The sequence below is a fragment of the Equus przewalskii genome, chromosome 7 (assembly GCF_037783145.1).
Source record: "Equus przewalskii isolate Varuska chromosome 7, EquPr2, whole genome shotgun sequence".
In the NCBI taxonomy this organism is placed as follows: Eukaryota; Metazoa; Chordata; class Mammalia; order Perissodactyla; family Equidae; genus Equus; species Equus przewalskii.
Genome location: NC_091837.1, coordinates 87,150,540 through 87,370,576, shown reverse-complemented (window position 1 = coordinate 87,370,576; position 220,037 = coordinate 87,150,540). Strand labels below are relative to the sequence as shown.

The 220,037-nt window shown below is 37.8% G+C and overlaps 1 protein-coding gene across 10 annotated transcripts; it reads left to right on the top strand.

Moving 5' to 3' along the window:
- Positions 1-50,904: 50,904 nt before the first annotated feature.
- Positions 50,905-202,459, top strand: RTTN (rotatin). Of its 10 annotated transcripts, none has more exons than XM_070627848.1 (49): positions 50,905-51,392; positions 51,718-51,905; positions 52,802-52,979; positions 54,628-54,714; positions 56,808-56,898; positions 58,286-58,400; positions 59,354-59,504; positions 63,751-63,916; positions 65,840-66,012; positions 68,377-68,492; positions 75,787-75,957; positions 80,946-81,158; positions 82,667-82,779; positions 84,553-84,679; positions 91,858-91,983; positions 92,510-92,626; positions 93,632-93,771; positions 96,622-96,793; positions 98,414-98,513; positions 100,976-101,064; positions 101,449-101,566; positions 105,925-106,021; positions 106,648-106,716; positions 110,758-110,946; positions 111,587-111,826; positions 113,033-113,177; positions 120,890-121,044; positions 122,099-122,318; positions 127,771-127,899; positions 128,353-128,463; positions 130,507-130,665; positions 132,142-132,213; positions 142,516-142,705; positions 144,170-144,261; positions 160,521-160,614; positions 164,414-164,606; positions 166,456-166,546; positions 170,050-170,203; positions 172,993-173,130; positions 175,666-175,883; positions 184,302-184,407; positions 185,165-185,262; positions 186,478-186,555; positions 190,025-190,151; positions 192,313-192,515; positions 195,191-195,458; positions 200,331-200,434; positions 201,522-201,591; positions 202,036-202,459. In XM_070627848.1, exons 1-49 carry the CDS (start codon positions 51,347-51,349, stop codon positions 202,119-202,121), a joined length of 6,693 nt encoding a protein of 2,230 aa, XP_070483949.1. In that variant the 5' UTR covers positions 50,905-51,346; the 3' UTR covers positions 202,122-202,459. The 10 variants fall into 10 exon arrangements, 8 of the variants coding, with proteins under 8 accessions (XP_070483949.1, XP_070483950.1, XP_070483951.1 ...); XR_011542099.1 differs by having other exon boundaries at positions 51,055-51,392; positions 200,331-200,861; XM_070627853.1 differs by having other exon boundaries at positions 51,125-51,392; positions 54,628-54,749.
- Positions 202,460-220,037: the final 17,578 nt, after the last annotated feature.

The window sequence follows — 220,037 nt, the reverse complement described above, 5'->3', positions numbered from 1 at the left end:
AAAAATAAAAAAAAGAAAGCTGTTTGATTGTGAATTTCTATCTCAATAAAGCTGTTAAAAAATAATTGATTTTAATTCGTATAAAAGTCTGATGTACAATACTCAGCTAAGAAAAAAGCTCATCTAAAGAAAAAATGTAGATTAATAATTTAAAAATTGGATTCCGGTGATTCCATAGGTTTTTATGCCTGAGTATAGTTTATGTAAGGTTGATGTCATTTCTTGTGTGTGATTCTCCAGACCACGGCTGTCTTAAGTTCCTATTCGAATTTATCAGTACACCCCTATCATTATTGTTAACCTGATTTAAATGCAACCCGGTTCTCAAATATCTAATCGTAGTGAATGTAGAGTGAGAGAGAATGGTCAGAGAGGTTAGTAGTAACAACAAGGAGTAATCAGAAAAGAAGCAAACTTTTCAACCCCTCCCCCCTTGTGTTGACCCCCCTCAGAGGAGAATTCAAGGGATAGGTTGGCGCGTCAGGGCCAGGTGTCTCCTCACCTGACCTCAAGCAGAGCGGGAGCTGGAGGCTGTGCAGTGGGGCTGCTGAGCTCTAAGCAGCACTGGGCTGAGCTGACTCCTCCAGGAGACACCACCAAGCCCCTGGGCTTCTGAGTCTGGCAGAGCTGGTCTGGCATCTCAGCTTTGACAATTCATATTATTGTGTGACCTTAAGGAAGTTTCTCTGTTGTAACATCAGTTTCTACTTTTGTGAAAGGGAGACGGGTGGGAGAGTGGGTTTTGATCCTAACTATATCAAATAGTTGTGAATATTACATGAAATAATACAAGAAAACCACTTCACTTGGTGCCTGGTCCATAATGATTATTACTAGGTAATGTATATTTTATGGGCCAGACACTGCATTAAGCCCTTTTGTATATATTATCTCTTTTAGTTTTAGCAATAATCTATCTATAAGGTCAGTATTATCATCATCCCCATATTACAGACGAGGAATAAGTAGGAAATAACTTTCCCAAAGTCACACAGCTACTATGAGGCTGAGCTGCAATTCAGACGTAAGTCTCTCTGACTCCAGAATATGAGCTCTGAACCACTAAATTAAAATAATAGTGATAACAATATTAATAATCCAGCAGCAACTTTAGTGCAGAGATACTAGTGGCTAAATATACTATTAAAATCTCCATTCTTGGCTGAATTCCAAACACTTCTTGGCTGTAGGCAGGTGTTGTCTTCGTGGCTGTCCGTCATCCAACCCTTCCCTCTATCAGCAATTCAGTCTCCCTTTGGGGGAAATCTTATCTTTGCTCTGCCTATACCCAGCCAACCTGAGAGGTGTGCCCAGGACTGACTGCTAATTAGCCTCTTGCCCAGGACTCTGACCCTTGAGCTAGAGATACAAACAAAGAGGGTGCATGGCAGAGGAAGGGGATCGGATCCACCCTAGTGGGGTACCTGGAGCAGATGGTTCCTGGTGCCAGCCCCTGATAGCCTTCTAATAAATGCCTGTTTTGCTCAAGATAACCAATTTCTGTTGTTTGCAACCACAAACACTGTCTGATAGATACACTTGCTAAAAGATGGTGATGGCAAAGAGTCCCGCTGAAAGTCTAGCCTCTTAACAGGGGCGGGGAGCCTAGTTCACCTCATCCTCCTAAAGTCACAGCTTACAGAAACAGAGGGACCTTTATTGATCATCCTCAACATCCTCATTTTACAGAGGACGAGACAGACTCTGAAAGATCATATGACCTGCCCGAGGTGACAGAGTGAAAAAGAGCTGAGTCATGACTTGAACTGCTGTCTCTCAATTCCAAGACTGGTTTGATATCTAGTATTAAACGTGGTCCCTTCTTCCAGAAGGGGAAAATAGAGGAGCCCAGACTTGAGAAAATTGGGAGGAAGCAGGATGGGATACAGTAGGGAGCTTTCCAACCTCATCCTGACATTTCAGTTACATCCTCAGTGTGAAAAGCACCCTCTGGGCCCCTGGGGGAAAGCTGCCCAGTTGAGGAAAATTCCACACTCTCCACTTCCTATGGCCTTTCTGCTGCCTCCTGCCTTTCTGTCTTTGAGGATCACGAGCTATCCTCCACTCCTGCAAAGAGCCCTGTTTGGTACTTGTACAGGGTTCAAGAGTGTTCCCCCAGAGACTCATGTCCTTCCCGGAACCGCAGAATGTGACCGTGTTTGGAAGTGGGGTCTTTGCAGATGTAGTTAAGTTGGTATGAGGGCATCCTGGAATATGTTTGGACCTTAAGCCAATATGATTGGTGTCTTTATAAGAGGAGAAGAGACACAGAGATGGACAAGCAGAGGGAAGGCCATGTAGAGACATACAGGGAGAACGCCAGGAAGGCAGAGATGGCTGTGATGTGTCCACAGGGCAAGGAATGCCAACGACTGCCGCCAACATCTGAAGCCAGAAAGAGGCGAGGAAGGGCCCTCCCCTAGAGGCTTCAGTGAGAGCGTGGCCCTGCCGACACCTTGATTTTGTACTTCTAGCCTCCAGAACCATGACAGAATACATTTCTATTGTGTGAAGCACTCAGTTTGTGATGCTTTGTTGTGGCAGCCCTAGGGAACTACACAGTTACTCCTAGGCCTGCCCGCCCCTCCACTCCCACCTCGTGGGCCTATTCTCTGTAGTGAAGTCACTCCAGTCTCCTCCCAATCAAAGATTCTCTGTGCAGAGTTTTCCAATTACTAGTGTGACCACTGGCCCCAGTTTGCTCAGGACAGTACCAGGTTATAACTGTTCTTCTGGCACAAATGTTAACAGTGCCTCCTTTTATTTCAAAATTGTGCCAATTCAGATAATAAATTCTGTGTTCTCCCTGCCTTCCACCTAGAGTGTAAAATAGTGACTCAGTTACCTGGCATTCCAAGCTCTCTGAGAGTGGGACCCAACCTACTTCTCCAGCCTCACATCCACTGTTTCCTTATATCATGCTTTGCTGGGCCAAGCTGGGTGTCTCCATCTCCAGACAGTCCCAGCCCTGTGCCTTAACTCATGCTTTTCTCTCTCACTGGAGCATTCTTCCGTCTCACCTCCCACCTTTGAGTACTTCTATATATTGAAAATCTTACCCAGTGCCGGTCAAGGTTCAGATCCACCCTGTCAGAAATGATGTCATCCTATTTAGGAACCCCACGTTGGGTTCAACCTCTTTTAGAGCGCAGTTCACACTCTACCCTGAACGGTAACAATTCTCACTCTCCTCCGAACGCAGATGCTTTGTCTTATTCATCTTAATATTGAGTGTACTAGTGCCTTGAATGAAGGTTTTTTCACACTATAGGGACTCAAAAAATGTTTGATGAATAAATACAAATATTCCATTCCTCTCTCCATCTATTTAGAATAGCCTGGTGGTGATAAATGGGCTTTCAAAAGCCTTTTATAGATCCACTTCAAGATATCGGGGTGGCTGCTTTGTCCTTTGGGAAGTGACAAATACCTGCTTTCCAGAGCATAATTATTAAGGGAAAATGTGCTATTTCCATCAGCAGCTAAATTCTGCAAGCTGGGAGCATACTTAAGTCAAAGGAATGAGGCCTGCCTCCCAGAACAGTGGGTCTGGAGGGGCTTTAAAGGCTGGAAGAAAGTTTGTAGGTATCTGATTGTTTAGTCAGAAAGTAGCACTTCAGCAAAATATTGCTCCTACATGATAAGAGTCCCTGGTACTTCAGGCTCAGCTTAACATTATCCTCTGTTTCAGATCAAAGACTCCTATTTGTAGACAATTAAAAGAAAAACCTCACTTTTGCCTGCCTTCTCCACTTCCAGGATCCAGGGCCCCAATGACTGCTTAGGAGTCTTTCACTATGCAAGGTAACCCTATTGATTTAGTGCAAAAAAATCTAGCAAATACCCATTATTGCGAGGTATCAATGGCATTTATTTGCCTCTTGTGGAAACTTAGAAGGTATGTCCTATAGTAGAGAATAACTCCGTATACAATCCCCTCACAACACCCTTAACCCAACAATGGAAGAATGTATCGGAATTTTTCCCCACAAAAGGCAGAGCCAGAAACCCTATGGCCAGCGCAGGGCTGCAGGGTCATCTTGAACTGCCATCATGACTTCCCCTCCGAGTGACACGGCTAGCTGAGTAGAATCCAGTTTCTTAAAGAATCCCTTCTCTATAACCAAATGGACTAAGTTGTTAGCTCACTGAATTCAAAAGCTGGAAGTCCATAGTAGGGTCAGCATTTCCAGAAAGGTGAGCTTCCACTCATGTTTGTGATTCTAAAGCACTAGGAAGCCCTGACAATCCATACAAAAAGAAAAAATACTGCACCTCCTATGACACTAACTAAAATTCTATACTACAGCTTTGTTCCTTTAGATTTGGAGTTATTAAAGTATGAATACCTCCCTAGAAGCAATGGCACTCTTAGATGTCCTCAGTGTTTATTACCCTGTGATCTATATATTACTGTCATGTTGTTATTTGATTCTTGCATCATTTTTAACTCTTCATATCTAAGTGTTCCCCAATTTACCTATGCAATTCCATTCTAAGAGTTTATTTGTAATTTAGATTATAAATTCAATGTTTCTAAAGAAAAAGGCAAACGTTATAAATGGCCCTCAGATTCTCAGATTAGCTCCTGTACCCAACAAAAAAGCTTATTATTACAATTAAATAATAGAACTAGAAGGAATATTAAAACTTTCTAGTGATCTAGTATGATATACGTCACATGAAAGCTGTTCTGGAGGTAGGCTCTTGAGGCAGGAGTAGCAGCTGGGAATCAGAGGGTTCAGTCAGACTATCAACATATCAGGCCTCAGCCCCCAGGAGGAAGGACTTGGGAGAACTTAGGGTGGATCAGAGCCTCAGATATGTGAAATGCCCAGACTCAGGGCTGGCTTCCAGTCTAAGCAGGGAAACTAAAGGAGGGGTCACAGAAAAGTCAAAGTCGAAAGGAAATTTTCCCTTTGGGGCCCCTAGTACAAGTGTTATGTTAGGCACTGCTGTAGGTTGAAGTGTATCCCCTAAAACATACGTTGGAGTCCTAACCTCCATACCTGTGAACGTGACCTTATTTGGAAATAGAGTCTTTGCAGATGTAAACAACTTAAAATGAGGTCATACTGCATTAGGGTGGACACTAATCCACTCACTGATCCTTACAAGAGGAAAATTTGGCAAAGACACACAGGGAGAAGGCCATGTGAAGATGGAGGGCAGAGATTGGAGTGCTGCAGCTGCAAACGAAGGAATGCCAAGAATTGCTGACAACCACCAGAAGCTGGAAGAGGCAAGGAAGGATTCTCCCCAAGAGTCTTCAGAGGGAGCGTGGCCCAGCCAGCACCTGGATGTCAGACTTGTAGCCTCCAGAACTGTGAGACAGTAAATGTCTGTTGTTTGAAGCCACCAGTTGGTGGTACTTTGTCACAGCAGCTCTAGGAAATGAATACAGGTAACTTACAACGCTATCTCGTTCAAGCAGGCAGAAATCCGATCAGGTAGACTGCTGAGATGTGTGGAGCAAGGCTGCAGCTTCCATTCATTCAATATCCAAGGAGTATTTATGGAGAATCTATGTTCCATGACGTATGCTATGTTCCAGGCATAGTTCTAGGTGCGGGGGATATTTCAACAATTATTTATCGAGTATCCACTGTATTCCAGGAATAGTTCTTGCTGCAGTGGATGAAGGAATGAACAGGGTACATAAGGTGCCTGCCCTTCAAGGGATTAATTTAATGAGAATGGGGGCAGAGGGGGAGGGAAGAGTCAATATCAAATAACTAAGCAAATGAACAAAAAAGTCTAGATTATAAATGTGCTACAAAGGAAATAAATAGGGTAATGGAGTAGATACCAACTGGGGAAGGGGTTGGTGGCACTTATGTGAGTTAATCCAGGAAGTGATCTTTGCTCTGAAACTTGCAAGATGAGGATGAGACAACAATGCAAAGATCTAGGCAGGGAAGAATTCTAGGAAAATCTCTGAGGTGTAACAGAATTTGGCGCATTTGAGGAAGAAAGAAAGACTGGTATGGCTGGAACATGGTGAAAATAATGGGCGGATAGGAGATGAAGTCGAAGTGGGAGCAGGGACCAAATCATTTCAAGCCTTATAGGTAAGGAGTTTCAGTTTTCTCCTAAGAGTAATGAGAAATAACATATATTTTAATCAGGAGATGATGCAAACTAATTTACGTTTTTAAAAGATCTCTCTCATTGCTGAATGGAGAATGGATTTTAGCAGGACAAGGTTGGAACTAGGGAAAAAAAAGAGTTAGGAGCCAGGTGAGGGGCCATGGCAATTTGGACTAGAGTCAAGGTGAATGGATTTGTTTGGGGTTAAGAGTTTAACAGGTGAGTACAACTAATTGAAGAGCAAGTTAAAGCAGTTTTGTTGATTGTAAAACACATCCAGGGGCCGGCCCCATGGCCAAGTGGTTGAGTTTGGGTGTTCTGCTTCAGTGGCCCAGGGTTTCGCCAGTTCGGCCGCTGGGCGCAGACACAGCACCACTCATCAGGCCATGCTGAGGTGGCATCCTACATAGCACAACCAGAGGCACTCACAACTAGAATCTACAACTATGTACTGGGGGGGGTGCTTTAGGGAGGAGAAGGAGAAGAAAAAAGATTAGCAACAGATGTTAGCTCAGGTGCCAATCTCAAAAGAATTAAAAAATAAAACATATCCAGAAGTTCTTTGACACTTCTTCTGTGTGTCCTCCCCCCGTGAATCTGGGCTGACTATTGTGACTCACTTTAAACCAAAAAAAGGCATGCAAATATATTTAATGTAAGTTTTATGTGACACAGGAAGAACCTTCATAAGGGAATGAAGACCTGAAGAAATGGTTAAACTTGAGTGTTTTCATGCTAGATATGATAAATAGTGGAAAGTCATGGAAATATATGATAGGACAAAGTGTTCAAGTTAAATGTAGTAAACGGGGGGAACGTTACCAGAGTTTTTGCTTGTCCCCTTGTCTTTGGAGATAGGGACATTCCTTTCTCTGCATTTAGGAAGGGCACCTCTGACCCACTTCAGATGTAGGTCAGAAAGTCTTTCCTAGGTTTTATGATCTGCTTCAGGGGAAACTTGGAGATTCCTTCCTTGCAAGAGCTGTTTCTCAAATTCCTTCAACTTGAAATATCACTATGTCAAGGTGCCACATTGTGGGGTAGCATGTCCTGAACTCCATCAATAAAAACCTAATTCTTTACCAAATCTTTTATTTTTCCAGTTATTTTTAAGAGGATATTAACCCAAAGTGTAACAAAGAAAAAGCTTCTCTTCCAAACTTTTAAATTCTTTTACTGGAGCATGCAAATTAAACTGACAAAAGACTAATTAACAGGAGAAAAGGTATACTTTTTTTTATTGATGTTAATATTTTTATGTTCACAAGGGCTTTACAGAAAAGAAGTGAAAACCCAAAGAAGCAGTTAGACTTGGAGGCTTATATATAATTTTAAGAAAGGGCAATAAATTGTAGAGAAGTGAGTAAACAAGGAAAGGGGGTTTGGGCTCTAGGGGCAATAAATTGTGACTAAGAAATGTATGGTAATTAAGGGTTGTTTAGCAAGGTTTGTTATGCAGACTCATCTCAGTTTTCCTGGAGAGGGGAACACCTTTACAAATAGAAAGTTATGTCACCCTTACAGAGGGAAATGGATGCCCTGCTCTGAGGCAGAAAGGAGGAGGGCAGAGAGCTCTTCCGGGGTCTGCTATTTCTCAATTGCCTTCAGCTCGAAATAATCAATATGCCAAAGTGGTATATTTTGAGGTGGCATATACTGATCCCCTTCAAAAGTTAAAAACTGCTGGATTGACAACAATTATTTCAGGGTCGTTGTCTTAGAATTTACTGTTCAGATACATTCTTGAGAATGAAACCAGTCACAAATTACAAAATATCTTAAATTGCAGAAAGTGAGATTTATCTCATCAGAGAAAGACTGCTGTAAGGGGCAGACACGGGAACTGTAGGAATGTGGTGTTACATCATTGAGCAAGCAACCCAAGACAAATATAGAGAATGTAAGTCATGACACACAAGGCCACCATCACTGATTATGAAAGCATTTAGATTGAGTATAATTTATATAGATCCCATTTTACTCTTTTCAATTAACAGCAGACATATTTGAAAAGTGCGAGATTTGTGCAAAGGCAAGGAAAAATACTGGTCATTCAAATGTCTTGTTGCATCACAATAACAAACACCTTTGGAATTGGTATGTATAAATTTCCTATCCAGAGTCACATCTTGGCAGTGGCCCAGCAAGGGACTTGAGATCAAAAGGCACTCCCTTTGAAAGGAGTACCTTAGAAGTGTTTTCAGTCACTGGCTTTCCCCTCATGATCCATTTTAATGTCCCTTGGCTCAGAGTTTGGGTGGAGGTTGGGCACAATAGGTGCTAGGTACCCTTATGCTAAGTGCTAATCTATGCCAGACTTGCAAAAGGAGTGGCTCCCAAACCTGTTCTGCCTGAATTAGCCAACCTACCTAGCTTCAGGGTACAAAGAGAAAAGCCTATATGTCCCATCCTCCACCAACGGGGAGAAGGAGTTGTTTCTTCCTCATTTTAAGCCAAGTGAAAGGAAGCTTCAAGAAAACCAGAGAGCTTGACCTGTGCCCTTGGTATTTGAGCTGTGGAGGGTGATGTCAGACTCCCTGAGCAGAAAATACTGGAGAATCTACATGTCCTGACTCAGCAGCAGAACCAAGAGATGGGCCTGCACCCCCAGAGTGTGTCAGGCCAAGGATGCAGGAGACACCTCTGGGCTTTGTGGACCAGTAGACATGAGCTGGAACTAGGTAACTTACAAAGGACTCTGCCCTGGAGTGTGTTAAAGAAAAAATTATTCTAATACTTGCTAGAATGGCAAGAGAGACTTTATTGTGATCCGTGTCAAGACTATCGCAATAGGGACGAGGGATTGAGCTTAACTCTGAATGCAGTAAAGACAGCTGGGGTTTTATAGCCAACAAGCAGAGTGAAGGGAGCTCAGTGGATGGAAAATTCCTAAGAGACATGAAGGGTAGGGGGATTCTTGCTAAAGCATCACCATCTTGTGAGGAGACTCAAGCAGCCCGAAGAAGCCCAAGTGGGCAGCAACTGAGGCCTCCAGCCAACAACCAGCACCACATGAGTGAGCCATCTCCGAAGCCTCAGCCCCAGACAAGTCTTTAATGACCGCAACCCAGCTCACATCTTGACAGCAACTTTGCAAGAGACCCCAAACCAGAACCACCCAATGAAGCTGTTTCAGAATTTTTGGCCCAAAGAAATTGTGAGATAATATGTTTATTGTTTTCAACCACTAAGTTTTGGGGTGATGTGTTATGCAATAGTAGATACTGGTACACTCCACTTTACAAATGAGAAAACTAAGTCGCAGAGAGGTTAAATAACTTGCCCAGTGTCACACAGCTAAAAGTGGTGAAGCCAGGGTTTGAACTCACATCGTCCAGTTTAGCACCCCTCCTTAACCATTGCACACTGTGCCTCTACCTCATAAAGAAAGGGAGGCATGACTTCAGCATGGGGATGAATAGGATTTCTAAGTGGCCAATGGTACATGAACATGCCCAAGTTCAGTATTTTATTTTATTTTTTCAGAATTTATTTTTAGAGCAGTTTTAGATTCACAGCAAAATTGAGCAGAAAGTACTGATTATTACTTTTTGACCATAAGCCTTTCCATGTATTTGCACTTATTTAGAAGCTAATAATAACTGAATATTTTATAATAAAGATTCTTGTGTCCTCTTTTCATTAAAATTCTTTTTTTTGTGGAGGGAACATTTTCTTTTGCCCTGACTTACCTCTCTTTTTATTAATATTAGCCTGAATTATTAACATTTAATTTGTAATAGACTGGAAGTTTAATTTAAATAATCTAATGAAGTTTATAACATTTTAGGAAAATAACATTCAACATCCACTTGTGAGAGGGGTTCGAAATATATGTTACTTAATTTCTTAACCCCGTGTCCTCATAAAAGGAAACTGCACCCTCTGACCATGTTCTTGTGCTAATCTATCTCTCCCATTTTCTCTTTACTGTTGACCTCAGAATGATCACCTTACCATGTCCATGGTAACCATATTTTGTAGGGAAGAAATGATGCAACAATTACATGAAAAAGGCGGGGAGCAAGCCAGTTTTCACTATTATCTCATTCCTAAACTTTTGATTAAGAGGAGTTGGGAATAACCGGAAGGTAGAGTTAACTTTTATATTAATAAAATGACATTATTTATATGTTAATAATTATCACATATATCAAAAAACACCATATATCAATAATTATCAAAACAAGATAAATGCTAAGTTAAATAATTATCAAAACAAGATAAATACCTATGCTCCTCTTTCCACTCTTTTTATTACCCCTAGATTGTCATCATGAAAAAGTGTTACTTCACATGAGACCCAGAAATAGAAGAGACTGTGTATCAGCTGAGGAAAAGCACTTGGCTAAAGACGGTTCTTCACTACTTAAGGAAATGAATGCCTATCAATAAATACCGAATTGAATGGTGAGAGATGACGTGAGTGGAGCCATATTGAAATAAAGTTGGAGCAGTCATTTCAGAGGAAGCAACTCGCACACCTTGTTTTCTTTATCTTCCAAACTGGACCAAACTGCCAACCTTCCAAGAAGTCTGTAAGGACAAGAATATTCTGCTTGTAAGGACTGATGAAATTGGACTTTGCTGATGACCAAATTGCTAGCCAGTCAATGAAGTATAAGTCTAGCTTTTTGCCTGATGACCGAATCTCAAGCCAATCTATGAAATACAAAGCTTGCATTACCTCATCTAGCACCAATAAACTCTTCCTTAATACAACTCACGCTTCTTCCCTTTCCCATAAAAACCCTGAGCCCCTCTCCTGTAATCGGGACACTATTTGGATTTCGACCTGAATCTCTGCTCCCCGAATTGCAGTTCTTTGATCCCAAATAAACACTTTGCCTCTTAAACTGATTTCTGTTTTTGCAAGTTGACAGAATATTACGTTCTCATTGGCATCTAGTGTATACTTCATTGTAATAGCAAACCAATATCTATTAAAAAAGTTAACGAGTAATTTTGACTGAGATCTGGAATAGTTTTCTAACAGAGTCTCCCTTTTAAATATTGCTGAGTATGCATAAATGCAGGAAAAATCTGGCAACTCCAGGGTTTAACTTAAAAAGAGAAAGCAACAAAAGACCTAGGGAGCTATTAAGGAAACATCAGTGTGATTCAGATTTCCTTCTGTCATTGAGTATTTTCAGGTTCAGTTTTGTTTGAAAACAATTCCACGGGGATGGTGGAGCAAACAATAGCAGTCCAAGGACTTAGCTTTTCTTTCCAGAGGACTCGGATCCCTGACAGCTTACTGACTATATGTAATATCTCTCAACTGAGTCGCTGCTAAGTACTGAGTGGCAGTAGGATAAACATTTTATTCCTGAGAAACGTTTGAGTGTATTTAAGTCTTTATTGCCAGTTGGTGTAGACAAATAGGCTTAACTTTTAGACAGGTTGAGAGTAGGCCAGCCACACACACACACACACACACACACATGTGAAAGTTGAAGAACTAGACAAGATCTAAATAGAAGATTCTTCCAACCTTGGCCCAAAGTTGTCCCAGGGCCTTCCTGAGGGAAGGGCCAAAATACCCCTGAACAGTTTTACTTCTGCTTTGTCATATCAACAAGTAACAGAAGTCTCAAATTTTAAATCCATGCTTTAACATGGCAAAAACTTTTACCCTTAAACATTTGTAAAGCAACACAAAACCCAGACATTTTCTGTGAGATAAAATAAATTCTCTTTATATTTTCTAGAGCTTAATTACTGCTTCTTATTTATTATACACTTTGGTGTACCTTCTTATTTTGAAAGAGGAGGTGAGGATACATATAGCAAAAATTAAGAAACACAAATGCAGGTTTAGATAACAGCTAGTTTCCAGAAATACTATGATGAAATATTTTAACATTAACATTGCCCATTTAGAATGACCCATTGTCTCAAAATATTTTGGTTGAATTTTTATTTTATTTTATTTTAAATCAGGGGATAGAAGAATCTGAAAGTCATTTTGCTCCCTACTCTTATTTATACCTTTTAGTCTCTTACATCAAAGGCTTTTAAATCAATCACCTGGTATACTTTTTAAAAAATTCCATCTTGTAATTCAAGACTGTTACAAGAATGAAGTATTTCCGCAGTAATTACTCCAAGAGAGGAAAGAAAAATTTCAAATTATTTTACACTAATTCATACTTTATAAGGCAAAATCAGAGCTTTCCCGTTAATTTTTTTAACTAAAAATGAAAGAATGGTAGGCAAAACTTTGACAATTCCTTTTAGTTTATCAGATCAGTGGAAATACACACGTTGAAATTGACATTCATGTCTAACTAAATTAATTAATACCAATACCTCAGCTATGAGAAACTCAGGTAGGTTGTAGAAACGCTTACATGGGATCTTCTATTTTTAGGCTTTCTTTAAAAAAGAGCCAAATACTTGTCCAAGAGTAGTAATTCACTTTATCAGTGTCAGAATAACAGTTGAAAATCTTAACATCTTTGGAAAGAAGTGAAATAGTGTTTTTTGTTTGTTTTAGAGTGGGAATTAAAACTGTAGCTCCGTAAAATAGCTTCCAACTGGCTATCAAAGCCGCCCTGGGTTTACAAGAATCCCGAGGGTCTTTCAAGATACAATCTGTCTCATCCTATGTCAGAAACATCGCCAGATTATAAGGAAACATCACTTAATGTCTCATTGATAAATAGAAAACTCCATCATCAAATTAGAAAAAAATAAAAACAAAAAAATCTTTATCTCAAGGTCCAAGACACCCAACAATTCAACAATTATGTCTCATTTCATGAATATTTGCAAGATGTTCCAGACACAAGGGATCTCTTCAGGAAATTGGCTTCATTTCAACCCTGATAGAATTTCTAGAAAAAAAATTAGTGTAAAGCCCTACCGAGGGCTGGCTTCACCGGTTTGTGCCCAGCGCGGTTGCCCAGGGTCCCACAGTTAGAAGGGTCCCACGACTGTGGGTTAATGCTCCGTCATGGAGTTCTGAATCGCTTTCTCTTTGAATTTGAGTTTTGTAAGTGAAGCCCCATGGGACAAAGGAGCATGCTCTAGGGGGCTTGGAGCCTCAACTCACAGGTAGTCCATCTCCCACCGACTCCTCCGGTCAGGTTCTAAGTCACCTGCTCTACTCGCCCTGGCCATGGGGCCCACCAGTTCGCCCCTGCCTGATACCAACCTAGAGTCCACCCTGGCGCCTACGTCGGCTGGGTCTGGGCCAGAAGCACATGCGCACAGCATCTTGGTGTGGGGCGTGGCGGAAGCCGTCCCAGCTTGGGCTGGCAGCGCTGTGGCTCAAACTGGTTGAGTCGTGGGGTGAGGCTCTTGCCCTCTCTCGTTTCTGGTACCTGAGCAGACGTTGCAATACCCTTGGGTAGGGTAGCAGACCCTTGGGCAGGAGAGATGCTGCCTCGACTTCCCTGAAATGCAGGTAAGGTAAGGCACATTGGTTTGATGCTGGAGGATGGAGAGACTTGGGGTGGACCCAACAGTTGGTGAGCTGCACACGCAGCAAGTGGGGGGGGGGGGGCACCTGTGAGGGTCTGCACTTGCTTTGCAAGTGTCCTGGTGCCCGAAGGAGTATGACATTAAATAGCAAATAAAAACACCGTGATGGGTAGAGAGACAGACCCTTAGGAACAATTACCTTTTGAATAATTTAGTATTTCCCAGAAATTTGTTACCCTTAGTAATCTTTACACAATTCTATTATTGACTGGCAACTTCTTCACTAGGATCAGCAAATGTCATTTAAAAAAAGGGGTCCCGCCAGTGGTACTGCGGTTAAGTTCACGCATTCCACTTCTCGGAGGCCGGGGGCTTGCCGGTTTGGATCCCGGGCGCGGACATGGCACCGCTTGTCAAAAGCCATACTGTGTGTGGTAGGCGTCCCACGTATAAAGTAGAGGAAGATGGGCATGAATGTTAGCTCAGGGCCACTCTTCCTCAGCAAAAAGAAGAGGATTGGTAGTAGTTAGCTTGGGGCTAATCTTCCTCAAAAAAATAAATAAATAAATAAATAAACAAAAAAGGAAAAACGTGTACTTATGAAAGAGCCAATTTGGTTTAGATTGATCATGTGTGCTGCTGCTTCTCTGTTTTCCAATCAGTTCCGTTCTCCACCCTTCTCTGGCCTGTGCTTGTCCTAGGAGATTGCCCTCTATGGCAGCATCGCTTGGGCTTCCTTGCCCACTGGTGTCCATTTGGGTCCAGCAAAGTTAGGAAATGGTATGTGAGCGGAGATCTGGAACAGAGAGAATTCAGAGTGCTTGTGCCCCTTGCTCCCTCCTTGCGGGGCTGCAGTTTGGACACAGGCTGCCTGCCTTGGCTCTGGGTCTCATTGAGAGGCCTCTCCACTGCCACTCCCTCTCCCACTGGTGCTGTTCCCTCCTCTTGCCACTTCCGGCCACTTTGGGTTGCTGGTTCTGGGGTGTCATTATCCCTTGTTAGTTTCCTTAATTCTGCCCACTGCTCTGTTCTGTCCTTTTCTTAAGCCTTCTTTGGTTAAACGTTTTGGGTCTGCCTTCTGTTTCTGCCAGCACTCTGATTGATATGGCACCTCTTCTTTACACAGCTTGCAAATGGATGCAATTCAGGTTTGTAGCTTGGAGGAGTTTTGCTGGAGCATACATTTTAGAACCATGCTGTCATTTGATTTTCTGGATAATCCCTAAGCATACTCTGGTGGCCTGGCAATATGCTAACTTGGCTAGGCTGGGCAACATTTCCTGGAATTCTTGTCCCTGTATATTTCTAGTTATGGCAGGCCACAAAGACATTTGAAAAGGGGAAGTGAAGTAGCAGTTGTGTTACTCTGATGCTGGGAAGATCAGTGGAGAAGCACAGGTATTGTGGGCAACTCACCCATCTTGTCACTTTCCTGCTGACTCACCTCATTGGTGTGGGCAGTACCTGGCTTGCAGCTGCTCTGTCACCCCCATGTCCTTCCTTCGCTTCTCTGATGCCTGGGCCAGGTGTGAGTTTAGCTCTAAGATGAAAAGTGCCAGCTTTCCCTGCAGGACACCGCATCACTAGCATTGGCAGTGATGAGAGACTCACCAGGTTCCAGTCTGTCCTTGTGGGCTCCAGCTCAGGCTTATGGGTTCCAGTTTCTCTTACTCTCCTCCACTTTCACTGCCTTCCAGACCTGCCCGTGGCCTGCAGACTGAAGGTCAAACACGAGACAGAAAGACCACAGCCTTACAGAGCCTGCCTAACCAGTTCCCATGATTGTGTAAGGTCAATCTTTGTATCAATATTTGTAAAATAATACATATAGTGGTTCTGCGTCTCTGGTAAAACCCTCACATATTTATAGCACCGTTCTTTTAGCTTCCTATATGTACATTAGATGATAAAATACTTTCTGTTATTTATCTTTCTTCTTTATTAATGCCATTACAACTATGATTCCAGAGCCTCATTACCTTGTAAAATATCTTAGAAATACCACTGAAATCCTATTCTTTTTGAGAACATAATTAACTAATTAATGTCAATCTGGATGCCTGCTTTGAGGTCATTAGCATCCTCACAGAGGCTAAAATTTGGAAATTAAACTAAAATTCAAACTAGCTATTTTGTTCTCTCAAACTATTGTCTGATAGTTATTGGTTTTGTGAAAATGTTTTAAAAATCATTAACTTATAAATTTTAAATGACCTGTGCATCTCATTTATCTGTATTAATCCCATTCTTTTTCTCTCTCCTTTTTCCTCTTTAGTTTATGGATGTCTAAACTAGTCAGAAAATGGGGGTTATCTATTCTTTTATGAAACTACTCACGTAAGCACCCTCCTTTCATTCCAGTGTTGTATCAGTGGAAGGTAAAGACCTTCTTTCAGTAGGCCAATAAAAATCCCTCCACGTGAGCTCATTTCTGATAGTGACAGCCGTTGCCATCTCAGAAAAATTTTCCATATTCTCCTTATAGACTTTTTTTTCACATATCTGAAATTCATTATTATGTCAACCATGTCCTTTGTGTGTGAGAAACAAAGGGTCCTAGTTAGTCTTTTCTTTTTTGATATTCTAGAAGTGGCTACGTTCCTATTTTCTTTCTTGTTATGGAATTTATTCTTCAAAGTTAAGACCCTAATGCATAGAGTATATTCACAGTCTGATACCCATATCTGATAGAAAATGTGACACGTTAGAAAATAACGTTCGGAACAAATTATGTCAGGACTTTCCTTTCTGTGAATGTCTTTGCTTTTGTGAATCATGTAATGTTGTGGATTGGACCTAAATATTTTTATATTAGAAAAGGAAAAAAGTTTATTTTTGTATAGATAAATATAATAAACATGACCAACATTTCTAACAATCATAAGAACTTTGTTTATTTCATAAAGAAATGGAAAGGAGCAAAGGTAGAATCTTAATTTGTCAACTTGTGTAATTAACTGAGTATAGCACAATAATTATTTGGAAAACAATTATACTTCAAAAGCCTTTTATATTCACCAGCCTGAAAAATATTATTTAATGTAACCATCAAAATGTGACTTTCTTTACTATGTGAACTCCCTCTTAAGAGATAAATAAGAACATTCATATTAATAAGAACATGCATTATCTTATTTAATTAAATGCCATCCACAATGGAACTCATCAATCTGAAGAGGATAATGGACTTGGGTCATATTAGACCATTATAGAAACTGAGCCAAGACTTTCTTCTAATTTTAAAAATCATTTTCTAAATCAAATACATATATTGGCCCAGTGTTCATTTTAGTTAAAAGATGTTTATTTTAAAAGTAATTGGCACAGAACCTGGACAATGTTCTGTTCCACTAATTTTATAGTCCTGGGGAGCTCGCTCCAAATAGATGAAAAGCATGGTCAGTCATTTCCTGAGCCAGAGCCTAGTTTGTAATTAACATAGAGTTTGTTTAGATGGGGTGAGGGAAAAGGAGAGAAATAAATAAATTCATAGGAAGGTCATCTGGAGTTAACGTTAAACTTTCCATAGTAAAATACATTTTGTATAATTTACTCCTAACAAATCGATTTCATTTGTATGATATATATTCCATAATTCCCTAAAATATAGGCTAGCATGATAAATAATAATACCCAAACTGTAGTAATTACCAAGATTTTTTAAAAAATCACTGAAAAAGAGGCAATTTCCATTCTGTTTTCAATGTGGAGGGAAAGGAAGGAATCATTTGCCTTATGAATTGTATTCTTTGCTTAATGCAACAATTATTGGACATTTTGGGGGAAAAAGATTGCTATTTCAACAGAAGCTGAAAATTACAAGTAACATTTAGATTCCTGGTGGAATTGCAATAAATAAATGAAAGGTAAAGTGCTAATATCCTTTTCAGGAAAACAAAATAATTAAATTAGCCTCTTTTAAATAGGATTGATTTTTTATTCCTTTCGAACTGATAGAAGTTGATTTCAATATATTCTGGTCTGTAACATTGAAATCTTTTCACATATTGTGATAATATCAAGCATATTAATTTTCTTGGGTTAAATTCCTAGCATTCCAGTCCATATTAGAGTTATTTATATATTTGCTTTTAATTCCTGATACCCTAAGCATGGATGTTAGGTCTTTAACTGTCTGAATATCTTCAAATAAACAGAACAAACATTTAAGTGCATCACTGTGAGTATATTATATGTCTCTAACATTTTGACCACGTGCCTCACTCTGTTGGTTGTCAACAGCACTAACTTACAAGAGACATTTTAGCTGATTTTCCTACATGAATTCAAAGACAAAGATGGCGTTGTTTTAGGTCGAGGAAAATTTATTGCCAGAAGCATGTCTTTAGTATTCTAAGTCTATACATAAATAGTCATTGGCCTTTTCCTCACTAATATTTTAATTTTATGAAGTAGTATTACGTTGACTCTACTACATGAATTTTCACTCAAGAATGTAACTTGCAGTGCTAAAATTTTCACACAGACCAATCTGTTTTCCAGATTGTCTGCCATGAAACCACTGATGAGCCCTTTAGTTGGACCCTGTTGACTGATTCATCCTCTCTCTGTTTAGATAGATTTATAGGCCTGTCAAACATCACATAAAGCTAGTAATGTAGAAATGTTATTTAACCAGGCTGCACAGCCAGTGTTACAAACTAATAATGTTAAAATTTTAAAAGCAGGTTTGGAGAATATGACTGACTTCAACATCTTTTTCCTTTAAATTGCAAATCCTTGAAAATAATAACTTCTTAAAAATGTATAACAATTAAACTAATTACAGTACATCAAAAACATAACAAGAGGATTTCTTTTAAAATTAACAACACGTATTGCCGTTTATTATATTTTTATGCTTATACAAAATTCATCCATGGTCAGAGCACAGTGAAAATTAAGAAAATTTTAAATAAGCAAGCATTACAACTTAATATTTTATCTGAACTTCAAGATCATTCTCCCTAAACTTATTTCATGTTTACTTTTTTAAAACATCTTTTGTTCCGTTGATGAATGAGTTGCTTGATATTCAGCAGTTTGTGAACTCCTTGGAAAGAAAGCCAGGATCATAAGGCTATGGTGTGGTTTCGCTGAAAACAAGTGATGTCACACTAACCTTATTTCTTTTTTAGACAGTGTGACTAAAGGGGTAATTAAGGGGCATGCTGTGGATGGGTATTTGGGCCTCAGCAAGGCATTTCACAAGGTCTCTCATATGATATTTTTGAGGATTAGACAGAGAAATGTTAGCTAGAGGCAAGGACAGTTTGATAGATTGAGCTCTGGATGGATGATCATAATCAAGAAATGTCAAATGGTCATAATCAAGGGCAAGCTTTGTCCTTGGCCCTTTGCTGATCAAATTTGTGAATGACATGGATGAAAATGTAGAGCCCCTTAGATTTATAGCTAGTATAAGAAACTGTGTAGAAAGATCTGGAGAATTGGGTTGAATTTGCTAAGATGGAATTTAACCTAATATGTTCTTGATACTTGGTCTTAAAAAAAAAAAAAGAACAAGTGAGGTTGAAGGAAATTTAGCTCAACAATTTTAGTGAAAATATGAATCAACAATAAGATGTGACCTTAGCAAAACCATGCTGACCTTGGTCTGCATTACCAGAACTATAATGTCCAGAGTGAAAATTGTCTCAATCCACTCAATCAGATTCCACTTGGAAATTATATTTTCTGTATGCAAATTGGAGCTTATTCAAAAGAAAGTGACCAGAATGGCAAAGGAATTCCAAAGCATGTGATATGAGAAACAACTAAAGCTTGGGAGACAAGAAGACTGAGGAAATCTAAAATCATGACTTTAAAACATTTGAAGGATAGCCAGAAAAGAAGAATTAAACTTGTGCATAGTCCACAGGGGTAGCACAGATCGTCCTCTGTATAGAAGAGGAAAAGTTCTTTGTGCAGATCAATGTTAGTTTACAAACGTACAAGGATTGATGCAATCAGAAAGTCACCACTTTGCAACTGCCATTGAAATCTTTGACTCAGGCAGAGATAATCAATGGATGCTGAAACCAGGAAGAGCGAGGTTGGTGAGAAAAAGGATATGTGTATGGTGTCAAAACATCAACCCACAGATTACATTCTGCTTAGCACTTGTTTTGAAACCACGGTTTAGTTCCAATGTGATTAATATATTATGGAACAATTTGAGCATGGCACAAAATTCACACTTGCTTATTATGTGTGATTTCATCTACAAGAGTCATCCTCCTGACACCCACGTGCAAACTTCAGGTCGTTTCAGGAGAAAGTGCGATGTTTATATAGTGTTTATGTATTTCTTCACCATTTAACATGTGTAAAACTGTGCTACCATTTTTATTGGGTTTCTCTTTTTTTTTTAGTGTGTCGCTGATGAAGTTTTTGTGGTTCATGCCTCTAAACCAGTTTTCCCCATAAACCCTGTGGTTTATATTTCGTAATTTTGCTTAGCCGATGATTTTTAGGAGCACGTTTACTGAGTTACAAATGACTCACTCTACTTCTTAATCACCAAGTTTGGAAGTACCCCCATAGAGAGATCTGACTCTGCCTGTCTGAAGTGCCTTCTAGTGACCTGGCATTTTGTACTTCTTGATGGGATGCAACACAGATTACACACATCACCTGTAAAATGGCTGCAAATATGCATATGGAATCTAATCAAACCTTTATACCGAAACAAAACAGAACATATATTTATATATTTACATACAAAATTGGCACAGAACTTTCAATTAGCACAAATATTACATTCATTTGAAAACAAAAGCTAGAATAAAAGCGGCTGTAAAAAGTTTTTGCGGGAAATTTGAAAATAGACTGGGTATTAGGGAAGTATTGTTAACTTTCCCATGTGTGATAATACCGTGATTATGCAGGAGAATACCCTTTTTTAGGAGCTACATGTTGAAATTGAGGTAAAATGTCATAATATTTGCAGTGTGGTGGTTTATCATACTATTATTTCAAATTTGTGTTTTAAAATTTAACAATAAATGGTTGAAAAAATTAATAAGATAACGTGAAAAGTGAGTGAGAGGGTTGTAAAGGGATTATTATTGATAGTGGCATTTCAGGCTAGATATAATTTTTGTGATCTGCTCTTATTTGAAATTTCCATGTAAATCTTTTGTGTTACATATGTCCGATTTTGTTTACTGAGAAATCTAGACTAATTATTGTCAAGTCAATATTAAAGCGCCGGTATTAAAAAATATAGACCCCTTCATTCAATAATGGGCTTCAGGAAATTGCATTGGAAGCCAATGAAGGAAAGGAATGATTTATTCATGTGCAACCTACAATGATAGAACAACTTGTGCAGGTGAAAAGGGTGTTCTGAGGAACTGTAGCGTCGGTGTGACAAAAGGAGCAAATATTTTTAGAAACAATGTGTTAAAGTAAAACAAACACAAAATCTATGAATATGTTTGTACAAAATATTAGTTCTAAGAGAGGCACAGAGATGTCTTTGTGCTTGCTGGTCTCTTAGGCAATAATGTGTGAATCATGCCTGAGTGCTCTGCTCCTTAGGCACCTCCCTTGCAAATGAGATTACGTCAGAGAAACTACTGTCATAAGTTTATCTTAAGTAAAAACAATTCCAAGTTTTTAATAAAATGGATTCTTTCTGAACGAGCAAAAAACCCAGTCTCATTAGGGAAAAATATCAGTTATGTGGTATATATTATATAAATCTGATTTGATACTCACTTTAGCTTTAGGATCAAGTGTGATCAACTGTGTTCACACTAGTCACCTGTGACTTCATTACAGCTCCTAACCTGCTTGTAGGCTCTGCTTTTTCTGTGCTTTGACTTCTCTTCAAATCATTAATCTTTTACTTTTGCTCTATCAACGGAAAGAAAGTAGATTTTACTTACATAAATTTAACACCATTTAAGTATAAGATTATCTCTCAAACTTGAAAATTGATAACCAATATATCAAAAATACAAGACAAGTTGTTACATTCTGATATTTACTCAGAACAAAACTTTCATATAATCCATTGACCTCTGTGTCATAGAGCCACAGGCCAGAGCAAAATTAATTCTTATGGAGAAGAATAGTGAAAAATGGGAAGGAAGGCCAGCTCTCAGTTCTCAATGCTGTGGGCGGTGAATTAGAAGGAAGGTGTGGGAAGTGTGACTGGCTTCAAAAGGTTGGACGCCAGATAAGGGCTGCGGGTGCTCTCTGTGTCTGAAGCCAGGTGTAGAGTGAAGGGGGAGATGGTTAGGAGACAACATCAACAAGCCATGAGAACAAGTGCATTTCAGGAATTGATGGATGGCATATCTTGGGGATGATTCTTTTGCGCACTGTTGACAGTCAAGATATGTCTATTATTTTTAAGTACCAAATGGCTTGCCTCTTGCTCCCTAAAATCTGTAACTCCTGGAACTTCTGACATCTCAGTTATACATGATAGCTGGCCATATTTTACAGTTTCTTGATTTCATGTTTGAAGCCATCCCTAGGCCATGGATAGCATCAGTCCTTTGTCTTAGAGGGGCCCATTGTTGGAGAAGTAAAGGAGAAAATAGAGGTTTGTTCAATTTTTTTTTGCCTCCTCTCCCCAGTGGTTACTGCTAAATTGATCAGCACATACACTCACTCTATCCTTTCTCCCCAAATTTCTAAAGCAAAAGAGGAAACTATTCTCCCTCTGCCTTTTTTGTGGCTTTTCTTTTTCCTCTAGGGAGGCTTTGAAATTTATTTAACTAGATTTCAGCTGGACAAAATTGATGGTTAGGAAGAGAAGGAAACACTTAATATGATTATCTGTGCCCCAATACTTCCTAGAAATAGTCCTGTGTGTACCAAATTCCCCTAAGGAGATGGCTTACTGTTGTATAATCCACAGAGCATCCTATAATTATACAACCATTTATTCCTTTTCCTGCTTCCAATTTCACTGATTAACTTATCTAACAGGGCCATTAAACCCACATATCATTTTTCACCATTAATCAGTTATTCATGAGTTTTATCCATCTCTGGAGTATATTCATCATGACAAATGGCCTCCATTTGCATTTTAATTGGCCAATGTACAGTGGTATCTGATAATACAAATGGTGATTTCCAGCTAAGTAGAAACTTACATTTAGTAAGATTAAAATGATCTTTATTTTACAGTTTTCTGATGTGATTTTCATAAATGTACTAAAGTAAAAAGTAGGGATTGCTTGTATGGTAACCAGTTTTACTAATAGCCATACCACCAGGGTTGCCAGATGAAATATAGGAGGCCCCATTAAATTTCAATTTCAGGAAAACAACAAATAATTTTGCATGTAGGTATTCATACAATATTTGGGACATAGTTATACTAAAAGCATTCATTGTTTATCTGAAATTCAAATTTAACTGTGTGCTCTGTATTTTTGTTTGCTAAAACTGGCAACCCTGAATACATACATATATGCAACTACATACAAAGTCAAAACAACTCCATAACTGTCTACTATCAACAAAGCTTTCCTTTATTCCATGAACACCTTTTAAAATATGTATTTGGAGCTTCTGGGTTGGTGAACACATGGAGATTTGGGGCGAGTGGTACTCAGAAAGGGCATACCTTACCCTATGCATCTCTTCCATCAGGCTGCTCTTGAGTTATATCTTTCTATAATAAACTGGTAATCTAGTAATTAAAATAGATACATACATACATACAATATATAATTTATAATTTTGAAAGTAATTGTTTTCTTTGAATTAGTTGAGTCTTACTAAATTTCTTTATCTATAAAATATAAATAGCCTTATCTATATACAATTTTGAATAACTATATTGGTAGTACCAAGAAACAGTATCGATTTTCACTTTTGATCTTACTGTTAAGATAATTAGCTTATATCTTTCTAACTTTTAATTGTGTAAAACTGTGTAATATTTGCTATCTAATTTCATTTCTGTCAGGTAAACACATACACAAAATTTTGCATAGACTGTCTTCAAGAAACATTTGTTTACTTGATTTTGCAACTTCCTTCTTGTTTAGGAGAATGAAAAACTAATTATCATTTTAAGCAATACATGTCCCTACTTCAGAAGAAAAATAAAATGCCAGTAAATAAGGGTCTTGAACATACTATGTCTAAACAATCATTAGGGCCAGCTATCTGGGCATCCCTTAGCCCTGTCAGGTTGACACATAAAATTAACCATCATTCTTTCGTTTTTAGTTGAGTTTTGGGTAGGTTTATAATTCCAGGTTGGAATTTTTCCTCAAAAGTGTGAGGGTATGGCCTCACAGTCTTCAAGCTATTTGAATTCCGCCTCCTTTACATGTGACCAGTTTTTTTCCTTCTAGGAGCATTTAGGGTTTTCTTTTTATCCCTGTAGTTTGAAATTTCACAAAGATATTCTTTGATGTTGGTCTATTCCCATTCATTGCAGTATGCCCTTAGTAGGGCCCATAATTCTAAACATTCTTACCCTTTGGTTTGGGGGGATGTTCTCATATCTGTGATATTTCTCTCTCTTTTCTGTTTCCTGTTTCTGGAGCTCCTACCAGTTGAATGTTGATCTCTGTTTTGACCTTACTTTTTCATAGTTTTTCTCTATTTTTTTTTTTTTTTTTGAGGAAGGTTAGCCCGAGCTAACTACTGCCAATCCTCCTCTTTTTGCTGAGGAAGACAGGCCCTGAGCTAACATCGATGCCCATCTTCCTCTACTTTATACGTGGGATGCTTACCACAGCATGGCTTTTGCCAAGCGGTGCCATGTCCACACCGTGGATTCAAGCCGGGGAACTCCGGGCCACCGAGAAGCAGAACGTGAGAACTTAACCCCTGTGCCACCGGGCCAGCCCCTCTCCTATTTTTTATCTCTTGCCTTTTAATTTTCTGAGAGAGATTCTCAACTTTATCTTCCTATCCTTCTACTGTGTGTTTTCTGCTATCATAATATTAATTTCCCAGAGCTGTTTTGTTTTGTGAATCTGTTCTTGTTTCATAGATCAGTTCTTCATAAAATTAATTTTACAGGATCAGTTCTTGTTTCACAGAAGAAATATATTCTCATGTAACTTTGAGACTCTCTAATTTCTCCTCTGCTTCCTGAGCTTTCTCTGTTCCCTGCAAGTTTCTTTGTTCTTTGTTTCTTTGTTCTTTGTTTTGTTCTTGATCTTTCAGGTCTGGGTTTCTTTAAACGTTTAGTGATCCCTCATGGTCTGTTCCTATTTTAAAATGAGGCTCTTTCAGTCTTGTTTGGAGGCTCTGTGTGTTTGGGCAGTGCGTTTAGTCTTGTGAGTATCATGTAGGGATATTGAGGCACGGTCTACCTTGAAGGTTTGGTTTTTGTTTTTTTGTTTGTGTTTTCTGTTTTGGCTGGTCAGTTTCCTCACAAGGGAAGACATGGCTGCCTGTGTTCTGGGGAAAGAAACTGGGGACACACTTTTCATAATGAAGACTTTTACTTCTCCTCCTCCTTCCAGTACAGGGGAGAGGGTGCCATCTGCTTCTTGCCAAGACCCGGCCTGATATGCTCTTGGCTGTGCCAGAAATCTGTAGTCCAGAAGCCCTCTGCTTCAGTGCATTCAATGAATAAACCTGTAGTCTTTGCCGTAGATGAAGTGAGGAAACAAATGTTTAAAAAGAAAGTTGCAGAATGGAGATATGTATAATATAAGTCAAGTTATCTAAAAATTAGTTTGCATGCATTCTACCTGCATATACCTCCTGTGTGTTTATATAGGCGTATACCATATTTGGAAAGATAAACATTGGCCTGTTGACAGCAGTTATCTCTAGGAAATGGTCTGTGGGGAGAAGGAAAGAAATAGAGACTTCGAATTTTTAATTCTTACAGCTCTATACTTTTCACGGCTTTGTAAACATTTTCAAAAACAGTTTCCAATGTAGTTCTGATGTCCAGCTAGACTTGAAACCACTGACCACTCTCTAATTTCTGCGTTCCCTTCTCATCGGAATATTGGAATACTGGCTATAATAAGAATTACAGCAAATGCTTCGTGGCCAAATGAAAGGAATTCTGCAGAAGTCTTCCTGTATGACATTATAGGAAGGTGGGTGTTACACAAAGGAAATGGTAAGCTTGGACTACATGGGTTTTTTTTCATTTAATGCATTTTTGGCATAAAAATGTCTGAGTACTTGTTTTGTAGAGTACTGTGGCCATCTAGTAGATATTGATAATTATATCAACAACCTACCTCTGATCCTAAGCAAGTAGACTATGCATGATGCAACACAGCTTTCAGTTGAATCAGTGATTCTGTTTTAAATGCACTGCCATACTTAAAATATACATATGGAAAACCATTTCTATAAATTGGTTCTCTTGCATATGTATCCATCTATCAAAATATTTGTAAAAAACAAAAAAAAAAGCACTAATTACCCAACCACCTTAACACAATGATTATTTAAAGAATACTTCTTTGCATTAGAATGTTTAATACTTACATTGTCCATGTAAAGTTTCTTATGTTTTTGATTTTTATGATTCTGAAAACTAGCAATACATTTCACTTTTCTGTACATTGATTTTTCTATAGATAAACTGCAATATGTTTGAAAAGCATTGTCCATTAAATAAAAAAAATAAAGTATTATGTTTCTGAGTATCTATTGTTACTGTTTCCACCCACTAAAAAAACATTCCACTGCTACTCAAAAAATGTCGCATTTTTTTCCTCCAAAACGTTGTCAGAAATTCCTGTGATAGTCTTTTTTAAAAAAGTTCTCTGCTAGGGTGAAAGGGAGTGACTCTTATGCTGCAGACCTCGTCTTGTGCACCACTGTAATTAAATTTTGAGGAAAATAATTTGAGTAAACCGTGAAATAAAGCACCAACTACTTTATTTGTGAGCAGAGTTAAATCATGTGTGGATCTTTTGTTTCTGGATGTGGGAAAGGTAAATAGGGCATTTCTTCTGACAATTATGAGCCAGATTCCATTACGTTTTGCTGTGTGCCCAAGTTAGGGAACAATATCATTTGTTTGATATTAACTGTTAATTATCGGTCTTCACACAAATCCAGGCAATTGTATTATTTGGAATTCCTTCAAGCTTGGCCGATGTTTTGCCTTGCATTGTAATGCCCTACAAATTTGTGTAAAGAAACATATCATTGTTAAACAGAAAAAAAACCTTTTTAAAAAGAATGACTTCAAAACTTTCAATAAGACTATTTTTTGTTTGTTTGTTTCTGGCTCCCATCCGAACGTCAGAGTAAGCAGTGCACTGTTTTGTGAGTTTTCCCTTGTCTGTGAGTGAGCTGTCCTCTAATGCTTTTATTTTTATAAGCCTTTAACTTCATGTGGACTGTGGACTCCACCACACCCTAGCCAGTTTTTACTAACAGAGGCACACCTTTGAAAAGTATGCAGGATGTACTGTCACTTTTTCCTTGTTATAAAATCTAACCATTGAGTAATGACGCTCTTGTTGTATAAGCAATAAAATAAAGCTTTAATGAATAGAGAATAATTTCTTGTTTATTCTAATGAAAGAGCAGTTGTTGAAATGGCTATAAATGTTCAGATAGGAATAGTCCCTTGCCAAATACCTTCATTCATTTATTGAACATGCCCTTCAAAGAGATTTTTATCTCAGATTCAATTTTGTTTTCCAACCAGTCAGTCATTTAAGATGGCCAATGGAATGCTTTACAAATTGAATTTACAGAGTTTGACTCTCTCTGTTCAGATTTTGTTAAATGTCCTACCCAATTGTTCCTTTAACCCAGGGAGAGCAAGCAGGATGTACTCTGTGCCCATGGGGAGATTTGCCCAGCATTCAGATAGTTCCTCCAATCCAGCACAACACTCTTCACCCTCTGCTTCAGGCTGAGCAGCCCCCTCCCCCTCCTCCACCATTTTATGAATTCCTCCCAACAGTCACTCATGTACATATACACACAGCAGAAGAAAGATAAAGATATCCCCAGAATATATTTCTTGTAATGGAGATCTATTCATGATACTTCTACTGACTCTTGATGACTGGTGGAAATTTCTCTAGGATTTGCTTATTAACTGAACTGCGACCTTTTGTCTTGAAATTGTGCTCTTTTTGATCACTGCTGGTGTGTTTTGCCTTTTCTTTTAACTAGTTCTCCCACTCACTTTTTATTAGGAATGGGAGTGGAAGATGCTGTGCTTTGGTTTCCTTCCTCTGCCTCTACTTCCTTTCCGTCCCCACCTGACTTAAATGGGACTGTGGCTGAAAGACAGTAAGTCATGTTGCCCAGGTTACTTCCCATCAGTGAGCTTCAGAGCTAGCATTTCACTGAGGGTTGACTTCCCAGCCCGGCTTCTTCCTACACCAGGAGTCACAAATCCCAAGGCCCAGAGAGACTTGTTAGGCAAGTGATTGGAACCAGCTGGATGGGGAGAGAGGCACGCTGGGAATCAGCTGCTCCTCTGTGCCAGGTTTTCTGTTTAAAACCAGCCAATGGCTTTTCATCCCATTTAGATTAAATTCAAATTCCTTTAGCTACCCTGGTCAATTGGTTTTCAGGGTCTGAGCAGAAATCAAATCCAGATAAAGGAGGCAAAGTTGCAGTTTCATGCACACGGAGTGAAAGTGATAAGAGTGTCAGCCAGATGCCAGATCCACTCAGGATTTCCACCTGAAACAAGGCAAAGATGAATAGTGTCAAATGAAAAAACTAAAGCAATTTAGTAACAAGTTTGATGTCCTTTATTCAAGGGAACACAGTCCATGGATGGGGCAGTACAGTGTGTCACAAGCAGCGGAGCACTGTTCCTGAAGAGCGGGTTCTATAGAGCGTTGGAAGAGGCGTGTGGAAACAGGGTGTGATGGGCGAGGAGGTCCTGTTTTATACAGTGCGGTAAGCTACCTAAAGCTGAATTGGAGGATTGGGTTTGGTGTATGTTAGGTTTCCTCGACATTTGTTTCTTGACTTGGGTTTAGATTTGTCATGTGGACCGGGCCTCTGGGGCGGCCTCCATTCTCTGGGTCCTGATATACAAATTAACTTTATCAATATGAGCAGGGCTGTGGCTGGCATGGGAAATGAGAGTTGGCACAGAGAAGGAGGAGGCCTCCCCTCAGGGCACTGAGATATGCAGCACCTCATTTCCCTCTTCAGGAAGGAGTAGGGTAGTCAGCAGCACTTCAGTACCCAAGTTGCCTGTAAAGGACTGAAGAGTTTAGAGGAGGCAGGGAATACTTGGCAGACTGGAGAAGAGAAAAGCTTCTTATTACTTCTACTTATCTGAATGGTGAAGGTTCTAGGTGTATGTCTGTCTAGACTGAACTGAGGGAAAACCCCCCACCATCCTTAATGTTAATTTGATGTTCTGTTAGAGGTAGGACCAGAAGAGGGTAACGATTTATCATTAAATTAGACTCTGAGCATTCTGGTACTCAACTCCAAAAATCAATCAATTGGCTAATTGGTTGTTGGCCGTATCAAGTATCAGCTGTGAAGGTGTTGCCTGAAAGGAACAGAACACCCAGCTCAAAAGGCAAGGGGAAACTCTTCCGTAAGCAGCAGGCTGGAGGGAGGCTCAAGACATTGTGGAGGGAAAAGATTTTATCTTCCTGCTCTGCCTTCCTCACAGCACTGAGCCACCTCCTGCCACTCCCCATGGTCACAAGTTGGGTGCAGCAGCTTCAAACATCATGTGCTCATGCGAAAGTCTCCTGAGGCTGATGGACAGTGAAGAGCATATTCTTTCTCATGTCCTATTTTAGAATGAGGCCTCTATAGATCCCCTCTCCTGGCCAGCCTTGGCCAGCAGAATGACCAATGGACGTCCAGCCTCCACCCCCACCCAGGACTGAGGGGTCTCATCTCCCTGATACAACCCAAGGAAGGGTAGGAGGGACACGGAGCAGGGAGGGTGGCTCCCAACAGCATTTGCCACAATGATTTATGCGATTCTTCCATTTGGTAAAAAGAAAGTATCTTTTTTTTAACAGACTCATCAGCATTGATATTCATGAAAATATATATGGCATACTTATTAGCTAGGCATTTGGGCACTTAGGTCCTAGAATAGAGAAAATAAGGACAGGCTATTAAAATATACAGTGATTAAGTCTTATTCTTCATAAAGTTATTTTTGTAAGATCTTTGAGAAGTTCAGAAACATTTAAGGAGGTTACTACTATTTGCCTGTATTTGACCAAAGGAGAGTGAATTGAGCTAAAGTTGATCTTCAATTCAGGTGGGTATATCATATTTTGCTTATCTTCTCTGTGATGATCAATTCTCAACACTGGAAATTAGTATACTTCACAGGCAGGTTATCAATGAAGCTGTTTTGACTTATTCTCTAAAGGAAGGCCTGTTTTAAACACATTACTTTTCTTCTCTGGAAGGTATAATGGTAAACACTAAAGCAGTGTATTTACCACATCTTTCTCATGCATCACCACTTTTGATTTCCATAAAACTGAAAAATAAGGAGTGTTCGTATCATTTCCACAATCCAGATGGAAATGGAGGTCCAGAGATGTTGACTTCCCCAGCTCAGAGATGGCAGAGCTAGATCTTGAATTCAGATTTTTTAACTTCAATTATCTGTTCTTTTTGAATGAGTCGATGAGCTTCTGACCAGAAAGAATGTTGACATAAATAGCAAGAGTAAATACCTGCCTTTCTCTCCTGAATCTGTAACTGATTGCCAGGGAAGGTAATGAGAGAATTTGGGGGACTCTCATACCTACTTCTGATAGGTAGAGTCTGATTCTTACTTTCTCTGGTTTCCAGGTAAAAACTGCCTTAGAGTCTTGAAAAATACCATGGGTGGGCTTATGCTCAGATTACTTAAAGTCAAGGAAAGATATTATTACCAGACACTGACATATTTTTATTCCTTTTCCATCTTGGCAATTGATTTCCACCTCAGACCTAGTATTGACTTTAATTAAAAGACTAATGGCGGGCCAGCCCCATTGTGTAGTGGTTAAGTTTGGCACGCTCCCATTTGGCAGCCCAGGTTCGTGGGTGCAGATCTCTGGCGTGGACCTACACCACTTGTCAGCCATGTTGTGGTGGCGACCCACATACTAAATAGAGGAAGATCAACTTGGATATTAGCTCAGGGTGAGTCTTCCTCAAGCAAAAAAAGAAGAAGATTGGCAACAGATGTTAGCTCAGGGCTAATCTTCCTCACCAAAAGAAAAAAAAAGACTAATGATAGGCATGCTACACAGTGGTGTGGAATTAGAATATTTTCAGATGTGAAGAGAATGGGTCACCTGAATTTTATGTTATTCATGAGGGATAGAATTGCTAAAATAAGTGAAAATTAGTGAACACACTTATCGTTTTTGATATGCTGTGGAAAGAGGACTCCAGTGAGTAATATCTGTGGACCAACTTTTGGGAACCACGCATAAGGATGAGGAATTGGGGACCTGGTTTTCAGTCTTAGCTCTGCCACTAACTCTGCCACTTTGAGGAGTTACTTTTGCGGATCTCAGGTTTTTCTTGTAAAACAAAGACAGCATGGATTCGGTAACTTCCAAAGCTCTTTCAGTTCTAAAATTTTACGCTCTTCAGTTCTCTCAGGAGTCTGCAGCAGTCTGCACTGACCCTCACTGTGCCTTTTGCTACCCCCAGCCGGTTGTTCAGCACTTGCCAGCCCACCACTGATTAGAAGTGATGTGCCGATTTTTGTACTAACTCCCTAATTAGTAGGAAGGTGTGTCTGTTGGAATGGGCAAAAGAGAGAGAGTCGGGAGTGGGTCTCTGTCTTAGAGCTCTAGCAGAAAAAAATGAACAAATGACCAAAAGAGATGAGTAGTAGCAGATGGTATTTCTCTTTAATCTTGGTTGTCAAGCGAAACTTAGAGTAAATTCCAAATAATAACTTTTCCTTTGTCTTTGTGACATACTTGCATTCATTCACTTACTCGTTTATTTATTCATCCTTTCAACACATTCTACTGTGAGTTAAGTACACTGGTTGAAGCTGGAGATACATCAAAAGCTTACCTAGCTTCTGGACCTTCTAGACCTTGGAGGAGCTCCTTTCGTGAGCTAATAATAACCACACCTAACAATATCAGTTGAAACCTTAGCAGAGATTAGCTTGACTGCTGAAGAGGGAATTGGGCATAGGAGAGTGACCTTCAGAACTTGAGAGTATTGAGGGAATATCTGTGGAAAGACTGGTGTGAGTCTGGATTGCACACCGTCATGATGGTTACCAGTACAGATGAATGGTTCCTGCCTCTGGTGATGCCAGGTATGAAGCCATGAGTTCTTTTGGGCACACAGGATCTCAACATGTGGCTCAACATCAGGCTTTGAACCAAGAGATTCTCTTGCTCCTGGCAGGTTCCAGATTTTTACATAGTTTTAACTTTGTACAGTGTCCCCTTGAAACTGTGGGAAAATAAAACTGTTCTAAGGAAAACCAGCTCTCAGATGCTGCTATAGGAAGAAGGAAACTGTGTCACTTATTAGCTGTGTGATCCTAGACAAATGTCTTAGCTTTTTAACTCATCGTCTTCGTGTATAAACAACTTCCTATAGGATTAAATGAGGGATTGAGGCATGGACCTCACACATATATTCACTTTAAGTCATAGTTATTGTTAAAAACAAGTGTTTTCAAAATGGAGAGCCTTTCTGTGAATTTAATAATCGTTCCGTAATCTTCTCGAAATCCTAATACCCCACTATTGGGTATGCAATTACGGCTGGGCAGCCTGCACATCAATCTGTCATCTACAAATGCGAGAAATTTATGATTGCAAAAGAAGTACAATCTTTAAAGTATCCAAAATAAATCTTTCTCACCTGTTGGCACGATTATTGTGTATGTTTATGTAAAACTTAGTTAGATTCAATTACTGCTACTAGCAATGACAAGTTCCTAAAAGTTCCTACTGCAACCACAATAATCACAAACTAATTAAAATGAATAGATACAAATGGAAGAGAAGACTCTTCCTTCTCTCTGTGGCTCAGTTACCTCATCGGGTAGATCATCTGATAAATTTGATCAGTGATGCAATGTGACCAAGAAATTCTTATTTGGCTTTACTGATCTGGAAAAGTGCTTTAACTCTTTCTATAACCCTGTGTATACTCTGTAAACAGTGGTTGAACATGTTATTTAACTAGATAACATATCACAGGGCTTGTTCATTAAGGCAGGATGCGGAGACTAAACCAGATGAGTACCATCGTGACAAAATTTGCGAATATTACATCTCAATCTGAAATCAGGTGCTTTCTCAGGCAAATAATTATATTCAAAGATTGCATAAAAAAGATAAACACATATGAGGGATAGAGGTACAATCTTAGATTTTACTGAAGTCTGAGTTCCATTGGGGCAGAGGCAGTAACTTGACTTTGTATCTCTTCAAAAACATAATTTAAATGAATGAATTGATAAATACATAATGACTGTTATTTCAAATATATAAGATAGTTAAAATCTGGACATGTATCTTTCAAAAAATATTCTCACAAATGAAAATAGTTTTTCATAGTTTAACATAAATAAAATTAAAGGATATCACTATTGATATTAATAATATTACTTTGAAGACACTTTATAATAATTTGAGTATGTACTTAATAGCTCTCTGTGGCTAATCCTACCTTTGACTTTACTCTGCTTTCAATAATATGATGCAAACCTGCTTGAAATTAAGAGAGAAGCTGTCGCCTTAGCAAGTAGTGGGTTTTTCCCCAACTCTGTGGTCTCATTTAAATAGTGTGATGCATGCTTTTCTATGCCCATGCTGTGTTATAACAAGTCATACAGAGTATACTGGGCTTCATTAACATTGCATATTTCTGATTAATTATTAAAACTTCAATATAGTCTTGAAATTCTACTGATGTTCAAAAACAATTCAAGCTGTATATCTGTGATTAATGATACTGGTATAATTCCCTTGACAATGAAACTGAGCTTTGCTCTTCAGAAATAACTAAACATAACAAGTACAATAATATACCCTGAATGGAGCTCATTTTGAATCATAGTTTAAGTATTTCAGTAGGAGGAAAGGGATTAAGGAAAGAATTCACAGCCAAATTTATACTTCATGGGATAGAGATAATTCACATGGCAATTGAGAGTGACCCTTTATAGATTTGTAGATAATGGAGGCAGGTCCTAGAGGCTTAATGTTTAGAAATATCTTCATTATATGCTAGCAGGAGCGACCAAATAAACCTTTCTGAAAGCCTGAAAGAAATATGTATGTATAAATTAAAACTTCAGGAGGCTAAAGTATTGACCATTAGCTGCTAATTCATGATAGTTCCCCCATTCAAGAGAGGAAAGAAATGTTACTCATTTTGGAATCTACTCTTAGGCTTCACCTAGAAGAGAATACGAGTTTATCACACATAGACGTAAAAATTGGCCCTCGTGGCTTCAATCCATATGTAGCTCTGATATCAGTGATGAATTGTTGCCTGTTTTCAATAATAATGACATACAACAAATTATCTAACTACATTGGACAGTGTTCTTGTGCCAGTTACCATGTCATCGGCTGTTGACTCCAAACCACTCTCTCTACTAGGCTTTGTAACATGGGGGCTGGCTCTCTGCAAACCACATTTCTGCTCTGCCAGCTGGTTCTCTGTGTGTCCTGCCCAGAGGGACGACCCTGGGGAGGCTGCCAGGCTGGGCGGGAGAGCATCTCCTTCCTGGGGGCTTCCTGTCGGCTCCTGTGGCTGTGAGCATCACCCCAGCAATAGTTCTTCACTCCAGCAACAGTGACTGATGACGGGGGCAGAAGGCAAATCGAGTTTGCAGTTTTTCTAATCCTTGACGAACTAGATTCAATATACCTCCTCCAGCGACACCAGCATCAGCTGGCTCATAGAAGCCCAGGTTCCAGTGCCACGGGGCCCCCCCGTCTCAGAGGTCTAGGATTCAACTCCGTGGGACGACTCCTCCAAGCTTCTCTTTGGTCTCCCCAAAGAGGAGGACCGTCTGCTTCCTGCAGTTGCTGCCTCCTTTTGAGTAGTTCAAAACATAGTGAAGAACTCTGTCTACCTTGTTATAGATCTTTTATATTAAGTGTCTACGTTAAAAAAACTCATGTCATTTCTGTCTTGACTGATACAGTTGTGTTAGGAGGAAAGGGGTGAAAACAACTCAACTATTAAAATCAGTCAACTAATAGGGCTAGTGCTTAACAAAGGTTCAAATTTACTTGGACGGTCAAATGGCTAAAGTTTATAATATTTTAAGAAGAAGGAGTAATGTGAAAGTACTCTAAATATACATATATTTATATATCTCCTATATATACAAATAAAAATCTATGTATAAATATATATAGTACAAATATATATTTATATGTATATGTATAAATACACAAATTTATGTATCTCCTACATATATAAAATTGACACATTTGTATGCATATATATAGGTACACACACATATATATATATGACAGGTGTGTGTGTATATGTATATATACCCATTCCCATGCAGTTATGGAGGCCAGGAAACCCCACAAACTGCCATCTGCAAGCTGGAGACCCAGGAAAGCCAGTGATACAATTTGGTCTCAGTCGAAAGGCCTGAGAATTGGGGGTGTAAGTCCCAATCTGAGTCTGAAAGCCTGAAAACCAGGAACACCGATATCGATGTCCAAGGGCAGGAGAAGATGGATGTCCTAGCTCAAGCACAGAGCAAATTCACTCTTCCTCCAACTTTTTGTTCTATTTTGGCCCTCAGTGGATTGGATGATGCCCACACTGCTGGTGAGAGTGGATCCTTTTTACTCAGTCTACTGATTCAGATGCTAATCTTTTCCAGAGACACCCTTGCAGACACTTCCAGAAATAATGTTTTATCAGCTCTCTGGGCATCATTTAGTCCAGTCAAGTTTACACATAAAATTAACCATCACAAATGGGATGGATAAAACTCATAGGTGTTAAACCATAGCCAATAAATAAGCTAGTAGCTTATGAGTTATAGGTAAAACTCATAGCATGTGTTAAAGATAGAAAATGAGTAAAGAAGTAGCTTGAAAAACAAGCATAGTTCATGAGATATGTTAAATATAGGTAGTATGTTAGTATCATTCAAGACATATTATATGATAAATAGGATGAAATTAGCAAAAGTGTTTATTTATAGAAAGAAAAATATGAGACGACCAAGACGTAAGGTACAGATCATGTCACTTCTAGACTGACAGCTAATCATTCTTAAGTTGGCTACACATTGGGATCCATCCTGGCCCCTTTGTGCTCTGGTTAAGAAATGCAGACAAAACCCTGGTTGTTCCACAGGCCAGTGGGCAAGGTACAGCTGAGGCCAGGAGTACTTGCTGCTGTGTCCTAATGGAGGAAACATACATTATTGATCCCAAGTGCCTCCTGCTCAACTTCAACTCTGGTACTTGTGACTGTGCATGAGAGAGACAGTGGGGGGGGGGGGGAGGGGGGGAGGGGGAGAGAGAGAGAACTCAAGACTCAAGGAAGGTGGTTCTTTCACTCTGCTTGTGTTAAACTATTCCATCCCCATCCCTGTGTCTCACTGTGTGTTCTGAATTGATTAATAAACCATGATGTGAGCATTTCAGTTGTATCTGTGAGCCTCTCTGTTTAGTGACATTTAGGATCAACCTTGTCTATTTCTGTAGAAAGGGCAGTTGGAATTTTGTTAGGGATTGCATTGCATCTATAGATCAATTTGGGAGTATTGCCATCTTATCAATATTGAGTCTTCCAATTCATGACACAGAATGTCTTTTGTTTATTTAGGTCTTTAAAAAAATTTTTAATGGCATTTTGTAATTTTCAGTGTACAAGTCTTACATTTATTTTTGTTACATTTATTCCTAAGTATATTTTATGATGCTATAAATAATAACTAATGCAATATTTTGCAACTATTAAAATGCAATTTAGAAAGCAAGGTATAATAACAGAAGTTATCGTTGGAAGTAGTGTATAATAAAATGGGAAGATGATTTTTATTTAATGTAAAAAAATGAGTACCAAATCATATGCATTGTAAAACTGTGACTTTGTACCCAAAATAAGCAAAGAAACCTGTATATAGGAGTCCTAAAGTAAAAGTAAAATGTAATTTTTCTCTTTTTCCACCTTTTTGTGATTTCAAACGTTTTTAATGACAATGATTACTTTTATAGTGAAAAATCCAAATATATAATTTTTAAGAATTCAATGATCTTCAATCATTTGGGTGGTCAAAATAACCAGACTGGACTATTTATGATCCATTCCTTTTGAGAGCTTTTTGCATGTTTATTCTTAAGAGACTAAAAAGAAAATTGCTGTATTTGATGTCAAATTGACACCAGTTAATCACGGAAGATTTTTTGCAATTTCTAGTGCTAAGCACCTCGTGTAACATTCATATATGTAATGTTTAGATGCAAATTGTATCTATATTCTACTTCTTCAATTTTTTTGCCGTATAGACTTTTAGTTTCTTTTTTATTCCCCATTCAAATTTATTCATGCTATACATTACTATAGATAATCCTTAGATAGCTCAATAGTCAGTATATGACTGAAAAAATTGTATCAGGAGAAAACTGTACATTTGACATCATAGGAAAACCATTTTTATTTTTCACGAAGGAAATAATTCCGATTCCGACTGCAGCATACAAGTCATTGTCAAGACAGTCTAACTGCTATGCCTCAGACGCCCTGACTGATCATTTCATGGATACAAGAAAAAACAAACCAGCATCTCTTATATTTGCTGTCTACATCAGCTGAAACAGGAAGATTTATAGTCACGTATAGGAAAGTGATTTATTGCTGGAATCTTCCACATCTGTAGAACTTGTGTATCACCATCGCCAAGTGCATCCTCTGAGCTGACCCTGGACAGCCTGATGCTGGAGTGTGTGTGAGTGAGCCCTGTAGGAGCTGTTCCCCTCCTCATCCTGTGAATGCCATTGCTCCCTGGCTAATTGGAATAGACTCTTAGCTGCTGACTATGCTTCATGCTGGAAAGACTATGCTCCACAATTTAATTAGTTGATAATTCTAATCTTCTAATTTAACTAACACTTCTTTTGAGCATTGTGTCACTTGGCACAACATTTTTGAGACTTAATGGAAAAGTGCAGCCTTTCTGGGCAGTGTGCCTTCATTTACTGAACCACTGTGGCACCTTCTGTGCTGTTCTTTGGTATTTATTGTGAGGTTTTCAGCCAAACCTATTGATGTGTACTCATTAAGACCAGTTGTCTACAAAGCACCTGCTTTCCTGAGAAAGGATCTTATTACTAAAACATAGCTAGTTCTTGCCAAGAAGAGGGCTTAAATTTCTTTGGTTGACTTGATGCTTTATCACACTGCCTGTTTGGTCTTTGTAGTCATTGTGCTAAGCCCAAATTTCTTCCTTCTTCTTTTGTTCTGGGAAAGCCCTGCTATGAATTGCTTTCCATCCTCCCTGTTGGAAGCTGGATCATGCTGTGCCCAGCCCTGCATCTAGATTGTGCTGCGATATAAGTACAATGGTTCTAGTTCCTGCCACCATCTCAAGGGAATGGTTTAGACCCAAGGACATGCAAAGAGTTACAGTCTGCACCCCTCCCTCCCCTGTCGCTGTCAGCAAATACTGTACCCTTCTCTGCTTCTATTCTGGTTGCCCTCCTCCCTCCCTCCCTCATTAAAGGACTCCCAATGGTATCAGTACAGGCAGGACCAGCAAAATCCGGGGTGTTGCCACAATCCATTCCTTTGTTCAAGGACAGCTAGTTCCAGCAGCACTCTCTTAAAAAAGGAAATACCCTCATGGGGGAAGTCACCTGAAACTCACAATACCTCAGTGAAAAGGAGAAGCAGAATCTGCTGTTGCTAACTCTGTGACCTTGGGCTTGAAGATGAGTTTCTTCAAATCTGTTTCCACATCTGCAGAAGGTGAGAGCAGACCAGACTAGATCCGTTTCTTTATCTTCTGCAGGTTAATAGAATGCTTTGGGAATCTGATGAAAGCCATGGACTTTCTCCTGTGAATAGTGCACATGTGAAAATAAGAAAAATTATAAACAAGGTAGGATTGACTGACACTCTGGAGGTCCATGGCCACTGGGTTAAAATAAAAAATAAACAAGCAGAACCATGAACACAGTCTCTAAATTCATTGTGAAGGCCTACATTCTTCGATTCCAACCTCCCCATCCAGCTTCCTGGCCTGACTTGAACGTCCTCAGAACTGACATGTCTCTCCTGCCTCATTTCTGTGTGATTTTGTTTTCTCATTGGTTAAGTGTGAAGGGTCACCTTTGGGCAAAACCATGAAACTGTGACAAGACACTACAGGACCCCATCATTGGCCATTTCTTTTCATTTTTGAAATTTCTATCTCTCCTTTTTTAAAATTAATTTTAAAATTGTGGTAAAATGTACATTATATATGGTTTACCATCTTAACCGTTTTTAAGTGCACAGCTCAGTGGCGTGAGTACATTCACGTTGTTGTCCAGCCATTGTCATCATCCATCTCCATAACTTTTCATCTTCCCCATGTGAAGCTCTGCACCCATTAAACAATAAGTCCCCATTCCTCCAGCTCCTGGTAACCACTATTCTACTTTCTGTCTCTGTAAATTTGAGGACTCTAAGTATCTCATATAAGTGGAATCAGGTGTTATTTGTCCTTCTGTGTCCGGCTTATCTTATTTATCATAATGACCTCAAAGTTTATCCATGTTGTAGCGTGTATCAGAATTTTATTCCATTTTAGGTCTAAATAATATTTCATTGTATATAAGAGCTGCATTTTGTTTATCTATTCAATCGTGGATGGACCCTTGGGTTGCTTCTGCATGTTGGCTACTGTGAATAATGCTGCCATGAACAGGTGTATGAAAATATCTGTTTGAGCCCCTGCTTTCAATTATTTTGGTTATATACCCAGAAGTAGAATTGCTGGATCATATGGTAATACAATGTTTAATTTTTTGAGAACTGCAATACTATTTTTCATAGCAGCTGCACCATTTTACATTCCCACCAACAGTGCACAAACATTCCAGTTTCTCCTCATCTTCGCCAATACTTGTTATTCTCTCTTCTCTCTCTCTATTTTTTTTTTTTTTACGAGGAAGACTGGCCCTGAGCTAACATCTGTGCCCCAATCTTCCTCTATTTTGTTTGTGGGTTGCTGCCACAGCATGGCTTGACAAGTGGTATGTAGGTCTGTGCCCAGGATCTGAACCTGTGAACCCTGGGCCGCCAAAGCAGAGTGGGTGAACTTAACCACTACACCACCAGGCTGGCCCTGTTCTTGTTTTATATAGTAGCCATCATCCTAATGAGTGTGAGGTGATAGCTCATTACGGTTCCCATTTGAATTTCCCTAACGATTAATTGAGGATCTTTTCAAGGGCTTATTTGCCGTTTACATTTCTTCTTTGGAGAAATGTCTATTCAAGTTCTTTCTCTCTTTTTAACTCATACACATACATTTTCTTCTGTGCTTTTCCCCCATTATCCTTCTCTGTTTTATGTTTTTGCTTAGTCAGTAGTGCTAAAGTGTGTAATTTAATTTTGTGGTAGATTTTAGTGTAAAAAATGGAACAATTGCTTAGTTTTCTCTTATTTATTGCTATTACTATTATTGCATTTATGTTCCTGAAGTTGAAATGAGTGGTTAAAAATAAGCATGAAAAGAAACTTGCCTATTGTCAATCGTGAAAAATTCTCATCACCTACACCTGCTAATGTAGCCACACTTCAGAGAGTCTATGCATCTGACTATCAGGTTAGCTTAATTATTTCCATTGGTACCATTTCACAGGGTTACATTTTAGTTAATATTTGTATCACTAATTATTAAGTAAATTTCTTCAAAAAAATTACACCATGATGAAACATTCAAACAAAAGACAAAAATTTCACAGAAGATTGTTACATGCCAGGCAATGTACTGAAAAACAGGATAAACTGCTAATCTGCTAAGTGTTAACAGAAATCCCCTGGAAAATTACAAAACACTCAGAAATAAATGACACTTACAGCATGACAATGCCAAAACTTTTGGGACAAATCTAAAGCAGAACATAATGTAAGTTTATGTATTTGGATATAGTTATCAGAAAGCAGGTGAGAATGAAAACATCCCCTGTCCTTTGGGATAAAATATGTCCTGGCACAGCTGCTTGGACTCTGAAATGAAAGGAACACCTTGAAGCCCTACACGTCCATATTTCCTGCTGAGAGCTGGACCTTTAGTGAGAAAGAAAGAAATTTCTGTTTTTCTTAAGCCGCGGATAGTTTGGTCTCTGTTAAAGTTTCTGAGCCAGTAGCGTAACAAACAGAGAACTGTTTTACACCATATAAAGGAGAAACTCCATCCCCATGAATTGGAAGCCTAAATGGAAAAGGTTAAGCCCTAACACTAACAAAAGAAGGTAAGGAAAATGTCTTTGAAACTTGGGGTGGAGATGTTTTAAATAAGATCCCAGAAAGTACAATCCGTCAGGAGAAAAAGTGAGAGAGATTTGACTACTTGAAAATTAAGTAAGGATTTTTTTTTGAACAAAGGACACCATGGAAAAAGGTAAATGAGTGACAGATTAGAAGATAAGAAGATATTTTCGATATGCAGAACTGGAACGTGGGTCAATATCTAGAATACACAGGGAACTCTAGTCAGTCAACACAAAGAGATAGGGAACTGTATTCATTTTCTGTTTGCTTCTGTAACAAATGACCGTAAACTTAGTGGCCTCAAACAACACAAATTTATTATTTTAAACTTTTGTAGGTCAGAAGTCTGACACAGGTCTCACTGGGCTAAAATGCAGAGTTGTGTTCCCTCTGTACATTACACTTTAGAAGAAAATCTGTTTCTTTGTCTTTTCCAGCTTCTGGAGCTGCCAGCATTCCTCTGCTCATGGCCCCTTCCTCTATCTTCCAAGCCAGCAACAGCAGGTGCATCTTTCTCACACTGCCTCACACTGTCCTCCTTTTCTGACTCCCTTTTCCACTTTTAAATCCACTTGTGATTACACTGAGCCCACTCAGATAATCTAGGATAGCCCCCCTGTTTTAGAGTCAGCTGATAGCAATCTTAATTCCTTCTGCAACCTTAATTCTCATTTGCTATGGAAAGCAACGTATTCTCAGGTGCCAGGGATTAGCATGTAGACATCTTTCAGGGAGCCATTATTCTGCCTACCAGGTACACACCAGAACAAAAGACAAAGGATATAGATTCCCAGAAGAGGGAACACTAATGATTGATAAATTATGGTCAGAAACTAGCAGCACAATGATCTTAAGTGTCATCTGGAACTTCATTCATTTATTCAATCAGAATATTTAGTAAGCAGATAACACAGGCTGGATTCTGATGGAAAAGCAAAGACAGAGAGCTCTTCAGGTGGCCAGCCATAGGCCCCTTTGAGACCCAGCCTGTCCAGGGCCATATGAGCTGTCCTAAAATACTGTAAATAAAAAGTGTGTTGATTGGAGAGACCCGACCTGTAAGAAGAGGACCTTTAGAATTCCAAGACTTTTGTCTTCATTTGGGAGTAAACATGACACAGTGTTTAATCTATCTGATTGCCGTAAAAGGTTACCTCCACAAATTAAGAGAGGACTCAAAACATTTTTCTAAAAACTTACCAGTGTTAGCTCTGGACTGCCTTCTTGCCTTAACTGATATCCCACTTTTGCTCAGAGATACCTGACTTTAAATCGGGCCAGCACTGAAAAGATATCCACACTATCACAATGCGTTCTGTAGAAGTGACTGGAATCAGTACTTTATTTACAGATCCAAGACACATTCAGCACAGTTACAACTCGAGACTGAGCCCCAAGTGGTATTGCCACCAAGGCAGGGCTGCAAGTCAGGGTCATTTTCTGAACTTCAATTAATGGATTACATTCAACTGGAGCACAAATGGAGGGATTACGAAAGTTGGCTTGAGAAAGGTTGCTCACATGAAGATCACCTGAAGATCACAGGAAACTGTATCTTTGTGCTAGATCTCTCGAGAGCTGGCTTCTGTTTCTTTTTCCTGGAAGTAACACTTGCCTGGGATCATATATCTGACTGTAATAATGAGGTTATGTGAATTTACATATTGGAAAAATATCTAAACATGATAACAGTATTATATTGAACTTCCCCTGCACTCTTCATCCCAGGAGTTTTCCCATCATTAGCTAATTAAATTTCATAGTTTGGAAATGAAAGTATACACTTACCTCATTTTACCAAAGGAAATGTTTTTGAGAGGTTAAATGACAGTGTAGACAGTTACCCCAACCAGGAGGAAGAAGGGAAATGGAGCAGAAGCATCTTGCATTTACTGAATAATGTAGGTATCTGGGAACGAAGCTCAAAGCTTCACCTGTGGGCCATCCATCTAGTCACTTTAGAAGGACTGTATCTAAGTATCACCAGATATATGGAAAATAACACTCACAAATCCTCAGGAAAAGATACTGTGATTTTCCTTAGCAAACTATTTTGGTGTCTTTACAAACTAAGTTCTTGTTTTCTACTTAATATCTTCTTATTGTTTTTCTTTTGTGACACTTTATTGAGATAGCTCATGTGCCATATAGTTCACCAATTTAAAGTGTATATTTCAGTGGTTTTTAATATATTCATAGATAAGTGCAACCATCACCACAGACAATTTTAGAACATTTTCATCATCTCAAGAGTAAACTCCTCACATCTTAGTTATTACTGCTTTGTGCCCCCAATGACCCCCAAATCTAAGTAACCACTACATCACTTTCTGTCTCTATGGATTTGCCTATTCTGGACTTCTCATATAAATGAGATCATATAACACATGGTCTTTTGTGTCTGGCTTCTTTCATTTGGCGTAATGTTTTCAAGGTTCTTCATACATGTTATAGCATGTATCAGCATTGCATTCCTATTTTTAGCTCTATAATATTTCATTGTATAGATATGATTTATCCATCCCATACACCCATTGTTTATCCATTCATGAGCTGAAGGACATTTGAGTCGTTTCTACCTTTTGGCTCTTATGGATAATGTTGCTATGAACATTCGTGTACAAATTTTTGTGAGTACAGATGTTTTTATTTTAGGGGGTGTATACCTAGAGGTAGAATAACTGGGTCATATAGTAACTATATGTTTAACTTTTTGAAGAACTGTTGACTGTTTTCCAAAGTTGCTGAAATATTTTACATTTTGTCAGTAGTATATAAAAGTTCTGATTGCCAGCCGGCCCCGTGGCTGAGTGGTTAAGTTCGTGCTCTCCGCTTCAGTGGCCTGGGGTTTTGCCGGTTCGGATCCTGGACGTGGACATGGTATCACTCATCAAGCCATGCTGAGGTGGCCTCGAACATGCCACAACTAGAAGGACCCATAACTAAAAATATACAACTGTGTACCGGTGGCGCTTTGGGGAGAAAAAGAAAAAATAAAATCGTGAAACAAACAAAAAAGTTCTGATTTCTCCACATCCTTGCCCAAATTTGTTATTCTGACTTTTTTTGTTTCAATTAATTTTTTTTAATTGAGGGGAAATTCGCATAACACAGAATTAACATCTTAAAGTGTTCAGTGGCATTTAGTACACTCACAATGTTGTGCAATCATCACCTTTATCTAGGTCCAAAACATTTTCATCATTCCCCAAAGATGTACCCATTTATCCGTCACTTCCCATTCCCCACTCCCCCCAGGCCCTAACAACCAACAGTCTGCTTTCTGGCTCTGTGAATTTGCCTACTTTGTTGTAATATAATGTTTTGAAAGTTAATCCATGTTGTAGCATGGATCACTACTTCATTCCTTCTTGCGGCTGAATACCATTCAGTTGTTTGTATGTACTACATTTTGTTTATCCATTCCTCCGTTGATGGACATTTGAGATTTTTCCATCATTGGCTCTTGTAAATAATGGTGCTCTGAACACTTCTGTGCAAGCATTTGCTTGAATACCTGTTTTCAGTTCTTTTGGTGATATATCTGGGGGTAGAATTGCTGGGTCATTTGATAATTTTATGTTTGACATTTTGAGGAACTGTTAGACTGTTTCCCACAGTGGCTGCACCATTTTATACTCCCACCAGCAATGTATGAGGTTTCCAATTTCTCCACATCCTTGCCAACAATGCTACTTCTCCTGTTTTTGATTATAGCCTTCCTAGAGAGTGTGAAGTGGTATCCTATTCTGGTTTTTGAATTTTCATTTCCTTGATGACTTATGATGTTTAGGATTTTTTTTCCATGTGCTTATTGGCTATTTATATATCTTCTCTGAAGAACTGCCTATTCAGCTCCTTTGCTCATTTTTAAATTGAGTTATTTGTCCTTTTATTGTTGAGTTGTAAAGGTTTTTTACATATTTTGGATAATAGATCCTTATTAGATCCATGATTTGAAAATATTTTCTCCCACTCTCAGTTTGTCTTTTCACTTTCTTGATAGTGTCCTTAGAAGCACAAAAGTTTTGTTTTGATGATGTCCAATTTTTCTATTTTTTTCTTGTTTTTGCTGTCATGTTTAAGAAACCATTGCCTGATTCACACTTATGAAGATTTGTGCCTATGTTTTCTTCTGACAGTTTTATAGTTTCAGCTCTTGCATTTAGGACCTTGATCATTTAGAATTAATTTTGTAGAAGGTGTGAGGTATGGATCCAAATTCATTCTTCTGCGTGTGCATATCCAGTTGTCTCATTTGTTGTAAATCTATTCTTTGCCCGTTGAAGTGTCTTGGCACACTGGGTGATAGTCAATTGACCATAAATGTGAGTGATTATTTCTGGGCTTTCAATTCTATTTCATTAGTCTATACCTTGTTTCTTATGCCGGTACCACACACTCTTGAATACTGTAGCTTTGTAGTAAGTTTTGAAATTGGGAAGTATTTTTGAGATTGTTTTGGTCAGTGTGATTCCCTTGATTTCCACAGGAAAATAAGCTAATAATATCCATATTATTCCCATATGGATAAGCTTTTCAATTTCTACTAGAAAGGCAGCTGGGTATTTGATAGGGATTGCTTTGAATCTGTAGTTCAATTTGGGGAGTATGGCCATCTTAACAATACTAAATTTTCCAAGCCAGGACACAGGATATCTTTCTATTTATTTAGGTCTTCTCTAATTTCTTTTCATAGTATTTTGTAGTTTTCAGTGTAGACATCTTGCATTTATTTATTCCTAAGTATTTTATTCTTTTTGATGTTATTATAAATGGAATTATTTTTTAATTTAATTTTTGGGTTGTTTATTGCTAGCATATAGAAATAGAATTGATTTTGTATATTGATTTTTATTCACTACGTTACTAAAGTCTTTCCTTTGTTCTAACAGTTTCTTTGTGGATTCCTTAGGATTTTTTATACATACAAGATCATGTCAACTACAAATAGAAATATTTGCTTTTTTTTCTAATCTGGATGCCATTTCTTTTTCTTGCCTAATTACCCTGAATAAAACTTCGAGTAGAATGTGAACATAAATGCTGGTAGCAGACATCCTTGTCTGCTTCTCCAGATCTGTAATTAAGACCCCTATTTATTAAATTGTGCAAAGAAAGCAGAGTTCAAACCCATGTTGCTCTGCTGTTTGGAATGGAACATGAATAAACCTTGTTTCACTCCTTTCACTTTAAAATGGCATAAAGTATTTATTAACCTTCTATCTTGGTATCGGGAGGATAAATCAGAATTTGACAATCCCCTTAAAAATTAAATATTATATAAATTAATAGGACAAAGTTATGGGGCATGATTAGGAAAATTCATAAGTGGGGGATGAAACCTCTAGTCACAATCAATTTTCCTTCTTAGAGATCAGAATTATTAATAAATCATGGTCTTTATTCTTAAATAAGCCTGGCTGGGATCCAGGTGACCTTCTCGGGAGACACACAGAATGTCTGCCTGCCCTGAGGAACCATGAACAACTTCTCTGCATCTATTGGGTTTCAGCCTCTTTTGTTTAGGAACCCTGCTGACTTGCTCTTTTTATACGTTGTCTTCATAAATAAATTAGTATTCCAATTAATGTAAAAGTAGCCTGTAAAAGAATTTCTCACTCAGGCTAATAATTTCTTCCTTCTGAAAAATGAGAAAAAAGGAGTCAGAGCATCCTTTTTTTTTTTGCTGGAAATTTTGCCTGGATATGGTTGCACAAATGGCTGTAAGGCTGTGAGCACCTCTGCACTGAAGCCTCCTTTGCTGAGTAGCAAGACCATTTCTGAGGCCCAGGATGCTCCCGATGAAGGGAGCCTCTATCTTGTGGTTATACTTGCAGGCAGGATTGGGATATGACTTGACACTGTATTTGATTCCTAGGAAGAGGATTATTTTAGTCCATTTGGTATACTATAACAAAATACCATAGATTCAGTGGCTTATAAACAACAGAAATTTATTTCTCACAATTCTGGAGGCTGGCAATCCACGATCAAGGTGCCAGCAGATTCAGTGTCTGGTGAGGACCCACCTCCTGGTTCATAGATGGCTGTCTTTTTTCTGTGACCTCATGCAGGGGGAGGGGGACGGAGCTCTCTGGAGTCTCTTTTATCAGGGCACTAATCCCATTCATGAGGGCTCCATTTTCATGACCTAACCACCTCCCAGAAGCCCCAACTCCTATACTTTCACAATGGGGATTAGATTTTAATATACAAATTTTGAGGGGAACACAAACGTTCAGGCCATGGCAAAGCGGCATCCTCAAGTTTGACAGCTGCTAAGACAGCTATTATTTGTAGTAACTACCTGTTATGGAGGTCATGGGTTAAGTGCCTTCTCTAAGGTTTTTGGTCCTCAAACGGTCCTATCGATAGGTACTATTATTAATTCCAATTTCTACTTGTAGAAGCTGAGACTTAGAGGTTATAGAGGCATCAGTTTTTGCCCCCTACCCAAGATTCTTTCCCCTCATTTTCTGTTAATACCACCCCTTTCCTTAGTGGAAGTCTTCTGCCCAACTCCCTGTAAATCTAGTGTGGTTATAGTATCCTGCCCTGCTGTTCAGAGGTGTGAACAAGTATCCTAGAATCAGGTAATCTCATAGTGATGATCCCGATGAGGTTCTTATCATGGATTTTATATCCAGATGTTCAGAGAGAAGTTTCCTTTTTCTTCTAGCGTCAGTACATGGAAAGATGGAAATCTAGACCACAATCCTCTCTTCCCCTATGTTTTGGAGAAATCCTGCCTGTAATACAAGAGAATGAGATAAACACACTGAAAGAAGCAAACCCAAGAGGTTGAGAAAAAGAATATTGATATTTTTTGAATCTCTAAGGTAGATCCCTTTCTAGAGGGAGATAATAATTAACTCATTTTTGTTTAACCAAGAAAGTTAATTAGCTTACCCACAATTATGCAATTAAGCAGGTTGCAAAGCTTGTTTTAAATCTATGCCTGTCTGGCTACAAAGTTTGTGCTTGATGCAATACTCTATTTAGCTTATATGGCTATTAGCCAGATGTTTCAAGTTAGTTAAGCAACAGAAATAAAGGGTATGAAGTGCATATGATCATAACTGACAGACCTACTGTACATATCCCCAAGTATTAAAATTCATGCCTAAATTGTGAGGAAGAGCAAATTGCACATCTTTTCCAAGAAAAAAATAGTTTCTGTTCCTCCTAGAATAAATCATCACAGACAGTAATATGAGTTCTTAGGAGAATAACTGAACATTTCCTGTGACTTTGGGTATAAATATCTCCATCCTACATGAACAATCTGATAGAGCAGACTGAGGCAATGACTGCCAGGGATTTATGGGTATGACCAGGAGCTTGAAGAATGACTGAGACTTAGGGGAAGCTCAATAATTAGTAGAATATGACTGCTCTTCTGGGGCCCCTTGTTCTCCATCACGTTGCATGGCCTGCGTACCTCAACCAGACCTCAACATATAAGATCTCTACCTTTTCCTACTTTCCTGATCCATTTGTGTCTTGCCACTTGAATGACTATTATTTACCATCATGTAAAATTCAACATGTTTTTATTATAAGTTAGCATTTAAATAAATATAACAAAAATTACTATAAATACAAGTAGAAGATTGCAAAGATGTACACCCACACAGTTCTCCATACGTCCACACAGATATCTCTTGCTCGTTTTTTCAAGTACTCAGGCATCACTGAAATGTTTGACCTTGAAGTTCAAACTTAACAAAAGCCCCAGTTGCTGATTGTGATATAATAAAAGTAGGAATTAATTACTAAAGTATATGCAGGAAAGGCTTGGCAATTAAAAACCTCCTTCCTAAACAGATCTTGGGTGAAATAGGATATATCGAAATAGCAGTTTCAGAAAGGTTGAGAATAAAAATAGTTAGAACACTATAAGTCTAAATTCATGATATATGATTAAAGCTTTTCTTAGATGCAGATTCATGGACTTAAAATTCTCTATAACTGAGAAAGAATGAAAATAAAGCAACAAAACCTTTAGGTCAAGAAGTTAGAAAAGAAACAGCAAAACCAATCTAAGGAAAGAACAAGAAAGTTACTGAAAATAAATAAAAGTCCAGTTAATACATGAGAATATGTGAGGGTTTGTTTTTTTTTTTTTTTTTTTTGAGGAAGATTAGCCCTGAGCTAACATCTGCTGCCAATCCTCCTCTTTTTGCTGAGGAAGCCTGGCCCTGAGCTAACATCCATGTCCACCTTCCTCTACTTTATACGTGGGATGCCTACCACAGCATGGCTTTTGCCAAGCGGTGCCATGTCCGCACCCAGGATCCGAACCAGCGACCACCAGGCCGCCTAAACGGAACATGCGCACTTAACCTCTGCACCACCTGGCCGGCCCCTGTGTGAGGGTTTTTTAACAGTAGAATTAATAAGTTGAAGATTGATTCTTTGAGGGAAAATTGGCAAGTTAATACTTAGTCTAATAGGAAAACATTTTTTTTTTGCTTTTGAATGTCATAAGCAGGACTTAATGATTTTTATCTAATTATAAAAGCAATATATGCTCAACAATAACAATAAAAACTAGAAAATAAAATCAACATAAATGAGACAATTTCATGGTTTGGCCCCCCATTTTACTGACAAAATGCTTGTTTTAAATTAATTTATGTTTCTCCCACAGTGTCATCACCCCCTACCTGCTGACATCCCCAGTTTCTTATCACCTAAGACTTTTCATCTTAGAAATATCATTGAAAAGTTATCTCTGTTATTCCTCTATACTGTCATGTGTCTTTTGACCTTGACACTTCAAATCCATAATGAGAACCTTCATGCCTGGATAACGACACAGAAACCTAGCTGGTGTAACTGCCTCCACAGTTTCTACCTTTTGGTCCATTTGGCACACTATCCATCAGGAGCTGTCACCCTAGGGTTCAGGAATGCAGCCACTGTGACAGTCCTGGCCAGGCAGCCCTAGGTATGGGCCAGTGGAGTCTTGATTAAATATCCACACCTCTTTGTCGTCCCACTCTCCAACCTCCTGCTGCTGTCTCCCATTGGCTACAGCGCATGGAGGCCAGAGGGCCAGGGAGTCTGGATGGTGGAGTCTTTTCATCTGTGCAGATTAGTTACTAAAAAGACTGGCAGGGCTGGGAGGAGCAACTAGCGGGCCAAACGGAGACCAACCTGCACACTGTCAACCCCTTCCCCCTCTGCCTCTTCCTTCCATAGGTAATTTGGCGACATGGAATTTCTTACTTTCCCTGACTGACAGACTCACTCTGTCTCTGGTAGGAATTCCCTTACCCCATTTCCTTGCCTGGCCTACTTATCCTTCAAGATCCAACTCAAATGTCACTACTCTCTCTTTCACCTACACACATACAGAAGTAGCAAGGTTCTAAGAATGTTACAAAGAAAATTAAGGTCCGGTCTTCAATCCACCACTTACTAGGTGATGTGACCTTGGGTGAGGTACTTGTCTGGTTTTAACCTCCCTTTTTGTTTTTTCAAAATAGGAATGGGAATACTTGTCTTGACAGCTCTTTCCCAGGGAAATCGGAAAGATCAGTGAGATAAAATGCTTTCTAAAGTGCAAATCATTTTGCAAATGTAATTTTGGTGGCGTCGTTACCATTGCTTAGAAATTTTTCCTATTTGTTCGGATGGATCACAGTGCAAGATGCAAAAATCAACTTTGGTGCCTTAAAATACTAATTCGTTCCCCCCTCCCCCCTTTTTTCCTCTTTCTACATTCTCCCTTTTTCTCTTCTGCTCATTTTCCTTTTTTCCGGCGTCTCTTTCCTTTTGTGGTTTGCTTGTTTATATTGAATTTAGGTATCCGGGGACGCTGTTTGACTTTGCAGATACACTTCACAGTTAAAGAGGGTAAGTCACTCAGTAAAGGGGGTGGGGGAATTCTAACAAAACAAAAAAACAAAACAAAACTCTGCATTCTAAATTGTAAAGTTCTGAGAGCTGATAATTCACACTGGCAGAGTCATAAACGGATCTGTTGCAGAGCGAGGACGCAGGGCTGGGTTGCGCTGCAGTCCCGGCCTCTGCAGCCCGCGCCAGAGCCCGCGCTGGGGCACCGGAACCCCAGGCAGGCGGGCGCAGCAGCGGGTCCGGAATTCCGGGAGGCGAACACGAATGGACCAAGACTACAACTCCCGACATGCATGGCGACCAAACCAGGTTCTACCCTACTTGTCTCCTCATTCTTTCCGGTTCTTACGACAGAGACTTCTGTCTAGGAGCTGCGTGGTAGTATTTATAGGGAGACTGTAAGCTTCTCTGGCGGTGCGGCGCCCGAGAACAGCTCACGGAATGCTTCTCACTCGTCGGGTGGTTCACTCCCGCGTTGCAGAACCCGCCGTCCGACGGGCCGGGTTTCCAGGGGGACATTAATTGTGGCCGGACGCTGTGGCGCGGCGGTTTAATTCTCCGACGGCGGCTGATGGTGCGGGACGAGATGGTCCTGACGGGGCTCATCAGGAAACTCGGTAACAGTCTGCGATGCCCTCGCCCCAGCCCTTCTTTGTCGTGGCCACCTGCTCGAAAGGCCGTGTCCCGTGTCCGAGGCCGGGCCCCGCGGCGGCGGCTCCGTCTCGTGTCCTGGCCTCCCTGGGCGGCCCCCTGGGACCCTGTGGGACGCTGTCAGCTCGGCAGTTCGCGTGCCCAGCGCCCGAGCGGCCGGCAGGTGCAGACACCTGGGTTCCCTCTCTCCTTCCTCCCCGCGCCGGGCCCCCCAGGAATGACCAAGTTTCAGGGTCGATCTGGGGGCGCCTCCTGGGAGTAGGGCAGCAGCGTGCTGTGCTTCGTTGACAGGTCATCAGCTGGCCGAGATCCGGGAGCGCGCTCTCCGGAGCATCCTCTGCAAGGTTGAGCACAACTTAATCTGCTGTGCTGATCTCGTTCAGGAGAGGCTGCTTTTCCTGCATTTGCTGGAATGGTTCAATTTCCCGTCCGTCCCAATGAAAGCGGAGGTTCTGAGCCTGTTGAATAGATTGGTTAAGGTAGGATCATTTTGAAATAAAATGATCAGAGGAGTGAGTGTTTCTTAGTCATTTAATTGTATCGTTGGTTGAAAGTTAAATAATTAAAACAATTTTTTTAAAAACAATCGAAGAGTTTGAATTTTAATTTATCTGGGTATGTAGTGCTCATCTTCCTTTTCTCTTATTCGTAATGCTGAATCTCACGTTGTCTCTTCTGTGCTCTGAAGTAACCCAGAGCTGCTGAGTTCTGGTATGTTCTGATTTTTGGAATCATCTTAGAGGTTAATATGTTTTATTCTGTATTTCCTTGTGTTCTGCTATTTACATGTTAAAAGTTAGTTGTGTCTGTAGGAAAGAGAATACATTTAAAGATAATGTTACAGACCATGTTTAGTAAATAGCACAAGAATGTTAAATTGCTGTTCCCATATTTGATTTTCAGATTTGTGTTCCTCTGCCTTTCTCGAGAGTAGTTAGTTGTTATGGTGAAATGTCAGTGTGCTGGTGTCACCTTTCAAAACTGTAAATCACTCTGCACTCGTGGGGGGTTCTCATTACTTTGGCATCCTTTGACTGGTTGGAGGTTGGAGGTAGGAGAGGAGAGGGTGAGTGTCAGTGGGAAGCAGTAATCCATTTAGTAAATAAAGGTAGGATTGATAGGGTGCATTGCCAGTGATCATTGTCTGGACTTGTCTCTCCTAAGCGTTATCAAATATTTTATGTATGTCACTATAAATGTACGTCCTATTCTTGGAAGTTCTTTACTTTGGGGTATATCAATGCAAGATTTATTTTTTTTAAAAAAGGAACATCTAGTATACCAAAAATAATTTCATGTTTTGACTGTGGTAAAATAATGTCTAGAGATTTTGATATTTATTATTATTCTTAAGACTCTTCTCTTCTTATTTCAGTATCCCCCAGCGGTCCAGCATTTGGTTGATCTCGGTGCAGTCGAATTTTTATCTAAACTTCGTTCTAATGTGGAGCCAAATCTACAGGCTGAAATCGATGGCATTTTAGATGGACTTTTTATTCTTCCTTCGGAAGTTCCTGCGCTATATTCTGAATCTTACCAAACCAATCAAACTGGTAACTCTTTGGAATCAATCTGAAGCATTCTGTTAAAATATACATATTGGTTCTAGCGGTTAATTCTAAGGAAGGTGACCTTAAATTAAAAAAAAAAAAAGACTCCTTCCCACCCCCCCCAACTTATTTTTCTTGCTAACTTATCCGAGCGATCTTTTTTCCCCTCTTCTACTGTTATTTAGAGGAGGATACATTAGTATTTATTTCTAATTTTGTATGGGGCCTAAAAGATGCCATTGATTTTCTTTTTGTGAGACTAGTGTGACAGATTATTTCTTTAACAATAACAACAAATTTTCATTGAGCACTCGTTATTGTGTGCCAGACGTCATTCTAAATGTGTCAAACTTGGATTTTTTGACTGTGTTCTTTGTACAGGAGTATGGTGATACCTGCCCTAGCTCATGATTTTGTTGTGGGGGCCAATCAAAATGAGCTACACGTGGTATACTGCTTAAAATCAGAGCCAAAGAGACAGGGACTTAAGTCCCAGTGCTGCCACTAGTTGTGTGACCTTGCTAAGTAAGGTTCTTCACTCCTCCAGACCTTAGTTTTCTCATGGCAAAAGTGGGACAAGAAGAAAGAACATCTGGTAGAATTGTTGTGAGGATTAAATGAGACAATGCCTGTCAAGTGCTCCACGTAGGGCCCAGCATATATTAAGCATAGAATTGTTGGCTGCTACTGTTGTGTTCTTGTTCTTATTTAATGCCCGGTATAGTGCCTAGCAAACGGAAGGCATTTAAATTGATTCAAAGAAAAAAAAAAAGTGCTGATGAAATTTATGTGATTGAGTAGTAAAGGTGGAAAAAGCATGTTTTTGCTTGCTTAATCTGTTAGACCATATTTTTCTCTTCACCAACGCTGCGCTGCTCCTGCTATGACTCTGGTATGCTTTTAATAAGAACAATAGCAGCTGCCATTGATTGAGTTCTTGTGTGACTGTGATTTTTAATAATGTATTTTACAATTTCTGTCTAAGCCATAACAAATCAAGTAGAATCTTAAATCGTGAATTTTCAATCTAGTTCCTGGCAGGTGAGATTAGAGGTATAGTCTAGGGCTAATTTTCAGTTATCTGTATTAATGTTAGGAACTACTAGCATGAAAAATTCAAAGAGAAAATTACAGAATTTAGTTGTAGCCTTTTCCTCCTTCTCATTGCATCTGAACTGCTGAATTCATAATAAGATGTGATGTGGAATCGTCACAGGTGTTGAAAGATAGCACTCCAGTCCTTTGTTTGTGAGTTTTTTTTTAAAGATATTAATGAAAATTGATGTGATCAGACACTATACAATTAGAGTCAGAGAGGGGAGATGGACTAAGCAGCAGAGATGAACAATCCTTGAATAGATACTTTGTAACAGATTCTTTATGTACATTGTGGATGTTTTCATTCTAAAAAGTAATTGTATTTATTAACAGTAAAAGAGAGAGGGGATAAACCCCATCAATTGGAAATTGGTTCAGTATTCACATTCTTGTCCTCTTTAGAAAGACAGACTTCAGAGAAAAAAAAACTAGGTTATTTTTCTAGTTTTTAAAATGATTCAAAAACTTGAGAAAACATTAATATTTGATGAGTGAGTTTCACATTTAGCTAATAAAAATCAATGATGAAGTGATACTTATATTTTCTTTTCAGAATTGCCACAACCTGAAATCTTAACAGGGTATTTTCCTCAAGACAAAAGTAATTTCCAGCAGACAGAAGTGCCTCCACGGCCGATGGGTGTGTATGTGTAGGGAAGTAAATCTGCTGATCTGGTAAATAGGAAATTAATGTACTTTTCCTCATTGTTGTGAAGACACACTGTCAAACTTGAATGTTTCAGCATTGAACTGAATGTTTCAGTTGCCTCAAATTAGTCTCGGGTGTAGAGTCTAAATGGTGACACTTGATGTTCTGACTGCGTCCGAGCAGCTCTGTAAGTGGGTGGTAATGGTGCACTGGTACCTCGTGCTTATTGAACACGAAGTCTTTGTCAGGGGACGGTGCCCTGTGCTGTGCGTGTGTCAGCTCCCTGAGTGGTACTGTCCATCTAGTTATTTAAGCCGAAGACTCAGAATCATCTTCGTTTCTTCATTTATCTTTATTCCAACATCCAGCTGATTGAAGAGTTCTGATTTAGAGCCTCTCCCTGGAATCTCATCCAGGTCCTTTTGTGTCTGGTGTGTCTGGTCTCTGCTGCTCACAGGCCACCTCCTCAAAGAGACCTTCCTGAGGGCTCTAGCCGGTGGTCACTTTCTATCTGTGTTTAGTTTTCTTCCTAACACATATCGTGATCTGAAATTATGTATTTATTTACTTCTTGTTTGTCTCCCTCATTCTTAGTTTAATGATAGCTGCATACCGGGCTTTATCCCCAGTGTGTGAAACAATGCCAAAAATGTGTTAGGCACTATATACGTTCTTTGAATGAGTGAATCAATCCTCGTGGAGCCCATGAGATTGAGTTTATTAGTGTCCCCATTTTACTGATGAGGACACTGAGGCTTAGAAAGGACAAAAGCTTTGTCCTAGGTGATGCAGTTAGGGAGTGGATAGGTAAGCATGTACTTCATATTTTTCTTGCCTGCGTAGTTGAGATGAAAAAGTTGTGTGCCAGGATACATCTGCTGATGTCGGGTATTCAGATTAACTGAATTTGGAAGTCCTCTGTTATTAAAAAACTTTCATAGAAACTCTCAGGTTGAATAACAGCCTGAAAAGAAAAAACAGAAAACGTGCTCATGTGTTAAAATGCTTCACCTTTCTGGAAAAGATTTGTTAGGCTTGTAAGGAGCTTTGGTTTTGAGGCAAGATGGTAGTTCTTTGTGTTTGTGGCTGAGAGGCTTAACTGAGTGACAGTGAGAGACATCAGAAGGAGGTGAGTGTCTACAGGGCTGGTAACAATGGGTCTTTGAGTGAAGCTGTTGAAAACCTTAAGGACGATTGAGATGGTTACGCATTTCCTGTGAGTTGCAGTTTGTGAATTGATGGTGTGGCTTATTTTGGACACATCTTTACGTACGCAGTGTAAGCCTGTCCTTCCCTCCACCTACCTCTTGCTTTTGCCTTAAAAAGTAAACCCTGCTTTTATGTTAGCACTTGAAAAAAGCAACTGTGATGTGTTTGGCAATTTAATATTACCGTTATCTGAATTTAACGATTCCATGCTCTTTCAAAGCATTTGGCAGAAAGACTATTTGCCATTTGGAAGGGCTTATGTAGATACTGTTTCTCAGTCTTGTCACCTTAACTTATGCAATATGAGATCTGTTAAAAAATAATTTGAACAGGGGTAGTTTAAAACTGTGTTAGTTTCTTGGATTTCTTTTAATCTCCTTTGAACTCTGATATTTGATCTTCAACCTTATGGTCTTCAAGTTATCTTCAAAGAGGTTTAAACATCTAATACCATATAGGATATTTGAACATGACTAATTAAATGTAATAGATGATTATGTTTATATCATTTTTAATTTCTCCAATTAAAGATGTTCTCCAAATGCCAGTTCCTTTTATGTCAGATTTAAACTCTGTGTTCTGATCAACCACAGGGTAAAATAGGAAATTTAGTTGAAACTCTAAATGTCATTCAATATTGGTGTGTGTTTAATGCTCTTCTAATAATAATAATATACTTGTTCTGTTTAAATTATGAAAAGAGAGCTCTCTTATTTATCCTGTGAGGGAACAAAATTGTAGCTGACCTTGCTTGGTATAATGTAAGATGGAACTTTACTTGGAGCCTTGTTTTAAAAGGGAAGCTTTACTCTTAACTTTGTGAATCTGTCAACATTGACTTCTTGATGCCTGAAGTTTTGCTTTTCCGTTAACAGTAAATCAGACTGTCAAGTGCTTGAAGTTTTCTGCGTTTCCTTGGCTGCCGTTGACCACCACAGACCGACATGTCCTCTCCTCTAATGAAAGGTACAGTGCCTGAGGTATTTCTGGTATTTTGGTTCATTTATAGCCATCAAATCTGACAGTTATTACTATACATTTTCACCAGGAAAAAAGATACTAAGTGGCTGTGAAGGTAGTAATGGGAATATATGAAGGATTTTCAGTATTTTAAAAAGCAAGCCAGACAATTCCTGTTTGCCTTTAATCAGGCTGCACATCAAGTTTCTTTTTTCCATTTGGAATCTTGTGTACTTCTTTGTGATATTAGTCATCTCTTATTGACCAGATTCTCTGATTGGCCATTGCTTATGCCCTTGGTTAATAAAAATGGAAAAATCAAACATAAATGCAGTCTTTTTTAGTAGACGATGTATTTCGAAACATGGATTCCATGTTTTCTTCTCTGTCAGGAGAAGGTTGGGGACCACTGATCTAATCTAATCTTATGTAATGGATGTTAATTGGTTATTCCTCCCAAAAGTAGACAGCTGATATATAGAAGTTTGGAGAGTGTTTTAATGTCTAGTTTCACTTTTTGCTGAAACTTTAATTTCAATGAATGCCACAACAACGAGTTGTTAGTCTTATTTTGGTAAGAATGTGAAAAATAAAGACCAACTTGCTAGAGTTAGGGCCAGATACAGGTGGATGGTGTTGAAGGACTTTTGGTGATGGCACTTCTAAGGCATCAGTAAATTCTCTTGGAGTAAGGTATTGAGGGGGTGGAGTGCACATGACAAAGGGCAGGGGCTTGTTTTGATATGTCAGTTCTGAGTCAGTCCCTAAAGAAGAGCTAACAGCGTCTAGTGCATGCGTGTGAATGGCGAATGGTGGACTGGAGCTGGGCTGAGAGAGAGGGTGTGGTTTCTTGGGTTGGGGTGAACAAGTGCTACATCCCTAGGAGAGCAGATATTGTCTGAAAAGTTGAGGGGTATCCTCTGTCTAGTTTAAGAGGGGAGTCCCAGCTTGAATCACCTAGAGCAGAGACGAGCAGTAAGGAATCTGATTCCTAGAATTTAACTCTATACTTACTATTATTTTTTTGTCTTATTTCCTAATTCATTTAGCAGATTTCACCGAATTCTGTGCCCTTTGACCTCATTGATCTCATTTTGTAGCATTGTGATAATCTCTGGGCTTATAGTAGTGGATACCCTGTAGTCCCTGCTCTTGAGGGTCTAGTGGGGGATATAAGGTCAACACACAATTACATAGCACAAAATAGAGGCATATGGAAGAAGCATCTACCCCAGAGTTGTTTATTGATTGGGGAAAAAATCTAGGAAGGCTTCCCAGGGGAAGTGATGTCTTAGTTGAGGTCCAAAGGATTGTGATAGAGTCATTATGCCCCGAGGTTACTCAGAATCTGGTACAGGTAAACTCATTTTAAAAATAATACTATATTTTGTAGTTCTTTAAGAAGTAGTAACCACACTTTAATCTGGAACACCTGTGAACTATTGAAGGACGTTATCATGCAAGATTTTCCTGCTGAGATTTTCCTTCAAAGGCCAAAAATTGTTCAGGTGCGTATCCTGTGTAATTGTTTTCGATTTTGAAATAGACAACTTTTTGCAATGAAACAAATTTTGCAAAGTAGGAGTCCTTGGAAAGGAAATTTGCACTACTGTATTCAAAAAATGAAATATTTGGTTATTTAAATCACTTATCTTTTAACTTATCTGGATGGGAATTAGTCTCATTCGATGCATGCTGTCCATTGTGACCACCTTGAATTTACTGTTTATGGGTCATCCAAAGGAGAAATAGACTTTGAAAATGGAGTTTGGGCAGCAGGAACCCTTCTTAACAGTAAGAATAGCATCACTTTCTGAGTATCCAGTCTGTGTAAGGCACAGTGCTAGATGCTGTGGAAATATGGTCGTAATGAGCAAATCGGATGGATTCTTTGCTATCTAGTCTGTTGCTTATTTAGTAGAGAGATTGGGATCCAGCGTTGGGATTCTGGCATGTCCAGAGCATCTCACAGTGCCTCAGCACCCTCAGTCCACAACCTCGCTCTGCAATTAGAGGGCTGAAGTGCATGCCAGTGAATGGAAGCTATTAATACGTACTGCTGCACCTGTCAAATGATAGCAGAGGAAAAGCTGTTGATTACCAGCACGTGGCAATGTGATTTAGCTGTTTGAGATGAAAAGGCTTGCTGTAATTTTTTAAAAGTACTGTGTAACTTAATGTTCTGAATGGGGAATAATTCCTGTGTTCTCTCAGAATGGGTGCTCAGCTACCAGATTTTAGATATGAGAAACACAGGCTATTAAAATTTTATCATCTTATTTTGACTCATCTTCTTGCATTATGCTGTCATTTTTGTGCATTTCTCTTTCTCCTGTCTTATAAACATTTGGCAGCTTCATTTATTCCCTTTGTTGTTCATTTAACCCTCCTGAAGCTCCACATCCTTCTTTGAGGTCGAGCACTTAGTTCCTGTGATCGTTTTCATTGCTCTTTATTTCAGAGTCTCTTATCTCTGCTGAAACTGGCCTTTGGGGGAGATGGAAAACATCGCCTGGCACTGCAGTCAGTGTCCTGCTTGCAGCAGCTGTGCACGTATTTAAGAAACAGACTGAACTTTCACCGGGATCCAGGTTTTTTCTCTAGTAAACAAGGTATTTATATTTATTTGTTCACTAGTCACTAGCAGTATTTGCAGATTCTTCTGAGAACTCCCCATTATACTCGCTGCTGGGGCCTTACTGTGTATACATTTCAGAACATCAACCCCCTACTCCTAAACGTAATCAAATTGTCATCTTTGAAAACAAACTGTGTGATTGACAGAACCACTCATGATCCCACTCTCTTTTTTTATTTTTGATAAGAGACCTTTGCAGGTGTTTTTTTTCTTTCTCCCATACGTAAAGAGTGTTTTTGGCAGTTAGGGACTAGGATTCTGAGTCCCGCTATTCATGTGGGACTTTGGGTATTTTCACACGTTACGTGTTGTGTTAATAAATTGTTTGGTTTGAAAAATACCAATTTTTATTTTATGAAGACTATTTTTATTTGACTTGTGATGTAGTCATAGTATTATATGATAGTGTCAAACTTTTCAGGGAAAAAGCACCATCTAATGGCCAAATAGAGTACGAGGCTGGCCTTGTCAAAACAGTATTTACAACTTAAGATTTCTGTGTGCTTTTACAGTATGCATTGAATATTATAGTGATTTGTCATTATGCTTTACAGTTAATCCCTGTTTTGTTGAGAGTTTCACTGATCCTGTGCTCCTTGAATATTTTTGCCCTACGTTAGCTTTATTATAGATCTCACAGGGTCTGGGGTTTCCTCCTTAACTTTCTTGAGATACAGCATTCTGCAGTTGGCTGATAAGAGAGCTTTTGGGTGCCCCATATTTCATCAGAAAAAAAAATTATAATGATGATAAAATTGCTTGGTATTTCTGAAGATTTATTCATGTAGTAAATAAATATTTATTTATCGTCTACTATATGCCAACCAATATTCTAGTCTCTGGGGGTATAACACTGAACAAAACGGGTAAAGTCTCAGCCTTTATGAGGTTAGATTTTGGAATATTGGAGACAGGTAATAAACAAGTTCACTTCAGATCAGAAGTGCTCGAAGGGAACAAGGAGGGTGGTGTGACAGAAGGTGATGGAGGGAGCGCAGCTTACTTAGGTAGGATGGTCAGGGAGAGCCTCTCAGAGGAGGCGACCTGGAGGGCGAGAAGGGGCGTCTGCTTGAAGAGCTGCAGGGCGGGTGTTCCAGGAAGGTCAGAGCCTCAGCAGCGAGGGTGACGTGCCTGAGGAACGGAAACCAGGCCCGTGGGTGGAGTGTGGTGACCCGGTGCTGGGCTGGGGAGGGCAGAGAGACAGCGAGGGGAGACCAGAGAGGCAGCGGGGGCCAGAGCGTGTGGGTGGAGTGTGGTGACCCGGTGCTGGGCTGGGGAGGGCAGAGAGGCAGCGAGGGGAGACCAGAGAGGCAGCGGGGGCCAGAGCGTGTGGGTGGAGTGTGGTGACCCGGTGCTGGGCTGGGGAGGGCAGAGAGGCAGCGAGGGGAGACCAGAGAGGCAGCGGGGGCCAGAGCGTGTGGGTGGAGTGTGGTGACCCGGTGCTGGGCTGGGGAGGGCAGAGAGGCAGCGAGGGGAGACCAGAGAGGCAGCGGGGGCCAGAGCGTGTGGGTGGAGTGCGGTGACCCGGTGCTGGGCTGGGGAGGGCAGAGAGGCAGCGAGGGGAGACCAGAGAGGCAGCGGGGGCCAGAGCGTGTGGGTGGAGTGCGGTGACCCGGTGCTGGGCTGGGGAGGGCAGAGAGGCAGCGAGGGGAGACCAGAGAGGCAGCGGGGGCCAGAGCGTGTGGGTGGAGTGCGGTGACCCGGTGCTGGGCTGGGGAGGGCAGAGAGGCAGCGAGGGGAGACCGAGAGGCAGCGGGGGCCAGAGCGTGTGGGTGGAGTGCGGTGACCCGGTGCTGGGCTGGGGAGGGCAGAGAGGCAGCGAGGGGAGACCGAGAGGCAGCGGGGGCCAGAGCGTGTGGGGACTTGTTGACCTTGGTAAGGATTTTATATTTTCGTTGAAGTGCAGTGAGAAGCTCTTGAAGAGGTTTTTTTTTTTCCCCTCTGCAAATTCCTTTATTTTACCTAATTCTTTAAAAATTATGGTAAAATATATGTAACATAAAATGTGCCCTTACAACCATTCTTAAAGGTGCAGTTTGGTGGCATTAATTACAGTCACACTGTTGTGCAACCAACACCTGACCTGTTCTCAAACCTTTTTCATCACCCTGGAAAGAAGCTCTGGAACCACTGAGCCGGACTCCCCATTTGCCCTTCCTCCTGCAGCCCCTGGGTGCCTCTAATCTACTTTCTGCCTCTAAATTTGTCTATTCTAGCTACCTCATACAAGTGGAATCATACAATATTTGTCCTTTTATGTCTGGCTTGTTTCACTTAACAAAATGTTTTCCATTTGTATAGCATATGTCAGAACTTCGTGCCTTTTTTATGACTGGATGATATTCCATGGTATGGCTATACCACACTGTTTATTTATCTGCCGATGGACATGTGGATTGTTCCCATATTTTGGCTATTGTGAGTAATGCTTCAGTGAGCATTGGCATATCTGTTTGAGCACCTCTTTTCAATTCTGTTGGGTGTATACCTGAGAGTAGAATTGCTGGATCCTGTGTTAATTCTATGTTTAGCTTTTTGAGAAACCATCAAACTGTTTTCCGTAGTGGCTGCACCATTTTGCATTCTCTCCAGTGATGTATAAGCCTTCGCATTTCTCCACATCCTTGCCAGCACTTGTTATTTTCTATTTTTTAAAAAATCTTTGTCATCCTAGTAGGTGTGGAGTGGTATCTCGTTGTGGGTCTTTTTTTCTTTTGCTGAGGAAGATACACCCTGAACTAACATCTGTTGCTAGTCTTCCTCTTTTTTTGCTTGATGAAAATTAGCCCTGAGCTAACATCTGTGCCAGTCCTCTTCCACTTTATATGTGGGTCATTGCCACAGCATGGCTGTCAATTGGTGTAGGTCTGCGACTGGAATCCAAACCCACAAACCCAGGCCACTGAAGCAGAAGGCATTGAATGTAACCACCTCACCACAGGCCAGCCCATCATTGTTTTTTTTTTTCCCCTAAAGTTTGGCAACTGAGCTACCATCTGTTGCCAATTTTCTGTATTCTTTTTTTAATTTTTTCTTCTTCTTGTCCCCAACACCACACCACTACATAGTCATATAGTCTAGTTGGGGGTCCTTCTAGGTCCACTATGTGGGTTGCTGTGTCAGCATGGCTTGATGAGTGGTGCCATATCTGCACTGAGGATCCGAACCAGTGAAATCCTGGGCTGCTGGAGCAGAGCATGCAAACTTAACGACTGGGCCATGGAGCTGGCCCCTGACCCCTCGTGTTTTGATTTGCATTTCCCTAAAGACTACTGTCTAATGACTAGTAATTCCCTGGTGAAATTTCATGTACTTATTGGTCATTTGTATATCTTCTATGGAAAAATGTCTTTTGAAGTTCTTTGCCCATTTTTAAATTTTTTTTTTTTAGCTGAGGAAGATTCGCCCTGTGCTGACATCTGTTGCCAGTCTTCCTCTATTTTGTATGTGAGCCACCACCACAGCATGGCTACTGATAGACAAATATGTAGGACTGTGCCTAGGAACTGAACCTGGGCTGCCAAAGTGGAGTGCGCTGAACTTAACCACTAGGCCACTGGGGCTGGCCCAAGTTGTTTGTTTTTTAATTGTTGAATTTTAGGAGTTCTTTGTTTATCCTGGATATTAAATCCTTATCAGATATATGATTTGCAAATATTTTCTCCTATTCTGTAGGTGTCATCTTGATAATCTTTGATGCACAGACGTTTTTAATTTTGAAGTTCAGTTTATCTATGTTTTCTTTGGTTGTGCTTTTGGTGTCATATCTAAGAATCCATTTCTAAATCCAAGGTCATGAAGATTTACCGCTATATTATCTGCTAAAGAGACTTATGGTTTTTGCTCTTACATTTAGATTTTTAATCCATTTTGAGTTAATTTTTGCAAATGGTTTGAGGTAGGGTTTCTTGGATAGTTTTAAGCAAGGGAGTGCACAGTCTGGTATCCCGCTTTGGCAGTCTTTAATGTTGTAAATGAACACTGTTGTAAGTGTATGTTGGCTAGAAAGTTCCATATAACCAGGTCAGTTAGATATAAACCTAAATGTGCTAAGTGAATACTTGCCGAAAAGGTTGACCTTTAGTTTTATTTTTACTCCTATAGTAGCATTTCTACTATCTGAATTTTGTTAGTGTTTATTTGGAAGAATGACGCATAAATACTACATAATCAGCAATCTGTCTGTACTATGGGATAATTTTCTTTTTTTTTTCCCCCAGATACAATTTCCCAGAATTCTTCTTTGTCTTATTGTCATGATGTAAGAGTTACTCATCATTCCCAGAATCCTTCTCCAGGAAGCAGCAGCCCCCGGCCTTCTGTGGTTGGGCGCACAGGCCAGCGACCCAGAGGAGACGGCCAGGATTGGGATGCACTGTCTTCCAGGTGACTGTAGACAAGCCAGGTTAATGTGTGTGTCTCAGTTTCAGAGGGCAATCATCATTTTCCTCTGACTTCTCTTTCGAAACATTACCACACGTGTTGACCTTCTGTTAAATGAGTGGTTTTCGTACTTTTTTAGACCATGACCCACAGTAGGAAATAAGTCCTACGTTGTAGTTCGGTGTTCAGTACACAGACCTAAACTGCATGTGTGTGCATGTGTGCCTGTGTGTCCACTAAAACAAAGTGTTCACAAAATAGTACTCAGATTCCATGTGCTACACAGTGAACTATATTTTCTGTTTCTATTGCACTGAAAGAAGAGTGATAATTCTCACTCACTAAATTTTTTTTGCCAGCCACAAATGGAATGTGATCTAGTTTAAAAGCATAGGTTTAAATGATAGATACATTTGATAATATTTAAAACCCGTTTTTGTAAGTCTAAGCATGATTTAAATACATCAGTGTTTTAAAAGGAATAATTGGAGAATCTGTAAAACAGACTCCTTCAGGGTGCATGGTTTATGGACTCCTACTTGTTTGTGTAAACACAGACTTTTATTGTGAACTTTCTTAAAGGGATTGGCATGGTGTTTGTATTTTACCTCATCCTTAGGCTACAAGCATCTAAAAACGTATTAGCCTCTTGTTTAGTGTCATTCTGATAAATGCTCAGTAAGGCCAGCCCTTGTCTGCTGGCTAATTATTGTCTCATGGCGCTGCTGCTGCTACCAGCTAGGGCTGCCTGTACTGGCTGTGGGCTTGGTGTTAGGCCAAGTGCCGTACGCGCTTGGTCTCCTTTAGTTGTCCTCCTAACAGTCCTTTAATAGGATTGGTGTTGTCATTGCTATCATCATTTTACAGAAAACCCTGAGGTTCCGAGAGGCTGGAGCCTAACCCCAGTTTATAGAGTTGGTCCAGAGCAGGGCGGGGTTGGACAGTATGATGTGAGAGCCTGTGCTCCTAGTCCTTGCCTGGTAGCTGGTGGGGAGCAGGCCTGGTTTTTCTCTTTACTCTTAGAAAGCCTTTGTCCCTCCTTCACTAAGCTATATCCATAGGGTGTGCTCTGTGCTTGTGAATTTTCACTCCTGAGTGAGCATCTTCCTCATGGGGCCTTTCAGAGTTGGAGAGAAGTACAGCTGATTTCCATATTTTGGGATACTTTGTGTGGTGAAATTGAAGAAATGACAAAACATCTATTAAATTTTGGGTGTTGTACATGTTTCAATAGCGTTAGTGTGTCTCTGTGATTCAGCTTCAATTGTGGACAATACCAACAGTCAAAATTTTGAGATTCTTTGTAAATGTGAGTTTCAAGCCTTTCTCTAGCACTGTTACCCCACCACTTTACATCCAAGGTAAGAATGTTTTTATGGAGGAAGTCAAGAAAGATGAGATGTTCCATTTTTTGGTGTATTCAATATCACTCTGTGATGTTGAATGTGCTAATTAAAGTAATCCATTTCTCATGTTTTTCTGGCATTCTTCGGTTGCTAACATTGGCTTACTCAGAACATTTGGTGAAAATCACAGAAAACTCAGGAAACTATGTGAATTATTTAGTTTTGCCTTTATAAGTTGATTACCGAACAACTTTGCTATGAATCTGGTTACTTTCCTTTAGAAATGAATGGTTTCAGTGCTAATGTTGATTGCTACTATAGGAATGTTGACAGATTTCAAGAACATCAGTTTGAAAAGCAAAATATAAATGCATTTTTGGTTTCATTTACAGTTTTGAGCCGTCTATGGAATTTAATCTCATAAATTGGTCAAGGTTTCTACAAACCTGACCAGAACTGTTGCATGAAGCAGTATAGTTGTGTCCAGTGTGAGGTTTCTAGTTTGCAAGGCAGCAGATGTGCAGTCAATCTCTTGTGAGCTGTTTCCATATTCAATAGTTGCCACTTGTTTGTTTTGCAGTGGGAGCAGCGGTCGTGCTCCTGTGAACTCCGTCCCCTCGCCTTTGGAGATGGCGCACATAGGTCTGTCGGAGCTGGAGACCGAGGACGCGCTGGAGGTGCAGTTCCAGCAGCTCAGTCTTGCCCAGTTCTGTGTCTCCGTCCTGGAATCAGCGGTTCCTCTCCTAAGAACGGGTTAGTTGTTTCTGAAATCCTAGTTCTTTTTATATAATTGTGTTTGTTTTGTCGGTTTTCTAGGACTCTTATTTTTCTTGTTTTCACCTTCTGTCTACATTTGGACCTTTAGAATCAGTACTTACTTATCTTTTGGGATACAAATTGCTAAGAACTTAATAAGGTCTTTATTATCTCTTAATTAAACATGGATGCCACGGAGCACTGCAGACAGCGCATCCCCTTTCGTTTATGGCTTCTTATTGCACAGGCTTGCACTTCTCAAATGCTGTTTTAAACGTAAGCACTGGAAAACCTGTGCAGCTGGAGTAAGTTAGAGAAGGTGGAGCAGCATGATAGACGATAAAAAGATGTTTGGCCTTTGCTCTTTAGAAACTTTCTGAGTTGCTCTCAGTTTCATTCTCCCACTCAGTTCTTACTTAAGCTATGACACATGTTAAAGACAAAAACAAACCCCAAACTAGATTCTTACCTTTGCAGGAGTTTCTTTTTCCTAAAAACAAAAAAACCCAAAAAACAACTCAAACATTCTTGAGTTACATTTTCTCTCAAGTGTGCTGGGTAAATTTGCAAAGATATACTGAAATATGCAGTGGAATGTAGTTGTGATTTCAGCAGAGTGATAAGAACTGTGGCAATATGGCTGATGCCCAACAGTCTAGTCGTCAAACCACCGTCACTGTGTATTGAGTTCTGCTGTGCTTGGCTGTCCGACTTGGTTTTGTGTGCATGATTTCATGCGCTCCTCACACCAACCCATCTTGTCCTTCCGTCAGTGGTTGTTACTGCTTGTATCTCCGTTTTACAAATGAGGAAACAGAGTTAGAGTGGTTTAGAAACTTATCCAAAGTCAAACAGCTAAGAACAGAGACCTGAAGCAAGGTTCTTCTGAAGCTAAGGTCCATGCTCTGAAGTACTTAGCATACTGCAGTGTAAAGAAAGATCTGGAGAGAACAATGATTTTTATTCTCTAAATCTACACATCTTTAGTAGTTGATAAACTTGTTAAGATATAAATACAGGCTAAATGAGTTTTACCTTTTTTTGGTTTATATTGGCTGAATAAAAAATATATCCCATGCTAATGATTCTTTAAGTCCTGTGGCTATTTTTTGCCTGTTTGGAGGTGATGAGGAGGAAAGCAGAAGGTAGGTATATATTTGGGAAGCATTACAAATTTTTTTATTCAAAAAAAAAGTTTTTTTTATCCTGAGGAAATCTGTATGTCCTAACTTCTTGTTGACTGAATAAGTCTGCTTCTAGGCCTTTGGGGTACATATTAATTCACGTACTAATAATGTGAAACGAAGGAAGATCTGACCTTTGGCATCGTAAAGTATTTATGCTTGTCTCAGCATGGTATACTGAGAGGAACAGTTTTAGATTTAATGATTTTGCATTTAACCTTTTCTTAATTTGCTGTAAAAAGTCAGATTGATCATTATAAAGCTGTATCTTGGTACATAAAATTTTCTAAATGTTCTGTTGCCCTTTTGTGGTATATTATTGCATAATTTGTAATTGTTCAATATCATAAGAGATTTCTAACAGAACTTACTGCTGCTGTTCTAATGAAAGAATTAATCTAGACACTTAGGATCTGGTAGTTTGTTTTACTTTTATTCATTAGAAACTTACCTTTGGTATATGAGACAGGAGAGTCTTGACTGGATGTTAACCTCACTTAGAACTGTGAGTAGCGGAATTCCTTTGTGATTCTCTCTCTGTGGAGGAAGAAGATTGCTCTGCTGGGTGTGACTCTGACAGCACGGTTTCTTTAGAATATTTTTTAGATTTAAGATGAGTGTAGGCTTGAGGACCTATTTCGGATGGAAGTCCTCAAAGTTTCTTTAGCAAATGGCAGCACGAACATTTATTCCTTTAGTTATTCCAGTGCAAGCATAGTTTCCCAGGCAGTTCCTGTGTGGGAAAATACTGATTTATGATGAGGCTGAAAGCCTTCTAGTACTAAATGGGAAATTATGAGAATGCATTTTCTAACCCTCTCTGGTGCTGTGTCACCTCTTATGTATAACATGGACAGTCTTTGAATTTGAAAATTATTTTGATCTAGTGCACAGTGCTTAAGTCAGATTTTTCTATTCTCTTCTTGAGTGTCTTTCCCGCTTATGAACATGTTTCATTTGTTGTAAGTAGTATTATGATCTGAGCAGAAGTCTTCAGTGGTGGCTGTGGATTGTGACTTCCCTGTTCATCCCTTCCAACAGTTTTAAAAACTTCAAAAAAATGAAAAGAGAAACTAGGGATTTGGGGGCAGACTAACTGTAGGATTGAGTAGTATTGTATTCAGCCATTTATTTGAAAGTGAACTTTTTTCCTTCTCTCTCCTGTTTGTATTCCTAGGAAGTAGACAGATGGTAATAAGAGTTCTGGAATTGCTTGCAGAGGATATGATACTCGTTGGTGAAGCAATTTCCGCAGATATCTGGGATGACAACAGCCTTTTTGCTATAGACATGGTGAGAATCAATGTTTTCCTTGGGATATGGGTAATATATTAGTATTTTACTTTATTTTGGTCCTTTTAAGCTGGCTTCATTGTCTCATTAGTCTTTGGAAGTTTTCTTTCTTGTAGCTGTAGTATGTCCCAGGTTTATTTTGTGCATAGTATGAAACAGGCCATTTCTCAGTCACTTGAAAGAATTCTTGTCTCTTACCATTTCACTATATAGATAGATTTGTTTCAATTTGTTTTCACTTTTGGGAATTGCTTTCTCTTCATGAAAATGTAACTCAGAGATGTCTCCCTGCTATCCTGTTCTCTGGTTTATTTTTACCATTTTTATTTTAGTTTTGGCATAGGAAAGCAAATAAGTATGTAGATTCTTATTCCCCCTCCCACATCTTACAAAAAAGGTGGTATGTCATATACAGTTTTACACCTTGTTTTTACAACTTAAAAGTATATCCTGTATGTGTGAAATAATAGGTATGGAGCTTAGTCCATGTCCATACATGGAGATCTTCATTGTTCTTTTTTATAAGCTACAAGTGCTTCCTTGTGTGTTTATTCACCCAGTCTCCTGTTCATGGACAGAATAGCTAATATAAATTATGTGAAATGAGTAATGTGCATATGTCATTTCATACTTGTACAAGTGTGTCTCTAGGGTAGATTTCTTTAAGTGAGATTCCTGTCTCAAAAAGTAAATGTATTTTTAATTGTATATATTGTTGCATTCTCCTATATAGCTATACCATTTCATTCACTCACTAGCAATTTATTAAGATATGTTTTCTCTTATAGACTCAGCAGTAGGGTTTGTAGTCAAACCTCAGACTTTTGCCATTCTGATAAAGGAGATGTGGTCTGTTAGTGTAGTGTTAATTTGCACTTCTCTATGAGTAAAGTGGAATATCTTTTTGTAACTTTAAAGGATGTTTTCATTTCTTTTTCTGTAAACCATCCAGGCCTTTATCTATTTTTCTCTTGGGTTGTTGGTCTTTTGTTCTTTTTCTTGATTTCTGAGCACTCTTTAGATGTTAAGGACATTGGCCTTTTGAAACAAGTTGCAATTTTTTTCCCCCAGTTAGGTTTTCGTGACTCTCTTCATCATGCTTTTTGCCATGCAGAAGCTTTTATTCATTTTTTTATTTTTGTGTAGCTGGATTTATCAGTTTCTTTTTTAAAAATTGGTTCTGAGTTTTGAATCACAGTCAGAAAGATTCTTTCCACACCTTGGGAAAAATTTACTGTCTTTCCATTTCTTGAAGTCTACATTTTTGTCTTCCAGGAGTATTTTCCTCATATAGATTTTGTACATTTTTTGTTGTTTATTCATATAAATGTGTGTGAATATATATATGTGTGTGTTTAACAGCTTTATTGAAGTATAATTGACATAAAATAAGCTGTACATGTTTTTAGAAGTTTTTTGATAGATTTTAACATGAATACACTCATGATATAGATTAGTTTGCATTTTCTATAATTTTATGTGAATGAACTCATTGTTCTTATGCTATTTTGTCTCATTTCTTTCTTTCAGTGTTCTGTGTTATTTGTATTTCAGTAGGGCAGATAATTTTGGAAAATGTTGTGTTATATTTTCTTTTTTTTGGAATAAGTGTTTTGATAAGTAATAAACACATGTACAGGAACCTCAGGAATGTTAAATTACAGCATAATATTTAAGAGATCTGTGAACTACCAGGGTATGTATCCATGTAAACTAAAGCCATATGCATCCCTTTCTACATTTCAGTAATCATAAATCGTGTCATTTTTATATCTTTTATTTGAAATTATGTGATAAGCTTCCTTTCCTTGGAGAACTGGTGTTCTATGTTTTTTGTTTATGTCAATTGGCAACTTATGTCTTTTCTTTCTTTCTTTTTTTTCTTTTGCTTGGCTTGTCAGAGAAGTGGAAGTAAAATCAATTAGTTGTAAAAATATGTATTGACTCTCATAGTTAACATTTTTTTTCTCTTTATGTTATTTTGACCTTGGTCTGTCTGTGTTTTATTAAACTTTGTTATAGGCTGCCTGAAATCCTTGTGAATAGAGGTTAGAACAGAAAAAGTAAATAGAATACAGATGTTTATTTAATGCCAATGCCCATGTGTGAAAAACTCAGACTTTTTTAATAACACAAATCTCTTGAAAAGAGAAGCAAATATTTTATGATAGGTATAATATGTTGTTTCAAGTCCTTCAATTTCTTTATCTATAAAATAGGGATAATAGTTCTTAATCTTAGTTTTCTTTAGTCCTTAAGGTTATCACACTATTTTGTAGTACTTTTAGAAGATTTTCACATATTGAAGGTTTTCAACAGTGAGTTTTTCCTTAGAAGTGTGAAGAATGTTTTATCGGTTGCTTCTTAAATTAACTTAAATTTTCTTGGCCGGAACATTTATCTGTAAAAGTTTAGTCGTTCGCTTTTAACTTTTGGCTGCTGATCTTTTATGATTCAATGAATTATTTTTACTTTAAAGGTTAAATCTGTTGTCCAAGTGCCAAGTGGTATGTTAGAAATGTTGAATAAAACAGTACTGCTTGAAGAATCAAGCAAGTATTTGATTTACTTGTTTAAAAGAATAAATGTCTCCCAGGAAAAATCTCATTCCTTCGGCTATACATTCATAGAAGCAAACAATTAAGTAGAATTTCTTAATGTCCCTACTTTTGCCAAGTTTAAAAAGAAAGCTAGAAGGAGTATTTTTGTTGAGTCATTAAAGGAACAAAATAATAAATGTGTTGTTACCAATTCAAAAATTAAATACCTAAGGATGTGTAATCAAATCTCTAGATCTTTCCAAATTGTGCTGATAGGCGTCGCGTCTGGGACTAGCTAACTCGGTTTGTGTCAGCATGGTCAAAGGAATTTTCCCCCCTAAAATGGAATATTTTTATTTCACTTGAAGTAAATAAAAGAAAAACGTTTTCACTGAAATTATTATATTTTGTTAAAATAAAAAATGTATTGATAAGCACTTGTAAAACTTAGGTTGACCTAAAAATTATGTCATCCCTTTTTGGCTTCTCTGTGAAGTCAGGTCTCTTTTTTCCTAATTCACATGGTAAGTGAGTTCAAGGAGAAGGATCTTCCCCTCATGGCAGATAACCGCAGTGCTGGGGCTGTCTTCTGTTCGTTTTTTTGTGTTTCTTCTCTCTGTTGCTCCTGTCATGGCAATGTCGAGAGAAGCAGTCTTTTCTCCTTCTTTATGACTCCTTGCCTCTAAATTCTTGTCTTGGCTGCTGTGAGCTGGTAACTTAGATATCCAGCATGTTGGAAGATTGGAGTTCAAGTGGGGCTGCGAGGACTGTGAGGGTACCTAGGGAGATGAACTTTGTATCCAGCAAGGGCTCAATAAGGGTAATTGAACCAGATTGTGAATTTATAATTGGGTGAGTGGGATCTCTCAGTAGCATATGACTTCCCTTCTGTTGCCACCAGTCCAGAGACAGTTATTTTAGTTCACCAAACATTCTTTGATTACCTATTATATGCTAGGCACTGTGGTATGAGATGAATAAGTGGCAGTTTTTCACTCTTGTGGGTGATAGATGCTTTTATTGTGACACTGGTGAAACAGGGAAGCAGGAAGGAGGAGTAGTTAAAGATAGTTTAAATATAGCCCTTACTCTATGATAGAGTCTAATAAGCACTGTGTGTGTGTAAGGTCATTTAATCATCCCCACCTGAGAAGATAGATAACCCATTTTACAAATGAGGAAGTAGGGGCACAGTTTCTTTTCCTAGGTCACCTAAGATTCTATGTTTTTGACCATGTTTATTGCCAAGGGTGCCTTGAAAAAAGCCCAACCTGGGACCTCAGGGAGGGCTTTTTGTAAATCATGACTGAATCGAATCTTAAATTATGCTTGTGATTTGGCTAAGCAAACAAAGGTAGAGTTTTTTATCTGGCTGAGGGCAAGAGAATGACAAGAAGTGGAGTGCTGGGTGGTGGTGAACGGTAGGGCCGTGGGGGAACGCCAGCAAGTAGAGCCTGAAACGTGAGGTGGAAGTGGTGGGAGCGAGGCTGCGGGTTCCGCACGGCTCTGCTTGGAGCGGGCTCTCTGCTGCATGCAGCGGAGCGGTTTGGCGTCGTTCTGACTCGGGATGAGCCAGCTCTTCCCCAGAGAAGAGCCTGGGGAGAGCTGCACGTGGAACACTTGGCTGCCGTGGGCAAGGGGGTGAGGGTGTGGGACTGGAAGCATATGGGGGAGAGCTGTCCCAGTCGCTTGTGTCAGATGCTTTACAGACTCCACAACCCGTTTATCATGAGCAGACAGCGGAGAAATAGTTTGTACTATAAATTCTGTTTCGTTGGGAATATTTAGAATATTTTGCTAATCTGATATTTTAATTCTGTACCTTCTTTGTTAAAGCTATGAATATCCTCTGAAAACTAGCCCTTGTTCCCCGCATCAACTGCTTCACAGCCATTTAAACATTTTTAGCCCGATGAAGAAGTACTGTGTGAAAGAATTACCTGTCAATATAAGACTGTCATTCTGTTTCTAATTTTTTTTCTCTAGACCGTGTTATTAATATAACAGCTATTGAGTTTTTCTGTTTTAATTTTGTAAGCGTTGCCTTTGGTTTAAATTTTTATTAATTTTTAGTTTTATTTCCGTGGGATCTGAGAATATAGCCTTAAATATATATTGGAGTTTTCTTTGGTTAGGTAAATGGTTAGTTTTTGTCAGTATTCCATGGAAACTTGAGGAGTTGTATTCTTTGAAACGGTCAAAGTTTATATGTGTTTATTTTGTTAAGTTCAAAAAGACTGCGTTAACCCTGTAAATCCGTCTGCATTTCAGTAACAGGTTTTGCTTGATGTTGGATGTTATTCAGATCACGAAGACTCATTTCTATTGTCTGTACTCTGAATTATGCGTTTCATCAGTAGAAAATTACCCCCTTTATCCAATTTTTTTGCCCTGAATTCATTTATTCATAGATTTTTTATTCATATTTCACTACACATTTAATTTTTAACTTTTTATGCATAAAGATGTCTTTCTTATATGTGTAAATTACTAATTTTTTTTTTTACTTCAATGTGAAATCATATTTCACTCAGGGAAATTGAAACTTTGTAGTACAGATATGCTTGGTCTTCTCTCAAAAGTTCTTGCTATCTCTTTTATTTCCTTTTTTGTTTTTGCTATATAGATTGTTTCGTCTTCCTTTTCCTTGTGCAATGATTTGGAAAGTGTCATAGTTTTAATTTTATATGTGTTTATTTTAAAATTTAAATTTATCAAATGATCCATGTAAGTAACAAAACCCAATTTACTCCTGTATGTAACTTTTTTAATTGTAGTAAAGTATACATAAGCACTAACTCCCCATTCCCATTCTGCCCTAGCCCTTGGTTACGACTATTCTACTTCCCTTCTTTATGAGTTTGACTATTCTAGGTACCTCACGTAAGTGGAATCATGCAATATTTGTCTTTTTTGTTTCTAACTTATTTTACTTAGCATAGTGTTTTCAAGGCTCATCCATGTTGTAGCATGCATCAGAATTTCGTTCCTTTTTAAGGCTGAATAATATTTCATTGCATTTATATACCACCTACCACATTTTGTTTATCCATTCGTCTGTTGATAGACAAGTTTCCGTCTTTGGCTGTTGGGATAATCTGTGAACGCTGATGTGCGCATCTGTGTGTGAGTCTCTGCTTTCGATTCTTTTGGGTATATACCCAGAAGTGAAATTGTTGGATCGTGCGGTATTTCTACGTTTAATTTTTTGAGGAACTGCCGTACTGTTTCCACAGCGACTGCGCCATGTTACAGTCCCAGCAGCAGTGCACAGAGGTTCTGTTTTCTCCACAGCCTCACTAGTTATTTTCCATTATTTTTGATGATAGCCATCCTCATCGAGGTGAAGTGGTATCTCATTGTGGCTTTGATCCTTTACGTAATTTTTATAGGCTTGATACCTTTTAGTTTTGTTTCTGGTCTATTCATCCTTGAATAAAGTAACTTTTGACATACGTTCGATTTCTGTCCTTGGTGTACGGGTTGTTCCCCGTTTGTGTTTCCGTGTGTTTTCAGTGGGAAGGTGAGGGAGAGCCCAGTGCTGTCTTTGTTCTCCTGTCTCACCGATGCTGTTTCACCAGCTAGTTTACAGGCCCGTCAGCATATCTAGGATATATATTTTGGTCTATATGGTTATGATTTGCAAGTTAGTCTACTACATTTTAGCTTTCTCTTCGTATTTTATGTATGCCTTTCAATCTGAAAGATATAGCTTCTATTTAAGTAGTAAATCATTTGGAAATTTATGATGGCAGAACATTTCCCCTTGAAACAACCTTGTTACCTAAAGATGCAGTTTATACATTTTGATATTCAATTATTATTCTTTTTTTGCTGAGGAAGATTTGCCCTGAGTTAACATCTGTTGCCCATCTTCCTCTTCTTGTATGTGAGCTGCTGCCATAGTCTGGCCACTGACAGATGAGCAGTGTAGGTCCACGCCTGGGAACTGAACCTGGGCCACTGAAGTGGAGTGTGCAAACTTAACCACTAGGCCACTGGGTTGGGCCCATGATATTCAATTATTATTATTACTATTATTTTTTGGTGAGGAAGATTGGCCCTGAGCTAACATCCATTGCCAGTTGCTTGAGGAAGATAGTACCTGAGCTAACATCTGTGTCAATCTTTCTCTATTTTTGTGTTTGGGACACTATCACAGCATGGGTTAATGAGCGGTATGTAGGTCCGCACCTGGGATCTGAAGTCAAGAACCCCAGGCTGCTGATGCGGAGTGTGCAAATTTAACCACTAAGCCCCCAGGCCGGCCCCTCAATTAGTTTTTGACTTTCCCTGTTTCATTTCTTTAGTAACTTTGGGATCAGTTTGAGGGCAGGGATCATGTCTCTTGCATGAATGCATTGTTTTCCCATTATACTTGCTGCTGTGTTAAGCATACAGTAAGTCTGATAAATATTTGGTGAGAGATTTACATGCAAATGTTAAAAGTTGGAACAAGTAAGCACTGGAAACTAGAGGAATTTATGGTTCATTAAGCTTTTATATTTTGTTATTTTTGCTTATTAGTTAGAATTCATACTAAAAAATTATTTTTAAAATTTAGGTGTTATCATTGTTTTGTACTTTTTAAAGTTATCTTCGTAATATTGGTTGTTCTTATAGAGAGGAATAAATTTTTGTTTTGGTTTGTTTTAGTTATTTTATAATAATATTTTAAATTGTTCTCTATGAGATATGTATACTGGCCTCTAGAATTGGCTGTTTTCCTCTGTTTTGTGTTTAAATGTTTGCAGAAAGAGAAACTGCTCATGGTGTTGGGGTCCCTTGGAGACACCATGTGTTACCACAAAAGCAGCATCAGTTTGGAACAACCAGAGGTGGTGCTGGTGCACCACAGGATGGCGTTCGTCAGCATTGCACTGTTCGCAGTTCGACTGCTCCAGACGCTTCTCCCTGTTGAAAAGGTAAGGCAGGCAGTGTTGCTTACTGATAGTTTGCTGAATATTACCAGTAAGTGCTCTCCTGTCATTTCCTTCTGATCATTTCACAGTGACCAAAGATTATACTGGAAATGTAGATAGTGAGAAATGGCTAACAGTTTTGAACAATTTTGACAAATCATTTGATAAAAAAATGAGTTCTGTAAAGGATTTTTTTTTAACGTAACTTTTTGAAATTGTAGTGTAACATGTGTTTAGAAAAGTACACAGCTCAGTGCATTTTTACCAAGTGACTGTATCTGTGTCTAAAGCGTGGCGCCCCCAGAACATGGAGCATGCAGCATTTCAGAGGCCCCTCCTGTCTCTCACCTCTCCTTCCTCCCCCGAGCCTAGCGCCCTTCTGACTGCTGTCACTACAGACGAGTTTGTGTTTTTGAACATTATATAAATGGAGTTATAAAGTTTGTATTCATTTAGAATTTTCTTTTTTAGATTCATTACTATTGCTTGTAGCAGTTGTTTAATTTTTATTGCGAGATACTCTTCCATTATATGACTGTGTGTTAAAGGTGATTTTAATAGGCTTACATATTTCTTTTAAATTATCTTACTGACTCTATTTTTAAATGGAGGTTATATCTCTCAATTTGAAAGTTGGTGGTAAAAATCTCTCAAATGACTCATGTAAGTGTTTTGTAATGTACTTATTGGAGAAAGAAAGGTGTGGCACGCCTAGAGAAGGTACTGAAGAGACTGCTAAACTGAACCCCTCTCTCCTGTGCCGCTGGGGCTGTGTCGTAGCCGTTTGCCCCTTGGTTCCCCAGCAATCTGCAGATCACAGAGTCAAAGCTCCATTTTTCAATAACACTTACGTATGCAATATATTATCAGGCCTTCTGGGAAAACAAGGGTAAAACATTAAATTTTAAATATAGTATTTTGCCTTAGAGAAAATAACATCACTTCTATTAATTGTAATTTTTAACTTTTATTCATTAGTCATTATGTTTCTGAGGAAATTTTCTGTTTTGAAGAGTGGTAATTTTCCAAGGCATAAGCATTGTAAATGGAAGAATTCTAGTCATTTAAGACTGGAGTTGCATTTAAAATATGGGTGTCTCACTTTATATAATAATATTATATAACTGAAAAATTAGTAGTGCTACAATAACTTAAGTATTACGTACGATCAATCTATAGGTTGAAGTATGATGGAAAACTTATCAGTTGTATCATATAGTTTATTGCTTTTTTGATTATAGATTATTTTTTATCTGTGTGCTTATTTGGGCAGGAACCAATTAAAATAGAAATAGATTTATTTTATTTTGACTTACTTTAGTATTAGAATAATGTAGAGCCAATTCTCCATGGTTTTTTTTTGGAAAGTAGTTATTTTTTTGTTTATTTGCTTTTGTTCTTGAAGGCAAATCAGTATCTGTAATATTTGGTAGCTCTTTTAAATATATAATTTGGAACTTCATTAGACCAGTATAAGATTATTGAGGAGATTGTCATTTAGGTATTGGTTTATAGATGGTTGTTATCGCTTTGATTGATTAACTAAGAACTTTGAAATGGGATCTGAACAAAAATTCTCTTCCTTTGGTGTTAAATTCTCCTTCAGTTTATGTAAATACAAGCTTGTGCCACCCTCTTCCTGTTGCTAGCCCACCAAAAATTAAAGTGGAATTGGGAGCCTGAAACTTCCTACCTGGAAAGTGGGTTTTAAATATTTGAGTTGCCACTTACCAAGTATGAAATTTGGAAGTTGAAAAGTGATAATATGTATCTATGTAGAGATTTCCTGAATTTGAAAGTTTTGACAAAATGACTTTGAGGGCCTTTTTTGAAATTGATAATTGTTGATTTTAAATGATTTTTGGAGAATATCCATGTACAGGTTAAAATGATGCATTGGTAATCTCATGAAAAATGTTTTGGTTGGATAAATCAAATTGGTAAAACAAATGAAGGTAATTTTATTTGGGGAAACATCTGGGAAATGAGAGCCATAAGTACTGGCCCTGTGCGGGGAGCAGGATCCCAGAGCATCCTGGGAATTGCTGTGACCCTTTCTCAGCCTGCCAAGCAGACTGAGGGTAGGGAAGGATTATACCAGAAGACTTTGACTTTTTCAGTGAAGTATATGAAATCTAATAATTTGGTGAAGCTGATAGATTCAGAGCAGTGCTTCTCAAAGTGTAATGTGCAAACAGGTCACCTAGAGATCTTGTTACTCAGGTCTTGCGTATTCTGATCCATTAGTTCTGGGGTAGGGCCTGAGAGTCTGCATTTCTGGCAAGCTCTCAGATAATGCGGTGGCTGCTCTGCGTGGCAAGGTTTAGAGAAAACAGTATTATATCTCTTTCCCCCACAATATGCGTGAGACGATGTCGTTGACTCTTTTTTTATCTAATAGTGATAATGGACTTGCACTGAAATATCTTTACTTTTAGTCCCAAGTGACATGTGGTAATGCTTATATATGTTGGGCAGCTGCCTTGGGTCTGGGGTGTAAACTGATCGGTCCATTGGGCCATGCAAGGATTGGATTTATGACCTTAGCAGGGTGCTCTGAGTTGCCAAGATAACAGAGTTTCAGATATAGGTATGCAGAGTGAAAATGTCGAAATTCCTTAGTGATGGGGTGGAAGGAGGAAAGAAAGGAAATTAATATTTATTGAGTGTGATATGCCAGACACTCTGCTCAGTGCATGTTTAATTCTCGTATCGGCTACTCTTATTTTTCTGACTAGAGTCGGAGAAAGCTCTTTTAAACTAGAACACACTGCCTTTGGAGTTAGGTCCACAAGGATTTACTCTCTTAGCACAGTGCTCAACTCACTAAGTCTCCTCTGCTAATTCCTCTTTATCTTCCTAACCTCTTAAAAGGGTGGAACCCCAGGACTGACCATGGCCTCATGAAATATCATCCCATTTTGTGGTCTTTAAATGCCATCTAATTGCTGACAGCTCCTACATTTTTATTTCAAAACTATATGTGTCACCTGAATCCAAATTCGTATATATCCAGTATCCTTTTTGACATCTTCACTTGACAGTCCATGTTCCATATCTCCAACTTAGCATGTCCCAAACCTAATTCTTTACTTCCCCTCAGAAGCGTGTTCTTCCTATAGTCTTCTCTATCTCAGTAAATGGCACCTTCAATCTTCTAGCTGATAGCTGATAAAGCAAAAACCTTAGACTTATCCTTGGTTCCTGTCTTTCATACACACTCAGATCCAATCCCTGAGCAAAATCTGTCATTTCTCCCTTGGACATCTATCCAGAATCTGAAGACTTCTCACCATTTCCACTACTACTCCCTGAGTTCAAGCCACCAGCCTGTCTTACCTAGATTATTGCAGTGACCTCCTCACTTGTCTCTTAGGTTCCACCATTGCACAAGTCCTAAGATGACCTGAAGCCTTACCTGATCTGGCCATCACTGCCCCCTGACTCCATCCTTCAGTGCTGGCTCCACTGGGCTCCTTACTCCCAAATATACTGTATCTCTGAGCCTTTGTACCTGCTGTTCCCTCTTCTATGATTACTTTTCCCTTAGATATCCACATGGCTCCTGGTCTCTACGTAAATGTCACCTCATCAGAGAGGCCTTCCTCTGCCCACTCTCCCTGTCACTTCTCTATTCCTCTCCATCTTCGCCATCCCATTTTAAAAATTTTCTTAGCACTCCAGCCACACCTGACATCTTATGAAGTGCATTGGTTTACTCTCTGCCTTCTCTACTGGAATGTGTGCTTCAGGAGGGCAGAGGTTCTGTTTTACTTCCTGCTGTGTTCCCAGGATCTGAAATGGTGCCTGGCATACAGTAGGGGCCCAGTAAGTATGTATTTGCTGAGCAAGCGAACAATAGGTGATCAGGTAACTTAGTTTCTCTCTCTCTCTCTTTTTTCCCACTAGGAGAGTTCTTCACAGAATAATGAAATTTCTCTTGACTTTCTAATAGCTGCTGTCTTAATAATCTGGGTTTTTTCATGCTTAATAACCCTAAAATTTGATTCCTGTAGTTTCTGATACTGATCTGGCAACTTTATTTGATTTAAAAGTATTATTTAGCTGATTTAGCTCTTAATCTTAGACTTTCAGACAATTAATGATTATCCTTAAAAATATCCATGAAATAAATCATGACCAAACCTACTTTAATAAACACAGCATTTCAGCCATACCAGTGAGCTCTGTCAAATGATTTTCTCTGAATGTTGAAGTTTTAATCCTTTTCATTTTCTTAATTGATGCATAGAATTCTGTCATGAAGCTTGAATCATTAAAAAAGAGCTGAAACAGTTCTTTCAGTTTTAAATCAATTGATTTAAATTTATAAAAAGTATAGTATTTCCTTTGTGCCTGTTGATTTTATACTGATTAAGGGTCAGTTTTCTGTAAGTGTTCTAGAACTATTTTAAATATTATGTTGAATGTTCCCTTTCCCCTCTAAAACACAACAAATAAAAAATCATTCTGTTCAAATCAGTCTATAGCCATACTTGATTCAGTGTTGTTCAATTCAATGTGTAGTTGGTAAACCCTGGGTTGTGTGGTCAGCTATGGCAGGGAAGTGTTCCTGTCCTCAGGAGATTATTGCATTATTCTGGAGATTGTGTGCACATGCGTGGAATACTTAGAGAAAAAGACCTCATGCCTTGAGTTCCGTAGCAGAGGATAAACAAGGCACAGGGCCTAGGGGAGAGTAATTCTGGGTGTTGGTGTGGGGAACAAGGAAGTATCCTGTATCCCACACTTTGGGAAAGAGTTGGAATTTGTACTTGAGATATTCTGGGCAGAGAAAAATTGCATTGAACAAAGACATAGAGATAAATGAAATGTTGGGGAATAGAACTTTCTTTGGAAAAGCATAGACTTTGTGATAGAGAATTACTAAAAAAGAAAGTTAAACTACGTTAAGGCTATAGTGTACTATGTTTATCTAAAAAATGTTTTTTTAAAAAGAATTAAAATTTTTTTATTTTTAATTTATTAAGGCAAGCCACTTTTTACCGGAGCCTATGTCAGCAGCATTATTTCTAGTTTCTTTGGACATGCCTATTTCTTTGGAATATCCAAATATTCATGAAGCTGTTGTGGCCTATTTGGAACAGCTGAATTCTGAAAACTACAGTATTTATAAACGAACTGCAGAGGTTGTTTATTCAATTGAATGTACCTGTAACTTTCTGTCTGATGTTCGGAAGGAGGTAAAAATTTTTGTTAATATCTCTTCTAAATTCCTTTTATAAAATACTTAGAAAATTTACCCTGTGCTTTTCAAATTGATGGACATATAACAATTGAATTGTTAGAGGTGGAATAGATTATTATTGAGTGGGTCAGTTATCAGATTAAGGATATGATTTGTATAAAATTAAAATGAAGATTTTAGATTAATGAATGATGTATATTCATGAGACCAATGGTTTTTAGAAAAGCTGCGATTATTTTCAGTGTCTTCATATTTAGTAGTGAGTTCCTCTTTGAAATGGCGTACTGTGTGGGAACAGTGACAATTGATATAAACAGAATTATAAGGGCCATTTTAATGCTTACTTGTAGGCACCTTTTTCCTTTAATATTTTGAAGACGTATATTTACTCACACAAAGAGCCGGATTTTTTATTTTTATTTATTTATTTATTTTTTGATGAGGAAGATTGACCCTGAGCTAACATCTGTTGCCAGTCTTCCTCTTTTTTTTTTCTTTGCTTGAGGAAGATTGTCCCTGAGCTAGCGTCTGTGCCAGTCTTCCTCTACTTTGTATGTGGGACCCTGCCACAGCATGGCTTGTTGAGTGGTGTGTAGGTCTACACTCAGGATGTGAACCCTGGGGCTGCTGAAGCAGAGTGCATGAACTTAACCATTATGCCACCGGGTTGGCCCCCTGAGTTTTGACTAAATATAGTCATGAACTAGATTGTAAGGTAGTAGGATGACTTTAGGTACAATGTTATAGCAATAATTATGTATTGTTATTTATTCCTTTTAGAGATACTATTAGGATATTTTTAGTATGTTAGTGAAAGAGTTAATGAGTCTTAAAAGAGTGACTGCAATACTTTTTTACTGTCTAAGAATACCAAAATGAGTCCTGAAGATCTTGAAAAATTAGGGGCAAAATTCTTATTTCTTTTGGGCTCTACAGTGGAGTCTATCTGAACCTCATATTTCTAATTTTCCTTTATTTATCACTATTGTTTTTCTTTTTTTTTTTTTTGCCACTTCTTAATGCCACTGGTTTCTTGTTTCCTCTATGATAAAATTTTGAATTGTCTTTAAGTTCAATTATTTCTGTGGCATTCTGCATGGCCCATTAACCACATGTGTATTGATTGTCCTCTGTGTTCTTGGAACCATCAGGATGTTAGAAGGGGGAGGTGGATCATAAAATGTGTTCGCTCTGCCTTGAGTTATAGGTGGTGGGGAGATAGGGCTACCAACAAGTAGTCAAAGAGCCAGACCACTCGACTGCAGCTTTAAGCCTACTCAGAGGTGAATAATAGAGTCCTTGCGGGCTTTAGCTAGGGATTTTTCCCACGTTTTCCTCCTAGGCTGACGTTTTTAATTTGCTTGTTGAGAAAGTGGACTTAAGCAAATGTGAACAATCTCAGGGTCTCTGAATGATCTAATTTCTTGAAGCTGCTTAGTTAGCTGCTGAGAATTTTGTTGTATGTCAATGTGATATTTACTGTTCCATTTTGCTTTTTTTTAGGGAGAGAAGAATCTCTTAGAATTAGTGGAGCTGGCAGACCACGCCTTGCGTAGCTTTTCTTTTCATCAACATTTGCCCCTAATAAAGGAAATCATCTGCATTTGTTCAGAGATGTAATATTTTCTTTCTTAATGTGATTATATTGTTATCATAATATATTGTGTGTGTGTGTGTGTAAACTTAGGAGCAATGAAATAGGAACAGGTCTTAAATCTTGTTCCTCTTCTTATTTTTTTAGTTTAAATTGCTTTTATATGTGTTTGACCTTTAAACAGTATATGTATAGCTGCATTAGGACAGTTAACTGTTTTATTTATGAGTAAACTTTAAAAATGTCATGCCTATAATCAAAATGAATTATCCTTGGATTTTTATACATTTGTTTTGGTGTCCATCCAGACCAAGTATTCAAGCGTATTTATTTATTTATTTATCTTTAAAGTTTTAGTTAATAAATTGAGAGTTTTTTAAATGTAAGTTTCATTACTTCCTACCTTTTTCTTTTTTCTTTTTTTTTTGGAAGATTAGCCCTGAGTTAACATCTGCTGCCAATCCTCCTCTTTTTGCTGGGGAAGACTGGCCCTGAGCTAACTACTGTGTGCTTCTTCCTCTACTTTATATGTGGGACACTTACCATAGCATGGTGTGCCAAGTGGTGCTGTGTCCGCACCCAGGATCTGAACCCTTGAACCCTGGGCCGCTGAAGCAGAACATGTGAACATAACTGCTGTGCCACCGGGCTGGCCCCTGGGTTTTATTATTTATTTACTTATTTTTCACCACTTTTTTGTTGTGGTGAGAACACTTAAGATCTATTCTCTTAACAATTATCAAGTATACAATATAGTTTTATTAACTATAGTCACCAAGCTTAGATCGCCAGAATTTATTCATCCTCCATAACTGAAACTGTATTCTTTGACCAACACCACTGCATTTCCTCTATCCCCTAGCCCCTGGCAACCATCATTCTACACTCTACTTCTATGAGTTTGACTTTTTTAGATTCCACACATAAGTGAAATCATGCAGTATTTTTCTTTCTGTGTCTGGCTTATGCCACTTAGCATAATGTCCTCCAGCTTCATCTATGTTTTTACAAATGATAGCATTTCCTTCTTTTTTTAAGGCTGAATAATATTTCATTGTATATATACATCACATTTTCTTTATCCATTCATCCATCAGTGACACTTAGGTTGTTTCCATATGTTGGCTATTGTGAATAATGCTGGAATGAACATGGGAGTGCAGCTATCTCTTTGAGATGTCGATTTCATTTCCTTTGAATATATACCCAGAAGTGGAATTGCCAGATCATATGGTAATTCTATTTTTTTTATTATTTTTTTTCATGAGGAAGATTGGCCCTGAGCTAACATCTATTGCTAAGAATCTTCCCCCTCTTTTGCTTGAGGAAGATTGTTGCTGAGCTAACATCTGTGCCAATCTTCCTCTATTTTGTATGTGGTATGCTGCCACAACATGGCTTGATGAACATTGTGTAGGTCTGCACCTGGGATCTGAACCCTCGAACCCTGGGCTGCTGAAGCAGAATGTGCAAACTTAACCACTATGCCACCGGGCCAGTCCCCTATTTTTAATTTTTTGAGGAAATGCCATACCGTTTTCCATAGTGGCTGTACCAATTCACATGCCAAATATATGTTTTTAAAGACATTCTGGTTTTCTTTTTACTCTTTAAGAGAACCTGTTCTCTGCTTTGAAACAAATAAGTGCTTGGGTAATTACTAATATTGGGTTAGTTAAATAAGATCCTAGTTGGAGGAATTGGAGTGGGAAGAAACCCCTTCCATATGCTTTTCAATCTCTTGTTTAGTAACTTAGTTACCTTAGATGTCTTGGATGCTTTACCTTTTTGCCAGCTGGAAATCTGCACAGGCTAGTCCATTACTACAAGGAGAAAGTCAGAAGGTGTTTCTACGTATGTTGTCTCACCCATTGCTACAAGTGAAAGTTGGAACTTACCACTGCTGTCTGGAAATTATTAAGGTGGGTTTTTTGTTTTTTGATTTTTCAGGGAGAAGTAACAGTGGATTCTCTTATTATAACTCCAAAATTAAGTTACTTGACCTTTTGGGTGAGAGAGAAGAACTATTACCTAAAAATTGGTGGTAATTGTTAGTCAATTCTAAGAAATTTGTACTATTCAGTTCCCTTGACTTAGTAAGTCTTAGCAATTGAATTGCTTTATTAAGAATTACATTTATGTTCTGTTATTTAATGATGGAAAAATTGTAAAGAAAAGTTTACTTCTACCAGGTATTCAAAAGTGATTTCTATGCTCAGGAAAAGTTTTAGGTTATTGTGGCTTAAATTTTATAGTTTCAGGTCTATTTTCTTAGTAATATTTTTCTTTTGGAAAAAATATTTGTTTTCTTTGTTTTTAAATTATAAAATATTTCAGCATAGAATAGTACATAGAATATTAACTATTTTAATATTGAAAAGAACATTGTACATAGAACAGTGTTGAAAAATATATATGTTCCTATGTACTCTTGAAAATGTTCTCTTGTATTTAACACTTCTAAGTACTATCTAGATATAAGAAATATTTACATTTGCCTTTTTTACTTCTGATCCTTTTTTATCAGAAATAAAAATATTAGTTGTAACTAACGCTTTTTTCCTTTCTCTTCCTCTTTCCTTCTTCCACCAAGATAACCACTCTTATTTAGTTGGTGTTTATCCTTCCCAGCCATGTGTTTTATATTTTTACTATATATGCACATCTTTATAAATTGCATTTTTTATTGTTTTATCCATTTAAAAAAGTATATAATTTCATACTGTACATATATTTTTGCTGCCTATTTCTTTCATTTAAAGCAGGATTTGAGATCTACCTTGGTCATTCATCTTAACTATTCTTTAGTTTGAATATGCTTCCTTTTATTTATTGATAAATATTTAGGTTCAGTCTACTTTTCACTGAAATAAGATTTTCAGTATATTCAGTGACAGTCTGTAACTGATGGTTTGTGTGTTTGAAAAAGTCGTGATTTGACCTTGTGCTTGAATGACAGTTCAGCTGGGTGTAGAATTATAGGTGGACTGCTAGTTTTCCTTAGCACTTTACCAATGCTGTTCTATTCTTTTTAGTCTTCTATCTTGTTGACAAGTCTGCTATCAGTTAAATTATAATTTCTTCATTTTTCTTTTCCTCCAATAGCTGTTGAGATCTCTTCATTTCTCTGATGTTCTGCAGTTTCATTACAATATGGCTTTGTGTACATTTGTTTGTCTATCTTGTTTAGCACTCTTCAATCTGAAGATTCGTGTCTGCCTCAATTTCTGGATCATTCTCAGTTGTTATTTCTCTTATTCTTGCTATTTTCTCCAAGTGGCACTCCCATTAGATCTATGTTAGACCTTCTTATTTTACTCTTTATGTCTTTTAAGCCCTCTTTCGTATTTTCCATATCTTTGTTTTGATTGGATGGAATTCCTCAGCGCTGTCATTCAGGACAGTTATGCTTTCCTCACCTGTGTCTAATTTGCTTTTTAAAAAATCTGGCAAAATATACGTATCATTAAATTTGCCATTTTAACCATTTTTAACTGTTCAGTTCAGTGGCATTAAGTATGTTCACATTGTTGTGCGGCCTTCATTATCCACCTCCAGCACTTCTTCATCTTCCCAAATTGAATTCTGTACCCATTGAACAATAACTGTCTATTCCCTCTCCCTCCAGGTCCTGGCAATCACTATTCTACTTTCTATCTGAATTTGACTATTCTAGGTACCTCAAATAAGTGCAGTCGTATACTATTTGTCTTTTTGTGTCTGGTTTATTTCACTTAGCATTACATCTTCAGAGTTCATCCATGTTATAGCATATATCAGAATTGCATCCCTTTTTAAGGCTGAATAATATTCTATTGTGTGTCTATACCACATTTTGTTTATCCATTCATCTGTTGATGGACATGTGAGTTGTTTCCATCTTTTGTCTTTTGTGAACAATGCTTCTGTGAATGTGAGTATACAAATATCTGTTTGAGTTTCTGCTTTTTAATTCTTTTGAGTATATATTCAGGAAGTGGAGTTGCTGGATCATTTGGTAGCTCTATGTTTAATTTTTTGAGGAAGTGCCATACTGTTTTCCATAGTGGCTGCACCGTTTTACATTTATACCAGCAGTGCACAAGGGTTCCACTTTCTCTGCATGCTTGACAACAATCGTTATTTTCTGTTTTTTTGATAATAACCATCCTAGTCTCATCATGATTGCTTGTAATTTATTCATCAATTTTAAATTTCAATTATTCCATTTTTCATTTCTAGACTTTCTCTTTACTTCTTTTTTAACTCATATATTCTTTTTTTCAAAGTAGTCTTTCATTAATTTCTTCTTTTGCATCTTTGAAATTAAACACACTTATTTTATAATCTTATTTAGATTATTCTATTATATAGAATTCTCCCATTTGTTATGGTTATTGAATCTCCTCAGGTGTTGATTTCAGCAGGTGATGTGATTTTTGATTGTGAGGTCATCTTTGGCAGAATAGTATATTTTCATTGGAATAAGTTGAAATACTCATCAAATGAACCAATAGAGAGGGAAAGGAAGATAGAGGGTGGCAAGTGGCTATTTGAAAGAAGCTAGTGCCTTTGAAAGTTGAAGGTGGTGGGATCTAGAATATTGATGGCTAATTAGGCTTAGGTGTAGTAGGAAGTAGAAGGAACTTCCTTCTACTATTGACTTTGTGTTTCTTTGAGATTGAAAGTGAGTAAGTGGGATGTTCAGTGTGTTTGAAATGATTGACATGAGTAGATGTTTGATAAGCTCAAACAGTAGGATTTTTGAGCTGCATCGAGAACCAGTTGATTGTGTCCATAATCTTAATACTGAAACTCATCTCCTTTGTGTGATTATCTCTGACTAGCTGTTTGTGGTTTTGGGGAATATAAACATTTGGATACGTCAAGGGTTGGGGTTTTTCCTTGATGATGGGAAGGAGGCCTTTGTGCAAGTGAGCCGAGTAATTGAAGTGATAGACCGTAGAATCAAAGGAGTTAAAGGCTAGAGGGAAGGACGTGGAAGGAGTTGCTGACTGGAGGCCAAAGAAGTCGTATATTGGGAAGTAGTGTTGAGCAAGAAGGTTAGAAACCTGTTTATGTACGATTTTAGAGGTGAAATAAATGAAAACCAAGTTAAGTCTTCCTGAGACAGAGGGTAGTGAGTGTCATTGAGATGAGGAGGTCAAGAAACTGAGATTCCCTCATGTGAGATAGTTCCTACACTCAGAAATTCAGGATGGTGGAATTAGATTCAATGTTCAGATCCTTGAAGTAGATCTTAAATAATTCTTGGAAAATAGAAAATTCTACTGATAGGAAAAGATTTGGTGTAAATTGAGTTATCAGTGTGTGTGATCATTTTGTTACATGATGAATTTCACGTAGGAATTATCTGGGTGTTAATTTATTGGAGGAATGATAGAAAAAGGGAAATCAGAAATGCAGACATATATCTGTCAGTCTGGAACTCGTTATTTTAAAAAATGCACTGAATCCATTAGTGATTTTGAAATTCTAAATTGTAGCATAATTTTTATAACCAAGTAGTACCCATTTTGTTGGAATAATCTAAATTTAAGTTGAAGGGTGTTTGTATGCTCAATATTTAAATATCAAATTTAGCTTATCATATTAGTTGATAAAGAGAAAGGAAAAAATAAGAGAATATGAACATTCATTTAATGTCTTATTTTCTTCTCAGCTATTTGGGAATTTATATTAGTTGACACTATTCTGGCAAAATATGATTGTGATTTTTCTTTTCTCACAAAAGATACTCATTTGTGTAGTACAGGAAAGTGTTTTAAACTCAATACATATTTAGTTTCATGAAGTTATAATAATCTTTAAGTTAAAAGTTCCAGTTGACAAAATTTCTTGTAGCTAGCTCCTGGTATGGTAAGCATGTAGAATTTGGTTTTAGATATAAGAATTTGTATAGGCTTTTTACTTCTAATGGCTTTATTTCTCATATGATATTGTTGCAGTGTCTTTTGGAAAATCCCCAAGGCATTGCTGCATTCTCTACATGACCTAAATTTAGGAGTGTGCTACTGATGCATAGATTACTTTTTCTTAATAGACAACTCAGCTTTTTATTGTAAGACTTACTTTGAAGAAGGGATGAAAAAGAGGTAAAGTAGTTTTTATTTAGGGATTATTGGCAACCACTCCTGTGTTATTTACATATGACATTTATACGTTCATTCAACAATGTTTACTAGACACTCACGATAGACTGGGCTTCAGGGATATAGTGGTAAAAAATACAGAAAAGATACTTATGGTCATAGAGCTTACTTTATACATGGAAGAGAGAGATAACAAGTATATATAATAATAAGTATATAAATAAGTAAAAGGTATATATGTAATGTTGTAAAGAAAATAAAAGAGGGCTAAGGAATGGAGAGTGACTCTGGGATGTGAGCTCACATTTAGGTGGGCTGGGTAGGGAGGATGGGAGAGAGAGCTGCTAGGAGAGGAAACAGCGGGTGAAAAGTCCTTGAGGTAACAATACCCTTTGCATGTTTCTGGTCAACAGAAGGAAGGCCAGAGTGGTTGGAGCACAATGAAAGAATAGAAAAATGGTGCCAGACAAGGATGGAGAAGTAGGCAGGGGGCCAGTTAATGCCAATCATTAAAAAGCTTTGAATTTTATTCTAAGTACAGTGAGAAGCTATAAATGATTTTAAGCAGGAGGATGATTTGATCTGATTACCTTTCTAAAAAGATCACTCTTCCTATTGTGTGGGGAATAGATTGTCAGGAGTCAAGAGAGGAAGCAAGAAGACCAATTCCACTGTAATAGCCCTGTTGAGATGTGATAATATGGTGGAAATGGAGTGAAGGAACTGAATTTAGGATGTGTTATGGACGTAGAGCTGATTAGTGTGCTGATAATGGCAGTAAGAGATAGAGAGTGATCAAGGGTGAATTCTGGGGTTTGGGATTTAGTTGTTGGATTGATGGTGTTGTCCCAAGTATGGGGTTGTGGTTTGGACAGAATTATGTTTTAAGCCTGTTAAGTTTGAGTTGCCTTTTTACGTCTCAGTGGAGATGTTAAGTAGACAGTTGAATATAACAATGATAATGATAATAATAATGATGATGGTAATAATAGTGATAGCAACTAACATTTATGTACATCTATGTACCACGTACTTTTATAAGTGTATTATTTCATTTGATCCTCATAACAGCTCTATTAGGTAGGTTCTATCTTTTTTGCAAATATTTGTCCAAGGTCTAAGGTCATTCAACTAGAAATAGTAAAGCTGGGCTTTGAATCCAGGTAGTTTGACTCCAAAGCCATTATTCTTAAGCATTGCACCACACTACCACTGGAGTGTGGAGCCCCGACTAGATATAAAATTTTCAGTCATCAGCATAGAGACGGTATTTAAAGCCGTAAGGCTGAGTAGGCTCATTTAGTGAGAGAGTGGAGAAGAGAAGGCCATCTAGGGTCTGTCCAGGTAGAAGTTGAGCACAGAAGGAACCAGCAGTGGAGAGAAGTGTCTGAGGTGAGAGGGAAGTATGGTGTCCTGGGCAGAGTCAGATGAGAACAGAGCTGCACCCATTGGGTTTGGTGTCGCAGAGTTTGAGAGGAAGCTTCTGTGGGGTGATAGGAACCGATGTCCTGCTGTTGTGGCTGGAGGAGAGGCTGGGAAGTGGACACGTGGAGACTGAGGACAGAAACTCTGGAGGACTTGTGCTGGGAAGGAGAGTTGGAAAATGGGTTACTAGCAACAGGGGCACCTGAGAGTATGTCTAGTGGTGATTGGAGTAATGCTGTGAAGAACAAGGAATTAGAGCTGCTGAAGAAAAAGAAGACAGTTGCAGGAACTAAATCTTGATGGTAGGAGGAGATAGAATGTAGTGTAGCGGGGAGGGGTTGGTCTTTGATAGTATTCATGGCATGTTTTTCTGTTGTAAGAAGGTTGATATATTTAGTGATGGGAAAAGAAAGGTGTTTCATTAAGGATTAGGTATTGTTTCCATTTTATGGATGAACAAACTAAAGCTAAGAGAGTTTAAGTGTTTTAAGGAAGTGAGTAACAGAGCTTTTTTAAAACCATAGGCTGAAGCTTAAGCTCTTTCAAAAAGTTTGAGTATAGGTGCTGGCCCCGTGACCCAGTGGTTAAGTTCTCGCGCTCCGCTGCAGGCGGCCCACTGTTTCGTCGGTTCGAATCCTGGGCGCGGACATGGCACTGCTCATCAAACCACGCTGAGGCAGCGTCCCACATGCCACAACTAGAAGGACCCACAACGAAGAATATACAACTATGTACTGGGGGGCTTTGGGGAGAAAAAGGAAAAATAAAATCTTAAAAAAAAAAAGTTTGAGTATATAAGTTGTCTGTGGCATCAAGTTAAAATTTAAAAAGAAAAAAAAGGTAAATGTGTTTGTATATAAATGTGTGTGTATGTGTGTAACTTTGACCTCTGAATTGTTGGTAGTGGTTAGGAAGAAGTAATTTGCAGGGTGAAAAAAATTACATTTCTGTAAATCAGTATTGATTTTATTTTTACCTTTTATATTATATTTAAATCTTAGTAATATTTTAGGTAGCTTTTTTTCCCTCTCATCTCAAGCAGTCTCTAATAAAATTATTCTGTAGCTCAAACTGAGAAAAGAATTTGTGATAATTAGTCTAAGAGATGGTACAGTCGTTACTTGTGTTCAGGTGTGTAGGTGTAACGATGATAAAATCCTGCATATATGTTGTCCTTTCCTTCTCCTCGTAACTTTAAGTCTGTTTTCATTTGAAGTTTATTTTTCTTTCTCAAATCTCAGTAAGCAAAATGCAAACACCTTAGGATATGTTTATTAGGAAGTTTATTTCCTTTGTGTCTATCATTATGAACGACTTTAGGCTATTATGATTGTCTCAGCAGTTTGGTTATTTAATTTATCAAGACTCTGCTTGTTGGCAGAAAGTAACATAAAACATGTTTTATGCAGACTCAAAAACTGTTAGGCAAGAGAATCTTTTTTCATCCTCTTCCAGGTAGGTAAAAGAAAATTTTCAGTGAAGTGAAAACTACGATTAGATATGAATTATAAACAGAAGAAAGAGGAATCCTTTGGAAAAATCAGTGTCACTAACTTTTAAAAACTTTTTGTCTTCTTTTATAGGAATGTTTAGGTGTCCATAATGTCACTAAACCTGTGTCTTCACTTTGTAATGGAATTCATTTTCTACTTCACCCAAAAGTTCTCTATGAAATCTCTGCATTTGGCATGCAAGAGCCCAAAAATGAGGTATGGCATGTTAGAAGTAAGTGCAATTACTACTGTAATTCTTTAGATACTCATCTAAATCAAGTTAATATTCTAGGATAACCAGAAAGTATGATGAGAAACTGAAAAGAAACTTGTTTTTGGTGTATGGGTTCAGTTGAGGTGTTGTTTACTTAAAAAGAAATGTTAAATAAAATATGAGAATCAAAATACAGGATATACTTGTTCTCAAAGAATTCACATGAAACTGTTTACTTACGTTTTTCATCTAAGATTGGAGAACTCTACAGTAGTTATAGTAAGCAGGTTATTTCATTAATGGAAATTTTTATTCAATGGAAAAATATACCCTCAAGGTAAAAAAGAAGGAAATTATTAAGAGAGGAAGACTGGTTGAGAACAGAATGTAAGATGATGCTACGGAAATGTGAACATTTGAAGGAAGAGAAGTAATTCTTTTCCAGGTTTTATACGTGTTACAGGTGTGTAAGATGGCCTTGTTGGACCCCTCACTTGGTGGGATGATTTTATCTGTGTTGTTGTGCAGGTGAATGCTGCTGCCAAGGCCATTCTGGTTTATCTGCTGCAGGGACGACTGATGATGACAGCGCTGACCTGGAACAAGTTCATTGAGTCTCTCTGTCCTGTCATTCCAGTCCTACAGGTACCCTGTGCAGTTCCCCGTTACTGTACCATTTATCTTTGGTGAGAGTGATTGATTTAAATGCAGGCAAACAGCGGAACTGTCGTGTGAGAGAAATGAAGAGAAGTCGTGCAGGCACCGTGGATAGGTGAACAGGAAGTGGGTGGCTGTCTTGTTCCTGGCAGAAGGTTAAACCAGGAGAGCTAATCTGTCTGTGTACACTTTCTGTATCTGGGTGGGAGGCTAAGAGCTGAAGTGCAGGCATTTAGCATTGACTGTGAAAAACAGAACTCAACCTTATATGAAGGCTTGTAGGCAAAGCTAACAGTGCTTTTTAAGCAGACATTACATAACTAAACTTGCCTCATAAATTCTATCCATGTATACATGTGATTATAGTGATACTTTAGTTAACAAACTCTTGGAAAGAAAGCTGTTTTAGCGGTCCTTCTGGGCATTAAAGGAGTGAGGGATGTTCAGGTCCCTACCTCCCTTAGATGAGAAAGAGGAGATGGGAAACGTTCTCATGGGAACAGTCCTCGTAGGAGAGGGAGCCCAGGCCTCAGGCCTGGAAGCTCGCACAGTTCTGTTCCACACAGACGTGTCTGTAGCCCTCCGTCTTTGTTCTGTGGGGACAGGTCTGAAGATCTGGGAAGTGCCACTACTACAATCTTGGAAAACAGAAAAACTAGCAAGTGTCAAGAGGGTTGGCATATTTTCCTGAAGTTCTCCAGTATTATTTTAAGTACAATTTTTTAAAAATATTTTTTTTCTGCTTTTTCTCCCCAAATCCCCCTAGTACATAGTTGTATATTTTAGTTGTGGGCCCCTCTACTTGTGGCTTAAGTACAGTTTTATGTAGGCTGCCTACTTCATGTAAGTTATTTTGAAAAGCGACTATTCAACTGAACTGGAGGAAATTTATGAGTTGCTTGATAGGCCAATACCATTCTTATTTTCAAGTTAAAAAGTTAAGCAATATGTATAAAATCAAACAATAATTTCTCTTTCTGTGAAATCTGTTAGGGCTATGCTGATACAGAAGATGCTCTGGGTAACAGCATTCTTCTTCTAAGCCAAGCCGGTTCCGAGGCAGGTGAAGGGATTCTCCCCTGTACTGTCCGACTGAAGTCCGTGCTGCGACTCCTGCTAGTGAAAAAGCCATCGTAAGTACAGCAGAGTCTTTTGAATGTAGAAGATTAATGGGAACCTTCTAAGAATGTATAGTAATTATATCAATCTGAAACTGTATAGAACTGAAGAAGGTACAAGAAAGTGATTCTTCACTATTAGACGAGGAGAGGGAACTAATGTGTGAAACTAAACGGATACAAGGTGCCCTGGATGCTTTCCTGAGACCTTTCATCTCTTTTCCAGCCTGGTTGTCAGATGTCTGGCTTATGGTACTGCTGCACTCAGTGCTGTTCAGCAGTGCTCTGGGCAGGTTGGAGAGCCATGGAGATAAACAGATTGCAAACATTCTGGAGCATTCTCGATATCTTCTCTCTTTAGAAATTGTTAGCCTCCTTGAGTGATCCTTTTCTAAACATTTGTTACGAAAATTAAGATTTTCATGAAAGTGTAGTGGACCAGTTACCTCATATACCAGAGTATGCAGGTATTTAATCTTGTGTGGCTTGTCCTCTTATTTTGGAAACTGATGAAGAGCTCTTTCCTCCACCAGTGGTATAAGTATCATTTTAACTAAAAGAGAAGAAAGAGAAATACGTTGTCGTCCTTCCTTCTCTGTCAGTGCAACATGAATCTTTGTTGCTCTTTAGGTAACACTGGTTAGATTTTTCCTCGTTGAGAAGAGAAAGAAGGCTTAGGGTCAAGATGGATGAGCAGTTACGAAGAGGGAGAGTTGGTTGAAAAGGCTAGGAGGAACAAACAATGGATAATTTTGTTTTTCTCATATTTACATCAGGATAATACAGTGGCTTATTTATAAACAGATGATCAGACTGAAAAATAAGAAAGCAGGTGGAAATAAACTAAAACATTAAGAGAATGGAAGGAGGAAAACCAAAGAAGAGATTGTGAAAATATGTCTATAGAGTAGAGAGTAAAGTTATGAGTGAAGCGAAAACAGTGGGGCACATGGAGTTGGTGTTTGTGCTCCTCAGGGATTGGCTTCCACATGTGTTCCATGGACCCTGGGCAGCATCTTTATTAAAGTGCTAGGTGTAGTACTCTCTACCCCCAAATTTGGTGATTTAGTACAATAGAAGTTTATTTCCCCTTCACCTTTGGGGCCCCAAGGTCTCCAGGTAAACAAAGACACTCTTATCAGGCAGGACATTCCAACGGCTTGGAGATCCTCTCCCAGGAGCCGAGGGCAAGGCCAGACCTCTCTTTGGGTAAGGTAATTCTCTATTAAACAGAACTTAAAACAATTTGAATTACATATTTGTTTTCATTATTTGATTAATTCTACCCCATGCCACCAGACGATAAACTCCTTTAGGCAGGAACTCTGTCCATTGGCTAATCTTTATATCCTCGGAACTTCATAACGTACCTTGGACATAAATATGCTCAAAATGTATTTGTAGAAAGAAATAAGTGTAGAGGAATAACCGGATTCTTGTGCCCCACACTAAACCTAAAAAAACGCTAAACTTATATACCAGAGGAGGAGTTGCATAAATATATGTTTTACATATGCCACTCTAGCCTCTTTCTGGCGGTTGTGACTGTCCCTAAACTGACAACCCCAGATTGTAGTACAGATAGCACTGGCTGGGAATGAAAGGAACAAAGGAAAAGTATTACGAAGAGTCTAGTTGTTCTAAGCATTCGTGAGGTAACAGCAAATGAGAGAGGGAAAAAGTTTGCCTGACTTTTCATACCATCTTGGAGTAAATGTTAGTCCTACAAAGATGGTATGTATTAATAATATCACAGTAAATTCCTGCTTTCCGTTAGATTTGGCAAGCATTTATCGAGTGTCACCTGTGTGCATAGGAATGGTGGTCGACTGTGGGAACACAGCAGCACACAGCAGAGACAGGGCAGAATTGGGCATGCAATTGGGGAGAGAGACCTTGCCAATTATACTTTATTATTAGTTGTAATAAAGCGAGGTCACTGTTATGATAGGGGGACTTCAGAGTGACAGGACACAGCAGGGTGACCCAGCCTTGACTGTGGTAGGGAGGCCTCCCTGAGTATGCAGATTTTAATTGTTGTCTTAGAAGTAGTACTTAAAACCTGGAGCTTGGATTATTGCTTAAAATGTGCCCAATTTCCATGTAGTTCAAGAGCCTGTCACAGGAGTGATAGATAAATGGTTGTCTCGTTGTCTCCCGGCTCAGTGCTCTTCGTCCACTGGATGGATTTTCTGTTTTGCCATTTCATTGTCTAATGGAGTGTGTTATTTCATGTTTTCTTGAAATTTCCCACCTCCGCACTTAGCTGACCTTAATTCTAATCTGTTCCAGATAAAATAGAATTTGATGGGAATCAGAAGTGTTTACATTTTCATATTCGAGGAGAATCTCTTTGACCCCTAAGTGTAAGAAGATTTTCATATGTGTCGTGATATCACACTTTAGTTATTAGTGTGATTACTCTCCTGGAGGTTCACTCTAGTGTTTGGACTCTGTTCATAGGTCTGTGTTAATTTTTATGGTTGAGATAGATCACTAGACTTGGAGTCAGGAGTTACGGATTTAATTTGCAGATTAACTTATTAAAGTTGACTGTGATATGGACAGTGAAGTTCACACTGATACTGACTGTGAAGTTGATGGTTTCAGTGAGTCTCTCTCTTCACCTGTAATTATTGATTATTTTTTTTCTGATGTTTATTTATAAATATAAAATTGAAAGTGTAGTTATGGTTATACAATAAATATTTTAGTAGAAAAAGTAAAATGTCGTTATTAGTAATGTCAGTGTAAGCATGGCTCATTATTGTGTTGATGTATAATAATTTTTTTAACTATGGGCCTTTATAATTTATAGATATTTATATGTTACAAAATGTTGACTTAAATGCTTTGTTTCTTCAGGGTGCGTTCGCTAGCGTTAAAGCTTTTAGCATGTCATCTTACAAAGGAAGAAGGGGCTGACAGAAAGCGCCCTTCAATAGATGCCAGAGTTCTCTCCAGAGTTACTAACTTGTTTGTTGTGAAAAAACCTATTGAACTCAAACTGGATGACAGAAGAGAACTGATTATTAAGGTGACTATAACTTTCGAGTTTATTACTATGTGGTTACTTGATACATTTGTATGTCCCGTATCTTACGTTACATTCTTCGGTTTGTACTATGCACCAGAGAGAGAGAGAAGTGGTGCCTTCAAGTGTGGTTATTCAAGGCTAGTTTAAAATTGTGGTCTGGCTTTATCTGGCTTCTGGATGCATTTATTTATTGAACAGATATTTCTTGAGTGCCTGCTATATGCGAGGCATTATGTCCTTTTTATTTTAGTATATATCCTGGAATTGCAAATTAATTTGAATTGTATCTTAAATACAACATAAGGCTAATCTAGTGGAAAGAAATTCTGTGATGATTCTTAAAAACAGATATCATTGACATAAAAAGTATTGAGAATTCTTGGTCTTATGTTGGAAATTGCCTATAATAGCAAAAAATAGAAAGCTCCTATGACAAAAGTTTTCAGCCTCTTCATTACAAGAGGAAAAAAATATAGGAGGAAAAGGCAGTTTCTCTTCAATGTTACAGTGGTTCTGAGATTTCGTCTTCTGTAAGTCTTTGGCTCCTTACATACCTTCAGAGGTGTAGCATCCATTTCCTTGTCTTTATCCGGGACTGCACCCAAATCGTCCTGGACTGATGCAGGGTTAGATAAAGAAAGCCGTCTGTTATCCCCACTGGTTCACCCTTGTGTTGTATAGCTGCTCCTGTGACTTCAGGCGTGCAGTCTATCAGTTTTTATTTAAGTGTAGAGCAGCCCCTAAAGCCTGTGGTAGTACCGTAGAGGCACATGTAGTGCAATGGAATTTTTTAAATGGGAAGACGCATTCGGTGTTCTTCTAACCTAAGTGTTTGGGGCCATGTGACAGCCCTGGCAGGAGGATTGGCAAATGTTCTGCCAGCCACACACCAGGTCCCTTGGGGATTTCCTGAGTACTAAGCCAGTGGTAGTCACTTCTGTGCCCTGTGTGTGCTATGGAGGAGGGCAGGGAGTGGGAATTCTAGAACTGTCTTGTGTGAGTCCATGTTAGGTTAGCAGATAGCAGTGGGAGGGAGAAAGAAGAGTGTTGTCTCTGTTCTTTTCCTCTCCCCTTTTCCTGTTGTGTTTGCCACCTCAGGCTGTCCTGGCATGAAGTGAGAGTCAGGGACTGGTGTTGGGGGTGGCGTTGTTGGAGTGCTGGACAGCAAGTCCCAGAGAGCTGTCTGCTTTGTGGTCTCTGAGAGGGAGGAAGGGGAGAGGCCAAGGGAATTTGAGTTGGTGGCTTCTGGGAGCCACCGAGAAATCCTGAGTCACATGTCTGGGGTTAGCTCTTCTCAGGTGAGCCTGGGTCTACCTGCAGAGATGTTATGTGAGTTGGATGTTTTCTGTGAAATTCTTAAGGTGGCTAATGGGTTATGAATGACTTCCTAGCAAAAGTCTACATTGAGAAGAGAGGCTTATTTGACACGATGGCTCTTGTTTTAGATCTCTAAGTTCCTCGCTGACCTACTACATCATTGTTGCAAATTTACGTGTAAATATACCAGTTACTGAAGTAAGTTGAGTTTTTGAGCTTTTATTGTTATGGTATGCACTATAAACTTTTATTGGAGAATTGGAAGTAGATGAAAAAAATTTTTTTCTTTTTTTTGGTTTCCAGGTGGAGACTGTTGAAAAGGTATATGAAATCTTTATCTCAGATGATATTGATCTTGTTTTGAGAAAGTCGGCTGCAGAGCAGTTAGCTGTGATGATGCAAGGTAAAATCTTAGAGAAAATGATCACCGTACTGCTGACGGTGGAATTTTACATTGCCGTGTGTAGTCATGTCAGAGGTTGGCAAACTCTGGTTTGTGGGCTAGATCAGGCCTGTGGCCTGCTCTTTTACAGCCTTCGAGTTAAGAATGGTTTCTACTTTTTTTTTTTTTTTGCTGTGGTCACATTGGTTTATAACATTATGTAAATTTCAGTTATACATCATTATATATTTTGATTTCTGTGTAGATTACATCATGTTCACCACCCAAAGACTAATTACAATCCATCCCCACACGTATGTGCCTAATCACCCCTTTCGCCTTCCTTCCTTCCTGCTTTCCCTATGGTAACCACCACTCCAATCTCTGTTTCTCTGTGTTTGTTTGTTGTTGTTTTTATCTTCTATTTATGAGTGACATCATACAGTATTTGACTTTCTCCTTCTGACTTATTTCACTTAGCATAATACCCTCAAGGTCCATCCATGTTGTCACAATGGTTTTTACATTTTTAAAGAGTTGTTAAAAAAGAACCAAAACAAAGTATATTCGACAAAGACCATATGTGGCCAGCAAAGCATACCGTATTTATTATCTACTTCTTTACAGAAAAAGTTTGCTGACCCCTGGTCTAGATTATCATTATTTGGCCTATAGAATGTCATTTGATAAAATTATCTTTCTTCTGAAATAGTGATGTAATTCTAATGGTAAATTGCATGTTCCTTCCTCAGTTTACCTAGTACATGATGTTTTCAGTTTTTTCCATCTTGCTTAGAGAAATCAATCAAATAGTACTTTCTTGATAGATAAAAATAAAAAATAATGCACTTTATGTATTTTCTTTAAAGGTTTATTTTTAAAAATAACTAGTAAAATTTACTGTTAGCTTTGTTTGTAATGTTGTTATTCCATAGCCTTCCATTCTTTGGGCTAGTTTTAAATTTTGCCATGTATACGATGTGTGTAATTTGTCTTTAGTATTTGAGAGAAATAACTTTGCACTTACATGAAAATGTTTTTTCTAACTTGGAAGATGGTGCATGGTGAATATTCCTATTCTGATGTTAGTGGAAACTTAGATTAGAGGGTAATTTGAAAAAGCGTATTCAACATATTTGTGGTTTTAATAACAATAATACACGCTACAGAAAATAAGGCTCTGAAAATGTGGAGAACCTTGTCTAAAAAGATTAAAAAAAAACTTTTAGAGTATTTTTCCAGCATTGTTAACATTTCACAAATATAACTTATAATTTTGATATGCCCTATATTGGAGGGTAGTAGAAACTACCTTTTTTTTAAGTGAGGGCTAAAGGTAATGACAGTGATAGTGACTAATTCAATATTAATATGTATATTTGTGTTTTTTTTCTCAATGAGAATATAGGAGAACAAATTAGGAAAATTTGTCTGCAGGTTGTGAAATACTTGTAGCTAATCTATAAGCAACTAGAGTTTTTGGCTCTAGTAATATTTCTAGTATATATATATGTGTGTGTCTTAGTCTGTTTGGGCTGTTTTCATAGAATATCTTAGATTGGGTGGCTTATAAACAACAGAAATTTATTTCTCACAGTTCTGAAGGCTGAAATTCTAAGATGAAGGCACCCGCAGATTTGGTGTCTGGTGAGAGGGCCCCCTTCTTGGATCATAGATGGCCATCTTCTCTCTGTGTCCTCACATGGCAGAAAGAGGGCGAGGGGGTTCTGTGGGGTGGGGTCTCTTTTATGAGGGCACTGATCCCATTCGTGAGGGCTCCACCCTCATGACCTAATTACCTCCCAAAGGTCCCAGCTTCACATACCATCACCGTGGGGGTTGGGATTTCAACATATGAATTTTTGAGGGGCACAAGCATTCAGACCATAACAGTGTATAGACACACACACACACACACACACACACACACACACACACGTGTATATGCTTATTAAAAAAGAGTTCATATTCTTGAAAAATGTATAGAGTACTACAATCATTTTCCCTTTATGTTTGCTATTAACATCTTGAGATTAGATCTTTTATTAGTAGAAAAATGATCATGTTGCAGGCCATATTTACACATTAGCTTGTGGAGAATTCTAAATATCGAAGTGATGGATTTGGAAAAGAGAAGAGTTGTCAATGAAACAATATAAAGAAAATAATTTTCCATGTACAAGTGAAAGGATTCATTTGTATACTTAAAATTCTAGTACTTGTCAGAGTATGAACTAGTTCATTTAATTACTCTTTTTAAATAGTTTTTGTTTTTTACATTACAGAAGATGTGCTTATTACTTAAAAGTTTTGAAATTGTTCCAATGTGTATAAAGTAAAAATTTTGAAGTATCATCTTCTAATTTCCAACATCAGGTGTAACTATTTTTAACAGTTTGAAAGTTGTGTGGAGGTCTGTTCTGTATTTTTAAAACTACAGAAAATGTTCTTTAATGTTTAGTAACTTTTTTTTTGGTCTACAGATATTAAAATGCATGCTGTGGTGAAAAAGTTATGCTTAATTGACAAGATAATTGAGTATTTAAATGAGTGTGTGGGTCAGGATGGTGAGGTAAGACTAATGTGTATCTAGACATACTTTTACAGATTGGTGTTTCTATTAATTAGATCTCAAATTGAATTCAGCTGAATTTGGATAAGTACTTGACGTTTCCATCCTGAGTTAACACCCACTGCCTTGTTCATTTCTTTATTTCTAAAAGTGAGGTCTCTATAAAGGAAAACTTATCTTAAAATTTCTATAAGATGTGTAAGCAGAAGTACATACAAATCTTATTTTCAGTGGAAACTAATTCTTAATATTTATTTACGCTTTAGTCTCACACAATTTTGATGAAAAAGCATAAAACTTAGAATAAGACAATATTACAGTGTAGTTTATCTCACCTTAGAATTGATGAAAATAAAATAACTGTGTTTTCTCCCTCCTGGCCAGGTTGTGGAATGTTTAATACAGCCGAGCCTCACGCTCTTGAGGAAAGTTCTTTCTGCCGACCCGGTCATGCGTGTATCCCTCTCACAGCAGTCTTCTCTCCTGACCCTGTTATTCAGAGGTGAATAAAGTAAATTCTGCTAATAATGAGATCAATCTTAAGCTTTAAATATTTATTCTTTAACTGTAGGTAATATTAACTTTGCATTTTACTAACAGAATAACAAAGTTTTATTCGTGAGTATACCACTAAAAACACTCATCACAATGGAAAATGTTTAACACTTTGGTGGAAATTTCCAGTCCTGTGACTGAGTAGGCCTTAGAGCTTCAGCCTCTGATTGTTCTTTGCACCTTACTGGAGGTCTAGTTAGGTGCTCAGATAGTTAGCTGTTACCTGTAAAGACAGGAAGCTGCAGCTGTGGGCGTGGCCGCCTTCTTTCCAGTATCTGTTTGCTCATTCTTCTTAGACTTGTGCCTTTACGTCCCCAGCCTTTGGTGTGGTATCTGATTGTGTCATCAGACTAGTATTAGGAGTATAGATCAAGTCTTAGGAGTGGGAAGTAGACTATCCTGAATGACTCTAAGCATTCATTTATTACATTTATAAGGTGTGATTTTTTTAAACCATTTTAATCTGGTTGTAATTTAGTAATGTGGTTAGATGGAAAAATTCCATCTGATTTTATCTTCTTTGTTGATTATTCTCAATAGAGAGCTTGGTAAGCTTTTGTGGTATTTTATTTCCTAGAAGTTTAGGCCACTGCTTTTAAATATTCTACAGGAGACATCTTGATCAAATGTCGCAATATGCTTAAGCTTTTCAATTATCAGGCAGATAGGAGACAAATAATATTTATATTCAGAATATTATTAGAATATAGATTAGAATTTAGTCATTTTATCTTGTTTTCTTCTCTTCTAATGGCTTCTGCTTGCCAAGTGAATAGGACACAGTTTAAGATTCTAAACAGACTCAGTGTGTTCAGGCTCATAACATTTTGAACAGCGTGTAAAATTTTATGTTTTTATAGATTGATCTGGAAGAGTAGCAGTTATGGATCTCTAGTTTTCTTTAATCCTGCTAATAATTATCTTCCTGTTAACCTCATTCAGTAGAATTTAGTGCCTAGTTTACCTTTTATTTTATAATTTTGATTTAAATTATTCAAGGAGTCAACAAATTGTGAGTACCTACTGGATTCAGAGGCACTTTAAGGAAACATAATCTGTACCCTTTGGTATTTAATAATTTTTCTATCTCATTGATATTTGTGAAAGTTACTTCAGTGAGCCTGAAAATGAATTACAATATCTCTCACTGATGGATTTAGTTTTAGGACAAAACTAGTTTTTTAACCAGGCACTCAACCAGGAAAAGTCATTCCTCAGCAGACATTTGTTGAGGACGTACTATGTGCTAGGTACAGTGCTAGGACCTTGGAGTATATTGATGAACTTGGGAAATGACCCTCACAGAGCTTAGAATACAGTTGGAGATTTTGACAAGTAAATGCATAATATAGCATAATGATGCCTATAATAATGAAATTCTTGGTGCCAGAGGAGGTGCTCGTGAGCAGATTGATTGGTGGGAAAACATCAGAGAATGATTCCAGGGAATGTGGCATCTAAACTGGAATTTCAGAGGTGAATAGGAGTTCCAATAGAGAGGGTTGATTTCCAGGTAGATGGAGCCGTGGTTTTGTGTGTGAGGGAGAGAGTGGTGTGTTAGAGACGGCCATTGGTTAGGGATGGCTGGATTTGGAGCAGGCGGGGGGTCTGGGGTGAGGGAAAATGATGGGATGAGGCAGGAAGGGGAAGTTCATGCAGGGCCTGGTAAGTCATAGTAAACCATAGTGAGAAGCCAGTTAAGGTTGGTAAACAGAGGACTCTGTGTTTTAGGAAGATTATTCTGTCCACAGCATGGAGATTAGATTGAAGGGATACAATAATTAAATAATCTTTGAGACACGCTGCTTTGAGTTATAAACTTTATGTCATGACAGAATCCTACCCCGTATTTTAGGGTTAGAGATTAACTTAGAAATCATTTATTACACCATCTTATAGTGAGGAAATTCAGGTCTAGAGAGATTTAGCAACTTGGCCAGGTCATAACCAGATAATGGAGGAGGCAAGAGAAGAGCCCAAACTTCCTTACTTTTGTTGATGTTTTTGTTTTAAATAATTACAGAACTTATATATCCTTATAGTAAAAATTCAAACAATGTGAAACTGTACAAAGAAAAATTACAAAAGTCTTTTGAAGTTTTCTCTTCTTTCTCAATTTCCCCGAAGAGGAATTTGCTAGGTATTATCTGGCATGTATCATCTGGAACGATCTTTTCTATACACACTTACTGTATTTTTATGCTACATACTTCAGTGTTGTGTTCCTTCCTTTTTTTCCACTGAAAATATATCTTGAATATCTTTCTATGTTATTACATAGAAGTCTACCTTCTTAAAAACACGAAAGCAAAAAACTACTGCATAGTGTTTCAGAATTTCAGTTTGTCGTTTTAATACAAATGTTTGTCCCAGATTTTTAACTATGACAATAATCATGTTGTATGATCGTCTTGCGCACACACTATAATTGAAATTGCTGGGCCAAAGAGATTTTATAAGATATGGTTAGGGTCCCGTCCAAATCATTCCTACCAATGGTGTTTAAAATTGCATGTTTTCCTCACAACTTTGCTAACACTGAATCTGTCTTGTTTTTAAAATTTCTTTAATCTTATGAGTGAAAATAGTCTCATTTTTATTTTTTATTTCTTTAATTTTTAGTGCAGTTGATTATCTTTTCATGTATTATATATTCACATTTCTTATTCTGTGAATTGCCTATTTTTCTATTGTATTTAATTTCTGTCTTGTATTTAATAAGTGACTTGTGGAATTTCTTTGTATAGCAAAAATATAAACCTTATGCTTGATTTTACATTAAGGTTTTCTTCCAACCTTTCTGTCCTTTTTAATGTGTTCATTTTATAATATCTTTAACCTTAAATATTTTATGGAAATATATAAAGCCTTTCTGTCATAGCAACTGGGATTTTCATCCTGCTCTAAAAGGAGGACATCCCCCGATTCCGAATTCCAAATATGCTCCTGTGCTTTCTCCTGATGTGTTTGTAGTGTTGTTTGTAAAAATTTAGATCTTTAATCTATCTAGAATTAATTTTGGTTTATAACGTAAGATATAGATCTAAATCTATTTTTTTGCATATTGTAGGAAATAATTTCTTACGTATTCGGAAATATTATGGCTCATTCTGTCTTCACTGATGTGATATGTCTATCATAGGTTAAATTCTTCCATGTATCTCTGTTTCTTTATTCTTTAGTTCCTAACTATTTTTAATCATGCCATTTATATAATGATGTTTTCCTTTTCTTATAATTAGGAAAGATATCTTTCAAAACTAATTTCTTGTTGCTGCTTCCCTGGATTTACCGACTCTGTATTATGTTGTTATTCCTGCATGATTGGTACAAATATCATACCTGTTTGGGTAGAATTTCATAGGTTTCAAGCACTGAGAAATTGTAGCATTGGGAGCATGACAGAGGTGAAAACTGAGGTTCATTAATGTTAAGGGATTTGGCCAGGCCTCTAAGCTAAATGGTAGATGCTAGAGTTAGCATTGTGTCTATTAGTTCAGAGCACTTTCCTTTTCTATTATGTTGTTGTAATAACCAAGACACACAAACCCAAATACAACAGTAGCACAAACACAATGTTTTAAAATCAAATCCAAGTTCTGTGCTTGTATGTTTATAGGAAAGGGCAGAAATTGTGAAATAAAGAGATCTTTCAGTGGGCAAACGTTAGCTCAAGTTAAATGACTTGGCAAAACCTTCTTAGAAGCTGGATCAGTTTGCTTCTTTGATTAAGTAAAACTAGACAGTATCTAGCGATGGATCTGCAGATATTCCTGGACCAGCAGTGTCTATATCTCTGGGCTGTGTGTGCTTTACCCTAAACCTACCCAATTAGGAACTCTGTGTAGTAACAAGCCTTCCAGATGATTCATGCACACTTGAAAGTTTGAGAGCCATTTTGTTTGTTGGTTTGTTTGTTTGTTTGATTGGCACCGGAGCTAACATGTATTGCCAATCTTCTTTTTTTTCTTCTCCCCAAAGCCCCCTAGTACATGGTTGTGTATTCTAGTTGTGAGTGCCTCTGGTTGTGCTATGTGGGACCTGGCTTGACGAGCGGTGCCACGTCCATTCCCAGGATCTGAGCTGGCGAAACCCTGGGCTGCTGAAGTGGAGCATGTGAACCCGACCACTCGGCCACAGGGCCAGCCCCTGAGAGCCACTGTTTTAATGATGTCAATTTATCTGGGTTAATGTTGCATTTCTCTGAGAATGGCATCTCTTCTCTTTGAGTTATTTTAAATTTGAAGTTCATTTTTTATAGAGGTAAAAATATTTCATAAAGTTACGCTTCTTTTTATTTCTCAGTTTCCTTGATATTTCATGAAGATTGTACAGTAGTGACTGAAGTCGGAGCATTATTTTGTCTTCTATTATTTGATGAAGTATCAAGAATGGATATGTGGTGAGCTATAAGAATTTTAAAAGCTTTTTACTCTTAATTATTTATCTAAGGTTTCTGATGTGGCCTTACAGCAATGCCTGGAAATTCCTGACTTGGAAGCTTGTGCTTTCTGTGGAAGATACTGAGGATGATTTTAGATTTGAGTATGCAATATTGAAAAGGCTGTTGACTCAAAAAGTCACCCCAAACTTTTATTTTTGAACATTACTAAGTAGAAAATTTAAAAATTACTGAGTAATTTTTGGCTTTAATACATTTTTTAGTACACTCTCAATTTTCTGTTTTTTCTTTAATATTTTATTAAGAAAAAAACTCTTAGAAAGATGTTTAGGATGACAATACCTGATTAACACTCACTCTGAGCAGGATCAGTGGGAGGGGAACACAGAGCCACCTGCCAGTACAGGGCCTGCATTAATTACGTGGACTTCCTAAAGAAAAGCATAATTTACTCTTCATGAGCAAATCCGGGTAGTAGCAAACATGTTAAAACTGTGGAAAATGACAGCAGCAATGGCAACTCTTGATGTGGGTCTCAGTCAAGGAAGTGAAGCCAGTTGTATTTGTTAGACAAAACTGTGGTCTACTCAGTTGTTTCTTTCCTTTTGTTTTTCTCTCATGCATAGGTCTGTTAATGCCTCCAATAAACCTTCTTCACCATCAGTCTTCAGTTTGCCTGTTTCAGTTTTTAGAAGGTAAAGGATTTATTTTGTTGATTTTTTTGAAGGTAAAATATTGTTAAGGAAAGAGAAATCAAAATCTATAATTGGTCACAGTTTTCTCCTAGCGCTTGAGTCACATGACTTGCAGTGTTTTGAGGTCTCCTCCTCAGTGGTGCTTTGGAGAGTTCGGTAACTTGGTCTCCCCATCACCAAGTCTTTCGTCTGATACTGTTCAAGTCTACAACAAAGTTGAAGGAACTGTACAGTGAACACCTGCACACCTTTCAGCCTAGATTCAGCAATTGGTAATGCAGGAGTCTATCTGCTTTCTCTTTCTCTCTCTCTTTATTTATTTATTTATATTTATATGTAATTTTTCCCCTGACCCATTTGAAAATAAATTTCAGACATAATTTTGATTCCCTCCTAATTATTCCAGCATATACTTCCTAAATTAAGGACATTCTCCTACATAACCGTGCATGATCAGATATAAGAAAATTAAAAATAATTCTGTAACATGATTTGATTTCTTCAGTTATACCCAAAATATCTTTTGTGGATATTTTTCAAAATGCAGGATCCAGTCAAGGTCATGAATTGCATTTGTTTTTCATGTCTCTTTACATACATGAAGTATACAAATCATAGGAGTACGGTGAATGATTTTTTCCACATAACCACACCCATGTAACTAGCATGCAGATTATCATACAGAAAATTAGGCTGACCCTATGGCCGAATGGTTAAAGTTCTGCACACTCCACTTCAGTTACCCAGGTTTGGAGGTTCAGATCCTGGGTGCAGACCTATTCCACTAATGAGCCATGCTGTGGAGGCATCCCACGGACAAGATAGAGGAAGACTGGCATGGATGTTAGCTCAGGGTGAATCTTCTCCGCCCCCCCCCGAAAAAGAAAGATACGGAATATTACTACCATGCCAGAAACCCCTTTTATGCTTCCTCACTACCTTCTACCACCCCACAAAGGTAATTCTATTTTAATTTCTGTTACTATACATTATTTCTGCTGATTTTTGAACTTTATAGAGTGTTTTTTGTTGCCAGTCTTCTTTTTTTTTTCTTCATCTTCTTCTCCCTAAAGCCCCCAGTACCTGGTTGTATATTCTAGTTGTAGGTCCTTCTGATTGTGCTATGTGAGATGCTGCCTCACCATGGCTTCATGAACGGTGCCATGTCCATGCACAGGATCCAAACCAGTGAAACCCTGTGCCACTGAAGCAGAGCTCATGAACTTAACCACTCGGCCACAGGGCCAGCCTCAATAGAGTATATTCTTGTATGTGGCTTCTTTTGCTCAACTTGGAGATTCATCCATGTCATTGCATGAAGCAGTCGTTGGTTCACTTTCATTGCTGTGTACTATTCTGTGTAAGAATGTACAGCAGTGTATTTACCATGCCATCATTGATGGACACTTGGTTTGTTTCCTGTTTGAGGCTATTCTGAATAAATGACTGCTAAGAACATTCTTGAACACATATGGGTCAGAGGGTATTTATATGTTTAGCTTTGGTAGATGCTGCCACACAGTACTCCAGAGTGGTTGTCCTAGGTTACATTCCCAGCAGCACTGTAAGAGTACCAGCTGCTCCACACTCTCACCAGCCCTTGGTATTTGCATCACCCACTCTTTTCTTTCTTTTTTTTTTGTGCATAAGAATATTCATAACAGTTTTATTTATAGTGGCCAAAAACTAGAAACATCCCAAATGTCTAACAACAGGGAGAACTGGTACATGAACTATGCAATATTCATATAGTGAAACACTACACAACATTTAAAAACTAGTCTTCATACAGCAGCATGAATCTCATAGACATAATGTTGAGTGAAATGAGACAGAAAAGAGTATATATTATAGATTCCATTTATTTAAAGTTCATCAGCAGATGAAACTGATCTATGGTGAGAGAGTCAGAATGGTAGTTACCTCTTGGAGGAGAGCAAGGAGAGTAATTGAGAAGAAAAGGGAACAGAGAAACTTTCAAAGGGGATGGAAATGTTCTGTATTTTATTCTGGGTGGTGGTTACACAAATGAATACATATATAAAAATTTATCAGGCTGTTCACTTAAAATCTCTGTATTTTTAAGGTAAGTAAATTATATCTTAATAAAACTATGATTGAAAATAACATTTCATAGCTTGGTAGATATTATTACAAATAGTATAATCATTTTCACTGCTGTATAATATTCTATTGTTAGACTATATCACAATTTATTCATTCTACTGTCAAAGGGTATTTGGCTTCATTTGAGTTTTTGTTCCTCCATACACACCTATAAACATTATTGTGTGTTTTCTGTTATATGTGTGCGAGAGTTCCTCTTGGATCTATTCTTAGGAGTGAAATTCGTTGCTTGTAGATATCACTCTCTCTTCATGGTCTTTAGGTTTGGCTAGATAATAAAACTCACATGACTACAGTAGGCCATGCTTGGAATGAGGTTACTCATGTGGGTGCTGGAAGCTATCTTAGCTTAGGAGCCCCATGTCCTAGTAGAAAATACAGTCTCTCATAAGTGTGCCATAGACCTAGTGTCCAGGCCCCCTGAAGGCATGTCACTTAGAAGAGCCACAACACTTAGATTCTCAGAGCTGTAACTTCCCGTTATGCATTTACAGTTTATTCCCAAACCTCCCAGTCCAGATGCAGGGATCGTTTTCACCATAAGCAAAGCAGCTTAGTGAAATTGTTGACATTCTTTATCTATTTGGTTGTCCTGAGGAGAAGAGCCAGTGAGTCAGCTCAAGCTCACATTTGTCCATAGAGAAAGAAGAAAAGGTTTTCTTACTGCTTTACTCATAATAATGTTGTTATTTTAAAAACTGTTTCTCGTCTGGTGGATATGTAGTGGTTCCTCAAACTAGTTGTGATGTATTACCCTTTGCTTTTTATTTTCTTCCTTCCGTGTTCTTTTGGCTTAATTTGCAGTTTATTTGTTCATGTTCATGACACTGAAGAATTCACTGTTGATTGTTTGATAGCCTTACCTTACCTTTCATTTTGTGCAGGTCCTTTCAAGTAGGCTTCTGTGTCCTTTTGATGTGGCTCCAGGAGTCTTAGTACTTTCTTGACAAAAGCAGAGGTTCCATGTCCAAGGTTCACCTTTGATTTCCCTGTCTTGGACCTAGCATTAGCCATTTCTCTAAGGAGCCCTGGTTACTTTTGAGGAAAATTCCAATTTTTAAAAAGTATTATCTTTACTTAAATTATTCAGCCTGATTTGTGTATAGAACTCTATCTTGGCCTCTTTTATTGAGAGACGTGACATGAAAAAGCACACTAAAGTTCCCCTTAGAAATCTCACCCAATTCTACTGATCTAATATTAGTCACAAATACATGACTTAGGGGTATGGGATATGTTTTATTAGCAAAATTATTCTTTAACATTTGAACATGCGAGGCATGGTTGTCCTATTAAACACTGTTAAATTAGCTTCGGTTTAAGAGATACTGCAATTGAATCTGTTCGTAGATCTAAAAATATTTCTGGGCTCTCTTAGTGACACAGTGATTGAGTTTATTGATGATGCAACTGTATTCTCCAGTGAAAGTAGTAAGTTGTGATTCTGTCACTTAGTGACCCCTGTGAATATAGGCAATTCGTTTCGCCTCCTTAAGATTCATTTTGATCATCTGTGAAGTAAGTTATCATAGTGCCATGCCTTGTAACTGTGAGTGAGTGATAGGTAATATACAGTCTCTGGCATAAAGTGGGCATTCGAGTTTTAGTTGAACACATTTTGTGTGTGGTTCGTTGTAGAGACTTCATCTCTGTAAACAGCTCTAATACAGCATGGAGTGTGATAAGTCTGCAGGAAAGAGTTTAATAAAGTGTTTTTGGGAGTTTAGAGGATGACAAAAGAATAATTGGAATAATATATAAACCATGATAAATGTTTAAAATCGGGGCTATGAGAGAGATCTTTGTGCTATTGTGGAATGGGAGGCATAGAACTCTCTCTCGTTTGTGGCTCATTGTTTTCAGTGGTGTTTAAGAATTTAAAAATGTGTTATTATTTGTATACGTTTTCTTTAGGTATCATCTACCAGTGCATGTCCTTGGACACCATGCTGTGAGTCCTTACTCCATAGTGTTGCCGTTATCTGCTGACTGTTTGGCCTTGAAGCCCGTCTCAGATATGCTGCGGATAGCTTGGAACCTGTCCTGGTATCATGGGAGTGATAATCTGTTGAAGGAAATGAGTTCTGAAACTAAAATCCAAGAGTAAGCTGTTACATTTAGTTGAAAAGCATTCACATTTAACTGATTAGAATTAATTAGTTAGGTTTTATTTCTCCTTTCAGCTCAAGTAGCTTTTTCATTATCATCCGATTCTGCTTTTTCATTGAAAGTTATAATTTTTACTTTGTTTTAAAGATTGCATGTGTCTTTACTTTTTAAAAACTGTCACACCAGGAAATTTAAATTAAAAAGCATTGTGCTCTGTGCTTTTTGACAGATTATGTAAAGTTTGGTTAGTTAATAGATGTAAATCACTAGGACGAGTGCTCCAGATTGGAGTGAAGCTCAGTAAGTGTATGTGTGGATGTTGTTATCATTACTGATAATCAAGTGCATTATCACGACTTTTGAAAGTCTTACTATTTTAATCTGTCAGCACTTTCTTGTTTGAATGAAGATTACTTTATATTTCTGTAAGCAGGAAAATGTCAATATAAACACTGAAATGCTAGTGTAAAACCCTAATATTGACAGATATACTCCAGATTTTCTTTTGGCTGTGTCAACCTTTAATTAAAAGAAAACAAAGAGCAAATTTTAGGAGAGGGTTTGTGATAAGAACAAATGTGAGCTTTTATTTAAATAGCTTTATCTTGTTCTTCCATCTTCTCTTCTTGTTTAGATGTTTAGATACGTTACAGTTATCCTCTGAGGACACCCTTGCTCTGAAGATGACACACACAGCTAGTGGACTGAAGGACTGTCTCCATTCCATTGTTCAGGCTGCAGCCCACAGGGAAGTGAGGGCTGCTGTCACGAGGATGAGTTTTTATCTTCTGAATGACAGATTGTCTCTAAAGGGTGGCGCTGGCCCGTGTGGGGTCACCTTGAAGTCCTTGGCTTGGCACACAGCCCTGCACAGGTCGGTGTAAACTGAAGGCTTCCCGTGTCTGAGCCCTGGATTGGATTGTATTTGGGTTCATCTCCGCACCTTTGAAAATAAGAGCATGGATCTTATTGTTGCTATCATGAGAGAAATGTTTTTTTAGAAAGAAAAACTCCAGAATTTTTATCTGTAATGAATAACTAGTAACAGCAAAAGAGGAAAAATTTAACTTAATTATTGCATTTTAGACTTATTAATAAATATAATTTTTTTATATCTTACCGTAGAAAGTTTTGTTACCTCACAAAAGTAGATGATTAGGATAAGACTTGGGTGAGCAAACTGAACGTTTCTTCCCGTCCATGTTATGCATGAGCTGAGACCTCCGTGGACTGAGTAATAGGTTTGATGCACCTGCACTGGGCTGTTTTGTTTTGTTTTGCTTTTGTTTTGTTCTTAAGTGAATTATCTCATTTTCTTTTTCCTCTGGATTTCATGAAGTCGGTTGCCATGTGGATGTCCTTTAGTAGTTATTGGGAAGGCTCTAGCTTGTAATTTAACACTTTAAGTGGTAGCAGATGGCTATGTTTGAAACAAATAAGACCGGTAAGCAGCCGTTGCCAGCAGTTCTGTACTTCAGTCTTCATGGGACTTTAGTATAAAATGTATGACTATCTATTAAACAAAGTGTGCAATTTTTGAAACGTGAGGTTGAGTTTCCAAAATGAGAACTCCTTTGTTTAGTGTAGTTCTCACAGTTCAGGTTACTAATTCAGCTTTTCTGGTGGTGTGCTGGAGCCAGCCAGGACTGCCTTGTGAGAGAGCTGATGGGTAAATTTTCAGAATTTCTGTAAGTTAGTTGTTAAACACAGCCATTCTTAAAAATTAAATTACATAAAACTTACAATTAAATAAATTACATGAAAAATAAAGGTAATGATTATGCAAACTCGTCACTTCCTAATTATTTTACAGCATTTTACTGTTACCTGTGCGCTTTAGGTTATTGATACCTATTATGTCTTTTTGTGGAAATGCTATATATAAGGGTGTGCTGCTGGCATCTCTCCACAGCTGTGTGTTATGTTGGTGGCTTGCACTTGGCCATGGGGCAGATATTTACACCTCAGAAACTGGCAAACACAACAAATCAGCACCTCACTCTTCAGCTGGTTGTTAAATATTTATCAGCACACTGCTTTACAGAGCTAGAAGCCATGATTGTCGTCTTCTTTATTGTAGATTTTTACAAGTGCTTCCTGCATGCACTGAAGATGAGAAACTACTAATAGATATCATACATTTTTTAAATAAGTTATTGAAGGAACAGAGAAAAAATTCATCAGTAGAACTTCTAAACTGGCTTCTAGAATTACTTCTTAGACATGTAAGTGTTATTAAGGAATTTGGGTTTCACGTTTGATAAGTGATTTATTTGTAAAAATCATTAATACTATATTGTGGAAAAGTATAATTTTTGTATAACCTATGCTTAGTAAAGTAGTCTTCGTGTTTTAATAGATGGTTCATAGTAACATGGCCTTCTGATATGATTGTGACAATGCTTATTAAATTAAAGGTCTGCACTATGAATGGGACCTTCAGTCTTGGTGTTTGATTAAACCTGTTCTGTATGTGAGCTTTCTGCTGCAACTGTATTTTTTTTTTTCTTTGAGGAAGATTAGCCCTGAGCTAACTACTGCCAGTCTTCCTCTTTCTGCTGAGGAAGACTGGCCCTGAGCTAACATCCATGCCCATCTTCCTCTACTTTGTATGTGGGACGCCTACCATAGCATGGCGTGCCAAGCGGTGCCATGTCCGCGCCCAGGATCCAAACCGGCGAACCCCAGGCCACCGAGAAGCGGAATGTGTGAACTTAACCGCTGCACCACTGGGCCGGCCCCACAACTGTATTTTTAAGTGGAGATCTTGGGGTAGGGGGACTGCAAATAGGAATGTGGAGAGGCAGAGAGCAAAGGCAGGTGGAGGCAGTGAGGGGCATAGTGATGGTGAGGTTGGAGACAATGAGTCAGACGGTCCTCAGGCTTTACTGTAAGTTTACTGTAGTATTTACCCTTCCAGCCTCCACTCCTCTCAACTTTTTTAGCTGACTATGTTCTAAGAAACTTGCCGAGAACCCAAGAAGCTAGCTCGCTATCTATTGTTGGTCTATCTGTGTAGTTTTTTTGCAGATACTGTATGAATTTACTTAACCTAGTGAAGATAAACTTTTGCACAATCAGGAAAAAACACATAAAAATTAGAAAAGAGGGTGTAAACTGAAATAGAACATAGTAGACCTTATAAGAAAATATGTTCCGTTATATGTTAATACATTTGCAAAGCTTGTCTGAAAACAGGATTCTCTATAACAGTACAAAGTGCCAATATGGTGTAAGTTAGAAATTCTAATTGAGAGTACTTTTTACAGTTTTTATAGATTTAAAAAATCTATATATTATGTATATGAATGTTTGTGTGTGTATAAAGCTTGATTAGATGTTTATTATCTTCTGCCTTATTGTAGACTGGTGAAAATCGGGTCCGTTTCATTCACAGTTGCATCCCCAGCATCTACACTAGAGCCCTGCACCTAGTGAGCTCTCCACAAACATGTCGTAACTCAGTAGTAAACTTAGGCACTGAGGAAGTATGTTGCTAATTACAGGAAAATACATAACCTTAATTTTATAACTTGTTAAAATTTAGCAAGAATGGAAACTACGGACCACATTACACATTCCAGTATACTTATAGACTAAATTCCTAGAACCGTAATTGCCAAGTCAGTTACAAATTGCAAAGATAGCTGTGTGTGTGCATCTGTATTGAGATTTTTTGTTTTTGTTTTTTGTAAGTGATGATTCTTACTTTGAGTGAGATGCTCTTGTCATGTTTGGGTCCTTGTCTCCTTTTCTGGGACTTGTTTGATGCCCTTGCTAGTTGTGCGCCTCAGCTGGATTTTTAGATTCTCTTGGTCTTTTTTTTTTTTTTTCTGGTAACAGAGGAGCTTTTCGTAAATTAGGGAGATTAGCCCTTTACCTATGATGTGAGTTGCAAATGTTTTTTTCTTGTAATTTGCCTTCTGACCATGCTTATGGTATTTTGGACTTAGTTATCTTATTTTCCTGTCTTATCTACTCCTTTTATCTCCTAGCTTTTGTTAGTTATTTCTACATTTCATCTTTTATAATATTTAAATGGTGTCCCATGATTATAATTTCCACATTTAGTGATAGCCTTACAGGAGTGTGTGTGTGAAAAACCACCCCTCCCCTGGGTTATTGCAGGCCTTCCAGCTTCCACGCCTGCAGCTGTGGTTCTTAGACAGCTGCTACAGTGCTCTTAACCTTAAGTCACATCATGTCCGTCTTCTGCTCAAAACCCTCCGCCAGCTTCCTCTCTCATTCAGATTAAGCTCATAGCCTACAAGGCTCTGTTTGAACTTGATTCTGAATATCTTTCTGACCTCATCTCCTACCTCTGTAGTCCTCTTGTTCTGTTCCAGCCACATTGGCTGCTGGTTGTTTTTCAAACGTGGCACTTACAGCTAGTGAGTGCCTTTGCATTTTCTCTTCTCTCCGGCTGGAAAGCTCTTCCCCTAGATATCTGTATGACTGACTACCACACTTACTCAGAGCTCTTTTCAAATGTTTGTCAGAGGAGCCTTCTCTGACAGTCACGTCTAATATGGCATCCCTCCATGCCTGACTCTCTGCCTGCTTATCCTAGTTTATGTCTCTGCGTTGCTTATCACTTATCACTCCCACCTGTGGAATATCTTTGTTCGCTGTCTGTCCACCTCACCCCACTCTACCCCACTAGAATGTAGACTGCGTGAGGACGAGTTATTGTTTTATTCACTGCCATATTATTTTTAGGTAGTCATGGTTATAGATTTCTTTCCTTACAGGTTATAAATTATTTACCTTCTTGGAAAGATCTCTACTGAAAAGTTTTGAGTAAACACTTTCATGTCTTCTTTTATAACTTTTAAGGTTTTATCTTCATTTACTTCTTTGTTCATTTGGAACTTCTTTTGATGTAGATTATTTTTTTTGAATGGATAGCAGTTTTCCCTATCATGTATCTAACCCTGATTTGAATTGCCACCAGTTTTTAAAAATCATAAGCTGACCTGCTATATGTACATGACTCTTTGATTGAACTTGTAGTATGTTCCTTTGATATGCCTGTATTTTCTGAAGGACTACATTTTTTAAATATTTTAACAAATTTTTCCTTAATAAACTTTATTTTCTATATTTTTCTCTAGTCATTTTTACTTCTTTCAGATTAACTTTATTTTCATTTTTTGAAATTTTTTGACAGAACAGTTGTCCAGGGGAAAGACATTTGTGTCTGAGTTTTATTATCTTCTGTATGTATAGCAAGAAATACTTTAAACATAGTTAAAGACATGATAAATTGAGAAAAATATTTATAACACAAATGAGAGACAAAGACTAATTTCCTTATAGTACATTTTTTGGATCCTTTGTAAGAAGATTGAACTTCCAAAGTACATAGATTAATTGTTCAATAACGTTTGCCCTTCTGTTACTTTCTCAAAGATGATTTCAAAGTGCCATATTTACTTTGATTTTCTCTTATCTTTTAATTATTAAAAAATTAAAGAAGTGTTTGAAGACACTTATTTTCTGAACATTTTTAATAAAGCAAAACAGTAAAACCTAATGTCATTACAATTCGTCTTTTAGCTTTTAAGCATGCTTAAATATTTTAGAGATTGGATATTGAAATATTAAGAGAACCTCTATGAAGCTTTTCTTCTGAATAAATTTTTTGATAACTCAAATCGACTTTTGAGCTATAAATTTTTTATAACTTCATAATCTTTTTACTTATTTTTTAAAAAGAATAAGCTCTAGAACATCTCCTTCTTAGGTTAGAGTTCTTGTATTCTGGAGATTATGGTTGATTTGGGTTGTGAAAATTTTAGCAGTATGTTGGCTTTATTTGGTTTTAGAATCTTTTCTTGAAAATCTGTGCAATAATTGAATGTTTGTATGCAAGACTTTTTATATAGTATATAACAATACGAAAATCACTATGCATGTTAAAATGTATTTGTCTAAATTATGTAACTAACTATAGTTAAAATTTTACATTTACACGGTTGTCAATTTTGTAGTGTGTTATGAATGCTGATGTATATTGTATAACTTATTTATAGTTTTGAAAGTAAGATGAAATTTCTACAAGATTCTAGATGATTGTACTGTAATTTTAATGCACTTTTGGAAAAGGGTTTTTGGTATAATTAAATTTATTTGACTTGGTATGGTATCAAGGCTGTCTTTGGAAAACTTTTACTTTACCTCCTCATTTATTGTCATCACTAGTGTTATAAGTAATAATACTTTTAAGGGTGAGCAAAGTGGACTTAAGCATCCACCAACAGGAGGGCTTCCTCTCTAAACATCGTGCTGCAAGGATTAAATTATTAAGTATTATGAACTAATCAACGTTCAAAATAAAGGAAGCCTGAAAATAGAAAGTCAAGTGCCTTTTAAAGTTTATCATTAAAGTGGTTAAAATAAGTGAGAAATTATTTAAGAAGGTCAGTAAAATAACATTTCCGAAGGAATTGTTTTGAACGTATGCACGTAAAATGAAAAGATGTGTAAAAGCGATGGTGGCAGAAACTAACAAAATTAGGCAGATATGATACCCGCTTAGGCAGAAGAATGCTAATAGGAAATGTGAAGAAAATCAGCTAATTTACTGAGGGAAGATTTAGCAACTTTATCTTGTGGAAATTTGTGTTTTATCAAAACATTCATTATAACAAACATTTTAATTCAAACATTGAATACATTCATTATTACAAACATTTAAACTTGGACACTTTAGGGATTTATTATATCACTAATCTATATTTAATTTTAATGACATTTTGTTAATATCTAAAACAACCTAGATGTGCTGAGTTTGAGAACCTCTCTTTTCAGAATGAGTTTTTTGATGGAAGTTCATAAAAGTAGGGCCGTAATTTTTGGGGGGGAAGCTGTTTAGAACTGCGCAGCATATGTCTCTCTCTGTTGGCCGACTTTCACAGGCACGTGTGCACTCAGAGTTCATAGAGGGCATTGCACATCCTGCTGTTGTAGGCTGCTGATGGTTGGAAAATTGCATATGAGGAGTGGTAACTGTGTGCGTAAGGAAAATGAACCATCATTAGAAATTCTTGCCTTTTGGAGGTCAACGGTGACAAAATAATGGCCCCAGTAGTTGACTTAAAATTAAGATTGAATACTAATGTCTGAAAACAAAACCTTCAAGTATGCTTAAGCACTTGAGATCAATAGGCATCAGCAGAGACGTCTATTCTGTTCTCAGTTATACTTGAGGAATGATAATTCATCCCATATTTTAGAAGTGATGCTGCCAAGCTTCACTGAATCTTAATGTTAACGTGTAAATCCAAGATATGTTATAAAGGGAAAAAGTGTCAGCAATTTACAAGCAGAAGCAAGTTATTAATAGGATGAGACTCTTTGGAAGCATCTTAATGTTAGGTATATGCATAATGTATCAATACGTTCGTATATTAATTAGTAGCTTTTACTTAATATTTATCTGTATATCAGAATTAATAATTCCTGATAGTAAAATTATATTTTACCTAGATGAGGTTTGCATTAAAAACAGCTTGTTCATTTTGTCAGTATTTATCAGAGTTGGAGTAAGTGTGGGTGTAAGTCAGCCTGTGGTTATTTGGGGCTAAGAACACTATAGAATATGTGTTTATTTTTGTGGCTTTATTAAATGTGTGTCTTAATTGTTCATGTATGAAACATAGAAGTTGTAGTTATGTTTTATATAATTTTACTTGATCAAATGAGTCACTTCTTTTTCAAGATGAAAGGAAAAGCTGAAAAAAAATGCTGCTTTGGGGCTGGCCAGGTGGCGCAGCGGTTAAGTGTGCACATTCTGCTTTGGCGGCCCAGGGTTTACCAGTTTGGATCCCGGGTGCAGACATGGCAGCACTTGGCAAGCCATGCTGTGGTAGGCGTCCCACATATAAAGTAGAGGAAGATGGGCATGGATATTAGCTCAGGCTAGTCTTCCTCGGCAAAAAGAGGAGGATTGGTAGCAGATGTTAGCTCAGGGCTGATCTTCCTCAAAAAAAAAAAAAAAACCCTGCTTAGGTGTAAAACATAGTAAAGCAAATTAAAGGCAAAACATCTCCCCTACACTTTTCAAAAGCTCTTAATTATATTATTTATAATCATGTATACCTGATTGAAGTGTACTCCACATACTGCTTGGTATAAACAACTTGGAATTTTCTTCCCGTTTTTTCCATTTCTTTTCCCTAAGAAGAAAGCAGTTACTTTTGAATTGAGTTCTTTAGGTGAGGAATTTCATGACAACAGTAATTACATTTTGATTTTATCTCTTTTCGTATGTTGTGATATGCACTATTGATGTCACATAATGCTGGGGACGGAATGTTAACCAACTTTGAAGTAAGACGATTCTGAGGTTGAATCCTTGCTCTGCTCATTCGTATGACTTTGAACAAGTTTCTTAATTTTTTTTTATAAACTTCCATTTGCCCATCTGTAAAATAGGAAAATGCAAATCATCTAGTTTAATCAAAAAGTTAAATGAGATCTTGTTTTCTCTTATTTACTTATTTTTTTTTAAGATTTTATTTTTTTCCTTTTTCTCCCCAAATCCACCTGGTACATAGTTGTATATTCTTCGTTGTGGGTCCTTCTAGTTGTGGCATGTGGGACGCTGCCTCAATGTGGTTTGATGAGCAGTGCCATGTCCGCGCCCAGGATTCGAACCAACGAAACACTGGGCCGCCTGCAGCGGAGCGCGCGAACTTAACCACTCGGCCACGGGGCCAGCCCCTAGATCTTGTTTTCTTTCACTTTTTTTTTTTTTTTTTAAAAGATTTTATTTTTTCCTTTTTCTCCCCAAAGCCCCCTGGTACATAGTTGTGTATTCTTCGTTGTGGGTTCCTCTAGTTGTGGCATGTGGGACGCTGCCTCAGCGTGGTCTGACGAGCAGTGCCATGTCCGCGCCCAGGATTCGAACCGACGAAACACTGGGCCGCCTGCAGCGGAGCGCGCGAACTTAACCACTCGGCCACGGGGCCAGCCCCCTTCTTTCACTTTTTAACACAGTGCCTGTGATGTTATAGGTGATTAATAAATATAACATGTATCTTTAATGCTGCTGATTAATCTAACATTTCTACTCTTTCAATATTATTAGAGATAATCCTATTACATTTCTTTCGCTACCTTTTTTAAGTTGGAAAACAGGAAAAAATTTAAATAGTCCTAGTTTTATTTGTTTATCAGCCTGTCAAACTGGCAGAGATCACAAGTCATAATACTCAGCCTGGGCTTGGATGCTGTGGGCCTTCTCATCCCCTGCTTAGTCGTATGTATTGGTACACTGTTTGCACGGACAATTGGCAATATATATTGAAAGCATTAAAACTATTAGAATGTTTTGACTTATTGATTTCGTTGCTTAGAATCCATATGTGGGATCTAATCAGAGTCGAGCGCACTGCTGTAGCTCAGTGAAGTTAGAAATTGCTGATTGATTACCCAGCAGTTGATGTGGCAAATTCCTGTGGTTGAAAAACAATCAGATATTAAGATAGTGTTTTTGAGGAAATATTGATAATAACATTAAGTAAAAAGAATGATTACAGTAGAGGGTTTTTCCGCTTGATCTCAGTTTTGTTAAAAATATAGAATTATAATTCTGTTTATATTTATACTCATATACACAAAAAGAAGAGTATGTACCAGTATACTAATAGCGGCTGTCTCTGTGAGGTGTGATGATGAGTGGTTTTTGCTTTGCTCATTGTGCTTCTCTGTGTTTTGCAAAATAGATCTGCATTCCTTTTGTTTAGATAACATATGAGGTGCCTTTTGAGTTTAGAACATCTCTACTAATGCGGTAGAGACCCACACTGACTAGTTAGCTAATAGAACTCTCAGTTAATCCAGAACATGATTAGCAATGAAAACCTGTATGCAAAACAGCACATAGCTCAATTAGAGAGTAAATGTGTTTTTTACAAATTTCATTTTTTAGAGTCCAAACCCACTTTTAGACCTGCTGGTTCTGGCGGAGTCACAGGCACAAGAGGAAACAGATGACATCCGGACTGCTGTCAGACAAGAACTCCAGAAAGAACTGATTGCTCTTTACAATACCTTGCTGCTCAGTTTCATGGCAGTTACTGACAGGTACCATTTGTATCATTGAAGGTTTGGGGACATTTATATACAACCTAGTTTTCTTTTGATTTCTAAAGAGTTTTACTTTTCACTTGTTTCAAATTAAGAGGAGGAAAGACTTCAATAATAATCAGTTGAGTGGTCTTTTTGTTTTTGTTTCAATTCAATATTTCGTACAGCCTGATTGTAATTTCACACACACACATGCAGTATTTTTTTGTTCTCTAGGTTTTAGTTCTTGATCCTGTCTTAATTCTCTACGCTTCTACCTGAGTACTCATACCAAGTATGGCTATTTTTATATTGAGGATTTTCAAATATGTATCTGTAGTTTTACCTTTTTAAAAATTTAAAAAATTAGATAAAATTCTCTGTGTCCACCTGTAAGACTGTGATGGAATACGTAGCAATGTAGTGAGTAGTTGTCAGTTTTGGAGTCTAAAGATCTGTAAAACTGAAGAAATTTCAGATTTTGTTCTATGTTTTGTTATACAGTGCTGTTATTTCTTGCAGGAATTATATCTTTGGATCCATGCTTAGCTGCTTAATTTAAGGAATTTTGTTTTCTAATCGAAAATGTTCTCGATTGTCCTGTTTCTGACAGTTTTGTTTAAATTGTGTCAAACTCATTAAAACCTTTTTTTTCCCTTTTATTTTAGCTTCCTGGGGAAAAAAAATTCATCTTATCCAATTAAAAATTCAGTATTTTACTGATACTGAATGATTAAATGTATGGGTTTAATATATGCTAATTAAACTCATTGAAAGTATGTATTTAATTTTTCATTCCAACTTTAGTTTCATTATTGGGTGGCAATACCAATATCCATTTATGTATTTTTCAGTGTAATTGTTACTTGTAGTTTACATCGTAGATCCTAGATGGTATTTGATCTTTTCCTTGAAAAGGCTTATTTTGAGAGGGAATATTTTCTGCCTTTCCCCTAGTTCACACTTTTCTGATACAGTAAGTTGTTAATGACCCTCTATTACCAGTGAGAAAGCACATTAAACTCATCACATTTGTTCTCTGGTTGATTTTTTCCCTCCTTTACGTACACAGGAAATGCCTGGAACTTTTTTATGTTTTCCAAACGCAGCTGGCTCTGAAACTGCTCCAGTGTCTGAGAGTCACGGATGCGCCTCACTTCTATGGCCTGCCTTCGCTTGAGAGGACCTTACGAGGGATGGCTCACCTCACAGCGTTCCCAGGATGGAGCTCACATTCTCCTCTCACAAAGCCACTTGAAATTTGTGTGAAGTACTTGTCAGGTCTCCTTGAAGTAAGTAAAAATAACCAATGACTGTAATAACAATAGTAACAACCTCTTACCCCCCAAAAATAGCTATTGATCACTTACTGTGTGCTAGGCCTATGTTAAGTGCATATATATTACTATATTTAATGTTAATTATTATTCAGTATTTATATGATATCATAATGGTGAAATATTTTAATGATTTTTGCTAACAATATGTAAGATCACTTTTTTTTTAAGATTGACACTTGAGCTAACATCTGTTGCCAATCTTTTTTTTTTCCTTCTGCTCCCCCAAACACCCTAGTACATAGTTGTATATTCCAGTTGTAGGTCCTTCTCATTCTGTTCATCAAGCCACAGCGTGGCTTGATGAGTGGTGCTAGGTCTGTGCCCAGGATCTGAACCAGCAAAACCCTGGGCCCCTGAAGTGGAGCATATGAACTCAACCACCTGGCTACGGGGCCTGCCCCTGTTTAATGCTTTTATTTGTGAAATGCAGCACATATGCAGAAAATACACAAAATGTAAATGCGTAACTCAATCATCACATAGCGAGCACCCATGTAACCACCTCTAGTCTAAAAATAGAGCATAGCTGGCACACTGAAAGCATTGATCATACTCCCCCCCAATCTCTCTTCCTCTCCCAAAAGGCAGTTCTTATTTTGAGTTTTATGATAATCACTTCTTTGCATTTCTTGTTAGTTTTACCACTTAATTATGTGTCCGTAGATACAGTAATTCTTGATTTTTTTTGATTTTGTAAAGTGGCATCCTATGACTACTTTCTTTCATCATTCTGCTTATGAGAGTTATTCATTTTGCCACCTGTAGGTGGAGTTAGCTTAGTTTCATTTTTATATAGTATTCTCTTTGCTACAATGTTGAAGGACATTTGGTTTTTCTTTTTCTTCCAGGTTAGAGTGGTTTTGGATTCTTCCCCTATGAAATTCTTGTCTTTCAGTGAAAATGAATTTTTGAAATTTTATTTTCTAACATGTGTCTATGCAGATGTGCTCCATTTTATATAGTAACCATGTACCCAGCCAGTCTTGTTTTCAAACTGAAAGGAAAGGCCTTTCATTTTTCACCTTTCAATGTGCTGTTTGTGGTATTTTTTTTTAATTAATTAAATAAACATAAGATTAAGGAAGTTTTTTTCTAGTCCTACTTTCCTAAGGGTTTCTGTTAAAAATCATAAATGTGTATTGCTTCTCTGTATTTTTTAAGATATATGATTTTTCTCCTATATTCCACTAAGGTGATGAATTATATTGAGTGATTTTAAAATGTTAAAAAATCCTGCATTTCTGGAAGAATTTCAACTAGGTTGTGATGTATTATTCCTTTTTATATTAACAGATTTGTTTGTTAATGTTTTTAGGATTACTCTACCAATTTTCTTATGCAAAAAATGTTTTTAGAATTATCGGCATTTTTCTTCTTTCTCTTGTCAAGTTTTAATATCAAAATTAGTTCACCCTTATATGTATATAATTTTCTTTATATGACTTTTTCCTTCTTTGGAATAGTTGATTTAGATTGGTGTTATTTCTTTCTTGAATGTTTAGTAGAATTTGATGATGAAGCAATCCAGGCCTGGAATTTTCTTTTTGGGAAGATTGCAATTGAATTTTTTAAATCTAGAATTATTCAGATTTTCTATTTTTTGTGTCAGTCTTAGTAAGTTATGTTTTTCTAGAATTTTATCTAAATTTTTGAATTCATTGCTCTAAAATATTCATGAAATAATTTTTTTTTTCTGGTGAGGAAGATTGCCCCTGAGCTAACATCTGTGCCAATCTTCCTCTATTTCGTATGTAGGATGCTGCCACAGCATAGCTTGATGAGTGCTGTGTAGGTCCATGTCTGAGACCCAAACCTACAAACCCCGGGCCACCAAAGTCCAGTGCACGAACTTAACCAGTACACCATTGGGCTGGCCCCTCATTTTTTAAAATATCTGTCAGATCTGTAGTGAGGTCCCATTTCATACCAGATGTTAATTATTCCTTCTCTGTTGTTTTCTTGATTGGTCTTGCTAGCGGTTTGTGTGTTTTATGAGTCTTTTCAAAGAATGAACCTTTGGCTTTGTTGATCCCGTCTTTAATGTTTTTCCCCTATTTTATTTATTTATGCTTAATATTATTTCCTTCTCCTTTTGTTTTAATTTATGACTCTTTTTCTAATATTTTAAGGTAGAGTCTTTATTGATTTTTTTTTAGATTTCTCAAATAGACATTCTTAGCTCTAATTACCCTCTAAGCATGGCCTTCACTTTTTCCACACATTCTACTATGCTGCGTTTTCATCATCATTTAGTTCAATATATTGTCAGAATGATGTAATAACTATAACAACGATGTGGTTGTATGTGGTTCTGTAAGAGAACAGCTTCACCGGGGTGCTCTGGTGACCTTGTATGTGTGCACGTAGCCCGCAGAGGTAAGGCTTAACTGCTTCTCGTCTAAGTCTTGCAGAACTTCCTGTGATCCTTCTGGAACATGAGAACGTGTGAGGCTTGTGAGGAACTGTTTCAAGGCTGTTGCTCATTCGCTTCACTCTCTTAGGAAGTTTGTCACAACCTGTTTCTTATTGCCTCCCGGGTTCTGACGGCTGGGGCTTTCTCTGTCATTCCCCCTTGGTGTACAGCTACAAGCTGTAAATGGCTCAGTGTAGCATGGCGTGAATCCTCAGCAAGAGTGCCCTACCATCTGCACCTTTGTTCAAGTGTCACCCTGCGCAAGGGACACTGGGAGCTGGCACCTTTGGCAACTCTTGCTTTTGCTGTTTATGTAAGTAATTAACAGTCTGAATCTAAAAATGGCTCATTGTTTCCTTACTGTCCAAATCTGTCAGCATTGCTTGCCTTGCAGCAGTAATTGAAGGAGTTAAGTGTTATGTTGAGAAGCTATCAGGAGTCCTTTTGTTTTTCAAATTGTGTGAGAGGAGTGACTTCATATCACCCGTTTCAAACAGCGGCAACTAAAATGAGCTTTCAATGGTATTGGAGAACAAAAGGCCTTAGTTCTAAGTAAGAAGTTGAGGCAAAAAGGCAATAATGTCATTGTAAGTCTTCAGTTGTCTTTAAGGTAATAAAAATCACAATTTATTAGCTAAGGAATGGATAAAAAGTAAAATCCCTGTTTTACAATATTCCACAGTTATGGAAAACCTAATTAACACATTTTGATTTGATATAAACAGGGGAATACATTTCTGCTTCATAAAAGATCTTGGGAAAAAAATCTTTATGTCTTTACATTAAATGACTGGAAAATGATATGAAGAAATCTGTCACTTTTGTTAGAAATTGTAGCAGAGTCCCATTTAATCTTACTTGGGACCTTCTGCTTAACTAGCTAAACAGATTTCTTTATTTTACTACTGACTAAATTTATCTTTTACAGGATAAAGTAGAGCTTATATGAATGATGAACATCAAAGCAAAGTCATTGTTAGTCCAAATGATTTGCTTCATAGTTTCTTATTAAAGCTGATTCCTTTTCAGAAAGGAGCCATGTTTCTAATATCAGATATTTTGTTTCTTCTTAGTGAAATTTGAATGTGAGAATTTGCTTTCTGTGGTTGAGAAACGAGACTTTTAACAGGAGCATTACTCATTATGATAGGTGAATAAACTATGATAATTGTTAAGATCAGATATATGACGTATAATTCCAGGGATCTGACAAAAAGTTCAAGTTGAAAGGAGATAATTCCAAAGCTCTTGGTTTGTCGCTTATAAGCTCAAAATAAAACCATCACACAGATAGTAGAGATAGTTGTATCCAGTGATGATTATAGGAAGATAATAAGGGCTTAATCTTTCAGGTATCTTACTGCTAAGATATCCCTTAAGATTTTAAACTTTTAAGTATGAAAAATTTCAAACATACGCATGTAGAAGGAATAGTAGAGCAGAGCCCATGTATCAGTCACCTACAATTAGTACCCGCTGGCCAATATGGATTGCTTTTTCAGCTACAATATAAAGCTATTTGGTTTATGAAAATTCTAATTTAGGTCAAAGCCCCCAAATTACCTATGAATAAATTTCACTTGTCAAATACGCTGGGATTTATGATTTATGTTTTTTTTTAATCTGCTTTGCTGCATAAGCTGAAAAAAATCCAAATTAAGAAGTAGACTTTATTATAAGACAAAATGGCTTACATTAAAGCATTCTGTGATGAGTAAAAGCATTCAGAGTCCTGGGGTGGTTGAATTGAAATACTTTCTTTTGTATTGGTGAGATAACAAGTAGTTTTGATTGTTTTGACTCACAACAAATTTCTCCTTCATAAAATATTGGCACCTAAATATACTTAGCATTCTTTTTTTATTAAAATTTTGTGAATTATAAATGATCTTTTGTCTCTTTGAATATTTTTTTATTTAAGGGATGAAAGTTATAAAGTTCTTGTTATTCAATCAGTCAACAAATATTTATTAAACCCCTGCGTGATTTATATAGAAATGTTCCAAAAGAGTTTGCCACATATTTTAAAGGATTTTCTAAATCAGGTGGAAGGACTTTTCCTCAAACTACTGTTGTCTAACTCCCCATGTCCATTCTGATTCCGCTTCTGAGTTAGAGGTATAGCCCTTCAGATAAAAAGCATTTCTGTTGTTGTACTGATGGAAATGTGTCAGATCTCGGTTTTGTGGGAGAGAAAAGGGTGACAGCCAGTGATTTAAATAATAAACATATACTTACATATAGAATTGAAAGCTAAGATTGCTCAACAGTGGGAAAAATGTCCATTTACATTTAAACCATAATTTTAGAAAATCTAGACTAGCCCGGGTAGTCAATAGTAGTTTTATATAGCTAGCAATTTCTAAGTGTGCTTTTCAACACGATATTTGTAAACTCTTTTTTTTCTTTTGAAGGATACTATAACATTTGAAGGATGTTATGAGCATATTCGAAATCACAAAAATCTCCTAGAAGGATATTACACTTCCTTTGGACAAGTTCCAAAGGGAAAAAATTTTAAACTAAGAATATTTGTTTTAATTGTGGTAAAATGTATGTATTATAAAATTTATCATCTTAACCATTTTTATTTTATTTATTTTTATTTTTTATTTTTTTGAGGAAGATTAGCCCTGAGCTAACTACTGCCAATCCTCCTCTTTTCTTTGCTGAGGAAGACTGGCCCTGAGCTAATGTCCATGCCCATCTTCCTCTACTTTATATGTGGGACGCCTACCACAGCATGGTGTGCCAAGCGGTGCTATGTCCGCACCCAGGATCCGAACCGGTGAACCCTAGGCCACCAAGAAGCAAAACGTGCACACTTAACCGCTGCGCCACCGGGTCAGCCCCTTAACCATTTTTAAGTATATAACCTGAGAATATTATATATACCTTATGTGATTATGAGTCAGTTCAGATAAATTAGTAGAAAGTGATAAATATGCTCAGAGCAAAGCCACCATGAAATTGTTTACATTTCTTTTTCAGGTCATTACTTCTTTTTATGTGGAGCGGGGAGGAAATGCTATGTCCTTCATGGGAAAAGGTGTCACGAAGAGCACAGTTCTTTGCTTGCTTCACTTATCTCATGAGATGATGGCCCAGGCCCAGAGCTCGGTGAGGTCATTAAAAGCTGTCTGTCTCCTCAACAGTTGCCAGAAAAGGAATGTGCTGTGTCTAACACATTTCAAGCCTATAAATTTGCTATATGAAAATGTCTCTTTTGACTTTTCTTCTGGGAAACAAAAATGATTTTTGACTAAGATGTTTCTTAGAAGTTGTGTATTACACAAATCTGAATTTTATTTGAAACTTATTTTGATGGAAATCTGCATTGCAGACTACATTTTGTCTAAATAATGGGAAAAATAGCTGTTCTGAAGAAAAATTAATTTTAAGGAGAAGCTCAGATTTTTGTTTGCCTGTTTTGGCTAAATAATAAATTAAAACGAAGTCTTAAGTACATTTTTACTTTGTTTTGATTTTTTAAAATTCGGAGTTATTTAAAACTCTCTCTGTTTTATTCTTAGAAACTGACCTAATGTGTTTGTTTCCCTTTTTTCACTCTAGGAGTGGCTGTCACTCTGGTTCCTGCCTTTGGGCAGCCACAGTGAAGAACATGCTCCTACCCAGCAAGGATTGGCCTGGTTGATTCCGTTATGGGTTGATCGAGACCCAGAGGTCAGTGTGAAGGAAAATCAAGTCCATTATGTGTAGATTAAAAAACACATGAAGCAAAACGTATATGCATGCTCGTATTTTCCAAAATGAGGTCATTTTAGTCACTAGACCTCAAGTTTTATTTACCCCATCTTAGTCAGCTTGTGCTCCCATAACAAAATACCATAAACTGGGTGACTTGAACAAGCGGAATTTGTTTTCTCACAGTTCCGGAGGCTGGAGATAAGGTATCAGCATGGCTGGGTGCTGGTGAAAGCTCTCTGGCTTCCAGTCTGCCGCCTTCTGACTGTGTGCTCATGTGACTTTTCCGCTCTTCCTCTTCTCATAAGGCCACCACTCCCATGAAATTAGGACCCCGCCTATGACCTCATTCAACCTTAATTACCTCCTGAAAGCCCTATCTCAAAAACAGTCACATTGGGTTTGGGGCTTCCGTATAAAAATTTTAAGGGGACGGAGTTCTGTTCATAGCACCCCCTCTCAGCCAAACTCATAAGAGTACAGGTTAAAAGTAGAAGAAAAAAAAAAAAAAGGATTATAGAATCTATCACTTTTAGAAAGAACTCTGAAAAATTGTTGAAGAAGCCTAGCCATTTTCAAACAGTCTAGAAGGATAGCTGCTGAGTGACATTTGACTGTCATTTGATGGCATAGTACTATTACAGTGCAAAGTTTTATATTTTCTAGTTTTAGCCATTTGTCCACTAATTTTTAAAAAAAATCATTTTATTGAGGTATGATTGACATACAAAAAGCTATACATATTCGTGTGTACAACTTCATGAATTTGGAGATAAGTATACACCTGTGAAACCATCACCACAATCAATGCGATCAACATATAATTCACCTCCAAAAGTTTCCTCCTACCTTCTTTACTATTTAATTATTTATTCGTTTGATTGTCTATTTATTTTTGTGATTATAACACAACATAATAACTTTTTAGCAAATTTTTAAGTATATCATACCGTGCCTCCTGACTGTAAGCACTATCCACTAATTTCAAGCAAGAAATGATTACATCCTGTTATAATAAAACCTTGATTTGTAGAAATGTCATTTGATATGAGCTTAAAGGTTACATTCTTTAGACACATTGAACTTGGACTTGTTGCTTGACTGTGTTATGACTACATTATTTTTTGTTACCCTGTAGCTGTCAGTGAAACACTGTTTGGGAATCAGAATTCAGAGGGTCACCAAAATGCGTAGCTGGAGCAGCAGTGTTACTGTGGTACACGTGTTACATCACATCAATCTTATTTGAAACATTTTTCTTTTAAAATAATTTTGGGGAAAATACTAAATGCCTTATAAAAAGATAATCCAATTCCTTCTTTCTGAAAAGCAGTTTCAAAAAAGTTAAAACCATTTATTTGGGAGAAACACTAAAATATTAAGGAAGGTAAAACAAAATAATAGGCCCCTTCTTTAGAAATGAGGACTAAACAGGAATCATGTTCAAAGGAGATGCATAAGAGCCCTATGCTTTCCCTAGAACAGGCTTTTGAACTATAATTCTTATTCTTATTTATGCTTGGTTTTGACTTTTTGTGATATTTGCTTTTATTTAACTTTCATTTTCTATATTATGCTTTCTAGAATCATGGAATAGGATTTTTATTCATTTATAAACTTAAGGTCACTGTTTTCTTTTTTTTTTTTTTTTTTAAAGATTTTATTTTTTCCTTTTTCTCCCCAAAGCCCCCCGGTACATAGTTGTGTATTCTTCGTTGTGGGTTCTTCTAGTTGTGGCATGTGGGACGCTGCCTCAGCGTGGTCTGATGAGCAGTGCCATGTCCGCGCCCAGGATTCGAACTAACGAAACACTGGGCCGCCTGCAGCGGAGCGCGCGAACATAACCGCTCGGCCACGGGGCCAGCCCCATTAAGGTCACTGTTTTCTATAAGTGCGTTTTGTAATTTAGGATCATCAAGACAATGTCATAAAAGTATGATATTTTATATGCCAGAAAAATTAAGGATTCATGTTAGGAATTTGGATTCTTTGATTTGACGACTTTTCCTTTAATTTGAACAGGTGAGGTTCACTTCACTGGGATTAGGATCGGCACTGACCACCCTTGAAACTGGCTGTGTGGCCTTGGCCAGCAGTTGTCAGAACATTTCTGGTGGGCTCTGGGGAACTGTGGTGAACATTCTTCTGGACCAGTCGGAATGCAGTATGGTGCGCCGGGAGGTATGCCTGTCTGGTTACCACCTCCTCCCTTTCTTCCCCTTAGAAATCGGTTGTGATAGTCTCTGTAAACCATACCTCACTCCCTGTTCAACATGGTGACTGACCCAACCATGATCTCTTCTGCCTACGAAAAACTCCAATAAAACGGTAGTAGAGAACAAAAAAGATTAATTCACAGAAAAAATTGAAGTCCTTTATTCTATAAGATCAAAGTAATATTCGCTATATTTTAATATGAATGCTTCTATTTTATTACACATATAACCTCAGTTTTTATGAGTCTCTAATGTTCATAAAGCTTTATTTAAGATAAGAGGCTGTCAAAATACTCTTTGCCATTTATTGTACAACACAAGAGGAAAAGCAAACCCTATTTCAATTCTTTCTAAATAGTTGGTAGTTTTCTTTCATTGCTACTTTTTTTTTTTAAAGATTGGTCCTGTTGCCAATCTGTTTTTTTTTTTTCCCTTTTTCTCAGAGCCCCCCAGTACATAGTTGTATATTCTGGTTGTAGGTCCTTCTGGTTGTGCTGTGTGGGATGCCGCCTCAGCATGGCTTGATGAGCGCTGCTGGGTCTGCACCCAGGATCCGAACCAGCGAAACCCTGGGCCGCCACAGCAGAGTGCGTGAACTTAACCACTCGGCCAGGGGCTGACCCCTCATTGCTGCTTTTATCAAAGTGATGATTGATGCAAATATTTTTAAAAGTAAACAAATAGTGATTAGAAGCTTATAAAGAAAATAGCAGCTTCTGGGCCTACCACTAACCAGTTTCCAGTTCCAAAATTCAAAGGCCGTAGTTTTCTTGTTATTTGTTTTTTAACAGTAATGCTTAAACTTGTATCTTCCTCTTCATTTACCCACTTTAACGCTTATCTATTGACTTCCAGTTAAGATGGGTTGAAAATTTCACTCTCTTTGAATTCCTGCTGTTACCCCTCCCATTATGGCATAATCTTTCATTAAATAGATAATCAGTGTTTATGTTAGTATGATTCTTTAAATTGACCATCTTCAGGACCTAGCCAGTTAAGGTGGACATTTGTGGTTTGTATTTCTAGTTAGCAACTTTTTATTGAGAGTAACTTGTATGAGAGAAGGGAGGGGAGGTGGAAGAGGTATGTGTGTGTGAGAGAGAGAGAGAGAGATCAAGTGTGTGTGTTTAATCTATAAGGGGGTAATAGAAGCATGAAAGTATATTTCTTAAATACTACCAGAATAGTTTACATTTTACAGATCATTTCTTGAAAAAACAGAATTCTGAAGTAGGAAAAAATGTATGTGCTGATGAAATAATTTCATCCACTGTTAAGTCATCACCTAAGAAGATGTGCAGTTTGGCACTTCTTATAGTGACCTCTCAGCATGTGCAGTTTAGTGATACATTTTTTGTTATTAAATTACGATATATTGGTTATTTCAGAGATGACAACAAGATGGCAGTATTGACTTTTTTTTTTTTTTTTTACATTTCAGGCTGCATTTATTCTTCAGAATCTCCTTGTAATTCCAATGCCTTCAGTAATTATAAAGGATTATACTTGGCAGGTGGGTGACTTTAAATAATTATCAATCTACTAGATATAGGAGATTAATTGATTAGATAACGTTTCAGCATATGTTTATTTCATTAATGATGAAATTTTCTACAGGGCAGCAGGATCTCTTACAAGAGAATGTAGAAATTTTCCTTTGCTCGATCAGATTTATAGGTTCTTCTCCATAGTGTTAAAAATAATTTTAAACAGAAATAATAATAGCTAATGTAGTGATTACTATGTACTAGGCATTCTTCTAGGAACCTAACAAATATTAACTTGTGTAATTGTTTGAGTTGTGAGCCATTATTATCCTCGTTTTGTTTAATAGCGCTGAAGTTTAAATAGTTTGCCCTAAATCACACACCTTTGCTTTGAGTCCAGGCAGCCTTTCTCCTGCCGCTCACTGTGCTGCCTCTCTAATTTAATAATAATAAACAAATTTGTTTATAGTTAAATATGCGTTGATGTTAACATCTTTTTGCCTTTTCTGGGTTAGTACACAATTAGGGTCATAATTTATCTTTCTTTGGTTTCCACTGGATTAATTTTTTGTTTTCTGTTCTGAATGTCAAGTCAGTAAAAAGTTGACTAACTTTTTTCTAACTCTTTAGATGATTTGGAGGATACGAAAGTACTCCCACTGAGGAGATAAGCTTTGCTCTGTCTCTACCCTATTACCTAGCTGTACGCCCTCATCCTAGATGTGTGTATTTATCATACTGCTGCATCTCACTCCCCAGGATCCTAGACAAATCTAAAGTTTCTAAGTTTTCCTTAGAATAGATCCTTGGAGGAGTTACAGAATCGAGTTGAGCTGCAGTGAGGGCAGCTTTTCAGGAAGTCACCTGAAGCATGAATTTAGGTGGTTGTCAAGGCTCAGATCGAATTTAGCTCTTGGAAGGTTCACTCCTCCAAACTTGACAAACCCAGATTAACTCTGCCAATTACTGAAAATCTCAGGCCACTTTTCCACTGGTTCCTCCAGCTTGGTTAACATTGCCATCTGATAATGGTTGCTTATTCTTAGTCTGGGTTGTAATAAAACCATTGGAGACAAAACTGGAAGGCATACACAGGATTAGTATTTATATTAACAGTGTAGTAGTTTTGATACCTGTTATCCAATAACTAGGTTTTAAAACGTGTTGTTTTGGATTCAAATACAAAGCATCTCTACTCCTATTGTTAAACTAGTGACACTTGTATACTATAAGCTTGATGTACTGCCAATGAATTTTTAATTATTGAAATAAATATAATTTAAAGGCAAGAGTAATAAGATTTCTTGGTTCTATTAAAGCTCTTGGGACATTATATTTTGATATAAAACCATGAGTAGAAGTTCACATTTTTCTTTTACAGGTTAAATACAGTCATGTGCTGCATAACGATGTTTCAGTCAAGCACAGTCCACCTATACGATGGTGGTCCCATAAGATTAGAATTATATAGCCTAGGTGTGTAGTAGGCTGTACTGTCTACGTTTGTGTAAGTCTGCTCCATGGTGTGTACACAATGGTGGAATCGCCTAACTGCATTTCTCAGAATGTATCCCTGTCATTTAGCAACACGTGCCTGTAGTGGACAGTTCTTTTTTGTTGCTGGTGACATGCTTACTGCAGCTTGTCAGTTATGTTATTCTCCAGTTCTTCATTGCAGAATTAATTTTCTACTAAAATGTTGAAAATAGTGCTTTAAGCAAGCTTTTGGAGTCTTTTGCCTTGCCTTCATTGGTCAGAATCAAAAAAGTTTGAGAGCTACTCTAATCCCAAACAGTACTTGAGGATGAAACTATTGCTAGTCTTAAGCAAAATTAGAAAAATAGGGACAGTCTTGTGTGTTTTCAAGAAACCCAGATTTTCTGCCGCTCTTTTTGTTTTGGATCTATTTTTGGTTATTATTTTTCTTTTTGATTTAAATGTCCTCACTTAGCAGTATAAACAGTTGGTTGCCTAGTATTTGTCTCTCAATTTTAAAAAAGTTTAGTGGTACTTTACATCCCAAAGTGGGATGCTAAGAAGCGACAAGGATAATCTTAAAATATAGGTAATGGAGTTTCATAATCTCCAAGTAGTTGTGACCTTTGCCAGTTTATTATAGCTGGAAAGAAGGTCTTACATATCCAGTATTGCAAAATTAAAACTGTCTTTGGTAGAATGATGAATAACAATCTTGTTCAACAAAATGTTTCATTTGCTTATGTTGGTGCACATTTCAGTGTTTTGGAGGATATACCAGGAAGTAGCACCTATCTAGCAGCTTTGTGAGCATTTTATTTGGGTAAGGTAGATATTTGATTCACTCTGTTTTACAAAGAGGGTTGCTTTGACTGCTTTGCACTTTGTTTGGTGCCAGAAGCTAACCTGATGCCCTCTGTGCTCCTGTTTCACTGGGCATTCCGCAGTGTTCTCTTTATGATTACTGCCCCTCCCCGAAGTCTTCCCACACACACAGCGTAAGTTCCTGTTGTGTGCCGCTATCTGGCATTGTTGAACTTCTGAGTGGTAATAATTTGCATATATAAGTTATGAGTTATGTAACTGACTGAGTTTCCTTTTATTGTTGAGTGCTGGAAAGTTTAGAGCCCTCCTGCCATATATGGCTCTTCTCCTATACTATTCGTGTTTTAGCTTTATTCCTGGTTCCAGTGTTTTCATACCTTTGTTTTTCTTTCATCTCTGCTCTACTTTTTTTTTTTTAAAGATTTTATTTTTTCCTTTTTATCCCCAAAGCCCCCCGGTACATAGTTGTATATTCTTTGTTGTGGGTCCTTCTAGTTGTGGCTTGTGGGACGCTGCCTCCGCATGGTCTGATGAGCAGTGCCATGTCCGCGCCCAGGATTCGAACTAACGAAACACTGGGCCGCCTGCAGTGGAGCGCGCGAACTTAACCACTCGGCCACAGGGCCAGCCCCTATCTCTGCTATACTTTTACTATCATGTTATAATTTACCTTTCCTTGTAATAGGCCTTAAATCTTTTCTGGAACAAGCTGAGACATACATCATTTAAAACATTTTTTAAAAATTTTAAAATGTGTTTATTAAAAAGTACTAGCCTCTACAATCCATTTTAATCTTCCTCTTCTCTGAAACACACTAGCATTTAATGTCTATACCATTACATTGGTTCTTTTTCATATATCATCCTTACTGCCTTGTCTTATTTCTTACCATTTAACTTAATTAATCTTCCTAAGTAGAATATATGTTTTAGGACCATATTTTTAATATATTTTTTAAATATTTTTTCCAGTTCCCACCACAGAGAAGATAGTGCTCCATCCATCTTTGCTAATGCATAAAAATGTGCAAAGCAGTCCATTTATCCCATTAGTATTAATGATATTGCTAAGTAAATAAAGTTAAAAATCAGGTCTTAATTTTTTCTGCCTAATCCCCCATTTATTTTTCCTTGGATACAGAAACGTGTTGAAAGTGGGTGGTCACAGAGAATAGGAGCAGATAGATACCTGTCTCAGCACGGCTTCCCTTGGCGCACAGTGTCCCAAAGAGGGGCCTGAAGGCCCGGCTCCTGCTGTGGGAGAACCAGTGCTTAGCGCATCACCCCTGGGTGTGTCACAGCTCTTTTCTGTGTCGAACACTGTTTTTTAAGGGCAGCATTTATAAATATTGGTCTTTCCTTGTTCAAGGCTGCATCCCTCTTTCAGGGAGAGAAAACAGTGTCCAAGGGCCCCTAAACTGTGTCATGGCCCACCTGTCCAGTGTCCTGTAAGCTGGTTTCCCACAGTCTGGCTTGGATTTGGTACTCCTGAATGTGGAAGTTTCTGTTGCTGGGTTTAGATTGAGGATTTGTTACAAATCCATACCCCTGCAACTTTAACAATCAGAATAGAATTTTAGAGTTGATTATAACAAGAAATTATTGGTTGGATAGGGATTATCTATGTAGTTTGTTTCACTTCATTTCTGTAAGTGTTTGTTGAGTACCTAAATGTTGGGGATTCACAGGTGATAAGATTTAATGCTCTGGGGCGTAGAGCTTGTGGGGGAAGAAGACAAACACATACCCAGGGACCGGTGCTATAGTGTTTTATGTATGATGATTAGCTTATGTGTAATTTTTGTAATGTTAAAGTTGTTCTTTCCACTTGAAAATGATATCCACATTTAAATGTAAAGGTAATTTCACATGCTTAAATAATATAGTGAGTTGTCAGTTTGTGGTATAAATATACGTGTTCATGCTTTTGTTCCTTTCCATGTTTGTCATGGGACTTTGAATTGGCACATAATTTTATTTTTTTTAAAAAAGATTTTATTTTGAAGAAAAATCAGACTTATAGAAAAGTTGCAGTAACAGCACAACAATTTTTATATTCCCTTCACCCAGGTTACCCCAATGTTATAATTTTACCAAATTTGCTTTAGCTCTGTCTAGTATCTTTTTTCTGAACTATTTAAGATTTGCATACATAATGCTTCCTTTTCTCTAAACTCTTAAGTATGAATTTCCTAAAAACAAGGATATTCTCTTACATAATCATAATAATAATTATCAAAATTGAGAAATTATTCAAAATTTTCCAGTTGTTCCACTACTGTCCTTTATAGAAAAGAAAACAATCAGATCTAGGATCTGATTGAGGAATACATGTTATGTATAGTTTTCATGTATATTTAGTTTTGGTTTTTTTAATCTAAAATAGTTCCTAAATCTTTAAGACCTTAGCATTTTTGAGGAGTTCAGGCTGTTTAGTTTTTGTAGTGTTCTTTAATGAGGTTTGTCTGCTTCCTCATGATTAGATTGCGGTTATCCATTTTTGGCAGAAAAACTGTAGAAACGATGTGTTCTTCTTGGTGCATTGTGTCAAGAGACGTGATATCTCTTTGTCCTGTTACTGGTGATACTACTTTGCTCACTTGGTTAAAGTAGAGTCGGCCTCTTTTCTCCATAGAGAGTTACAGTTTTCCTTTTGCAGGGAGACACTTTGAGATTGTGTGAATATCTATTTCTCATCAACAGTCTTGCACTAGTTTTAACTTCCATTCATGATTTTTGTCTGAAGCACTTACTACAGAATGGTTGCCAAATGATGGTTTTCTAATTTCATCATTCCTTCTACATTTAATTACATTTTACTGTAAGGAAGAGCTTTTCTTTCTTCTCCATTTATTTATGTATTCACTTATTTATTTACACCAGTATGGCTCAAGGATTCTTAGTTTGTTTCATGGGTTATAATCTGTTTCTATCATTATTTATTTAGATGTTGAAATTGTTCCAAATTTGTCTAGGAGAAGCGCCTTCGTGAAGACTCTTAGGTCCTTTTAAGATATCTTCATCAATCTTTGATCACTTCCTTACTTTCTGGTATAGCAAGATATTCTAGACTTTCCAAGCCCCAGCCTAGAATCAGATAATTTACTCAAAAGAGCCCTGACTTCTTTTAAAGGAGGTGGAATTTAGAACTGAGATTTAGGTTCTAGATATGCTTGTTGTTCCTGGGGGTCCTTGCTCCCATGCACTCTTCGTGGACACGGCAAGTAACTGTCTGCATGTGCGTTTGTGCATGTATTTTAGATAGATAGTGGACTCATTTATAAGGTACAGTCTATATCATTTTCAAATTTGATGTGATAATTATCAATGCATATTTTTCATCTTTTAATGTGTTCATCATGACTCATGAGTATTCATTTCCCAAAACAATAAATACGTGGTATCAAGGAAGCAGTATCATTGTAACTATATTCATCATTTTGCATCTTTGAGAACAGTATTTTCAAATTAATTGGAGTGTTTTATGACATAATTAATTTGCTATTTTCTTGGCAAATTTATTTGTAATGGCACCTGGTGATTTGAAGAGTTTTCTTTCTTTGCATATTGTCCTTCTCAGCTCTCCCTGGCAATTTTTCAGATGATCTGGAAGCCCCAACACTCACCTGAGGGCAAGGCTGGTAAGAATATAGACATCTTGAGACAGAGCAATTAGACCATGCTGATTTTTCCTCTAGGCCAGAAGACAGCCCCATCAATTACTGATGGATCTGTGGAGCGGAGCCTAGTGTATGCATATTCATTGTTCTGGCCCTTGTACCATTAGTCATCTGTGGAAAGCCTAAGTCAGACCATCTTTTGTGCATATGCTGGCCTTGGCTTCCTGGCTGTGAGTAAAGCTTTGTTGATAATATGCCATTGCTACTAGGAAGCTTTGGCATTTGGAGAATGGGGATTAGGGCTTAAGGCTTATTAAAATAAATAAAAAATAAATAATGGTTATGTAATAAGTACATATTTCAGATATTTGATTTTCTTTGAGAAGTTAAAAATATTTTGAATGAATTGTTTGAATTTTAAAAGAAATTATTTTTTCCAAGTAGTAAATACATATGGTTAAAAAGCTAATAGAGCTTACAGTGAGATTCACTATGTCTTTCCATTCACAGAGACAGCTTTACTTCCTATTGATTTTAATTCTACAGGTGGTTACCTTTGTATCTCTCAATAGTATGTTTGCAATGATATGTTTGTTCCTTCACTGTGTCCGTATGTGGATTTAGTTCATTTGAACAGTCTCCTGCCAGTATAGTTCTATTACTAGTCTTCATTTCTCCACTGGTCACCCCTGCTGTTTCTGGTCTCATTACTTGTGGATCGTATGTCTTGGCCCCCCATTTAGAAGGAGAGTAGGATGTGGCTAAGATGGTCCTATCCTTTCATTGGTATCTTCTCCCCAACTTCTGCTGTTCTTTGCCAGTTTTATCTTTACTTTTCCTTTGTGAAAGTTGATTACATTCACTTTCTCTTCCACATCCTTGACTTATCTATAAGTTGATCCTAAAAATGGAAAACTGATAATTCACTACAGAGCCACTTATTGGACTGTGATTACACTTTCTTATCTCTGCTTCCAAGGCCATGACCTCTCTGGCACTCAGAGGGAAAATTTTCTGGTATTTATAATATGTGTGTATGTATATGTAGACATATGTGTGTATGCATGTGTGTGTATAATTTAGTAAATTGATTTGGGTGATTTTTTTTTTCCTTTGAATTTCTGTTTATTTTTTTCTTGCATTTTGAGTCCATATCATATCTCAAGAGTTTTTTTGAGCTCTTACTCATGCTTTCTTTTCAGTTAGAATTCTTTCCTACTAATCATCCTCAAAATAATTGTATTCCTACCTAATAACAAATGCATGAGTGATAAGCTTTATGAGTTCTTGCATATTTGAAAATGTATTTAAATTGCACTGGATCGATGGTTTGGATAATTACCAGATATTAGATTGAAATCATTGCTCATAAGAATTTTCTAACATCCTGTACTACTGCCTTCTAACATCCGTGCTATTGATGAGAAGTTGGATACCCACCTGATTCTGTTTATGGCTGACTTTTTCGTTTACCATCTTCTCTTTATCTTTAATGTTCTAGAATTTATGGTTATGGGTCTTTTTTCATTTCTCTTGCTTAACACTCATTAAGCTCCTTGACTTGAAGACGTAGGTGTTCCTTATCTTTTGGTTCTGACAAATTTTTTTGTATTATTTTAAAAATGACTTTCCTTTTTCTTTGTTCTATCTTTCCACAAATCATATAAGTTCCATATTAGGTAGACCTCTTCAATTGATTTTCTTTGTTTCCTTATCTTTTATATTTCTATCTCTTAGTCTTTCTTTTCTGAGATATTAATACTTTTGTTCATATCAGAATTAGTTTAACTTCTTCAATCTTGGTAGGCTGAATAATTTTCACTGGGCTTTATAGACAAAGAAAAAAAAAACAGGTTCTAAAACCTTATTAGGTAGATTGAATTTTACATTTGTGTCTCTTACTATGACTTCTTTTGTTATCTTTATTTTCTACATCTTTTTTTCTTTTTATATTAGAACTAGAGAGAAGAATGAATTTTTGAAATATATTGATTGACAGGTGAATGTGATTTTATTAATTACATTCTTCAACACTAATAATTATAGTTATTTATAGAATAACTAGTGCAGTTCTGCCTCATATTTACATGTATCATTTCTCACTTATTTTGAAAATATTTATAACTAATGAAAAGATAGATTTTAGAAGACAGTGGGTTTGTAACACTTTCTTTCTAGCAGATGGTATAGCCATCAGCCTCAGCTGACCTTTGCAGAATAAAGAATCGGCAGATTTAAGAGCTCTGGAAGAGCTTGTTTTCCAGGTTTACACAGTTTACATCCCCCCATCTTATTTTATTAAACCTTTGTGAATTTTGAACTGTGACTATACCTCATCCAGGAAGCAATTACATAGACCTGATTTTGTAAAAGTAAAATTTTTGAATAATTTCATATAATCTATGTAATAAAATATTTTAAAATTGTTTTGGGCATGATTATGAAATATATTTAGAAAAATAACATTTGTACTACTTTGTTTAATCATTTTATTTTATTGATTTATTGAGTTTTGTTAGGTAGGTGGGGTTAACTTAGTAGACTTAGCTGAGTTATTTCTAATTCTCACCTTGGTTGTTAATTTCTTCCCTGAATTATCATAGTGAGGAGTCTATGTTAAGTAACTACTGCAAATCTTTTGTGTGTTTGACATGCTGTACAGTTAAGAATGTTATAAGTTGCTTGAAAGGTAGACCATTTTGAAGGTGTGAATATTATTATTGGCTCTGCGGTTTTGGATGAATTACTTCATCCTAGATAATTAAACAAGGTAATGCATAAAAGGGCCACATTGCCTGAAACATATGCCACAGTTAATGAAAGGGAGCCACATGACCCTGTTCTCTTGTACTTCTTTCTGTTTCACCTCCTTCCTCTGGACCTCTGAATTTAAACTTACACAGTGACCGTCATGTTTATTAGTCATATATCTTATTAAATAGGTAAATTGCTCTATTTATGAAGAGTAAGCTCACAGTGTTGGGTAGGTTTGTTAGAACACAACAATGACAAATTCGTAACCATAGAAGGTATTTAATATTGAAGTAAGAGATTTAATTATAGTGATAATATCCTTAAAAAGAAATGTTAATGGAAATCTTATTAATGTAATTACACCTTTAACTTTTTTTTTATTGAGGTCATAATAGTTTACAACATTGTGAAATTTCAGTTGTACCTTATTATTTGTTTGTCACCATATAAGTGCTCCCCTTCACCCTTTGTGCCCACCCCCTATCCCCCGTCCCTCTGGTAACCACTGACCTCTTCTCTTTGTCCATGTGTTTGTTTATCTTCCACATATGAGTGAAATCATTTGCTGTTTGTCTTTTTCTGTCTGGCTTGTTTCGCTTAACATAATACTCTCAAGGTCCGTCCATGTTGTTGAGAATGGTTCGATTTTGTCTTTAATTACACCTTTAACTTTTGAATTACATTATCTTCTAGTAAGTTTTATCTGCTAGGAAGTTGTAGTGTCCATCTTTCCTTGCTGATGAGGAGGGGTGAGAAGAGGGACACATACCCAAGTCTCATAGGTAATGATAAGCTGTGAATAAGTTTTGACCACACTTTTCCTCTCGGCACTTAGATTGCTATTTTTTATCTTTTATCTTTCTCTTATGGTCTGTTTTAATAGTCTTAACTTTATTGATTATCATTTTCCAAAAAATAGAAATATTTATAAGCTAGTGGTGGGATTATTTGCAAACTTTAACCAATTCTGATTGCTCGATTTTTGCCATTGGATATTCCAGGAAAAGTAGTGAATGCCACTGTGAAAAATTATTTGAAGAAAAGTGCAAAGAGATTAAAATCGTGTAATGACAGATTCTTCTCAGCCTTCTCGTGGAAGTGTGTGTGTATTTGTGTGTGTGTGTGCGCATTTCCCTTGGCAGGGTTAATTCACTGAGAAGTGATGTAACAAACACATTTTACTATGGATATCGACGAGCCTTTTCATTTTATCTGGCATATTGATAGGTACAAAAAATAATTTAGAGCATAATTATTAGACCACATTATTTCAGATATTTTAATACTTATTTTATTGTTCTGTATAGGTTGAAAAATGCAGCTTTTATTGTGTTTGTGGCTCAGGTATATAATTATTTGGTTAAAGCTATACTATTCCACAGAAACATGTTAAACTAAATGGCCCCTCAAGGGATGGAATAGATCTGCCTTCTGCTCTCAGGATTTGTAGGCAGCAAAGACCTGGAGTACTCTGAAATAATGTGCGCTCAGTCAGGCTGCTGGAAGTGGAGAAGGACGGAGGCAGGTGAAAGGAGCATGGTAGCATCTGGGGCCCGTTTGATTCCTTGACGGGACTGTGTGGACTCAGTGGGTCTTTTTGAAGAAATTATGTGGTAAATCAGTCTCTCTTTTTCTCTTTCTCTTTTCCTACAGGGCCCCTGTGTCCACGATGAGGACTCTGGCCTATCACTCATGGGAAAGCCCGCCCTTCAGGCTCTTTTATATCACTGCCATTTTTATGAACATTTGACTCAAATGGTAAAACATTGTTACCTGGGGCGGTATACGTTTGATGTGAATTGTTCTGCTCTTGTTGGAACTTCAGAAGGCAGTGATTTAAATGGTAAGTATTATGTATTTATATTTTTACTTTTACAAAATGTAACTTTTAAAAAACTGTTAAAAACCTTATGTGTTTGTTACAAAATATTTGAAAAACAATGAAAATACAGAGGAAAAAATTCATCTCTAGTCCGACTTCCTGGAGATTACTTTTATGATATGGTGTATTGTCCTCCTGTCTTCTTTCTCGGTGTCGCTTTTGTTTGTTTTACATAATTGTGTTCATATTTTATGTACATTTTTCTGTTCCCTCCTCTCACTAAACATTACCTAAGCATTTTTCTATGTTATAAATTCTTCATGGAAACCATTTTTGAGATCTTATTAATGTTTTATAAGTTATTTCATGTCCTTCAGTAAAGTTTTATAATTTTTTTCTCTATTAATGTCTTCAACTTTTTGGAAGGTTCTTGCTAGGCAGTCAAAAATGAGACCTTCTCCTACTAAATTTTCTAATTTATTTTGCTAATGTATTGAAAAGCTATTTGTTCTTTTTTTGAAAAGCTATTCGTTTTTGATATGTTACACATTTATCAAAATATTGTGCTGTAGCCTTGTTATTTCTATTTATTTGTAGATTCTCTTAGATTTCCTAAGTACAAGATCTTAGCACATATAAATAGTAATATGTCTCATAATAATAAATAATGTAAGAATAAAAACAAATTGTATTTTTAAAGTAATTTTTTAAATAATTTTAAAAAATCTTGACATACCTTCACACTTACAGAAAAGGTGCAAAAATAGTACAAAGAATTCTCAAATGTTTACATTTTACTTTATTTGCCCCTACACTATGTGTATGTAAATGTATATGTGTCTATAAGTCAAATTTATTTATATGTGTGTATATGTGTATATATATGTTTTTCTGAGTCGTGTAAGAGTAAATTGCAGACATGAAGTTTCTTTGCCCCCAAATACTTAAGTGTGAATTTCTAATTCACTTTTCTGCTTACTTCTTGGAGGAATTAAGAGGAAAATGACATTTGGTGACATTTTTGAACATTCTATATAAATGTCCCTATTAGGAAATTGACTCATTTAATTGTTTAGATTTCTCTGGATTAGTCAAAGCATGGCCCTTAAACCAATAACATTAACATCTTCTGTGAGCTTGTTAAAAATACAAATTTACAGCTCCCACCTTGATTTGGGGAATGGAATTTCTGGGTATAGGACCCAGGAAACTGCTTTAACAAGCTGTTTATGATTCTTATGCACATTAAAGTTTGGGAGCTGGTGCTCCTGATAAATTGTGTTAGGTTAAGCTAAAACGCAATCAACTAGATTTTAGTTATTAGATTTTTTGTGAAACAGGTTTATATATAAATTAGTTAAGAATAATAAAAATTAGGCAAACCTCTTTCCTTAGTTCTTGATTGGTTTTATGTAATGTATTCTTTATTTTAATTGTTACAGTACCCAGGACACTATTTATGTTGACAGTTTCTTGTTGTCACAGGTTTAGATGAGTCATTCAAGTTTTGGAGGGGTCCATCTAGGATGTCCAACCAAGATCGAGATCCAAGTTCTCTCTCCACCTCGGAAACAATGGTACTTCCAAAGAATGCATAAATGTTTGCTTTTGAATCTGAAAAAAAGTTGAATTTACATAGTGGAGAAAAAGAATGTATACAAAGTATAAGATGATAATTATTGGCTGTGATTTATTTGAAGAGCTGTCTGGACAGAACTAGGGTCTGCCTTGCTCATATAGGTACACTGAATATCCTTTTAGATGAATTTTCAATCTATTTCATACCTTTTTTGATAGAACCAGAAATAGAAAAGTTTAAAAATGTTTATCAGTAGTCTGAAATACCTGAAATTTATGTCTGCCTATCTGCCTGCCTTTTTCTTTTCATTCGTAAGTTGCTTTGTTCTAAAATTTTGAGACACTAGTATTTCTAGATAATGACTATAACTAGGTTTCAGTTGTTTTACAAGCATACAAAATCATTTATTCTCAACTAGAAAACATTCCGTTAAAGTAAGAATTCTTGGAGCAATTACTGTGTTGTAGAACCTGTTAGGAAGGCAAAGGCTTGGCCCCCTTGCTTCCAGGAGCAAAAATAATGAGACTAATAATTATACAGGCATTAATAAGATTCACCTCCTCTGGTGTCTCAAGACACTGGTACTTTTTGCTGTAGTTTTAAGAGTCTTTTTTTTGCTGTTGAATTCAGAAGAGTTTGTGTTTAGTGCTAAATTGAACCTTTATTTGGAAAAGCAGAATAATTACCCCAGATCCACTAGATGTCATGCTTTCCTTTCCAAGGTAGAAATAGTATGTATCTTTCTCTCAAAAAGAGAAATAGTGATATGATTAAATACAAAAAGAAGTTGTATTAATTGGTTATTTAGTTCATAGAAGGAGAGCATTAATATGTGCTTAAAAGTAATTTTTCTTGGGTTACTCTGTTTCTTAAAAGGGCTAAAGACTAACCTTGAAATATTAATACATTTTTAGTTCTTTGCTTATTAGTAGATATTCAGTAAATAGTAATGGTCTAATAACTTTATCTTAGCTACTTTATAAATATCTAGTTGTGTTTATCCAAGAAGACTTAAGTGCCAAAAGCCAAAGCAGATCAAACTTTTGCGTTTCTCTGTTCTATAATGACATATAAATCTTACAGGTTAGGATACTAAATTTTCCAAGAAAAACTTTGGAAATACGTTACTTATTGTGATTTTTATTAAAATAGAAACACCTCTAGTAATGTGAAAGTCTTTAACTTGTTTGTGTTTGAATGTCACATAGTGTTTTAAAAATATATACCAATGAAATCTGTTTTTTCTTTTTTTAAGAATTCTTATATGTAGTCCTATGTAAGATGTTTTTTCACGTAGTTTCTCAAAAGGCTAGTATTATCTGTTGGAATTTTTACAGTTAACTCTTTTCTTCCTTTTTTTTGGATCCCAAACAAAAGAATTTTGGTGCCTTTTACTCACTGAATTGGTGACTTTTATTCACAAAAATAGTCTAATTGCCCCAATTCTACTGTCATGTTTTCCTTATCATGCCAGAGACACTGTTATCTTTGTCCCAATAGGAGAGAAGTCTGGAGAGTTTATTCATTATACCGATTTTACTTTAAACTCAAGCTGTCAACACCCGGACCAGCTAATGCTTTCTCACGTATAAGAAAATGTTGAAATTACAAATTGAGATGTCACCTTAGTGGATGTAAATCTTGCTAATAAGCTTATCTGGTTATTTATATTATTATTTTGTGTATCTCCCAGATAGGAGAAAAGATGCAATTTCTTTATTGGTGTGTTTGTTTTTACATTTTGTCTTTCTAAGGAAAGGGCTATCTTTTGATTTGGGTCATGTCATCCATTATGCTGTTGCTGGGTCAATATTTACTCTGTACTGTTAATGCCACATTAGGGACTTTAATGGTATTATCTAATGAACATTAGCTCTGTTGTTTGGCAAGCTTTGTAAGGATTGGGACTTGTGTGTTTTGTAAATACAGATAAGGAGTGTCATTGTCTCCTTAGGGACTTTGCCCTTGTGAATAAATGCCTTTTCAGAGATGGCTTTTCCTCCTGCCCCAGGGAAGGAGAAGTGTAGGGGGGATCAGGCATTAGTCCTTTCTCCTTCTAGAGTCATGTTTCTGCTTGTCAGAAATATTCAAGCTAGATAGGTATTTGTGCCTAGTAAATACCAGTGTGCAGCAACAACTTTATGACCAAATTTTGGTCTTTTCTGCCACTCTTGAGGAGAATTATGTCTATTTTTTCAATCTATTTTATCAGTTGTCAAAATAAAGGAAATGTGCTTCCTTTCCTTTTGAGCTTTTCTTTGTGATATATGTGATTCTTTAAAACTTTCTGGAGCACTAATTTAAAGAAAACTGATTTTACTCTGTTTGTTTAAACATTTAGAGAAATTTTACTCATGTGTCTCCATAGTCTTAAAAAAACTGAAAATCATTCTTACTATCGTTGTTTTACAAAGGAAGAGGTTAAGGCATGGAATGAATAAGCGTCTTGTTCAAGGTTCCAGCGCTGGTAACTGGTAGAGCGTTCAAATCCAGAAGTACGTTTGGCTCTAGGGCCCAAGTTGTTGGCCATCTGTTGTAGTCCTCACTACAAAGCCAGAAGTGATTGGTGCCACAATAGATGTTATAGTCAGGGTGTATAGAGGTTACACTAGAAGGAATGATGAAGTCGGAAGTGGTTTTATGTAAGAAGTACCCATTGATATGGGCTTTAAAGAATTAATCCCTTCTCTGTTAATTTGTATGCACACATTTGCAAGGAGCTGAGAAGATATTCAGATATGTTTTAGGATTTAGTACCCACTTACGAGCGTTGAAAGTCCAGTTGAGAACATAGACGTAATTAGAAAATAGCAGAATACCGAGTTGTAGTGTGCTGAAAGCACTAGATATTCAGAGAATGCATGGGGCTGTTTGGAGTGTGGGAGGAAGGCTGAAGTTTGGTCACCAGTGTAACCAGATAGGAGTCAGCCAAGAGAGCTGAGTCTGCTTTTGGATTTGAAGAGGTAAGATGTAATAGCTATAAAGATAGTTCAGCAGAGTAAAATGGCATGAAACGTTACAATTGACATTAGAGAAATATGTTTTGATATTTCTTTGTTGGCAGTTAAAAGGTATTTTAGAGAATGAAGAGTAGACCAAGAGCGGTTAAAGCATGGACAGGTCTCAGGGGCTTATTTAGAAGAAAAATAGTTCAGACCTGGGGATAGTAATGGGGCATTACATACCTCCAGTGTGGTGATCCCAGGAAAACCTGGGGAGTTGGCAGTGTGCATGATGGTGGGGGGGAGAGAGAGACAGTGATATACTTTGTTTAAATAAACTTTTACCTGTGGGTTACCTGGAATCTAAGAACCTGTATATTTTAGTTAGAAGGAAACTACAAGTGACATTCTGTTCCTAAGTATTGGAAACGTGGGCCTCTGGGCTATAGTACAACAAAAATGAATGCTTCTTTTTTTTGGTATAAAAATTTAATATTGATTCTATTAATAAAACTTAGACATTGATGGTTTGTAATACCTTGATATTAGTTTTTTTCTAATATAATTTCTCATACATGATGTTAGAGTGAATACAATGACAGGTAAAAATAGAATATTATTCTATTCTATGTGCATAATGTGTACTATTTTTTTTTTTTTTTTGAGAAAGGTTGGCTCTGAGTTAACATCTGCCGCCAATCCTCCCCTTTTTGCTGAGGAAGACTGGCCCTGAGCTAACATCTATGCCCATCTTCCTCTACTTTCTATATAGGATGCCTGCCACAGCATAGCTTGACAAGTGGTGTGTAGGTTCCCACCCGGGATCCAAATTGGAATGTGCGAACTTAACTGCTGTGCCATGGGGCCAGCACCCATAATGTGTACTATTTTTATAAGTAATTATTCTTTTAAATATTATTAGAGCAAATAATTTTTATTTTTTCTGTACTTTGTACTCACTTTGGTATGTTGGAAGTTTTCCGAAATAAGTCACTGTAGAGTTACAGCCATTGCTATCAAGTTCAAACATTTAAAGAAACTGGCAAAAACATTTTGAACTTGATTTCAGCAATTTTATGAAGTAGGTAACTATAACTTAAATAAGTTAAATAGGTTTGGGTCTTATATTTGTACTAAAACACATTTTCTTAATTTTGGTAAAAAGTTGATTATTTTATGTAATAAGTTTTGATGTGTGGAGAGCGCCAACTTCTTTGCCTTTAGGGCTCATGTGATGACACCCCTAGTTTACTCTGTGCCGCTACCCACGTTAAGTGCTAAAAATGGCTGAAGTTGTTAAATCCATACCATTTGAGCATTCTGCTCTTTTAAATGAAGAAACACTGACTTAGAGAATTTAAGTATTTGGCCTGAGGTCACAAAACTAATAGAGGATGGAAGAGAACAAGCTCTAGGAAACTTGTTCTCTTAAGTCGTACGCGGTACAACACAGGGGCCCCTGACTGTGTCCTGGTCTGTTACATCCCTGTGTGAGGAAGTGATCTTAATGTTAGACAGGGAGCAGTCTTACAGCATCTTCCGCTCATTCCTTCAGTGGTATTTTTCTGAGTCTTCTTTTTTTATGTTGCACACAATCCATTCGAATCATGAATATATATAGTTGAAATGATTTAAATTTCTTCTTATAATTTGGTTAGAATTTAATGATTACAAATTGTGAAGCATGACGAAGCTTTTTGGGTCTTGGCCATGTCGAGAAAGGTATCATTTATAAAAATGAACAGATGGAACCTAGAATCCCTTAGAAACTTTTTATACCTTATATTTTGCCATGTTTTAAAAATGTGAGTTGATTTGTACCCTTTTTCATACCACAAATCCTCATTTTCTTCCTGTGTTCTCTTAATTTTTTAAAAATCAAATAACCTTTTTTGATACCAAGACTGCTTTTGATGAAAGAGGATAGAAAGTACTATAAAATTGTTTTTTTTCATTGAGGTAGCATTAGTTTACAACACTATATGGATTTCAGGGGTACATCATTGTATCTCAACTTCTGTATACATTGCATCATGTTCACCACCAAAAGTCTAGTTTTCATCCATCACCGTACGACTGACCCCCTTTACCCCTTTCGACCTCCCCTTACTCTTTTCCCCTCTGGAAGCCACCATCTATTCTCTTTTTCTGTGTTTGTTGTTGTTGTTTATATTCCAAATGAGTAAAATCATATGCTATTTGTCTTTCTGTCTGACTTATTTCGCTTGGCATAACACGCTCAAGCTCTAGCCATGTTGTTGCAAATGGGAGGTTTCTTCTTTTTTCTTGATGACTGAGTAGTATTCCATTGTGTGTGTGTGTATCACGTTTTGTTTATTCATCCTTTTGTCAGTGGGTGCTTAGTTTGTTTCCAAGTCCTGGCTATTGTAAATAATGCTACAATGGACACAGGGGTGCATATATCTTTTCAAGTTAGTGTTTTCGTATTATTTGGATAAATACACAGCAGTGGAATAGCTAGATCACGTGGTAGTTCTAAGTCTTAATTTTTTGAGGAATCTCCATACTGTTTTCCATAGTGTTTGTACCAGTTTACATTCCCACCAGCAGTGCACAAGGGTTCCCATTTCTCCGCATCCTCTCCAACACTTATTATTTCTTTGAACAAGCCTCTCCTCCTTTCTCCCTCCCTTATCCCTCTGGCATACTTATAATCCTTATATTACTTTTCCTAATTAAGTCAGATATTTCTCAAAGAGTTTCATCATTGTTTTAAAATCTTAGTTCTCTCTTCCTCGACCTGAAGCATTTCTAGAGTTCTGTCTGTGAGGTCACTCATTCTCTACTCTGTAAGTCTACTCTATTTTTTATGCTTTTTACATTATTTTTTATCTCATTAATTGTCTTCTTCATATCCAGAATTTCTGTTTGGTTTCTTTTTGGAGCTTCAGTCTCTTTGGTGAAGTATTCCTTCTGTCCATTAATTTTATTCCTGAGCTCACTGAACTGCCTTTCTGAGTTTTGTAACGTGTTGAGTTTCTTTATGATAGCTATTTTGCATTCTGTCAGTTAGATTGTAGTCTTCTGTGACTTCAGGTTTGAATTCTGGAGAGTTGTCGTTTTCCTTCTGTTCTGAAGTGTTAATGTGGTACTTCATGGTGTTTAATGAATTGATCCTCTACCAATGCATCTGCGGCAGTAATCACCTTTTCCTGTTTGGGTACAGCTATGGTTACTTTGGTCCTGGTCACCTGGATCTTGTGTTCCTCCACTGGCTCTCTGTGGGCTTGGATGCTGCTGTCCCATGCGCCACCTGTGTGGCTGTTCTTGGGTTGTCTTGGGGTGCTGGTTGCACTGCTGGCAGGGGTGCTGGGTTCACAGGTATCACTGTCACTAGTGGTGGCCTGGGGACCCGGAGACTTGTATACAGCCCCTCTGCTACTGATAGAGCTGGTGTTAGGGTTGCCCCCACTGGGTGCTGGGTCACGAGTTCTGCTATGGTTCCTGTTGCTTCTGGTCACAGATTCCCCATGCCACCGTTTTGGGGCCCAGGGGCTGTTTTTTTCTGTTCCCGTGCTGTCTGATCATAATTATGCTAGTCAGCCACTCTGTGTTCATGTGGGCTGAGTTGCAGCCACTCAGTGAGGCACCTCTGTACAGGCTGGGCTGCCACACTCAGCAGGCAAGTCATACTTGTGTGGGTGGAGCTGCTGCCTGGCACTGTGCCTTCATGCAGGCTGCGCCGCTGCCACTCAGCAGGGAGTGTTCACACAGGCGGGACCACCACAGCCCTGGTACAAGGCTTGTTATTTCTTGTCTTTTTAATAATAGCCATTCTGATGGGCATGAGGTGATATCTCATTGTGGTTTTGATTTGCATTTCCCTAATAATTAATGATGTTGAACATCTTCTCATGTGCCTATTGGCCATCTCTCTGTATATTCTTTGGAAAAATATCTGTTCAGATCCTCTGTATATTTTTTAACTGGGTGGTTTGTGTTTTTGTTGTTGGGTTGTATGAGTTCTTTCTATATTTTGAATATTAACCCCTTTCATATGTACAATTTTCAAATATCTTTTCCCAATCAGTAGATTGTCTTTTCCTTTTGTCAATGGATTTCTTTGATGTACAGAAGCTTTTTAGTTTAATGTAGTCCCACTTGTTTATTTTTGTTTTGCTTCCCTTGTCTGAGGAGGCATATTCAAGAACATACTGCTAAGACTGATGTCAAAGGGAACACTACCTATGTTTTCTTCTAGGAGTTTTATGGTTTCAGATCTTCCATTCAAGTCATTAATCCCTTTTGAGTTATTTTTTGTGTATGGTATAAGATAGTGGTCTGGTTTCATTCTTTCACATGTGGTTGCCCAGTTTTCCCAGCACCATTTATTGAAGAGACTTTCCTTTCTCCATTGTACATTCTTGGCTCCTTTGTTGAAAATTAGCTGTCCATATAGGTATGGATTTATTTCTGGGCTCTACAGTCTGTTCCATTGATCTGTGTGTCTTTTTTTCTTCCAGGACCACATTATTTTAATTACTGTAGCTTTGTAGTATACTTTGAAATCAAGGAGTGTAATAATACCCCCAGTTTTGATCATTTTTCTCAGGATTGCTTTGTTATTCCATATAAATTTTAGGATTCTTTGTTCTATTTCTGTGAAAAATGTTGTTGGGATTTTGATAGGGATTGCATTGAATCTATAGATAGCTTTAGGTAATATGGACATTTTAACTATGTTATTTCTTCCAATCAATGAGCACAGAGTATCTTTCCATTTCTTTCTGTATTCTTCGATTTCTTGCAACAGTGTCTTATAGTTTTCAGTGCACAGCTCTTTCACCTCCTTGGTTAAATTTATTCCTAGGTATTATATTCTTTTTCTTGCCATTGTAAATGAGAGTGTTTTCTTGATTTCTCTTTCTTCTAGTTCATTTTGAGTGTATAGAAATGCAACTGATTTTTGTATGTTGATTTTGTACCCTGCAACTTTACTGTATTCATTTATTTCTTAGGTTTTTCGTGGATTCTTTAGGATTTTCTTTATATAAAATTATGTCATCTGCAATTAGTGACAATACTCTTCCTTTCCAATTTGTATACCTTTTATTTAGTTTTCTTGCCTAATTGCTCTGGCTAGGACTTTCCATACTATGTTGAATAAGAGTGGCGAGAGTGGGCATGCTTGTTCCTGTTCTTAGAGGGATAGCTTTCAGTCTTTCACTGTTGAGTATAATATTGACTGTGATTTTGTCATGTATGGCGTTTATTATCTTGAGGTCCTTTCCTTCTATACCCATTTTATTGAGAGTTTTTGTCATAAATGGATACTGGCTCTTGTCAAATAGTTTCTGTGCATTTATTGAGATAGTCATATGATTTTTATTATTCACATTGTTAATGTGGTGTATCATATTGATTGATTTGCAAATGTTGAACCATCCTTGCATCCCTGGAATAAATCCCACTTGATCATGGTGTATGATTGTTTCAATGTATTGTTGTATTTAATTTGCTGATATTTTGTTGAGGATTTTTGCCTCTATATTATCAGTAGTGTTGGCTTGTAATTTTCTTTTTTTGTGGTATCCTTCTCTGGTTTTGGTATCAGGGTCATGTTGGCCTCATAAAATGAGTTAGGAAGCATCTCCTCCTCTTCAATTTTTTGGAAGAGTTTGAGAAGGATAGGTATTAAGTCTTTTTGAATGTTTGGTAGAATTCACCAGAGAAACTGTCTGATTGTGAACTCTTGTTTTTTGGGAGGTTTTTGATTGCTATTTCAATCTCCTTATTAGTTATCAGTCCATTCAGATTCTCCATTCTTCTTGATTCAGTTTTGGAAGGTTGTATGATTCTAAGAATTTTATTCATTTCTTCTATGTTACCAGTTTGTTGGTGTATAGCTTTTCATAGTACTCTTGTAATCCTTTGTATTTTTGTGCTATTTGTTGTAATTTCTCCTCTTTGTTTTCTGTTTTTATTTGAACTTTCTCTCTTTTTTTCTTAGTGAGTGTAGCTAAACGTTTGTCAATTTTGTTTATCTTTTCAAAGAACCAGCTCTTAGTTTCATCGATCTTTTCTGTTGTCTTTTTAGTCTCTATTTTATTTCTGTTCTGATTTTTATCACTTCTTTTCTTCTACTGACTTTGGGCCTTATTTGTTGTTCTTTTTCTATTTCCTTTAGGTATAATGTTAGGTTTTTTTCTTTTGAGATTTTTCTTGTTGATAGTCTGTATTGCTATCAACTTCCCTCTTAGTACTGCTTTTACAGTATCCTGTAGGTTGTGATATGTCATGTTTTCATTTTCATTTGTCTTCAGGTATTTTTTGATTTCTCCTTTGATTTCTTCATTGATCCAGTGGTTGTTCAGTAGCATGTTGTTTAGTCTCCACATATTTGTGACTTTTCCAGCTTCTTTTTTGTACTTGATTTGTAGTTTTATACCATTGTGATCAGAAAAGACGCTTGATGATTTCAATCTTTTTAATCTTAAATATGTATTCTGTCCTTGAGACTATTTCATGTGCACTTGAGAAGAATGTGTATTCTGCTGCTTTTGGATGGAATGTTCTATATATATCTGTTAAGTCCATCTGGTCTAATGTTTCATTTAAGGCCAATGTTTCCTTGTTGGCTTTCTGTCTGTATGATCAATCCATTGATGTAAGTGGGGTGTTGAGGTCCCCGACTATTATTGTGTTGCTGTCAGTTTCGCCCTTTAGGTCTATTAATAATTGATTTAGATATTTAAGTGCTCCTATGTTAGGCACATATATTAATAAATGTTATGTTTTCTTGAATGGATTCTTCCCTTTATCGGTATATAATGTCCATTTTTGTCTCTTGTTATCTTTTCTGACTTGGAGACTACTTTGTCTGTTACAAGTATGACTACACCCATTTTCTTTTGGCTACCATTTGCTTGAAGTATCATCTTCCATCCTTTCACTTTGAGCTTATGTTTGTCTTTAGGGCTGAGATGGGTCTCTTGGAGGCAGCAGATTGTTGGGTCTTGTTTTTTAATCCATCCAGCCACTCTGTGTCTTTTGATTGGTGAGTTCAGTCCATTTACATTTAGGGTGATTATTGATATATGAGGACTTAATACTGCCATTTTATCTTTTGTTTTCTGGTTTCTCTATATTTCTGTTGCTTCTTTTTCATTGTGTTTCTGTCACCTATTTCATTTTGGTGGTTTTCTGTGACATTTTTCTTAGTTTCCCCTTCTTTAAGTTTCATTTCTCTGGTCTCAATTTTTGTTTTGTGGTTACCGTGAGGTTTGTATAAAAGGTCTCATAGATAAGATAATCCTTTCTCTGCTTTTACTATCTTATCTTCATTTGCCTGTACAAGTTCCATTCTTTTCCTCTCAGCCTTCTATGTTTTGTTGTCACATATTATCTCTTTTTATGTTGTAAGTTCATTACCAATTGAAGTGGTTATAGTTATTTTTAATGTTTCCTTTCCCTTTAAGCTTTATGTTATAATTAAGTGTTTACCAACCTGTTCTGATACAGAGTTGCAATTTTCTGGTTTTGTCATCTTGCTCAAAGTCTTGTTTACCTTTGCCTTTTTGTTTCAGGTAGGAAAGCTCCTTTCAACATTTCTTGTAAGACAGATCTAGTTATGATGAACTCTCTTAGCTTTTGTTTCTATGGAAAATACTTTATTGCTCTTTCATATGTGAAGGATAACTTTGCTGGATAGAGTATTCTTCACTGACAGTTTTTATATCTCAAGATTTTGAATATATCATCCACTGTCTCCTGGCCTGTAGAGTTTTTGCTGAGAAATTTACTGACAGCCTAATGGGGGTTCTCATGTAGGTTATTGTTTTTTTCCCTCTGGCTGCCTTTAATATTCCATTTTTGTTGTTGACTTTTGACTGTTTTATTATCATGTGTCTTGGAGAAAGTCTTTTGCATCAAGATAATTGGATGTTCTGTTAGCTTCATGGATTTGTATATCCAGTTTCTTCCCCAGGTTTGGGAAGTTATAAGGTATTATTTCTTTAAATAAACTCTCTGCTCCCTTTTCTCTCTCTTCACCTTCTGGGATACCCATTATCCTTCTATTGCCCTTTCTAATGGAGTCAGATAATTCTTGTAGAATTTCTACCTTTTAAAAAAATCTTATTTCTCTATCCTCTTATACCTGCATCATTTCTGGATTTCTATCTTTAAGCTCTCTCATTCTGTCTTCCATATGGTCTGATTTATTTCCAGTGCTTTCTAATGTGTTCTTCGTCTCATTTATTTTCTTCAGCTCCAAAATTTGTTTTTATTTTTTTAGAATTTCAGTCTCTTTGGTAAAATAATCTTTCTGTTCATTAATTTTATTCCTTAGGTCATTGAACTGTCTTTCTGAGTTTTCTTGTAGCTTGTTGAGTTTCTTCATGGCAGCTGTTTTGAATTTTTTATTAGCTAGATCACAATCTTTCATGATTTTATGTTTGGTTTCTGGAGAGTTGTTATTTTCTTTTTGCAATGTTGCATTATCATGGCTTTTTGTGGTGGTTAATGAATTATTCCTCTGCTGGTGTATTTGTCATAGTGAACACTTTTCTTATTTAGGTATAGCTTTTTTTGTTTTGATCTGAACTGTTTAGCTAGTTGGAGATTAGAGGTTTTGCTTTTGTTTTTCAGTAGGTGGCACCATACACTAGTTTTTCATTTCTCTTACCTGAGCTGCCTCAGGCTGTATTTGAGGGTCAGCTTTTCCACCCTCCACCACCTTTATTAGGGGTGTTACTGGTACTCTTGTCATTGCTGCCTGCACTTTTGGTGGTCACTGATGCCTTGCTGTTGCTGGTGTTGCTGCGGTCACTGGCTTTGCTGCCAAGGGTACAGGGACCACTGATGCCTTCAGCATGTGTGGGGTCATCTGTGTTGGAAGCTCCGCTGCAGTGTGGGGGAACAGGAGGGTGGGCAGGGAACTGGGTTCATGGGGTACTGCCTCCACTGTTGTTTATTTCCCTGTGGTCACAGGTGCCACTGCCATTGGGAGGCTGGAGTTGTGTGCATGTCTCCACTACTGCTAATAGGCTCTGAGCTACAGCCAGGGCCTGGGGATCACGGAGCTCCACCTTTGCTGCTGCTCTACTCTCCGTGGCTGCAGGTGCCACAATGGCTGCTAGGCTAGCGTTGCGTATGTGCACATCTCCACTGCTGCCCACCAGGTTCTTGGGTGAGGCAGCTGGCTCAGCCGTCAAGGCCAGGGGCCATGATCCTGCACACTGCCTCTACTGTTCTCTCAGTTAACTCCTGTATGTGCTCCACTCCAGTCCACCCACCTTTGTATGTACCAGATTGCGGATCTCTTGACATCCTTGTGTGTTGGGCAGTGTAGCCTTTGTTGAGTTGCGGGTGTTTTGCTTGCTGTAGATTGAACGGGAGAGACAAAGGGATTATCTCACACTGCCATGATGATGACATCCCTATACATTGATTTTGACAAATATCCAAGTCCTAAATTAACTTTCAAAAAATTTTGAAGTATCTAGTGAACTCTTTTGTTTCTGTAAGGCAGGATACAAAGAAAACAGCTTTTGAATATTGATGTATTTTGTTTATGACAGAAATTGTTCTTTTTAAAACTCAAATCCTACTTTAATATGGTAAATGTCTTTGCTACTTTCTACTATTTCAAAGGGACTCTCAAATTGTAATTGCTTATTTTATGATGAGGCATGATTTAGAAAGCTTCTTTAGTTATCTAATCTGTTTATAAACACGTTGTAGAAAAGGTTATCTTTTTTAGTTTTTATAAGAAAAATTTGAGTCTGCTTTAGGACAGTGGCTTTAAGTAGCATCATCCTATCTGCGTTAACAGGCTTTTATTGCCTTCTATAATACCAGTAAAGTGATAAGGCTAGAAGTGTAAATACTTCAAGTCAAGGAAAACTCAGTTTTATTTGTCTTATCAAGGGAATGTAAATTGAAAATCTTAGGATGTGTCATGTAGCAGTTGTGAAAGTGAGGGAAGTCTAGATTGTGATTTTCCACTGAGACCATTTTAATGAATAGGGCAAGTGATAGACACAAGAATTAGACGGACTCACTGTTACAACAGGACAACTCTGGCCTCTCACTTGGGGCTTCCTACTTACTGTGGGATAGAGAACAAATGAGAATGTGTATTCTCTGCTATGGTGGAAGGGAAGAGATGACTAAGCATGTTCAGTTTGCTTTTGAACTAAGCCAGTCCCAGCTCCTCTACCTGGGAGGGAGGCCAGAAGTCTTAGTGCGCTCAAAGTTCCTCCATGGAAACGAGGAGGAATGGAGAGAAAGAAGCATATCCTCTCAAATAGGGGTAACTAGTTCTCAGGCAGGTTGTCCAAGGACTTCCTCTGCCTTAAGTGGGTTTGTGCTGTCATGAATACAGTCCTGGACTGAGAATCCTAATTAAGAATCTGAACTTGGGTGCACCTGTTACTTATGGTCTTTATCTCTAAATGAGAACCTGACCTAGATCAGGCCTTTTCTACCTACAGCATTGTAGGCTCATGTGAACCTCCACTTGCCAGTAGCTAATACTTGAATTTCAAAATTGACTACTTGTTACTTGGATTTCAAGATGGCAAATATCATATTTAGTTATCAATGTGTGTTATTAAATATAATCAAGTAATGGGCTGACCCAGTGGCATAGTGGTTAACTTCGTGTGCTCTGCCTTGGTGGCCCAGGGTTTGCAGGTTCAGATCCTGGGTGTGGACCTACACACTACTCACCAAGCCATACTGTGGCAGTGTCCCACATACAAAACAGAGGAAGATTGGCACAGATGTTAGCTCAGGGACAATCTTCCTCACCCAAAAAAATATATAATCAAGTAAATAGCCATTGGAGATTATTTTCAAACAATCAAGAATTTGAGCTTAGAACTAGTGCAATTCAGTTTAGTGTATTTTTTGTCTTTACTTATTAAAATAGTAATATGCTAATATAACAAATTTAAAAACATAGATAGGCTAGTAGAACCACAAATCACTCATAATCAATTTTTAAGATGCAATATTCTACTATATAAAGAAGTCCTTGTATTTTCTCAACCATATGGGTAAGTTATAATACAACTATTAGAGAGGTGCTTTCTATAATCATATTTTCTAAATTTCGTGTCCCTTCCTTGAACCATACTGAGGAAAATCACAAGTTTTATTAATGTCTTACCTTTGATCACGAATCACAACTTTGCTTTCTTCTAATGAGCCAGGTATTTAGTGGGCCCTTAGGAACTTTCTTTTCCTGCACTGAATGCTATCTCTATTTTTTATTTATTTATTTATTTTTTTGAGGAGGGTTAGCCCTGAGCTAACATCTGCTGCCAATCCTCCTCTTTTTGCTGAGGAAGACTGGCCCTCAGCTAACATCCGTGCCCATCTTCTCTACTTTATATGTGGGACAACTGCCACAGCATAGCTTGACAAGTGGTGTGTAGGTCCCCACCTGGGATCCGAACAGGTGAACCCCAGGCCACTGAAGCAGAATATGCAAACTTCACTGCTGTGCCGCTGGGCCAGCCCCAATGCTATCTCTGTTTTTGTCAGTAGTGAGGAATGCTTGAGTGTTTGTCAATTGAAAGAATATTTAGTGAAAAGATAAAGGATTCCAGCATCATTGTCCTCTTAAATTTTCCTATGCAACCAAAAGAGCTTGTGGCAGAAGCCAAATGTATTAGTCAGCTCCTGCAGAGTTTGTGATATCAGTCCTGGTATGTGACTGTTGTCTTCACAGACTACAAAAGTTACCTGGATGTGTGTTGATGGGAACCTTTGTGCCAATCATAGGCAAATATAATTTAAAAAACCCCAATTTTAGGTTATTTTTTCCTAGTATCTATATCCAATATTAAATAAAATAAAACATTTAATACACATTTATTTGAGTGATTTATTTAGACTGAAATTTATCTAGTTTTACTTGCCAGATGACTTTGTACATAGCTTACTTACATTTTTTAGCTACAGGTTTCTATTATTTGTTATTGTGGTGTCGTACTTGAAGTAGTGAGAGATATTAAGGTCTTAAGTTGAAAGGGGGATTTTAAAAACCATATATTATTTTCATCTACCATTTTCTTCAAATTTGTATTCTCTTTACTATCAGAAAATGCAAATGAAAATAGCTTTGGTTTTTGCTTTCATTCTAGCATGTCAAGTCTAAGGCACCTTACTTTAAGTGTTAGGATAAATTGGCAATCACTGTACAAATGCTGTGAGCTGTGTGGTATCCGAGTTTGAGGGAGGGTAGATGCATAAAGTCTATGAACAGCTCATGCTTATGCATGCACTGACAAAATGCTTATCCAGTTATGGGAACTTCCTGCTACCTCAGAGAAGACGGTAAGAAAGAGTGATTTGACCTCTCCAGATAAGGTATTTTTCACATAGGAGGTGCCGAACACATCAGTTTGGGCTTTTTCAATTTTAGGAGTCCACAGTCTGCTCGTCTATAAACCTGTAGTGAAATTGTGTTTGCTTTCTACAAAATTTCTGTTATGTTTAATGTTTTAAAAAATGTTGTATTCTGAAACAGAGTGACAGCATATTGCCTGAGTTTTTAAAATAGTTCTTTTGCAATAAGGGGAGAGGTAGAGATACATCTTTTAATAATTCTAATTTTTTTTTTTAAGATTCTCACCTGAGCTAACGTCTGTTGTGAATCTTCCTTTTTTTCCCTTCTTCTTCTTCTCCCCAAAGCCCCCCAGTACATAGTTGTATATTCTAGCTGTAAGTCCCCCTGGTTGTGCCATGTGGGATGCCGCCTCAGCGTGGCTTGATGAGCAGTGCCACATCCGTGCTCAGGATCTGAAACAGCAAAACCCTGGGCTGCTGAAGTGGAGTGCGCAAACTTAACCACTTGGCCACAGGGCTGGCCCCAACTTCTGCTAAGATTTTGATAGACACTATTAAAATTTGTGTGTGCCATTTGAAACTTTAAAAACCCTTTTCTTATGAATCAAGTAATGCAAAATATGTTAAGGCTTTAACGTTGATGAATTATCGTTAAAGTAGTATGTTTTAGCCTTTCAACATTTGGACAGTAAGAGAGAATAGGCCTTATTGAGACATTAAAATCCTAAGTGGGCTTCAAATCAAAACTTTGCTCCTTTGAGTTACTGATTTACATAAAGTCTAGCAAGTTTTATAAGAAGTAGCAAATGCTATTCAAAAAGCTGTTATAACTCTCAAGATATGGAATGTTTTTCAGTCATGCTGGCTAGTATAGTTTTGTTATAACCTTCTTGTGTAAGGATATGTTGTGTGTATGTTGCTTCTGTTTCATTTTCCACGTCATGACATTAATGGTGAATGTTCTCAGTAAATGCTTTTCTTTGCTGCTCCGTAGGTGACACCTTCATCAGAGAGTGCTGAGTTTTCCCCACTTGTGACCTTGGCAGCACCTCTCCCAGAAGCCTCGCATGATCAGTTTGTGGCTCAAGGTATCCTTTTAGGAAGACATTCTACTTTCAAAAAGAAAAGAAGTTGGTCCAGGCAGATTATTTTGAAAGTAAATGTCTAGATAAGAACAAAATTAAATGCGTCATAGAACACAATGTCTAGATAAGAACAAAATTAGTCACAGAACATGACAGAATAAATTAGAATAAATATATCAGAAATTAACAAAACAACTACCCTTAACTAATATATGGGAATTTGGCCATCACCTAGTCTGATTGCCATTTGTTCCTTATTAGTTAAGCATAGATATTTGGTGTTTGAATTGGGAACTGATGGGTATTAGTTGGCTTCATTTTTCTCCCTCTTTTGGGAAAATATTTCAATTTACAACAGCAATCCACTTGAAAGTGAAGAAAGACTAGTCATAAGTATTTTTCAAAGGCTATGTGTCCATTTTAAAGGACGTAAAACATATTGAGTCTTTATTTTGTTAGAAATGTGTGGTAAATAGCGCAGGATTTATTTTTATTAGTGGCAATATATAAATTTTACTCTTTGTATTAGGGACTGCTTCTAACTCTGTTACGCTTCAAACTTTATATATTCTGAAGAGTACAACTTAGCTTTTGTTTATTCTAGAGAGTATATAGGCCTTTATTCTGCAGCATTAAATTCCTAACATATAAGAATATACTACCTAAAAAGGTAATTTTAAACACTTAAACAATGTAATTTTTCATTACAATATTTGTTCCATAGCTTCCTAAACAATGTTTCATTTTGGTTTTTAGTGATTTATGTTAACAATGTACAAAAGTTTTTAATTGTAGAAAGTACTCATTTGATCTTCTTGAGAACAAAAGGAGCAAACTCAGATTGTTGAAATAGCTAAGAACACAGGGCATGAAATGAAATTTTATAATGAATTTCATGAATATTTATCTCTAAAAGTATATTGATTACTCTTAACTTTTAACAACTTTGAGATATGATTCAAATACGATACAGTACACCCATTTTCAGTGTACACTTCATTGGTTGTTAGTATATTCACAGAGTTCTGCAACCATCACTACAACTTGAGAACATTTTCATTACCTCCAAAAGGAACTCTGTCCCCATTAGCTGTCACTCCTCATCCCCTACATTCTCCCTAGCCCTAGGCAATCACTGCTGTACTTTCCCTCTTTATAGATTTGCCCGTTTTAGACATGTTACATAAATGGAATCATACAGTTCGGGATCTTTTGTGACTGGCTTCTTTCACTTAGCATAATATTTTCAAGATTGATCCATGTCATAGCATGTATCAGTACTTCAATTCTTTTTATTGCTAAGTAATATTCTACTGTATGGATATACCACATTTTATTTACCCATCCATTAGTTGATGGACATTTGGATCTTTCCACTTTTTGGCTATTATGAATAATAATACTACAAACATTCATTTACAGGTTTTTGTGTAGACATACAGTTGTGTGGAATTTTTTTGGTTTCATTATGCTTGATTTGAATTTCTTTTATTTTCAATGATTGTGCTTAGAATGCATGATTAATGCAGAGTTTTACTGGTTGCTAGTCACTTCATCACTTCAGTGGTATATTTAAGAAAAAAGCTTTTTAATCCTTTTTGTTGAACCTGCCAACGAATCTTTGAACAGTGCTAGAAAGTATTAAATATATGTTGTCAATGAGCCTTAAGACTAGAGTGATTTTTTTGTTGTTGTTAGATATCTTTCTTAGTTCCATCTCTTTAAAATAGTATTAAGATAAATTGTTTTTAGTGATAATGAGATTTTAATTCTCTCAGCTGGAACGTGTAGCAGGATTTCCCAGTGAAGCTGGTTAGTCCTTTTATTTCTTGTTCTGTTAATTCTTGATTAACCAGGGAATTATTATGCCCCAAAACAATTTAGAACAGGATGACAAGAATGTTCCCTAACATGTACATTGGAGCCACTTTAGATATCCAACTTTTCATATTTAAATTTAAATTCTTTCATGTTATAAGAAAACCTTTAACAGGGCCTCTCATGATCTATAAGTCTACATTTGATATACAAAGTTGAAAGGAATCATTAAAAAATAAAAAGGTTAGTGTATTTGTGTACTATAAATATAAATAGCGAATAATTCTCTCTAGATAAAATATGAAAATTTTATTGAATACTATATTGAATGAGTTGGAATTTCTTGAATGCTGTGCCCCTCTCCTTTTATTGGTATTCTTTTCTTCTGTATGCTTGCCCTAAAAAAGCTGAAGACATATAATACATATTTTGGGAATATTTAAATTTTTCTCTTAAAACCGTTTGAACTCTTTCTGTGGAATTACTCAAATTTAATTTTCCCGATTTTATTTGGTTTAAAATATCAAATCTTTCTTGACAATATGTAGTCCCAAAGTGTCTCCCCAAAGGAATTAATTAATTAATTACAAAGGGAAAAATCATAACTTTACACTGGGGAAACCTAGTAAACACCACCTTAATCAAATATGGGACAAGCAGAAATCATGTTTCTCCTGACATGGGGTACCGAGGATCTAATCATGAGGAAGCATCAGTCGTCAGACATTCCACAGAGTAACTGGCCTGTGTTCTTCACAAAATGTCAGGACCTGAAGGATAAAGCAAGACTGAGGACTCTCCCAGTGTAGAACCCAAAGAGACATGACAACTAAGTTCAGAGTGTGATCCTAAATTGGATCTCAAGAAGAAAAAGAACTTTGTGTCTTTGCTCTCAAGCACGTTAGTGAGACAACATGCAAAATTTGGAACAACGTCTATAGATTAGCTAATACCACTGCTTCAGTATTAATTTTCTGGTTTTGTGATTATAAAAGACAGAGTCTCTGTTTGGAAAATTAATTTAGGGTTAAAGGGGCATTATATCTGCAACTCACAAAGAGTCTGTATGGAGATACGTGGTAGGTGGGTAGATAAAATGTGGCAAAATATTACTACTTAGGGATCTGAGTGAAGGTATATGGGAATTCTTTGTACTTTAGTACTTTCCATAAGTCTGAACTTATTCAAAATATAATGTTTCTTTAAAAAAGAAATCAGACATGAGAGTCATGAGGGAAGGCCTTGAGGCAGATTGGCTTTCTTGTTAGTATCCCCTGCTGAGTCTTCTAGGAAAGGGTCACTGTCCCATATCTTCAGTTCTAAAATCCAGAATCTCTGAAAACTGAAAGTTTTCTCAAAACTCCCTTGGTAGTAAAACTTGCCCATACCTGAATACATTTGGCTGCAAAACCTGACCAGTACTGTGGTCTGAGGTTGTATTTACTCCTTTATCCATCATATTCATTGTGATTGTGCATATGCTATGCTGCAGAAATATTTATTTCATTATGGAACGTTGTCTAAGATCCCACTGGAGGTGTTAATTAATGTATGGTACATCTATCTTATTATTTTTCTAAAATCCAAAAATATTTTGAATTCTGAAATACTTCTGGCCCCTAGAATTTCAGGAAACCTCATTGTGAAAAAATGAGTTTTTCAGAAAAACACTGTGGACCATCTGTCTGTTCCTTAGCATCTTAATGCTTGTTACACAAAGCCCCACTCTGCCCTTCTTACACTCTTGCCCGTACTTCCCTCTTACACTCTCACCTAAGGCAGACACCTACACATCTGCGTACATGTAGACACATGCACACACACAGTGAAGGAGTTGGAGATGAGTCTGCACTGGAAGAATTCCCCATCATCTGTCTTTGGCACCTTCGGGAACTTTGCTCTGATTATCAGAACTTGTTGACGTGGTACATAACCACGAGGTAAACAAAATAGTGATGACTTTTGTGCTTATTTTCAATAATAGGTCAGCAGGAGACTGTGTCACCACGGCTTCCTCGTGATTCCTCCCTCGCTGCTCCTCTGCCCAGGCAGTGTGTTTTTGTCACTCCACCTCTTCTTTCAGCAGTGTGCAGCCTCTTGGACAGCCTGTTGGTGATTGCTCCGGGAGACACTGCAAGTGCTTTTCGACAAGCTCGTCTCCTAGAGCTGCTCTGTAGGTGAGAGACCAGTTCTCCCCAAGAGGCTGGGTCGTACAGATGAGTTTATGCAAGCGATGCTCATGACTCGATAAGACTTTACAGGTACTGGGAAGAGATCTTTATCCTTTCGCAGGCTCATTAGACTGCAGGTTTTTGCTTTTATCAGAATTGTCTTGACAGCTTTTATTTTAGATCTATTAAACCACTTCTATTGGTTTGTCATGTTGACTGTTAAGGCCCCTCCACAAAATCCTGATTTTTTTAGAATTCAGAAGTTCTAAACCTTATTTGTCCTCTGCCACGCTCAAGGAATATCCAGTCCCCTTGGGCATTCTAAATGGGAGTGAAGGAGTTTGGGGGTTTATCTCCCTAGTGGTCGTATCAGAATAATGTTCATGGATTAAGAAATTGTTTTTTAAATTCATTTGGGTGATTGAACTTTTTATTAGAAAGTATTCTGTTAAAATTTAGGAAAATCATGATTTGGTTCTTTCATTCATCTAATATTAATAAGCCTCTGACATAACTTTTCCTGATTTTCTTATTGGTTACATGATATAATTAAAAAGTCCTTATAGGGCCAGCCCCGGTGGCCTGGTGGTTAAGTTTGGTGCACTCTGCTTCAGCAGCCTTGGTTTGCTTCCTGAGCACAGACCAACACCACCCATCTGTCAGTGGCCATGCTGTGGTGGCAGCTCACATACAAAATAGAGGAAGATTGGGAACAGATGTTTGCTCAGGGCAAATCTTCCTCAGCAAGCAAAAACGAAACAAAACAAAACAAAACACCTTATATATTGTATTTAGTCTGACTTAAGGTCTAATTATAGTTCATTCACTCACTAGTGTTGCAGCCTTGGGAAAGTCACTTTAATCTCTGGAGTGTCATTAATAACACCTATTTAACGGGGTTAGTGCGAGGCTTAAAAGTGATGTGGTCTCAGGTGCTCCCTCGTCTACAGTCAGTGGTACTTCTCTGTACCCACCTCCCTGTTAACCACACGTTCATTTACATGTCTTCTCTGCCTCTGTTTCTGCTCTTTGCACATTCACTGTCTGAAATGTCTTCCTTCTTGCCAGATCACAGTGCTTTCTCTTTCCTTTTAGGATATTAAGAAAAGTCTAAAAAGAAAGAAGTTTTCCTTGTTTCAGTTCACTCAGTTGTGGTTCCTCCTTTGCCATTTGTAGTAAACAGCGAGTGTGAGTTTGTCCTGTTCACCTTTATTTGTCATCTTTTCTACTGGGATGCCTAGTAGAGTTGGAAAAGGAAACTGCTAGTTGATTGTCTTCCTTCTTGGATGTTTCCTGCCTCAAGAATGACTGAAATGGAGCTTTAGGAATATTCCTGTTTTTCAAGAGTCATAGTCTGTTGTGACATTACGGGCACAGAGATATTAAAAGATCTTTTATGGCAAAGCCTTATCACATTTCCATACTTGTTCTTTATTTCTGACTTAAAAAATTTTTTTTCCTGTTTTTTGTTATTTTGTTTTTAGCTTACTAAATTGGAACTAATTTCCCAGCAAGTGTTTTTCCTGTTTTAAATATGAACCTAACCACCAAGGTTTTTCTCTTGTTTGTGTTCCTTCTGAAAGGGCTTCATTATATTTTTTATTCTGCTTTTTAAGGTTTTATTAGGTATCTTTCTTCAGAATTTCTTGCCTCCCGTATTTATCATATAAGATCTTTTCCTGTATTCTGAAACATTGTAGAATACCTTTTTATAAACATTTATTGTCTTTAGTTATAAAAATCCTTTGTCTTGAATTCTATTCAAGGTTACATTCAAACTTCAAATTCTGATTTATTAATCTTTAATAACAAGCATACTAATGTCTAAAGGGTGGCCTTTTTCCGTCCTTCACAGTATTGCAGATGCTGCCCTCATAGAGATGTGTGTCCAGGAACTCAAGGCCCCGCTGCCTTCGTCACCTCCAGTTGAACACACACAGGCTCAGGTAAGTGCCTCACGTCTCCCTCTCACCTCATCTCTGTTGTGCATTTGTTTGCTCTAAGTGCCAGAAACATAAATTCTGCTGAGGATATACTAGCCATAGGAGAAAGATGAAAATCTCTCAGGGTATACATGGTATGATGAGGTTATTTGAAATAGCTTACTTAACATTTTCATCTGAGACATCTTTGGATGGTAGAAAAGAGCAGTGGGGTTTGGAGACCTAGCTTCTGTTCCTGATTCCATCATTAACCAGCTATGAAGGTTTAATCACAGATCCTGATATTTTTAAGCACTGTAGTAAAAAAGGGGACATTTATGGCCCAACTTCCCCTTCTGTGATTTTAAGCTCTCTCTTTCATTTTCATCTAAATTGAAGTTGTTAAAATACTTAATGACTAAGTTCTGTGTATTTTTAAAACCCCATATAATAAGAATAAATTTATTTTTGTTCCTTCACAGGTATTTACTATTTTTAAGTTCTTGCAAAAAGCTAGAGTCTGTATGTAAAGTGTGCTTAACAATTCTTTGTGTAGTTGTTGCTGATAGAAATGTTATCTCAAAAACAAATTTTAAGAAAGACCATGAGATTTATTTGGGGTCATAATAAAGGGTAGACTAGACCAGTATCTCTTGCTTTGTGATATCTTCTTTGAGCTTCCTGAATAAGGCAGACCCTCACCCAAGACTGGGTAACGCTATGCGCATTATCTTCGAAACACTTGTCTCAGTGCAGTGTTTTCATTTGTAAGTGTGCTTATTTCCATAAGGGCTCTCTCCTCCATTTTTCTGTCTATCCATCCAAGAAATCTTTATTGAGGGCCTACTGTGTACCAGGATCTTCCCTAAGTGAATAAAACAAAAACCCCTCCCCTCAAGTTGGGAGAGCAGATCATGAAGAAATCCATACATGCCCGATGATGCTAGACATTGAGGAAGAATAACTGAAGCGGGGGACAGGAAGTGATGTCCGAGTTGGCAGGGTAGGGCTTTTCCATGTAGGGTGGTCAGGGAGGGCCTTTCAGACAGTGGCATGTGACCTTAAGTAAGTGAGGAAGCCAGTCCTATGGGACATAGCAAGGCCCCTGAGATTGGAGTATGTTTGGCCTATCCAAGAAACAGCAAGGAAGCCAGAATGGCTGGAGCAGAATCTGTGAGGGGGAGATGAGGTCAGAGGGCAAATGAGCTCCATTTGAAGTCAGGGCCTTGCGTCTTTTTGTGCGCTGTTGTACCCTGAGTGCTGAGCCCAGTGCCTGTCTCACGGCAGGCACTCGTCCAGTATTCGTGGAGTGAATGAATAATAAAGTAACAAACATTTATGGGCTGCTTGTTTGTATTCGTTTATGTAATGCTCACAGCAATCACATGAAGTACCATTAGTGGCCTCATTTTATAAAGGAAATGACTGGAACCCAGAGATAAGTAACTTGTTCAGGTCGCTCATACAGTAAGGGGCAGAGCCAGGATTCCAGCCCACAGAGGTTGGTTCCAGAACCTACACTCTTTAAACCGTTGCACTGCCTGGCGTTATGTGGGCTAAATGCTTCTTGGCTATCTGTCCTTATACAAGACCATTCATTCATTCCAGAAAAATTCTGGAGCATCTGCTCTGCCAGGTTGTGTTGCAGGTGCTAGTGACACATCTGTGAACAAAGTAGACACATCCCTGCCCACATGAAGTGTGTGTCCCAGGAGACAGACAGTAAATGGTGAATAAAATGTATTTTATCAGATGGTGACAGATGGTATGGAAAACAGTAAAATAGGATGGGTAAAGGGGGAGAAGTTGCTGTTTTTTCGGAGAGTGGTCAGAAAAGCCCTCATGAAGGTGAGATTTGAGAGAGGGAGGGGAGGAAAGGGCCGGGGGTGCTGGGCAGAGTGTGCGGGCAGAACTGCCCCGTGAGGTTGCACTCAGCCGAGGCACGCATGTGCTGAAGTGTGTGGTTGGTTGGTCTGGTTTTTTTTTTAAGAGTTTCAAACATAAAAAAAGACTTAACTTTATGAATTACTATATCAATATTTCATTAAATCTTCAGTATGGTAATTTACACAAGAGCCTAACAATTCAGCTATTCTCTCTCTAATGTTGTCTCTTGCTTTCCATGGTTTATCTGTTTCTGGTAACACTTCACACACCCAGAGGGCAGACTTGCTGTAATTTCCATAGTGTGGAAGTTGAAGGGAACAAAAAAGACTTTACAGCCATAAGGAAATTAAACTTCACAAACTGCTTGCATTTTACCCAATAGGAGAAGTGTAGAGCCACCTACACTTTTATGTAAAATCAGTTGGCAGATTAGATACAGGGAGGACATACTCATCAGGGGAAGCAGGACAGCACAACTGTTTTGAAATAGTCTGAGGTCACTTACCTTAGAGGCACGTATCCCTCCTCGAATGCAGGACAGTTCCCGACTCTCAGAACAGCAGAATAAAGTGGGGGCGGGGGAAAGGTGTGTGTGTGTGTGTGTGTGTGTGTGTACAGAGAGAGAGTTCATTTATATGTTCACCTATATGGACGCTCTCATTGTCTGGCGATAGTGGATAAATGAGACATCACAACTTGTTCTTTAATTATTACGTATCCAGAGAATTAGTTTTTTAAAAGTACTTTTGCAAATACTTGTTGTAATATTAGCATCAAGTAACAATCCAGAGATGGTTTTATTGGTAATATTAGAGAAGATTTAATTTTTCCTTTATAATTAAGAATAGTATGTTGGGGGCTAGTCCAGAGGCATAGTGGTAAAGTTCAGATGCTCCGCTTCAGTGGCCCAGGGGTCGCTGGTTCGGATCCTGGGCTCGGACCTACACGCCGCTCATCAAGCCACGCTGTGGGAGCATCCCACATAGAAGAACTAGAAGGACTTACAAGTAGGAGATACAACTATCTACTAGGGCTTTGAGGAGGAAAAAAGACAAAAACAGGAAGCTTGGCCACAGATGTTAGCTCAGGGCCAATCTTCAAAAAAAAAAAAAGAATAGTATTTTTATGTTGAAAGATCGTTGAGGGCAAACATTGACCGTATTTGCATTTTATTTGTGGCAATAACTGGACAGTTAGGCTAGCTTCCTCCACTCCCAAATTGTGCTCTTTGAAGAATATTTTGTAATCTTTCTTTCTTTCCAAAATTGTAGACTTTATGGCTTTGGAATGCCCTTTTCTGTTTCTTACAGACTATTGATTCCATACTGTAGCTACCTGAAAAATCTCAGGGCTTGCTTTCTCTAAATGGAATTCAAAATTTGTTTTTGAAAATACTGTTTTGTTTGGTAATATTATAGTTGACAATGAGTGTTAACGTGGCTGTTAATGACATGCTTATGAGAAAAATAATGCTTTGTTGCTATGTATTCATTTCAGGTTTTTAAAATTTATGATTAATAGTTTATTAACCTATGTTACAAAGAAGTGACTTATAATTCTTGAAAAGTAAAATATTTTATCACTGAGGTGAGCTTGTCATATGATCTGTTTTGTTTTACTTTATCTCCTTTTTCAAATAGGTGTCCTTTCTCCTGGAATACCTGTCCTCTTTGTCCAGGCTTCTGCAGTCGTGTTTATTGGTAGATCCTGACCTTGTGACTCAGAACAAGCTTCTGAAACCTCTTATCACAAACGTCATTGGAGTTCTTACCATATGCACCAAAGATGTATTAGGTAAGCTTTATTTTTTTAGTTTAGACTGGAAATAAATAATATTGAGGAAAAAAATCTTACTCTGTGCCAGATATATACTTCAAGGTTACATTTTGAGTTGTTCTTTGCCAGCATTTTAGAAGGCTTTTATAATGTGTTTTATAGTTTGGATGTTTTAAGTGGTTCCAGGAGACCATTTGAGGCAAGTATGTATGTAGTAAAGAATCATCCCCTTGCTGTCAGTTTAAGTGAAAGTAAAGTTCTCTATGTAATGTTAGAAAGTATGGTGAAGTTTAGGTAGTAATTATTCCTATAAACTATGGCCAAGGCCAAATGACCTACTAATAACTCGTTTGCTATATAACAAGCATAAGCAAGTCTAGCATGTAGTATCAAAAATTTCCTAAGGTTTAAAATTATTGAAAAATATACTCTGATGAAAAGTTGAATATAATGCTTAGTAGTAGAGAAAATTAAAACAATGTAGGATCTTTATCAAAATTAAAATATGATAATTGTCTAAAATAGTTTATAATGAAGTAATTGATCGTTTGGTAATTCTCTTTGCCTATCAGTTCATTCTTATGTAGTCCTTTGAATTTTATGGATTTGCTTTATTTTAGATCTGGTAAGTGAAATGTTTTATGATGCCTGCAAATCCAGTCCTCAGTGTCTCATCAGTGTTAAAATTATCCCAGTGCTAGAGGAGCAGTAATTCCTTACTGGAAATTTCACAAATGGCAGTGATGTAAGCTAATTATATTAGACAATGCATTCTCTACAAGGGTGGTATCATCTGCCCTAAGGAGCAAAAATTGATTCTTGGGGGAAGAAAGCCTTAGCTATTAGAATAGTTTGTGGCCCTCCAGAGCTCAACTCTACACAATAAAATCTTATTCCTTAGTATTTATTTCTCTTGTTGGTTTTTCTTGGGTATCACTTGAGAAGCATTGACATTGAGCTCATGGAAGATACATGAGAAGTATGCAAGGTCAATGCTAAAGAACTGTGGTGCATATGTGGCTGTGAGTGGTGGGCTTTCAATTGAATGCTTGATCCCAAAGTCAGATGGCAAGAGGTGGCCTGTGTGTCTTGGCTGCCATTGGCTGCCTTGTGGATAGGGTTTGTTTTTTGTTTTTTGTTTTTGTTTTTTGAGGAAGATTAGCCCTGAGCTAACATCTGCTGTCAATCCTCCTCTTTTTGCTGAGGAAGACTGAACCTGAGCTAACATCCGTGCCCATCTTCCTCTACTTTATATGTGGGACGCCCGCCACAGCATGGCTTAATAAGCAGTGCCTAGGTCTGCCCCTGGGATCCAAACCAGCAAACACCGGGCTGCCAAAGCAGAGCGTACAAACTTAACCGCCATGCCACTGGGCCGGCTCCTACCTCATGGATGTTTTTATTGATTCTCTTGCTTTTCTTTGTGACTTGGGCTTTGAAAATTAAATTAAAAGTGTATATATTTTATTATTTAATTATGTAAAAGTTATTTAACCCATCATTAATTATGTCAAGTGCTAAAAAGAAAAAATGTCAACGATATCTGAATGTATATCTAACACGTGGTTAAGTTAAAAGTAATTTTCTCATATCTAGCAAAAGTTAAAACTTCACTGAAATTTTTTTAAGAAACTAATTAAAATTTTTTTGTGGAAAAATAACAGTTTTGAATGACTTTATAAAAAATTGGTTATATCTCTAGTTTGTATGTATGTGATTTGCTAATTTCATGTGTAATTTGATACATTTTAATTTATATGAGTAAATTAAAAGTTATTCAAGCACAGTTATAAAATTAAGTGTTAATAGTTTTTTAATTTTTAATTTAACTTTCCACTTAAATATTTATTTGGCCATCTTAAGCCTGTATTGAGTAAAATCAGTAAGCTTTATACTTATTCTTTTTAAAAGTACAGATATACAGATAGTACATAAACAGATGTTTAGTATCTGTGGGATTAATATTTCTTGGGGCTGGTGATGAGGAAATATGTCTAAAAAAATTCCTTATAGAGCTGATAATATGGCGAAGAGGTTGAGAAGCACCAAGAATTGCTATAATCCTAACTCCCTGGAAGGTGCCCTTTCCAACTGCCTCACGGGTGCTGAAGAACGCTAAGATGGAAGCCCTTGGTTTGCTTGGTAATGGAGTTTGACAAAAGCTGGCAAACACTGCTGGTGGTGTAGTCAGAGAAGGCAGTGCTAAGAGAGCCACTGCTCTCCAGCTCCCATTTGCCAAATAAGGAGAAGGGAAAGCTATCTTTACTCTCGAAGGTTAATTGCTGCATCCTTAGCCACAGGCAGAGCTGAAGAATCCTCTTCTGTATCGTAGTTTTCCTTGTGGAGCAATACTCTTCTCGGTGCTTCAAAGAAATTCTCCTTTCTTTTCTGCCATGACCTTGGGATGTTCTGTTTTCCCCTTTCATCCCTGCACGAAGCTGCTAGAGAGGATGAAGAAAACAAGAGAAACAATGACTTGCTTTTACAATGTGCCTCTGTAATTCTGAAGTTATAGCTTAATATTCAATTTGTCATACTTTCTGATTGTTGAATATGTTTTAATAAGAGGAGCATGTGTGAGTACATATTTATTTGTCTATAGGAGGGTGAGGAAGACATCTTTAAGAAGCAATGGAAAAGAGAAATTAATTGAAATAAATTTTGGATCATGTTGAATTAAATTTGTCTTCATTTGACAAGTACATACCTCTTATTTTAAGTGTGATGAAGTGTCTTGAGCTTTGTATTTTAAAAGGTTCTTTGTCTTCTTTGTGTTTATAACTTGAAATGCTTTGATTAACTTATAGATGTGGAGTTAATATCGGCTTTTTATCAGACATGGACACATTTATTTAACCTTCTGGCTACACTCCTGAGGAAAGCTGGGGCTGCCTCTCTCCCATCTGTTACGATGGGTTTGGCCAAGCACTGGGTGGCCGTGATCGGTAAGAAGCTACTCTTACTGAGCTTATGGTCTTTCTGCTAATGAAAATTAAGATAATCCTTATCTATGATTTTTATATATATATGTATTCCCTAAAATTAAGTAATTTTATGGCATGGCGTATGAAAGAGAAACCAGATGCTTGGTTTGAGAAATTTGCAGTGCTCTTGAGAAGTCCAAAAAATGCATTTTTGAAAAATTGAAACACATTTCAAGATACCATAAAAACAAGTAAGAAAAGCCTGCCGTGTTATGAAGATACATGTGACATGATTGTAAAACAGTGCGATAGATTTACTTGTGTTGGTCTGGAAACCAGTCTCTTTCCTCATATGTATGCACTGAAAGTGGGTAAATCTGCATACATAAAATCCTGTGTATGCATTAACATGGAAAGTTGTAACAAAAATAGTGTCTTCTCTCACGACACAAGGATTTTCTTATAGCACAGAAATGCCAAGAGTATAGTGTAATTATTTTTATAAGATGTCTTCTGTATAATAATTGTCTACTAGAATAAGCAAATGATTATTTTTAAATTAACTACTGTCCATAATTTTTCATAAAGCCTCTTCTAAATTTTAGCATTGCAAGAAGACTTTTTTAACATAAATGTTTATAAATAACATTTATGCTACCTTGTTTAAATTACCAGTTTTAAAGTACTCAAAATTAAGTTCTTTTAAGATTCCAAGTTATCGCTAATTCAGTTGACATATTTTTTTCAGATTTCATTTTATCACTTGGTCATTCTCTAAACTTAGATATAAGATACATTTTGGTACCAGAGTCATAGTTTTGAAGTGAGATTTATGGCGAAATACATGTTGAACAAGAAGCAAGATTGTTGATTATCTGGATATGGGAGTTCTGAGTGTACCCTAAGGGGAATAGTGTCCATTTAGAGATCATTATTTTGTTAAAAGAGATAAAAATTGAAAGCAATTGACTGGTGGAGTGATTGAGATGGAGATTTTCCTCTTGCATCCATCGGGGGGGGGGGGGAATCAGTTTACCACCTAAATCATTAATAATATAAAGCAAGAAGCTTTATGGGACTCATATGGGGCACCGAAGCCACCTGGTCAAATCAAACCCACTGCCTGCTTTGGTAAATAAAATTTTGTTGGAACACTGCCACACTTCTTCGTTTCCTTATTGCCCGTGGCTGCTTTCATGCCACAGCAGTAGAGCTGAGTAGTTGTGACAAAGGCTTATGACCCACAAAGCATAAAGTGTTTATTTACTTCCTGGCCCTTTGCTGAAAAAGTTTGCTAACCCTTGATTTAAGCCTATTTACCTGACACTATTTCCCTAGTGATAAAATAAAGACGTATTAAGTTCAAAATCTTTCTACAAAATACATACACAGTTTTATATAATAATAGTGCTAATCAAAAATAACCTACTATATAGTAGCTTTGATAATAGTAATGTTAATGAAAACTAATAAAAATAGTCATTGATATTCCTTGCTGTGGAGTTGTTTTTGTTTGTTGTTTGGTTTTTTTTTCTCCTTATCATTTTCCATCCCATGTGCTTGTACACATTTAAAACGTGATAACTTACAGCATCTATAACAATCTCTTCTCAGACTTGACAATATTTAGACATCACTTAAAATGAACATAATTTTCATGAAACCCTGCTGTAAATTATTTTTTTTATGTTACTTAAGAACATAAGAATTTCTGTAAGCCTAAATCTAGGTGGAAATTCTTATGGTTTTAACTCACACAAGTATAAATCCAAAATAAATGAAACACAACAAAATTATAAACCAATGCTATCAAATTAATAAAATTAATGCAATGCAGCAAATGTTCTTTTGATTAAGTTAAATCAGTGCTCACAACAGGAAATTAATAATGACTGATTCACTGTAGCTTCTTTTGAGTTTGTTTGCCCATTCTTTCCACTCTGTGGTGTTTGGAAATCAGTTCATAACCACTCTTGTTCTCTAGCTAAACTACCCTGAAACCTTTGTTCCTACATCACGCCAACACTGCATTCTGTCTTAAGTCCTCTTTGGCATCAGCTTGCTTAAAAATAGAAACACAGTCACATGTACAAATGGTAATCTAGATAATCCAAAGTGTAGTTACATTAGCTTTTTTCTTAGGTTAGTACTGAAATTAAAAGCAAAAAACTCTAAAGACTTTGTGGATCCCAGTAGACCATAGAGGGATTGATACGCATTTATATATAATTCTTTTATTTTGGGTCTTAGCACAGATTGTGTATATATGCATTTGTACACACACACACGCTGTCATACTCATTTATATAACAAAGAACCCATATAAGAAGAAGGAAATGAAAATTAAATGCATTCCTTGACGCAGTATGTCGTTTTAGTACCGTTTACATTGCTTTTAAACAATCGAGTTACTCTTGTGCTCCTTGACCTATTGATAGCTGTACTTCATTAGAAATGAAAAAGCTATAAACTTAACTACTCAGATCAATCTAATTCACTTTTTTGATATTGAAGAACTTTTCAAACATTTATGTATGGAATTATTCCCTCTTTTAGATATGTTCTGCAGATGTGTGGGCTTGTCTACCACATGCCCTACCCTCTCTACTGCCAGCCTGCAATTCCTTTCTATTCTCTTGACTGAAGAAGCAAAAAGGCATCTCCGGGATAAGGATAAAACAAGTTTATGCCACAGTCCAACAATGACTTCACTTCTTGATACAACTCAGGAAAATCAGAAATCTCTAGAACGACTTAATGAAGTAATTATTCAGGTAAATGATTTCTTGATTTTTCAAAACTTGGTTTAGTGTTTAAATGAACTGACTTTTAGTCTTTGTTTTATAAAAAACTTTTTAATCATTTGAATTAAAAAATAATTAATGCTCATTATGACCATTTAAATAATAGGAACTATATAAAGTTAAGTTAACTATCTCCTCTCCACTCTCACCCCTCTGATATTGACCAGTTTCTTTTTTTTTTTAAAGATTTTATTGTTTTCCTTTTCCTCCCCAAAGCCCCCTGGTACATAGTTGTACATTCTTAGTTGTGGTTCCTTTCTAGTTGTGGCATGTGGGACGCCACCTCAGCGAGACTTGATGAGCGGTGCCATGTCCATGCCCAGGATTCGAACCGTCGAAACACTGGGCCGCCTGCAGCGGAGCACGCGAACTTAACCACTCGTCCATGGGGCCGGCCTCTTGACTAGTTTCTTTAATGAATATGTTGTAAAAATTCAAAATGAAATATTAATAATGTAAATCCAGCAATTTATCAAAATAGTGTGCTGTATCATGACCAAAATGGGTATATTTTAGGAACGCAGGTATAATTCATAATTTATTGCCATTTTAAAGACATGTTTACATCTTTGAAAATATATTTACCTAAATCACGTTTGATTTATATAAATGAACTACATATATTTAAGGTGGTGATGTGTATAGAGGTAGCCAGACTTGGTTGGCACATTTGTGAGAAAACATCCCCTTTCCAAACCCTGCTGATTATTTTATCTTATAAACTTATTTTTTGCAATCGTAAAATATGAATTAAGAATTTTGTTTCATTAAAAACATTCTAGGGGCCAGCTCCGTGGCCGAGTGGTTAAGTTCGCGCGCTCCGGCTGCCTCGGCCCAGGGTTCCGATCCTGGGCGCGGACATGGCACTACTCGTCAGCCCACGTTGAAGCGGCATCCCACATCCCACAACTAGAAGGACCTGCAACTAAGATATACAACTGTGTACAGGGGGGGTTTGGGGAGATAAAGCAGAAAAAAAAAACATTCTAAAATCACTTGGGTATTGTTATTGTATAAATGACAATTTTAAAAAAAGCTAGAAGTGTTTCCTAAGTTGCACAATTATCTTTTACAAATAGGAATATTACCAGATTTTTCAATATTAAGAAATATCCTCCTTTTTAGTAGTCATATGGTTTTATGGTTTTGTCTTCTCACTGAAAGGTGGGGAATTAGTGGACTTGCGCATTGAAGGGTTTGCTTCCGCCATTTTTACAGACGGAAGGTTGTTCCTGTCTGCCAACTGGTTATAGTCCCTTTGCTGCTTAGGATTTGGGGATTTTTGCCCCTTTTCTGCCTGTGAGAGTCATGGGTGTGCAGATCTTTCTGGAATTTGCTTGTGTTGGAATGCAGACAAGGCTGATAGCGGCCAAGACAGCTCCCTGGTCCAGCTCAAACCTACCTGTGGAGGGTCACGGGCTCCTCCGGGGACTTTTGCCCAAGACTATAGTTGCCTTTGAAGCACAGATAAGGAGCCTGATAAGGGGTCTCCAGAGTTTTCTCTTTTCCACCAGCTCCTTCAGAAGCTGGATCTCTGGGGGAGAAAGGTTTTCTTGAAGAAAGCATTTCTTGAAGTCGCTTATTCTTGGGAGGCCAGAGCTTCCCTGAAACTACGACCTCACACATTCCACTCATCTTTTCCTGGTTTCAAGCCCAAGCTGGAATCTGTCCCAATTACCTCATCCACCGTCAGAACAACAGGCTTTGTTCTCCATCGATTAACTGAGTCCGATTTTGTACTTCAGGGAATATTATAAGCAGGAAAACTGAAATTCAAGCCTTTACACAGTTCACTCCCAGCCCTGATGCAATAGCGTTCTTAATTTCCTGGCTTTGGCGGAACACTTTTCTCCTGGGGAAGGCACCGTGCTTTCCTCTTCAAGGACTTTAAATGACTCATGGGCCCCGCATCAGTTTCTTTCCCTCCGTGAGGGAGCATGCTGGCCCCTCTCCTGCCCAGGCCAGAATGCCCACGAGCTCTGGCAGCTTTGACCACAGCCGTGACCATGGCTCCTGCGGCCAGTCCTCCCAGACCTGGGAAATTTAAAGACCTCCAGCCCTCCAGGCCAAGGCTATTTTATTTCCCAGCTATTTTCTCTTGCTTGTTAGTGGTGGTGTGTTTCAAGGAACCACTGTTAGACTCCTGATAAACATGGGTCCACATAGGGATGATGAGCCAGATTAAGATACTGTATGTAGGAAAAACTGTGCCACAGGAATTTGCTTAAATTTACCTTGCCGTTGTTTTCCCTAATATTTTGTAATATTATTTATTATAAAAGTTATTGTTTATAAATCTTTTGCTGTTATCTTCTTAGCCAAGGAAAAGGAGGCGCCCCCAGAGCCGCAGGGTATCTCAGTGATTTTCCTAATGATTAGCTAATTTTCCTCTCCATTTCTTCCAAATTACAAAAGAGAGAAAGTATTCCATGTGGATATGTATACATTACCCAGTTATTTAAACTGTGTTTCCTAGTAAATCAGACTCTTCTTGTGCATGTAAGCAGTAAAATAACGAATACGTGACGCTTGTTAGAAGGGCCCAGGCGAGTTTAAGACAATGCAAGTAAAGACAAGAATTGTACGGATGGCACGCTTATGAGAAAATGTATGCCTGCCCTCAGATGGGACATTTATTAATGAGCTTATTAAACTACAAACACTGTTTTCTTACTCTGCCTTATGTAAAGATATGTGAATTAAAATATTATTAGAATCTGTTAAACAGCAGCACATTATAATAAGTAATATACATCCATTTAGGCTGTAGGTTGTGCCAGGTGTTATGTGAAGCAAAGTAAACTATAATCTTGAAATTATCAGAAGAAATAGCAGTCTAGAATTCAAAATTCAAAATTCAAAGGTATATTTAAATTCTCTGTAAAACTGCACTCAAAAACTGTACTCAAAAAATAGCAAGCTGTGTGACCTTAGGCATAGCACAGAACCTCTTCTGAGTCAGTTCTTTAAATGCAAAATGAGAGGATCGTGTTATATTATTGCTAAGTTTCAGCTGGCTCTGAAATTTTCCATCCTCCTCATAAATTATTATATTGTGACTTCAATTAAAATGTCTTGGCAGAGAATCTTTTAAATGGATGCTTTACAGCAGTATCCTATGGGGGATACATGTTGAGAGTTTGCGTTTGGTACTTATGTCTTAAATAATGTGTTAATTAATTTTTTTATAATTCCATTTTGAGGAGGTTTCAGGGTTTGCGTATTCTCTAGGAAACTATTAACTGTCTTTTGACCATGAAATATTGAACACATTTCACTTAATGGAGACTTTTCCTTGCCTACTGAGATACTCAATACATTTCATTTGCAAATGCATATAGATAACAAGATTAATAAAAACTCTCTCTATAGTAGTAGGTTTTGTCTGTAATTGATATGTTGAATTATTTTTACTCCTTATATTTGATCTGATGTCTAAGGTTAGTAATCCAAGAAAACATCAAACTCTAAATGTCACATTTTAGGTGTTTAGTGAGTGGTAAAATTCAAGAGTACATCTTTTGGAGAGAAGGCTTATTGTTTAGATACTGCCGTGTTAATGAATGTTCACTCTAATTAAAAAGCCTCTTCTTTACATTAGTACCTTTTGGAAAGAAAGCAAAAAGTTTTGACCCAGAATTCCTAGATCACTTAGCGTATAGAAGGAACTGGATCTAAAAAGAGCACAGTATCTAAATAAACCTCACTGAGTCCTCTTATTTTCTTTCTACCTATGGGTGACAAAAGGACAGATTGTGTCTTGCTCCGTATCCTCGTGATGTGTCTTTCCTCTTTCGTGGGTCTGTATCCTCCCCTGGCTAGGTGTCTGTCGCTTCAGCCCTGGGACAGGGACTTGCAGCCCCGCCCTCCTGCCACGAGCTTCCAGGCATCGGCTGCGCTCCTGCTCTGTCCACCTACACTCGGCTGCTTTCAGGGCGCACTGCACTGTGAGCTACTTGGGAAACAATAGAAATCCCATCCTGAGCTCTGACCTTCAGTGTATGTTGAAAAGTGTGGATTTGCTATAGGTTAGTCCTGTTTATTTGTTTTTTGTTTGTTTTTAGTTCGGGCTTTCATGTCAGCTTTATCCTGTACACATTTTAGTGTCAAACAGGTTTATAAGTTTTTTTACCCAAAGTAGGGGACTTCTGTCTTCTTGCCTCATTTCTCTCTTTTCAGAGGTGACTGCTTACACCTCTTTCAGCTTATTACTTCGTACTTTACCTTCCATGTCTCTAAATAGCATGCATGTATTTCTGTCTCGATTATTCCTTATGGACATTACCTGTTGATTTCCTACTGTGGAAAATGAGACTTTAACTCTCTTTCCGCTCCTCCCTCTGCCACCCACCCACAGCGGGTTCCCTTCTCACTCCCCCGTGTTACCTGTCTTCACGTTGAATGGGAGAGTAGGCAGCATGCAGTGTTAAATCTGGGAAAACTTTGTGTACAGTTGAACTGGCTGCAGGTTTACCTTTCTCTTCCTGCACAGCTTTCCTTTTCCTTAGAGGCAATTGTATTATTTTTCAATTTGCTGAGTTTTCTGTTATCACTGATAAACTCTATGCTCTTTGCCAGCAATCGAATGTCCTCTCATTATATTCGGAAATGTCGGAGCTTATATCAGCCTCATCTTCCAGAAGAAATCACCCCCACTTTCCTCTGACCTTCCTGGTGCCCAGTGTCATTCTGGGGTCTCCTTTCCCCTTCTTCCTGGGGAAATCCTTTACCTCTCTGTCCTATGATTTCCCGTGGCCCTGTCCCATGTCCTCTTTTCCTGGTTCACGCCCTCCTTTTGGTAGAGTCTGTTCTCCAGCAGCTTCTAGGGAAAAGGCTTTTTGAATTCCACATATCTGAAGGTCTTCTTCTACCCTTACATTAAATTTATAGTTTGGTCAAGTGAGAATTCTAGATTGGAAATCATTCCTTTTTGGATTTAGAAGGTGTTGTCTGTTCCCTTTAACTTCTCCTGTTACTGTAGAGAGCTCTGAGGCCATTAGGATCCCTGGTTTCTCTTTCCTGGAAAGTTTTAGAATCTTCTTTCTGTCTCTAGTCTCCATTTTCCTGATGAAGCACCTGGGTGTGAGTCTCTTTTGTCTGCTGTGCTGGGCTCTCGGGGAGTCCTTTCCGTCTGTAAACTCCTGTTTTGTAACTGTTTCAGAAGTTCTGTAGCTCTTCACTGTCAGTGAAGTTCCAAACTCTCTCTGTTTGGAACTCCTGTTAAGTTTTCTGTTTCCTATACAATTTCTCTTTTCTTCCTTCTCTCTATTTTGATTTCTGTTTTCTGGTTGGTGGCTATTCTCAGGTGTCTGGTGATCTTGATTGTGTGCTGTGTTTAAAACTGGGAGACTTACAGCAGATCGGAAGCCCCGAGCATCTGAGTGGAGCTTGTCAACTGCAAGCTGTAGTGTGTAAGGGGATTTGGCTGGTCATTTTGTGCCCCTGTTTTCTTGAGCTTGTCAGATTCCCTAGAGAAGAGTCTTCTGATCTCCTGCCTGGAGGTGAAAACCCACACTGCCAAGTGTTTTGCAGCAAAGTAGGAGAAGAGAGCTGGGGTCTTAGAATTTAATTTGCACAGTTTCACTTAATCTTTCCTGTTTTCTGTAGAATACCCTTACTAACAAATATGCTTGGTCTCTACTAATTCAGAATGCTCGTAATTCATCCCCTCCAGAGACTAAACGTCCAGTTTTTGCAAGGGTTGGGGAGGAAGAGAGGCTTGGCTGCACAGAGATTGGTGGTGGACAGAATCTGTCATCTAACTGCTTCTCAGAGATTTTCACTCTCACTTCCAGCCGTTCCTGATGCTAGATTTCCCGAGCTGTTGGCAATTACAGATTGGGGTGGTCACCCGGCTTTCCCCGCTCACAACTCTCAAGCCTGCTGACACGTTTGCCATTCTTCCGTCTGCTTTCTAGTTCCCAAACTTGTTGTGTGTGTTTGTCTTTCATCCCAATTCTGTCATTTTAATGAGATTTCACGAGGGAATAAAAGACACATCCATGTGCACAACTGTTTCCCTAGAGGTCTTACCTCTTTTTTTTCCCCTCATTACAGATAGTGGATGAGTAGTATTTTTTAATGAGATCAGTTTGATTTTTCTCAAGTCACTAATACATGTAGGTTAAATAAAGATGTGTGGGGCCAGCCCCAGCGGCCTAGTGGTAAAGTTTAGCACACTCTGCTTTGGCGGCCTGGGTTCAGTTCCCAGGTGTAGATCTGCACCACTTGTCTGTCTCTGGGCATCCTGTGGTGGCAGCTCACTTGCAGAAAGAGGAAGATTGGCAGTGGATGTTAGCTTAGGGCGAATCTTCTTCAGCAAACAAAACAAAACAAAACAAAACAAAAACCTTATGGATGTGTTTATGAGAGCAATTTTCCTATTAATGGTGTTGATTAAGTTTTAAGATTCTTATAGTTAACTATAGTGATTATACTCCAAGTGTATTCATCATCTTATAATACTTCCCTGCCTTTTTTCCCCTTCTTCTTCTTCTTTTTTTTTTTGTGAGGAAGATTGGCCCTGAGCTAACATCTGTTGCCAGTCTTCCTCTTTTTTGCTTGAGGAAGATTGTTGGTGAGCTAACATCTGTACAGATCTTCCTCTACTTTATGTGGGAGGCCACCACAGCATGGCTTGATGAGCGGTGTTAGGTCTGCACCCAGGATCCAAACCCGTGAACCCCAGGCCACCGAAGTGGAGTGTGCAGACTTAACTGCTACTCCACCAGGCCGGCCCCTTTTACTTCCCCCTTCTTCAGGGTCACACTTAGCGTGGTCTTTATCAAGCATCCCTGGGCCTGGGCATTTCGTATCTAATCCATTGGCCAGATAGGGACCTGGCTGGTGGAAAGCAGCAGCCTAAGTGAGATATTTAGGTTGGAATTGCTGCCCCTGGTGGTAGAGCTGGGAGGGCCCACTCTGCAGGCTCCTGCAGTGTCACGTCGCCAAGTGTAAGCCAGTCAGGCGTGGTAAGTGGAGTTGCATCTATGTAATTGGGCTGTACTATATTTTATGTAAAATTATATCACTTAAGCTTACCTTTAATAATGATGTCATAAAGCTGGATCATTTTGAAAATTACTGTTAGAAGGAAAAGTTATGAATTTGAATTATATCTAGTATTTATAAATCAAATGAGGAATTTCTAGATTCTTAGACTGGATTTATGAACCCCTTGAAATTGAAATAAAAATGTGTCTGTATATCCACATGAGAATTTTACCACAAAAAATTTCACCTGAATCTTGTCAAGATTTTAGAGCTAACACACCCAGTAAATGAGAAATACAGAGGCAAGAAGGCAAGTTAAAACCGTGACAGGGAAGCAAGCAGACAAATCCAGAAGGTGGGACATTCTGTAGGATGGCTGATCTGGTGTATACAACATCTCAACAACATGAGGGAACAACAGTAACAATGAAAACTCTGGGTCGGGGGAGAAAAGCAGGTGATCTAGATTTAGGAGATATAACACAGATATGATATGAGGGTTTCCTTGGGTCCTGATCCAATAAACCAACTGTGAGAAGACATTTTTGAGACAAAAGAGAAAATCTGAGTTTGGACTGGATGTTAGTTGATACCAAGAAATTATTGTTAATTGTATAACACATGATAATGGCATTATGATTTTGTATACTGGAGCATGCTATTTTATATCTAGTGTTTACTTTAAAATACCTCAGCTAAAAAATCTTTAAAAAGAGAGAATGTGGGGTTAGTTATTCTGTTTACTCTTGTGCATATTTGAAATTTTTTATAATGAAAATTTTTTCAACTCATAAATTCAAATGTGTAAAAGAAATATATCAAAATATTAGCGTTTTCAAAATTGCAAATGATTTTTCATTTACATAAAAGTCAAAAAATTAAGAAATAATATATTTTTGAAAGACGTCATATGACATGTAAATATTACTGTAGAATAAAAGTGGGAAAGAGCCATCTCATTTGAGGAGCAGGTGTATATTGGGTGGAAACTGAGGACGGGGAATGTGTTTCAACAAGAAGAAAAGAGGGATTTGGTGACAGTCTCCTACTCAGGAGTTTCCCAAGGGCCCTTTTAAATGGTTTATATATAGGTACACACGTTCCCTGGTGAACTTGAGTAAGTGCATGAACTTTCAAAGTGTTAATACTAAATGAAACTTTTCTTTAGATGAGTGTTTGAGAATGATTGTTGGTCTTTTCCATGTTATAAATTTCTTATTCAGTCTTGTCCACACAGAGCATTCTTAAATCTTCGTGATTTTTTAGATTCCAGTAGATTTCATGGAATAGTTGAAACCTAGCAATACTTTTTAAATAGAACACATCTTTTACTCACAACAGTTGTGCTCCAGATTACGTTTTTCTTCAAGGCAGTTTGATCTGTCCTCTTCGCAGTGCTATGAGGGAAAGCCCTCCAGAGACGTCCTGAAGAGAGTTGCTGCAGATGCGCTGATGTCGCTGCTGGCTGTCAGCAGACGAGCGCAGAAGCTCGCTTTGAAAGGTGAGCCACACGGCACCTCAGCTGTGTTCATGGCATGTTTTCAGTTCATATGTTTTACTGCTTGTTCTTTTTAATTTTCTTTGGACTCAAAAGGTAAAGAACTTATAATCTCCATGTACAAAAAAAAAATAGGATTTTTTTTCCTGTACAGAAACACAGTAAATATGCATTACTTTTAAAACGAAAAGATTATACGTGTAGATTATTTTTTGTGTAATGATTCTTACTGTAGGGAATCTATATCTAAGTATTAGAGAAGCTTTAAAAAGCAACGCATCACTCATTATTTTCATAATAATTAAATATTAGTAACCACAAGCACATATTGCATACCTGAATAAAACACATAGTTTTGATAGTAATAACAGCATTTAGATGGTTCTGTATTTTCATATAAATTTCCCCTCTAGAGTGTTGTAATTTCTCATCTGGAATGAGGGAGCACAGGTCTTAGAATTGAAAGAGAACACCAACAACATGAAGTCCATTAATTTAAATTGTGATTTGCTATTAAAATAAGTTATGCATGCCTCAAAATGTAAATTAGATTTTGGGAGTATTGTACTAAGTTGAAAACACAGGGGCTTTAGCATTTATTTCTCTTGATTTCTCCCTCTGATTCATTAATCTCTCACTGAAAATACTAAAAAGAAGTTGGTCAGAAATATAAAATTATTTTTTGAGAATTTGTTATGTGTGATTTTTACTTATTTGGAAATGGAATATCCTTTTGATTGTTCTGGATTCCGTCTTTCAGCCGATCTAATAGACAACTGCATGGAGCAGATGAAGCACATTAACGCACAGCTGAGCCTGGACTCCCTGAGGCCCCGGAAGGCAGCCCTGAGGAAGAAGGTGACTGGGAATCCCCGCGTTCTGGGGTGAAGGGTGGCTCTCTCAGAGACCATCTGTCCCGTGTCCTTGTGCTCATAAATGACACCAGTACTGGGTTGAAATGAGTATCTGATTTAGAGGAAAGGTACAGTCAGATAAATTAATGGGGTTTCTACATTAGCAGGTTTGGGTTTGGGAGTTTTTTTGTGTGTGTCTTAGTTCTCACTTAAGGATCTTTAAATGAGATTTATATTTTATATATTGCTGTTCTAAACATTTTGGAGTGTGTGTGATAAATTTTTTATATTGCAGGCAGAAAATCTTTTTCTCAAAGTAAGCATAGGTTCACTAGCAATGACATATAAGTGTTTTCTATATGCCAGGCACTATTCTAAACATTTTATATTTATTATCGCGTGCACACTCTTGACAACACGGTCGTACAAGTAGTGATTGATAAAGCCAGTGTTTGCCCCGTGTCTGGATGGTTGCAGAGCTGGTATTCCTAATCTCTGTTTGTTTCTTTCCATGACTTCTGAATGTCTCTTTGTAGCACTGAGTCTGCTGGACTCATGTTCAAACTGCATGTTCATGTAAACTTGAAATAACACAGTTTTTATATAATAGCAGTGGTTAATAATAATGACTGTGATTAAAAAGATCTGCCACACATGCTCATGGAGAAAATGAATGTGTATTTATAACTATATAAATACGCATGTATATGTATATAGCTAAGGCCATTATGGTGGCAATCGATTTAATAACTAGTTTCTAGTCCACTTGACAAGAAACCAAGAAAAAGCTTTACTTAATAATTTCATTGATGCAGGGGGTTACATGTGTGGCAGTTTTTTTTCTTGCCTTTTTCCCTTTTTCCTTTCTAGGCAAAGGCCCTTTACTTCATCATTGAGAAAGTCAGTCAACACCTGAAATCATTGAAAACCAGTCGGTGCCTGCTTCACATTATTGAGATGAAACATGGAGCCTATTACATATCTCAGTTCCTCCATGCTTGATAGAACAGAAATAGCTTTTTCGTGGTGGATGTGCTTCTTGAGATATGGTCATCTTTCAGAGATCATTAGCTTGTCAGCCCCCTCAGAGTTATGGTGGTCGGACACAGTGAGGGCATGGCTGCACTGTGATGTGACGCAGAGAAGAGGGAGTGACTGTGTCTGAGAGGTGGAATATGTCATTGTGTTCACATTTTTCAACTGCTTTTTGTTTAAACAGGAGGATGGTTTTATTAAAGAGTTGAGCATTACCATGCAGCTCCTAAGAAACTGTCTTTATCAAAATGAAGAATGTAAAGTAAGTAGAGCTACTTCTCAAAATTTTGATAGCAGTGCTAGCCATTAAGAGTTTAATTTTTATGTGAGAAAATATAGAAGGGAAAATGGAAAACTCTGAATTTTTTTAGGTGCACACTTGATTGGTCCTTAAACTCAGCGTTAATTCTCAGAAATGGATGTACCTAAACTTGTTGCTATTCTTTAACACTGATGGCATTTCTTGTCTTTGTCAGCATTTTGACTTTAACTCTGTTACTGAAACTTTGACTTCAGGCAGCTAAAGCAAACTTGAGCCTCTTTCCATACTGTTATGCATTTCAGTTGTTTTTTTTACTAAGATGGAATGAATGGTTGTGTACATCTTAGAAGGCAGAAGTTTTTCAAAGAGAGTTTCCAGACAACTCTCCAAGCGAATAAGTGGAGGTATCTATATCCATAAGGAAAGAAGAGGAGTGTTTCTCCTGCTTCAGAGTGGAAAAGCTTCACGCTGTTGTCGAGCATGGCCGTGTGCACCTCACAGAGGGTCTGCCCTCCAGCATGGCTGGTCCCTGTGTGGCTGCCTCAGCTCCTCTGTCTGGGAACCCTTGAGATGTTTTGTTTTGTCTGTGAGCATTGACACTGTCATTTACAATACTATGTTAGTTCTGCTACACAGGATAGAATGTCTTGAACACTTTGATTTGCTTTGTCTTAGTGATATCACACTTTTGAAGCACTAGCTTTCACACAGAAATACTGTGGAAAATGAGTAAAACAAAGATAAATTATGGAAGCTTCCCTTTGAAAAAAATTTCTTACATTTTTTGCTTTTACTTGTGATAAAACTGGAAAAAGCATTCTATATCTGGAAAATGAACATATTGAACACATATTCCTTAAACTGTTTTAAAAAGTTTGTTCAAGATATGTTATTAACAATTTACATTTCAAAACAATTTGAAGGGAAGTAGGTATTTATACATTTCACTAAAATTCCCAGTGTATGAACTTTTTACTCAAAATAGAAATGTCTTTTACTAAATTTATGATCCCTTGTGCCAAACGGTATCCTTGTGACTGGCTGCAGTTAATATTCATCCATGACACCTTACTCAGGGAATACTTTGCAACACTTTCCAGGTAGGATCTGCTTGTATAGATTTATGAGAGGCTGGCCTGGGCACTGGTTATAGATATAGTGTTCACACTTGTAAAGCATTAGCCATCTATAAAAGTGTAACCTCTCAATAAGTCAAAGCCTTTCAACATTTCCAAGTTGTTGAATAAGGAATAAATCAAGAAGAATATTTAGATTACTTTTGAGTATAAATATAGTCTTATGGAGCAAAGATTCTTAATTTCTTTTCCTGTTCCCACTCACCTGAGGTGTGCGACACGCTCCCATTACTAATTGTTGGTCGCTCTTGTAGTCATTCGCCAAGTCACCCACACCCACCCCACCGCAGTGTCTGTGTATATGTGACGTTAGGGACTTTTCATACTGGGAAGATCAGGGTGGCTGTGAGGTAAATGACATGAATGATGGGCGAGGTTAGAGGTGGGGACTGTGGCTGCAAGAGATGATGAGACCCTAACCCAGGCAGGGAGAAAGAGAAAGGGGAAGGAGAGTGGGGTGTAAATTTGAGATTGAGGAGAAAGAAGAGATACATAGAGTGACTTCCAGGCTCTAGTTTAATACAAGAGTGTGTTACAGCAAAGTGTAGAGAAGAGAGATCCTAATGTTCCGGTTTGCACGTTAGTGTAAAGTGTCTTTGGAACATCTCGGGGGAAAATGGCTGGTATTCAGTAGATTCCATGGGTCTGGGGCTCTGAGGGGTGATACAGGCTGAGGATATTAGGAGTTACCAGTGTGATGATTGTGTAGATGGTGATTGTAGCCATGACTATTGGTGAAATTTTCCAAGAGAGTGTGTAGTGAGAGCCTATGTCATACCCTTAGAAAATGTAAGTATTTAAGAGAAGTTAGCAAACCACTGAGAAGGGAATGCTGGAGAGAGTTTGGAGGTGATCCAGGATAGAGGGGCTGCATGGAAATGAAGGAAAAGAGACCTTTAATAGCTGCCTTTGTGCCTGAGCTTTGGCAGCTACTAAAATAGGAGTGGTCTTGCTGGCATCATCAGGATAGAAAATAAATTGAAGTAAGCTGAAGATTAAATGAGAGACAGTGAGTGACGGCAATGAGAGTACTCTTTCTAGAAGCTTGGTCATGAAAAACAGCATCACTGATTTAGGACATAACGCATTAAAGGAAGTTAACCTGCATATTTGTTTCTCCTAACATGTAAACTGCTTGAATAGGAACAGAAATGAGCAGTTTGGGGGCTAATTATTAAAGACATAGGAAGAAAAGAACTAACTGATGAATAAAGATCCCTGAGGAGGCGGGCAGGGCTATGTTCTAAAACACGTATGGAGTATGTCTCCAACAAAACACGAACACCTGTTCCTCATGGCCAGGCAGCAAGATGACTGGGTGGAAACCCAGCTAGACTTTGTGGACAGAAGGGCAGAGGAGAGAAAGAGCTTCTATCCCATCGTGTCTGCCTCCTCTGAAACAGGAAGCAAGGTCATCTGCTGCAAACACGTTATCTGCCTCCTCTGAAACAGGAAGCAAGGTCATCTGCTGCAAACACGGGGCTGCGTCCCAGGCTTAGGGAGAGGAGGGAGCGTGGGGAATCACTTGAAAGTAACACTGGGAGTGACTTCAAAGCCTGTGGAGATTGTTGACCGTTGGCAGTAGTTTCCCACTCTCTTCTGCCATTGATGCTGCATAAAATTGTATAGGTGTATGTATTTATATGAATGCTCACATACGTGCACATGGGTCTACAAATGCCTAGTAATTCCTATTCATTTAAAAAATTTCTGCATTTACTGCAAATAGTTATGTTTTATCCATTAATATTGTCCCAGTGATAACTGATCTTTATAATAAAGACTGAGTTACTTAAGAAGTTATTGATTTAACATAATATTTTGACTGAATTTTACTGTATTGAAATTATTTAAAAACAGTAATCTACTTCTCCTCTGTCTATCCATCCACACGTACCAGATATGTACACACACATACACACAGAGGGAGAGAGGGCGGAGGGGAGAACGCAGAGGTGCTCAGCATGTGTACCAGCCAGAAAATCCTGTTTCTCAATCACAGCAGAGCATTTACAAGAGTTTATTCAGTGTTGTGAGATGTCTCTGTCTTGCTTGATTTGCGTGTTCAGAAGCTGTTTTTCCACATTTCTTACCTAAGCTGCATGTCCTGGCCACCCCAGTGTTGAGGGAACTCCTGAGACTGGTCGGGCTCATGATGCTGGGCGAGGGGCTGCATCTGTCCACACAGTTGGGTTGCCCGCTCACACTAATCAGAACAAAGATAAATTCAGTTTTTGTCTCCTTATGTTGGTGGCAATTTTTTTGGATTTAATTTTAATTTTACATTTTCGCATATTCAGACTAATGCTGTCCTTATTTCCTTCCTGCAACAGGAGGCAGCTCTGGAAGCTCACCTTGTCCCTGTCTTGCACTCTCTCTGGCCTTGGCTTTTGATGGATGACTCACTGATGCAGATTGCCCTGCAGCTCCTTTGTGTCTATACTGCAAATTTTCCAAACGGTAAATAGAACCCCATGCTGCCTTTCAATAATATACTAAAATACTAATTTTACATAATGTTGTTGAAGTGGACTAGAAAAACAAATACATGTTTTGAAGTGTTTCTGCTACTTATTGAGGGTGTGTTGGTTAAAGGCACACTTTCTTGTAGGTATTATAAGAGCAGATAAATGTTTTAGTCTATGTTTGTTGAGATAGGAGGAGTCATTCATTATTCAGCTCAGGGAATAGAGAGGGGGAAACTGGCCTGATTATATGGCACTGGGAAATTGAATTTAATAGGAAAATTGAGAGAGTGAAAATTAGGATGTGCAACCTTAAAAACCAAGTAAAGGTTAAAATGTTTATAGATTCTAGAGCAGGAGACTGGCATGATGAGTTTAGATACAGTTGGTCTGGTGAGACTTGACGTCACTGAGGCACTCGCTCATTCATTCATGTGACAGATATTTTATTGAGAGCCTACTATAGGCCACGCATTGTTAGAGGGCAGCAACTCAGCGTGAGCAAAGACAAGGGTGGAGGAGGTGTGAGGAGAGAGAAGTTGTGACACAGCTGTCTGAGCGAGGGAAGTGAAGTAGGCTTGCTGGCAGTATCAATTTCCCATTTGAAACTTCGGGTCATAAATTTAAGGTTTAACTAGTCAACGAGTCTGTGTGCTTTCTTCTAGCAACATTCAGCAGCTCAGCAACTGGGTCCCCCAATATCAAAAGACATACAGAGAAAGGACTGGAACTCAAACAATCGCAAGCCCATTTGGTCACCACCAAGTGCTGAGGATGGCATGTTCCTTGATAGTCCGACACCAGCCTCCGCCTCCACTCTGGAGCAGTCAGTTTCTGAGTGGTAGCCCACTCAACTTTTCTCTGGCATATGACGTAGGCAGACTTCCAAGCTCTCGACCCCTTAACTTTTGTTGTGGTGTATGGAGTCCACCACGGTGCAGGGTTCTCCTTGTTTTCATTCTGCTGCTGCTCACTTCCTTGTCCTTATTTCTGCTGGGACAGTGTCCTCATGCTCCATCTTCTAGCTCCCCTCCTCTTACAGTGTGACCAGTGCAGGATAGCTGTCTCTGGAGCAGTTGCATCTGCATTTGCCCTTCTTTACCCTACCCTTCACTCCTTAATTTAGGGTTTAGAGAAGTAAGGAGGAAAAAACGAATCAATTGCTAAATAGTGAGCAAAAGAAACATCCACTTCAATATAAATCGTTTGAAACTATAATCTATGTTACTTTTAGACTTAACATTGATATAAATATTAGAATGTGGTTGGTTACTAAGTTGAGAAAGAAACTTTTTATTTTCCTGGCTGATTTGTTTCCATGCAAATGTGCAACATTTAGTGACAGTTCTGTGTAACATCTAATGGAAACCGTGATATTTGGATACTGCTGTACAGTGGGAATACAGGAAAGATCACTGTATTTGTTTGTGTTTACTTGCCTTTTATGAGTTTATTTCTTATGATCTAGTTATACTTAAACTGGGTTCCCTGCATGGACTTTCACAAGTTAATTACACCTTAAGTTTATGTTACAATACAGTAAAATGTATTTTTAATTCTGTTATGACTATTTTTCTCCCTTGATAAATCCCATGTGGTTGTTTAATTTACTGAGAAAACTTTGGACTCTAGAAAACCAGTTGACACCACTGCTAACTCTTGCTGCTTGTGAGCTGTGTGACCTTGAGCAAATCACTGACTTCTCTGAGCTCTGTACCTTCATCTAGCATATATGGCTGGTAACATTTGTCCTCTCTCTCCACCCCAGGATTATTGTATTCCTCATTTTTTTTTTCTTCTGTAAAATGAAGGCATTAGACCAAGTTACCTCCCATTTCAAAAATTCTGTTCTTCTACCCAGGGCTTTATTTAGATGTCTTCTTTAGGAGCTATTAAAAAACCTATTATGCTTTTTTATTCTTTTAAAAAAATAAACCTGGTGTTTTTAAGTGCTCTGTTGAGACGGTTAGGCCCTTAATGAGGACAATGACTCCATGAGGTTGAATGTAGACACCGGCACCAGCCTTCAGTGCTCATTTGCAGCTCCCAGGTTAATGGCCAAGCCCTTTGATAGACAGATATGCTTTCCCACTTACGTTTTTTTTAAGTAAACAGTGAAACTGAGAAGACATTATGATAGGCTGTTGCTTTTTAAGGTTGCAGTTCTCTTTGTTGGTCAAGTTATGGACAATATCCTGTTCAAGCTGCGTGTAGAGGAGCCCCCGGCAGCTCTCTGATGCTGTGTGTCCTGAAGTTGGCTTCCCAGATGCCTCTTGAGAACACTGCCGTTCAGCAGATGGTTTTTATGTTTCTTTCAAACCTGGCCTTGTCTCACGACTGTAAAGGAGTAATTCAAAAAGTAAGTACTTAAACCCTCCTGGCATGTCATTCGAAAGATACTCAGTAAAATAATCCTTCTAATCAAGGACGTGTGTGGAAAGTCTAGAACTCAATTTCCAGGATTAATTTATTATGATTTCAAGGCATTTTATTTTACAGGATTGTAAAAGGATTAAGAGGTTCACTTTCTTTAAAGCCAGTTGATAGATGATACATGAAGAGTGACAGAAGCTAGAATGGGATCACACATTTCCTTTTAGTTTATCTTCTTAGCTTTTGGATTATATTTTATCTCTCTCAAAAATGTGGGTTTTGGAGAGACAGCTGTCTTACATTTATTTGGGATCATAAAAGCAATATATTGGTCTTTAAACAGACCAAATTGAGCAGTAACAATTTCAGTTCAATTTATATTGTCAAAATGGTTCATGAAATCACAGCCTCCTTTCGCCAAGTTTGATCTAACTTCTTTATGACATAGTAGGTGATTTTATCAGTCCTCTGGGACTCCAGTGCCAAAACTGGACTTCTTATCACTGATGTTAACTTAGGGTGCTTTAAAAGGGTTGAGTGATTTAAATGATTCCAGTATACGTGGTCAGTGACTATATTTAGGTGTGTATACACAGAGTCCCTAATTTGGAAGATCCCTTAAAATTTGAATGTGATCAGATTATCTTTTACTTACTTGTACATACTAATCTGAGTGCTTCTGTCTCTTTTATATGAAGGCCAAGATAAATTGCAGAAATTGACAGAATTTGTAAAAATTAAGTCTCCTTTTCCTCTACTGCATCATCTCCTCAACCCCCCCCAAAAACCACTTTGAGTGCAATCTCCAAATAAATAGCAGTCTTACTAAGGAGACATTTTTGAGTGGTGTGTGGAAGCTAGCTCACGTTGGCTCATGAGCGTCGTCTTTAATTTTCAGGAATTTTGCAAGCCAGTTGACATCACAGTGGTATCTTGAAAGGAATATTCACACCATGTAAATTGGCAAAAGGTGCAAATCAAAGATCCGCTGCTCTCACTGGAGCCAGCTGTTTATTTACCAGCGCATACATATATTTTCTTCATATATATGTGTGTGTGTGTACACATCAGTTTCTTCATTTCTGAAATTATTAGGGTAAACAGAATGATCTCTAAGATATCTTCAGTGTTCAGCCTGTGACTCTGGTTCTGTACTTAAGTATATTTTGAAGCAAGTGTGATCAGACTCCCTTTCAGGTGCAGATCAATCAAGTTGTTTTTCCTCTTGTCTGTTTAGGAGACCCCTGAGCCTTCCACTGCTGCATTGTTGTAATAAGCCCTGGACACTACAGTTACACCTCTTCGTTACTCATCTATAGGCATTAGAAAGTGTAGCTAATGCTGCTGTACAAATAAGATTCTAAACTTTTCACTTTCTCTCTACCATGGCACATTTCTGTACATTCTACCCAGTGTAGGAAATTGTCTGAAGGCATCTTTAGGCCCCCCCCAAAGAAGGAAACCCACAGCACATTTACAATTTTATGCACTGCTATGTATTTTATCACTGTTGTCAACCCTGAATCTCCAATATCACGGCAGAGTCTAGCTTCTTGGGAAAGGCGAGGGATGAATCTAGAAAGCATTAATTTGGGCTGAGAGATGAGAAGTAGATGTGAATGATGGCAAGTGCAGTGCAAAGTGAGCATGTAGTTTTACAGTTTACCTCTTGCTGGGATAATGTTGCTAATATTTCTGTAGCTCATTTCATTCTTATACTCAGAGTCCTTTTACATTAAAATGTTAAATTTATTTTATAGATTCAAGCCGACATCTTGATTTAGATCGAGGAGAAGTGAAGAAATAAGCCAGAGTAGATTATTAGACAGCGAGAGAGAGGAGTGTTCTGGGCAGTTTTGAAAGTCAAGGGATCACATTTCTGCACCCCGATCAAAATGTCCAGATGGCTGTGGTCCCCGTGCTGTGCTGGGCTTCTTCTTGATGTAGTACTTGTATGCTTGCTTGCTTTCTTTGTGTGTAGATTATTCCAGACAGTAAAGTTATTATTTTTCACATAGTTGGGATTTGGTGAGGTTTTGTGGAAGGGGTTTTATTGGGAGGTTGAAATAACTCTCACAGTCCAAGTGGTAGACCTTTCTCGTCCCTAAGTTTACTAGAATGACATGTAGCCCTGAGAAAGCATCTGTAATGATAAGCAGCTAAGGTAAAATGAATAGAAGATGTACTCACAGATTTTTTTAACATCCTTGCAGCTATAAAGATTCATATATCCTCATACTACCAGAGTTGTTAACTGGTATCCAAGACTGATTTGAGTTTGTTCTTTTCCTCCCCATAGGATAGCTTTTAATGAGTAGCGAAATTGCCAGAAGGCAGACAGAAAGAGAAATCTCAAGAGGCCTGAGAAATTCCCCAAACTGAGTTATCAATCCTGGATAATTAAGACTTCACTATAGTTGACTTTATCCGTCATCAAGAAAGAATTAGTAAGAATTAAAATTTGAGCACTATTTTGTTCTCCTTGACTTTTTCACTTATACCTGGAAATAATATAGATGAGTATTTGGAAGGTATTGGGAGGAAGGAGAAATTAAGGTTGGGGAAAAGAAGAGCAGAATGCTAGTTAATTGGTCTCCAAGGGACTAGGAAAATAATGAAAAGACTCAAGAAGAAAATAATATTCTCTCTATTTACCCACAGAGTAACTTCTTGCAGAACTTTCTATCTGTAACATTGCCAAAAAGAGGAAATAAACATCTCAGTAATCTGACCATTCTTTGGTTGAAGTTACTCCTGAATATATCGTTTGGAGAAGATGGGCAACAAATGATCCTGAGGCTTGATGGCTGTCTAGACTTACTTACAGAGATGAGCAAATACAAGCATAAGAGCAGCCCTTATATACCGCTTCTTATTTTTCATAATATTTGCTTCAGTCCTGCCAATAAGCCCAAGATCCTGGCTAATGGTGAGTATTCACGTATATGCCACACAGACACATACACATGCATCCATTTCTACATATGGTTATTCATAGAGCATTCCATTCAGATTAAAGCACAAAATAATTTTATAAGTAATTTGCCAGCTATTTATTAAGCACCTACCATGTTCAAGACACTATGGGAGGCAGAGTCTGTGGGATTGAATCAGGCATGACTCCTGTCCTCAGAGATAAATCGGATGTGGCTCCAGCCCTCCAGGAACTGCCCAGAGTCTCCCAGGGTTAACAAGTCAGTCACCGATGGACACAGTGGATCCAGGAGGTAGCAAGGAGGAGCATGGGCATTATGCTCTCTGGCCGTGCCTCCACTCCTCCCATCTCTCCCCTGTCACCCCCTAACTCCCCTCGCTCCTCTATATCTTTGAGCAAATGCTGCCATGTCACTAAAGCCTTTACAGACTGCTATCAATGTTGTAATACCCACGCCCTTCCTCCTGCCTCCTCTCCCTTCCCTCTCACTCTGTCTCCTTTCCCCGTTGTATCTTTCTCCTTAGCATTACTTAGGCTACGGAGGTTAGGCTGTTTGTTTTCAGTATATATCTGTTTATTCCTAGTCTACCCACACTAGCACGTAAGCTCTTACAATGTCAAGAGGTTTTTGTCTCTTCTCTTTACGTTTATCTGTAGCACCTAGAATTGTGCCTGTCGCTACTTAGCACTCTGAATATTTGATGATTGAGAGAGAGCCTGAGCAGGCAGGACCTAAGACCAAATGGTGAAACTAGCCTTACAGACTTCCTTCTCTGAGATATAGAACAGATGGAGGTGAGGATTAGTGAGAATTCAGAAAAATTTTGAAACAGAAAGAGAGAAATGGAAAAATCTGTTTCCGCGACCATGTGCTATTTCTGTGAGGAGTGTGTGAATTTCATAGGGAGAGAGTTTTAGAAGGAGACTTTGTGTTATCATGAAATAAAAAAAGAGGTGGGCCCTAGATGCCCACCCACCCGGTGTTGGATGCCAACCCCTTGTGGATTCACTCAACATCACCTGGGGCAGCTTCTCTGGGTCTAGTTTCTTCATCCAATAAAATAATCCCTCCTTTCTTGCTTTTGATAGAAGTTGGTTTATAAACACACCTAAAGTCTTTAGCACTGTTTATGGTACATGGTAAATGCTCAAGATATATTAGTTCTCTTTTCCTGTCATGTTTTTCACTTAATCTTTCCTTAGAGGTGCTTTTCCATGAAACATGGAGTTTTCCAAGTGAATGGAAATGATTCTACTTACATTCTGCTTTGTGTGTGGTCATGATTCTGTTTTTCTGATAATAATTATTGAATTGCTAGAAATAGAAGAGCGATTTTAAAAGTTCAACCAACTTTTACCTGCCTGAATTAACTGTGGATCTGCCCTCTGCTCTCCCAGAGGCCCTCCGTTGGCGCCGTGCTGGCCATCATGGGCTGTGCTTCAGTCGCTGTCCCCGCCTCAGTCCTCACGTTGGTGAAGTGAGAACAATAGGCCGTCCTTCGCGGGGCAGTGAGACAGCGTGTGTGAGGCGGTCTGTGCCTATGCTGTGTCTCTTATGAGTTATTCACCCTTCTCAGAGGAAGTTTTTTCTTTGGGGACTACTGACCGCAACTTTATCATTGAGAGAGTTGGAAAGGACACATTTTTAGTGAACTGAAGGAAAAGTCCACATTTTCCACTTCTGGATCCCTCTGGATTTATTGTTAGCATTTCCTTCTGTCAGCATTGCCCCCTCTCCTTCATTAGCTGAAAGCAGAAGGGCAAACTTGTGATAAGAAGGACTTCCCCCACCCCACAGATATGAGATTGGGGCCTTTGAGGCAGAGATAGGAGGCAGCAACTGTGCGTTTTCTGTGTGGACCTGCGAAGGCATGGCACAGGTGCTGCCTCCTGGCTCCACTTGGGGGTCCAGAGGGAGGGCTTAGCAGGGCAGCTGACTTAAAAACCTCCCAGGTGAGGCTGCACGAGTCTGCTTTGAAGCACCCAAACATCTGGTTGAGACGGTCAGGAATGGCGGGGGCAGTGCGGCTTGACCTTGCAGTTAAAAATAGATCCAGAGTACTCCTTGTTTCTGGTACTGTCAAGCTAGGTCTCCTCTGACAATAACAAAAACATGCTAGGTCAAATATTAAAATTCACTTTAAAAAATCAAAGAACTGAAAAGATAGTGGGAAACTTCCAGACCAATTTTGATTGAAAGTCTGTGCCCAGGACTTTATACATATTTAGATTAACCCTAGGTCCAGATGCCTTCACCAGTGAGTTCCACCAAACATTTAAGCAACAAGTGATTCCAAACAGGCTGAACTCTTCTGGAGAGAGGACAAAGAAGTGATAGTCACTCATTTTATGAAGGTAGCATAACTTTGTTAGCAAAACCTGACAAGAGCACAGAGTTTTCTGGTAAATGTTTAATTGCTGGCTCTCAACAGAGGAGTAAGATGTATATTGAATATATAGAAATTTTATTATTTACATAAATATATGAATTTTACTCATATGCAGAGTATATAGTAGCACACAACTTACTGATTTTAGTACAATACTTGATAGTCTTTATTGTCGATTCTGTGGGACTAGTGGATGTTCACAAAATACTTGCATTGGCTTTTGCTGAACCTTGTGTCCATAGCCAATCTGTGGTTGCAGTTCAGTCATGATTTGACAAACAGAATTGCATACCAATCTGCTCTTTTTCCAGTAAAGGTATTATCATTAAATCTCATATGTAATATACTGTTAAAACTTTTTTCACCCATCTGCAAAATATATTCATAACGCTGAAACCTCTTTCAGCTTTACCACTGATTCAACCCTGACTTGTAGTATTTGTTGATTTTCACGGTCTAAGTATTCTCACTATAGCTGATTTCAGGCTACCAACATGACACCGTAAACTTATAATTAAATCAGTTAGATTAAAAAGAAAGGTAGTTAAATATTCAAATCCCATCATTTTCTAATTATTTAACTACATTTTACTAGTATCGTTTCTCTTGAGGTTCCTTGTATGTGTATGTGGGACTTCACTTCATATCTATTTGTTAAACTTAAAAATGTTTTATGTGCTTTTTTGTATGCGTGTTATATTTCACAATAAAATGTGATTTTTAAAAAAATCGATCCACTTACATTATCGTAGGGGACACCACATCAATTGACCTATATATGTACTTTATTTTTTTTTTTTATTTTTTTTTTTTAAAGATTTTATTTTTTCCTTTTTCTCCCCAAAGCCCCCCGGTACATAGTTGTGTATTCTTCGTTGTGGGTTCCTCTAGTTGTGGCATGTGGGACGCTGCCTCAGCGTGGTCTGACGAGCAGTGCCATGTCCGCGCCCAGGATTCGAACCGACGAAACACTGGGCCGCCTGCAGCGGAGTGCGCGAACTTAACCACTCGGCCACGGGGCCAGCCCCTATATGTACTTTATTAAAAATTTTTAAGAGATAGTAACTGAAAGAAGGAGTTATTATAAACTTACTTACATCCTGGGTTATTTGTTCTGGGTGTTTGATAGAATGTATAAAAGCATCACTTGATGATACTCAGATGGAACACACAGAAATCACCCTCCCATTTGATGCTGTGCCCTAAGACTGCCAGATGCCACCCGTTATGATGAATTTCATCGGATAACTATTTATATAGACTAGTTATGGTGGGTTATGATACAGGAAACACCAGGGGAACCACAGGATGCAGATGAGGCGGTGAGGCAGGGTGGGGGGTGCAATTGGCAGGAGCATTGTGGCACCCACCCCAACCTTCCACACTATCCTTCCCCTGCACAGAGTTCACTGCATGGAGTGGCTGTTTTTTTCTGTAAAAGGTTCTAAATTCCTTAAAATTTCTTTAAAAACTCTAAAAAGAATCACCTAAACAGCAATTTGTTTGATTTAATTATGTAATCTTTCATCCAACTAGTATTTATTGAGCCCCTAAAAATGAACTGGCACTGTGGCTGGAAGACACACCAGCGAGCAGACACAGACCCTGCCCTCAGCCTCACTCAGGGGTACAGTTTAATTAGATGCATCCTGTGGGGTGGGGAGTGGTCAATGCATGCAGAGAGAATCCCCCAAAACAAGTGTTTCACCCTTAAGAATGCAAACGTTTTTAAAATGACACATTTTAGAGGAAAAATAGCTTGATACAATTTAATGATATATAAAAATAAGTAATAAAATAGGTTCATATATTCTGAAACACTGACAGTCTCCTTGGGGCTGGACTTCTCTGCATCTTCACTTAGAATAAGTAGGCTGCTGCAGATAATTTGTAAGTCTCGATTTCATACTCTGGCTAGCTTTTGCAAGAAGGGGGCGTATCTTGTGTGGTGATATGCCTTTACGTTACTTTTTCCTCTGACGCACACACACACATTCCTCTAAAATGTTTAGTCCTTTTTCAAAAGGCTTCTCTAATAGGGTATTTCTTGGTTATTATATATAATAACCTGCTACTGATATGTTTGTATAATAGTCTTTATAATTTATCATAAGAGCAAGTCTGTTTTCCTGCACACCAAAATATAAGCTATAATTGAACAGCTCATTAATATAATTCATTATGTAATTACTTTATTGATGCCCTATTGTTGTCTTTAAATGAATGTGCCTCTGTTGAATTAGGGCCAAAAAAATTAGGCAGCCTCAGCTTCCCTGACGTTCTGTGCCTGAAAACAATTTGTTTTGAGGTTATCCTCCCACATACCACATGGTATAAGATTGTTTTTGCCATAGTCTAGTGAAACCAACTTTGTATATGTTCTGATAGGGAAAAAAAGAGGGTATCTGACTAGTCCAAGGTAAGAATGCACTGTAGTGTCTGGGACTGAACTTTTTTTTAATGTGTTTATTATTAGAAAAAGTCATTAGCGTGCTAGCTGCCTGTCTGGAAAGCAAGAATCAAAATGCTCAGAGGATTGGAGCAGCTGCGCTTTGGGCTCTGATTCACAATTATCAAAAGGTCAGTTTTTTTAAATCGTTGTCACACCTGGGAGCAAAAGCAGGCCTCTCAGGATGTGTCCAGGGACGTCAGAGGAGCACCAGCAAGAAGGAAAGGAAGTCAGAGACCCGTGCTGCCTTTGTACGTTCGTACAGTTAGTACACAGTCAGTTGAAATCTTTTTCCTTTAATCATTTCAACAGGATGTCTCGGAAGAGTCTCTCTCTTTTGAGTGAATTTTCTCTGTTAATATAAATTAATTTGCCGTATATGTGTAATGTTGGTATAGATTGTTTTTTTCTGAAAGAGGTGTCAAGGAAAGATGCATCTCGAAATAAAGCCAGCTGTGTGATTCCCCTTCCTGTAGTACGCGTCATCACTGAGTTTTGACATAAGCTTGGTGGTTGGAAGGCTGCAGCCCAGGGCCGGCCCGAGGAAGCTGCAGGCAGGTGGGACTTAGACCTGCTCGTTCTCTGGCCTCTGGTCTTCTCTTTCAGTGCAGACATCTCACTCCTGAGAGAAATACCCACACGTACTAGCTGTTAAATTGTGGCCAAGTGACAGCATTAGGATGGATAGCTCTCCCCCCGTGGTGCTCTCAGCCGGCCGTCCCTGGTCTGTGCTGCTTGTTCTCCCCACTGGCTGGTGTCAGCGCACCCGAGGATGGAGGCTGCTGCTGTCGCCTTCACCCATGTATCCCCAGGGCTTAGCGCAGGATTTGGCACCTTGTAGTAACTCAGTAAATATTTGTTGACCAGCTGACCTATAATGTTCCATATACTTGATCTGAAATCTGAGCTTTGAAGAGATACGAAATACTGAAACTAAGATTGAGTAGTTTACCTAGCAAATGGAGCTGGGGAGAGAAGGGGTAAAGGGAAGAGAAGAAAGAACGTGGGTACAGCAGAGAAGGAATCAAATTAGATAGGGAGGGATGTGGGCAATGGCACCATGGAGTGTAGTAAAGTGTAATTCTCTAGCTTCAATATATATTTTACAATATCCTGTTTAACACTGTAGTTAGCAATGGCAGAACTAGGGTTGTGGTATCCTGATCCTTAACATAGGGGAATAAATATAATTAATGGATTGTTCTATGTTATCTCCAGGCAAAAACAATTTTGAAAAATCCATCAATAAAAAGAAGAGTAGATGAAGCATATTCCTCAGCAAGGAAAAGTAAGTTTCATTATTAAAGAGATTACAGTTAAACATGGAAGCTAGTCAGTGAATTCTCTGACTAATGAAATATTTGGACAGTTCACAGCAAAATGACAGTTTTCCACAGTGGTGTTTTATGCTGATATTTGAGGAGCCTTTTTGTCAAAGCATTGTAAAATGTGCCGATATTTGATCTGTGCTTTTCATTATAACACTTTTTAAATAATAAAATGTTCTGACAGATGAAGGTTTGAGATGTGATAAATTCTTGAAACTTGTCTATGATCCTTCTCCAAGTCATTTTTCTCTTGTCCTGAATTGCTACAATGCTATAGCAATTAGATAGAACTTTAAGTTACTTATAAATCCCGTTCATGTTTGTTTGTGTATGTGTGTCTACTTGTAAGTGTAGTACTAAGTTTAATAAATTTCCTCTTCCATACTCTTATTTTTCTATCTCAGCTTTCTCAGACTCGGAAGAAACCCCTCTAAATGCCTATTATTTGAAATGTCTTGAGAACCTCGTGCAGCTTCTTAACTCTTCATGAGCACTGTGAGATGCTCTGCCCTGAAGCTGGTGTCCAGCGGACAGCTGAGCCAAATGTGAAGCACAGCCTGTGTCGCAGCTGCTGCCTGAAGACATGCTAACCCTCTGCCTGGTGTAGATGCCCTTCCTTCCTGATGAGAAACAGAACCAGTGATGTCCCGACTCTGTCCCTTTGCGCCAGCTCTCTACAGTGAGAGCAGCTGACAGGAAGATGATAGAATAAAGGCATAGAAAGTTCTGGGAACATAAACATTTTTACCTTTTCCTATGCAATTTCCTTTGTAAAAAATCCTATTTAACAGTTATTTAATAAAATAAAATATTTTTAGAAACTGAAAACTGACTAATAATTGCTGCTTGTAGACTTTTATCAGTCTCATGACTATAAATTTTAAAAATTGAAAGAAAACAATGTGTTCTGATTTCTTTAGAGTTTCCACATGAAATTTGGCTCTTGTCAATATAAATCCTTATATTTCAAACCTTTATATTATCTAGAACATACGCATTGGTGAAGGGATAAATGTAAATGTGTGTAATTTTGTGAGTAGCTTCTTTATGCATTCTTTTAGTGATATTAACTCCTTTCCATATGATATGTAAACCTGTTATATTTTTTTGTTTTCACCTTTCACCTTCTGAACTGCTGTGTAGAAGGAAGAAATAAAGTTTATGGTCATGTAGGCCTGGGTTTAAATTCTAGCTCAGCCCAAAACATCATGGGGAAGAAGACTGGAAAATCTAGCAGAAACAAGCTCTGTCACGTACTCCATGACATAACTGAGCTAACATGTAGTTGTGAACTCAGAACTTAAAATCAATTCAGGTACTGATCACTTTCAGCAGTTTCCCAACACTTTTGAAAGAAGAAAAAAATTGTGTCTAAGAAAAGAAAAAAAAGCTGAAATATATATATATGTGTGTGTGTGTGTGTGTGTGTGTATACAGATAAACACACTATTTAGGAAAAAGTTTTCTGATTGAATTATGGTTAACAGGAAAAAACATCATTTTCTATTAAATGCTGTTAGCAAATTGCTATCATCAGTAAAATAAACTATGCAATGTTATCTAAGCTGGACGCATGAGGACAAAATGTATGTTAAATGCTGAAATAGAAATAGATAAATTTGTAGTGTCTGAAAATTATTGATTAGAGATCTGAAAAATAGATTTAGGAAGTTCAGAAGTTTCCAAGCAGCCCAAGTTAATTTGAAGGAATGAACATATTAATATTCTGAAAAACTCACGAATGGAAAGGGCAGCAATCTTAGGAATTGTTTATACCTCTTCTCCTGGTTTCTTACATTCTCTGCCATTTTCTTGGTGTCACCTTGTAAGCCCTCGTGGTGAATAATGAGGTGGCTTTCTTTGTGACTTCCATTAAAGAGCTCTTTCTGTGTCACAGGCACTGTTCTCAGAGCATTTATTATTTAATCTATCTTCCTGTAAAATACTGCTTTATCCCTAAGTTAGAGGTGAATAAGCAGAAGCTCAAGTGGCTGGGTGAGTTGCCTGTGGCTGCTGGAGAATGGAGTTGAGATTGGAACCCAGGATAACTGCTAATGAGCCTGAGGTTTTTTAACCACTATGCTATGCTGCCTCCTTTTTTCTCATTGAAATTCCTGTGTTTGTGCTTGGATCTTAGGGATAACCACCATTTTCCTACAAAAATTGGATCTCTTCAGGGAAATGATCATTTCCTTTATGGTTGGTTGATTGATTGATTGATTGATTGATTGATATGTCAGGGTATGCTTTGCCTCATGTCTTTGGAATCAGGAAGAATTATAATTGATAATTTTCCCTAGCAGGTCAAGGTAGTACTCTAGGGGGATTTGTAGCCCTGCGGTCAGAACCACTCGGGGATGTTACCTGCTGAAGCCCAGAAGGACTGCTGCCCCTGGAAAAGGGCAGGGAGGTAATGGCTTCAGGAGAACTTGCACTTGCATCTGTTGGTGTCCAGGGACATGAGCCTCAGGGGCATGTAGTGTTCCAGGTCCTGGACGGCAGTCCTTCCTATCTGTGTCTCTTCAGATTGTGTCCAGCCAACCAATGGAGAAGCTGTTTAAGCAGAAGGTCCCTGAGGTGACCGGCCCTCTATTTCAGCACCTGCCATGGCGCAACCTTGGGGACCCACCAGCATCAGAATCCCCCAAGATGCTTACTGAAATGCAGATTCCTGGGCCCACTGAAACATAGGCTTGTGTCCAGGAGGATTGTTAGCAAGCTCCTCAGGTGATCTTTACGCACACCACAATTTGAGAACTACTGGTTAATCCCCCTGACTTTACAGAAAACTACCTGGAACATGAAAATGACCTAACATCGCTCGACTACTTAATGATGAAATCAGGACTTGAGTCTGGGTGTCTTGAATGCTAGTTAAGTGTTCTTTCTATCACACATCTCTCAGTTTAGGCAGGATCCAGAAAACAGGTGTAGGGCACTAGTTCATGCCTCATGGTCTCCAAATTTCCCGTTTCCTGGCCTTTTTGGTTGGTTGGATCCGTGTGTGTCTGTATGCCAGGGATGCACACAAAGGCTGTGCCATGTTAACCAGAATGTGCAGACATTGAGACTGAGGCTTCCGGATTCTAGACCTCGAGCAGTTTAGGGGAGGAGGCGGCTAGCTGTTGGTTTTAAAAACAGAGGAAATGAGTAGAATAGTTAGCTGACCTAGCTGGAGCCTTTCCCCACTCTTAAAATCTCTTTCAAAAGTGAAGAGCTGGATGTACTTTTATTTGGTGTTCTGTAAAGAATGGAGTGAAAAATAGAATTTACCCTTTTAACTGCAGATCACCAATTTTCCTTTATAGTGTTAAATACACTCATCATCGGTAGTAATTGTCCATCGTTACTCTCTGTGGCTGCATCTTGTCTATCCCTCATTTCCTGAGATCTGCTTCTTGAACCGCGCTGTTCCTCACATTTGGCAGATTGAGGAGTAGGAAGAATGGTTGGCATCCTGCTCTTGGTATGCCTACAGTTCTCTCGGAACGAGAGCGCATAATAGAGTGGTTAAGGGTCTAGGGCTCTGGAGTCATGGAGACCAGGAATCAACCCCAGCCTCACCGTGCACAGCTGGGGGGACCCTGGAACAGCTTTGAGGCTGTTTCTTCCGCTGTAACTGTACCTGGGGAGAAGGATTCCTGCTTTGTAGAGTCGGGGAGAGGATTGAGTGACCAGCGTAGTACCTCGTGTGTAGTTGATTGTCCCTTAGATGTTATCAATGATTACAAAGTCTCAAAAATTCATCTCTCTTTCATTAAAACATTAAATCTTTTTTTTATTGAGTTAATGATAGGTTACAATCTTGTGAAATTTCAGTTGTACATTAATGTTTGTCAGTCATGTTGTAGGTGCACCACTTCACCCTTTGTGCCCACCCCCCACCCCACCTTTCCCTGGTATCCACTAAACTGTTCTTAGTCCACATTTTTAAGTTCCTCATATGAGTGGAGTCATACACAGATTATCCTTCTCTAGCTGGCTTATTTCACTTAACATAATTCCCTCAAGGTCCATCCATGTTATTGCAAATGGAATGATTTTGTTCTGTTTTGCAGCTGAGTAGTATTCCATTGTATATATGTACCACATCTTTATCCATTCGTCTGTTGATGGGCACTTAGGTTGCTTCCATGTCTTGGCTATTGTAAATAATGCTGCAATGAACATTGGGGTACATGGGACTTTTGGGATTGCTGACTTCAAGCTCTTTGGATAAATACCCAGTAGTGGGATGGCTGGATCGTATGGTAGTTCTATTTTTAATTTTTTGAGGAATCTCCATACTGTTTTCCATAGTGGCTGCACCAGTTTGCATTCCCAACATTAAATCTTTTGTGTCCTTGCAACCCTTCTCTCCCTTTGGGGAGGTGCTGGGAAATGAGTTGTGCTGTCAAAATGAAGGTTCCCACATTCCAAAAGGATCATCAGTTTCTGGGGGAGATGGGCGTCCACAGCCTGAGGTCATTGATGGCACAGACACTGAGTGAGGCGTTATGGAGAATCCAAGTCTTACAAAGCGCTGTGTCAAGGTGTTAAATACACCTGGGTGACAGCACATTTTATTCTAACGCTTGTCAGGTTGTCTTGATTGTCAGTGAATTAGGAAAATGGAAAAGAAAAGAAATTATAACCCTAGTAGCCAAAAGAACATCTTAGCTTGAGGAATCCATCAGTTTGGGAGTAGCCGTTTTCCTCTTTCTACCTGTCGTTGACCTGTGTGATCCAAAGAGTTAATGGAAATGGATGATAAAATGATATTGTTTGTGTGAACCAGGAAACTTAGTTTTTGGGAACTTAGAGTTTATTTCTCCTAAGTTAGAAGTTATTCCTCACAGGAAATTACTTATAAAACTCAAGTAACAAGTCAGCTGGGACTGAGTGAGAGTATGCTTGGGCTCAAGGCTCAGGATGTACAGAAGATTAGGCCAAGACCCGGGGATTCTGAGGTTTGGCAGCGGGACACGAGAAGCTCCGTGTGATCCTGTTTTAAATGTTTTCAACAACATCCATCTTTGTATTTCGTTTACTCCTTCTGCCTTAAAGAAATCTGCTTCAGAAAAAAATCTGCTCTTTCAAAACAATGTTTCACAAAAGATCCATGCGGTAACATTCAATAAATTTCTCTTTAATTTTGCCTGAAAGCCAAGAGAAAAACACGTTTTTTAATGTAGACTCCAAGGAAAGACTTCTTTCCTGCATTTCCCCTTTTTCAATGATGTCTTTCCCTCTGATCTTACTCTGCCTGTGGCTGTGCCTTCAAGGCATCTGCATCCCATTTGGTTCATCTGGGCAGCGAAACTCCGTGTTTGGGTAGCAGATTGCTGGCAGTTCCGGGCAAATTCTGAAAACGTGATTTCCTCAGATACTCTATTAGAGCATTCTTCCCTTGTCTTACCATGGGAATAGAGGTGATAAAATAGAAAACTACTATTTTTAGTCATTTTCTGATGATATTCATAAAGATTGGATTGCAAAGAATCAGTTTATGCATATGATACCTGGTTTAAAGTTACCTTTTATGTCTTTTAGGGAAAACCGTGATTGCTCAGAGTAGAAAGACCAAAATAATAATGGCTTCAGTAAGAGAGGAGTTTCTTTTTGTATATTCTGTTTTATTGTTTTTCCCACATCCAGGAAGCCCCCAGAGGTGATCCTTGGCTGACACTGTCCTCAAGGACTCGACATCACTCCTGCTCTCCTGTCTGTGATGCATGTTTCCTTCAGCCAGTTACCTCATGGACGTCAGGAAGAAACAGGTCAGACAGGATTTCCCCAGCAGTCTCTGGCTCTTTTAAGGAGACTTCCCAAAAGACCAGTGCAACAACTTGCCCTGACATCTTCTTGGACAGAACACAGTCATGTGGTCACGATAACTGCAGGGGAGGGAAGGACGGTGGTCCTGCCGCTGGGCTCACTGCGTTGTCAGGTAACCTAGGCCTCTGCTGCTCGGGACAGTTTGGGGTTTGGTTAGGCAACCACCATCTCTGCCCCACTGGCCGACAGTCTGCCTGACTTAAGAGAAAAACATAATCTAATTGGGGTAAAAGTATTATCCTCCCAAATGAAAAAATAAGAAAGAGATTAGATGCTTATTGAATTTATGCAGTCTGCATTTAGACTTTGTGATTAATTGTAGTTCCATGTAGAAGTAGAAATATTAATAGCAGAGAATAAAGCAAGACGACTTTCCAGTGTGCAGCTGGATGCCCTGCTTGGAGTTTATCCCCATGACGTGGAAGCCTCAGCTGTCAGAACTTCCCTGCTTATCAGGGAGAAACCTGGCTGGGAAGACAGCGTCGTCGGTCTGAACAGACTCCGGCGTTCTCAGGGACAGTGACTAAAAATTGCTGGATTAATTGAAAAAGTAAAAAGTAGATGTAACTTTAGCATTTTATTTCACATATGTAAATGTGTACTCGTTATCCAGTCTCTTGATTAAGGGCTGAGCCTTTTCTGAGTGTAGTTGCTCCATTGGTGTTAACACTGCTTTTTGGCATAAATCACACCTAATGCATCTGGACAATTTCCAGTTTCAATTTCTGGAAGTGGAGCAAAAGCTCAGACACTTAGTAAGCACTCTAAACTCCAACCTCGTCCAGATTTTTTTTTTTTTTTACCATTTTATCCAGGAATTCTTCCAGATTTCTACTATATCTGGCTTGCTTTCGCATTAACTCACCACATCAGATTCAATAGCAATTTGTAAGTGACTCCTTGTTCCCAATTGTTTGCAAAGCATTCAGCTTAGTTCTTAGAGAAATAATTATTTTTGCATCTCATCTCTGTCATTAATATTTAACCAAGTTCTACAATTGAAGTAACGAGTCTAAGTGGTACAAATGGTCAGGAACAAGTACAGCCAGATCTCGGTCAGCATGACACTCACCTGGCGGAAGCCTGAGAGCCCTGTGCGGAAGGGAGGCCCACTGCTCCCTGTGTGTGCTCTTGTGTCAGCTGGTATGTTTATTGGGACAATGGAGAGGACTGTTTAATCTTACCAAGTCCATTCTATGGTAGGAAATTAAGAGAGGTTATATTACACAATGAGCTTTTAAGATTTCCTGAAACCTTGAATTTCCTCCAGTTTGTTTTGCTTGGCTCCCTGTTATTAGAAACAAAAATTTGACTGTTGGTGGTGAGCACAATGCGGTCTCTCCAGAAACTGATAGATAATAATATACACCTGAAATTACACAGTTATAAACCATTGTGACCTCAGTAAAATAGTAAAGTAAAATAGTTAAAAACAAAAAACTAGAGGTGTTCCTAGAAAGATCAGAAACAAGATACCTGTTCCCAAGCTTTTAGTGAACAGTGTTCTAGTCAAAGGAATGAGACAAGAACAATAAATAGAATATATTTTTTTAAGAAAGAGAAAGAAACAAAGATTGCCAGAGGATAGATGTACTCGCTCGCTGTTTTTCTCAGCTCCCCTTTCTCTGCTCACATCCTCCAGCTTGCTTATCCATGCCCTTTCTTCTCTGGCCTTTGTGATTTAACTCCTTACCTTTCCTCTACCCGTGTGCCTCCACCCACCTGCAGTTTCACTTCTGCCTGTTCTCAAAGGCCAAGACCAAATGTCACCTTTCCCATGAAGCTGTGTCAGACTCCCCAGCTGGGAGGAAATTCTTTACTCTTTGAGTTTCCGAACCAGTTTTAGTTTAAGTTTTTTTCTTTTTAATCTTTTATATCACTTAGCCCTTTGCCCTTTGTGTTATGCTGATTTGCATATGGTCATTTTCCCACCATCTGCTTCAAGATGTGACATCAGACTGAGCTTCTAACTCCCTGCCTCTCACAGTGCCTTCGACAAAGCAGGTGTTCAATTTATGTTTATTTGAATGAATGAATGAGTGCCTATGGAAAATACATTATTAGTAAAAGCTACAGAATTTTGTAGTATAAGTTGGGCCAAAAATTCCGTTGACTTTGTCAAAATATACACAACGATAAGTATTTCTTTAATGAGGATAAATTTTTGTTAAGTTCTAAAAATGAATGAAAGCAAAAAGCACTGCTTAAAAACTCTAAAATTCTTAGAATATTTTTTAGTTTGGGAGAGAAAGAAAAAAAAAACCCCATTATTTTAAATATGATTTGAAAATCTAGCCAGCACTGACATGAAGCAAAGATACTAACCTAACTTCCAAGATCTATTGCTTACTGGCAATCTTACTTGGGATATTCTTTTTGGGAGACAGAGTATAGGTGTCAGCTTTTTGAAAATAGAGCTGTAAATTCCGAACATTCTATCAGCTGCAACTCCAGCACCGTGGAAAAAACAGAAGAAGCCGGTTTGCATTGCACCCGCTGTGTGAAAAGCGCAGATCAACAGCTAGCTTGTCAGCTTCCTTCCAGCCCTGTTTCTTAGAACCCACATTTGGCAGCAGCAAGCACTGTAAGAATCTGACTTCAGCTAAAATAAACGTGACACTGCTTTGCACAGAATGAGAGGACGGGGCAGTGGTAAAGGCAGAAACACAACTTTTGATAGTTTGACTTAATGAGAATTGGGGAAAATGCTTATGTACTTGGTACCATTGCACAGGGAATGAAGAGTATAATTGCATCACTTTAAATCTTTCCTGTGTATTTCTTATCCACAGCTGATAATACACGGCTCCATCTTCAAGGTGAGGCTACCACAGCTCCTGCACAGTGATTTTGAGTTTTGACTTAAATGGGGAAACTTGAAGTGTGCAGAGTTTGATTCAAAACTGGTAGATCAATGTGCATAGCATTTGTTCTATGTGATTTAAAGATTTGAAATTGTTAAGGGTACAGGAGCTGGTACTAACCAAGATACTGAACTATTAGGATTGCTGATCCCTCCCCAAAAATTCCCTCCCAGGATGGAAAGAGAGAATGAGGAGAAGTTACCTGTGGTACAGGGGAGCTATTGGAGCTGCTGTGTATCGTGGTGGGGGAGTATCTTTGGTCAGAGGCAAGAGGCAGCTCAGCAGGGCTTGTGAGGGAAAGCAGAAGATCTCAGGGATCTGCCCTTGTTTCTCCCAGCCATTGCCTTGGGAGAAACAGCACCTGCCCCTAGCTCTTCGGATCTCTGGTCCAGGGGTGCTCATGAGTAAACACTAGGCCGTAATACAGAACCCTGGTATGTGTGAGGAGCTGAGAAAACAGGCGGAGCTCACTGATGTCCATCAGGGGCTTCTGTTCCCTGCCACTTCACACCCCAGGCCTAGGCACTGCAGTCTCAGAAGTGTCTCTTCCCAATGCTGCTTCTCACCGGCAGAGCAAGGGGTAGGACCTGACCCGGGGATTGTTTTTGGAAGGAGAAGTGACTGATTATGATCTGTTGGTGCCCAGGACCCTCCACCACTCCCCGCTCCTTGAGCTGTCTGCAGCTCAGACAGACTAGAGGCTGGCTATCTACTGAGAGTATTTGCCTGATGTTCCCAGAGGAAAATGAGCTCACCAGCCAACATAACAAGACATTGGAGGAGTACAGCCACTTCAAAAGGGAAATAATATGCTGGAAATACATTTTCCAAAAGAAGCAGAAATATTAAAACAGATGAACCAAGAATTTTAAATTTAAATAAATACATTGAAAGAGATAAAGAAAGGGATTAAAAATATAAGCCCAGAATAAGAAAACATAAAGCAGGGACAAGAAAATGTTATGATGAATATAAAAGTTGAAACAAAGACTACCATAGGTAGGACAAATAGAATGGATCCAGCTGAGTCATGAATTAATGAATTAGAAAAGAAGATTGAGGAAATTTTTGAGAAGGAAGAAAAGTCCAAGAAATAGGAAATAGAAAATAAAAATATAAAAACAGGGAGATGCAGAGGGTAGAAGCAGAAGTGCTCACATCTGGATAGCAGGAGTCTCCCAAATGGAGAAGACTAAAAATGGAAATAAGTCCTTGAAGAAATAATGGAAACAGATTTCCTAATATTAGAAAAAATGATCAAATTTGTATTTAAAGAGCTCACAGAAAGCCAAAGAAGAGAGGAAGAAAAATATCTATCTGTACTCATTGCAAAATTTAAAATATCAAAGGCCAAAAACAAGTACCCAGTACAAATGATAGCATCATAACCCTAAACTGGAAATGACCCACATGCCCATGAGTAAGAGACTAGATTTTAAAAGTTGTCGTGTGTTTATGCAACAAAAAATTCAGCAATAAAAAATAAAAAAATACTGATAAACACAACATCATGAATAAATGTCAAAAACATTAAACTGAGCAAAAGAAGCCTGACACAAAAAGACAACATAGTGGCTGATTCCACTTCGATGAAGTTCAATAACAGGCAAAACTAATCTCTGGTGACAGAAGTTCATGGTAGGAATTTTTTGGAGTATGTTGACTGGAAAGGGCACAAAGCAACCGTTGGGCTTCTATATCTTGATCTATAATGCTTTGTTTCTTGATCCAGGTTTTGTGATATAGGTGTATACATACGTAAAAAGTCTTAAAAATTGTACATGTTACTATATGTATATTATACTTCAATAAGACACGTGAAAGAAAAAATTAAGTTTATATAATATCAACATGATGGAGATTAGTGAGAGGAAGAACAAAGCATTTAAGAAAATACTATGTTATGAGGATGGGGAATGCAGATATCAATTTTTTCTTTAGTAAGAAAGGATGAAAAACAGAAAAGGGGACAAGTTGAAAGAATAAATTAAGATGACAGAAACACACCCAAATATCTCAATAAAAATAAATAGACTAAACTCACAAGTGAAAGATATACTTGAAATATTGAATTAAAAAATCTAAATACATGCCATTTACAAGGTTGCAATAAAAGGATGAAAAAGCAAATGTAGTCAAAATAAAACTGATATTAATGTAGAATAAAATTAACTGTAAGATAAAAAATTTAAATAGAGATGAAAAAGGCCACTGTAATGATGAAAGGTTCAACTCATCAAAATGTGACAATTTTAAACCTGTATGCATCTAATAAAATAACCTCAAAACATATGAAGTCAAAAGTGGCAGAACTACAAGATAAATTGATAAATCTGACATCATGGAGTAGCTTTCAACACATGCTCTTGATATTTGATAGGTCAAGCAGGCAATAACAAAAAAAGATACAGAAGACTGAGTAACACAATTGATAACCTTGATCTAATGGGTATATAAACAGAATTCTACAACCAAGAATTAGAGAAAACGCATTTCTTCCTCAATCCGCACGAAGCATTTACAATTGATCAAGTATCAGACAACAAAGAAAGCCTCAAAAAAATTTCAAAGGATAAGTCCATATAGACCAAGGACTCTTACCATTATGTAACTAAGTTAAAATTTAATAACAAAAAAATAAGTAAAGTATCTGTATATTTGGAAATTAAAAGATGCACTTCTCAATAACCCACAAGTTAAAGCAGAAGCCACAATGGAAATTTACTGAATCATAAAGAAAACTCTACACATAAAGACTGCGGGATGCAGCAAAGTGAAAGTCCTCTCACTTTTCTAATCCTCGAGAAATTTTTAGTTTTAAATCTGTCTAAAAGAGGCCACAAAATTAATGAGCAAGTATCTATCTTAGAAGTTAGAAAAATAATGACAGGATAAACCTTTAAGTTGAGGAGATAATAAAAAACAAGAGCAGAAGTCAATGGAATAGAATTAAAGGTATTACAGTTTAGAAAATGAACAAAGCAAAAATCGGTTCTTTGAAAAAAAATAGCCGTAGAGAAATTTCTGCCAAAAATGATCAACTGAAAAAGTAGAAAGACACAAATGTTACAGTGAATGTCAAGGGGGACATAAGTACAGGTAAACCAGAAATTAAAGAGATACTACTGGAATATTATCAACAATTCTATACTAGTGAATTTGAAAGTATAAGTGAAATGGGGAAATTCTTGGAAAAATATCATTTTCTAGAATTGACCTCAAAAGTAACAAACTTCAATAGTCCTATAGCTATTAAAGAAATTGAAGTAGTGATTATAATCTTTCCACAAAACACAAGACAGATAGTTTTATAAAGGCAAGTTCTAACAAACATTCCAAAGACAATCCCAATATTGTTCAAACTCTTTGCAATTATAGGAAAAAGAGGGAAGAATACCAATTCATTCTATGAGACCAGTATAACTGTGATACCAAAACCAAACCAAGACAGTATGAGAATAGAAAAATATAGATCCATTTCTCTCATGAATAGAGGCAAGAACCCTCAACTACATTATTAGCAAATCAACAGACAGTGTTTAAAAAAGTGAAAAAACTCTATATGCTTATCTCAGTAGATGTAGAAAAGTATTTGATCGTGTTCTATTATAATCAATGAAAAAATCTCTTGCAGAATTAGAAGTAGAAGGGAATTCCTTAATCATGAGGCAGTACGTATCAAAAACATAAAGCACCATCATTCTAAGTGGGGAAGTAGCTGAAGTGTTTATTCCCTTACAATTAATGCCACAAGGAGGCTGCTATTACCACTTCTATTCCAATTTTATTGGAAGTCCTACACAACACAAAAAGATAGGAAAAATAGACTAGAACCATGAAGATTAGAAAGGAGAAGTAAAAGTATCATTATTTGAAGATGACAATCACATAAAAAAGTCAAAAGAATTTAAAATAAATTATTCTAAAAGTCAGAGTTTAGCAAGGTGGCTGAATTTAAAATCAGTGCATTTCTTTTTATCACAAGCAACTAAAAACATATTTAAAGAGAAGGCATCACTGACAATAGAAATGGAGAATATAATGTACTGAGTAGTAAACCTAACTAAAAATATGCACTACCTCTACAGGGAAAATTAGAAATGTTTATTAAGACATATTTTAAAAGACATAAAAATGTAGAGCGATACCATGTGAATAGACAGGCACACTTATGTGGCAGATTGTGTTTTCCAAAGATGGCCACAACAATATCTCCTATTGCACATGCTTTCTTAAAAAGTGACTTCAATACTTCTCCCCTCCAGAGAGAGAGCTATGATGCTGTGTAACTTCCGAGGTTAGACCATATAAGGTGTACAGCTTCCTCCTGGTTCTCTGAGAACCAAGCTATTCTGCTGTGAGAAAGCCAAGCAGCCACGTGGGAGGCCCCAAGTGGAGGTTCTGTCTGACAGCCACAGCTGAGTTTCCAGCACACAGCCAGCTGCAACCAACCGCCAGACATGTGAATGAATGAGCCTTCACATGAGTCCAGCTCCTAGCCACTGAGTCACCCCCGGCCTTTAGGTCTTCCCCACTGAGTGTGCAGGCGTCATGATAGACTGAAGAACCATCCCTGCTGTGCTTTCTCTGGATCCTGGCCTGTGAATGTCTGAGTACCAAAATTCTTGTTGTTTTGCATCATTAAATATCAATTCTTCCCAACTTGATGGGCAGATTTAATACAATTCCACTCAAAATCTCAACAGAGTATCCCCAGTAGAATTGAACGAGATTATTCTGAAGTCTACATGAAAGAATAAGTATCTGAGATATTCAGGACATTTTTCATGAGGAATAGCAAGAAGAGGCGATTTATCCTACCGACGTCAGAACTTATTATGAAATTATGGTAGTTAACACTGCCTGATATGAGTGTGGGGATAAGCAAAACACATTTATGGGAGTTTGATAAATCACTAAAGTGGCATGACAGGTAATTAAAAAAGGGGCTATTTGACTAATAGAATAAGAAAAAATGTTATCCTTATGGGAAAAGATGAAGTTAGATTCCTTGTTTACAACATATATACAAATCAATTCCACGTGATTAAGGACTGATATATCAAAGACAAAATGTTAACAGTCTTAGAAGAAAATATTGCTATATTTTAGACCTTTGGCTAGGAAAGTGTTCTTCAAAAAGATTTTTAAAAAGCATTGAATTTAATAAACAAAATTGACAAATGTTAATATATAAAAATTAAGAACTTTAGTAACACTATAAAGGGCCAGCCCCGGTGGCCTGGTGGTTAAGTTCAGCATGCTCTGCCTCGGTGGCTAGGGTTCAGTTCCCAGGCGTGGGCCTACACCTCTTGTCTATCAGTAGCCATGCTGTGATGGTGGCTCACATACAAAAAGAAGAAGATTGGCAACAGATGTTAGCTCAGGGCGAATCTTCCTCAGCAAAAAGAGGAAGTTAGCTCAGGGCAAATCTTAGCAAAAACAAAAAACAAAAAACCACCACCATAAGGAAATTTAAAAGCTAAGTTCTAAACTGGGAGGAAATATTTGTACCAGATGCTACAGACAATGGATTAATAGCAGTAATATATAAAGAACTTCTACAAATCAATAGGTAGAATATAAACAAGGCAATGAATCATGAGCAGGCATTTCAAAGAAAAGGAAACTCACAAGGCTAATATACATATAAAAATATCTTAAACATCATTTTCATTTAGGGAAATAGAAATCAAGACCACAATCTGACAGAAAGTAAAATGTCCGACAATAACAAATATTGGAGAGGATAGAAAACCACAGGAGTTTTTTTTTACACATTGCTGGGGGAAGTGTAAGTAATTGCAACCACTTTGCCAAAACAGTTTGGCATTACTTCCTAGAGTTAAACATTAGCAAATACTAACCTAGCAGTCTTACTCCTGGTTTGCACCCAGGAAATACTCTTGAAGATGAACATCAAGAGCTGTGTAAAAAGTGCTAATAGCAGTGCCTTTCACCATAATAAAAACCTGGAAATATTCCAACGTCCATCAATGGGAAAGTCAATGAATAAGCAGTTTATGTGATTCCATTTATGCAATGAAATGTTAAGCAGCAGTTGAAATGAATGAACAATAACAATATCCAGCAGTCTGGATGCATCTTGGTAGTAGAATTTTTTTATTGTGCTAAAAAAAAACTAAGATGAGATTTACCCTCCTAACAAATTTTTAAGTGTAAAATAGTCTTGTTAAATATAAGCACAATGTTGTATAGCAGATCTCTAGCGCTATTTCATCTTGAAACGTTATACCCAGTGAACACAATTCCAGATTTCCCTCTTCCCCCAGACCCTGGCAACCACCGTTCTACATTCTGCTTCTATGAGTTGGGCTACTTTAGATACCTCATATATGTGAAATCATGCAGTATTTGTCCTTCTGTGACCAATTTATTTCACTTAGCATAATTTCCTCAAGGTTCATCCATGTTGTCTCCTATTGCAGAATTTCTTTCCTTTTAAAGACTGAATAATATTCCATTGTATATATATATATATATATATATATATATATATATACTACATTTTGTCTATTCATTCATTAATGGACTTTTAGGTTGTTTTCACATGTTAGCTATTCTGAATAATGCTGCAATGAATGTGGGAGCACTGATATTGCTTTGAGATCCTGATTTTATTTCTTTTGGATATATATCCTGAAGTGAAGTTGTTGGGTCATATGGTAGTTCTATTTTTAATTTTTTGAGGAACTTCCATACTATTGTCCATAGCAGCTGCACCATTTTGCATCCCTACCATCAGTGCACAAGTGTTCCAGTATCTCCACATCCTGACCAGTACTCCTTTTTAGTTTTTTTGATAAGGGCCATCGTAGCAAGTATGAGTTGATATTTCTGTAGTTTTTATTTGCATTTCCCTGATCATTAGTGATATTTTTATAAACCTGTTGGTCATCTGTAGATCTTCCTTGAAGAAATGTCTATTCAAGTCCTTTGTCCATTTTTTTTTAAAGATTTTATTTTTTTCCTTTTTCTCCCCAAAGCCCCCCAGTACATAGTTGTATATTCTTCGTTGTGGGTCCTTCTAGCTGTGGCATGTGGGATGCTGCCTCAGCGTGGTCCAATGAGCAGTGCCATGTCCCCGCCCAGGATTCGAACCAACGAAACACTGGGCTGCCTGCAACGGAGCGCGCGAACTTAACCACTCGGCCACGGGGCCAGCCCCCTTTGTCAATTTTTTAATCATGTTTTTGTTTTCTTTTTTTTGCTATTGAGATATATGTGGTCCTTATATATTTGGGATAGTAACCCCTTATTAGATGTATGGTTTGCATTTGGTGGGTTGCCTTTTCATTTTCTTGATGATTTCTTTTGTTATGCAGAAGCTTTTCAGTTCAATGTGGTCCCACTTGTTGATTTTTTCTTTTGTTGCTTGTGCTTTTGATGACATATCCAAAAAGTCATTGCCAAGACTGAGATCAAGGAGATTTTTCCTCTATGTTTTCTTCTAGGGTTTTTGTGGTTTCAGGCCTTACATTTAAGTCCTTAATCCATTTTGAGTTAATTTTTGTGAGTGGTATAAGGTAGGGGTCCAATTTCATCCTTTTGCAAGTGGAAATCCAGTTTTCCCAGCACCATTTATTGAAATCAGTGTTGACTCCAGTGGCTCCAGGGGAACATGACCCAAACCTTGCTGATCACACAACCCTTCCCCTTGTTCACAGGGACTGACCAGGGTTGTGGGTGAGATTTAACATGTGCACTGAAAGAGGAAGTTTCTCTTTTCCTTTTGAACTATAAACTGTAACAGTAGTCACTGGGAGCTTTTTATTTCATTGATTTTGTAGAATCGATTCTTTCAGTTTACCATTCAAGCTATATAATGTTGTGTGATGGGTTTTTAAAAAGTTCACATCACAAAAGCACAGAATGAAACGATAATATGTATTCATATGGTTTGCCAGTCTCTTTGGTACACTATTCAATTTAAGACTTCTCCAGTCTCTTATTCCAGTTACATATGAACAGTACAGGAGAAAAGCATTATTTGATGTAGGACTTGGAAACAAACTGAGAAATAAATTGGTATAATAAGAAAAATGGAAATTGTGTGCTTCTGAAAAAAGGCTCTCACTGCCAACATTTTTTTAATTGAAAAAAAATTTTTGAAACCTTTGACCTGCTGTCATAATTTAGAAAGAACCTTGCAGATTTCATCGTTATTAAAACATACCTGGAATTCTGAGGATCCTTGTTGTCTAAAATCTCCAAAAAATTGTTATATCCTAGGCTGCTGTGCATTTCCCCAGGCTGAGCCATGTGTTAACTACGCACATTTATTGAACACTTACTGTGTGCCAGGCCTGGGCCACTGAGCTGTGAAACATGGAGCTCCTGCTTCAGCAGCTCATGGCCCTCAGGGTAGAGACAAACATGTACACACATTAATTGCCAGGTGACATGGCCAAAATAACAGCATTGTCCTAGGGTCCAATGGATGAGGCAAATAACTTCACCCGGCTCCAGACCTCTAGTACTAAAACCTGTTACTTTATAGTTAATGTTGACTTCAGTGGGCATCTTAAAACTAGCTCAGTTCACAGTTGCATTTGGGTTACTTCTGAAATTAGAAAAGTAGTATAATTTGAATTTCTATTCAGACACAAGCCACAGAAGGTGTGAAAGTACTTGAATCTCAAAGGAGAAGAGTGGGCGAGAAAGAAGTTTGATCTGGATAGACTTGGAATTGTGTGGATTTGACCCCCAGTGTCCTCTAGCACAGCAGAAAGTACACCCCTGCCTTGCACATACACACAACACACACACACACACACACACATCATGAGCATGTATGTCAGAGTTTAGAGAAGATACCTAGAGACACAGAGATTGATACGAAGCAACGTAAACACCCTCAAATTGATTACTTACCACCCTGTCCATGCTCCATCATCCCTTGGGCTATGCTGCCCTGCACTGGGCTGGGCTGAGCTCCTGTGCTAAACTCCCCCAGCCTGGCTCGGGCTCCAAGCCCACATGCAGGGCTGCCTTTATCTGCAGACGCCCTTCCTTGGACCCCGTCACCTTGCGCTGGGCCGTGATGCCCATCTCCCGCTTGAATGTCCACTGGCTCCCACGGGTAGGGTATTTCTGATTATACAGTGATTCTCAAACTAGTTTTACAGTTATATGTCAAACATTTAATCACCAACCTCACTCCCTGAAAAATTTGAATTTTGTGTCATTGTTTTATGCCTGATGAAGATTAAAGCTCTGTCTCCCCTCTGCCTAGAGCTGAGAAGAGCACAAATCAAGTTAATACAGTTACTAAGTTAAGAAGAAAATGACTGCTGCCCCATTTCTGTTCCATAGTTAGAGAATTGTAGGTCCCAACTATTCAGACAACAGCCACTAATTTCCTTCCTTCTGCTTGATTGATTTATCAGTGAGACATTTCACATATTTGAATTAGGTATGTGTTTGTGTGTGTGTGTGTGTGTGTCTTGTGGAGCCTTAATATTCTTATTCTAGCATTTTAGGATGGCTAAATTTTTATTATTTAATCTCCAGATCTTCTTTTTATTTAGTGTATCTCATCGGTACTCTGTTTCATAAAAGAGACATATTATTATTTATTGTTAGTTATAGAATGTTTGCTATATTGAAAACACTGTGACAAGGGCTAATGTTTCACTTTTTCTTCCACTCAACTATGACTAGTTCTCATTTCTGAGAATCTGAACCCACCGTAAGACGTCTTC

What these genes read in the sequence shown, in the direction of transcription:
- RTTN (XM_070627848.1), top strand. Translation starts at nt 51,347, where the DNA reads ATGGTGCGGGACGAGATGGTCCTGACGGGGCTCATCAGGAAACTCG. An exon ending in ATCTGCATTTGTTCAGAGAT is followed by an intron (nt 82,780 to 84,552) that starts GTAATATTTTCT and finishes CCTTTTTGCCAG; the next exon opens with CTGGAAATCTGCACAGGCTA. An exon ending in CTGTCATTCCAGTCCTACAG is followed by an intron (nt 92,627 to 93,631) that starts GTACCCTGTGCA and finishes GAAATCTGTTAG; the next exon opens with GGCTATGCTGATACAGAAGA.